Source organism: Pinus tabuliformis, chromosome X, assembly GCF_031772625.1.
Source record: "Pinus tabuliformis cultivar Carrire ecotype Pingquan chromosome X, CPIR1, whole genome shotgun sequence".
NCBI lineage: Eukaryota > Viridiplantae > Streptophyta > Pinopsida > Pinales > Pinaceae > Pinus > Pinus tabuliformis.
In genome coordinates this window covers 1,246,750,736-1,247,039,093 of record NC_142308.1, presented here as the reverse complement: position 1 = coordinate 1,247,039,093, position 288,358 = coordinate 1,246,750,736, and the positions used below count along the sequence as shown (strand labels likewise).

The 288,358-nt window shown below is 38.6% G+C and overlaps 2 protein-coding genes and 2 pseudogenes across 2 annotated transcripts in view; 2 read left to right on the top strand and 2 right to left on the bottom strand.

Annotated features, from left to right (window-relative positions):
* Positions 1-105,077, bottom strand: part of LOC149144492 (uncharacterized) — a 219,237-nt gene extending 114,160 nt beyond the window's left edge. The window contains exons 1-5 of the mRNA XM_089448782.1: positions 104,666-105,077; positions 31,564-31,605; positions 31,292-31,436; positions 28,373-28,602; positions 28,049-28,106 (exon numbers count right to left, since the gene is read on the bottom strand). Of these exons, the coding sequence (XP_089304908.1) occupies positions 28,049-28,106; positions 28,373-28,602; positions 31,292-31,436; positions 31,564-31,605; positions 104,666-104,808 (618 nt within the window). The 5' untranslated portion in view covers positions 104,809-105,077. The remainder of the gene's footprint in view (positions 1-28,048; positions 28,107-28,372; positions 28,603-31,291; positions 31,437-31,563; positions 31,606-104,665) is intronic.
* Positions 43,674-53,683, top strand: LOC149144493 (uncharacterized). Its single transcript, XM_089448630.1, has 3 exons — positions 43,674-43,834; positions 51,509-52,970; positions 53,095-53,683. Exons 1-3 carry the CDS (start codon positions 43,674-43,676, stop codon positions 53,287-53,289), a joined length of 1,818 nt encoding a protein of 605 aa, XP_089304756.1. The 3' UTR covers positions 53,290-53,683.
* Positions 105,078-182,137: 77,060 nt separating the features above from the next.
* Positions 182,138-182,746, top strand: LOC149144491 (putative 3-beta-hydroxysteroid-Delta(8),Delta(7)-isomerase pseudogene; annotated as a pseudogene).
* Positions 182,747-182,988: 242 nt separating this feature from the next.
* Positions 182,989-286,277, bottom strand: LOC149144490 (nuclear transport factor 2-like; annotated as a pseudogene).
* Between the last annotated feature and the right edge of the window lie 2,081 nt (positions 286,278-288,358).

The following is a 288,358-nucleotide window of genomic DNA, read 5'->3' as shown; positions in this document are numbered from 1 at the left end:
GAAGAAATTAGTGAGATTACCTCACTCTACACTGCAATTCCCTGTTGATCTGATAGCTGAAACCAACCAGTTCCCCAGTTACTTCTTCATTGCCCTTGTTGGGCAGTCCCGGTTGATCCGACAGCTCAAACCAACGAGTTCCCCGGTTACTTCTTTGTTGTCCTTGTTGGGATAGTCAGCCTCTAAGGCCCTACATCACCTCTGTTGGAGATCTATTTGCTTCTCAGGAGCCGATTCCAGCCCTCTCAGCTCAAAAACATCAGCCTCCCAGCAAATCTCGAACTTCTGTGTGGAGGCTCTACGTTGCTCTGCGTGGGGCCTGCGCAAGCCCTTCCTGGCTCTGCGTCACCCTCTCTAGCCTCTGCGCTGCCTCCTCTGTGTGCCTCTTTGCCTCTTTGCTAAGTATCCTTGGTTCCGGAGAAGATCCTCTAGCCAAAACTCCCTTTGCCCCTCACTATGTGATCACTACAAATCACTACGCTACCTCTAACTTCAACAAATCAATCTGACTTATCAACTCTTTGTGTGTCTTCCAAATGACTCTCAAGCCTCCTTAAATCATCTTCTTGTTGACATTCAACGGCCCAGATTAGAAGTTAATCAATGGATAAGATCATTTATGCTTGATCTTCATCTTCTTCTAGAAGTTACACCCACAATTAGATTAATTGTAAGGGCTATACAGAATTTAGTGTAAGGACTGTATAGAATTTAACAGCCATTGTAAAGACAGTAAAGGATTTCTTAAAATTATCATTAACCTGTGATAAAATTACATAAAATTTTACAAATTTAACTGACAGAATTGATGAAAGTACCTACCTGTATTCCTGTGGTTGATGATGCCTCAAGTTGCTCTCGCTTCTTTTACCAAAAGACCGAAACCACCTAGCCAAACTGAGCAATAACCTCGATACTCAGTCCAATAAGCTTCTCAATTGAAGCAGACTGTTCCCCCATGCCCAGAAACCTCAGAACAAGCAAGGCTCAATTGTTCTTGATGATAAACTCTGTGTACAAATTTTCCTCCTGTTTCTCCCCCCCGTCTTCAGCTTCGGCCTCTCCTTATGTATTGTTCCTTGGTGGGGTCGCTCTCTCCACCAGCGAGCCCACCATTTCCTTTCTCAGAGACACCTCTTGAATGTAACGTGAGTCTTATCTTTCTTTAAAGATATATTGACATGTGTGTTTTTGTCCTGTTTAAAGATTTTATTTGTTTAATTAAAATGTCTTAAGTTCATACATAGGAACTTTACTTTGGTTTAATTTATGCTTTTAATAATTTATTAATATACTTTATTAAAATTCTGGGATAGATAATTATATAACATTTTTTTAAGAATTCACTTAATTTTTACATCTATTTCTTTTATAACCCTTTTACTTTATACTTTTTAACTTAATATCATTGGTAATTGCTCATTAATCATGATGCATTAAGTAATATGTGTGCTGATGGGTGAATGCGACTACAGAATTTGAAGGAGTGTCGGGATATTTAATATTTTTAGTTAATTTAGAATATAGTTACTAGTGCGGTGCATGCGATACATGCATATGTAGCTATCATATGCATGCATCGTATGCAAGCTAATATTCTTGTGCTCTCTATATTAATGATGGGCCATTACATTAATACCCTATAATTATTTTAATTTCCTAAGTTTAGACTTAGGGGCCCATTAAAAATAAATTAATAATTAATTATTTTAATAAAACTACCTTTGGGTGGAATTTCCCAAAATGCTTTCTGGGTTCTTTGGAATACATGTGCCCAAGCCTCCCTGCAAAATTTGAGACTTAGAGCACATCCGATGCTACCAGAAATCAACACTCCCTCTTAGCAAGGAATGTGCTCTAGCAATGCAACCTACTGAAGCATCACTCTATTCTGTAACATCTCCTTATGCGCTACTGATGTCTGACATCCTGTCCACCAACTACTGCGTTGTTGTTGCAACTATACTGCTGCTGACACTGCCATTGTCAACACTGCATCGGTACTACAACTCCCTTTGAATTTCTGCATCTGTTTCGTTGTTGGCACTGCCACTGCCAACTGCTCCTGCACTGCAAATTGTTGTTGCTCCTACATCAGAGACAGAAAAACATCCCAAATTACTGAACAAGTGGTTAGCATAGATGCATCTCGATGGTGAAGATCTAACTGCTGCTAGACCCACACCATCCCTTTGAAGCCACTGTGTTGTTGCTACTGCACTATGCCTCCCTACACTACTGCAACTCTACTCTACGCTGCTTAGACTTGGGATTCTAGCCACTGCATCTATCGCTCCAACACTCCTTTGCACCATCTGACACTTAGTCCATCCTGCTACTACTAATCTGGGCTCCTGTAGCAAGGAATTGATCCGAGAGGTGGGCTCCTCAAGGATCCTACCCATCTGTAGCTCTTTCGAACTATAGTTCCAAATTAGCCCACCTCCCTCCTAGCGTATCTCGGTTGTCATGGAAAGCTCCTCCTCCTCGATCTTCGCAAGTGCAGCATTCGGATCATGCTTCTCATCTTTGTCCTTCTTCCTGGTGGGGCATTGTGTTGCGTAGTGACCCATTTAACCACACCTGAAGCATTTTATCTTCGAGGCATCCTTCTTTTGCCGCTGCTGCTCCTGCTACCCCTTGGATGCAAGGGTTGCATTCTCATCCTCCTCCTTGGGCTTCGACCCACTACTGCTGCTTCCATCAAGTTTACACTTGACCAAGCCTCTCCTCAGCTCCTCTTGCTTGAGCGCTGCCCACATCTCATCCCAATTCAGCAAAGTTGCCCTGCCCAGGATACTCTGGACAAAGACTTGCCACTCATCTGAGACTGAACTAAGGGCCAATCTAACCAACTTGGACCCTTAAGGTGTAGACCCCACAACTGCTAATTCATCCCAGGTCTCCTGAAGCTTAGTGAGAAACGGATGTATGCGCTCCCCCTTCTGCATCTGTGCAAATCTCAGTTTATGCTCTAAGTACATCTTTCGCTGCTCGGAAGATCCTTGATACAACATTGCCAAGGCATCCCACATCTCCTTAGCAGTCCCTCTACTAGCGATGTGACAAACCACGTGATCCTTTACTCCATCGAGGATCATCCTCTTGGCCTTCACCATTTCTACTCAGTACTTCTTTAGCGGATCTTGATCTGTAGGCACAGCCACCATGCTATCGGCATAGGTCTTAAGAGAATGTTCATCTAGAAGGAATGACATTCTTGCCTTCCCGAAGACGTAGTTGGATGTTCCATCCAATATGTCCTGATCACTCAACCCATTGGTTTCCATCTCTACCACGAAAATGTTGAACTACTCCTCTCTGCTTCTTATTGCTGCTGCTCAACCAATAAGAAAACGGACTTCTTGGCGGGAAGTCTACTAAAGAAAAAAAAATCCCTCACTATGCTTCTCCTCTCCCTTTTGACGTCTTTCTTCCCAGCAAAATAGCCTGCAGAAAAACTGCGTCCCACCAGCTCTTCCTCATGCTAAGGCTCAGCGTCACTCCCTCTGCCACGACAAAATTTCGATCTGGAAGCCTTTTCTCTCTGTCGACTCACTCAGAGAAAGACTGCCACGAAATTCGGTCCTCCTGGCTTAGAGTGCGCAAATCCCTCTGGGGATTCGAACTGCTGCCTCCTGCAACTATTTCGATCTTCTCTTTTCTTGCTCAACGCTAGGTTCTCTGGCACTGTTCTTCTTGTTTCACCTGCACTCCTCTGATACCATGTGAAAAATCCTTAAACCTGAGAATTCCCACTGCAACACTGATGATATTTCTTCTACTTTTTAGATTTACATGAACAAGTTATTTTCAATTTCCTACGACAAACATCAAAATACATACACTGCATTCTACACCATTTAAATAATATGTTGAAACAAGAAACTGAACAATAGAGAAAGATATACACAAACGACAGTTGTTTTTGGACAAAAGTCCCTGGAAAAACCCAATGTGGGAAAACTGGTGCAGTAGATCTGAGGGTTTTTATTATTAAGATGAAGTATTTCTTAATACAACTACTGGATGCCTTCTCGGCAATCCAGTTAATATCACTTGGCTGAAGAAATTAGTGAAATTACCTCACTCTACATTGCAAGTCCCGACTGATCTGGCAGCTGAACCAAGGAGTTCCCCGACTACTTTTGCGCTACCCTTGTTGGGCCTGTGTCAGCCTCTAAGGCACTGCGTCACCTTTGCTGGAGATTGATTTGCTTCTCAAGAGCTGATTCTAGCCCTCCCGGCTCAGAGACGTCAATCTCCCAACAAATCTCGAACTTCTACGTGGAGGCTCTACATGGGGCCTGCATGAGCCCTTCCTAGCTCCGTGTCACCCTATTTGGCCTCTATGCTGCCTCCTCTGTGTGTCTCTCTGCCTCTCTGCTGAGTATCCTTGGCTCCGAAGAAGATCCTCTAGCCAAAACTCACTCTGCCCCTCACTCCATGATCACTACAAATCATTGCATTGCCTCTAGCTTCAGTAATTCGATCTGACTAATCAACTCTCTGTGTCTTCCAAATGACCCTCAAGCCTCCTTAAATAATCTTCTCGTTGACATTCAACATTCTAGATGATAAGTTAATCAATGGATAAAATCATTTATGCTTGATCCTCGTCTTCTTCTAGAGGTTACACCCACAATTAGATTAATACGCATTAATTATTTTAATTTCCTAAGTTTAAACTTAGGGACCCATTAAAAATAATTAATTATTTTAATAAAACTGTCTCCAGGTGGAATTTCCCAAAACGCTTTCTAGATTCTTCGGAATACATGTGCCCAAACCTCCCTGCAAAATTTGAGACTTACAGCACATTCGATGCTACCAAAGATCAACATGTTCCTCCCTCCAAATGGCTAACAACCTAGACTGCAACCTCTAACAAATGGCATCATGGCCTCTCATACATGAGGACAAAATGCATTGCATGTGTGTTATGATTGTATCAGGATGATGTTTCCTAATGCTGAAGAAGCATTGGAACATCTGTAGGATCAAATCGTCACATCCCAGCTCAAACATGAGGTCATAAGATCTAACCAAGGCCATGACTTCTAGAATCTCTAGCCTCTTCCCAAAGGTAGGGCCCTCACTGTTATCCAAATCCTAAAAGGTATCCACTATCAGTCTGAAGACTCTGCTCATGAGGTTATCACTGTAAGGAGGTATAGGTGCAATCAACATCATGATACTACTAAGACAAGAAGCAACTGGAAGTTTGACCCCTACACAAGGATGCTCCAAAAATTTGTGTTGTATGAGAGCAAGCATGGCTGGTTTTAGAGCCCAAATCAAGCTCTTCCCATCTAACTGATGCACCTTGGAGAGGAGTGAAGCAAGTTCTTCTAGTTTGAGAAGGGATTTTGTGGTCACCCCCATGCATCTCAAATTTGTCCCAAGTGTCAAGATTTTGTATCCCATTTCATGTTCTCTTTGTAACTGCGCTTGTTGTAGCATGGAAAGTACTCCATTGGAAAGGGTTCTGTTGATTGTTGTTGTTATTTTATGAAGGGGATTCATGAAAGTCTTGTCCATGTTTTGGTTCAACTTTGATGTATTTCTCACATACTCAATTATGTGGACAACAACATACTTGCACCCTACTAGCAACAACTTGACTCAAATACAGTGATAAATTTTGATATATGTCATATGGCCAACTAAATTTACAAGGTAGCAAGACAAATAGTATGACTATTATGCAGAAATTACAGAGGTTTCTAAAATGCAGGACCTAACCCCTTAAATATTTTATTTGAGAACTTCATTAATAACTTGCAAAAACACTTGGTACTCAAAGTAGCGAGGAAAAATGATCTGGAAGCTTGTGAAACTGGGTTGATGGATAACCTTTGTGAAAATTTGAGAATCCCACCCAAGTCTACTACTGCAGCAACTGATTATACTTCTCCTATTTGCTTATTACTGAAACAAATTATTTGTTGCTTCCTACAGGGAATATCGAAGCTAAAACAACTGCAGCCTTCACTTAATTAATTAATTTGCCCAAAACAAGAACAAAACAATAGAGAAAGATACACACAAGTGACACAATATTGTTTGGACAAATGTCCCCGGAAAAACCCAACGCGAGAAAACCAGTGCAGTAGATTTGAGGGTTTTTATTATTATGCAGAAGTATTCTAAATACAACTCTGGATGCCTTCCCGGCAATCCAGTTACAGAGAAAATCACTTGGCAAGAAAGACTGGTGAGATTACCTAACTCAACACTGTTGACCCTGGCTGATCCGGCAACTGAACTGCGAGTTACCCAGCTACTTCTGCGCTGCCCCTGAGTGGGCCTTGTGTCAGCCTCTAAGTCACTGTGTCAACGCAACTAAGAATCGATCTGCCTTCAAAAGCCTTTTCCAGCCCTCCCGGCTCAGAAACGCCAGCTCCTTCAACAAATTTGGACCTCTGCGTTGCTCTGCGTGGGGCCTGTGTGAGCCCTTCCTGGCTCTGCGTCACCCTCTCTGCCCTCTGCACTGCCTCCACTGTGTGTCTTTCTACCTCTTTGTTGAGTATTCTTGGCTACAGAGAAGATCCTCCAACCAAAACTCTCTCTGCCCCTCTCTGCAATAGCTCACTATCGAAATTCTCCTGGCAGTTGCTCTGCCTCAGAAAATCGAACTTCTGAACTCTCTGTGTCTCTTCCAAGTGACCCTCAAGCCTCCTTAAATAATCTCCTCATTGATATTCAACGGCCCAAAATAGAAGCTAATCAATGGCTAAGATCATTTATGCTTGATCCTCGTCTTCTTTTAGAAGTTACACCCACAGTTTATATTAATACCCTTTAATTATTTTATTTTCTTAAGTTTAGACTTAGGGTCCCTTTAAAAATAATTAATTATTTTGATACAATTGTTTCTGGGTGGAATTTCCCAAAACGCTTTATGGGTTCTTTGGAATACATGTTCCTAAGATTCTCTGCAAAATTTGAGACTTAAAGCACATCTGATGCTACCAGAAATCAACAACCTGTAGTTCCAATTTGCTCCAACATCGATCTGAAGAAGTCGTTCTCTGTCCAACAAGGGAAGATGCCCACCACAGGCCCACTCGACCTCCAACAAGAGTATATGCACAACCAGCAAGAAATTTCATGGAGGCTCTAGACTAAGATACAAGGGCCTTTCTAAGAAACCAATTTCTACTTGAAGAACAATTCGGCCTCTTTGGCCTCTACCCGTGAGCTGTTATAGGTATAAATACAAGGCTTTTACATAGCACTCCTGCAAAGGCACTTCTCACAAAATTCAGACTATGGAAACCTGTTCCGGGACATATATGGTAGAAACTTCACCCACAAAGATATTCGAACTGTTTAGATTTACATCAGTCAGAGATGGCACGTCCAGCAATGAAGAAAATTGACTTAGTTCTGCATAACCAATGATCTCTTCCTTGTCAAAATGTACCCAGAAAATATAATAAAGGCCAACAGCCTCACCACAACCAATCGATGCGTGGCAATCCCTCACTTATCCAGCACCCGAGACTTATAAGTTTGACCGACACAGGGAAGCACGTAGTCCCACCAACGATCTGACTCAACCCTGGAAATTTTGACTGTGACGAGTTTTAGAGATCATTTCGTCCAGTAGTTTGGAGTTCATTCAGCCTGTTGACCACTAGGATAGCACCTGATGATTATATGAAAAACTCCATGCCCAAGGATGATCAAGAGGACACTTGTACCATCAGATATCATCAGTCAACAAAGTTTTTTAACTCTACTTCTATCTTCTCATCATCTTTCTTGTACCCAGATTCCACAGCCTGCGGGGAATTGTAATAAGTGATACTAGTAATGATGAGTTTTTGTTAATATTAGGTATGTTCTATGCTTACAGCAATTTATTTCAATTTTCACAGTTAGCTCAATACCTTTTATAGATTAGCAATCACATCAGCATTAAAGTAAATTGCAGATAAAACATAAACATAGATCACAGAAGACAAGCCAAGGCAAGAGGATACAAGATGTGGCGCTAGCCAGGGACAAACCCCAATGTGGGGAAACCCTTAATCAATTATTCTTATATGTTCTTCAATAGTTCAACAGAGAGAGAGAGAGAGATAGTACATTTACAATAGAAGTCAACACTTTGACTTATAATAGCATAGATCATCTCTAAGAAGATGATACATGAGGTAGCTGAACTCAGTTGAAGACATGTTGCTTCAACTGATTCTCCAAGGTGACTCCATCACCTATCATTGTGTTGCACCTCGTCATCATGCTACACCTCACTGTGCTGCATCGTGATGCACCCATCATCACTATGCTGAACCTCATTACCATGCTGCACACATCATACTGCTGCACCTTCCGGTACTGCAACATCTTGTTGTACGTTATCATCTTGCTACACTTACCAGTGCTGCCTCATCCTATACCTTATGGTGCCCATCATGCTGCATCTCATTGTAGCATTTAATATCAATGTACTATACTAACAAGTGTTGCACACAACATGCTACACTTCACATTGGCATGATTCCCATCATTGTGTTGTAGCATTTCACATCATGCTGCCCCTTAACAAAATGTTGTCACTGCTCATACTATTGCACCATGATTGCTTTCTGTCCCATGCAAGCACCATGTTCTTGTTGTCCCATCTACCATGCTCCATCATGATTGCATTTACTGCACCTTGCTGTCACAGCTGTCCCGTTGTGCCATCATTGTTGTACCATGCCGCTGTCCCAATGTGTTGCAGCACCATCCTGTTGTTGTTGTCCCAATGTGTTTGTTGTCCCAATGTGTATCACAACTCCCTTCCAACACTTTCGGGACCCCTGTTTACCCTTAAGATAGTCCTGAAATACAGGTTAGAATTTCCTTTCTTTGTTGCAGCCTAACTCAGATGTTATCCTCCTCAACAAGCTCCTTTCTAATGTATTATGTGTTGCACAATGGACTGCGGCTTGGGCATCCTTAGGACATTGTCGAGGGCTTCCTTAGGATTGCGTCTAGGGCTTCTTTAGGACAGTGTCTAGGGCTTCCTTAGGACAGCGCCTAGGGCTTCTTTAGGACAGCGTCTAGGGCTTCTTTAGGACAATGTCTAGGGCTTGTTAAGGCCTCCTCCATAGTTGCGTTAAACTTCTTCCATGACAAAGGTAAGGGCTCCTTTAAGTCAACGTATAGATCCCTTCCATAGCTTCATTGGCCTGTCTTCTTTGTTGCGGCTAGGGCAGCCTCCTTTCCTCCAACGTCTAGGGCTTCCACTCCTAGATTTCTCTTCCACTAAAACCCAAAGCGAGTGGAGAGAAATCAAGAGAGAAGTGTGTGTAAAATGACTTTCAAGTCATCTCCTTTTATACTAAAACGTTGAACACATGTGGGTGTTATTTTATTGTTGGCCGACCTTGACGAATTGTCTTATAACACAAATAAATTCATAACTCCATGAATACTTATCAGAGTCGGATGATCTTTAGATTAATCCTACACCTCTCGATGAGAGGGATCCAAGAAAAATATCAGCTGCCATAAATAAGATGACCCACATGGAGTTTGGCCCTATTTGCCAATTTTAACAGTTTGAGTCCGTAATAGACCTAAGATGTTGGGACTCGATCAGTAAACAAGTACACCTTAGAGTGTTTTTTTATCTGGTTAATTATCCCTTCTTTTTCAGAGGCAGATAATTTTTTGGTTTTTTCACTCACTTTTTACCCCAAAATCGGGGTGATGATTTGAAGGTTGAGCCCCTAACACATCTTAGTGTCTAAAATCGATGTATATTACCATACTAGATCACACAAAAAAAATTGTGGAATTTGGCTAGGTCTAAGTAGGATTTTTTAATAATTAAAAATTTTCCACAAAACGGGATTTTTTAATTATTTTCTATGTAATGATGTAAATAAGTGGCCTTGGGAAATATCTGGGGCGTATGACTACTCGAAATTCATCCTCAGAAACCCAGCGTTATCCTAGGACCTACTTTAGAGGTCAAAAAACAACTTATAGTCCCTCAAAAGCCGATTTTCCTAATGACAGTGGCAAAAATGAAGAAAAAATTCAAAAAAAATAATAATTGGAAAAAATGATTATTTTTTCCAAGTCAAAGTCAAATGTGCCAAGTGCCAAGTCAAAGGGGCCACATTGAGATCATGAGAAGTATGTACAAGCAAATGTTTGAAGTGACTTTGATTTAGTTCAAATCAAATGTTAATTAAAATCTAAAGTGAAAAGTTCAAAAAGAAATGGAGGGGACCCACTTCACATCATTCCTTTGAATACGTATAACTCAACAAGGAGATAAATATGCACATGCCATAAATCAAAGGTTTATAATTAAAGTTTCACATGTTACGCAGTCCAGCAAGAGGAAATTCCATGCAGATTTGTGGGCAACAGTCAACACTCCATGATGGCAAACTGCTTCAGTTAATACGCAGTTGTCTTCTACACCAATCAGATGGAAAAGAATGTGTCGGTTAACAGCTCAACATTGCCCGTCACCTACAGCAAATACTCATATGCCAAATCAGATTACACGCTAACCCAGTCAAAGCGTAACTCCATCTCCACGCAGCAGTTCCTACAGCTAATACGCAACACATTTTGGCATATTGTGGGCACGGATTTTATGGATTAGATGTCAGTTATTACTGCAGTTCTGATTGGAGTTTGTCTCCCACTTAAACTCATGCATTGGTGCTCCTTCTCCACTGCCAGCCAATCAAAAGTTATACACCAGCAATCAAGGAATGCACACAACAGATTTGAAAATGTTCGATGGGCAGTTTGTTGGTGCGATTGGAGAGGTGTCATTGCCTTGGATTTTGATGGAGATTTGATGATAGTTTGTCTCCCTACCACTCCTACTCTCAAAGCACTTGGCAGCCAAGGATATCTATGTTGATTTATGAAGATGACACCTACAGAAATTCACAACAGTCAGAGAACATGTGCTAACAGTCACCTACAGCAATTTGATTTCACACATGGAGATATGCACAACAGTCATAACAACCACTTGTACAAATTCGTTTTTATCATTGGGATTATCTCCATTCCACACTTGTCACTTGCACTCACATTGGGATCGGCTCCCATAGTTCTATTTAAATGAGCTTTGGCTCTCATCTTTGTATCTTTAGAACGAGCTATTGGGCTTATGGAGACTCTATTGGATTTTGTATTCATTTTCATATAATAAAAAGACTTTGGGGTACTATTGTGTTGGTGTTCTCCTTCCATTGCTTGAGGTGATGTTATTTCAATTGTTGTGCTTTACATTCTACATGTATGTTGGATTATACTAATTATCATTTTGCCACTTGTTTGGATTAACATATGCAAGCTACCTTGTATGGTTTCTGGGTTAGAGAAATACTCTAGGAAGAGGAGCACTAGAATATTTTTGGTGAAATCTCTAGTCTTCTCCTCCATTGTATAATCTAATCCCTTTATGACTGCTGACATCTTTTTCCAAGTGTGTCGAGATCTTTAGATTTGGTTGAAGGATTTACTTGGGTGTGGGATAACTCTCCAATAGATGAACTAACTCCCAAGATCAAGAATAGAAGGACCCAATCGGTTTGCCTCAAGGATCTCATCAAACGATTTTGAAAGGAGTGTCCTTTCCTCTAGCCTACTAAGATCACATAAATTTAAATTTAATATTTTTCTTAATCAATATCTTGTGCTTTCAAAGATTTTATTTGCTACCTAGAGCATGGTTTTAACTAGACAAGTATGGAGCTCTACTTGCATGTCTTGATCTATTTCTTGTACACTAATTGTAGATTATCATTTTGACTCTTTCATGTCATTTTTCCACTTATTTTGTATCTGTTTTGCAGCCCCTTTTGAGCAGATTTACTAATTCAATCCTTGTGGCAGCTTGAGGGAGTTTTCATTTGAGACATTTAACAAGTTATTTGCAGGACCTTTGGAGCATTTTGAAATGAAAATTCAAGGAGGTTGTGAGTATTTGAGGCATCATTTCTTGAAAGGCCGAGTTCTACTTTGAGGGCAACATCCTTCTCTCACTAGGTTGTGGACTAGAGAAGGCTTAGTCTCTCTCCTTAGCGCTGAATACAACTCTCTTTGTGGCTGATTTGATTGTTGCAAATTTGTTTCTTGTATTTTCAGATTTTTTCAAAGACTCTCCTGTAGTTGTTACTTGAAGAGATCTAGCCCTTGGAAGTGGCATGTTGTAAAAGACTCCTTTGGTTTCCTTGGGAAGTCTTCTCAAAAGGCTTTTCTTTTCTCTCTTTGTAACCAATCTCTAATAAAAAGACTATTTTTACTTGTGAGGAAGCTTGGGATTTTTCCCATGGTATCCTTTCTCCCCATTTAGAGGGAGGATCATTGCTTGTGGGTGGACTAATCTCTTAGTTTAGTTACTCCAATTTTCTTTGTTAATCTCATTGCTAAGCTCATTCGTGCATGATTAGTTTATTAACATAACACTCACATCCATTCTCATTTTAGCATACATTTGAGATTGGTTTATGTTTGCCATTTCCATTTCATGAATACTTGTATTGGGCAATCTACTACAACACATTCAATTTTCTTTTGATGCAAGCAAGCATTTTAAATTTACTGGGCAAGCTTAAACTAGTTTAATTTATCCGTCTACATTGGTTTCACAAGTCTCTTGAGCACATTGTTTTATCATTGTCAATTTATATTATGTGGCATTATCATTATTGTTGGGTCTTTCTTGTGTCACTCCATTGAAGCAATTTGGCATTGATTTCATTTACTTGCAAAGCAACATATTTGGAACTTGTGGAGCTACATTGAGCTAATTGTTTCACTTTCCCTTTCCATTGAAAGATATTGGTATTGTTTATTTGAGCATTGTCTTTTATTTTGAGCACTAATATCAATACTTTCTTGGAAGCAATAGCACTCACTCATGCATTTCATCTAGGCATTTTAGTATAAGAAGGCTTCCAAGTCAGGCCCCAAGCCTCACTAAAATTAACCTCCAAGCATAAGCTTGGTTGATAGAAAGTATATGGAAAAAGACTTTCTTAGAAAGTTCTTCCATCTGGTACGAAGTAAGGTAAGCGCGTTGTGACCCTGCAGTTATGAAGGTGGCTTGTTTCCTTGTAGGAATGAAGGCACACGTTGGCTCGTAAGATTCAGGGGATGGGTATCGTTAATGACACCTCCGTGCCCTCGCCTCCTCTTTTTTACAGTCACCCCAATTTTTACCCTTTGGTAAGAGCTCAAGAGGAGGACTTCTCATTTAGATTAGACATTTTAGATTGAAAATAACCAAGACTAATTGCATTCAAATCTAGTAATGGTGCATCTCATGCTAATACATCTTATGATTTCACTTGCAATTGTCCATTTTACTTGTTATTATTGAATATTTTATGTTGGCAAGCATTGTTTCATTGATTTTCCTTTCGGAAGATATCTCTATATGCTTTGATTTAGGCATTGATTATATTTTAAAAGCGTTTGATATCTTGTATCGATTATCGTGCTAACATCTTTGTCTCCATTTGAAGCAACAAAACTTCTAGCCTGTTGGCTTTAATGTAAAAATACACAAGTATTTTGTAATAATAATTTATTATATATATAAATGTATAAGTGATGTTCCATGTTACAATGAGGGTCTGCTTTATATACCTAAGCAGGTGTCCATTTATGTTCGGTCATATCTTTTGGGGACACACCTTTTCACTAAACTAATCACTAATCAATCATTGTTTTGATATAGTGTTATTATATATATTTACATTATTTATATCTATTTTTTATTCATAACATTGCCCCTTTCTTCGAAAACCTTTGTCCTCAAAGCTTAATTGCTAATAATTCCTTCAGTTGACCGCGTCACTTAATCGTTGACGATTTTCTTAAATTCAAACAATCGCTTTCATTTTGGTCACCTCATTTTTGATAAATGTGTCAGCCACTGATATCTTAACAAGGATAATTCCTTGGTGCTTATGTTGTTGGTTATATATATATATATATATATATATATATTATTTTAATAAATCAGTTTATATATAACTATATTAAAGTTCCTAATATATAGTATATATAATCAATTTATATATGTATAATGATTTAATGAAATCATGATTGGAATAGGCACGAGTTTATCAAATGGCACGTTTCGGCGTTCCAAAACTTATTAATGCAAAATTCGTATAGAGTCATGGTGTGTCGGAATCTGAAATATGGTTATGGTGCAGTGGCCGGTATGCAGCAACATGGATGGGAGACTGCTTCTGTGGAAGGGTGTCATGGACGCGGTTAGTCAGTGGATCATTGATTGCTATCTCCAACGTTGCTCGGCTATCGGGTATGGATAGATGGTGTATGGGATAGAGGACAAGAGGGGACGGTTTCATTACAGCGAAGGGGTGTCAAGAGGTGCCGGTGGGCACAGCGAAATGCGACAGAGGACAGGAAGAAGACCGGCGGCATAAAATATAGCTCCCGTGGTCCATAAATCCGACTCCTTTGAATAACTCCCGCTCAATTTTTCGGACGCCAAATAACGTAGACTACCAATGGGATTCCATACAGATCATCTCCCCTTGTTTATATTCCTTGGCATGATCAAAATCCTCGAGCTTATCATTCTGCGAGGGAAAAGAATTGAAATTATTCAATTCTGCGACAGAAATATATTTTCGATTTCTGTCTCGCTATGTCTGTCTACATGTTTAGTCGTATCTTGATACTTCAAAGCACAAGTCAGATGAAATTCGACATGGAATCCTTCGTAAGTACCACTATAGCACCATCCAAAGCCATGGTTGTAGAAATGCTCACAACTAAATGTAGGAATCTGTGTCAATTCAACGAGACCCTCCTCATTATACACGTCGGAATATATCTCTTTGGGTGATGTCTAAGCTAACTCTTCCACCGCCTTCTCAAGATGAGCAACATTTAAGGGATAAGCCAGGACTCCATAGGTATAGATTGTACGTTCGGCTTCATCTCTCACAGTTTTTCCATCTGGACCAATCACAATAAAGGATCTGTCTCTAGGACCAAAAATCTGCTCGAGATGCCAACTTGTTTTATCTCCAAATGGAAGAAACTGATGCGTCTGCCCACCTCCAAAAGGTAACTACACAACCATTCTTCGAGAAATACTTGAGGGCCATGTGTTAGGATTTGTTGCTATTGTTTGTCCTTGTTGCCTCTCAGGTACCCTCGAAATAGAACTTTTAACAAGGTTGTCACATCCAAACTCCGTTTTTCCCGATGTTTCAGGATGGTTTAACAACTCTAACTCTTCCACTTCCCCTGCAACACTAACATGATTCCTTTGGCAATTTTCAGATGCTCTTTCGCTGCTCTCTTGATCGAGAGAGATGACAATGATACAGGGTTCCCTGTAGCAGTTTGAAATATTGATGTTGTCTTACTAATGTTTTGAGGTACATATCCACTATGTGGTTCCAGTACCTCTAAAGTGCAATCTTCACTAGAACTGGACTTCACTTTCTGTGATTATATTGCATCTAAAGGAGGAACCCTAGACGAGGATGATACTGCCAGGTCATTTTCTGCAGCATCATCACGCACTTTGATGGCTTTACCAATTGCTTGGGGTTCATGCTTGCCATGTGATTCCTGTGCTCCTAAATTAGTAACTTTGCAAACAATAGATTGTGTTCTCGTGATGGAAGATGAAGTTGAAACAATCACAGGATTTCCTGCAACAATTGTTGTTGTCTCATTCTTCATATGAGTTCTACATGTCTTACGTAGCCCTTGCCCACTCTCACATGAAGCTTCAAGGATGGTCAGAGGTGACACTTCCTCCAACACTTCCTTTAGATGCGTTGTATTCTCTAAGCTTGCAGGAAAATTGGAATTTTCAAATGATTGCAGTGTGGTCATTTTAGATTGATTAGAATTAGAGTGCTCCCCTTCTGCAGGCACATTGGAATTTTCAAATGATTGCAGTGTGGTCATTTTAGATTAATTAGAATTAGAGTGCTCCCCTTCTTCACTTTCAACATCAACTTCATTTGGATCATCATCTTGATCTTTATTCGTTTCTTCACTGTTGTTATCATCTTCCTTATTATCAATTTCCTTTTGACATGCTTTAACTTCTGCAAATGATTTTTCTAAATGCTGAAATGCTTCTTGAATTTTACTAAATTGCTCAGTTCATTTAGGATGTAAACATAATGGCATATTGTGCGGTGAACTATGTTAAAAGGGTCGCATGATTATATTGTGTGCCATGGCTCTGATACCATTCAAGCAACAAAACCAGTAGCTTGTTGGCTTTAATGTAAAAATACACAAGAGGTATTTTGTAATAATAATTTATTATATATATAAATGTACAAGTGATGTTCCATTTTACAATGAGGGCCTACTTTATATACCTAAGCAAGTGTCCCTTTATGTTCGGTCATGTCTTTTGGCGACACACCTTTTCACTAAACTAATCATTAATTAATCATTGTTTTAATGTAGTGTTATTATCTATATTTACATTATTTATATCTATTTTTTATTCATAACACCATTTCAGGATTGCTTTACTTTCATTTTTTGAAGCATTCTACTTTTGTTTTGAGCAAATATATCTTTCATTCCTGTTGAGCAATTTATCTTAAGGCACTGGTTTCATGGTTTTAATATGTTAATGATTTTTATTGCTCATATCATATTTTGCTCATAATTCTTAAAAGTAATCCACTTTCACTTTAACATCTCTCCTAGAACCTCACATTTCTTCTATCTTAGTTTTCCATATTAAGGACCATCCCCCATAGCTAACCTAGTAGATGGGTTAAACGGAGAGAGAGGGGATTTAGTGTGATAGCCCCTTCTCTTCGTTCCCTGCCACCAACCATACCTTGTAGGGTTGAAGGCTTTTCTCACTAACTTGTAGGTAGGTGTAGACGGCAGGGTTAACACGGCCCTCAAGAACTCTAGCCAAAGTCACCAATAAAGCCAGACTCGTAACAGAGATGACATAACAGTTTTGATCTAGTTGATACGTGTAAATTCGGCACCCTTCTATGTTGTTGATCACACAGCCTGTCATTCTTGTTGGACGCACATAGGTTCGCACTCAATCTCTTTATGCAACAAGAATTTTCCCCACGCAATTATGGTTGTTGTCGTTAGATAATCGTAGGCTTCGAGCATCTTTAGCTGACTGCGCAGCCCTGGAATTGGCGTTATAACTGCTACAAATTACTGGGGGAATTCCCAATCTTCACATCCAACAATTTACACTCCTTTAGTCGCCAATCCTGATCGGGTATAGTCAACATTCAGAAACATCGCTCACCATCACCAGTTAACTCATACAATATGCAGGTTGTTGTTTATTTGCTCAACTAGAGCATTGCTCCAGCCCGTCATTGTCAGCCTAATCATTGGGATCTTACGGTCCGTATAATTTCAACTTCGTTTGACTGGGACTTAGTCAAAACGCTTTGTCATGCGCTCAAACTAGAAAACTCAGTGTATGTCAGGTATCTAATTGGCCCCCTAACACTGACCAAATCTTTGTGCTCAAGTGTGTCTCTTGGCTTAGATCGCTCACTCACTGATTTCTCATCGAAGAGCGAACAATAAAATTTGACCTTCATGATTCTACGGTATGCTGAAATTGAATTAAAGTGCTATGCACCCACATCACAATGATCCGCTACCAAAATCCCAAGTGTACTATCATTCTGACAACAATAGCAATTAGTGCGCACAACTGATCTTTGCATGTATAAGTTCACGAACCCGGTCCATACAAACTCCACGTATGCTGATTATGATTCGACCACCAACAATTTGAATATGAATGGCTCTTACAAATAATTGAAGGGGCAAGCCAACGAGATGCAGCAATTCGTTACCCACTACGTAATTAGCCCCGGTCAACAATTGACATGACCCTCTGTTCTTACGTTACACGTCGTCCTTCACACCAATGCACAAAATTGGCTCCACTTCTCCAACAAGAAAGGCACATATCACACTGTTTCGTTTGTATGTCACCAGGGGTCTATTCCTGATTCCTGCGTGCATAGGTAGCTTGATACCATACTCCATTCGGAGAGCAAAAAGCGTTCCCAAAATTTCCAATCGCATTCTTTAGACAAGTGTGTATATCAAAATTTAACCTGATTCTAGCATACAATAGCTTCGTAATTGGAGATCAACTCGATCTTGTACAGTGATCCACGATCTCGGTACTGCTGAGACTGATGGAAATCTAGTCCTGATGATGCTCTTGTCTTTGGAAACACACATTTACAATCTCCGGCAAGCAGAATTTAGCACCTTCAAAAAACCTCGAACAATATGCAATTGAAATTGAAACCCTCCAGACTGGCAAAAAGACTTAGCTCTGATACCACTATAGTATTCCAAATGCAAAAATTTGGGGTTTTCTTGAAATTTCAACTCGGAAATAATTCAGATAAAATTTCCACTCATAATCAGAAGATTGCCATGTAAAATTTAACAACATAGAACTGCAAATAATAATAATGAGCAGAAGGAAATCTCATCTTTATTTATAATATATAAATTGGGGTTTTACATGCCAAAACAGCTGATATAGCTGAAATAGAATTGGCCTAAAGATTCTGCTCCAATGTTGACCTGGCCCTTCACCAAAACTGAAATGAACTGCCATTGCTAAGCTCTTTTGTGAATTCTGGATGAATTCACCAACGGGAGATGGGTGCTCGCCCAATCTCTCTAAATCACCCAAGGGTTTCGGTCCTAGGTTATTGCTGAAATAGAGAATCGGGTTCTCAAACCTCTCCACAAGAAAAAAACACAAATCCAAGATGTCCTCTAATGGCCTCCTCCTCCTCTTTTATAGATCTGATGGACCCCTCTAGAACCTCCTATTTTATTATTATTTTAATCATGGAACACTTTTCCCTCTTTTATTTCAATTAAAATATTATTTTAATGCAGGAAAAGGGTAAATTGGCCACCATGTCTCCTCAGGTCACTGAAACTCATACCTAACCATCCCATCATGTAGACCTTCTCGTTTTGGCTCCAACGAGCTATTACACTAAGGTGTTTTGTCGCGTATTTCTCCTAGAAAGCCACCATAAGCATAATTAATTGAGTCGGACCCAATAATAACTTTGTTTTCTGAAAGTTGTCGGAATGCGTAAGAACGAAAGGCAAACTGTGTGGATATGGAATATACCAAACAAATGCCATCGGACCTCATAGAAACTCTTCAAAACCCCTCCAAAAGCCCCTGGGCCCACTGATGACATCAACCTGCACCTGTGACCTGTTTGCCCCCAACTATGAAATTCCATCCTAACCATGTCATAAGGAACACCAGAAAAAGGAACATTACATTCCCTCATGTTAAATTCTAGGTATGTTCTATGCTTAGAGCAATTTATTTAAAATTTTCACAGTGAGCTCAATATCTTTTCCAGATTAGCAATCACATCAGCATTAAAGTAAACTGCAGATAGAACATAAATATAAATCGTTGAAGACAAGCCAAGACAAGAGGACACAAGATGTGGTGCTAGCCAGGGACAAACCCCAATATGGGGAAAGCCTTGATCAATTCTTATTATATGTTCTTCAATAGTTCAGCACAAAGAGAGAGAGAGATCATACATTTACAACAGAAGTCAACACTTTGACTTATCTAGATAAGAGCATAGATCATCTCTAACAAGATGATACATGAGACCAGTTGAACACATGCAGCTTCAACTGATTCTCCAAGGTGACTCCTTCACCTATCGTTATGTTGCATCTCGTCATCATGTTGCACATGCTTGTTGTCCCATTGTGCCACTGTTGCACAATGTCATGGTTGTCCGTTGTGCCATTGTTGCACTATGTCATGACTGTCCCATTGTGCCACTGCTGCACTATGTCATGGTTGTCCCATTGTGCCACAGCTCCACCAAGCATCATATCCTTGTTGTCCCATTTGTCATGCTGCACAATGTCATTGTTGTCCTATTTGTTAGCATGTTATTGCACTGTCCCATCATTGTTATTGCGCTGTCCTATCATGCTGTTGTCCCACAGTTGTTGTTGTCCCAACATGTTGTTGTCCCATTGTTGTTGTTGTACCATGTTGTGTCCCAATTGCAGCACCATGTGCTTGCTGCACGTTGTTGTTGTTGTCCCATTGTAACCTACAGCAACCCAACAACCTTAAACACTGTTGTTCTAAGTCTGCTTTCACTGTTGTTTATATTGTGACTGGTTAGGGCATCTGGTCATGCTGCAACAACCCTTAACCATCCACCAAAACAGCTCTTAATCTCTGCGGTCCTACTAAGGAAGAGTCCTCCACATACGTGCTGTTGTTCTGGGCACAAATCTAGCCCAAAACCTCTCCACGATGTCCCTGTTTTGAAGTGGTTAGGCCTGCGGCCTACCATAGTCCTTGTTGTCACCTACAGCCCATTCAAAACAAACTTCCCTTACCTTTTCACTGCACCAATCAGACCTGCGTTCACCCTTCTTCAACTCAGCCTCCCAGCTCAGCGCCTCGGTGCTCTAACAGCAGCTCGGTTAGCCCTAAAACAGACCTTAACTCCTTTGTTGCCTTGGCCTCTTCTTGCTGCGGCTTATCCTCCTTCACGTTGCACTAGGGCATCCTTAGGACTGCAGTTAGGGCTTCTTTAGGTCAGCATTAGGGCAGCGTAGAGGTTCCTTCCATGGCTTCGTTGGCCTGTCTTCTTTGCTGCGGCTAGGGCAACCTCCTTTCCTCCAACATCTAGGGCTTCTTCCTCCTAGATTTCTCTCACACTAAAACCCAAGACAAGTGGAGAGAAATCAAGAGAGAAGTGTGTGTGAAATGACTCTCAAGTCATCTCTTTTTATACTAAAACATTGAGCACATGTGGGTGTTGTTTAGTTGTTGGCCGACCTTGACGAATTGTGTTATAACACAAATAAATTCATAACTCCATGAATACTTATTGGAATCGGATGATCTTTAGATCAATCCTACACCTCTCAATGAGAGGGATCCAAGAAAAATATCAGTTGCCATAGATAAGATGACCCACATGGAGTTTGGCCCTAGTTACCAATTTTAACACATCATGATTGTTATCTTCTACAAACTGAAAAGAGCTAAGTGTATGATGTTATCTCAGTCATAGTAAAGGTCTTTCACTTCTTCCTTCTTTGACCTCTTCTTTTTTGGTTATTCTACATCTTCGGTGACATGGGCTTCATTTCATTCCTTTCCCTTCTTGTTGTCCTTCTTGAGCTTAGGACAATTTCTTTTGAAATGCCCATATTCATTACATTCATAGCATTGAATCTTAGATATGTCAATTTTCTTTTTAAATCTTTTTTGAGACTTCCCTTTCTACCTTGCCATAGCTGCATACGCATGAGTTTGTTCACTTGATCCAACATAATTCTTTGCCTTCAATCTAGTTTCTTCAATTTTGCATAATGAACATAGATCATTGAATGGGGTCATTTCCTTCTTTCGATAGATACTAGATACAAAGTTGCCCCATTCATCAGATAGTGCCTTGAGCACAATGGTGGTAATTTCTCAATCAGACATTACTTCTCCAAGCTCTAGTAGTTGATCTCTTATTTGAGATACCCCCATGAGGTATGAGGCTACCCCTTCTTCCTTTCATACCTTCATTTTGTATAGTTTGGTCCTTAACGATATAATTTCTCCTGCAATACTTACGAAGAACAATTCCACCAAATTTTCATAGATTTCTTTCGATGTCTTCAACTTTGCCACATAAGGAATGAGAGAACCCTTGATTGACTCAGTAAGGATTCTTTGAGCTCTTACTTGTCCTTTCATATACTTCGATAGTACTTGAGATTGCTCTTGAGGAGGTTTGGTGATTGAGCCCGTGACATATTCACTAACTTCATTTTCTATGAGGATCAAATCTATTCTCTTCTTCCATGCAAGGTAATTCGATGTCCCAACAAGTTTGTTGTTCTCCTTGCAGAAAGAAGTCATTGTAGATTGAGACATAAAATATAGAATATTTGTCAAGTGAAGATGCTCCTTTGATGATGATATCTTCAACTCGATGCCTTCTTGATGATGTTGACTTCCACAACTCCTTTGACAATTGAAGATGCCTCCTCGATGATGATCGGTAGATGATCTTCTTCAAGGATGATTTATATGTGATCTTTTCTTTCAAGAGAAGGAGATTGCCTTGATTCCTTTGATGATGATGAAGTGCTTCTTCTTGCTTCCATTGGATGTAGAATGTGGAGACTTCTCAAGATGCTTCAAGTGTGTTAAGTCCTTCTTTCCTTGAGAAGTAGGGTCTTTGAGTTCTTTCCTTCAAGATGATGTGTAGACTAGTCCTTCTTGATGCACTTAGCTCTCCTTGATGATTTGACTTGATGCTCCTCTTATGCTTGTCCCTTATGTACCCTTCTTCAATTGTATGATCTTCAAGTTGCCTCTTCTTCTTCTTGTCACCATAACTCTAATACCATGTCGAGAAATCTAGGGTAGCTAGGTTAGGGTGATTTCTCTTACTTTGATAAATGCTTGTGATGTTCTTTAACATAACTTGATGTACTTTGTAGTTAGCTTCTTCTTTACTTGATTATTATAGTGTTCTTAACATCAAACGACTATCAGCCCATGAAGATCAATTACACAAAACGACACAAAATATAGGTTGCTAGCCAGGGCCAAAACCTCTCTTCTTGAGAAGAAAACCCACAAGAATTCTTCTCTTCTTATAGAATCTTCAAATGATGAATTCCAAGACCTAACACCCAAGTCAAAGGCCCCTCCAAGACCAAGTCAACCTCTCCTTTATCTACTTGTCCTTAACAAAGTCAACTCAAGTCAAACTGATTCAACACTTTAGATTTCAGCCTCTTCGAAATTTCAGATGTTGCTTCAAAAATACAATTTTCGGCCTCTACTATTGAAACAATAACTCGCACGTGTGAGGAAAAGATGGATTTTTGCCTTCTCTCTCCTACATTTGGATTGCTTCTTTCTTCTTGTCAATTCGGCTTGCAAACTTAATACCTATGGCAACAAAATTCGGCTTACTTGGAGGTCTGAAATTTTTGTTTTGCTGCAGCACTTGATGCCCTAACTCTTCGCACGTGTGGGAGGATTTAACCAAAAACACTCCTCTAAAAACTTCAATCTTCCTTTTCTTCTTTCTCCTCTACTTTGCTTTCTTTCTTGTTCTTCTACGAGCTTCTTGGATGCCTTGGATGTCTCCTGATGAGGTTGAGTTCTTCCTTATATATAGGCTTCTTGTGGAGGTCGAATATCCCTTATGAGATCGACTTGTCTCTACTTGTAGAACGACTTGTTGATTGCTAGCCCGACTTGATCTTGGAGGGTCTTTATGACACAAATTGACTTACATTAATTCCTTTGACTTGATACATGATGCCCAATAGGGTATTTTACATATTACAATGACTCTTTGACTCCTAGACTTTATGACAAAGCCCTAGAAGCACTCAATGGGTGCTTCACCTTGTTGGAAATACTTAGAGGGGGGGTGAATCAGTATTCCTTTTCAATTGTTACTTTTACCAGTTAGATCACTTATAAATAGAACACAAAATGAACAATAAGAATAAATACTTTTATTAATCTCAATAAATCAAGTACAATATTTGTGTAGGGATCCAACCCTAAATGAAGACACCAATCTTCAATCTCCCAGGCTCCAACCTGTATTTTTCCAAGCACCGACTTGGACTTCCCAAGGCTCCAACCTTGTCACTTTGAGGCACCAACCTTTAGGGCTCTAACCCTATCTCTGGTACAGGCACCTACCTAGTCTCTTGAGGACTCCTATCCTCTACGTTTCCAACCCTATCTTCCAAGACACCAACCTTGTCTCTTTAAGGCTCAACCCTATCTTCCAAGGCACCAACCTTGTCTCTTTGAGGCTCCAATCCTTAGCTTTACTTTATCAAGATATGTTTGGGTATACTTAACGGCTCCCAATGTCTTCTTCAACAAGCCCTACCAATTTTCAGCTACGCCTTCACTTAGTCTCCACATCACATCATCAATGACAACATTGTTCTTCACATGAAGGTGTCACCACTGCTCTTCATGTTACCTAAACAAAACTTCTTCAAGGTCACCTCATGATGGCTTCAATGCATCATGGTCTTCAATGATCTCCACAAATCTTCAATATGTTGCTTCACAAAGTTCTCCAACTCTGCCCTATTCTGTTCTCAAGAGAAGACTTCAACAAACTCTATTTGTCCAATCCCAATAAATCAACACTTCGACCATGACAACTCGACCACGGCAACTACGACAACTTTGACCACAGCAACTACGGCAGCTTCGACCGTGGCAACTACGGTAGCTTCGACCACAGCAACTACGACAGCTTTGACCACAGCAACTACGGCAGCTTCGACCGCGGCAACTACGGTAGCTTTGACCACGGCAACTACAGTAGCTTCGACCAAGATTTTATGCCCAAACAAAATTATCCTTTTTTTCATCCTAAACAATAGTCTCCTCGTTCTCCTAGGTCTTTTGTCTTCTTATGTACTTCGTATCTCTGAATTCTTGCCCAAATTACTGATCAAAATGAAGTGTTTAGGAGTCTGTTTATAGAGATTTCGTTTATAATTGAAGGGACACGTTTATTTGAAGTGAGATCGACTTGTATGACTGAGTGTAGGTCGGCTCACTGCTAGGAATAATTTCCTTAACTTAAAAATTCAATATCTCACAAACTATTGGGAGTTTTGGGGCAAATAAAGGCTCATTAGAAAGAGGAAAAAATCCTCTTTAAGATGGTCTAGGATCCATTTTGAAAGGATGCCTCCAAGGTGTCCAAAATATTTTTTCTTTGTGACTATCCTTAAATTTTATGCATAAAAAGTTTGGGACAGCATGAGGAATGTTTGGGACAGCATGGCTTCTTCATTGTTATCAATGTCATCATAGGATCATAGAGTCATTATGTAGGAGTGCAACATCCATGTAGCATGATGCATGAACAATGTCATCATATACTAGTGCAGTCATAGTGCAGCATCATTAGGAGAACTCCAAAATAATCTTCCAACCATCAAATGATCTCCAACCATGTTATCAAGACCTCATCAAGTGCCATCATCAATTGTGGTCATTCATCAAGAATATGACATCATCAAATGTAGTCCTCCATATGTCATCAAGGGCTTCTAAATACTTGGCACTTGGCACTTCTTAAGACTTCTTCATTAGTGACTTGACATATTAATTGATGACATTCTTATCAAACAAGAGTTACGACATCATCATATGGAACCAGGCATCTATTGTCTTCAACCTTATCATCTCATTCTAGGGTTTCATGATATTCATTAGGCATATCAAGAATATTTGCCATCTCGGCCAATGTCATATTGACATCAATGACAACATTGATTAACAGACCTATTAATAAAATGACCTTGAGCATGAAACCCATGCTACAAAATAACAATAATAAATTTTATTTTTCTCTTTACATCAAATACATAAAATCATGATTACATGAGACATTATGTAGACCGAACCTAGTTATATTTTCCAACACTCAACACAAAAGATCTCCATCACCAAGTTGGCCCTGCGTGTGTGAAGTCAGCCCTGTGGAGGGCTATTTGACCCCATGAAAAGGCTATATATTGATGATGACTTCGACCTCTTTGGCATCCATCCATCACAAGTTTGATCTGCAACAAGAAGAAGAGAAAGACAAGTGCAAAGGTGAAGAAAAAGAGCAAAAGTTAAGGAGAAGAATAAATATGAGTTTTTGAGCCTCCTCTCTCTCACATATGTGAAGCTTTTGGGGTTACTATGCGAGTTGCAGGGCCGAGAATTGCAGGTCGAGTTGCAAACTTGTTCAAGAGGGTTGAAACCTTGACTGGATCAGATTTTGATAGAGTTGACTTTTGTTGACTTTGGGAGACTTTGACTCATTTGAAGGAGGATCTTTTGGAGGGCTGACTTGGTGATTGGAGAAGGTCTTGGTCTTGGTCTAGAGGTCTTGGATGTCTCATTTTGACTTGATTCTATAAGAAGAAGAAGAGTTTGACTGGGTTTTCCCCTAGGAGAGGGGTTTTGCCCTGGCCGAGAGCCTACATCTTGTGTCTTTTGTTCTTGTGATCTTCATACATTTATGATTTGGTAATTGCTTGATGAAAGAAGAAATAATAAAGAATTAAAGGCCAACACAAAATCACAAGTAATTATCAAGTAAAGAGGAATCAAAACCCTAATTTCTACCCAAATTGATTTCTCCACAAATTTGACTTTTCTGACACCTGGGTTTGTTTTGACCTGACTTGATCTAAACTAGGTATACCATCAATTTCCCATATCCTGCCAAGCTGCAACATCTCCACTACCCCATCCACGTCATCATGCACATGTGCTAGTTCTCTAACACCCTAAGGAATCTAAGGATTCTGAGACATGGGTTTTCTTCCTCTTCTTCTAGAGACGATTTGTGACGTAATGCATGCCTCATCTTGACCCTCTTATGCCACCTAGAAACCTATAGTACCTATTTGACCAATTGTAACCTGCCACTGCCCTCTGATTCGAAAAATTTTATGTGGCATGTCATCCTCTTATCAAGCTAAACAAAATGAGACCAAGTTGACTTTTTGACTTCTAGGACGACTTGCAACTGTAAATGTGAATTGCCTCGGTAAATGTGGAAATTCGTCTATGTGAACCTGCCATGTATGAGAATTGTCCAAAGGATATTGCACCAACGCAGAGGTCATACACAAACTCTATAGACACATAAGCATGTGATAGGACATAGGTGCACCTTTACTAGCCCATACACCGATGATCACCCCTACAAAGAGCAGACTCCTCTAGAACCACGAGTCCTCATATAAGACCATCCAAGGCCCTGAAATTCTATCTAGGTTGAAAGGAATCAAAGATTTAGATAAACCAAAAGAGATCAGCCATGGTCCAACCAAACAAGTCTACGACACGTAATACAAGGCCTTGCATGGTTGTTACAAGACTTTTGACTTGTGACCTTGGATTTACGATAGTAGTGAAATATGCTGCAAAAATCTCTATGACCCTACTGACATGAGGGGTAGCATGGACAAAAAGCACATGAGCTCGAAGAGTTTCCAGATTTAGCTAAGCACTGGTTTCTAGGCAGCTTTCTCATGCAGACCTGGGTGCACTCTTCTAGGCAGTGGGTAAGGTTAGGTTTGTAAAGATTTCAAGACCTGTATTGATTGATTTAAGTGTCTGAAACCCTCAAGAAGATTGAACTGGAGGGTTTCAAAACCTAAGAATCCTCTAGAGCACTCAAGTTTGGGAAAAGAGATCTCCTCCCAAATATATTTTCTTCACAACTGATCAAATGAGGCAGGCTTAAGAAGTTCATAAAATTCATTACCATGTAATAATATCATCGGGTGATGAAGTATGCAAAATGTGTAAATTAATTTCACAAATACCAATTTTGTGTTATAATATCAACTTGTTGAGACCAGAGAAGCAAATACCTTCATGTGTAAATTTCGAGTATTTTAGATAGAAGATGGTCATAGTGAGCACCAGTACTTACTACTGACAATGTTCACACTGTACATTGTTCTTGGTCTCATAAATAACAGACCTCGTTGATAACACATTACATTCATCTAATCCCCCTTTCCAATACTCTGTCTTGCTGTTATTATCCAGAAATAATGTTGATAGTCAAAAAAAGGTTATCTGTCCAGTAGTCGTATCAATTGAAGTGAGGTCCTCTTTATCCTTCTACGCCCTTTAGGTCAAGCATTCAAGTAGGATGTTGCTTATAGGTAGCATGCTAGTTGTGATAATAACTGCAATCAGGTCTCAGCACACTAGATACAGTAACCATAATGAAAATCCCTAAAACCTTTGTGGGATAACAAAGTTTAACGTAATTTTCACAAAAACATTGTTCATTGCCAAACTAAACAGCTCTTACTGCCCAAGCCTCCCCAAGGTCATTAGGTAAAGTTAGAAAAGGAGGAAAAAACACATATCCTTATTGATATCAAGCCTACAGGCACAAAGCTAAAGCCAAGAACAGACCTGGGAATACAGTGTTGCAGCTTGGCAAGTATCCACCATTATCAGCAGCTCCTTATATCTGCTCAAAACCAAATAACAAACAACCATTACAAGGAGAAAAGCATTAAAAGGTTTGCTTTATAGATAATAAAGAAATGATATATTTTAATCGCATCAACGAATAGAATTAACAAATTCTATTGGAATCAATTTGCATGTCTAACAGCCAACAATGCAATGATAAGGAAAGCCTGCAGACTCCAGAGTTGTTAACGAATTTTGTTATCATTTTAAACTGTAAGAACTCCTAACTACAATCATAAATGGTTGGTAATATCAGTTTACCTGCGTTTCTCTCGCATTTGTTCAATTGCGTCAGCTAGATCATGGCTCTGAATCTCTTCAGAATCCTGAAATTTGAGAAACTGGTCACCTCCGTGCCCTGTCATGTAAAGAAGAATGTGACTACCTTCATCACTTAAGAGGCGCTTTGAACGAGGAACCGCAGGATCATGTCGCCCAGTCAAAACACGCAAGAAATTCTCAACAGTCACCTCATAGCCTCTGTAATCTACCTGCAAGTGATAAAATGATATTAGACAAATGGATAGAATCATGAAATATAATTGAAAGCCTTGCCATGAAGAACAGATGAGAAGACAGAAAGATGCAATAATTGTAAATCTTATAACCTCTTAGCACTTCAGCTGCACTCAGTTAATTCTCATTTCTAAAAGACTGATTTTATCTTGGCAAGAAAGTTATAAATTAAATGAAAGACTAAAATCCAAGTTCAACAAAGATGCCATCCAATGGACTGCTGATATGCCATTAACAGGATCATACTTGCCTGCCATTATACTAGAATTAGGTCCTTAGTTTTCTCTGAAATTACTCAACAGGTTATAGAAGCTGGCATTAAATACTGTATCTAAACTAACTACCCTACTAGATAAATATATAAAAGACAAAATCATGTGTCATTCAGTAAAAAGTTAAAAACATAGCCAAACAAGATTGAATTAAAATCTAATCACAGGTGACTGTGCTAAAAGATGTGAAGTTAACACTGTTTCAGTCAATGTTGCACTAATAGTTATAGGGATAATTTCGGCGCGGGGGAAAAATCGTAAAAATCAGGAAAAAATCGGTAATAATTGGGAAAAAATCGTAACATACAAAAATATTCATTTTTTTCAATTTTTTTAATATCTAAACCATCTACAACATAAAATAAATACATTGACACATAAATATGATAAAAGAACTAATATATAAGATGTTTAATATCATTTCTAGTGCTACATCACACATAACAGTGAATCATGTCCTGAATAGTAAGTCCTGACTCCTGAGTCCCAACTCAGCCTCAAAATATCAACAAAAAATATAATAATGTATCTCATATCATGAGCCATAATGTCATATACAATGAAATGAACCAAATAACTAAAGTCTAATACTATTGATTTCCTTTGCCCCTCTAGATGTATGTCGGTGGAGTTGGCAGTAGACTCTACTGTGCTCTAGAAGTTGAAGAACTAGGAGCTACAGGAGGTAGACCACGTCTTCTACTGGTGACAAGGATAGCTTGGGTCACCTCCTCCTCCTCGTTAAAAAACAACAAAAAATTGCCACGATTTTTTGGATAAAAATCGCGATTTTTTCAAAAAAAGGCTATAAAAAAAACCACAATTTTATCGCCCGATTTTATCTTTGTTTTGAAAAAATCGCGATAAAACGATATTATCGCAATTATTTGGCAATTAGTGCAACACTGGTTTCAGTATTAACAGAATATTGCCCAGGCAGCAGCAATTAGTATATATCAATTATAATAAGTTCAGCTTCATTTCTCTTGTCTCTCTCAGCAGGATACAGATGCACCATAAATTAGACTTAAAGGCACCATAAATCAATGTCACATGGCTCGGGTTCGGGTTCGAATTCGACAATGATTAAGTTCGATTCGAATTTGAATTTTATGATAAGGTTCGAATGAGGTTCGCCATTAAATTCGAGTATATATATATATATATATATAATTTTCCTAAATTTAAAATATAACCCAATATAATATTTATACATTAAATTTTTAATGCTTATATTATATAATATAAATGAAATTGCCTTGTCCCCACACATATATATAAAACATAAAATTTTATTAAATTTAATATATAACTCATTATAATATTAAAAGATTATGTTTAATATATATGAAACAATATATAACAAATTATTTATAAAATTATCTTTCTATAAGATATTAAATTTAAAAGAAATTAAATTAAGTTAAATTTAATAAATAATTTATTATAATATTAATATATTATTTTTTTTAAATATATAAAACAATATGTACTTACAACAAATTATAAAACTACACTGATGTGATTCAAATTAAAAATAAATAAATAAATAAATTAAATTAAATTAAATTAAAGCTTATTCCCTAACCTACCGAAGCATCATTCCTCTGCGTAACCTATCAAAGTGTTATTCCTCTCTATGCGAGTGCAACTCCATCGATGGTTTCTTAGCATATATTATATGTAAAATCGTTGGCTCTCAGACGCGTGATGGCCCTCATATAGCATACGATTATCTTTGTGCACATTTTCATCGTGATGGTAAAATTTGAATATAAATTACCTTATGGAATGTCACAAAAACCATTGTCTATGCACTTAACGACCTACCAAAGTTACCCTTCATCTACACGCTTGACGACTCAAATCGAGTTAGTGGGGCAACTTGAATATAAATAATCGAAAGGAACTTCAAAATTAAAATATGGCAAACAGACCCAGTACCGTAAAATAATGCAAACGAAAAAGCGAACTTGAACCGAACATGATCGAACCTCATTCGAATTTGAAAATATTTTTGAGGTTCACCGAATTTCGAACCTAAAGGTTCAAATTCGGCGAACCCTGTGACATAGCCATAAATTATGACAATTCAGACCAAAATGATGCTCCTCAAATAGAATCTATGCAAAAGTGCAGTCAACCTATAATTCATGTAATAGTTCACAGTGATCCACCATAGAATTTCTTTAAAATAATTTAGACACGATGCTGATAGGTTTAATAGAGTTTAAAAAAGATTATAATGATTCAGAATTTGTCTTCACTCAATTTGAGTGGAAGACTATTCATCTAACTAAAAAACAACTCATTTTAATTTTATGAAGCGATGTGTAATATTGAAAAAAAAAAAGGAGGGATAACTTGTCTTGTTATCAAACAGGTTAATCACCTCAACATTATCACCATATAGATTAATTTGATGATTCTCGTTGTTAAAAACTTGAGCAGGATAACTATTTCTAGCATTGCAAGCCATATCATCTGCCAACATGAGTATTATCCTCTCATCAGGTATTCCCAGCCTTTTTACGGTCCTGTAAAATCAGAAATCGAAGCAAGAAACCTCATTAAAACATGTGAATAAATAAACAGTTCTCTACTAAATAGAATGTTTGTTTCAAGTTCCAACACCTACTGACAGGAGGAGAGAAGCCATGTTACCGATATAACGACAATGTATTGGCCATGTGCCGGTAGTTGAACCTGCAGAAAAATAACTTTGTTCTTTAAGCAGTTTGAATGCATACAGAATAATCTAGAACAACATGCATAAAACCTATGTGTGTGTATATATATATATATATCCAAGAATGTAAAATCAAAGCCAAGTGCATGGCAATTCCTTTTCTTTTCATAAATCATATACATTATCATAAAAGAGGTAGAAAAAGCTTTACAAAAGCACATCACCAACGTAAAACTTCATGAAATTTTAAAAAGTGAAAAAAAAATAAAGGTGATGTCTTTATGATGAGGTCGCAGTAAGTCATTTAGAGCACCACACTCTCCAAGTAGTCCTGAGGGTATATGGCACGACTGAAGCAATTTCACAGATATGGTCTGCATCCCTGCCAGTCAGGCATGGTTTCACAACTGCAGGGTATTGTTTCACAGATACATGGAGTTTTGTAGTTTGAGGGTTCGAATGCATCAGAAGAATATAGCTAATGAGATATAATTAATTGATCAATTAACTAATTAATGTATATACTGATTACATGGAGGACTTCTTCCATGATAAAAGGCAGTTAATTTTGTTAATTTTTGTAGCTTGGGAAGTACTCCCACAAATCATGGGTACTTGATTTGTGAGGAGGTGACCCAAAAAACCAAGGGTTGTGGGCAAAGTACCCAAGTCATGGATTCTAACCTTAAGTGAGTGGGAAAAGTAGGAAAATGTAACAAGGTTCAGTCTTCATAATTATCATTGTACTTATGTTATTGTATATTTCATGAAAAAAGAAAAAGAAAAAGAAAATTATTTTTCAAGCATCGGAATCATGCTCAAGTTGTTATTTAGGTCAGCCATGTTCTTCGTACTTTTAGGGTTCTTTGAGTCAAAAGAATATTTGTTATAAGTCAAACTATTGTACCGGAGTCAAGTCCTATTTGGAATTTTGAAAAGAAGTGAAAAAAGAATTTTATTTGATTCAAAAATGTCAATTTTGTCGCCACAAGACCATGTCGGCCCTGGAAAGGACCCATTCGACCTCCTGGATGTGTATATACTATAAATCAATGTTGCACAAAGCGGGGACGCTGAAGCGTCATTTCCCAAAAAAACTAGGAAATGAAGTGTCTCAGAAGCATCTACTTTATATATATATATATAGAGCATTTATATTTGGAAAAAAAAAATCGAAAATACCAACTTAGTTGTAGAAGACATAAAACATGCATAATTTTACATAAATCAAGATAGATATGGCATCCATGATTCCATTGTACATCAATGGTTAATTATTCAAGCATCAACCATCTAGATTCTAGCAATTACAAAGTACATCAAATTTTTAAGCATATCATAAAACATAAAACATTTAAAAGATAAAATCATCAAACATTCAAGTAACTCATCTAGCGAGTGAGAAACTGTCAACATGAGTCATGTCCAAAATTCAAATAATAATGTTTACAAAATAGACCTGTTGTCGCACAGAATGTCTAGGCACCACGACAACAGCTTAGATCGGGGCCTGTCACCCTAATCCCCAATCTCTCCATTTAAGTTGTCTCCCTATAGCAGGCTGGGGGGTAGACCTTATGGAAATGGAATGAAGGAGAACTAGTTGGGAACCAACTAGTTCGGGAGACACAGTGAAGCAACCAAGTACTTGATTAAAATTTAACAAGACTTATAGGATTTGATTAAATTTAAACAATTGATACTAGTGCCTTATGGAGTCAACGATCTTGCTAGGGAAATGAAGACCAAGTAATCGATTAGCAATTGCTGCTTAGATGAATGACTATCTTATATGAAATGCAGATTCTAAAACTAATGTAAGATACAAGAATCTTGGTTAATTTTAGTTTAAATGCTATCTAAGTTTTAATCATTCAATCCTTTATGTGTTGAGCCTGATTTCATAGTAATTGGCAGAGAGAAGATAAGGTGAAGCACACTAAAGTGTGATTAACGATACCTCTCCTGAAAATCTAACATACCCAGTGCCTCCGGCGCTACAGAGAGTTGTGGCTCAGACGACTACAAGGTCACCGTTTTAAGTACTATTAAAACCAGGCTTCTCAAGCAAAGGTTGATGGATATTTATGTTGACGTTTCTAAGTCTAACAGTTAGAAACCCTCCATGTACTTTCTGATTTATTCCTTCCTACTTGTTCTGATTAATTAACAAGTTATTTACCATGTAAATACGGAAAATAATCAACACATTACAGATCATCAACTGAAGGAAACATAAAAAAGCACACAAAAGACACTGTTATTTTTGGACTAATGTCCCTGGAAAAACCCAATGCGGGAAAATCGGTGCAGCTATCTGAGGGTTTGATTTATTAAGCAGTTTCAAAATACAATCTGGGTGCCAAATCCGGCTCACCCAACAGAGAAAAATCTCAACAGTAGTACCTCTCCTTCGGAGACAAATGCTCCAGCGGAAACCCCGAATAAACACTCTGTCAGCTCCTTAGCTCTAATTTTCCCCACGAAAAACCCCAGCGTCAGCCTCTAGGGACTGTGTCAGCCTCTTCTGCCCTCTGCGTCAGCTTTCCCGATAGTTCCGATTGTTCCCGGCAGTTCCGACTTCTACTCTCTACGTCAACTTTCTCGACAGTTCCGGCAGTTCCGATTGTTCCCCGCAGTTCCGGCTTTTGCCCTCTACGTCAGCTTTCCCAGTTGCTGCGTTGATCCTCCCGGCACTATCTCTGCCTCTCTGCTTCTGTATTCACTACCCCTCAGTTGCAACTCCAGATCACTCTCTCAACTTTCTCAGCAAACCCAGCCCTAGAAAGTCAAAATCTTGATCTCTTGGTGTATTCTCCAAGTGACCCTCAAGCCTCCCCTTATACTTTTCTCGTTGGTCCTTCAATGGCCGAGATTAAATCTCTAATCAATGGCTAAGATTAGATTTGGCTTGATTAATGAATTTTGGAACCTTCTAACCTAGTTTTATATTAATACCCATTAATATTTTATTTTTCCTAAGTTCAGACTTAGGAACTCCATTAAAAATATTAATTATTTTAATATCTCCCAAACCGGGTACAATCTGTTCAAACCATTTCTGGGTCTTGGAGATCTCATGTGTTTTAGCCTCTCCAACAATTTTCATGGCTAGAGCATATCTTATGCTACCCCAAATCAACACTCCCTCTTAGCGAGGACTATGCTCTAGTAATGCTCCACACTGAGTATCACTCTGATTTTACGGCACCGGTACCTGTGTTGATGCTAGGCCTCCCCGCCCAACATCCTCTGCACTGTTGCATCCTGTACTGTTGCCCATGGTCGTGCCACTGCCACTGTTGCATCTGTACGAAAGCTCCCTCTACATCCGTGCTGTTGCTGGTCCATGCTCCCAACAATGCATCTACACTGCATCCCCCTCTCATCATGTTGCATCGTGCTACTGCCACCTGCTACTGCACTGCAACTCAGTTACTGAGAAGTAACTCATCCACCCAACTACTGACATCCCTGTCAGGCTAGAAATACTCTCGATGTTGAAGCTCTCTCTGCCACTAACAAGTGCTCCCTCTACTGACCTTTGCGCTGCTGCAACAACTCCCGCATCTCGCATCGCTACAAACCTCCTTGTGCCATCATGCACTGTTGCAACACTCTTCGTGCCTCTCGCACTGTTGCACCTTGCTAGCCTCGCGCTTCTTGGGGACTCTTGCACTGTAGCACTCTCTGCCGCTTCATCCGCATCCGTCTCTACCGACATCCGCCAGCCTTGCTACCTTCTCTTCGGAGCTCCCATAGCAAGGTATAATCCAAGAGGTTGGATACCTCTAGGATCCTGCGCCTCATCGCATGTAGTCTTCCTAACTACAGCTCGATATCTCCCCACCTCTTCTCTAGAGGTACATGAGCACTCATGGCACACAGAACAAACAGGATCCTGGCCTTCTAGATGACAAAGTTGGATGCTCCTTCCAACCTGTCCTGATCCCTTAGTCTGTTCATTTCCATCTCTATGCTCTTCTTTTCGACTCCTCCAAGTCTCTACTTCCCTTTGGAAGTTCTCTCTTCGACTCCCTCTGAGTTGCTACTTCTCTTCTGGAAGTTCTCTGCTAGACTCCCTCTGAGTCTCGATTTGCCTCCTAGAAATCCGCCTGCCAACCGTTGAGTCTCACCTCTCCGATCTCCTATGCACCTACAACACTGATCCGGATTCCTTGGCAAGAAATTCGCCTCGGTAGCGACTCCCTCTACCTTGGTTTTGCCATGTTAAGTATTGTTCTGCCCACAGTACCCCACCAGCTTCGCTCTCGCAAACTGCCCATAGCTTCCTATGCCCCAGCAACTGAAAGACTAAGCCTCTAGGCTCTGCGCAATCCTGGCACTGGCAAAACAACTCCCTCAGTCAACTGCGTCAACCCTCCTGGTCTCTGCGTGGCTCTGCATGAGCCTCTTTTTGCCCTCTGCCTCTGTGTTGGCCTCTCTCTGACCCGGACTCATGACACAATCCCTCGGTGTCAACCCTTCTTCTGTCGCTTTCTGCAAGGATCAGCTTCTATCACTCGGGACAACTGATTCTGCTGCAAATGCTCTGCTTAGCTTATTCCTTCAACTCTCATGTGATCTGCAACCACGCTCTGATACCATGTTGAAGTTTCTAAGTCTAACAGTTAGAAACCCTCCATGTACTTTCTGATTTATTCCTTCCTACTTGTTCTGATTAATTAACAAGTTATTTACCATGTAAATACTGAAAATAAACACAAGTACATGCTCAACACATTACAGATCATCAACTGAAGCAAACATAAATAAGCACACAACTGACACCGTTATTTTTGGACTAATGTCCCTGGAAAAACCCAATGTGGGAAAACCAGTGCAACTATCTGAGGGTTTGATTTATTAAGCAGTTTCATAATACAATCTGGGTGACAAATCCGGCTCACCTAACAGAGAAAAATCTCGGCAGTAGTACCTCTCCTTCGGAGACAGATGCTTCGGCTGAAACCCCGGATAAACACTCTGGCAGCTCCTCAGCTCCAATCTGCCCCACGAAAAACCCCAGCGTCAGCCTCTAGGGACTGTGTCAGCCTCTTCTTCCCTCTGCGTCAGCCTTCCCGGCAGTTCCGGCAGTTCCCGACTATTCCATGCAGTTCCGGCTTTTGCCCTCTGCGTCAGCTTTCCCGACAGTTCCCAACAATTCCAGTTGTTCCCGACAATTCCAGCTTCTGCCCTCTACGTCAGCTTTCTCGGCTGCTGCGCTGATCCTCCCGACACTATCTCTGCCTCTCTGCTTCTGTATTCACTACCCCTCAGTTGCAACTCCAGATCACTCTCTCAACTTTCTCAGCAAACCCAGCCCTAGAAAGTCAAAATCTTGATCTCTTGGTGTATTCTCCAAGTGACCCTCAAGCCTCCTCTTATACTTTTCTCGTTGGTCCTTCAACGGCCGAGATTAAATCTCTAATCAATGGCTAAGACTAGATTTGGCTTGATCCATGAATTTTGGAACCTTCTAACCCAGTTTTATATTAATACCCATTAATATTTTATTTTTCCCTATGTTTCCAGGAAATGTGGGTGCGGGGACGGGGACGAGGACGAGGACGACATTTTTGGAAACAGGGTGCGTGGGTTCGTCGGGTAATATAATAATATTAAATTTTAATAATTATATTTTATAAATTATAAATTTATAATTAATAATATATATGAATTTGTATATTTTTTCAACTTTAAACAAGAAAACTTTGAGAATGCTGTGAGAAATTGACAGATTTTGATACTTAATTTAGCCATTGTCCAAAATAGCCCTTCGCCATTTAACAGCATCAGCTGATTACAGCTTATGGCTGGTCTCAATCCTACTTTCTATTTGACCGAAAATGTCTGAACCTGTATGTGTGCATTTACAGTTTATAATTTGATGGTTATTTGGCTCGGGAATGAATGTTTCATTCCAAATTGATTTACAAGAATCTGCAGGCTCAAATTACAGAGTAAGAGGTCTCTTTTCCAGTTCTGGTTTCGATGCCATATATTCTATGTTCTTGACATAAGTGACATATTTAGCTTTTAAATTGAGTTGTTACAATTGAATGTCCATCTGTATAGAGAAGGGAATTATTTATTATATGTTTTGCCAGCTCAATGTTACGTGTCGATGGAAAACATTGCAATTAAACTTGCTAATATGCTCCAAGGAGCCTTACAAATTAGATGGTGGCTACGTTCCGTTCCACAAAGCTCATCGTTGGAACAGAGAACACGGGTCTACAGGCCTGGATTTTTGGTTTTAAGTAATCACGAACACCTATGGCATTAGGGATATTGCAGTAGTGACTGCTAGTGGGCAATTGCGATCCACTTACAATGAAAGTGTAATGCAGCTTAATGTAGTTGAGCCCCTGTGGGTGTTCACTGTTCAAATGTGTAATATAAATTATAATGCACCTATATTTTTCACACGCGGGTCTTGTGAAACTTTTTCATGGAATAATAAAATTGAAAACAAAAACTTGTAAATACCACTGCCGTTGAAGCTGCTCTGTCCACTGCTGCTGAAGCTGCCCACTGCTGCTAAAGCTGCCCACTGCCTCCGGAAATCGTAAACGGGGACGGCTCAAGCCTCAACCAAATGGAAAAAACTTAAAAGTTAAATGAAATCAGTAATCAGTGATCACGGTGTTTGTTCTTCTGGTATGTCGCGGTGCTCTGCCGCCAAGAATAATCACGTATCACGGTATCAGTCTATCAGATATTTGCTTGTGTAAAGAGTTAAAGTCTTAAAGATTTAGGGTTTTTAAAGTTTTTTACCTTTGTTATAAGTTATTTTTTAAATTTCAATAATAAAAAAATTATTTGAAAATTAAATTTTTTTACCTTTGTTATAAGTTATTTTTTAAATTTCAATAATAAAAAAATTATTTGAAAATTAAATTTTTAATATAGTTTTTTTTATGAAGAACCCAAAGAACCCGAAGAACCCAAAGAACGCAACTCGAAGAACCCAAAGAACCCGAAGAACCCAAAGAACGCAACTCGAAGAACCCAAAGAACCTAAAGAACCCAACTCGAAGAACCCAAGAACCCGTTAAAGGAAAAGAACCCAAATATTTTTTTTGAAGAACCCGATTCTTCATGGAAGAACTCGGTTCTTCTGGGTTCGTCTGGGAAGAACCCGTACCCGAATCCGGTACTTGGGTGCGGGAACCCAGGACGGGTTCGAGAACCCCACCCCCGGGTGCAGGTACCCATGCAACACAAATTTTTCCTAAGTTCAGACTTAAGAACTCCATTAAAAATATTAATTATTTTAATATCTCCCAAACCGGGTACAATCTGTTCAAACCATTTCTAGGTCTTGGAAATCTCATGTGCTTTAGCCTCTTCACCAATTTTCATGGCTAGAGCACATCCGATGCTACCCCAAATCAACAATTTCTCTCTATCGACCAAGCTTATGCTTCGTAGTAAATTTTAGTTATGCAGAACTAACTTAACATGCAAATGCATGAGATGATGAGATGAAGTTAGACTCGAGGATCAGAAACAATTGTGCTGCAAAAGCCCTTAATCACCAAAATGAAATGTTCACTTTACTAGATGAAGACTTAAAAATAAACCCCTTAAGATATCACAATTGAACCACAAGCTTACTTCAAATCTTTTTGATACAATTATAGTTCAAAGAGAACAAAAAATTCTTTACAATTTAATATCAATGCCAACAAATGCTCAAAAAAAATACTCAGTTTAGGAAACAAAAAATGTGCAATTCATTACAATTCCATAACATAGTACTTTAATAATTACTCGACATATTCGCAAAATATTTAACATGCAATGAACATCAAATAATTCAAGCAATTAATATGACGATCAATCTCAATGGATGCAAAGTATTCTAGCAATTAAATTTCTAGAGATCTAAATACTTTAAAGAACCATGAAATTTAAATGCTAAACAATTCACAATCCTAGAATTAAAATGATTTGTCCTTAGTGACCCAAATCTAGGAAAATTGTCGCTTTCCTATAGTCAATCTTTAGATACAATTAAAAAATTAAGTGTGTTTGACCATGGAGAAGTTAAAATGTTTAATACCACAAAAGTTTTCTTTTAGATTTTACCCTTAACACCAAAAAGGAACAATTTAATTATTCCTTAGGAAAAATTCTTCGATGTGCTAAGTTTAATGAAGTAAGTTTAATGTGGCAAATGATTAATTAAGTTTCTTAATGTAACAAATGTAATCAAATCAAAAGGCTTTAATAAGTTAAATTTTTAATGGGCCAAAGGCCACATAAAAATTTAAATTTTTTAATGTGAAAACACAAAGTCCTCTTTTGATTTAATTTCTAGAAATATCAAAGTCACATTAAAATCAAATTTTTTTGAGTTTCTATTTAATTTGGAAAAAAGTCAAACAAAAAATTAAAAGGCAAACCCAAAAAAATCGAATTATTAAAAAAAAAAAATCTAACCCTAGGAAACTAAAACTGAAAATTTTTATAATTTGATTCAAACAAAATCAAAATATCATAAATCAAAACCAAAATGAAAAAAATAAAAAAAGGAAAACTCATAAAACAAATCAAAACTACAGAAACAAAAGAAAAAACCTAACACAAACTAAAAAAAAGGAAAAAAATGAATAACAAAAAAAATGAGAATCGAATGCTAAGTTTACTTGTAGGTTTGACGACGGCGGAGGACGTGTTGATTTGAAGTAGCATCGGAGGTGCTCTAGCCATGAAAAGTGATGGAGAGGCTATAGCACATGAGATCTCCAAGACCTAGAAATGGTTTGGGCAAATTCTAAACAGTTTGGGAGATATTAAAATAATTAATATTTTTAATGGAGTTCCTAAGTCTAAACTTAGGAAAAATAAAATATTAATGGGTATTAATATAAAACTGTGTTAGAAGGGTCCAAAAGTCATGGATCAAGCCAAATCTAATATTAGTTGTTGATTAGAGATTTAATCTCGGTCGTTGATGGACCAACAAGAAAAGTATAAGAGGAGGCTTGAGGGTCAGTTGGAGAACACACCGAGAGAGATCAAGAACTCGATTTTCTGGGGCAAGGTTTGCTAAGGAAATTGAGTAAGTGATCTGAGTTGCAGTTGAGGGGCAGCGAATACATAGCAGAGACACAGAGTCGGTACTGGGAGGATCAGCGCAGAAGTCAGGAGATGTTGACACAGAACCTAGAGGCAGCGCTGGGAGATTTTTCGTGGGACAGACTAGAGCTAGAGAACCGGATAGGGTGACGCAATCCCTATTAGAGTGACACAGAGCAGCAAAAGTTGCATTGTTGCTATGGGATCGTTCATCTGGTGATTTAGCCGGAATATCTGTCTCCAACTGAGAGGTACTACTACCGAGGGCATTCTCTGTTGGGTGAGCCATTTCTGGCACCCAGTTTGTATTCTGAAACTGCATAATAATAAAACCCTCTGAATAGTTGCATCGGTTTTCCCGCATTGGGTTTTTTTGGGGACATTAGTCCAAAAACAACGGTGTCACTTGTGTGCTTGTTGGCTTTCAGTTGATGATATGTATGTGTTGATATTGTACTTGTATTTATTTTCAGTATTTACATGGTAAATAATTTGTTAAGTAATTGAACAAGTAGGAAGAAATAAATCAGATAGTACAGGAAGAATTTCTAACGGTTAAACTTAAAAATTCCAACAGGACAGAACTTCGAGGGAGAGGAGAGATGTGGGTCTGAGCAACGATGATGGAGTATGCAAGTTGATGGCAGTGAGGGGAATAGATGAAGGAGACGTGGAAGAGGCAGGGAGGAGCACGAGGGAGTGAGCTGCAAACTTTGACGACAAGAGGGATGTGATTCAAGGATTGACAACACTAGAGGAAAGGGAAATCCGCGGGAGGAGAAGGAATGAGCAGCGGACAAGGGTTTCGAAATACTGAAGTTAGGGCCGCGGATTTGGAGATGAGGGCAAGGGATAAAGACTACGGGAGAGAGGAGAGTTAAGGCAGCAAGGAGGATGCAGATATGGTAGCGACGCAGAATAAAACGCAGAAGGTTAAACAAAGAGAAAACGCGGTAGCAGAAGAAAAACGCAAACAGATAGAGCTGCAATTTTTGAAGAGCTTCAGGGCAGCAGACGGTAGGCCAAAAACTTGGAAAAAAATCCCCATAAAATTATTGTATTAAAATGATGCGACTCTGCTTCAGATTTTTCCTCGAAACTCTTGTCAAAACCTCAGATCTAAACTTTGAAATCCCCAAACTGAAAATAATTTGGAATAATGCCCCTGCAAATTATTTTGAGGCCAAATCTTACCCTCCAGGGCCTAGATCTGGCTTCAAATAAAAATTCTCCTTCAGATCTGCAACTGCATGACAACAAGAAAACACCCAGATATACAAAAATAAATAAAACCCCAAAAACCCAGATCAGAAAACTAAAAAGAAATTTACAGATCTATACACAAAGATGGTAGATCTGTCAGATCTGGGGAGTATGAGTCCAACTCCACTCCTAAATCTGATAATCTAAGGCTCTCAATAGCCAGATCTATCAATTTTCCACAATTGTTTAAAAAATAAATTTTGAAAATTTTGGAGAGGTACTAGCCCAGAAACGCCCTGCAGAAAAAATAATTTAATCTTAAGATAAGTCCCAGAGCTTATGTGAAGTAGGCTCTTCAAAAAATATACAATGAGAGTTAGCTAGTCCAACCGAGAACTATCCCCAAACGCTCAACGAAAACTCAAAAAATCTCCTACAAACACTAGATCAACCATCAAACCAAGTAGAGAAATAGAACAACAATGAAATTCTGAAGAAATAGAGATATCTGCTAATTCAATCAAAATTAAAAATGTTACCCTAAATCCAACAAACTGAATAAGATACCTGTATTCATATTATTCTAAGAGAGCTATTGATTGATAGTTCACATAATATTAAGCAAAAATTAAAACAGCGTTACCATATATATGCATGAAGAGGAACACCACCGCATTTGAAACCCCAAAGACTTTTGCATTTATTCCAGACAATAGACAAGAGAGCTTGAGAGCTTAATACACGATTCAAAGATCGGATAGATCGACTGACAAATGACCTCCTATTTAAAAATAAATCCTCCAACAGCTAGTTCGAGTGATCCTTGTGAAAGCAATCTTGATCGTTGATGAAGATTAAAATTTCTTTTAATCTCATCCGTTGAAACATTTTTTTTGAGAAAAATCGATTTTCATTTAAATGCATTTTAATTAACTCAAAAATTCCCCAAAAATTTGACTTTGACTTAACCCCCATGGATCAAAGGTTTAAAATTTATCAAAATAGTTAATTTACCTTAGTCATAGGACCTCTTAAAATTTAATTTTTTAGGACCGACGAATTTTGCCTTTAGAGAATTTAAATTTACTGAAGACTTAAAATTAATTAAATTTCTGGCTTAGGATTTTAATTAATTTTGGGCCAAAAAATTTAATTAATTAACCTATGAGAGGATAAATTATTTTTCCAACCCTCAAATGTTTAGCCATGGTTTTCTAATTATGAGAGACCATGCACTAGACATTTTACATCATGATTTACATATTTTTACATCATAAAGGGGGAAAACCCATTTGTTATAGACCCTCACAGACTACCCATTTCTGCAACACAAGTATAATCCAGCAAACTAAGCAATTTGTAATAAAATAATCTAACTAAATAGTTAGGAATATTCCCAAATTACTTTTACATAGACTCGATCTAGAACACTAAGATTCGCCTAAGATCCCAAAGCGTGCCCAACTCGATTACTGGTTTCTTTTCCGATTGGGCTCTCCTCTATCCCAGAAAGTTCCCCAAAAACAATTGGTTCAAGGCAGCCTGGCTGGCCTATCCGAAATTCATCTTCTAGCAAATCTGGATTGAGCGCAACCACAGAATTTTTCAAGAGAAATCGCAAAAGGGTAACCTTGTTTTGTCAAAAGCCAACGGCCTGCTCAAGGAATTTCTCAGCGAGAAATTTGAGAAGTTGGAAAAAAAAATTAAATAAATAAATTTAAGTCCTCAAGAACTAGCGTGGGGGAGCAAGCTTGGCCTCCAGTATTCTAATGATGAGAGACAGTACAAAATTATGAAAGACTGGCAGATCAGGCTTGCTGAGGGCGATTTCCGCATGTGGCTCCATAAGCGTAATAGCTCCTCCTTGTTCTTTGATGGCGTTGCCAAAGGCAATCCGGGAAGTGCTAGGGCTGGAGGTGTCATCAGGAATGCAGATGGCAGCATAGAGAACAGGTATGCCTAGGGTTTGGGTCACAGTACCAACATGCAAGCAGAGGCCATGGACCTGTTGCAGGGCCTTAAGCATTTACAGGATCTTGGTATTGAAAAAGCCATTATTCTTGGTGACTCCCAATCCTTGATTCGAATTCTAGTGGATAACACATCCCCTAGGCACTTTTGGCTAGCAAGAGTGGTTGCCAGAATAAGGAAGCTAGTTGGCTCCTTTCTTCAGGTGAATTTTTTCCACATACTTCGGCAGAATAATAAGCGGATGCGGAAGCTAACAAAGTTGTCCTCCTTTCTGCCGGCATTCGAATAAGAGACGGGGTTGAAGATTGGGATCCAATCCCTTAATATTGTTTCTCATGTATTACTGTCTTTTACTTCAGCAGTTCATTTGTATTCACAAGCATGGTGAAATTCGGGAAACCGACTCATCTAACGGAGTTAAGAAGATCCAGAACATTAAGGATACGGTGTTAGTTTATCTATATGTTGAGGACAGTCGGTTCTTGGGCTCCCTGATTGTAACCGGCCAATAGGCTTTGGCTTTCTTTTAATATAAAATATAACAGTTTTCGTTTAAACCAACAAAGTAAACAAAACAAAACAAAAAAAAGGGGGAAACGCTCTGTCGATTATTTGAAAATGAATCGGTGAGACGAAAAACCTCCCAGAATGGAGATCGTCACTAGAAAGGTAGGTTTACCCAAGTCGTTACATACATGACACGGGTCTATTGAGATTATTTACATTATACACATGGAGAATGGGTTTACATAACATCTTGGAAGTCAGGCTGATGATGATAGTTGGACGACACAGACACATCGATTAGGCGTTATCCCTTTTGCAAAAAAAAAGGGGGTGTACTGCTATGGGTCGTTGACACGTAGTGGTCAACAAGGCCACTTGGCCACCAGCAAAACTCAAGTACACATTGAACTAGGAAGAGTAATATAGGAAAGTTCAAATTCACAACAAGGCTACAAGTCTAATCTATGACAAAAGTAGTAAACTGTGAATATATCCACTAATCTCTCCTCCTTCCACCACGAACAGTACGTGAGCCTCCACATGGTGGAAATGAAGATGGTGGCAGTGAAGAAGATGGTGGCTCTAGAAGTTGTGGCAGTGGAATTGAAGCCGATGTTGTTGGTGTTGACGCATTGAACCTGGGAACCAAGGGGCCAAATGGGGGTGGCAATGGGCATCTCAACTCGATCATCATCATCCTGGATAAGAGCATCCTCCAATTTCTCTAACCACAACACTCCATCCTCCAAATTGGGCTCCTCTGGATTTTTGTCCCAAACCTTCAGGTCTTTATTAGTCTTTGCATCATCACAATAATGGGACAACAATCGCAAGTTGTAATGAACATAAACCAAGCTCTCTGCTCGGTCTAAATTTAACCTGTTCTTTTTAACATTGTGGATGAAAGAATAAGAGCTCCAACACCTCTCTGCAGAAGAAGTGTTTACCACCTGTTATAGCACCTACAATGCCAAAGGTTGTAGAAGTGGAGTAGCACCTCCATGCATGTTCCACCACTCAAGATAAAATAAATTCTTTCGATCTCTAATTGCATGCATGCTCCCAAATGGACTAGCGCTAAGCATATATTTGCTCAAATGTTTCTGTAGCATGATAGACTCCTCAGCAAGAACTAATTTATCCAATGTTTTCATATAACCAGATAGAACCTTTGGATCTAGGTGTGGTTTTCTCCTACTCCCCCCTCCCCACCTGGTGTTGGTGTTGAAAACTTGAAAGCCATGATGGATGATAGTATATAGGTGTCAGAACATATGCTAAGGCATGCAATGGAATGTTTAGCATATTCTATCATTTTTCCACCTTTGCACGAATATAATTGTACAAGGTGATATCTCTAGGCTCAACAATGTCATTAATTTGCCCCAACATGCTATCCATTTGCTCATACACCTCCCCAATTATTGACCGATCGGAATCTACAAACTTGATCATGTAATAAATTGGTTTGGTGAATTGCAAAACATATTTAATCTGTGACCAAAAGTAACTATCAAGAATAGTGTCCTTCGCTACATTAGCACCATCTCTATCAGTGTTAATGCCATCCCATTATTCAGACGTCACCATATTAGTTAAAGCTTGTCTCTTCTCCACTAGCCACCTAAAGGTGAGGTAATAACTTGCAAATCTTGTTTTTGCAAGTTTGAGCAACTGCAACTTGGAGTAAGTGCCATAAAGGTAGTTTACACTTGTATACCCTGTGATAAATTTAATGAGTTTTTTCCCTCTTGTAAAGCTCATTACTCCATCCACATTGTTTATGCTTCACAATATCATGCATCAAAAGGTTCAATGTGTACGAAGCACCTGGACCAAAAGATGTGTGGATGAGTACGCTAAATAATTTTTCTTGTTGCCTTACAATTTGTTTCATTATCAGTGATCACTTGAATCACATTATTAGGACCAACATCTTTGATTGATTGCAATAGAAGATTTGCAATGTTTTTGGAAGTTGCACTGATAGCGAAGGAGTCATGACATTCAATAAACATTGCACCACTAGCAACATTTATCAAATGTTGGTTTCTAACATTTGTCCACCCATCTGATACAATGGATACCCCACAATCTACCCACTCATTTGTACAACGTGTCAAAGCTCCTTGAACCTTTGCTTTTTCTCTTGATAATAACATTGTTCTAGCTTTCTCATAGTTGGGGCTCTTGTATCCTTTTGGGGCTTCACTGATGCCCTTAACCATATCATGCCAATAGGGAGAGCGAAGCACATTGAATGGTACAAAGCAAGCACAAAGAAACTGGACTATCTTTCCATCCACATTATCCCTCCCAGCAACATTCAAGAAATCCCCTATTGATCTTCTACTTCCAGAGTTAAGTACCATGAGGAGATGAGCTACCAAATTTAAAGGTTGCACTTGATTCAGAATGAAATTTTTGTTTCTTGTTTTTTTGTTGTGCAACCTCCTCTATTTGGATGTATTTTCTTCTTTGTTCAGTTGAAACCTTAGGGCAAATTGCTATCCCCACGACACCCTTTTTGTCATCACTTTCCAACACCCCACAAAGATGCCTCCTCACACGGGTATATGAACCACTATATGGTTTTCCTCCATGACAACCATGAGGGCACAAAAACTTGTAGCTTCCACCACCTTTTCCCCCTTCAAGTTTGGTCACATAATTCCACAAGGGTGTCAATGCAGCTTTCCCCTCTTGCATTTCAATGTCATCTTCATCCCCTTCCTCTTCAAACCCTTCCTCCTCATCATACATTGGGTCACTCATATGGGAACCACTATCCTCTTGTTCTTCTTCCCTTCTATTCCTACTTCCCCTTACCATCATGAAAACCAAAAGTGAAATGATACATAGAATCCAAAAGAACACCATTTTGGAATACTGTTGGACACCTAATCCTAAGTGGGTTAGTGTGGAAGTCGAATGGACAAAAGCAGTCCAAGAGACCTTGGGATCTGAAACCCAAGAGTCACATAATGTACTATAAATGTATATCTTCTCTTAATGAAAAAATGTACTCACATGTTTTATCTTTCATATTTATTACTGTCCATGTGTGTTTAACATGGTATCAGAGCAGGCCTATTCCTGCCTTGCAAATTAATTTGAGTCATTTGTTTATGGCCTTTCTGTGCAGTGTATTTCTGCCATATTCCTTTATACAGACCTGTGCATTGTCTGCCATTATTCTGCCATTATGCTCCTGTACCTGAAAATCTAGTTGTTCTCTCTCCTGAGCTACCCAACGGCATAACTGTGCAGCAGCTGTCATCTTCCATAACCGCCCCTGCATGAAATCATTTGCTGTCCAAGCCGTTTCCTCAAGCTACGCCTACTTTAACGCTCTGAAATCTGCGCCTACTCCCTGGCTCCAGTGGATTCTGGAAACGCTTTCTGCCTCTGTCGTTCTGGCCACTGACATGCTGCAACTGTTCGACCTGCTGCAAACACTGTGTGAGTGTCATAGACGTTTTATATTCTCTGTAACTCCTGTTTTCCTACCACATATTCTGTGCTGAATCTTCTGGCTGCATTACTTCTCTGCGCTGAATTGAAGGCTCTGCATTAACCATCGCTGCTCCCGCGCTCTCTGTTTCTCTTGACCTATCAAAACTTTGCTATTCTAAACCCATAATTATTCGAGTCACTGTATTATTCTTTGTGATGAATAGTCGGTTTCTCAGCTTTCTCGACTTCAGAAAGACGTTGTGACTCTTTGCAAGCTACTGTATCAGATTTTTTAAGTATTCTATCACTGAAATACCATGAGCTGTGGGTCTCAGAGTTTGATAAAATCCTTCACCTGCAATGGCTCCATTACCCACTTTCGTATCTCGTTCTAGCGGGTAAAGGCTTCTGTCCAGCAAAATTTTATTTTCACTGGGGTGCTCTCAAATCAAAATTTCCAAACTGTCCCAGTACTGGAATTCCTTAAAATTCACGCCATTGCTGATTCCGGATATCTAAGAAATTACACAGAGATTTTCCATCCTTTCTGTGCGTATATTGGACGATGACATTGTATTGAAGGAGGGCGGAACTACTGATGCTACTTTCATCGATATGCCGAAAAACACAGCTGCTCCTTCGATTTCAAGGCTGCCGGTTGTGAGGCCATTGCCAGAGCCAACCCTATCGTGAAGGCTACCAAGATTGATAAACTCTGACTGGATTTTAAATGCTTTTAGATTCTATTTGACAAAAGGCCACGACATCATGAAGAACCGGATTGATTCTTGGGTGGAGTTCAGATCCTTGAACCGCCTCACATCTTTTCGTTATTAATTGGCTTTCAGTGTCTTTTGGTTTCGTTTAATGACAAAATGTTGGTCTCTGCATCAAAGATATGAAAATCTATATATCTCAAGGCCACTTCGAGCTGAGGTTGTGGTTGAACCGACTTTGTCATATCTTTCTAATCGAATTTCTTATTTATTCGAAAATCTGCACTCCCTCCATTGAGATTCGTTGAAAATTTGTTTCGGGATTAGAAGCGTGCACCTTCCGAGCAGAATGATATTGTTGTTGTCGAGTGAAATTTTTGAGAGCAAATCGCAGAGAACTCTCAAAATTCCAGCGGTGGATACCAATTTTATTTAAAATGTGTACAAATGTGGTCAATACGCGGTAGAATGTTCGCGGTGGCGTTTACCATATGGGTGACACGGGTCCAATAAATCTTTGACGGCACTAAAAACTGGACGAAGCAAAATTTCGTGACTTGAGAGTCGCAAATGTAATCTCCAATCATTATTATTATTATATCTGAGAATGGGGGCTCCAGCATTGGCGTTTTAATTTGCTTACAGCTACATTCCATCTCCAGGCAGGTCGTGTATCCAATCTCAGCAAGGAGCTTGATTTATTCTCAATGGTTGGGCCGAAATTAAAGATCCAAGGATGTGCAAATAAGGAGCTTGTTTCAGATTTATTTATGCTCAGAATTTCAAGGTATCATGGCCGCATTGATTAGGAAGTCGTAGAGATTAAAGAGTCGGAGCATTGAGGTATGGTTTCTCATTGTACCCAAGGTTGTTTTGTGCATTTTTCAGAGAATATTAAGGCTGAACCAGGTGCCAAAGAAAGCTCCATCTTTGTTGTGGAGGAGAGCCAAATTCTTTATAAGAAGATGGGACAAATTTCCTAAGTACCAAGCACAAAACCGAACTGGATAAATGTACAATGATCCTATGTTTCAAATGAATGAAGAGGGACAACAAATCTGATATGAAGGAGACCATCGTCGCATATATAGGTTCACATGCACCAGATTTGAGTATTCTGCCATAATTCTGTAGCAGACTGCCTATACAGAAGATTGAGTTTATTTCAGTGGCGTATGACAATCAACTTGTTCAATTTCTTAATAGAAGGAGCCTATACCAGGTGTACTCCTCCAATAGCCTTGTAACTTCCAGGCCTAAAGCAATCTTTCTAAAGTTGGTTCGTGACCTGCATAGGCCAACTTTGTATTTTCTACAGCGACTTCCATAAAGAATGATCTAGCCCCAAGGCTACAAACTTGTATTTTCTGTGGTTGTTTCAGTTGAGCAGCATATCACTGTACCTGTGCTTGAAATCTTAATGAGTATAGACCAGGGTTGCAGGAATCGCCCCCCCCCCCCGCCGGATCCAAACCCGGAACCGCGGATCGGAGCGAACCGTCCCGGAATCCACCCTGGAAGCGCGGATCGGATTTGGCGGTTGCGCGGATCCGTTAAAAAAAAACGATTCCTGCCTTTTTGGGTTGCGGCCGCCCGGAACCGCGGATCGGAGGGCGGTTCGGGCACGGGGTGGCGCCACGCTTCCGGCCCGGAACCGCACGCCACCCAGGCGCTTCCGGCCCGGAACCGCACGCCACCCAGGCGCTTCCGGCCCGGAACCGCACGCCACCCGCACGCCACCCAGGCGCTTCCGGAAGCAACCCCGCGGCCAGCGGATTTTTAATTTATTTTTTTTAAATTTGTTTTAACATGTGACTTAACTAGCATGAGGGGGTGGGTTAGGTTAGTTTAGGGTGAGTCTAGGGTGACTTTAGAAAAGAATAAAGCCCCCATTCTCTTCTCATTTTCTCACTTTGAGTTTATGAGAGTTGGAGAAGAGAAGAGAGGAGAGGAGAAGAGAAGAGAGGAAAGGAGAGGAGAAGAGAGGAGAGCTTGGAGGAGTGAAGAAGGAGGAGCTAGGAGAAGGAGGAGGAGCTAGGAGAAGGAGGAGGAGCTTGGAGTAAGAGCTTGGAGGACTTCATCTACAAGAGCTAAAGAGGTAAGTTCAAACCCCAAACTCCCTTGTTTTTTTGAAAAAAAAAATGTATTTTTCTCCTCCCTCTCCTACTCTTTCCCATTGTTTCTACTTGCTCCTTTATTTACAGGTTGTCCACCACCTATATCCATATTCCAAGATGGTGTTCTTTTGGCTTCTATGTATCATTCCACTCTTGGTTTTAATGATGGCAAGGGTGAGGAATAGAGGGGAAGAGGAAGGGGATGAACTTGGTCCTAATAGTAGTGACCCAATGTATGATGAGGAGGAAGGGTTTGAAGAGGAAGGGGATGAACTTGAAGAGGACACTGAAGCACAAGATGGGAAAGGTACATCAAATCCCTTGTGGAACTATGTGACCAAACTTGAAGGGGGAAAGGGTGGTGGATCTTACAAATGGATGTGCCCTCATGATTGTCATGGAGGAAAACCATATACGGGTTCATATACCCGTCTGAGGAGGCATCTTTGTGGGGTGCTAGAGAGTGATGAAAAAAAGGGTTCTGTGGGGGTAGCCATTTGCCCAAAAATTTCAAGTGAACAAAGACAAAAATACATCAAAATAGAGATGGCTGCACAACAAAAAAACAAGAAACAAAAAACTCATTCAGAATCAAGTGCAAACTCTAAATTTGGTAGTTGCCCATCTCCTCATGGTACTTCTGCAACCTCTGGAGGTAGAAAAACAATAGGGGATTTCCTTAATGTTTCTGGGAGGGATGATGTGGATGGAAAGGTAGTCCGTTTTCTTTGTGCTTGCGGTGTACCATTCAATGTGCTTCGCTCTCCCTATTGGCATGACATGGTAAAGGCCATCAATGAAGCCCCAAAAGGATACAAGGCCCCCAACTATGAGAAAGCTAGAACAGTGTTATTAGAAAGAGAAAAAGCTAAGGTTCAAAGAGCTTTGACATGTTTTACACATGAGTGGGTGGATTATGGGGTATCCATTGTATCAGATGGGTGGACAAATATTAGAAACCAACATTTGATAAATGTTCTTGGTGTTTCTTCTAAGGGTGCAGTATTTATTGCATGTCATGACTCCTCCTCCATCAGTGCAACTGCACAAAACATTGCAGATCTCCTATTGAAATCAATCAAAGATGTTGGTCCGAATAATGTGGTTCAAGTGATCACAGATAATGCAGCAAATTGTAAGGCAGCAGGAAAAATTATTGAGCGTACTCATCCACACATCTTTTGGTCTGGGTGCCTGGTTCACACATTGAACCTTTTGATGCATGATATTGTGAAACACAAAGAATGTGGGTGGATTGCTGAGGTTTACAGGAAAGGGAAGCAGCTCATTAAATTCATCACAGGGCATACAAGGGTAAACTACTTCTATGGCACTTACTCCAAGTTGCAATTGCTTAAAATTGCAAAGACAAGATTTGCTAGTTATTACCTCACCTTTAGGCGGCTAGTGAAGGTGAGACAAGCTTTAACTAATCTGGTGTGTGCTGAAACATGGGATGAAATTAACCAGTGTACAGATGGTGCTACTGCTAATGTAGTCAAGGACACTGTTCTTGACACTTACTTTTGGTCACAGGTTAAATATGTTTTGCAATTCACCAAACCAATTTATTACATGATCAAGTTTGCAGATTCAGATCGACCAGTAATTGGGGAGGTGTATGAGCAAATGGATAGCATGTTGGGGCAGATTAAAGACATTGTTGAGCCTAGAGATACCACCTTGTACAATTATATTCGTGAAGAGGTGGAAAAGCGATGGGATATGCTAAATGTTCCATTGCATGCATTAGCATATGTTTTGACACCTAGGTACTATCATCCATCATGGCTTTCAAAACCAGCACCTGGGGGGGGAAGCAGGAAAAAACCACACCAAGATAAAGAGGTTCACGAAAAATATATGGCTGCATTGAGTAGATTAATCCCTGATAATGAGGAGGCTGCATTGGTACGGAGACAGGTGAGCAACTATACGCTCAACACTGGTCCATTTGGGAGCATGCATTCAATTGAAGATCGAGAGCATTTTTCTGCTCTTGAGTGGTGGAACATGCATGGAGGGCCTACTCCACTTCTACAGAGTTTGGCATTGCGGGTGCTATCACAGGTGGTAAACACTTTTTCTGCAGAGAGGTGTTGGAGCTCTTATTCTTTCATCCACAGTGTTAAAAGGAACAGGTTGAGTTTAGACCGGGCAGAGAGCTTGGTTTATGTTCATTACAACTTGCGATTGTTGTCCCATTACTGTGAAGATGCAAAGTCTAATAAAGACTTGTTGACTTGGGACAAGCATCCAGAGGAGCCCAATTTGGAGGATGGAGTGTTGCAACTAGAGCAATTAGAGGATGCTCTTATCCAGGTATGTCCATTGTGGTATGAATTTTCCAATTTTCCCTTATAAAGCATTTCTCTAATTCATGTTTTTAATTTTTTTGTTAACTAGTGTTTTTTTTTTTTTGCATGAATTTTTTGAGCGATTCTAGGATGATGATGACCGTGTTGATATGCCACCACCCCCACCCCCATCTGGTCCTAGGTTCCATGGTTCAACACCAACAGCAGGGGGTTCTTCTTCATCAGTTCCAGTGCCACGACTTACACAGGGACCATTTTCTTCATTGCCACCACGTGGAGGCACGCCATCACGTTCTATTCGTGGTGGAAGGAGGAGAGATTAGTAGATATATTCACAATCTACTTCTTTTTGTCATAGTCTATAGATTACTCATTAGACTTGTAGACTTGTGAATTTGAATTTTGAACCTTTTTGGCTTGGCGGTGACCAAGTGACATATTTTGTAAACATTATTATTTGAATTTTGGACATGACAAATGTTGACAGTTGCTCACTTGCTAGATAAATCATAATATGCTCTATGTTTTATGTTTTATAATATGCTTAAATGTTTTATGTTTTATAATATGCTTAAAAATTTGATGTATGTTTGTAATAGCTAGAATATAGATGATTGTTGTACATACTAGTAACTACAATGGAATCATGGATGCCATATCTATCTTGATTTATGCAAAAATATGCATGTTTTCATGTCTTCTACAATTAATTTGGTATTTGGGATGTTTGTTTTGAGTATAAATGCAAAAAAATATATAAAAAAATATATATATATAGCAGACGCTTCCGCGGACGCTTCGCTCCCTAGATTTTTGGAAAATGACGCTTCCGCGCTTCGCGCTTCCGCTTCGCTCCCGCTTCGTGCAACATTGGTATAGACTATTGGAAGTGATGTTTGGTGATGTACCTCTGCTATAGAGGATCTCAAACTTCCTCATCTCATTGGATGTGTGGCTGTGAATATATTGAAGACACTCCATATTTATTTCCCTGTCTTGGAGCTGAATACGTTGCATATATTATCACTGTGGTGTTTTCTCTGTAATGATGGAGCTTCTTTGATGTTATAACACTTATCTACAGCCACTGTTCTTCCTAACATTTGCTGGTATATTCTACTTCAGATCTCTGTTATTATTAGAGTTGATATATCAGAGGTATATGTAATCCATTCCTGTAGTTGAAGTTCGAATTTCAAAGAAGGAAGAAGTCATTTAGTTGTGCATCCATACAAAGCGTATCTTGGTATACCTGAGCATTTTAAGGGTGAAACATATCTATTGTATCTGTGTTGGAAGGACTTTGAGCCTCTCACTCTTGCTGGACACAAATCTGTTTGTGGTTGGCTAAATTCTTAGCTGGAATTAGTTGAGTGTTCATTTCTTTGTTGAGACAATGGCTAGATTTGATGATGTATTAGAGTTACTGAATACACTAATACACTCCACTATTGGTGGGAAGGTAAATGTTAGCAAAGACACTCTTTGTGACATTTAGACCTGCCTGCATGATGCACAAGAAAAGATCGATTTTTTGCAGCTTGAATCACAGCTACAGCAAGAAGAGCTACATCAAAATAGACACCATTCTGAACCTGTTTTTGTTCAGAACATTGAGACAACCACCCATCAGCAGCATGTTAATAATGGTACAGTTCATTCAAATAAAGCAGCAGTTGTATATGCAGATGCAGAAACTCAGTCTGCACTTCCCAAGCCCATCATCGGACCTTGGGAACAGCTTGTCCACAACAAGCACAAAACTGGTCTTGGATATGACAAGGACTTGTCCTTTCATATTTCAGACTACACCAAGCCCATTCAGTTTCAGAGTGCTGGATTCATTTATGACAGTTCACCTGCTCCTCATGACAGTTCAGCTTCAGCTATTCCAGACTCTGCCCCTCTTCCACAACAGCAGCAGCAACAACAACAACAACAGATCATAAATTGCCAACACTGTGACCGAGTTGGCCATTTGAAAGATCATTGTTTTGATCTTCATCCATGTAAGCACTGTCATAAAACCAGTCATTCCTCACACAGATGCTTCATAAATAAACGTCCTGCAAGAACAAAGATTCATCTTGGATGGATCGCTTCTTGGCAATGGGCATCAACAGCCAAGAAGATATTCCAAACACATATCAGAATTTGTTCCAGAGTATTGAACAGTCTTGCAGTTGAGTTTTCTCCATCTTCTCACCTTGTATCTGACAGGGGGGGAATGATGGTCATCTACAAGCTTCAAAGTCACATCAAGCGAGCCTGAGCCACAACCTGCCACACCAGTTTCAGAGTTGTAGCCAGAGACAAAGATGCCCCTGAACATGCCTTCAGTTGGCAATCTGGGACACTTCCTCTAGCAGAAGACTCCAGCTTCTTGCCAGTTTTGGAAGAGTTCCAGGAATCGGAGAGTTGTTGGTCATCCTTAAACCATCACAGATTAAGAACACTTCCTCTAGCAGAAGACTCCAGCTTCTTGCCAGTTTTGGAAGAGTTCCAGGAATTGCATTAAGCATTCCAGAGTTGTTGGTCATCCTTAAACCATCACAGATTAAGAACACTTCCTCTAGCAGAAGACTCCAGCTTCTTGCCAGTTTTGGAAGAGTTCCGGGAACTGCACTAAGCGTTCCAGTGTTGGTGGTCATCCTTAAACCACCGCCCTTTTTTACCAACATTTCATAGAGCACATTCAGCCTAGTGCTGCCATGCATTTTTTGCACATTTTGTATTACAGCTCTCTTCTTGGACTCATACATAACCCTTCAGATTAAGGGGGGGAATGTTGGACACCTAATCCTAAGTGGGTTAGTGTGGAAGTCGAATGGACAAAAGCAATCCAAGAGACCTTGGGATCTGAAACACAAGAGTCACATAATGTACTATAAATGTATATCTTCTCTTAATGAAAAAAAGTACTCACATGTTTTATCTTTCATATTTATTACTGTCCATGTGTGTTTAACAAATACGAATATAGATGGACAACTTGTAATGAAATGAACAAGAAGAGAGAATGGGAAAGAGTAGGAGAGGGAGGAGAAAAAATACAAACAACAATAACAGAAAAATGAGGGAGTTTGGGATTTGCACTTACCTGTTTAGCTCTTGTAGATGGAAGCCCTTCTTTAATCCTCCAAGCTCGTCCTCCTTCACTGCTCCTAGCTCTTCCTCCTCCACTCCTCCAATCTCTCCTCAAGCCTCTCTTCTCTCTTCTCCAAGCACTCCAAAGATACAAGAGTGAGGAAATGAGAGGGGGAAATGACTCTTAACCCCATCTATTATTTCCATAACTCACCTTAAACCCACTCCCAATGCAAGTTAAAGCAAAAAAAAAAAATTAAAATGAATTGGAGTTCGACCGCTGTGGAACCGCCCGTCGGGCCTCGGCGCTGCTCGGGATCCGTACGGATCCATGCCCGATCCACCGTGGATCTAAGGCAAAACCGTCGTTTGGGCCTCCGTGGTTCCAGATTTCCAGGAACCGTCTTATTTCGCCCAATCCACGGTTATGCATTTCCAAACCGCAAATTCGCTGGCGGATCCGTATGGGATGCGGTTTCGGGTTTGGAACCTTGGGGGGGAGAAGGATCCTACAACATTGGTATAAATAGAGGACAACTCGACCAGTGAAGAGAGCTTAGAAGAAGAGCTAAAGTGAAAGGAGAGAGAGCGAGGATCAAAGGAGGAATTTTTGGCACGTGCGAAAATCTGCCCTAGTTTCTATCACACGTGCGAAGTTGCAGGAGTTGCAAGGGCCGAAAATTGCAAACCTAGTTACAGGGGCCAAAATTTTGTTCCAGGGGCTAAAAATCAAATATTTGACCAAGTTTGGAAGGCTTTGACTTGAGTTGACTTTTGACTTGTTGGAAGAGCTTGGAAGGAGGGTTGACTTGGGTCTTATGGGGGTCTTGGGCTTGGAATTTGGGTCTTGTATCTCACTTTGATCTGATTCTATAAGAGAAGAATTTACTGGCTTTTCCCCTTGGAGGGGTTTTGCCCTAGCTTGGAGACTACATCTTGTGTTTATTGCTTATTTGTGATCTTCATGGTTTATAGTATTGGTAACTGTTTAATGAAAAGAACATAATAAAAATAATAAGAAGCCAACATACATTCACAAGAAATTATCAAGTAAATAGAAATCACCCTAATTGTTGCCCTATTGATTTCTCAACACAGTTTCAAAGCTAAGGCGAAGAGAAGACAACTTGAAGATCACTCTTGTTGCCATAAGGGGAAGTCATTCATCTAAGCTACTTTGATAGGACATCTTTTGCAAGGAAAAGGAAGGGCATAAGAAAGAAAGCTCAACGGAAGACTACTAGATCACCTATCCATCTCTATCTATCATTGAAGGAGGCACTCTACAGCCCAGTATGGGGGTAGATCTCACGTAAAAACATAAACACATAAACTCGTAAACATGTAAACGTAAATGTAAACATAAACGTAAGCTTTAACATAGATCTCACGTAAAAACGTAAACACGTAAACATGTAAACATAAATGTAAATGTAAACGTAAGGTTTAACATTTCACATTTTCAATCTAATATCGGCCCTATTTAAAAATCAATCTAATTATTATTATGTATAAACACAATATAAATTTAAAATATAAAAAGGTTTACGAACACTCAAAAAAGAGGTATGGTAAATAAATAAAAATATAAATAAACCATAAGTATGGTAAATAAATAAAACCTTTTTTTATATTTACTCCAGAGATATGGTCAATAAGTAAAACCTCTTTTTATATTTACTCCATAAACCTCTTTATATTTAGGAAAACTCCAAAAAAAGAGGTTTTATTTAGGTGAAAACTATGGGCCAAATAACATGGGACAAATAATTATTAATACCATGGGCCAAATACCATATTTATAAAAGACGTTTGGTAAATAAATAAATATAAAAGAGGTATGGTAAATAAATAAAAATATATCAAATAGGGTTAGAAATCAACATCTAATTATATACCAAGCTTATGGGCCAAATTATTATTAATACAATGTAAAAACACATTATTAACCCTAATGTTAGTATTAAAATATTATTATTATTATTATTAAATCTAATATTCATATTAATATATTATAATATTAATATTATTAAATTTAATAATTTTGGATTAATACAATATTGATTTTGTTATATTATAAAATATATTAATATATCATGATATATATTAACTCTAGATATATATGGGAGGGAAGAACAAAGACATTGAGTGATAGAGGTGGAGAGATAGGGGGAGTGACGAGGGGGAGATGGAGATAAACTAAAGGAGAGGGGAGAGGACGAATGAAGAGAGAGAGTGAGAGGAGTGAGAGAGCTAGAGAAGTGTAAGAGGGGGAGAGAGAGACACAAAGATGGAGGGGGGGAGAGAAGGAGAGAGGGAGGGAGATAGTGAGAGGATTGGAGGGCAGAGAGAGTGTTGGGTCCCTATAATACTAGTGATTACCCCATTACTATTGTAGTTATACTCCTTATTTATATTGTTGTGCCCCCATTACCCCCATATTGTTATTAATGTGCCCATAGAATCCCTCTATTGTTATTTTTGTGGCTTTATATTATTATTGTTAGGTCGGCTGGATTATATTGTGACTCCATAGACTCCTATATATAGAAAGGAGGTTTTGTCATTTGTATCATCCAAGAATTGTTCATTTATGTAATGTAAAGGAGGTTGCCCCCTCGAAGAGGCTAAATTCTAAGGCGTGGATCTCTCTTTTCTATCTTTTTGTGAGCTGGTTTCATAACATTTGGTATCAGAGCTTTGGATTCTAGGGTTTCGCTGCTCCAAACAGGTCATCGTGGCATTTTCGCTATAACTTTTTTTCTGTGACGTTTCAGAAGTCGCAAAAAAAACCCATTTGAGAAGAAATCGCGCTGAACCTTGGGTCCGAATTTCAGAGCTTTTCGCGCGATATTTTCGGAGATATGATCTCAGGAAGTTGGTCTTTTTGCAGACTCCTGAATTACACTCAAAACAGGTGACCTGGGGAAAATCGTCATAACTTTCTTTCTGAGCATCGGATTGAAATTTCGTAAGAAGGTACAGAAAGAGGATGGACTGTAGTTTTCTTTTATATATTTTTCAGAGTCAAAGGTTGAAACAGTGACACGTGGCACTTCATACAAGTTCGATCTACTGAACTAGTCTATAATCAGGTCACTGCGGGAGATTGGGCATAACTCTTTCTTGGAGAATCCAATTTGGTTCAGACTAGTGGCATTGGAAAGAGGACATAGAAGGCTACTACAGGTCACAATTTCAGAACTGGATGATTCGAAATTACAGAGATACATCAGATTCAATATCAGGCTTCTACAAAGTAAAAAAAGGTGTGTAGTTTTTATTTTTTATTTTTGCATAAGCTTGGTTTGAAGAAATTCAAAGGGCATAGTAAAGCATTATTATCGGTAACTGATGCCCCGAGGAAAGAAAATGCAAACACCTAGTAAGGAACCTGAAAGCTCTAGCATGACTCATGAAGAAGAGGAAGAAATGCAACATGATATATCAAAATTACAAGACCAAGTGCAACAACTGTCCCTTGCACAAAAGGGAACAGAATCTAAGATGGATGGTTTAAAGAAAGATGTAGAAGCTAAGATGGACGGTTTAAAGAAATGTGTAGAAGCTAAGATGGATTGTTTAAAGAAAGGCGTAGAAGCTAAGATGATTGACGTGGAAGCTAAGATGGATGATTTGAAGATAGATTTGAAGACAGACATGGACGAATTGAAGATAAATATGAATAAGTTGCTACAAGAAATCGTCCCTAAGGGTGAAAGGGTAATAAATGAAACTCATGATGAGAACAAAATAAATGTTAATCATGATTCCATAGACGCTAATGTTGGATTGAAGAATCACCATATTCCAAAAATCGATATGAGGAAGTTTGATGGCAAGGATCCCGCCACATGGATATTACAGATGGAGCAGTTCTTCGATCTCAATAATGTGCAAAACACACAAAAGGTATGTATGGCAACTTTATATTTGGAACCAAATCAGTTTGTATGGTATCAATGGCTTTGCTCTCGTAAACAATTTATCACTTGGGCAATTTTTACGGAAGAATTGATAGCACATTATGAGGATACAAAAAGCAACACTTTTTTTAGCCAATTGATAAGTCTCAAACAAAAGGGTTCAATAATGGAGCACATTGAGGAGTTCCAAAAATTGAACATAAGGGTAAAAGATATTCCAGAGGAGCATAGGATTGATGTGTTCATAGGGTCTTTAAAGGATAATATCCAACATGATGTTCGCCTTTGGGAACCTGATTCATTAGAGAAGGCATTCAGGTTAGCAAGAAAAATGGAAAGCAAAATTATGGCAACCAGGAAGCATACCACTCACAACTATAAAGACGGAAGTGTTGTTGCCCCTAGTCTTCCACAACCTATAAGGTTGACACCACAACAATTGGAAGAAAAAAGAGCAAAAGGGCTTTGTTACAGTTGTGATAGCAAATACACTAAAGGTCATAAGTGTGCTGAGAAGAAATTATTCTACATAGATTGTGAAGAGGAAGAAGAAAAGGAGCAAGAAAGGTCAAAAGAAGAGGATATGTTCCAGGAACAAAGCCTAGATGAAGAACAAATAAATCCGACCATATCTTGTAATGCATTGGCGGGAATTACCACTCCTCAAACCATCAAGATAGAAGGACAAATCAAGAAGAAAAAGGTAATAGTGTTGATTGATTCAGGAAGCACCCACAATTTTATTCATTGTAGGGTAGCAAAAGAATTGAATTGCTTCCTATATCCAGCACCAGAGTGTCAAGTGATGATTGCAAATGGAGGAACAATAAATTGCTCTGGAAAGTGCCATAATATCAAGCTATCCATGGGAGAATATGTATTGACTAGCCCAATGCTTTCCATTCCAATGGGAGGTGCTGATGTTGTACTAGGAGTCCAATGGCTACAATCCTTGGGTACAATAGCTTTTAATTTTCAAGAACTTTTCATGAAATTTTCTGTGGAAGGAAAGGAAGTTGAATTAAGGGGTATTGCAGGGAAACCAGGAAAGATAATCAGCTCTAATGGTATGACAAAGCTTCTAAAAAAGGAGCAAAGGGTGTAATTGCACAATTATGTTCGCTAGATGTTTCCACATTGGAATCATCTATTTCTCCAGATCTCCAAAAAGTCCTGGACAATCATTCCAAGGTATTTGAGACTCCCAAAGGTCTCCCACCTATGCGTGATCATGATCATGCTATTCATCTGATTCCAGGAAGTGTTCCTCCAAACATCAGGCCGTACAGATATCCCTATGTCCAAAAAAGTGAAATTGAACGTATGGTTGCAGAAATGCTAGAGGCTGGTATAATTCAACCGAGTCAAAGTTCTTTCTCTGCTCCAGTAGTATTGGTGCACAAGAAGGATGGATCATGGCGCATGTGTCCGGATTATAGGGAGCTCAACAAGCTCACTATTAAAGATAAGTTCCCCATTCCTGTCATTGATGAATTACTGGATGAATTGCATGGATCAATTTACTTCACCAAGTTGGATCTTCGTTCAGGATATCATCAAATCAGAATGAAGATTGAAGACATTCCGAAAACGGCATTTAGAACTCATGAGGGTCATTATGAATTTTTGGTCATGCCTTTTGGCCTTACCAATGCACCTTCAACATTTCAAGGTTTGATGAATTCAATTTTCAAACCATTCCTTAGAAAATTTGTGTTAGTATTTTTTGATGATATACTAATCTACAGCAAGTCTTGGAAGGATCATGTTGAACATGTTGACAGGGTGCTACAACTATTGGAGGAGAAACAATTATATGCAAAAAGATCCAAATGTTTCTTTGGAGTCCAGGAGGTGGAATATTTGGGTCATATTGTATCTCATGAAGGAGTTAAGGTAGACCCTAGCAAAATTAAAGCCATTAAGGAATGGAAAATCCCCACATCCATAAAGCATCTGCGAGGATTTCTTGGGTTGACAGGGTATTATCGCAAGTTTGTTAAGAATTATGGGAGAATAGCAGCACCTCTAACAACATTATTGAAGAAAGATGCATTTTCATGGACTCCGGAAGCAACAAAGGCCTTTGAACATCTTAAAGAGGCAATGTGCCAAGCACCGGTCTTAGCTACCCCGGACTTCACAAAAACCTTTATTGTGGAATGTGATGCTTCAGGAAATGGAATTGGTGTTGTTCTAATGCAAGATGAAAGACCCATTGCTTTTGAAAGTCGTCCAATCAAGGGAAAGTTTTTAAGCAAAGCTATTTATGAGAAGGAAATGTTGGCAATACTCCATGCACTTAAGAAATGGCGACCCTACCTAATGGGAAGACACTTCAAGGTAAAAACGGATCATGATAGCCTTAAATACTTTTTAGAACAAAGATTATCCTCTGAAGAGCAACAAAAGTGGGTCACAAAGATGTTGGGTTATGACTTTGAAATCATCTACAAAAAAGGGAAGCAAAATGTGGTGGCAGATGCACTCTCAAGAAAGGATGAGGATGTGGAAGCATTTTTGTGCGCTATTTCTATTATCCAACCAGATTGGATAAATGAAGCAAGGGAGGAATGGAAGAATGACGAAGAAGTGTGGGCACTTATTCGAAAGCTACAACAAGATTCCAGTACATCTGATACATTTAGCTGGAAAAATGATTCGTTATGGTACAAAGATCGCTTATACCTCTGTAAGAATTCCCAGCTAAAACAAAAGATTCTTATGGAATTGCACACTTCTCCCTTAGGAGGGCACTCAGGATTTTTAAAAACTTACCACAGGGTTAAGAAGGAATTTTTTTGGGATGGCCTTAAATCAGATATTCAAAAGTTTGTGGCAGAATGTTTGGTTTGCCAACAAAATAAAGTTGAAACAATTAAGACACCGGGTCTATTACAACCTTTATCCATTCCAAGCCAACGTTGGGAGGAGGTTTCAATGGATTTTATCACAGGTTTACCCAAGTCTGAGGGAAAGAGTGTCATCATGGTGGTAGTTGACAGACTTACCAAGTATGCACACTTTTGTGCATTATCACATCCATTTAAAGCCAGTACAGTTTCTACTGCATTTATGGAAACAATTCAAAAGCTACATGGAAACCCAAAGATTATTGTAAGTGACAGAGATCCCATTTTCACTGGAAATTTTTGGACACAATTATTTTCTTGTCTTGGTACTCAGTTAGCTCATAGCTCATCTTATCATCCTCAATCTGATGGGCAAACTGAGATAGTAAACAAATGTTTGGAAGGATATCTTCGTTGCTTTGTATCTGATAAACAGACACAATGGGTCAAATGGTTGCCTCTGGCTGAATGGTGGTATAACACTTCCTTCCATACAGCAACAAAAATGACCCCATTTATGGCACTTTATGGGTATCAACCACCATCCATCACATCATATTTAAGAGAAAATTCTAAGGTTCAGGCAGTGGAACATCACATCGAACATCAACAACAAGTCCTCCAACTCTTAAAGGATAACCTCGTGTTGGCACAGAATAGAATGAAACAACAGGCAGATCAACATCGCAGTGAAAGAAGTTTTGATGTAGGTGATTGGGTATTCCTACGGCTACAACCATATAAGCAAATGTCCCTCAAGCAAGCTAAGAAGGATAATAAATTATCACCAAAGTATTATGGTCCGTACAAGGTGTTGCAAAAGATTGGTACTATGGCATACAAATTGGAGCTTCCTGCAGCTTCTCGATTGCACCCAGTTTTCCATGTTTCATGCTTAAAGAAGGTTATAGGCGACAAGCTCCCAGTTCAAACAATATTGCCAGAACTTGACGAGGAAGGAAAAATTATATTGGAACCGGAAGCAGTTATAGAAACAAGAACTCGACAGCTACGAAATCGATCAATTTCAGAGTACCTTATCAAGTGGAAGAACTTATCCGCTGAAGATTCCACATGGGAGGATGAGAATTTTATGCAGAAGTATCCAGAACTACTCAAGCGTTGAGGACAACTGTTTGCCTGCATCTGGTGTCTTTGAACTTTGTGCTATTGTTTTGGTAATTGTTTGATGAATTAAGATAAAAAGGAGAACATAAGAAATTTAATAAGAAAAACATAAGAGAATCACAAGTAATTATCAATATAAAGAAAATCTTTCTACCTTTCTAATTTTCTAACATGGTACCAAAGCTAAGGTGAAAAAGAAGGAAAAAGGAAACCTGAAGATCTATTGAAAGGAGAATAAGGAGTCTTAAGAAGTTGAATAAGGGCCATCAGGAAAAGGATCATACAAGGAGAGAAGCCTACTATCTTCAAGAACCATGCCTAACTCATTGAAGGGAGAAAACAAATTAGAAGGAGCCTCAAATTACAGGGCATTAAAGGATAAACAAATAAACACGCATAAATTTATCAAAGACATAAACACGGGCGGAAAAGGCCTTAGAGCCTCACTGTATTCCTCTTTCATTACTAAATAATGTTAATGATACAAATATAAATACATGAGGAGAATGTCTCAAGATAGTGTGTCTATCTTGGACACAATCACTTTGGTTGAGTGAATATCTCAACCACACACTAATCTAGGAGCCTAAATAGTTGGAGAGAATATCTCAACCAACTAGACCTAAACAAACTCCCTAGTTTGAGGAACAAACCCAATCTACAAAAGTAGGAATAAATCCAACTTTTACAATTTTAATTGTTTTGAATATTTTGGACTTGTTATTGTTTTTATGTGAGAGTGAGGCTAATATTCCCCCCCTCAATCATAAGTCCAAAGTAAGAACCTGGAACCATCTCCAAGTCCTCATACTGTAACTATTGAGTTGATCCTCAATGAAAAACTGCCTGAAAATTGCCAAAACAAGATGCCAAAAAAACTCCAATATGAAGAGAACATGAGTCAGTTGCAAGTCGATTCATCTCTAAAATTTGCTTGACAATTCCATGAAGTGCCAAGCTACAAAAGAATCCATATGTCCTTTGCTTGCAATCAGCATCCTAATTGCTTGTCAATTGAGAAAATGTTGATAATGCCCATTGGCGAATTTGATGATGTCGAAACTACCCACTAGCTACTTTGATGTTGACCGCCCACTGGTTGCTTTGATGATGATCACCCACTAGTTGATGATGTTGATGATGTCAAAAACTGCTCACTGTTGCTTTTGTTGATGTTGTCGAAACTTTCAATCTAACAACCTTCAATTCCATTCTTATCATTTTCTCCCTTTGTCAGTTGAAGGGAGAGACAAATGGCATTTGATTTCTGAACTCCCCCCCTTCAGGTGTAGGAGAGTTTCACTATTGTACTCCCTCGTTCAGGTGCATGAGAGTACCATCTTCATTTGATTGTTGGTTGCAACAGGTGAGATTGAATTCTATTGTAAAACTTATATAATCGTTTGATTGTTGACGACCATTCCCAAGGATCAATCCATGCATAATTGATCTTCAATCTGGCCGGTTTGTTTTGTTTGCAACATTTCTTAGATGAGTGATTTTGCTTGCCATAATGGTGACAAGGATGGAGATCAAAACAATGATCTTCCATACGACTTGTTCTTTGACAATGTTTGCATTTGGTTTTGTCTTCAACTTTCTCAAGCCTTTTTTATGTTATTTGATCAAAAAACCCTGCACTGATGAACCTGATTGGCTTTGAATAATCTGGGATATGCAAGTTATTGTCATCTTTGTCATATCCTAATCCTCGTCGATTTTTGTTGTTATGGATTTCTTCCCACGGCTTGATGATTAGCTTGGAAGAAGAAAGGTGAACTTGATCATGGACAGCTTCTACACTTGAAGTTGTTTGGATGAGCGGCTTAGAATCATCATCTTTATCTTCATCTGTATGGTTGAATGGTTCAGAAGCATCACTCTTCTGTTGCAACTCATCTCGTTGTAGTTGTGACTCTAGTTGAAGAAACTCAATTGTCTCATGTGTCTGTTGTAGATGCATTGAAATATCAGCAAGAGTTGCTTTGCTGATTTTCACCATGTCTTCAACAGTTGATAGGATCAGCTTGTTAAGAACCTGTAACAACTGAATGTTTTTCTCCATGTGAACTCGCTCGCTTGAGCTGACGCTCGCTTGCTTTTGACACTTGTTGGATGTTTCGAGCTTGATTAAACTTGTTTGCTCGATCAGCACTTCGAATTTCACGCTCGCTTTGAGCTTATGTTAACAATTGAATGCTGGAACTCACACTTGCTTGTTGTCACGCTCGCTTGATTTAGAGTTGAACTCACTCACTTGATTGAATTTATTTGTAAAAGAAGGGTGTCGAATACTATTGAAAATGCACCCAAGAAAATGCTTACAATGATTTTAATGACTACTTCAAGTCATTTTGAAGACTCAGTTGAAAATAATTGACTCACTTGACCCTTTATCAATTCAAAGCTTGGGTGTCGGGTTCAACCGAGAATGCACCCTTACAATTCAACTCAATTTGATTTGACTTTGATTACAAGTTAACTTACAAATTATGATTTGCAAGTTACAATTTTGTTTTGAGTTGACTCTTACAAAAAAATGTTGCAAGTACATTGTCCAAGAATTGATGTTGAATTGATGCAAACGTTGTTGATGTAGTTGATTGTTGATGTAGATGACAGCTTCATTAACTTGATTGCCTTGAGTGAATGATGTTGAATTGCATGTTGACATAGAATCGTTTTGAATGTTGATGTTGACAACTTGATATTTTGATTATGTGTTGCAGTTGATCGAGAGCATTTTTGGACATTCTTTTGTTCACTTTGATGATCAATGGACCAAGCAAAGGACAGATGGATTCTTTTGCAGCTTGGCACTTGATGGAATTGTCAAGCAAATTTTAGAGATGAATTAGACTTGCAGCTGACTCATGTTCTCCTCATATTGGAGTTTTTTCGGCACCTTGTTTTGGCGGTTTTTCAAGCAGTTTTTCATTGAGGATCAACTTAGCAATTTCAGTATGAGGACTTGGAGATGGTTCCAGGTTCTTACTTTGGACTTATGATTGAGGGGGGGAATGTTAGCCTCACTCTCACATAAAAACAATAATAAGTCCAAAATATTCAAAACAATTAAAATTGCAAAAGTTGGATTTATTCCTACTTTTCTAGATTGGGTTTGTTCCTCAAACTAGGAAGATTGTTTAGGAGGATGAATCTCATCCTTGAAAAGAATGAAGTCCTAGATTTAGATTGAAGTAAAGTAAAGAAACAAACAAATGAATCGAGTGATGCAGATAAAGCAAAGATTAGAGAGTCAGAGATTTTGGCCATGAGCCTAATGGTAGATGGAATAAAGGATAATCTCATCCCATACATTTCCAACATAGATTATGCTCAAGAGATGTATGAGGCTTCATCCAAATTATTCACAATCAAGAATCTTGGTCAAATTGCAAGTCTTAAGAATGAACTAAGAACCCGTGAAAATGACAAAGGATGAGACTGTGGCTTCCTTCTTTGTAACGATAGCTAGAATTAGAGTGATCTCCAAGCCATAAATGAGATTGTACCTAGAAAGGAGCTTGTGATTACTGCTCTTCTAGGGTTACCATCTTCTTGGAGTTCCTTTGCAGCAGGAATAAACAATTGATCGGTAACTCCAACATTCAAACAATTATGGAATGCATGTAGCCAAGAAGAGGTCAGAAATTCACTAGTAAGCAACAAAGAAAAAGAAGAAGAGATTTCAAATGCCTATTCCGCTCATCACAAGAACAAAGGATCCTTCAAGAAGTCTAAAGGGCCAAGAAGGAAGATAGACCTATCGAAGATTGAATGCTACCATTGTCACAAGATGGGTCACTATAAAAATAATTGTCCCGGCAATCCTAGGAATAAAAAGAGAAGATGTTGTCGAAGAAGGATCTCCAAAGAAGAACAAGACCAAGGAATCAGAAATAAAGGACTTATACTACTAAGTCCCTCTACTCTAAGTTCTGAATTGTTTTCCTTTATGCTTTGAGTTTTAGTATTTATAGTTTTAACATGTTTTTGGAAAAACATTTTTTAAAGGTATCCCTCGAGATTGGATTAAGAGGGAACCCTCACCACTTTTCCAAAGATAATTATCTTACTCGTATTATCTTTTTATATTGCTTTCCCTCTCTTGTCTAAGATATATTTGTATTAGATGCTAATCACATTTCTTTTCATATTTTCCTTGTTTAGGAAAGGCTTGTTAAATGCTCAAGGATTATGGAGAAGATCTCACAAGACAAAGCATGATAGAAGCTCTATTAGAATTGATGTCCTACAAGGCCTGTTGAGAAACAATTCAAAGGTATGTCTTAGACCATAAGCTTTGTTCTCCTCATGATAAAGCTATATTCATTTCTTTTAATAATCTATTCTACATAACTAACATTGTTACGTCTAGGACCTTTGAATCGTAAAGATTCTTATTTGGGTGATTAATCATTAGATTGAATCTACCCTCATTAAAATCATTCATTATTTTGTGGAACCCTAAAAAGGTTCTCTATAAACCCTAACCTAAGGGTATGTCGATACTAATGTGAAAACCCTAGTCTACTTAGGGTTATTGATGAAATCTAGGAAATTCTATTCTTTTGACGTTTGGGGTTTTGACAGTATGTCATGTTTGGAGTTTTATTATTGTTATGGGAACCCTAGTCCTTTAGGGTTTGATGATAATGTCTATGTGTTGAAATCCTAGACCATTAGAGTTTTTGGAAAATTGGGGTTTGTTGTGTTGTGTATTGAAACCCTAGATCTTTATGGTTTGGTAGGATTTATAAGCAGGACCCTTATTTTAGCTAAGATTGGCCCCTAGGAATGAAACCGTAGGTGTATGTTTGACCGTCTGATCGAAACCCTAACTTGATCACGATTGTTATATGTCTAACTTTAAGATGTTGATATTTATGTCTTAGGTTTATGTGATATATGTCGTTATATGCTTGTACATTCCTAGACATGCTAACCTATCTGTTGATTATCATAGTTTGTGAATTCTAGGGTTTTGTAACTAAGCCCTAGCAGAAGTTTCTAGGATATGGTGATATTGCTTCTGTCATAATGATAAAATCTAGGGTTTACAACAAACCCTAGTAGGAATTGGTCATATTGTTGAGACTTTAGTTTGTGTTGTGATTGAATGGAATCTAGGGTTTGCATTAAATCCTAGTATAAGTCTAACATATGAATTCTAAATTTGTTCGAATTGCTTCTATATTTGTTCGAATTGCTTCTAGGGTTTGCAATATGTCATAAAAGAATGTCATATCTCTAAAAAAAAATATTGAGACCCTAGATATAATAAGTCTGATATCTTGATTGACTTACTGATAGTTGAAGTATAGAGATATGTGTCTCTTGTTGATTATGAACCTAACCAAGTTTATGTATTTGATGTCTAAAGTCTAATGCTTCCATTATTGTATAATTCTAATATAGTCAACTTCATGCTTCTATATATGTATTTGGTTGTAACTGTTGTTTAAGTTGTGCAGGGACATAATCTTCAAGATGTTGAAGATATTCGTAAGTAAAGTTGATTTGATTGATAAGCATGATGAAGGAAGATGATCAAAATGACTTTGATGAAAAGGAATGTAGACAAAAGATTCTCTGATATTATGGAAAAGAAGTTGATCTCCCTAAGTTAAGAGGGAGCCTGGATAGAAGAAATCTCCCCAAGTTGCGAGGGAGGGCATATTAGAGTCATGATGGATATCTTGAAGAATAAATTGAAGAATGTATATTGAGGTGATGTTGAAAGAAGGAAAGCAGGATCCAATTCTAGAATATGCAGCTACATGTGAAGTAAATAAGGAATTTGTATAATTAACCTTTTAGTCCTACTGTGATAAATTGTGAAGCAGCATCAAGATGATTGAAGACCCCGAAGGTTTGTTTACTTATGTGTATTTAAAAGATTGTTACTGATTAGGGTTGTGTTTGTACAGGTAAATCTCTTGAAGTTTTGGAAGCATGCTTGAGGTTACTGATATGTTTGATCGGGAGAGATTTGTTACCAATTTGAATAATCGGGAGCGTTGAGGCTTTGTGTGTAATACACATTGCCTAGGAGGACATTTGGCCAGCCTATGTATGTTTGATGTCTTGACCCTAAAGAGGGAGGGTGGCATTGGTCTTGGAGCTCTGACTTGGATACGCAACTGGATCCCTGGGTTGATGGTTAGTTAGTAAGCCTGATGGTACCTAGACTGGCTGAAAGCTTTAGTCCATCTTAGTCCCACCTGGATAGATTGCCCTGGTCAGGAATCTAGTTTGTGGCACTGTGAGTGCCTAAAATCTTCATAGTTCATGTGTTTTGAGATCTTCCATGTACTTGTATATATGTCATTATGAATACCTCCCTAGTTAAGAGGGAGTGTTGAAAAATGTAACTAGGTTTGATCTTCATAATTGTATTTTAGTCATAATAAAATGTATTTATCAAAAGAAATGAAAAGAAATTAGTATTATTATTATTATTATTATGACTTATTAAAGCATGGGTTTCATGCTTGGGTCATCATGTTTTTAGGTCAAAGTCCCCATTGAGGACTCCTAGGTTTTATATTGAGTCATTAGAGTCACTGTACATTTTATGAGACCCTTCTTGGGCTTTGGATTTATGTAATAAGAATTTTTACAGAGTCAAATAAGTCATTTGTCACCTCCACACCAAGTCGGCCTCAAACAGGGTAATTCAACCTCACCAGAAGCCTATATATTGGAGCAGTTTGATTCATTTGGAGCACACTCTCTCACAAGTTCGATATACAAGAAGAGGCAGCAAAAAAGTGCGAAGTTAGAGGAAGAATTGTTGGCAAAGCCAAGATCGAAGTTTTTGGGCCATCTATCTCTCACAAGTGTGAATTTTTGGGCTATTACTGGAAAATCAAAGTCTCTACTGCTACATCGAAGTTGTTGCTGCCTGTTGTTGCTGCCAGGTCGAAGTTGTTGCTACCAGTTGCTGCTATTGCTACTAGGTCAAAGTTGTTGTTGAAGGGTTATCATCTGCAGAAGAAGGGAAGGGTTGACTTGCTGGTTGGAGGAAGTTTGTGTCTAGGTCTAAGAGTCTTGGATTATCTCGTGAAACTATTGAAGGAAGAGTTGTTGACTGGGTTTTCCCCTAGATATGGATTTTTCCCTCGCTGTCTGCCTAAATTTGGTGTCTTTGATCTTCATGCTATTTCTTTGGTAATTTCTTGATGAACTAAGATAAAAAGAACAACACAAAAAAGTTAATAAGAAGAACATAAGAGAATCACAAGTAATTATCAAGATAAAGAAAATCTTTCCGCCTTTTTTATTTTCTAACATAACCTTCATTAATGATTTCTCCCAAAAGACATGGATTTATTTCTTAAAGACCAAGGATGAAGTCTTTGATAAGTTTCAGGAATTCAAGGCTCAAGTGGAAAATTTTACAGGAAGAAGAATCAAAATTCTGAGGTCTGATAATGGTGGAGAATATACCTCCAAGGAACTTATTTCTTTTTGCAAGGATGTTGGAATTAAGAGGGAGTTGATAGTACCCTACAACAAATGGGATGGTAGAGAGGAAGAACAAAACTATTATGGAAGTCGCTAAATCCATGATTCATGATCAACGTCTGCGTATGTTTCTAAGGGGAGAAGCTTCCAAGTCTATTACTTATATTCAAAATAGAAGTCCTCACTGAGTATTGGGGAATAATGCTCCTGAAGAAGTCTTCACAAGTGAGAAGTCGAAAGTTCAACATTTGAGAATCTATGGTTGTCTTGTCTACATTCATGTACCCAAGGAAAAGAGGACCAAGCTAAAACCTTCTACGAAGAAGGGAACTTTTGTTGGATACAGTGAGCAATCGAAGACCTACAGGATTTATATTCCGGGACATCGAACAATTGAGATTAGCAAAGATGTTACCTTTGATGAAGATGTTTTCTTCTATGAGTCCAAAGGATCACACTTGGATTTTGATGATGATGAGCATGTAGCTCCCAAGAATGTGGATTCAAGACCTGTGGAACAAGGACCTGTGGATCATCCTCAAGATCATCAAGAAGAGTCGGAAGGACCTAATGAACCTACGGATCCTCCAAAGGATATTGTCCTTGAAACCAAGAAAAGTTCGGCATGGCTTGAAAAAACATTGCAGGAAGTTGAAGGACATGCAACTTCGCGGGGACTTTCAAGGAATCTAAATGTGTCAAGAAATACTCAAGTTATGTAGCATTGATGAGCAAGATAATTGTGTCTGAGCCATCCAACTATGAAGAAGCAACAAGTCAACAGGTTCGGAAAGATGCAAAGTTAGAAGAATACAAGTCTATTATGAAGAATGATGTATACGAAATAGTGTCAAAACTTGAAGGGAAGACGGTGGTGACTTCCAAATGGATATACAAAATAAAGCATGCAATTGATGGCAACATAGACAAGTACAAAGCAAGATTTGTGGCTAGAGGATTCTCCCAAAAAGAGGGAGAAGATTATGAAGACAAATTTGCTCTAGTTGTTAGGTACACCTTCATTAGATCTAATATTGCTAATGTTTCTATTGCAGGTTGGAAATTACATCAAATGGATGTCAAAATTGCTTTCCTCAATGGATTGATTGAGGAGGTGTACATAGAACAACCTCAAGGATTTGAGGCTCATGAAAGGGATGCTCATATTTGCAAATTGAAGAATGCTTTGTACGGACTTAAGCAGGCACCTCAAGCATGGTACTCTCACATTGATGGATATTTGATAAGTCTTGGATTTACCAATAGTGATGTTGATCCAAATCTATATTGCATAATTGTTAAAGGTGAGCCTATGCTTTTTTTATTATATGTTGATGACTTGTTTTTGACCGGAGTAGAGAATCTCATAGTCCAATGTAAGAGGGAGTTGATTTCTGAATTCGAAATGAAGGATCTCGGTTTAATGCATTATTATTTGGGACTAAAAGTATGGCAAATGATTTCTGAATTCGAAATGAAGCATGGTACTCTCGCAGACGGATATTTGATAAGTCTTGGATTTACAAATAGTGATGTTGATCCAAATCTATATTGCATAATTGTTAAAGGTGAGCCTATGCTTTTTTTATTATATGTTGATGACTTGTTTCTGACCGAAGTAGAGAATCTCATAGTCCAATGTAAGAGGGAGTTGATTTCTGAAATCGAAATGAGGATCTTGGTTTAATACATTATTATTTGGGACTAGTATGGCAAAAGCCTAACGAAATTTTCCTTGGTCAAAGAAATTATATTGTTAATATCCTTCAGAGATTTAGGATGATTGACTACAAGTCCATTGACATTACCATAGTGACAAATCTGAAGACGTTGTGAGACTCTAATTCTGACTTGGTTGATCTCTCTATGTATCACAAGTTGATTGGCTCATTAAACTCCCTGGTTAACACCAGACCTAATATTTGTTATGTAGTGAACACTCTAAGTCAATTCTTGGTTGAGCCCAAGCATGTAAATTGGATTGCAGAAAAACATATAATGAGATATCTACATGGCACTATTCATTATGGATTGAGATATGTATCAAATGGTGAACTACAACTGTATGGATTCACTAACTCTGATTGGGTTGGAAGTGTTGAAGATAGGAAGAGCACTTCGGGATGTTGTTTCAGTTTGGGCTCTACTATGATATCTTGGATGAGTATGAAACAAACATATGTTGCACGTAGTACTACTAAAGCGGAGTATATTGTTGCTTGTTTGGCGAGTTGTGAAGCAGTGTAGCTTCAATAATTACTCGCAGGATTGTTTGATCTTGTGCTAGAACCGATTGTGACATATTGTGACAATCAAAGTTGTATGAAGCTTTTCCAAAACCCAATTTTTCATGACAAGTCGAAGCACATCGAGATCAAGTATCATTATATCCGAAGCATTGTTCAAAAGGGAGCGGTGAGGCTCCAACATATCTCTACTCATGAGCAAGTTGTTGATATTCTCACAAAGCATTTGCCTCAAGTGAAGTTAGCTTACTTCAAGGAAAGGCTTTGTGTGGTTGAGAATCCTTCCCTTGGGGAGAGGGAGCATTGATTTTTCTTTGCATCTATGATAATCTCCTTAGGTCATGGGCTTTGACCAGGGAAACCATGGGATTCAGTTGGGCAGATTGGTTATGAGGCCTGGAGTGCTCCCTTAGGTCATGGAGCTTGACCAAGAGACCATATTTGTCGGGGAGATTAGCCTTATCTATATTATAGCTCGAATTGTTCTTGAAATCTGTAACTAGGTTTGGTCTTCATAATGTCTTATGTAATCTTGATTTTTATGTATTTGATGTTATTTTATAACATGGGTTTCATGCTCAAGGTCAATTTATTTTTAGATGAAGCACCCATTGTGTGCTTCTAGGATTTGTTAGAAGAGTCAAGAAAGTCAAAAAAGTCATTGTCATATGTAAGAGACCCTATTGGGCATCTTGTATCAAAAGAATTTATTTAAGTCAAAATTGTGTCAAAGTCCCTCCAAGACCAAGTCAGCCTCATGAAGGCAATTCGTACCACTTGGAAGCCTATATATAGGTTCATTCGACCTCATTTGAAGAGCATATCCAAGAAATTCGATCAACAAAGTGAAGAAGTTCGATCACAAAATGAAAGAAGCAAGGAGGCAAGAAAAGGACGGAGAGCAAGAAGAAGAATAAAAGAAGTTGGAATCAAAGTTTTTGGGTCTCTATCTCTCTCACACGTGCAAAGAAGAACTAGGGTTTCAGAAGTTGTTAGGTCAAAGTTGTGAAGCTGCTAGGTCGAAGCTGTGAAGCTACTAGGTCAAAGTTGTGAAGTTGCTAGGTCGAAATTGTGAAGCTGCTAGGTCGAACTTGTGAAGTTGCTAGGTCGAAGTTGCAGGTGAAGCAACTAGATCAAAGTCACAAAAGAAACTAGCAGGTCGAAGTTGCTGGAGAAACTGAAAGATCAAAGTTTGTTGTTGGAAGTTGTGCAAGAAAAGCTCATCAAGAAAGAAGGTTGACTTGGTCTTGGAGGGGTCTCAGTCTTGGGTCTAAAAGGTCTTGGAATTCATCATTTGAAGATTCTATAAGAAGAGAAGAATTACTTGTGGGTTTTCCTCTCTAGGAGAGGTTTTGGCCCTGGCTAGCAGCCTATATCTGGTGTCCACTGTGTTCTATTGATCTTCATTTGTTTGGTAGTTGTTTGATGATTAGAAAACTATAATAATCAAGAGAAGAAGCTAATAATAATAAGAACTACAAGTTGAAGTAAAGGAATATCACAAGCAGTTATCAAAGTAGAGAGAAATCATACCAAATCTAGTTGCCCTAGATTTCTCAACATGGTATCAGAGCTAAGGTGACAAGGAAAGGCAGCTTGAAGATTATTCAATTGAAAAGGATACATAAAGGCCAAATATAAGAAGAAGAACATCAATAAGAACTAGTCATCACATCACAAAGATCCTATCATCTTGAAGGAAGAACTCTTGAAGAAGGAAGGAAGACCTCAAGGAGCCCACCCTCCATCTTAAAAGGACTCTACACATTTGAAGCATCTTGGGAAGTCTCTCACATTCTACATCCAAAGGAAGAAAGAAGAGCACTTCATCATCAAAGAAATCAAAGAGATCTCCCTCATATTGAAGAAAGAATCACATCTCAAGCATCTTTGAAAAAGAACAGCACCCCATATCTTGAAGAAGTAGCATCGCCAAGAAGACATCATCACCAAGGAAGCATTTAGTGGAAGACATCATTATCGGGGAAGCATCTTCATTTGTCAAGTAAGTAATTTATATTTATGTCTCAATCAACAAACCAAATGACTACTTTTTGCAAGGAGAACAATAAACTTGTTGGGACATCAAACTACCTTGCATGGAAGAAGAGAATAGATTTAATTCTCACAGAGAATGAAGTTATTGAATATGTCATGGGCTCAATCACCAAACCTCCACAAGAGAAATCTCAAGCACTATCAAAATATATGAAAGGAGAAGTAAGGGCTCAAAGAATCCTCATTGAATCGATCGAGGATTCTCTCATTCCCTATGTTGCAAAGTTGAAGATATCAAAAGAAATCTATTACAAGTTGGTGAAATTATTCTTTGTAAGTATAGCAGGAGAAATAATATCTTTAAGAACCGAATTATACAAGATGAATGTATCAAGAGAAGAAGGGGTAGCTCCATATCTCATGAAGGTATCTCAAATAAGAGATCAACTACAAGAGCTAGGAGAAACAATGTCAAATCCGGAGATGACCACTCTTGTACTCAACGCACTGCCAGATGAATGGGGCAACTTTGTATCAAGTATCTATGGAAAGAACGAAACTACTCCATTCAGTGATCTATGGTCATTATGTAAGTTGAAGAAAGCAGACTAAAGGGAAAGAATGGCGTTGGATCAAATGAACAAACACGAGCATATGCAGCTATGACAAGGAAGGAAGGGAAGTTTGGAAAGTTTGGGCCTCAAAAAAGATTTCAAAAAAAAATTGACATGTCTAAGATTTAGTGTTATGAATGTAATGAATATGGGCATTTCAAAAGGAATTGTCCTAAACTCCAAAAAGGGAACAAGAAAAGAAAAGAAAGAGGTGAGGCCCATGTGACTGAAGAAGTAGAAAAACCGGAAGAAAAGAAGTCAAAGAAGGAAGAAGTGAAAGACCTCTACTATTAAAGGTCTCACATACATTTAGTTCATTTTCAAGTATATAGAAGTTAGAAAGTCATGGTAGGAAGCATTACAAGATGCATTATAGCAGAAATTGAAATGGCATCATACTAGAAACATGTAAGGATAGCCAAAGTAGCAATTTATATGGTTGAATCAAGTCATCTAGCAAGATAGAAAAGAAGACTATCACACCTCATCGTCATTAGAAAGAAGCATTCACAGAATGAGGACCATTACGATCCTCCATTGGAATCTTTGTTAAAAGGGTTCACCTCTACTTAGAAGAAGCGTCACATAGATAGTCTACATTCCACCTAGTGTGGGATCTACAGTTTAGAAGGATGAAGCTATGGTGACAGAAAAGTGCAACATGACAAGTTAGTTGAAGCATTTTCATCTTCAAGCAAGGAAAGGAAGTTGCTAGAGGAAGTCTAAAAGATCACATGAAAGAAAGAAGTATGCATATGTTTATAGGTAGATGAAGTCATATCATCTCATGGTTGCAGATGGGATAGTTAAAAGGCTCTATCTCATAAGTATGATTGAAGAAGAAGGAAACTCTTCCTTTTGAATGATACATGAAGGCATAAATACAACATGCCTTGAACTCTTCTACAGGATGACAAGATGAAATCAACATTACATGACCTCATGGAGAATATGAGCTGGTTGGCAACCATTTGATCCTATGCTAAAGGAGCTACGTATGATCCCGAGGAAGCAGTTTATGAAAAATTTGAAAGAAGAGTTCGTAAAGATGTACCTATAGCCACTTATGATGACATAAGTAATCAACATTTGATAACAATTAAAAGGATTAACTGTGTCATCTCCATGGAAAAGGTATGAAGACACTGATAAGTATGAAGGAACAAGAGGAACCTTGGTAATCAATGTCTTGGAGATGGGTTTGAATAGTATGGAAAACGTTGATGTTGCAGAAGCAGATATTATGACAAAAGGCCATCATGAAGAGGTAATTATATTTTTGAAAATTCACTTTTTGAAATTTGAAAAGAAAGCATTTGGTTGGATTGAAACAAGGCTATCGGCAGAAGGTTGTAGAAATTCACCTACAACTAGCACACATAAGATTGGATGAATAACTCTAAAAGGGACATGACTTGGAAAAGGTATAAGTATGAAGGATAGCCAGATGATGACAAAGAAGGTCACTTTCCGATAAAAAAGAGGACATGTCTAGTATTATCTAATAAGGGAAAGTGATGTAAAAGATGGTCAAAGCCCTACGAAGAAGTTATGAAGAAGATGGCTCTATGATAAAGAAATTGAAGTTTATTCAAAGACATGATGATGCAGAAAGAGGAGCCCTACAAGCAACTGAGAGTACCATGATCTCCACCAATGAGCAGATAGTTGTTGTTGGAAACAAGTCCCTCGTTAAGAGGGATCTTGGGTATATTCTTTTTATAGGAATGAGTAGATCCTCCCTACTTGAGAGGGAGAGATAGACACATCATTCTTGTCATCACATTATGAAGAAAGAATGGAGGATGAGGTAGGGCATCCAATAGGTAAGGGTAGTCGAAGAGGAAATTTCTTGAGGATGTGTAAATCCAAGATAGGAATGGTCCTAAAAGGACATACCTTGTGAACATCCAGATGGGGTATGTACCTTAAGAAACAATGATGAAGGTGTTCATAAGTCATTGTATCCCCAACATTGTGCTCTAATCTAGGGGAGAGATAGAGTTGTTAGTTAAGGCCTTGCTATATGACAATGTTGGTTGATATAATGAGATGCATTGATATAAGCTGAAAAGATAGCTTATGAGATGACTTATCAATCTGACTCTTCTTATGAGAATTCTTCAGTATGAGAATTTCCATGTACCATCTATGTATTATGAATACCTCCCTAGTTAAGAAGGAGTGTTGAAATATGTAACTAGGTTCAATCTTCATAATGTCTTATGTAATCTTGATTTTATGTATTTGATGTAAAAGAGAAAAGAAAAATTATTATTGTTATTTTATAACATGGGTTTCATGCTCAAGGTCAATTTATTTTTAGGTCAAGCACCCATTGTGTGCTTCTAGGATTTGTTAGAAGAGTCAAGTAAGTCAAAAGAGTCATTGTCATATGTAATAAACCCTATTGGACATCTTGTATCAAGTCGAAATTGTGTCAAAGTCCCTCCAAGACCAAGTCGGACTCATGAAGGTAATTTATACCCCTTGGAAGCCTATATATAAGTACATTCAACCTGATTTGAAGAGCATATCCAAGAAGTTTGATCAAGCAAGAGAAGAAGTTCAATCACAAGAAGAAAGAGGAAGGCAAGAAAAGAAGGACGGAGAGCAAGAAGAAGAAGGACGGAAGCTAGAATCGAAGTTTTTGGGTCTCTATCTCTCTCACACGTGTGAAGAAGAACTAGGGTTTATGACGCTGCTAGGTCGAAGTTGTGAACAGTGTGAAGCTGCTAGGTCGAAATTGTGAAGCTACTAGGTTGAAGCTGTGAAGCTGCTAGGTCGAAGTTGTGAAGTTGTTACGTCGAAATTGTGAAGCTGCTAGGTCAAAGTTGTGAAGCTACTAGGTCGAAGTTGCAGGTGAAGCTGCTAGATCGAAGTTACAGAAAAAACTACTAGGTCGAAGTTGTTGAAATTTCTAATTATTACCCGTTAGAAATCGTATCTGTATTCTTTGGTTTATTTTGCCTACTTGTTTAATTACTAACAAGTTATTTGACCATATAAATGTTGAAATAAACACAATACAGTCTCAACCATCTACAGATCAGCAACTGAAAGAAATAAACAAACACACAAGGGACACCGTTATTTTTGGACAATCGTTCCCGGAAAAACCCAACTTGGGAAAACCGGTGCAACAGTTCTAAGGGTTTTTATTATTAAGTAGCTTTTCTGAGTATAATGGGTGCCAAACTGGCTCACCCAACAGAGATAAAAATCTAGCAGTAATACCTCTCTTCAAAAGCAGATATTCTGAAATTCTGTCCCACGAAACCCTCTCCATCACAATCTGAAGCACCGCGTCAACCCTCCTGGCCTCTACGTCAACCTGAAACCCTCTGTGTCAACCTTCTAAGGCTCTGCGTAGCTTCTTTGGCTCTCTGCGTCACTCCTACAACCTCTGCGTGGATGACGCAAGCCCATCTGGCCTCTACGTGGATGACGTATGCCCTTCTGGCCTCTACACAGCCCCTGCTAGCCTCTGTGTGGCTCCCTCTGGCTCTGCATCTGCGTCTCTGCTTCTACGCTAGTCTTCCGGCACTATCTCTGCCTCTCTGCCTCGTACTCGCTGCCCCTCGCTACAACTCTGATCACCGATTCGATTTCTCTTAGCAAACCCTGCTCTAGAAAATCGAATGACTAATCACTCTGGTGTATCTCTAACTGACCCTCAAGCCTTCTCTTATACTTTTCATGTTGATGAATCAACGGTCGAGATTACATCTCTAATCAACAACTAAGATTAGATTTGGCTTGATCCATGTCCTTTAGAACCTTCTAACCCTGTTTTATATCAATACCCATTAATATTTTATTTTTCCTAAGTTTAGACTTAGGAACTCCATTAAAAATATTAATTATTTTAGTATCTCCTTAACTGGGTAGAATCTGCCCAAACCATTTCTGGGTTTTGGAGATCTCATGTGCTTTAGCCTCTCCACCAATTTTCATAGCTAGAGCACATCCGATGCTACCCCAAATCAACACTCCCTCTTAGTGAGGATTGTGCTCTAATAATACTCCACACTAAGCATCACCCCAATTATACGACACCAGTAACTGTGTTGATGCTAGGCCTCCCCGCCCAACATCCTCTGCATTGTTGCATCCTATACTGCTGCCCATGGATCTGCCACTGCCACTGCTACATCCGTCCGACAGCTCCCTCTGCATCCATGTTGTTGCTGGTCCTTTCTCCCAACACTACATTAGCACTACAGTTATTTCTCATCATGCTACAACGTGCTACTGGTATTGCTCCTGCACTGCAACTCAGTTACTGAGACGTAAGTAATTGATCCACCCAAATAATGACACCCTTTTCAGGCTAGAAACTTTCCCAATGCTAAAGCTCTCTCTGTCGCTATCATGTGCTCCCTCTGCTGCCTCTGCACTACTACAACAACTATGTGCCTCTCGCACTGCTGAAAACCTCTTTGTGCCATCCTGCACTGCTGCAACCTCCTTTGTGCCTCTTGCACTGCTGCAACCCTCTCTGCATTGCCAGGGACTACTGCACTTCTAGCACTCTCTACCGCTTCATCCGCATCCTCTTCTACCGACATTTGTCATCCTGCTACTGTCTCTTCGGGGCTCCCGTAGCTGGATATGATCCAAGAGTTTGGGCACCTCAAGGATCCCGCCCCTCATCGTTTGTAGTCCTTCTGACCAGTGTTGCACTAATCGCGATATAATCATTTTATCGGGATTAAAAAAAAATCGGGGTTTTTTTGCCGATTTTTATGAAAAAATCATGGAAAAAAATAATAAAAAAACTATATATATATATATATATATATATATATTTTACAAGGAGGAGGTGACCCAAGCTACCCCTGTCACCAGTAGAGGACGTGGTCTACCTCCTGTAGCTCCTAGTTCTTCAGCTTCTAGAGCACAGTAGAGTCTACTGCCAACTCCACCGACATCTACATCTAGAGGGGCAAAGGAAATCAGTAGTATTAGACTATAGTTATTTGGTTCATTTCATTGTATATGACATTATGACTCATGATATGAGATACATTATTATATTTTTTGTTGATATTTTGAGGTTGAGTTGGGAGTCATGAGTCAAGACTTACTATTCAGGACATGATTCACTGTTATGTGTGATGTGGCACTAGAAATGATATTAAACATCTTATATATTAATTCTTTTATCATATTTATGTGTCAATGTATTTATTTTATGTTGTAGATGCTTTAGATATTAAAAAATTTGCAAAAATGAATGTTTTTGTATGTTACGATTTTTTCCCGATTTTTACCGATTTTTTCCCGATTTTTACGATTTTTTCCCCGTGCCGATAATATCCCGATAACGATTAGTGCAACATTGCTTCTAACTACAACTCGATGTCTCACCACCTCTTCTCTAGAGGTACATGAGCACTCATGGCACAATCATCATCCTCCTCTACCTCCTTTTCCGCCTTCGTTGGCGCTGCCTTGGAGTTAGACTCCTCTCCCTTATTCTTCTTCCTCAAACACTGGTTCGCATAATGCCCCAGTACCCACAATTGAAGCACTTTATCTTGGAGAGGTCATTTTTCTTCCTCTTCTCCTGCTTCCCCGCAGATGCCAGAGCTGCATCCTCTTCCTCTTCTTTCTTGACCCAAGCTCCTTTGCTGCTACTTCCCGTCTTGGTTAGCCGTTTGATCTCTTCTTGGCACTACCCACAATTATTACCAATCTAGAAGATTCGCTCTGCCTAGAATACTCTGGACAAATGTCTCCCACTCCTCGGAGACTGAGTTTAGGGCGGTCCTCACCATCAACTCCTGATCCGACGTGGCCCATATGGAAGTCAGTTGGTCCCAAATCTCCTTCAACCTGCCGAGGAAGTGATCTATCTGCTCCCCTTTCTGCATCTGGTACGATCGCAGTTGATTCTCCAGTGGCATCTTCCTCTACACGGAAGTGTCTTGATACAATGTGTTCAAGGTGTCCCACATTTCTTTTGTCGTCTCCTTCTCGGCAATATGTTGGACCACATGATCCTTGACCCCATCAAGGATTATGCACTTCGCATTAGCCATTGCATCCTCATACCTTTCATTATCAGTTGGGTCAACTAGGATAGCCATGGTTCTCAAGGCGAAGGCCTTGATGCGATGTCTATCTAGAACGGATAGGATCCTGGCCTTCCAGATGACAAAGTTGGACGCCCCGTCCAGCCTGTCCTGATCCCTCAGTCCATTCATGGCCATCTCTCTGCTCTTCTTTTCGACTCCTCTGAGTCTCTACTTCCCTCCTGGAAGTTCTCTCTAGTAGACTCCCTTTGAGTCTCGATTTCCCTCCTGGAAATCCGTCTGCCAACCGTCGAATCGCACCTCTCCGATCTCTTATGCACCTGCAACACTGATCTGGATTTCTTGGCTAGAAATCCGCCTAGGTAGCGACTCCCTGTACCTTGGTTTTGCCCTGTTAGGTATTGTTCTATCTCAGCAGCAACAGCACCCCACCAGCTTCACTCCCTCAATCTGCCCACAACTTCCTACGCACCAGCAACTAAAGAACTGAGCCTTTAGGCTCTGCACAATCCCGGCACTGGATGAATTGCTCCCTTGGCCAACTGCGTCAACCCTTCTGGTCTCTGCGCGGCTCTTCGTGAACCTCTTCTGCCTTCCTCAGCCTTAATGTTGGCCTCTCTCCAGCTCGAACTAATGATGAAGGCCCTTTGCGTCAACCCTTCTCTACTGCTTTCTGCTAGGAACAGCTTCTGTCACTCGGGACAGTTGTTTCTGCTGCAAATTCTCTGATTCAGCTGGTGCCTTCAGCTCTCCTGTGATCTGCAACGCTCTAATACCATGTTGAAATTTCTAAGTATTACAGGTTAGAAATTTTATGTATATTCTCTGGTTTATTTCGCCTACTTGTTTAATTACTAACAAGTTATTTAACCATATAAACACTGAAATAAACACAATACAGTCTCAACCATCTACAGATCAGCAGCTGAAAGAAATAACAAACACATAAGGGACACCATTATTTTTGGACAATCGTCCCCGGAAAAACCCAACTTGGGAAAACCAGTGCAGCAGTTCTGAGGGTTTTTATTATTAAGCAGCTTTTCTGAGTACATTGGGTGCCAAACTGGCTCACCCGACAGAGATAAAAAATCTGGCAGTAATACCTCTCTTCGGAAGCAGATATTCTGAAAGTCTGCCCCACGAAACCCTCTCCAACACAATCTGAAGCACTGCGTCAACCCTCCTGGCCTCTACGTCAGCCTTATGAGGATCTGCGCAGCCTCTCTGGCTCTCTGCGTCACTCCTACAGCCTTTGTGTGGATGATGCGGGCCCTTTTGGCCTCTGCGTAGTCCCCGCTAGCCTCTGTGTGGCTCCCTCTGGCTCTGTGTCTGCCTCGCTACTTCTGCACTGGTCTTCCGGCACTATCTCTGCCTCGTACTCACTATCCCTCTCTGCAACTCTGATCACTGATTCGATTTCTCTTAGCAAACCCTACTCTAGAAAATCGAATGACTGATCAAACTGACCCTCAAGCCTTCTCTTACGCTTTTCCTGTTGATGAATCAACGGCTAAGATTAGATTTGGCTTAATCCATGTCCTTTAGAACCTTCTAACCCAATTTTATATTAATACCCATTAATATTTTATTTTTCCCAAGTTTAGACTTAGGAACTCCATTAAAAATATTAATTCTTTTAATATCTCCTTAACCGAGTAGAATCTGCCCAAACCATTTTTGGGTCTTGGAGAGCTCATGTGCTTTAGCCTCTCCACCAATTTTCATGGCTAGAGCACATCCGATGCTACCCCAAATCAATAGCAGTTGTCGGAGAAGTTACTGAAAGGTCGAAGTTTGTTGTTGGAAGATGTGCAAAGAAAGCTCACCAAGAAAGAAGGTTGACTTGGTCTTGGAGGGGGCTCAGTGTTGGTTCTAAAAGGTCTTGGAATTCATCATTTGAAAATTCTATAAGAAGAGAAGAATAACTTGTGGGTTTTCCTCTCTAGGAGAGGTTTTAGCCCTAGCTAGCAACCTATATTCTCCAAACTTGATAACTGTTTGTGTTACCTTTTACTTATTAGCTTTGTTCGTTATTATTCCAATGTGCAATACATTAAACAGCTACCAAAACAGTAAGAACAGTGACACAGTATATAGGCTGCAAGCCAGGGCCAAAACCCCTCTTCTTGAGAGGAAAACCCATCAATCTCTTCTTTATCTTTCAGATCTTTCAATTGACGAATACCATGACCTAGACTCAAACAAATACCCTCGAAGATCAAGTCTACCACGACCTCCCAGTAGATCCAAAATTCTACTCCCCAGCAATTGTTGTTGCTTCTCTAACAGACTTCGATCTCCCTCTAATACCCTTCCTCTTGACTTCGCTTGCCTTGACTTGAGTCCTAGGGCTAGTAAGATGCCCTGAGAGACCCTCGCTTGCCTTCCCTTCTCTTCTGCTTCCAAAATCGAACCCAAGAAGATATAGCGCAGAAAAACCCTAACTTCGATCTTCTAGAAGAATAGATAAGGCCCAAAACTTCAACTTCCTCTTTTTTGCACTTCCTTCTTGACTTCTTCTTCTTCTGCTTCTTCGCATAAGAGATAAGTGAGTGAGTGATCCAAATGGAGGATGAGTTCCTCTTATATATAGGCTTCTTCAAGGGTGGACATGGCTCTTCATGTAGGCCGACTTGACAGCTCATTAGGCCGACTTGATCTTGGAGGTATTTTGACACTTTAAAGACAAAATAATTTTTTCTTTACAATTTACAATGTGCCCATAGGGTCTTCAATATATGACAATGACTCTTATACCTAGGACAAACCCTAGAAGCACTCAATGGGTGCTTGACCTATAAAATAAAAGAACTTGAGCATGAAACCCATGCTCCAATAATAATAATAATTTATTTTTCATTTTATATTTACAAGAATACATTTCATACTTATGAAGACCGAACCTAGTTACACATTTTTCAACACTCCCTCTTAACTAGGGAGGTATTCATAAGAGGTACATGGTCATTCTCAATCTGAAGAGATCTCATAAGAAGAGTCGAATTGGTAACCCATCTGTCTAGCATCATATTAACCAGCATTGTCACATAGCAAGGCCTTGACTAACAGCTCTATCTCTCCACAAGATCAGAGCACAATACTGGCAAGACCAATGATGTATATACACCATCGTCATTGTCTCCCAAGGTATATACCCCACCTGAGTGTTCACAGAGTATGAACTCCCATTGGACTATTCTTATCTTGGGTAGCTAATCCTCAAAGAATATCGGTCCACGACTACTCTTGTTTTGAATGCCCTACCACATTCTCAAAGTGTATCGAATGCCAAATGGTTACCCAATCCTCCATTCTTTCTTCCCAAGTGAAGACAATAATGTAGTGTTTATCTTTCAATCTCAATTAGGGAGGACAAATCCACCAATCCAAGCTTGTCCTTTAAGTATACAAGCTTCTTGTCCAGAAGTGATTTCGTCAATATGTCAGCTACTTGTTCACCAGTGGAGATATATCGTAGCTGCAACACACCATTTTGTACTAGCTCTCGAATATAGTGATACTTGTTGTTGATATGCTTTGTCTTTCCATGAAACATTGGATCCTCAGACAAATGAATGCAACTAGTGTTATCACAAAGTATCATTGTAGGGTTCATTGGTCCTTCAAACAAGTTGGATAGCAGCTTCCTTAAGCATATTGCTTCCCTGCTTACTTCACATGCGGCAACATATTCAGCCTGAGCACTACTCAAAGCAACGGTGTCTTGCTTCTGCTCATCCATGATACCATGGAGGATCCTAAACTGAAACAGCCTCCCATAGTGCTTCTTCCACCTTGTTCACTGCCTCCCCAGTGGGAATCTGTATACCCAATCAATTGGACATCATTCCTTCTATCATATTTCAGACAGCAATTGATGGTTCCTTGCAGATATCTCAAAATATGCTTTGTTGCTATCCAATGATCATGCTTCGGCTCCACTTAGAATTCACTGAGTACATTTACTGCAAAACATATGTCTGGTCGAGTATCCACCAAGTACATCAATGAGCCAACAAGTTGTCTATACCTGTAAGGATCCACATGGCTTGATTCGAAATTCCTTAGTCTCTTCAAGTTTGTGATCATCGAAGTGGTCATAGGTTTACAGTCCATCATGTCGAACTTCTTTAGAATCTCGATCATATACTTTTCTTGACCCAAATAGATTTCATTCGGTCCTTGCCAGAATTCTAGTCCCAAATAGTAATGCATCAGCCCAAGATCCTTCATGTCAAATTCTACTACCAATTGCTTCTTAAATTCTTCAATTCAACCTTCAACACCTGTTAAGAGAAGATCATCTACATACAGAAGAATAATTACAGGTTCATTGTTTACAACCTTAATATAAAGGTTCGAGTCAGCAGAACTTTTTGTGAAGCCTATTCTCTGTAGGTATGCATCCATTCTAGCATACCATGCCCTTGGTGCTTGCTTGAGGCCATATAATGCTTTCTTCAATCTGCAAACATATGCCTTCCTATCTTTGACTTTGAATCCCAAGGGTTGTTCTATATAGACTTCTTCATCTATAGTGCCATTCAGAAACACAGTCTTGACATCCATTTGGTGGATGTTCCATCCCATCAATGCTGCCAGAGAGACTAATGATCGAATTGTTGTATATCTTGTTGTTGGAGCAAATGTTTCTTCATAGTCGATGCCTTCAAGTTGAGAGAACCCTCTAGCCACAAATCTTTCTTTATACTTATCTATACTTCCATTAGTTGCATGCTTGATCTTATAGATCCACTTGGAAGTAACCACAGATTTGTCTTCGGGCCTAGGTACAATCTCCCAAACTCCATTCTTCATTATAGATTGATACTCTTCATTCATGGCATCCTTCCATTCTCGATGTTCTACAACCTCTTCAAAGTTGGATGGTTTTGCTTCTATTAATTTTGTCATGTATGTAGCATACCCAGAATATTTCTTGGGTCTCTTACTTTCTCTAAATGATCCTTATGTTGCCCCATGACCTTCTGCATCAAGTAGTGTGGATTTCAACCAATCAAGTTTTTTCCTTGTTTCGAGAATGACCACAGGTTGAACAGGTTCAATTGGCCCTTCTTCTTCATGGTGTGATCCTTCTCCTTCCGTGTCAACTTCCTCCTCAAATATCAGAAGTTCTTCGTCATCAGAATCTATGGAAAGTTCTTTTGACTTCTTAAATGCTATACTCTCATCAAATATGACATCCTGACTAACTTCAATGTGATGTCCCTCTTTCATATAGATTCTATAGGCCTTTGATGAGTTACTATACCCAACAAATATCCCCTTCATACTGGAAGGATCCAGCTTCTTTATTTTGTCCTTTAGTATATGAATATACACAGGACACCCAAAGATTTGGAGATGATCTACAGATGGCTTCTTCCCAGTGAACACTTCTTTTGAAGTCTTGTTATCTAGAGATCTGTGAGGACATCGATTTTGAATGTAGACTGCTGTCTTGGTTGCCTCTCCCCACAGAAACTTAGGTAGATCTTGATCGTGTAACATTGCTTTTACACTTTCTTCAATGGATTTGTTCTTTCTTTCCGCGACTCCATTTTGTTCAGGATTGTATGGGACTATCAACTCCCTCTTAATCCCAAACTCCTTACAGAATGCTATAATCTCTTTGGATGTATATTCTCCTCCATTATCATATCTCAGTATCTTGATTCTTCTTTCTGTAAGGTTCTCTACTTCAGCCTTGAATTCTTGAAATCTTGTAAATACTTCATCCTTGGTTTTCATTAAGTAAATCCAGGTCTTTCTTGAATGATCATCTATGAATGTGACATAGCATAGATGACCTCCAAGTGATTTTGGAGTCATAGGGCCACATACATCAGAGTGAATAAGATCCAAGATTTCTTTTGACCGCAAAGCACTGCGTCCAAATGGTCTCTTTGTATTCTTGCCCAATGCACATCCCTTGCAGACACCTTCATGATCTTCCTTTAGATTCGGGATTGCATCTACTATGGAATTTAAATTTGGAAGAATTTTGAAATGTAGATGACCAAACCTTGGATGCCAGAGTTCACATGGACTAATCTCAATGTGAACTAGAGCTAGGTTTATAGAAGATATTAATTTGTAAAGCCTTCCTTCTCGGATACCAATAACTTTAGCTTGATTTATGCTTGAGTCCTTTCCCCAAACAACTACTTTTCCATCAATGAAGGCTACTCTATCTCCTTTATCTTCTAAACTTGAAATAGAAAGTAAATTTTGTGCAAACCTAGAACAAATAGAATGTTGTTGAGGTGGATGTTGCTTCCATCCTTGAGTTTTATGGAAGTTGATCCAATGCCCTTCACCGGATAGCTTTTGTTGTCTCCAAGTTCCACAGAGTAAGCAGATTTTCCTTTTGATAAGGTCTTCAATTGGTTGGAGTGACCAGTCAAGTGCCTTGACGCACCACTTTCAATTAGCCATGTCTTTGTCTTGGAATGTACTAGAGAGAGCCGAAAAGAGACCTTCATCCCTTTCATTGATTGATGCCTTCTTTGAAGAGAATAAGAAACTCCATGCTTCCTTGATACCTTTCTTGAGATGGCTTGCAAAATTCTTGATGAACTTCTTCATTGTGGAAGAGATCTTCATGATTCCCTTAGAGAACCAAAGGTCAGATACCATGTTGAGAATTCAATAGGGCAATGAATATGTTAATTCTCTTAACTTGATAATTGTTTGTGTTATCTTTTACTTATTAGCTTTGTTCATTATTATTCCAATGTGCAATACATCAAACAGCTACCAAAATAGTAAGAACAGTGACACAGTATATAGGTTGCAAGCCAGGGCCAAAACCCCTCCTCTTGAGGGGAAAAACCATAAATCTCTTCTTTATCTTTCAAATCTTTCAATTGACGAATACCATGACCTAGACTCAGACAAATACCCTCCAAGATCAAGTCTACCATAGCCTTCTGCTGCAATATCTTTGACCTCCCAGTAGATCTGAAATTCTGCTCCCCAACAACTGCTACAACTGTTGTTACTTCTCTAGGAGACTTTGATCTCCCTCTAATAGCCTTCCTCTTGACTTCACTTGCCTTGACTTGAGTCCTAGGGCTAGTAAGATGCCCTAAGAGACCTTCGTTTGCCTTCCCTTCTCTTATGCTTCCAAAATCGAACCCCAGAAGATATAGCACAGAAAAAACCCTAACTTTGATCTTCCAGAAGAATAGATAAGGCCCAGAAACTTCGACTTCCTCTTCTTCACAATTCCTTCTGGACTTCTTCTTCTTCTGCTTCTTCACATAATAGATAAGTGAGTGAGTGATCCAAATGGAGGACGAGTTCCTCTTATATATAGGCTTCTTCAAGGGTGGACATGGCTCTTCATGTGGGCCGACTTGATCTTGGAGGTATTTTGACACTTTAAAGACAATAAATTTTTCTTTACAATTTACAATGTGCCAATAGAGTCTTCAATATATGACAATGACTCTTATACCTAGGACAAACCCTAGAAGCACTCAATGGGTGCTTTACCTATAAAATAAAAGAACTTGAGCATGAAACCCATGCTCCAATAATAATAATAATTTCTTTTTCATTTTATATTTACAAGAATACATTTCATACTTATGAAGATCGAACCTAGTTAAACATTTTTCGACAGTTGTTTGATGATTACAAAACTATAATAATCAAGAGAAGAAGAAGCTAATAATAATAAGAACTACAAGTTGAAGTAAAATAATATCACAAGCAATTATCAAAGTAGAGAGAAATCACACCAAATCTAGTTGCCCTAAATTTCTCAATAATTGCTTCCTTAGGTCATGGGGTTTGAGACGAGAGACCATAATCATGGTCGGGAAGATTAGCTCTATGAGAATCAAGCACGAATTTCTCTTGGAAGCCATGTAGTTTGGTTAGGAGATTGGCTCTATGTATATCCAGAGTCAGAATGCTCTCTTAGGTCATGGTGCTTGACTAGGAAACCATTACTTATGGTTGCACAGATTGGTCCTTGTATATTGTATTGCCATGGATTCTTTGGCTAATGAATTCAGCCCTTTCTTATGAAGAAACTTTATTCATCGTATATACATCTATGGAAGTCAAGAAGAAAATACCTCCCTGGCTAAGAGGGAGTGTTGAAAATATGTAGCTGCAGTCTATATTTGAAGTCAAAAAGGTCAAAAGAATAATTATTTTTTGTATGGTTCATCTAGGCTCTGTGATGGACAAGTCAGCCCCACCTCATGAAGGGGTGTGACCCTTGAGTTTATTCCACTTGGTCAACCACATATAAGTTGAGAGACTCGACCTCCTCATTTGGCATCATCATCACAAGAAGTCAATCTATTCAAGAAGTATTTTGTCCACACGTGCGAAGGAGAAGGAGAAGTGGACCAACGAGTTTGACCAAGTCTTCTATCTATTTGACCGGCATTGATTCTATCCTTTCTGCTATTGTTTGACCAAATATTTGACTGAGGTTGAGGAAGAAAGGTTGAATTTTCTTGGGATCTTTGACTTTCTGTTGACTAAGTTTTTGGAGCAGGAATCTAGGCATTGACCAAACTTTAACCACAAGGAAAACTCTGCAATTTGACCAAAATTTTTGAGCAACAAGATTGAATTTTGGCCCCCTTTGACCATAATTGACCAGGAGCAGCAAGGTCGAAATTCAACCTCTGACCAGATTTGACCAATGAGCAAAAGTTTGACTTTTCTCTCTCCTTTGACTTGGTTTGACTTGGATTTTGTCATAGTCATTTGGATGATATGTTGACTAGGTTTCGGATGTATTAATTGATTTGAGTTGGACAATTTCTCATAAGAAAGGATTGTTGGGTTTTTTCCTTGGTTTTGGAGTTTTCCCAAGGTAAACTTTGTGTCTCTTGTGCATCTTTATTTTACTGTGATCTCTACTGCCCTACTGGATTTATGGTTGAAATTTTCCAAAGTTAATTGCTTTTTGATCTAAATGTGTTAAAGAGGTAATTGCATCATTGGAAGTAATTATCTAACAAAAAGTTTGTGCTTGTCTTAATTGCACTATAAAACTTAACATTCATCACACCTCCATTACGTTATCCTGGGCCATAACAAAAACAAACACAAGACCACTGCAAAGGTCACTCCAATAATTTCAATGGTGCTTGACCTCCACTATCATATTCAAACTTGCCCTTTTAGCAATTGCCCCAGTTACAACACAAATCACATTGCGACCCTCTTTGGTTCTTCTTAGCCTGCTTGCGTAGACAATTTGAGGCCCTCAACCCTCCTCCAGGGATGTGGCCCTTCCGTTGTTCAAAACAAATCCTACACAAACCTCAAGCAATCATAGAGCTCAGTCTTTCTTCAGACTTACATAGGTCTCCTCCTTGTTGCAGCCCAAACTAGGGCACTCTCCAGCCCTCTTCTAAGGTTAGTCTTTACAAATTGAAGTTCATTATACTTGTTTCTTCAATGGGTGCTCTTATCAACAAGGCTCTAATACCATGTTGAATTTTCTACAAGAACCATAGTAGAAGCCAATCTTCTAGTCTGATAATTACTACCTAATAATCTTCATTTAGTTTATTTTATGCCACTGATATTATTGAATCAATTATACACAAAAGATTTCAACAGTATTACATGAAAATAGTAATATCATAAAGAGACAGCCATGCACAATAGAGAACAAAATTAACCATGGGAAACCCAAACTTTAGAGAAAAGCCAACAACTTTTCTTCTAGGATAAATTGTCCTTCAACAAGTTTCACAATTACAAATTATCTTAGAAATTTGTGCCAAAATCTAAGTCAATGCCAGTCAAACCTAGTCAAAATTCCATCTAGTCAATGTTAGTCAAACTACCCAAAAACAAAGAAGTCAACACTAGTTAGCAATCAAGCTTGGTCAAAATTTGGAAAACTTTGGTCAATTCATCCTCTAATCTACTCCTTTTTGCAATTTCTTCAAAAGATACGTTGTCGTGTGTGTGTGGTCGAAATGAGGATGTTTCTTCGTGTATTTATACTTGTCAAATAGGTGGAATTTGAACAAGGGTCACACCCTTTCATGGTGGGGCCGACTTGACAATTTGGAGTCTACATGAAGCCCAAAAAATATAATTTTTATTTTGATTTCCATAATTCCTTTAAGCCCACTTGGAAGACTTCTTGCATGCAGAAATGCCTCCTGATGATACACAAAAATCAACATAAGGTCTTGACTCCCAAATAAGACAGTAGAAGGATATACGGGGTGTGAAAATTTCTTAATCTAACAAACCACAAATCCTACTGCAGTACACTGATTTGCATTACCTACTTGTCTTCTTCAGTTTAACAAGTTATTTTCAGAACTCTTCAGAAAATATTAATGTAAATACACTGTAGCCTACACCACTATACAAATCAAGTACTGAAAAAATAAATGAGACAACCATACAAAGGACACACTTATTTTTGGACTAAACTTCCAAGGAAAAACCCAATGCGGTAAAACCGGTGCAGTAGATATGAGGGTTTTATTATTAAGCAAATTTCTGAATACAACTAGGGTGCCAAATCCGGCTCACCCAACAGAGAATAAACCCGACAGAAGTACCTCTATCCGGAGACAGATATTTTGGCGAATCCAGCAACTGGATGAACAAACCCCACAGGTGACTGCGTTGTCCCCAGTGCTGGGCAGCGATGGTTGCTCCAAGCTCTGCATTGGAACTGCGTCACCTCCTCTAGGAGCTGCGTCACCCTCCCAGTGAGCCTTCTCGGCTCAGAAATTCGATATGTTGAACTGCTGCTCGATGTGCCTCACAGAAACCCCAGCGCTACCTCTAAGTGATTGCGTCAGCTCCTCTAGCCTCTGTGTCACCCTTTCTGGAGCTGTGTTGTCTCTCCTGGTGCTGCTCTGCCTCTCTGCTATGTATTCTCGGCCTTGGACTGAAGTCCCTTTGCCGAACTGCCCCTCTCTGCTAGAGATCTCCTCAATCGATTTTCCTCCTAAGAACTTCTCACTTCAGAAAATCGATTTTCTCTATCTCTCTGTGTGTTTTCTCCAACCGAACCCAAGCCTCCATTTATACTTTTCTTGTCAAGAAATCAACAGCCGAGATCAAGTCTCTAATCAACGGCGAAGATTAAATTAGACTTGATCCTAATCTCTTAGTAGCTTCTCACCCATAGTTTCATTAATACCCATTAATATTTTAATTTTCCTAAGTTTAGACTTAGGAACCCCATTAAAAATATTAATTATTTTAATAAATACAATCCGGGTGGAATTTCTCCAAACGATTTCTAGGTCTTGGAGCTAGAGCACATCCGATGCTACCCAAATATCAACATGGGGTTGCCTTGTTTTCAAGTTAGTGGTTTGTCGAGGACACACAACTTGAGTATTTTCCAAAGCATTGAGCTCTCTCCAAAGATTAATGCACGGAAAATTATCTCTCTTTCAAATAAATTCAAATCTGAATTGAAGGCAAAAAATCCTAGGACAACGATTATGCCAACTTTAGATTATGAGATCCCTTGGGGTTATTTTGGCAAGGCCAGTCAAGGCCATCCTCTGAGGTGTGTAGTTTGAGTTGTACTTTTATTTAATCATTCACATTACATGTTTTGCAAATAGTAAATACGCTCCTTGCAAAGGATCTAACAACAAAGTGGAGATTATTGCTCTCTAGTTTCTATTGGAAATAGCCAATAAGAAGGAATTTATAAAACTGCAAATCATGGGATCGAAGCCATTGATTGATAGCGCCTCTCAAAGGGCCTCGGTGAGCAATGCCAGGTTTGAGCCCATTCTCAAAGACATCAAACATGGCCTGCAAGCTTTTGAATGGGTGTCCTTCCACCATATTCTCCAAGAATTAAATGAAAAAGCTTATGATCTCTCCAAAGAACCATTGTATCTGCTTGTCGAATATGTTGGTATCTATGAGTTCTTTGACGGAGAGGAGGAGGAGTCCATGGAGACCCTCCTTTGGTGATAGCGGACTAGGGCAAATCGCTTAGGGAATTCTGTTGACGTGTTATTTTCTTTTGGCAATTTTAGTGTTTCGACTACCTAATGTAAGCTACAACTGTATACAGTTGCTCTAAGTTCTTTTGTAGAGGTGCACATTTGATTTCTAGTTATATCATGTTTTTGAAGGTTCGAAGAGTCTTGAAGTTGAGCCTGGAACATTATATATTCATTTTTTGAATATATAAGATTTTTTTCTTTAGGGGGAAAACAAAAACTAAAACTAAAAAAATAAAAATAAATAAATAAAATTGCCCCTCTAGGAGTGTTAAAATTGGCAACTAGAGCCAAACTCTATGTGGGTCACCTTATTTATGGCAGTTGATATTTTTCCTAGATTCCTCTTGTTGGGAGGTGTAGGATTGATCTAAAGATCATCTGATTCTGACAAGTAATTATGGAGATATGAATTTATTTGTATTTACTTGACAAATTGTCAAGGTTGGTCAGCAACTAAATGTGTGGCACACATGCCCACAGGGCTTTGGATTGACGGTGAATGGGTGCACTGTTAAGGCACTCCTTGTGATAGGTCACTGGTTCAAATCCCCCGTGGGTGCTTACCTACCAAAAATAAAAATAAAAATGTGTGGCACACATGCCCAGCAAATCATATAAGTACAAGTGAGGTTGAGTCATTATAAACTCATCTGAATCACTCATCTTCTCTCTCTCCTACGCATTAGATGAGCATCTCTCTCATACACGTGTGGTTGAAGAAGGAAGACGTTGATTTCTGGTTAGGGCAACGTTGACTTGGGTTGACCTAGCTGCATGTGGGTTGATTGGATAGCGTTGACCAGCGTGGAGGCCTTCTTGACTGCGGATTGGGTTGGGCAGCCTCTCCTAGGCTAGCCGCAGTTCTGTTCAGCACTTTTGACCAGGTTTGACCACTCCTTTGACCAGCGTTGACTGTCAAGGAGTTGTTGCAGGTTTGACCAGACTTTGACCAAATGTTGACTGTTGTTTGACTGAGGTTTGTGGACTATTTTTTGGGCTGTTGAAGATCGATGTTGAAGACCGAGATCTTCAAGTTGACTAAAAGTCAATCCGGGGCTATTTTGACCAAGTTTGACTTCGCTGATTTAGGGTTTGGCTATTATAAAATTATAGAATTCTGAATTGTATTATTTTTCTCTGCTAAACTATTGAAGATTAAAGAAGAATTGATCAAAGGGTTTCCGCGCATTAGTGTTCGTCCCTGGCTAGCCGCCTTGTGTCTCTTGTCTTGGCTTGTTTTCTGTCAATCGTTTAATGTTCTATCTGCACTTTACTTTATGTTTATGTGATTGCTAAACAGTGGCTAATAAAAAGATTTGAAGTAAACTGCTCTAAGCATAGAACATACCATAATTTAACATGGTATCAGAGCTGAGGTGAAGACAAAGCCCAAGCAAGAGCAAGAGCTAGAGCAATCACTGAAGGCTATTGAAGCAATCTTAAAGAAGTCATGGGGTCCTCAGCACACTTCCCTGCTAAAGACAAACTCCATGAGAAGTCTGACTATCATGGATGGAAGATGTCTCTTGATCTGACATTAGAAGAGCAAGAAGTGTTGGACCATGTGAGAGGCAGAATTGTTGAGCCTCCATCAAATGCATCTGCTGCTGCAAGGAACAAGTGGACCAGGAGAGAAGTCAAAGCAAAGAAGATCATCCAGGACTCTATCGACAAGTGCCTGGTGGCTTATGTTTCCGAGCTGACCACCTCCAAGGAAATCTACGATAGACTAGTGAGTTTATTTAAAGTTAATGATGCAAATCAAGTTTTGTTCCTTAGAAATAAGTTGAAGGAAATTAAGAAGGGCAAAGATGAGAGTATGCAAGCATATTTCTTAAGGATCACCGAGATCAAAAATGATCTCCTATCTATTGGGGAAGTAGTTCCTGACAAGGAAATGACTATCACAACTCTCGGAGGGCTGCCACCTTAATGGTATATATTCAGGACTACTCTTCTCAACAATAATGTAATTCCTAGACTTGAGGAATTGATGGCAAGATGCATTCAAGAAGAAACAAAGATGGAAGAGCAAGAAATGCCCACACTTAGAGGTCTTTTCTTCTCATGCTAAAAGAAGAAACTATTATGGGGCTAAATCCAAAGGAAAGGCCGGACCGAAAGGTGGAAGAAAAGGATGATGTTACAATTGCAACAAAATGGGCCACTATGCGAGGGAACGCCCTGATAAAAAGGACTCACACCATGACGATGATCAAAATCACTCTCAAGGCAATCGAGGAATGGCAGGTCCAATAGTAGAGGTAAAAGGAATGCTAAAATTCAAGGAAGAGGTCAACCCTTCAAGAAGGCAAGAAACTCCAGGTATGAATCTAACGTTGTTAACAAAAGCAAGATGAATATTATCTACCAGCGGCCCTCTCTACTACTGCTCCCCCGGACTCGCTGGGAGATTGGCTTATTGATAGTGGTGCCTCAAGGCACTTCACTGGTTACAAAGAAGCTCTCTCTAATCTGATAGAGAAGGAGACCAATCTGGAAATTGTTCTTGGGGACAACTCAAAATATCCCATGAAGGGCGTAGGGAATGTCACTCTTCAATTCAATCAGGGAAATACAATTCATTTACAAGAAGTCCTATATGTACCTGATCTCAAAAAGAACCTGGTGTCCATTTTGGCAATGGAAGACAAAGGCTACAAGGTGGCCTTCATCGATGGCAAGGTACGTGTATGGAAAAAGAACTTTAAAGATGCTTTCACTCTTGGGTTTCAAGTTGATTCATTATATCAGGTCTAGGGAAGTTCTCTGGGTGTCATGTCTTGTGTCACATCTCTTCAGTCCAAACTATGGCATCGGAGGTTTGCTCACCTTCATTATAAAGCTCTACCCAATGTGAGAAAAATGGTGACCGGGATACCCAAGTTCAAATTAGAGCAAGAAGGTGTATGTCCGGGATGTGCCGAAGGAAAGCTCAAAAGGGGACCATTCCCCTCAAGCTAAAGCAAGACCTCCGATATATTGCAGTTGGTTCACTCAAACATCTCTGGTATGATGCCTATGAACTCCTTGGGAGGATATTTATATTACCTCTTACAGATGATTATTCTCGCAAGACTTGGATATACTTCTTGAAAAAGAAGGATGAAGTGTTCTCTTGGTTTCGTCACTTCAAAGCCTACATCAAGAATCAAACCGAAAAGAAGATCAAGACCTTAAGCACTGATAATGGGACTAAGTATGAATCCAATGAGTTCCATGACTTTTGCAGAGAGGCTGGCATTAAGAGGGAGACTACAACACCATATACTCCTGAGCAAAATGGTGTGGCGGAAAGGAAGAATCGTACAATTGTGGAAGTTGTCTGTGCTATGCTCCATGATCAAAGACTTCCGAAGTTTCTATGGGCCGAAGCTGCGAAAACCGTCGTGTATGTGCAAAACCGATGCCCTCATCAAGCATTGGGTTTCCAAGACTCCCGAAGAGATGTTCACTGGTAAGAAACCCGACGTATCTCATTTTAGAATTTTTGGAAGTCCTGTATATTTTCATGTGCTGAAGGAGAAAAGGAATAAATTGGGTGCATCTGGAAAAAAAGGAATCTTCGTGGGCTATAGTGAAAATACTAAGGGCTACAGAATCTGTGTGGCTGGTCAAAGGGAAGTCGAGACCAGCCATGAAGTCACCTTTGACGAAGATATGGCTCTTAGCAAAGTTGACAATCTTCCTACTCTAAGGGGATCTAAAGAAGCTAACACCAAGGAACCAAAGGAAAAGGAAGATGAGACGATGCCCGATGTGGAAGAACCTATGGATCCTATTGATCCCCCTCCACAAGAACCTTCCTCTTCTAGGAAGAGGCGTTCATGGCTGAAGGGGACACTTGATGATGTTGAAGGACACGTTGCACCCAAGGAAACTTTCCAGGAAAGTAAGAAACCGACCAAGTATCGGGGATACTTGACCATCATCAGCACGATCATCCAAAATGAGCCTTCATCATTTGCAAAAGTTGTCAAGCATCAAGTTTGGAAGGATGTTATGACTGAGGAATATGAGTCCATCATGAAAAACAATGTCTGGGATGTGGTCCCCAGACCCCAGGACAAAGTCGTTGTCACTTCGAAATGGCTTTACAAGATAAAGCATGGAGCTGATGGAAGTGTTGAAAAGTACAAGGCTCGTTTTGTCGCTCGTGGCTTCTCTCAGAAGGAAGGTATAGACTATGACGAGATATTTGCACCTGTTGCCCGATATACCACCATTCGCTCGATCATAGCCCTTGCTACTTCGCAAGGATGGAACCTACATCAGATGGATGTCAAGACCGCATTCTTGCATGGTTCAATCAAAGAGGAAGTCTATGTGGAGCAACCCGAAGGATTTGAGATTCATGATCGGGAATCTCATGTGTGCAAGTTGAAGAAATCCCTCTATGGGCTGAAGCAAGCACCCCGAGCGTGGTATGAGAGGATCGATAGCTACTTGATGAAGCTGGGATTCACTAGGAGTGAATCCAACCCTAACCTTTACTTTAAGGTTGAAGATGACAAACCTCTCATACTAGTGTTGTATGTTGACGACCTCTTTTTGACAGGTGCAGACCCTCTCATTCTCAAATGTAAGAGGGAGTTGGCTTCCGAGTTCGAGATGAAGGACCTAAGATTGATGCACTATTTCCTAGGACTGGAAGTCTAGCAGAAACCAGGGGAGATTTTCCTATCTCAAGGAAAATGTAGTGAAGATATTGGAGAGATTTAGTATGGTAGACTGCAAGCCCGTGACTACCCCGATGGAGCTTGACTTCAAGAAGTTAAGCAGTAGTGCTGCCGAACCTGTTTTACAAAATGCTACCGAGTATTGTCAACTCATCGGAGCATTGATGTTCTTGGTGAACTCCCATCCGGATATATGTTTTGCAGTCAACATATGGTTGAGGCTCACCACACATATTGGATTGGTGCCAAGAATCTATTGAGATATCTTCGTGGCACAATCACTCATGGGTTGAGATACACTGCCGGAAATGTGAGGCTACACGGATATACCGATGTTGATTGGCTAGGCAGTGTGGTGGACCGAAAGAGCACTTCCGAGTGTTGTTTCTCTTTGGGATCTGCCTCGATATCCTGGATGAGCAGGAAGCAGAAGTCGGTGGCTTTGAGCACCGTCGAGGCAAAGTACATTGCTGCTAGTATGGCCTCTTGTGAGGCGGTCTGGTTATGAAAGTTCTTCAATGAGCAGTTTGGATTTACATTGGATACTACCATGATCCTATGTGACAACCAGAGCGGGATTCGTTTATCAAAGAATCCCATATTTCATGATCCCTCCAAGCATATCGATATCAGGTACCACTATATCCGGGATATGGTGCAGCGGGGAGCAATAAGGCTCCAACATATCGGTACAGATGAGCAAGTCGCCGACATTTTGACGAAGCCCCTAGGAAAGGTCAAATTCTTGACTTTCCGAGAACGACTTGGTGTCATTGAGAGACCCTCTTATGAGGGTCGTGTATGATGCATACATTGAGCTCTGGGAGCTCCAGGGGGACGCAGGGTACTTCTTGGAGCGACATGCGACCACAAGGCGACTCACCCTCCCCTGGTGGTGCGCTATGTACAGGGTGAAAGGTTCAACCTTCCCCTATGACACCCCATGGCGACTGTGGGACAAGATGATTAGTTCTCCTGTGGGCCAGGATGATTAGTTCTCCTATGGCGACTGTTGGACAGGATGATTCGTTCTCCTGTGGACAGGATGATTAGTTTTCCTATCGAGGCATCCTACCCATGCACTGTGGGACTCATGGGAGTACCTCTCATCTGATCAATGAGTAGGGAAATGGGATTAGGGACCATTAGTAGTACTATCGATGGACGCATCGTTGTATCCACCGTACTCCCTATGCTAGGATGACCTCCATTGATCTGGGATCAGTGAGAGTGGTATGACACACTCTGAGATTGACTTCGGGTCAGTGGAGGATGGTATGATACATCCTCGATCATTTCTTCTTCATAGTTCAGCAGAGCAGAGCAAAGCCAAGCAGTGTAAGGCAGTGCATTTGATGGCAGGGATAGTACCGACGGTCAAACGGATTAGTAGATGGAGTTCTCCCTAGTTGAGAGGGAGTGTTAAAATTGGCAACTAGGGCCAAACTCCATGTGGGTCACCCTATTTATGGCAGCAGATATTTTTCTAGGTTCCTCTTGTCGAGAGGTGTAGGATTGATCTAAAGATCATCCGATTCCGACAAGTAATTATGGAAAAATGAATTTATTTGTATTTACTTGACAAATTGTCAAGGTTGGCCAGCAACTAAATGTGTGGCACACATGCCTAGCGAATCATATAAGTACAAGTGAGGTTGAGTCATTATGAACTCATCTGATCACTCATATTCTCTCTCTCCTACGCATTAGATGAGCATCTCTCTCACACGTGTGGTTGAAGAAGGAAGACGCTGATTTCTGGTTAGGGCAGCGTTGACTTGGGTTGACCTAGCTACAAGTGGGCTGATTGGATAGCGTTGACCAGCATGGAGGCCTTCTTGACTACGGATTGGGTTGGGCAGCCTCTCCTAGGCTAGCCGCAGTTCTGTTCAGCACTTTTGACCAGGTTTGACCACTCCTTTGACCAGCGTTGACTGTCAAGGAGCTGCCACAGGTTTGACCAAACTTTGACCAGATGTTGGTTACTGTTTGACTGAGGTTTGTGGATTGTTTTGGGCTGCTGAAGATAGTTGTTGAAGACCGAGTTCTTCAAGTTGACTAGAAGTCAATCCGGGGCTGTTTTGACCAAGTTTGACTTTGCTGATTTAGGGTTTGCTGCTGCTGTTATAAAATTACAGAATTCTGAATTGTACTATTTCTCTCTGCTGAACTATTGAAGATTAAAGAAGAATTGATCAAAGGGTTTCCCCGCATTGGGGTTTGTCCTTGGCTAGCCGCCACATCATGTGTCTCTTGTCTTGCTTGTTTTCTATCGATCGTTTAATGTTCTATCTGCACTTTACTTTATGTTTATGTGATTGTTAAATAGTGGCTAATAAAAAGATTTGAACTGCTCTAAGCATAGAACATACCATAATTTAACAAGGAGCTATCCCCCATTCATCCATATCCCAAAAAACAGACTTCTTGTATTTTATTTCCACACCCTTATGGATAAATACCATAATTTGTACCATGAACAAGCATTAAAACATTGTCTATAGGAAAAAACTTGTCCTCATAATTAATTGAATTATTTATAATATATCTATGATTTTTTTGTATTTGTGATGCTACATAAGTGATTTGGTAAGTTTGGCTATATGCTGTGTAGTATCAATTATTTTCATAGAAGGTAGTAGTATGATATCATGAGTGGTTACATTTCCCGATTCAATGATACAGATTGAAGCTTCTCGAATTCCATAGAAACCACTTCTAAGTACAACTCCTTTTAGATTCATCAAAAAGTCATGTAAAGATTTTTTAATACATGTTATCATGGAATATTCATGTTTTCTGTTCTTCAATTTAAGGCAACTGATAGATGTTCCTTCTACTTCTTCAAGTAAAGTTGTTCGCATTGTGATACCAATTGTATGTCCTCAACCATTGTGAAGTGGGGATAGAGAAAAACAGTCCTAATGAAGATGTTTATTGTATGCTCTGGATTCAATGCACTTTGAGCATAGTCTCTAAATAGAGACTGAGATTTCATCCTGAATCAGATGAAGATTATTTTATATGATCATTAAATCATTTATTTCTCTTGAAATTCATTCAATTCTTATACACATATATTTTGGGAGGTCTACATCCATTATGCGGTATAGGGGTTACATCACATACAAAATTTGATATATGCCACTTCTACAAATGGTTTGTAATGTTCTATTTCTCCACCGAACAAGGCTGCTTATCATAGCTCCAATTCATTCCATGCCCTGATCCATTAAATGTAAAAATAGCATTTTCTGCTGCTGTCTAAACAGCAATAGTGTACCTCTCCTTGTGCCTTTGCTTCCACAAGCACTGGCCGAAGACTCAATATGTCCGTTAAGTAAGGACTGGTCGTCACACACCCCTTTTAATAATTGGTTAGTAATTGGCACTTCGTCAAAGGAAGTTTATTCAAGTTTCCTATACTTGATGTATCTCACTGAATCTTCCCTATTTGCACCCTTGAGTGCAATATATATCAACAAATTTACATATTTTGTGTCTAATTGTTTGTATTTACAGTGATATACATGAATATATATTTTTAAATTGAAATTTGAGCATTTTATATATCGATTGTTTGGCAGAATCATCCATCAAATGAAAGGCCAAGTCCAAACCAAATCATCATTTGAGGCCTATTTACTCAGTCTAAAAGTTGGGTCTGGTTCCAATAACTTTGATTAATACTTGGAGAAAAAAACTGTGAAGAAGTTGTGGGAAAAGGGCGGCCATCAACCATCAATTTATTAATCATTCAGGAATTTTTAAGTCTTTCTTGGCTCCCCGACCCACTAGACTGCCAAAAAAGAAAAAGTAAAGCCAAGGATGAAGCAAAACACTATCTTTCAGAGCTGTTCAAATTTTAGTGATTCATTATCTGCTACTCCTGTTAGACAGCCTAGAAAAATGGATGTGGTAAATATGTAGCCTGCTCAATTTGGTGCACATAGCAGAGCCTCAATGCAAAAAGCTTCAAAATCTCAGTAGACAGCAATGAAAAGTAAGAAAGACAAAAATATTCTTACGATAAACTCTTTTGCCAAATATTTCTATTCTCCAACAAGTGCCCATTCAGTATTTTTGTAGTGAAGATGAAGAAGATCATCTGATACTAATGATTATTAGAATTTAGGACCACAACAAATCCAAAATCAGGGCAAGTTCCACAGCCTAGACTTTACATCGATAAATGTTGTTGAGTGAGACTAAATTGTCATCAAGAGCAAACTGTGATTGACATCCTATAAAACCAGGATCAAGGAACAGGACAAGCCCAAGGGGATACTCGAGATAGTCAATCTTTGGATGAGTATGAAATAATGTCCTTCGGAATTACAAATGTTCTTGCACTTTCACATTTTGTAAAGAACACCTTACACTCTTGAACAGACTAGTCAGCGTGGGTCTATTTGGATGGTTTTCTAATATAGCTCAATATACATAGGAGCAAATGCTACAGCAAAACATATCGGTTTTGTGCTGAGTTCAGTAAGTATAATTTTAAATTTATAAAAAAATGAGTAGAATGCGTCACTTTAAAAATAAAAGGAGTGAAGCAATACTCCACGGTCTAAACAGCAAACCCTGAGCTAACTGAATGTTTGTAGAATAAGATACGTTTTCTTGATTCTTCATTCATCGTGTCTATCTGATTTGATAAGGAACAAACCTTCTAATAGATAGATTTAGCTGAGGACGGTTTTAGAAAGTTATTATAGCCTGTACCCACTTTTGGCATGCCTGATCCATCGGCAATTCACACTAGGTAAAGTTGATAGACACAACTTAAACAGCAGTCCAGAAAAAAATTGATTCATCAACGAAGAGCTACTGCCTTTTAAAGCGTGAATTGGATGAAAACCACAGAAAATGGCCAGATATGAGATAATAATGTGTTCAACTTTGCATGAGGCGTCGTATGGCTGGCAGCAAGGCTAGAAACCCAACTAATCATGATAGTCTTCAGTAACCGATGCTTGATGCATCGAGAACCAAAGAAAAAAATGAGGAATGATGAAGCAGATACATCAGATAGAATGCAGTGTTGAACAAGTGATAGAAAGGCTGATGTAGGCAATGCGTTGCCCGGAATGAGTTATTACGCAATCACAGAAGTTGTACAAATTAAAAAGTAACTCAACTGATGCATTAAAAGATGAATATATCAAACACTACAATATATTTTGTACTTCTGCACTTTCACTTTATGGGATAGTTATAGAATTCAGTTGAATCGGCCTTTCTAGCACGAAATTTGGTACGACTTGAATTTGACCAAAATTCGAATTCCATACAGGTCGTAGGATAACTGGCACACAAAGCACCCCGCCTTCTCGGCAACTGAAAACTGCAATCTTAGGAATTTCCCACACCGTCCCTGAATCGACCCCCAACCCTAGAATTTCAACCTGAGAAATGGATTTAGTAAATTCAGCATTTGATCATTTGCCGGATTGCGGGAAGTCGCCAGAAATGGGCCGATTTGTGTGCCAGTTATCAACTTGTCACACTCCTTCGAGACAGTCAACATATCATTAACCATGCCAAATCAAATTCATACCGTCCAAATCACCGCCAGATTCAGCTGTGATTCAATTCGAAACAGAAAAACCTAAATCTGAATATGAGATGAATGCGCAGTTTCGAATCACGAGGAGCTTACCAGAAGCGAGATGTGCAGACCAAAACTGCCCAGTTGTTAGTGTGCATTGTCCCCGCAGGACCGAACGTTGAGAAATCTCCATTTGTTTGGCTGTAGACTGCCCCAATTAGCCATGATAATACAAATAACTGGGCAAACCTCATTTTCGTATTTCCTCAACTCGCCATTTCCAACGCCTGTGAATTTTCGCTGCTTAAAATATATGATTTAGAAGTACGAGTGCGGGCAAACTTTCATTTCAAATGTTTCTCGGTGTCGTTGTGGTTTTTATTGCCTTGCTGGTTTTGAAAACAGAGCATAGAGAAATCGACCAATATCCGGTGGAAGTTTTCTGTAATGGTAAACTCTGATTGATGTTTTGATGATTTGGACATAGGTGATTTAGTAAAAAGAGTACCGTTCTATTCTGTGTGGATTGTGGATTAAAAGCACAGTTTTATTATGCATGATGTGTGGATTGGGGCAATTTTGATTTGTTATTTTTTTTATTTCAATTAATCTGTATCAAGATTTATTGTAAATACTAATTTAATATGAGCTTAGAGGGTTTATAATTTTTTATAAGTATTTTTTTTTTTACAAACAGGAGACATTTTAACTATTTTGTATAGTTATTTAATTTTTTATTTTTAAAATTTTTATTTAGACTGACATCATACTGGGTTGTAGAATGAGCTGGTGGATTCAATAAAAAATTGTTTGTATTTTATATAAGAAATTTTTTCAAATTTTTTATTATCATTTAATTGTTTTTATTAAAGTTTTAAAATAGTTTTAAAATATATTAAAGAGAATATTTAAAACTAAAAATAAATAAAATTTTATATTTAAATTTTATGATTGGTTAAATGTATTGACAAGTATTTAAGTGCGGCTTTATCTTCCAACCATGAAATGGAAGGCAAATTATTTTTCAAACTTGACACATAGTATTTTGCTAAGATGAAAGTTTTCACCTGATTCTAGCTCAATGGATGTCTTCCCAACACCTTTGATTGCATAATTGTTACTATCTCAAAGATCTACCTTTTGAGATAATCTCTTTTCCATTGGACTTGTGAGATTATCACGATCTCCTGTCATGTGCCTTGAGGCACCATTATTTGCTAGCAACAAGTCTTCACTATCTGCAACAAAATCATTAAGAGAAGAAAAATAGAAGAAATCATTATTACCTATATTTTCATTCTTAGGCTTCCTTGGAAGTTTATCCGTGTATGTTGTAGTAGCATATTGTTTTCCCTTTCTCTTTTTATCATTTGATCTTTTAGAAAAATCACTTCTATAATGACAAAAAGTGTGACAATGATAGAATTGGACCTTTGACATATTATTCTTCTTTTGAGGAGTAGGTCTTCTTCCTTAAGATCTTCTACCTTCATTTCTTCTTTGGAATCTAATTTTCTTTCTTCCTCAAGCCTTCTTGAAACGTGTTGCATATGCTTGAGAGCCATCTTCTTCAGATATCTGAATCTTTCCTTTTGAAATGAGACTAGATTCTTCTTGAGTACAAGCAATCCTTAGTTTTTCAAACTTTGGAGGTTCTTTTCTGGTGCATATAACTAATGCAAATGAGTCTCGTGAATCTACTAGACCATTAAGTGTTGTCACTAGTTCTCTTTCAAAAATGACTTCATCAATTAATTGAAGTTGATCTCTTAATTGAGAAATACTCATGAAATATGAGGCTGTGGTTTCATTTCTTGTCATTCGAACATCACAAGGGTAATTTTCCAAACTGATTGCTTGACCAATGTTGTTGATATTGTATAATCCAATTAGGGAATCATACATTTTCTTTGAAGATTCAAGACTTTCAACATAAGGAATCAAATGATCTTTAATAAAGTTTACAATGGTGCTCATAGTTGTGATTCCATCCTTCTCATTTTTTCTTTTTCCTTCAATATCAGAAGGTTCAATGACCTTGACTTTCATATAACCAAGAGATCATTATTTGCCATAATAAGGTCGATCCTAGTTTTCCAAGCCCTTAAATTTGAAGCTCCTTCAAGCTTGTTTTTTGACTTCATAAAGGAATCCATGGATGTAGGCAAATAATCAGAAGTGATATTCCAAGCCTCTCCTCTAAAGCTCTTCCAATGTGATCTCAATGTTCAAGCCATGTTGATTTTTCAAGTGAAATATATGAAAACACACTTTTTTGAAACACTGATACTTAATTCTAATGATGTATATCTTCTTTTAACAATTCGAGTTTATCATTAAGCAATTACACTTCAGAAATACAACCATAAAAGCACGAGGACAATAGAGATCACAATGCACAAAGAGAACACAATATTTACCCTAGGAAAACCCACTTGGGGGTAAACCTAGCCACCTTTTCCTTAGAGAAATTATTTAGTTCAATAAGAGATACATGTAATGTAACTTGTCAATTATGAGATCAAATTGACCAACAAGCTACAGTCAAACCTGGTCAAAGCAACCCTCTAGTCAAGTCAAGTCAAGTCAAACTTCTGCCCTTCAATTTTGGCCCCCTCATATCTGCCTAGGTCTAATTTTGACCCACCTAGAATATGATGACTAAAAATTGTCTTGAAATTCACAAGTGCAAGGTCAAGAGAGAGAGAGATAGAGATAGATGCTAGAGATAATTCGTCCTTTTTTTCCTTCTTTATCCTTTTTCTCCTCTGCTTGGATTCCCTTAAATTTTCTTGTCTTGTGTGTGGTCAAATGATGCTTTAAGGAGGAGGTTGAATGCTCTTTATATAATGATCTACCTAGCCGAATGGATGTGTCTCTTTACTAGGGTCGACTTGACAAGTTTGGAGCCAAAAATTCAAAATTCAATTTTCAAAATTTTCTCTTTTGAATCCAACATGAAGAACATGTCTTATAATAATTCTTCCAAGGGATAATCAATGAAAATGACATGAAGAACATGTGTTACAATTAAATTATGCATTTCAAGGGATAAAATATAAATTATGAAGACTGATCATTGTTACAAAATTCAACATACCATAATACCACTAAGATATTTGCTAATTTTTAGATCATCAACAGACCCACTGAGTATCTTAGCTATCAATAGGAAGAGAAAAGGGGACAACGGACATCCCTGACGAAGGCCCCACTTAGTCGAGAAAAAAGTGGAGTCAAAGCCATAAATAAGAACAACAAAGGAGAACGTGGATATAGAACTCATTATCCAATTTATGAAGGTGAGATCAAACCCATATGTGTAAGGAGAAGTCAAATATAAAGCCAACTCACCCTGTCAAATGCTTTTGATAAATCATTTTTCATGATGGCACCCTTTAGTATTCAATGATTTAGGCTGTGTAAACCATCTTGTGCCACACCTATGGCCTCATGAATTTGTCTGCCTTCAAGAAAGGCAAATTGTTCCATTGCAATAACATTTAATAAGATAGGCTTTAGTCTTTGGGCAATGACTTTTGTTATAGCCTTATAGATGCATTTGTAGAGAGAAATGGGTTTGTAGTCATCGAATGAAACTAGGTCATCCATTTTTGGGATCAAAGCAGTATAATTTGAATTGAAAGAAATATGAATTCTTCCTATAGAACGAGACTCTTTAACCCATAAAATGTCAAAGAGACCTAGAAAGAATTTGGTAGACCATCCATCTAGGACTAAACCCTTGTCCTTCTGGAAACCATATAGGACCTCTAGAAGTTCCTCCTTCAAAACCTCTTCCATTAAATTCCCCTTGTATGCTTTGAAGGAAGATTGTGGGAAAATCAAGGCGATGCAAACAAATTCAATAATAGAGGTTCCTTTGGGGGCCTTAAAGAGGTTGTTAAAGTGTCTGCAACCCAAAGAAACAATATATTTCAATGAAGTGACATTGTTGTCATCCTAAGCATTGAGGTACAAATAATACTACTCATTTTCCTCCCTTTGGTGTAATTTTGAAAAAATTTATAGTTATTGTCCCTAGCCTTGAGCCATGTAACTCGACTCTTCAGACGTCGAGTTGATTCTTGGTACTTCAAGAGCTTTCTATTCTTACCCTCCAAACAAAGTAATATTTCTTTAGTAGACTCTAATTCAAACCCTTTTAAATCCTCATCTGAGATGGCTTTGGGTTATTCTTTTATTTCCCAAATCTCTCGTGTGTCCTAAATTTTTTTGGCTACTGAACAAGTAATAATGGCTTGTATGACAACTTTTAAGTTATGACCAAATTGAGCCACCAATGAAAATATGCTTGTGGACTGAAAAGCCTCCAAGTGTTCTAAAATAACTCTATAAAGGGTTTTTCCTTCATCCATACAACACTAAACTTGAAAGGGTTGGGGGGGTTCCTTTCTTGTCCTTTTAGCTCCAAAAAAATAGGAGAGTGGTTCAAGCCACCACTTCTTCTATCTATTGTCGAAAAAGTGGTATGTCTTCCACAAGTTGGTCAACTAGTAAGAAGCAATCCAATCTCTTGGCAACCCTGTCCAAGCTAGTGCGGTTATTCCTCCACTGGGATTTAGTTTTAGAAGAGTTATGTCAATGGGTTGATGAATCTGCAAGAAGGAAGAAAAAAAGGACGAATTAGGATCAACATGATCCATTGGACCCCAACTTTCTATTAGGTCAATTGATAAATTTAGACTCTTCCCAACATTAAATTGTTAACTAAGAGGAAGGGTGTCTTGGCAAGAGTTTCCCATAAGAGGATTTTGTCCTATTGTGGACCATATACATTGAGGACTAAAAAGTCTTTATCTAATTCCACAGAGCGAATGGAGAGCCCAAGGAATGAAGGTAAGCCCCATGAGTTTAATACCTTTATGAGATGAGGATTCCACCTAATAGGAATACCTGTCAACCTGCCCGTAACATCCAAATAAGTGAAGTCCCATCCAGGAAAAAATTTAAGCAAACAAGTGTGAATAATATCTCTAAGCATCAAAGTTCTTACATAAATAGAAATGAAACATGATTAGAAACCTCTAATCTACGAAGAGCCAATTTCTTAGGAAGGTTTCCAAATCCCTACAATTAAAGGAGAGAAAGATCACGTGGGAACCCCAATGATAGTGTGTTGTTGTCTAGAGGCTTGTACCATGATAGATTTATTTTGTGCTTTAAAAATATTTGACCTTCTACCCCAACCCTTACTAGCATTCACTAAATAAGGATTGAATCCCAAAACCCTGATAGCTTTGGTGGTAAAGGATGAGGTGTGAGGTCAAAAAAGATATCTAGGCTCATGGGAACTTGATTATGAGGAATCACCTTCAAGGGAGGGTACAATGAGAGGAGGGTAAAAATGTATTATGGAGGAGATATGGTAGATGCTCGGAACCAGTGACACGAGAGAGAAAGGGTACCCATTAGAGAGCACAACATAAACATGTTCCTTTACGTTCCATTCCTTCCCCAACTCCGAGAAATTACTAATAATGGAAGAGAGAGAAAGTGAAGAAAAAAAAGCACCTAGGATTCACATAACCAAAGAAGAAACCGATTAGTCCATAGGTTGGCCAGTCATGTCACCTTGAGGCACCGTAGTTGTGGAATCCATTGTCAGTCCCACAGGGAGAGGATGAGGAATGAAGATAGGAACTTATGGTCCTTCCACTGGAAAAGAGAGAGATGCATTGATCTCCTTTGGAGTAGGTTTTTGTCCTCTTTTATTTTGTGTGGAGATTTTGGTCACCCCATCTGTCCATGATAGCCCAACAGGAAATCCACTACCTTGGGCCTATGCTTGTGACATCTATGACATCTGAAAGGAATATCTTCACAATCCAAGGCCTGAGTGGAGATAATGCCTTGGTTCAGAAGTTTCATTTCACCCCATAGACCCTCCCAAATATCAGAATTCACAAGGATCCCAATGACTTTCATCTCCACAAAGTATTTGAAAGAAAGATCCACCTCCATGCATTCCCCTAGATTGTTCCATATGTCCACAAGGGCTTGTTATGACTAGAATTGTACCTTTAGGCTGAAAAGGAGAACCTGGATAGGGGCCTTGTTCATCTTTTCTCGCGTTAGATCAAATTGGGGAGTCCAACGTGTTAATAAAATGGGAAAGGAGTTGATGCTCCAAAATCTCCTCAAAGCCCATTATACCTTTGTTGAAGAAATGTAGAAAAAAGCAATCCAACCTCTTACCAGGATCTTGAAAGAAGGCAGGGGATTGAGGTGATCCCCCCATTCCTTAGACTTCTAATCTATGATTGTCTTCTTGCTGAAATGTTGACATTGTGCGCAGCCCACTAAAGCAAGCTCGAACACTTAGACAACCTGATGCATTTATATTCCATCACCCAAGACCATTAAAAGTTGTCCCTTCTTTTCATTTTACAGAGGGGTTCTTACATTTTTTAGAGTTCAAACAAGAACGAGTCTCATGAACAAGAGAGGAGGCATCGTTTAAAGGGATAAACTTTGGGGGTCCATGTGAGCTCCAACTGAGACCAAGCGTAATATAGAAGCAAGACTTCCCGACAGATGTGTTGCCTCCGGAGAGCTTGCAGGTAGGAAACCCTCAAAACCATTGAGAGAAATTGAGTGGATCAGTGAGGGTGCAAGTACATAACCCCGATGGAAGCAAGAAGTACCAAATATTACACGGGGTGCTATAAATGACCATACACTAGAGACTCCAAGATGGTAGATGATTGTCCAAGTAAGATGCTTGAAGTTGTGGAAGGGAGACCGTAAGAGAAAACCCCAAAGAGAGTGTGTCTTCAAGAGTAGACAAGAAGGGGGTGTTGTGAAAGGGGGTTTAAACCATGAGTTCCCAAAATTTCAAAGGTAGAAAGAGGATCAATTGTTGATGGAGGGATCTCGAAGCTTGAGGGAGACCCAAACCACTACCCTGATTAGAATATCAACAATGGAAACTCTCCACAAAGAAAACACAAGCATAAAATAGAACCCCATTTTAGATGGAGCCATGGTCCCATAATTCAAGTCGTTTATGAGCTCAAACCTTATAACTAGCACGGTGAAAATGTTTTCACCTGTCATTAGGTCCTTCAAATAATCCACCTTGATCTCCTCCATGATAGAGACCTGAGAAAAAAAATCACTAAAACCAAAAAACTAGTGCAAAACAGTTGGGGTCGTACGAGAATCCCTGGAAGGCATAGAAGGTAGAACGAACCCTCAAAATCCTAGTTGTGTTGGAAGCAATTGATGTTAGTACTTAGTTGTATTAAATATTTCATTACTATATTATACACATGAATTACAAGTGAATTAATACAAATTGAAAGGCTTAAGTGTACAAGGATATAAATTTAATACACTGGTAAATACATAAACTAGTGATACACATGGTTGTTGAGTATACATAGAGAATTTACATGTTTTCAAAAGACATGAACTCAAAGGAAAAACCCATTGAAATTGTCAATGTCCACTTAGAGGAAGTCACTTAGCAAATTAAGAAATTTGAATTAAATCAAGAGATGTCACATACAAGGGTTTGATATTAAAAATTTGCCATTTTTTTAAAACATCTCGAAGAGAAATTCAACTATAGAGTTAAAGTATGAATCCACAAGAAAAAACTAAAGGCAATTTACTCTAAAAAACCAAGTCTCAAAAAATATACAGGAATTCAATTTGATTCAGTATCAAAGGGTTTGTTTTCATACTTGAAATCCTTTATAAAATATTATATGCTTGCGTTGAAGTTGTGGATTCTCATAAATTCTTGCACTCTAAGTCTTTTACAGCTATAATCACGATTTTTACTTAGTATTTGTACAAAAATGATTATTTTTATTGCTCGTGACTTCTCTACTAAGGGTATATGCAATATTGGTATTATCGTTGATGAAATTATGATTTCACTTTTATGACCTTCCAAGAAATGCTAATAACTACCTACCAGTGCATTTGTTATAGAGGTTTTGGATTATACTTTCATTAGGATTTGACACATAATATTGCCATGGTGTTGGCATAATGTTGGGACAAAATTGATAACAGGGATTCCCACAGGTCAAGATGATATGGAAAATTGAACCAAGGAGCATCAAGATGTTTCCTTTTTAAGATTTCAAGTAGGCACCAAATTCATCACAAAGATTATAAACTTTTGGTCAAAGTTGTAGTCAACCCCATTTTCCTCTTATACAATCCATAAATTAAATCATATCTTCCAAATCATATATCCATTTATTGTGAAATTTGGAGGGGATATGCATCAATGTGATATGAATAAATAAATAAAAATTCAAGTCAAACTAATTTGTATTTTTCAAGGAAACAACTTCCATCGCCTACAACCATTTCCTATTTTTCTTGAAATATTTGCATTAGTGAGATGCACTATGGTGATGGGAATAAGAGATAATTTTTTAAAGTTAAATAGATTCATATTTTGTAACAAAATGACTACCCTAATCTTCATCCATTTTACATTTTTCTCAATATTCGTGCATCACTTGGTTATGAAATTTAGTGAGTAGATGCAATAGGATGATTACGACAACCTAAAAAATCTCATAGGAAATTGGTTTGTAGTTTGGGAGAAAACGGATTATTAAATATGTTATAGGAACATTGAGAACCTATAATCATTTGTTCATCTACATACTAACATGTCTTAAGGGAGAAAAGTAGAGGGTGAAACATTGCCACACAAAAACAAACACTCACAAACTTATGGTTATCACATAAGAACCAACCACAAGAAGCTCAACTTCAGAGTTAAAAATTATAAATTCAACTAGGTATGCCTTGAATTTTTCAAGTGTTAGTAAAGAAAAATAAAATCGTTATGAATAATATGCTACAAGTTATAATGGGATTTTTGAGAAGTATGATGGGCAACCATAGGGACATTTAAAGGAACTGTTACACAACATTTTGTCACTGTCCCTATACTCCCCATTCCTTGATCCTGGAGGACCTCTACAATGAACCCTACATGCTTTCCTTCATGAAGAAACTCCCATTGTGTCCCTCTTCATGAGTAGAACAATTCCATTTTGCACCATTTCCCCAAAATACTTTGTTTTTCCTAGTTTATAAGACCGACGCTAATGGTCCTTGTCCCCCTCGCGCCGATATGAAGGGATTAACACTGTCCCTAGCACCGACCAGAGCGACTGAGCTTTGTTCCAGTCACGTCGGTCCTATTATGGAAAGTTTTTTAAATAAGGAGCCGAAGCTTCCAGCTCTAGGAGCTTTGTAATAGAAGTCTGGTAAATGTTTTGGCCAGATGGGGTCGAGGATGTCAGTTTGGGCTCCTTTCCCCTATAAGGATGGAACTACCTCAAGAGATAAGACCTTCTCCCATGAGAAGAGGATCCATCTCCCATCCATTCATGCTATAAAAACCTCCCTTTTTCCTAAGCACAAGCTAGTATTAATGTTGGTGTGCTAGTGTTAATGAAGTTTGGAGTAAAAAATAAGCTATTCATAGTTGTAGCTCTCTAGTTGTGTGAGGGAGAAGTGTGAATTTGGTTTAGTGTGAAGCCTAAAGGGAAGAACCTTAAAACTATCATTGTTGAGGCCATCATGGAATGCTAGCAGAAGTGTGTGGGAACCTGGTTTTGTCGGAGGAGAATAGAAACGTCAAGACAATGGTTGTAATCTCTTCTTGATTCAATATATATGCAACTATCGATTGATTTCCTACATGATTTGTCATCTTACATGTTCATGGCTTAATGTTTCTTGACTTGTTAAGTAGGTTGAATTACAATTTGTCTATTATCACGGTTGTTGTTTGTTGTTGTTTACTTGTTTCAGGTGTTTGAAGAAGGAAACGAGAGATAGTTGGAGCGAGCAAGCAAGGACATCATCAAACGGGATAAGCGTACTAAGAGGTAGGCCCTCTTAATTGGTTATAACCTAAGGAAATATTCCATAGAATGTATCGGTTGTGGCTAGACCCATTATCGGGCTAGAGGAATTGTTTGTGTCCACACTCATAATTTTACTTCACCACAAATTGGCAACCATACTGGGGAGCCAATCCTTTTGTTTGTTTTGTTTGAGATTTCATGGTTTTGTGTGAACTTTTCTAGTTCCACTTTTTCCCTTTAGTTTTGTTTATTTTCTTTTGCTTACTAGTCTGAGTTTGAAATTCATAGTAGCAAATATGGTCCCAGCTTTAATTTTTTTTCTTTTTTTGGCTTGCTCGGTCAACGCACTTAATTTGCTGACAGTCGCACTGATGAACACAATATGCTAAGAAAAAGTCGTACTGACCTCCCTCTAGCACTTTTTGTCAGTTAGGAAGTCGCATCGAACCCTGTAAGTGAAGATTAGGGTTTGTCCCCAATCTTGGCCAGTGTGTTTTGCTCTCATGATTTCGACCCTGTAAGCCTTTTGGACCGTTTTCTCCCTGACTAGAAAGCTGCTTTTCATTTGGTTTGTTTGCTTGTTGGTTTGTCATCTTTCCTCTTGATTTCTTGGGTCATTGGGTAGTTAGTGGCACTAGGTCATCTAGATTGTCATCCATTCAGCTAATTGTGAACTCAGTGAGTCGAGTTGTTGGTGCATTTACTCCTTGCATTTCGTTTACGATCCTATTGCGGCTTTGACCTCCATTACACAAGTTTGAAAAGTTTTCATTTGCTTATCTTAACGTTTCTTTTTGGCATGGATCACATTGCTTGTATTGTTTTAGTAAAGTCAGTGTTTCATTAATCTGAATGAGTCTCTCTTTTTGTGTTTTCATTTGCTTGAAGAGCTAATTGTCTCGAAAACTTTTTCATTGAAGTGTTCTATGCGAAAAATTCATTTCGTCATTTCATGAAAAAGTATGAAATTCTAGTTTGTTGCATCAATATGCTACAGTAGTCAGCATCATTAAAGACTAGGATTGCATTGGCATTTGAAAAGGAAAAGAACTCTTTTTGCTTTTGGAAGGACTGTTAGAAATGTACTTATCAGGAAATTAGGAATTGGAATGTATTTTTCATTAGTTTATTTTCTCAAAAAGTGAAGTAGTGAAAAATCATTTTGCTTTCAGTTGCTTGGTTGTTTGCATTTTATTGTGTGTTTTCTACCCTCTCTAGTGTAGACAATTCATCGAATTGAAAGGGTCTTGTCTCATTTAGTTTCATTTAGGGTTTTTCAAGTCACATCGCTAAGGCCTGAAAACTGAGACATAACTCAAGATAAACTTTAAAATGAACTCAATTAACCTAAGGTGCATTTGAAATCTAACGATCATATCTAGAAGGTCTAGGCTAGGGACATGTTCCGGCAACTTTAAACCTAGAAGCTGTCATTCGCTTCGACATTAGACAGCGCTAGTACGGATTTGTGCTCCCCATACCGTCGAGTATATAACAGGAGACCCCTTTAGGCTACAATCCTTTATCCATAGGAAGTCGAGTCGTTCGCCTTGCAAACATGATACACCGAACACAACATTTGGGGAGATTGCCTGCCCGTACTTCTCGGTTCGCCGAGAGGTATTCTGCAGTTCACGATTGCCTAGTAATCCTTTTTACCTAGATCAATTAGAGTAGTCATTTGATATTTTTGACTCATTAAGCTTAAAATATCATTCGAGCACTTGTCCTTTCGAGCTCGTTTCCAATCGAAAGTGATAGAGTCATCTTTGTTTCTTTCTTGACTCTTAAAAAATAAAAGAGCACCCGTCTATTTATGAGTCTTAATACATTGATTGCCCATGATCTTATAACATCCTGCTAGTCTTTTCTAGACCAGATCGTGAGTTTCTCTTAAAGAAATTTTAAAGACTTGAAGTTTATCTCTCTTTTTTCCTGTTAACTAAGAGAAGGTCATCGTGGCTGAACCATCTAGTTCACCTAGTTCCTCTTCCTCTCCCCCATCTAAAAGATTGCCTGAGGAGCCATTTCCTGAATTACCAGAGTCACTCGAGGACCAAGGTGTTGAACTTGGAATAGTCCTGAACATTCAAATTTTTTCATCACGTCCTCCACCTACTTTAGATACAAGGTCACCTACTGATTTTAGCCCGGAATCTTCGGACAATCCGTTCAAACTCCTAAGAGTTTGCTAACCACTAACGATCATCTTGGACTGGTTATTTATCCTTCGAATCCTTTGTTTGAACCTGTTGTGATATCACCGCAACATCCGTACAGTCCGTATGATCAACCGGGTGTTCCTTTGGAATTATCCCCTTGTACTTCTTTGGTCGTTCGTCGTCATTTGTTCCCAGATATGGAACCCAAAGGCAATGCTCCAGTCACCTCTCTGGATGAGTCAGAAGTTTCTACTCCACACACTGTCAAGGAGGAAGAACATCCTTTTCCTCCTGAAGGTTTCCCCTATACAGGGAGCATTCCCATCAGTGTGTATCGGGAATTGCCGCCTAATTATGTATCCTTGGCATAGTTGGTTTCAGGTACACCTAGTGCCTCATCACTTTACCATAACCCTGTTTGGGCATCCGGCGCCATGCCTACTACAGGTTCGTTCATTGCGAACTCGACCTCCCAACATGTCGTTACCTCAATCCCAGTGCAACCCACCGTTCTGAACCCTCTTGTATTGACTGTCCCAATCACCCGTCTGGTTCAACTGGTGGTATTGAAGAATGTCTCTGTAAATTCCTCCATCCCTCCAGTCAGTGGCTGAGCTGTGCCACTGCCTGGGGGGCAGAATCTGAATGTTTCTATGGTGTCAGGCGCCACCAATGTGAGTGGCTCATAGGCTCACATGCTTGGTATGAACCAAACTTCTTCTACAGTTATTCAAAACTGTGCTAATCCTGTTGGATCGAGCAATTTCCAGTACCAACAGGTTCAAAATCTTGTTGGTATGTTTAGGTCAAACAATGTCTAGTATCAATAGCCTTATGAGGCTCAGGTCCAATACCAAACTTCTTACATTCCATATGGTTCTCAAGGAATGGTTAATCCACCTTAAGCCCCTTAGTCTGGGCAGTACGTTCACCCTGGCTCATCCACTTTCCAGGGTGGCTATGTCCATATTCAGTTCGGAAAATTTCTAGGCACTGTTCAAGTACCCTTGCAACAACAAGGGCAACCTTTGTTGTAGCAAGGGCTATCCGCGCAACAACAAGGGCAAATGATCCCGCAGCAAGGTCAATTGAAACAATCGCAAGGGCAACCCTTGTGACTGTTGCAGCGAACCATGTAGCAGCAGATGTAATATGCTTCGCAAAGCTCCTAGCCCATGTCCTCATAGGGCCAACCTCTGCAGTCCCAGGGACAAATTCTGCAGCCTCAAGGCCAACTCTTGCAGCAACAAAACCATCTCAAGCAGTAGTAACGCTTATATACATATTAGTAGGGTCAACCCTTGCAAGGGCAAGGTCAGGGTCAAGTCTTGCAGCAGCAGGCCGAAAATCCTAATGTCCTAGGTCAACAGGTCTAGAATAATTTTGGCCAAGGGAAGCAGGTACAAAACCCTAATGTCATAGGTCAACAGGTCCAAATTCCTTTTAGCCAAGGGTAGCAGGTACAAAACCATCATGTCCTAGGTCAACAGGTACATAATCCTTTTGGTCAAGAGCAGTAGGTACAGAATCCCTATGTCCAAGGGAAACAAGTGTATAATCCTTATGCTCAAGGGCACCAAGTCCAAAATCTTCTTGTTCAGGGGGAACAGGTTCACCACTCGTATGTTCAGGGACAACAATTACAATACCCATATGTCCAAGGTCAACAGGCTCAACAACCTCTTAACCTGTACGTTTCTTATCAACAACCTATGACTGGACAGTCTCAAGGTATTCAAGGTCAAAATCCTCCCTGTGGCTAAGGTAAGCCACAATGGGGGCAACATCAAATGCCATATGGCCAAAATGCCCCACTGTGGGGCCAAAATCCTTACCAACAGGGATGGGCTCCTCGGTTGGACCTGCTTACTGATCTCCATTGCCTTTTAATACTCAATTACCATTCTTGGCCACACTAGAGTTGCTAGATGTGTCTCGCCTTACAAATGAGCCAATTCTTCATTCGCCATACTGGCCTCCGGTTCCATCCAAGATCCTGAGCGATTTTTCGAAATTCGATGGGAAAGCAAAAGAAGATCCTCAAGCTCACCTGATGAAATATCACCTCTGGTGCTCTTCAAATTCTTACGTTGACGATTCCATTCGTCTTCATATTTTCCAACGAACCCTCACAGGTGCTGCAGCCAAGTGGTACATTGAGCTTCCTCGAAGTACTTACCATGACTTTAACTCTTTAGCCATGGCTTTCCTCACTCATTTCCAGCTATCGGTTTGCTATGAAATTGGCACCTATTTGCTCACGTTGCTTAAGAAAGATACTGCGACGCACATCTCCGATCACATCCATGAATGGAGACGTAGATGTCGCCTGATCAAATTCGAGATTGATGATCAGTTGCTCACTGAATGGTTCACTAAGTCATTTGTGGCCCCAATTTCTCGTGATATAGCTATGGGTGGGTGCGTTACTGATGAACAAGCCATTACTCATGCCCAGTACTTGGACCTCGTTTACTCTCAGTCTGGCACTTGGTATGAGCTATTACCTGATGCTCCATGACCATCATCCGATCCCACAACATCAAAGTCACAGGCTGCACCTCCTATTGATGGAGTCATTGGTTCAGTGTCCCAGAAACTGCTAAATCTTCTTCCAAACAAAAGTTGGTCTCAAACACTGTTCCCAATAGTTCTTCCCAGAATCCACCTGGCCCTGGTAAAACCTCAGAGGTCCACGCTGTCTAGTCTACTGCAGCGGACAAATCCTCGAAAGGTGAAGAAAGGCAAAGGGAAGGGTAAAGTCGATGCCCCAAAACAGGGTCCTCCTTAATCATCAGCTGGTGAATCTTCACAATGGAAACCTAAGTATCCCTGCCTCATTTGCGAGGAGGATTACTATACCAAGGATTGTCTCTAACGATCTGAAGTTAGTCTTTTGCTCAAAGGGACCCCAGCTGTCTTAAAAGAGCCATTTCCGTCTCGGCAGACCCAAATGGTAGACCACCCTCAATCATCTACTTCCTCAGGATCTCAAGTGTTCATGATGAGTACACCTATTAATGTGGCTACTAGATCAAAAGATTACCAAACTCATGCTCTGACAAGCGGGAAAGACAAAGAAGCCACCCCTTCTTCTTTTGCCCCGAGTTCTGGCCCTCTTCATATTGAGCGCCCTAACCCTAATTCCACTATACATCCACCCTCTTGAGGTGTGCTAAGGAAATCCTCATACAATCCCAACGCCCGAGCCGCTCAACATTATAATATTTTTGAAGATTTGGCTTAGGCGCCATTAGGTATGTCAGCTCTCTAGTTGCTCCAAAGCTACCCATCACAACGGAAATCTTTCTTGTTGGCTATCGAGGGTATTGATCCCATCGATTCCAATTTGATATGTTTTGATCTAGAGAACCATTTTCTACGTCTGCCTCATTAGATTTACTTTCTCATTCAGGTAATCATCAATGAGAATACCATCCACAAGACTGTCATTGATCAAGGTGCTTCCACTTGCATCATGTCAATCGCATGCTAGAAGGCCATTGGTTCTCGTACTTTGAACCAATCCCCGAACACTTTGGAAGCTTTCGATGGGCGTGATTCGCGACCCTTCAGTGTCTTACTGTTGGGTCCCTATAATACTAGTGATTACCCCATTACTATTGTAGTTATACCCCTTATTTATATTGTTGTGCCCCTATTACCCCCATATTGTTATTTCTATGCCCCATAGAATCCCTCTATTGTTATTTTTGTGGCTTTATATTATTATTGTTAGGTCGGTTGGATTATATTGTGACTCCTTAGACTCCTATATATAGAAAGGAGGTTTTGTCATTTGTATCATCGAAGAATTGTTCATTTATGTAATGTAAAGGAGGTTTCCCCCTCGAAGAGGCTGAATTCTAAGGCGTTGATCTATCTTTTCTATCTTTTCTTGAGCTGGTTCATAACATTTGGTATCGGAGCTTTGGATTCTAGGGTTTCGCTGCTCCAAACAGGTCATCGTGGCATTTTCGCTATAACTTTTTTTTCTGTGATGTTTCAGAAGTCGCAAAAAAAACCCATTTGAGAAGAAATCGCACTGAACCTTGGGTCCAAATTTCAGATCTTTTCGCGCGATACTTGCGGAGATATGCTCTGAGGAAGTTGGTCTTTTTGCAGACTCCTGAATTACATTCAAAACAGGTGACCTGGGGAAAATCATCATAACTTTCTCTCTGGGGATCGGATTGAAATTTCGTAAGAAGGTACAGAAAGAGGACGGACTGTAGTTTCGTGTATGTGTGTTTCAAATTCAAAGGTTGAAACAGTGACTCGTGTCACGTCGTACAAGTTCGCTCTACTGAACCAGTCTAAAAGCAAGTCACTGTGGGAGATTTCACATAACTCTTACTTGGAGAATCCAATTTGGCTCAGACTTGTGGCATTGGAAAGAGGACGCAGAAGGCTACTACAGGTAGCAATTTTAGAACTGGATGATCCGAAATTACAGAGATACATCAGATTCAATATCAAGCTATCCATGGGAGAATATGTATTGACTAGCCCAATGCTTTCCATTCCAATGGGAGGTGCTGATGTTGTACTAGGAGTCCAATGGCTACAATCCTTGGGTACAACAGCTTTTAATTTTCAAGAACTTTTCATGAAATTTTCTGTGGAAGGAAAGGAAGTTGAATTAAGGGGTATTGCAGGGAAACCAGGAAAGTTAATCAACTCTAATGGCATGACAAAGCTTCTAAAAAAGGAGCAAAGAGGTGTAATTGCACAATTATGTTCGCTAGATGTTTCCACATTGGAATCATCTATTTCTCCAGATCTCCAAAAAGTCCTGGACAATCATTCCATGGTATTTGAGACTCCCAAAGGTCTCCCACCTATGCGTGATCATGATCTCTATTCATCTGATTCCAGGAAGTGTTCCTCCAAACATCAGGCCATACAGATATCCATATGTCCAAAAAAGTGAAATTGAATGTATGGTTGCAGAAATGCTAGAGGCTGGTATAATTCAACTGAGTCAAAGTTCTTTCTCAGCTCCAGTAGTATTGGTGCACAAGAAGGATGGATCATGGCGCATGTGTCCAGATTATAGGGAGCTCAACAAGCTCACTATTAAAGATAAGTTCCCCATTCCTGTCATTGATGAATTACTGGATGAATTGCATGGATCAATTTACTTCACCAAGTTGGATCTTCGTTCGGGATATCATCAAATTAGAATGAAGATTGAAGACATTCCGAAAACGACATTTAGAACTCATGAGGGTCATTATGAATTTTTGGTCATGCCTTTTGGCCTTACCAATGCACCTTCAACATTTCAAGGTTTGATGAATTCAATTTTCAAACCATTCCTTAGAAAATTTGTGTTGGTATTTTTTGATGATATACTAATCTACAGCAAGTCTTGGAAGGATCATGTTGAACATGTTGACAAGGTGCTACAACTATTGGAGGAGAAACAATTATATGCAAAAAGATCCAAATGTTTCTCTGGAGTCCAGGAGGTGGAATATTTGGGTCATATTGTATCTCATGAAGGAGTTAAGGTAGACCCTAGCAAAATTAAAGCCATTAAGGAATGGAAAATCCCCACATCCATAAAGCATCTGCGAGGATTTCTTGGGTTGACAGGGTATTATCGCAAGTTCGTTAAGAATTATGGGAGAATAGCAGCACCTCTAACAACATTATTGAAGAAAGATTCATTTTCATGGACTCCGGAAGCAACAAAGGCCTTTAAACATCTTAAAGAGGCAATATGCCAAGCACCAGTCTTAGCTACACCGGACTTCACAAAAACCTTTATTGTGGAATGTGATGCTTCAGGAAATGGAATTGGTGCTGTTCTAATGCAAGATGAAAGACCCATTGCTTTTGAAAGTCGTCCAATCAAGGGAAAGTTTTTAAGCAAAGCTATTTATGAGAAGGAAATGTTGGCAATACTCCATGCACTTAAAAAATGGCGACCCTACCTAATGGGAAGACATTTCAAGGTAAAAACGGATCATGATAGCCTTAAATACTTTTTAGAACAAAGATTATCCTCTGAAGAGCAACAAAAGTGGGTCACAAAGATGTTGGGTTATGACTTTGAAATCATCTACAAAAAAGGGAAGCAAAATGTGGTGGCAGATGCACTCTCAAGAAAGGATGAGGATATGGAAGCATTGTTGTGTGCCATTTCTATTATCCAACCAGATTGGATAAATGAAGCAAAGGAGGAATGGAAGAATGACGAAGAAGTGTGGGCACTTATTCGAAAGCTACAACAAGATTCCAGTACTTCTGATACATTTAGCTGGCAAAATGATTCATTATGGTACAAAGATCGCTTATACCTCTGTAAGAATTCCCAGCTAAAACAAAAGATTCTTATGGAATTGCACACTTCTCCCTTAGGAGGGCACTCAGGATTTTTAAAAACTTACCACAGGGTTAAGAAGGAATTTTTTTGGGATGGCCTTAAATCAGATATTCAAAAGTTTGTGGCGGAATGTTTGGTTTGCCAACAAAATAAAGTTGAAACAATTAAGACACCGGGTCTATTACAACCTTTATCCATTCCAAGCCAACGTTGGGAGGAGGTTTCAATGGATTTTATCACAGGTTTACCCAAGTCTGAGGGAAAGAGTGTCATCATGGTGGTAGTTGACAGACTTACCAAGTATGCACACTTTTGTGCATTATCACATCCATTTAAAGCCAGTACAGTTTCTACTGCATTTATGGAAACAGTTCAAAAGCTACATGGAAACCCAAAGATTATTGTAAGTGACAGAGATCCCATTTTCACTGGAAATTTTTGGACAGAATTATTTTCTTGTCTTGGTACTCAGTTAGCTCATAGCTCATCTTATCATCCTCAATCTGATGGGCAAACTGAGATAGTAAACAAATGTTTGGAAGGATATCTTCGTTGCTTTGTATCTGATAAACAGACACAATGGGTCAAATGGTTGCCTCTGGCTGAATGGTGGTATAACACTTCCTTCCATACAGCAACAAAAGTGACCCCATTTATGGCACTTTATGGGTACCAACCACCATCAATCACATCATATTTAAGAGAAAATTCTAAGGTTCGGGCAGTGGAACATCACATCGAACATCAACAACAAGTCCTCCAACTCTTAAAGGATAACCTCCTGTTGGCACAAAATAGAATGAAACAACAGGCAGATCAACATCGCAGTGAAAGAAGTTTTGATGTAGGTGATTGGGTATTCCTACGGCTACAACCATATAAGCAAATGTCCCTAAAGCAAGCTAAGAAGGATAATAAATTATCACCAAAGTATTATGGTCCGTACAAGGTGTTGGAAAAGATTGGTACTATGGCATACAAATTGGAGCTTCCTGCATCTTCTCGATTGCACCCAGTTTTCCATGTTTCATGTTTAAAGAAGGTTATAGGCGACAAGCTCCCAGTTCAAACAATATTGCCAGAACTTGACGAAGAAGGAAAAATTATATTGGAACTGGAAGCAGTCACAGAAACAAGAACTCGACAGCTACGAAATCGATCAATTTCAGAGTATCTTATCAAGTGGAAGAACTTATCCGCTGAAGATTCCACATGGGAGGATGAGAATTTTATGCAGAAGTATCCAGAACTGCTCAAGCGTTGAGGACAACACTTTTTTGAAGGAGAGGGGCATGTTGGGTCCCTATAATACTAGTGATTACCCCATTACTATTGTAGTTATACCCCTTATTTATATTGTTGTGCCCCTATTACCCCCATATTGTTATTTCTGTGCCCCATAGAATCCCTCTATTGTTATTTTTGTGGCTTTATATTATTATTGTTAGGTCGGCTGGATTATATTGTGACTCCTTAGACTCCTATATATAGAAAGGAGGTTTTGTCATTTGTATCATCGAAGAATTGTTCATTTATGTAATGTAAAGGAGGTTGCCCCCTCGAAGAGGCTGAATTCTAAGGCGTTGATCTATCTTTTCTATCTTTTCTTGAGCTGGTTTCATAACACTTACCTAACCTTTCCATTACTCTGGAGGGTAAGATAGTACAAGTCGAGGTAGAGATTGTTGACATTAATATCAATTATAATCTTCTACTCGGCTAGAGTTGGACCCGTGCCATGCATGTTGTAGCCTCCTCCCTATTTTGCGTGATTCGTTTTCCCTATCAAGGGAAGATTGTCACTGTCGACCAACTATCCTTCTTTGCCTCTTCCTCCTCGGATGACAATGTTTTGTACGTCAAGCACACTAGTGCTCCCTATGAGAGTGTGGGGGTAGGTATTTTTAAAGATTCTGCCTTAATGGGAATTTTTCTGCTCCCACCTCCTCTGTTGCCTCTGTCAACATGATCTCGCTCAAGTCTAACCCTTGGTTCATGCCTTCACCAGATCTTTTTGATACTTGGAGTGAGGTTATGCTACTTGGTCCTGCGAAAATCAATTACGTGGAAATTGTTTCGGCCTTAGGTTCTGTATCCTCTGATTCTCCTATTTCAAAGACCTCCCTCAGTACGTATTCTCAATCCCCGTGGCTTGGTGCTTTGGAATCTTTTGATCCCTTAGCCGAGACTTTTCTTGTTGATGAAGGTATCATGGAAGTAATGTCTCTCGAGGAACCACCTTGACCGATACTCATCATCAATCCTCGTTCCTGCCTCACCCGACGGTCACGTCTACCAATTTCGAAGAGTTCTCTTGTCCGTTTCCTTTCCTCCCACTTCCGCCACTGATCATGACTCATGAAGTGTGGTCGGAAGGAAATTTGGGTAATATTACCCAAACGATGCCGATTGTTATTTCTATCAGGCCCGGTATCATTGAACATGTCCATATTGGGGTAACTTGTTCTTCGAATGAGATCAAGACCTATACTCGTATGTTTCAAGAATTCCGTGATGTGTTTGCGTGGTCCTACGAAGAAATTCCTTGCATTGATCCTAACATTGTTGTGCACGAAATACCAACTTATCCTCACGCGAAGCCCGTCCGATAACAGCTTCGCCCAGTGCACCCTAGGAAGGTTGCCACTATCAAGGGTGAAGTTGAAAAACTTCTCAAAGATGGATTCATCTACCCCATCCCTCTTATAGATTGGGTGTCAAATATTATCTCGGTGACGAAAAAACAAGGCATGATCCGCATTTGTGTTGATTATCGTGATCTCAATTGTGCCTGTCCTAAGGATAACTACCCTACTCCCTTCATTGATCAGTACATTGACGTATGTGCTAGGAGCGAAATATTTTCCTTTATGGGCGTTTTTTCTAGTTATAACCAGATTAACATTTCACTGACCGTTGAAGAAAAGACAACTTTTGTCTGTCCATGGGATATGTTCGCGTACAAAAAGGTCCCTTTTTGCCTCAAAAATGTTGGGGCTACATTTCAGCGGGAAATGTCCTATGCGTTTCACGATATTCACATCATTGTCTAGCCTTACTTAGATGACCTTCCCGCTCATTCTCGTAACTGCCAAGATCACCCTGACCATCTTCGACATATTTTTCATCGCTGTAGACACTACAAAATTTGGTTAAACCCGTATAAATGTGTTTTCTGTGTAGAATCCAAACGACTCCTCAGCTTTATCATTTCTAAGGATGGTATTCACCTTGATCCACTTAAAGTCAAGGCCATTGTAAATTTACCCCCTCCATCTTCATTGCACCAACTCCAGAGCCTGCAAGGAAAGGAAAATTTTCTCTGTCGTTTTATACTAATTATGTTGGGCTAGCTATGGGATTTACCCGGTTTCTCAAAAAAGGAATACCCTTTGCCTAGGATGAGGTTGCCCAAAAATCTTTTGATGATCTCAAGTTTGTCCTCGTAAATGCTCCTTTTCTGCATCCCCCAGATTATCATCGAGATTACTTCCTTTACCTAGTTGTAGCCCCTAGCACCATTGCTATGGTCTTGGTCCAAGACGACGACGAAGGCAATGAAAATGTTATCTACTACCTTAGTCGTAATCTCCTCGACACTGAAACACATTATGCCCATGTCGAGAAGTTGGCTTTGGCCGTCATCCAGGATGTTCAACGCTTTCAGAACTACATCCTCTTATGCACTACTACTGTGATTTCTGAATGCAACTCCATGACCTACATCCTGACTCGTCAATTGCTGGGGGGCAAGTATTCTAAATGTATTGTCATCGTGCAAGAATTTGATTTGGTATTGACTACTGCCAAATCTAAGAAGTCAATATTTTTCGACGAGTTGATTTGTTCCCTTCCTTCTAAGTCTCTCCCTACTGGTGTAGATGAACAACTTCCGAACGAGACCCTTTTCCTGATCAGCACCTTGATCCATGGCACGGTGATATCATCATGTATCTCCAGACATCCACGTTTCGGTCTGCGTTGACTAAGGATGATCACCAACGGATTCGGAATCACTCCAAACCCTACCGTATTATTGGGGATACTTTATACTGTTTCGGTGTCGATTTAGTTCTTCGCCGATGCCTTACTCTCGAGGAGGCTGAGAGAGTTCTTAATGACTGCCACTCTGGGGCATGTGGTGGTCATATGTCTAGCTATGCTACTGCTCACCTACACCTCGTCATTATTGTTGGTCCTTTTGCCAACTGGGGCATCAAATATATGACATGTAACCCTCGTTCGGCCGAGGGGCATGGCTATATTATCGTTGTTGTGGGTTATTTCACCAAATGGGCTTAATTGATGCCTACATACTCTGTAGACGACAAAACGACGACTCAATTCCTTTTCAATCATGTTATTTCCTGGTTTGGTGTACCTCAAGTCATTGTCACAGACCATGGCTCCCATTTCAGAGATTACATGATGGCTGAGCTGACATCCGCGTTGGGTTTGCACCACGATGGTTCAACCCCATATTACCCTCAGGCCAATGGCCAAGTTGAAGTCATGAACAAGGTTTTGGTTACAATGCTTCAACGTACTATTGGGATGCATAAGTCAAATTGGCATCTCATGCTCTTTTCAGCTCTGTGGGCTTACCAAACCTCGACCAAAGACGCAACTGGTTTCACACCATTCTAGCTAGTCTACGGTCTGGAAGCAACATTACCGATTGAATGCGAGATTCCTTCACTCAAGTTAGCTGTCGAACTTCTCCCTGAAACATCACCTCAGGAAGAGTGCCTCTTATATTTAGAACGAATGGATGAGACTCGTTGTCTCGCTACTTTGGTTATCGAGGCACAAAAGAAACGAGTCAAGTCCCATTTCAATCAGTCGGTCCCCCCTCGTGCGTTCTTCGAGGGTGATTTGGTTTTACTATACAACCAAGCTAATGACAAGCTGGGGGCAGGCAAGTTCGAGCCCATGTGGCATGGGCCCTACATTGTGAAACATGGTTTGCAAAAAGGGGCCTATGAGCTTATTGATTATGAAGGCAATCCTCTGGACAAGCCTCGTGACGGGCTTCACCTCAAGAAGTACTATGCTTAGGTCATCTTGCATGGTTACTTGTGTACATTAGTGTGTCATTCATTTTTGTGCAATGTGGTTTGGTGTGTTATTTTTCAAACAGATTTCTTGTTTACTATGTTTTCCTTGCTTTGCAGATGTTTATGACTCCCCACATTGGTTTTGTTGATGGTGCTTTCCGTAGTACCCGGAACCTATCCTTTGCACTATGGGCTATTTATGACCCTCACGGTGAGTTGATTGATCTTCAAGGTATCTGTTTAGGTCACACAACTAATGACATTGTTGAATACAGTGCAGTCATCGAATTGTTGTCAGAAGCCATTGCTCTTGACATTCGAGAGTTGGTTGTCAACCTGGATTCGCAACTTGTTGTCCTTCAACTTAACAGGCAATATTTTGTCAGAAACCGTCAAATATTGAGAATGTATCTGTGTATTTGGCTACTAGGAAGGCATTTTGATTACATTACATATCATTATATTCCTAGATGTATGAATACATTGACAGATACATTAGCTAATTATGTGTTGGATAGACATTTGTAAAACATGTGAAAATATAAAACAAATCATTTGTACCATAGTAAGCAAGAAAATACATCACATATATATATATATATATATGGTGATAATGTTGGATACATAAAAACCCCAAAAAAAAAATATGTGTGTCCAAAATAACATCGGCGGCTCACAGACCTCATATATTCGTGGCATGCAAGCCTAAAAAATGTAAAATGTTGGACCTAAGAACTCATCAGCATGGTGATCGTGGTAGCATGACACGACTCGTGCAACACGATTCATCAATCGACGGATCCGATCTGATACTCCCACCGTGTGTCTCTGGGACTGGCGAGGAATGTCTCCCACCTGAGCATACTCTGGGATACCACAAGTCAACCCCTCAAGGTTCCTCACGATCTCCTCGTCGTTTTCACTCCCCTCCTGATAAGGAGCAACAACATTGAGCAGGCGGGCGATGCGCCTGGATATTGGGGACATCCCAGCAGGACGCTCTAGTCCAACATCTACATTAACAAATTGAAATGTTATAAACACTCACACAGACACAGATATCTATATATATATATAAACAATTAAAAAATCACAAAATAAAAAAAATTGATTTTTTACCTTCATTGTCAAAATCCTCTCCATCTGGTAGCAACATGTCTGGATCTCCACAGAAGTTGGTGCCACTGTATGGCCAGTCCTCCACGACGATTTTCTGTCAACCTAGCCATGAAAAGAAGGCAGGCTTGTACGACATGTCCTAGCCCCCAGTGATCCTGGGCATCAAACAACTCTAGCGGGCCATCCGCGGGTCGCGTGGCATGGGAGGATCTTCCTCAGTCAACTGGTATTAGAACAGTGGTGCCCGTTCCAATAAAAAGGTCACTACTACGGATCCGAAGCAAAATTGCTTCAGATTCCCCACCTTATCTTTGGTGAGTTGGCGTTTTATGTTGATCTTCATGGCTTCCTCCCAATTGAAAATCGTTGGTGTTGTGCAGTCAATGGCATACAAGAATTTCAACTTTTTAGTCTCATGCACTGCCTGGGACCCTGCCACTCGGTTGAGAGTCAACAATAGCACTCTCAGTGTCAGATCTTGAACGGTGGAAATCTCAATCTTGCCACTCTTGGATTTGAGGGCTTAAGGGAAATGTTCGATGAGCAACATGGATATGCTTGTCCCAATCGGTTGTGACCCATATAAGTTGATTGGTTCCCCTCTTTGGGACAATCTTGTGATGAAATATATGTCTGAAGTTTCTAACTCCAATTCCTAGTCACCAATGATGAATATTTCCCGATTTATGTCCCAGAGACTAATCAGGTACCGAAGCAACTTAGGTTGGGCCCGCATCCCTAGTGTGAAAAAGAATTTGAGGAGCCCACAGGCCCTCAAAGCGTCTAGGCAATTTGGATCATTCAGTGCATGGGTGTCCACATCCTCGTGCTCACGTTCTTTCTAGTCTACCATTTTCGACATTTCTTTCTTGCAAAAAACCATAGATTTAAGTCAATAATCACTTTTGACCCATAAATTTCAAATTCCCACGGTGTTTTTGAGGGGAAATAGGTTTTTCCCCTATTCACGGTGTTGACGCGCCCATTTTAAAAACAGTTGCGCTGAAGGAGCAATAGGTTGTGTTAATTACCCTCGACCGGCGCGATTCTGTGCCTGGAAGTCGCGCCAATCGAGGGTGAATTTTTTTAACAAATCCTCCCTCAAAAATCCCAAAAATGGTTAAAAAAAGGAATAAATGATATGAAAATGAAGCTTAGGGCTTTAGATTTTACATGTAACTGGCGGCTTGGCAAATGCCCTCCCGGATCTCCCGCATTCTGCTCCAGAATAATTAGGGCAAAAGTGAGTAAAAAGTCTTTTAGAGCAAGGTAAAATAGTAAATGGTAAAAATATTTACTTTTCCTCCCTTTTATTCAGATTTCATGAAATATTAGGTTTCGTAAATATTTTGACCTATTTTGCCTCAAGAATTGAATAATGCACTTTACTTTTTCTGCACAGCGACAGGTGATGAATGTTCGATGATGATGCCAAGTCACGTTTTAGCTCTTTTCTTGATTCATAAAACTCATGTGAAAAGATTGCCGAGTATTTTTCCCTTTTGACTCGTAAAAAATAATAAAATGGGGGGTCTGCTTTCAAGCTCTTTTCCAAGCCTTTAAATACGAAAAGATATCCGAGCCCTTGTCATTTCGAACTCGTTAATGGATGCGAAACGTCATGTGCCTAGTATAAGTTTACCCCTTTTTCAGGCTGGGCTGCACTATTTACGAAAAAGGTACTCCTTGACTGAAATGGTCAAGCGGTTCTCCGAGTATCGTTTTCTACCTTTTCGGGCTCAAGAGACACAAATGTACGAAAAGGGACCATGTGTAGTTTTCTTTTCCGTGTTTTTTTCAAACTCTCTAAACATGAAAAAGATATCAAGTTACAACTTTTTTGAATTCGTTAAAATATTAAACGACATCAGATTCGTCACCACGATGAACATGAGCTTCTCCTTCCTAGGGCTCGTTAAACTTACTAGGTTGGAGTCGTCCAAAGAATGAACTTACAGTGCGAACATATGCTATCCCCTTCAAGCTTGCAATTAAAAAATAATTCGGGTACCTGCCAAAAATGGTGGGGAAAAATTTGGAAATCTAATCAGTTGTGTCGGCAATTCACTCTTGAACGCGACACTTCCTGCTTCGTGTCAGGTTGGGATATCGTCCTCTGTATCATTGACCTTCCTGGGTTGGGCTGTTCATTTTTGCCTTCCAATTGATCTCTGCCATGTTGTCATGACCACCGATCCTATGGATCCAAAAGCTACCAATCTTCCAGTTGTGTCATCGATATGTTCAAGAGTTGTCCTTCTGTAGTTACACTTACCTCTGATTCTATGTATCATCCAAAATCATTTTGCATCCTTTTGTCTCATGTCGATGATGTGGGATACATTATGGCCCTCCTTCAACACTGTCGTTTCCTATCGACTTCAACTCATTATCCGAGAAGTTGACCGAGAGACTCCCTTTCAGTACCTTAGAGCTTACATGCCTTAATGGCAAGTTCTTCACACTCGACGACAAGTTCATGTCATTAGCTTTCGATCGAGTGATTTCACGGGTGTTCGACTTTAGTTCCTCTATTCACATTCCGTGGATTGTGCTGATAGTACATTGAGGACCATTGTCATTATTAGTGGTTTCTCTCGTGCTTGTTAACAATTTACATCATTGAATGGTAATCAAGTGACTTTCTAGCATGTTCAATGTCAACACATCTGTTCACATGTTATTATTTGTAGTTTGATCGAGTTTTGTTGGAGCACAAGACCCGGGGATTAGATTACAAAAGTCCAAGTTGCGAAGTTGTGTGACATGATTATGTTGATATACATGTTTGTTTCAGATTGATGGCTACCATGAGTTATCATATGTGATCCTTCTCATTATTGGATGGCTGCGACCATACCTTGGTTTCATTATGATCCCCTTTAACGGATGGCCGCGCCCATGCCTGGATCCATTTACATGATCATTATTTGGATGGTTGCATCCATACCATGATTCATATATCATTTGATAGAGTTTTCAATTATGTATATGTATATGTACTTGCTTTTAGGTTTTCCGATGACAGACTATAGTTCCTTGCACTGATTCATAAAGCATTTCATCCGTCACCCTAGTTCAGCCTTCACGCTTTAGGGGGCATCTGTTACAGAACACTTTGTCACTGTCCCTGTAATCCTCATTCCTTGATCCTGGAGGACCTCTACAATGAACCCTACATGATTTCCTTCATGAAGAAACTCCCATTGTGTCCCTCTTCATGAGCAGAACAATTCCCTTTTGCACCATTTCCCCAAAATCTTTTGTTTTTCCCAGTTTACAAGACCGGTGCTAATGGTCCTTGTCCCCCTCACACTGATATGTAGGGATTAACACTGTCCCTAGCATCGACCGGAGTGACTGAGATTTGTTCCAGTCATGCCAATCCTCTTATGAAAAGTTTTTTAAATAAGGAGTCGAAGCTTCCAGCTCTAGAAGCTTCATAATGGAAGTCTAGTAAATGTTTTGGCTAGATGGGGTCGAGGATGTCAGTTTGGGATCCTTTCCCCTATAAGGATGGAACTACCTCAACAAATAAGACCTTCTCCCATGAGAAGAGGATCCATCTCCCATCCATTCATGCTATATAAACCTCCCTTTTTCCCAAGCACAAGCTAGTGTTAATGTTGGTGTGCTAGTGCTAATTAAATTTGGAGTAAACAACAAGCTATTGATAGTTGTAGCTCTCTATTTGTGTGAGGGAGAAGTGTGAATTTGGTTCAGTGTGAAGCCTAAAGGGAAGAGCCTTAAAACTATTATTGTTGAGGCCATCATGGAATTCTAGCAGAAGTGTATGGGAACCTGGTTTTGTCGGAGGAGAATGGAAACGTCAAGATAATGGTTGTAATCTCTTCCTGATTCAATATATATGCAACTATCGATTGATTTCCTACATGATTTGTCATCTTACATGTTGATCTATTAATGTTTCTTGACTTGTTCAGTAGGTTGAATTACAATTTGTTTATTATCATGGTTGTTGTTTGCTTTTGTTTACTTGTTTAAGGTGTTTGAATAAGGAAACGAGAGATAGCTTGTTTACTTGTTTTAGGTGTTTGAATAAGGAAACGAGAGATAGCTAGAGCGAGCAAGCAATGACTTCATCAAACGGGATAAGCGTACTAAGAGGTAGGCCCTCTTAATTGGTTTCAACCTAAGGAAATCTTCCATAGAATGTATCGGTTGTGGCTAGACCCATTATTGAGCTAGAGGAATTGTTTGTGTCCGCACTCATAATTTTACTTCACCACAAGAACCACATGTACTCTTTGAGAAACCACAGGTGGAGCTTGGGGAAAAGGGAAAGTTTGAAGAGAAAGGAAAATTCAAATTTTAGGAATATGTAAAAGGATGAAGACAATCTTGAAAACAATATAAGATACAAAATATGTATAGACAATTTTGATTGCATGTGGACGTGCTCCATCTTTAGTTTGGTGGAGACGTGAGTCCTCTCCTTGGTCAAGAATTCTGCTATGGTTTTTTACTTCTTTAGCCTAAAAAATACCTCCTTTTTTCATTTATGATGATATTTTCCCATAGATTACCTATACTAACACTTTCCTAAGGTAATTTTATTGAACTTTTAATTTTTAAGATTTTATGTAACTAATTACATTGTAAAAGAAAATTGAGCATTCCGTAAAGCATCCTTCATTGTAATATTTGTAGGTAGTATCGGTAAAATATAGAACATGGGTTTCGATCATGAGTATCCCAAGATGGTGATTCTCCTACTCACTCATGTCGAAACAACTTATAGACCCCTAGTCAAAATAGGCACTCTAACAACTAAAATGTAGCACTATTTGTTAAAAATGCCTAGATCCAGATTTTAGAGATTAGATCCACAATATAAGTGCCCAGTAAGGTTTATTGGACCATATCTCACTCTTAGAATAAATTGTAATTAATTTAGAAAAATATTTTTGGAGATTTCTTGAATTTTGTTTATAAAGGCAAGTAAACTTAGCTTGCCAAAGTATGTTATTATTTTGAGAACTCAGATTTCGACTTGGGGGCTTGGATTTGGATTGTAGACCTGTCCTTAACATTTTGATCAATTTATTGAGTGTTTTTGAAGTTTCAATCTCTAATTTTAAGTTAAGTGTGCATTTTGAGAAGTGGAAGCCCCCCCACCACTAAAGAAAATACACTATTTTCATTATTTTGCATTAACCTAGTAAATATCTACTTTTTCATGTTGTTTATTATCACATTTTCCATGCTTAAATGCTCTGGTTGCATCTTGTATTCATATTTAGAATTGGTTATGAAACTGGTTTCTTAACCATTGTATAGATAAGGTTTAAAATCTAGTTTTAAAACCCTTGTTTGTAAGTATTCCTTACTTATTATTTTATGGTTTTAGTACTTATTTTTTAAATATTCCATTGCTATTTTAGTATAGCTATATCAATCCTTCTCAATAGAAGTTCATTAGCCATTATAAACCACATATCATTATATTGCATAACATCCATACTCACTCATTATTGCATATATATATATATATATATATATATTTTGTTGTTGTTGTATGTTTAAGTGTGTTTACAAGCTTTATTTGTCACAAATTAGTTGTTGTTTGAAGGATCAACCTGACTAACAAAGTAATCAAGGCACTGGGAGTGCCATTAACCAACTTGCTAGGAGAAGAAGGCCCCAACCTCTTGAGAACTTTGTCTTTTTTCCTTGAATTTTTCAAACACCATAGTTACCTACTTTTATCTACTACTTTCCTATAATAGAGTGATGGTTTGAGAACATACTATCTAAAGGGATGAGTAAAAGATTATGAGTGACTACTCATCTTCACTCTCACGGATGGGGAAAGTCGCAGTGCATTTTCAACCTTTTAACAAGTACTGGGTCAAAATTGGTTGGTTTGGCTAAATGACTACCCAAGTGTTTGCTTGTCTCCATCGACAAGAAAGGCTCTAGTGTATTAATCAATCTTTGGGATTGAAAATCCCTTTGACCCTTTTCATTTCCCAATATTTGAGTAAAAGCTTGACATTTTGAACATGATTGCATAGAGAACTTTGATTTGTGGGAGAAATCTCAGTATAGTGCCAGTTTGAAGTGTTCGTAAGTGAAGTCAATGTGATTTCCATTCAAAGCTTCTGTGATTAGACTAAAATATTTGTTTTATGCTTCCTTAATTTAGTTCATAGTTTTGAATTAGAAGTGACAACTAATCTAAATTAACTCATTACATGATATTATAGTGTGCTTTGAAGTTTACGAACACTAGATTGATATAAAAATCATGTCCTAGTTTAGATCTCTAAATCAAACTAACAACATGTACAAACCTTTCACTACTTAGAGTTTAGCAGATTTAAGTTAGAACCTTTTCACCACTTAGAATTGAGTAGATTTGCATTATATTTTTTTTGAATGGTTGGTTTCAAAATTTGCGAGATGATTTTTTTTTTTATAGAAATTTAAGAAAAAATTTAAATATAAATTTTGGATTTTTGAAAACTTCTTAATAAATTTAAATTATTCAAAATGATATATTTGTTATTCCAACAATGTTATTATTTTGAATTTTTTTCAAAATGTTTTCGACATTAAATTGTAAAAGATAGTATGAGAATCATAATTTATCTTTGATTTGTGCAAAAACTATATTCTACTAGAAAAATGAAAGCTAGTTGACTCGTAACTACTAGTTGGCTCTTAACCCTCTATGTGCATGGACAAATATGTGGGTTAATAATATTTCACCCTACACACTTATGACATCTTGAGTAGTTGTTAGTGACTATTTTGTATAATTCTACTTCAACTTTTAAAGATATGTAATAGTAAGAGTCACCTTTGTTTTGATTTTGGTTTATACATGCGTAATGCATTATTACAAGTTTCAATTTTTTAATGATTATTTCAACTTTCTGCTTTCAACTAAATACATCTTTAGATTAAAATATTCTAAAACATAAGTATAAGCAAGCGCTTTCGCTGCTAATCACTTGTTATAATATTTGTTATAAAAAGCAATTTATTTATTATAAGATTAACTCACTTTAAAAGGAATTTGTGATTTTTTTGGTTAATTTATTTTTTAAGACTATCATAACCCATTTTACTTTGAGATTTAGTAAGTTCCTAGTGATACAAAACAATGAGGTGTTTAAGATTTTGGTTAAGAAGGAGTCTGGATCTCTACAATATGGTGATAGGGTTTCTTCCTTCTAGTCATAATGGTTTTGTTGTTCACTATAAACAAGTATGGGGAAGTTTTGGATTATTGAGATGAATACTTTGTGGAAGGGATATATTTGTCTCTCTAGTGGTAAGAAAGTTTAGTTCAAAGAGTGAGGATAGATATACAACTGCATCTCTTCCCTAAGGATCAACGAAGGTATTCATTAGGGGTAGATCATCACATAGGAAGACATTAGATTCAAAAGGTTTTGTGAGTGATTTGAGAACTTTGTTACATCAACCAAATTCTTATGAGATCCTTAAAAGAGAGGGCCAATCCAAAGCTAATGTGGAGATGAATCTATTGGTTTAGGTGCGAAGGGAGGATCTATATATGGTATGATTGATAGGGGGATATTGCGTCTCACTCAAGGAGTCTTTGTTCTACTTCATAGTGGATCAAGTGGAACCATTTATGTGCCTTTAGAGTCAAATCGTGAGGACTAAACCAGGTCAATTACATCATAGTTTGATTCAAGAAAGGAAGTGGAATGCCATAGTTTAATTTCGACCAGTTAATGTTCTAATGCATTGGCATTGAGTAGAAATTGAAGATTCAAATGATTTTGAGGCAAGTTATTAATCTATTTTTGGGGAGCCTCTTTCAATAAGAATTTTAATTATATTCTTGGTAAGTTGAGTACAAAATTGAAAGTTGTGATCTTAGTAGTTTCTTCTCGAGAACAAGCAAGTATTCTTGTTAGTGGGGCATCAAAGGAAGGTCCAATATATCTTGGTGGGTTGTGGTTAGATGATTCTTATATTGTAACTAAGATAGGTCACACTTTTATATGAGGAACACTCGTGCATTTAATCTTATCAACTAGGATCTGCAATGTACTTGTGAGTGTCGTGCATTGTATGTGCATGCCACGAATTCTTAACTTGCATTAGTTTGTCTAATATGCTTTTACAAAACAAAATTACATCCATAAATCCAATGCCCGATCACTCATGCCAATGATCCATATACTTAGAACACTTGATCATGTTAATGGGAACCATGTTTCACCAAAACATCTTCTTACACGAGTTAGGTAATTCCTTTTTCTATAGATCTTTACTCCCGTCATTGGCATGATTTTCTAAAAACTAATCTTTGAATCGAAAATGTCATTTCAAAAATCAAAACACACTTGCATAAAAAGGAAATTATTTGTAAAGGAAATAAAGATGCATAAATAAATAAAAACACACACAAGATTAAATATTTCCAAACTGTACATTGTTTTTCTCTAATGGAATGAGCTTTGCCTCCTAGAACATGGCACCAAATTGAAACTGTAATAGCATAACTCAAACCAAATCACACACCACCATAAAAAATACAATTTGAATTGGACCAATATCTCATGAAACTTGTATTCTATGCCATTATAATTTGGACCATGTTCTCTACGAGTCCTCTATTTGGAATAGAGTTGGCACTCTCTTTTATACATGAGCTTTATTGAAACTAATATCTAAATATAGATCCACTTGAGAATATTCTTAAATGGTTACAACAACTATCTAAATATAGATCCATTAGAAGATAGGATATTCTCAAGTGGTTACAACAATTCATAAATAATTCCAAGATTCATGCTAACTCCCAACTAATTTTCAATTTCAAAATTAGTCATGTGGGTTATAATAGCATGCTGAAAATATGTTAAAAAATAATTATTAATGGTATTAAGCTCCCTAGATTGATAGTATATACATGGGAAACCTTTAAATCTACAATAAAAATAAATATGCATAGTTGGGTACATAGAGATTTGCCTTTCAATGATTGAAACCATGAAATATTTGTTGTAAAATCTTCCCCAAGTGACTATGCGATTGGTGGTGGTTGATCTCCTCCTCTATGGAATGTTAGATTTTCAATACATGGATCTACAAATGTTTTTCACCATTAACTCAATTTTCTTCAACCTTATAGCTTATGCACCCATTATTGTACCAACTTGTTCACATGTGAGCAATTACTTCAAAATTAAATACATAATACAATAATTCTCCCTAATGTTAATAACAATTCAATGAAATAGTGATAAATTGATGGTATTATTGTCATTGATGGCAAAGGAACAACACAAGACCAACAAAGTAGCAGCAAGGCAAGGAGAAGCACAACAAGGCAAGGCGAACAATAAGGGATGTGGTAGCAACAAAGGAAAAGGAGAAGCAAAATTGCAACAAAGTTGAACAAAGGAGTAGAGACTGGGCAGTTTTGTCAATGTTGGTGTTTCTTGTGGGGAATCACGATTGCCGTTAGACCAAAACTTGCAGGTGTTAGTTAATGATCTCATTGCTAGAGATAAGGATCCACGAGAGGTAGTTAGTCGAAATCGCGAAACACACGGCGAGCATTGGTTTATCCAATGTCCAACAATCTCTGCCCCCCCCAACACAATCTAGGTGTGTATTGAATATTCTTAAATCATGGAATACTTAATTGAATATGCACTTGACTTGGAAAAATTTGGAGAATTTCTCTCTTCATTGTATGTGGAGGCCATGTAAGGCCAAGGGCTCTAAATTCACATATTGCCATATATCCCAAATATATTTATTTCAAACCTTTCCCATGGGTGAAATTCTATAATGATGTCCTAAATAGTGGTAAAAGATATTTTTGCATTTTATTCCTCTCGACTACTGTATCTACCTAGAAATCCATGGAAAAATATTGTCATTAGAGAGTTCACTGAATTGTATGATGATACTAAGGCCAAAGATTCATTTTTTTCACAAAAGTTCCAAACTGCATTAATTTTATCTCGCTTGATCACGTTCCTCTTAGTCAACAAATATATTTTCCTTTAATGCTACTACAAAAAGACTTGAGATTCTTCTTCTTTAAGGTATCCTTGTTGAATTGAAGTTGAAACAAACACCTATTTCCTTATATAAATAAATGCATGCTACTACAAGAGAACTAATTTAAAAGGCAATTTAAGAGGTGCACACACAATGTTTACTCAGTTGCAACCTTCTCCTATAACAATTCAACTTAGATTGTATTTGTTGTACAATGCCTGATATTTATTCATATAACTAATGATGTCAATGTGATTCAATAACTAGATTTTAAACTAGCACTAGGAGGCTCAAACCCCAAAATTATGACGACTTCCATTGTTCATTTATGACATCTACCAACAAATTTTGTGCCCAAGAAAAACTCTCGTATTCAAAGTATCAACGACTTTTACATGTTTTCTCTCATTAATTATTAGTATAATTACCTAGGTGCATCATCAAACAAAGAATGTTAAATTCTAAGTCTTACCATCATCATCTTAAAAACCAAGACTATTGATTATTAGGCTGAAAGTGCTTTATTAAATTGTAAGTTGTTATGTATAATGTGTTGGAGATGGCTTGTTGTTCCTAATGTCTATATTAGGAGGTACCACATATTGGTTTGATCATTAATCATTCATACTCTTCAAACCAAGTCTCGTTGAGATAACTTCTCTATCAAATACCTTAACCTACATAGCAATCCTATTTCACGGATCATTTTCACAATTCAAATGAAGCATGCTTCAGTAATAATTTTAAGGTAATGAGCCTTTCAACAATTTTGGAATGGAATCCTTGTGCTACCTCACCACTAGATACATGCTATTGTGTTGCCTTAAAATGATCCTATCAATTTATTGCAAATTTCTACTTATGCTCAAGATGGGATATGAAACAAGTAATAGGTCAGCTTAAGCAGCTTTAGGCATAATTAAACTTTGATTTGAACTTTTCCTTGCAAATTTATATATAGAGTGCCCCAATCAATAGCTATAAAGAGTATATGTTGTTGATGGGTGATGAAGAAGGGTGTGAAATCTATCTGTGGAGTCCTATCCTTGCCCCAAATAATACAACTGTGTATCATCCACAATTCTTAAGCTGTTCTTTTCATGGCCCCATAATGTACAAATTAAATGTGATCTAATGTGTCAAGAGAATGGGGCTACATTACCAATCTCATAACATCCATGTGTAAACGTAATCTCCCTTACACAATTAATACAAGGGTTGCTAGAAAAACACCATAGGCCCCCCCAAAGGGATATAAATAGGAACACAAGAATCCATCATCAAGTATACAAGAACCAAACTATATATCAACATAATGAAGTCCTATGTAACGCGTGAAATATTGAGTGTGTGGACCAATATATGTAGTAATGAAATATTGAAATGAATCAAGTAACTCATAGCTCTAAAGGTGGTTTCTTTCCTATCACATGACAACACATTCTTATGTAGGAATGTGATGCAAGGGCATCACCCCCTCCCAACAAAAAATAAACCCAAATCACATTTTTCGAATTGTTTAGAACGCGCATTGTGGCAACCATAGAGAGAAGACACAATTTCCTCATATTTGATATAAAATGTAAAAATACTTATAAGCCTCTAGAAAGTTGGTGTGGCAAGATTCTTCATTTCAATTAGGTTTTTTCTTTCTTGTTATATAGAGGCAACCTGCGAATGTACTGAGAGGGCGGCCAATATGATGTAAAATCAGGCCAAGAGGGTGGCCAAGCCCTAAGAGGTTGCATCACTTATCTACGTTGTTTTTAATATGATTATTTAATGTGTTTTCATATATGTTCACATGTTCCTATTTTATACAAGCCCTGTTTGGATGTTGACTATTTGTATGTCATGGCTAATGCGTTTTTTGAGTGCCACGAGAAGCATGAGGGTTGCAAGAATTTGTAGGAGGGTCGTAATCATAACAGTAAGGAAGTATTTTGGGTTGATATTCCATGCATTTGGCTCATGTAAAATCTCGTTAACAGAGAGAGTTGAAATTCCAAGGAGGGAATGGTTGTGGAATTCAAGCAAAGGTGGAACAAAGGAAAAGGAGATGGGAATAATGAGGAGGAACAAGGAGTGCATTGGGCTCTGAGAGCGTTCGGATGAATGAGATCAAGTTATTGTTTGATAGCCCTTTCAAGCCACACATATTTGGCCAATCACATTCCATTAGAAAAGAAGGGAGTTAGCCAAAGGTGGTCTTTGCTTGTGATTGGATGAGGTCGTGACCATTGATTAATGAACTATCTTAGCCATTGATCCTAGGAGGTCCTCTTACATAGAGAAGCCAATCATCACCAAGGTTATGTGGAAGGAAGAGGGTGATACCATGACTTTAAGGATAAGCCCTTAATCGTAAGTGATGGATTTGAGGGTAGTGATCATGCATGGCCAAGCTCCACATTTTGAATACCACTACAGATCTCCGAATGAAGTTACTTTCAAGCAATAATAACCAAATTGTTGCATATTAGGCAAAGAAAACTAGATTTCATGGGACCATAACCCACATGTTTAGGAATCAAGCCTTGAGGGGTATGAATTAATCAAACTGTTTGATCGATTTTTATAAAGTGTTATCAAAATAGGTAAATATTTCTTTCTTGTTGGAGAGTAGAGAACAACTTCCAGCTATGGTTAGGTAGAAGTGGTTGAGACATTTCCACAATTTTTATTGTAGGCAAAATTGTTAAGAAAAGTGAGGAGTGTAATAGCTTGAGGAGTAGAGGAAGCTGGAGAGGTTCCAGAGAAGGTGAACATGCGATACCAAAAGACTGAGCCAATGGAGAAGAGGTTGGCGAGGTGTAAGTGGAGGCTTGGTTGAAACTCATTGCTGACTACAAGTAGAAGCTCAACGATACACGAGGAGAAAGAAGATTGAGGTTGGAGATGAACGAGATGCAACAATGATGACACATGAATAAAAGATCATGAAAAAAGTCTACTATGGGAGTATGATGTAGGGGCATAAACCCCCCCAAAACAATATTAAATTGGATTTCTAGAAGCTTCTATAAGGCATCTCATGGTGATCATAAAGAGATGAATAATTTCCTCTAACATTATGTAGAATGTAAAAATATTTAGAAGCCTCTAGAAGATTGGTTTGGCAAGATTCCTAATTTCAGTTAGGGTTTATTATTTCTTGTTATATAGAGGCAACTTGAAAATGTCCTGAGAGGGGGACCAATATGATCTAAAATTAGGGAGAGAGGTCAGCGAACCCCTAAGAGGCTGAATAATGTAACTAAGTTTATTTTTAATTTTAGTATCTACATGTTTCGTATTTGTGTGAGTTTGTGCCTATGTTATACAAGCCTTTTTTCAATGTCGTGTATTTATATGTCATGGTTGTTATGTTTTACACTAGAGCCATAAGAACCATGATGGTTGTGAGATTTCATAGGACGGTCGTAGTCATGGCCATAAGGAAGCCTATTGGGTTGATAGTCCATGCATTTGGTGCACATTAATTCTTGTCAAGGGAGAGAGAGTCAAAACTACGAGGAGGGAATGAATGTGGAATTCAAGAAAGGGTGGAACAAAAGGAAAAGTAGACAGGAAGTGTGAGGAGAAATGAGGAGTGCATTGGGCTCCACGAAAGTTTGACCGACTGAGGTCAAGTTCGTGTCTGATAGCCTTGTCGAGCCCCATGTCTTTAGACAAGAAGGGGGTCAACGAAAGGTGGTCTTTGCCTGTGACTTGATGAGGTCATGACCATTGATTGATGAATGATTTCAACCACTAACCCAAGTAGGCCTATTTTATGTAGAGGTACCAATCATCACCAAGGTTATGTGAAAGGAAGAGGGAAATGCCACATATTTAAGGATAGACCCCTAGTCATGAGTGATGAATGTTGAAGCTCATGGTATCTTTGGAAGGTATTCTATATAGGCCTGGTGTCTTGGCATGTGGGAGATGATTTATTGCCTCTTTAGGTGGTTGCTTGGTGGAGTAAGTGATTTATGTATTCTTCCTAAGTCTAACTTAGGAAAAGTACAATAATTAAAGCCAAATAATTAGTGTGGACTATTAAGTCATTTTCTAAGGACAAATAATTGAATTATTTAAGTGATTTAGAAGTAATCTCAACCATTGATCTTTGTGATATTCTAGAAGGGAGATTAGGGTTTGGGATTTGGGCTTAATGAATATTATAAAAGAATTGTTACAAAGAGGTGAAGACAAAGATAGTGAGTCATGACAAGAGATAATGATTTTCTCTAGTGCGAGTGGCTTAGTAGATTGAACTGTAGAGGAGGAGAAGTACAGAGAAAATTTGAGGGAAAATCTAGGAGATCGAGTTGCTAGAGGGGGGTTTATTTTATCGGAGTAGCCGATTTTTTGGAGGCCAAGTTGCCCAAGGCATAGTAACAACTCGTGGGAGAACGCAAATTTGATTTGCCAAAATATTGATTGGGTTGAATTTCTCCAGGCCAATTTCTAGGTGGGTGAATTCCTTAGGTCGAATTTGTCCTATGTGGTTCGAGTAATAGGTTCCAATTATATTTTTCCTTGTATATATGTGGGTCAAAAACCTAGATTTTCCATATTAATAGATGACAAGGAATTATTGTGGGTGAATTATTTTTGCAATGTGTGATTAATCTCTCTAATTTAAATTCTACTGGATATATATTTCTATATGTTAAAAATATCATTTTATTTTTGGGTAATTCAAACTTATTTTTCTAAACAAATAAATTGTTTGGAATTAAATTAATTGTTGTGAGAAAATAAATGTGGGTTGCTATTGGTATCAAATCTTTCTAGATAACTCTGAGAGAGATCTGACATCACGACGGTTTGCAGTTGTGAGTTTCTCTTTTTTATAGCAACAAAATAAATTTTAAAAATAAATGGATTTTGTGGCGAGGTTAATTTGTGAAGATGGTGTCACTAAGTAATTTGTGATATGAAGATAGGTTGGATGGGGTTGCTAATTTTAGTCCCTAGAAGGAGAAAATTACCATGATTTTGAATATGAATGGTTTGTGGGATCTTGTGAACATAGACATTCAGGTTCCCTTAGAGCCAAACCTTGAATCAGAGCATAATCTTAAAGATATGAACGCAATTTGTGTAATTTTGTATGTTGTGAGGGATCACATATTTCCTCACATATTAGAGAAGGGTACCCGACGTTAGATGTGGGTAGATATAACTGGTACAGAGCACAAATGAAAACAGGAAAATGGTGTTGTAGGAGAAATTAAACAACATCAAAATGAGCAGATCTGAGACCGTGACATCTTATCTTACGAGGATCCAATGGGCTTGTGATGAGCTTGCAACTGTTTGGGAAACTGTGGTTGACTTAGAGCTGGTGAAAGTTGCTCTAAAGGGTTGTGTTAATAATTTAAACACCTTTCTAGATGAGATACTTGATAAGTAGAAGCTTCCTGATTGGAGATAGTTGCAGAATGAATTCATCTAGATAAAGATATCAGAGAACTCATTGATTAGAGGATAGTGAAAGGGTACCGAGGAGAAATATTAGCTTACTCTTGCTACATAAGCAAAAAATGGCAAAGGAAAATCCAAGTAGAAATAGATTGGAGGAGGACCTTCACAGGACAAAAATAAGAAGGACATGAGCAAAGTCAAGTGCTTTGCTTGTCACAGGCTTGAGCATTTTTCCACTCAGTTCACAAACAAGAAGAAGGGAAATGTAAAGACAAATACGCTAACCACTACACATATGGAAGAGATGACTAAACATTTTGAAAAAAAACTTTGCCTTGGTGTATTTCCCTACTATAACCATCATGAGAGGTGCCTAGTATGTGGATAATAGAGCTTCTTATCATACAACGAGATCTTGAGACACCTTCACCAACATGACCAGGGGGCCTAGGTATGTACATGTGGAGCTTGGTGATAAGGTAAAGTATGCAATTGGAGACATTGTCATTATTGACCTTTAGATGGAATTATGTGGTATCATGGAGGTGAAAAAATTATTGTATGTACTGGGTTTGTAAAAGACTCTCCTTTTAGTTTCGTCCAGAGAAGACAAAGGATTAGAAATTAGCTTTACTAGAGGTGAAGTGGTTGGTGGGATGAAAGGAGTTGATCCCAGCAAGAAGAATGTAATTGGGAGAAGGGATAGGGATCTCTATCTGTTGAGAGGACAACTGGTGAAGGTTCTCATACATAAGTGACAAAAACAGTGAGATATGGCATAAGAGGATGGGACACCTACACTACATATCTCTCCCTATGTTGTAGATAATGGTTACATGTTTTCCAGAGATCAAGGTGGAGCAAGATGGAGTGTGTAAAGGGTGTGTGCTTGGCTTGGTGCACTGAAACATTTGGGGTCCCGTGTCTTTGACATCAATCACAGGGTCCTTATACTTTGCGACATTCATAAATGATTATTCCAGGAAAAATTGGATCTACTTCCTAAAGACTAAGGATGAATTCTTGAGTCAATTTCGGGAGTTCAAAGCTCTTGTGGAGAAGCAATATGGGAAGAAGATTAATGCGATAAGATAAAATAATGGGGCGAGTATACCTCCAACAAGTTCCATGATTTTTTCAGGGAAGCAGGGATTAGGAATGATATCATGGTACCTGTGGTATTCCCTGGTTAATGTTTTTCCATTGTAAATAATTGTTATTAATTAAAAAGGGATGAGAGGAAGTGACACAAATACCATATTGCTTGGGGAGGGAGATTACTTGAGGAAATGGTTAATTTAAATATATCAACCATGGGTTTGTTGCGAAGTTAGTGGGATGACGAGGCAATGATTTAATTGAAAATAAGAGGACAAGCCCGGGTGTATTTTAGCTCCAACAACAAGCAAGAAGAGCACACAAATTTAAAGGTGACATGGGCTACAATGTCCAGGAAAGCACCGCATGAAATCGTGGAGAAATAATAGACAGGGGGTGGCACTCTCACACATAGGTGGAGGTAGTGGAGAAGAGCATTCGGAAAATACAGGGAGAGCAACGACCATAATTGACAATAATTAAGATTTGGAGAGATTAAACTAGCTAAAAAACCCTCACAAAGGCTTGTTAGATGGAAGCATTATTGAGAGCAATGGCTTTCCTGAAAGCTTGAAGAACTTACTAGAAGCTTGTGGATTGATGAACCTACTAGATTGGGAAGAGACACTCAAATGCTTGTGAGGGCCGATGAACCATTAGGAGTTACCTTGGGGCTGAAGCTCTTGTGCTTGGCTCACTGATAAACTGCCTATAGAGTTGATCTCTTTATCCATCAATATCTTATTCACTGATGAACCTTCCCTTTATGTGAAATCTCTTCTCCTAAAAGTGAGTTAAAACTCTTTGTACTGTGGTATCCTGGCATGGATGCTAATTAAATCCGAAAAGCTTGGAAATATTGAGTGAAAGTTTGTGTAGGTAGTGGATGAAGTTAGAGTGGCCTTGCAAAATCATATTTCAGTTGTTAATATTGGTGACATTCCTCTCAAAAGAATTCCACCTCAAGCACTGGAATCTAGCTCGGGGGTGACAACTGCAAGTGACTATGGTTGTAGCTTATCTATGGTTGGGTGGAGAGTTAGAGTCTCACTCTCAAACGACAAATTGTTGTGTTGCATAAGATAAGTGATTACATGTACTTCTTGTTTAAACATTCTATGCATATGTTTTTCATTGGTTTAATGTGGTGTTTATGATATGAAATTTGGACTCCACTCATAAAAGAGGAATGCCATTGATCCGTGTAATGCTTTCTAAGGAAGACCTGTGATTAATTTTGGACTATACAGTAACCTTAATAATTGGCTAAATGCATAGGTGAAATCTCTAGTTAAAAAGACTTTTGTGTTTATTTTAAGATTGGAAATTTAGTTGAGTGGTGCATATGTAGCCTTTCTATATGATGAATTTTGTGAATATATGCATTTTGCTGCCTTTTTCTCATTTAACCTTAGAAGAGATAGTATCATGTGTGTGTATATATACATATCTCTATGATCATAATTGTATAAAGGTCCATGGAAATGATCATGTTTCGTTAAAGCTCAGGAGGGATAGGCTGGAAGAGATTGTGTATGCCCTTGTATGTTAGTGACTATGTATCAAAGGCCTTGTACATTCAATAAGTACTCACGAAGCACGAGGCTAGAAATATTTTAAGCCCAAAGCATAGGATGTTGGGAGGAATTAGTTGAACCTTCTTCAACCCTATGACCAACAACAATGACCAAGCATGTAAGTAAGGAAGATCTAGGTTGTTGATGGACGAGTGTCCATGGTCATTGGATGACCTTAGAGGTTTGATATCCCAGAGGTTTCAAGTGGAGCACCGAGGGAAACTCCTGGGATCAAATCCCTCGGATGATGTGGCAGTGGGGCCTATTGTCTAGCGCAAGATGATGAAGGGAAGACCCATAGTTAAATATTATGGAAAAGCTTCGTGGTGGAACCCATAATTACGTTGCGCATGGTCTGGAGTATGTGATGAGGGATGATGTTGCCTCAACATTTAGGATCTATGACATAACCCTAGACCCCAGACCCTGTATATTTTGGGTGCAAGGCATAATAGAACACTTCGAATTTAAGTGTTATAGCATCATTCAACACTGTTGTAGTTATGATGCTCTGTATGGCATTGGGCATCCCTTTCCCATACAAACTTGATCATTTATTTAAAAAACATATTTTGAATTCCATATGTGACTCTGCCCTTTAAAAACCGTAGACACACACAGGTACCATAATATAGAACCCGATATATGATTTAAAATATGAAAAAATAAAATAATATTGTATTTTTTGGGCAGGTTTTACGGGTTTCACTAAAAGGCCACCTACAGGAGCTCATGACCTAACTGAATCAACTGATTTCTGTTGGTATTTATACATCTCATGGGAAGGCCTAAGGACATCAAGGATATAGGATATTGACATTATAGTATTTTCGATTCCCAAATCAAGTATGATTTTCCCTGTGCCTTCTGCACTCCGAGTCATAGGAAACCCTTGTTTCCTTACACAGATGCTCATCCTTCATTATATGGCATCCCTTTTGCACATGCTTGAGAGGTGATATTTGAGGCTTGGGCTAGACAGATCCAGAGGAAGGTTTCATTGGTGTTATGGTCAGATATAGTTTTACCTATCCACTACATTTTTCTAATATCAATAAAGAAGCTCTGTCTAGTTTATGATATGTTATGATCTCATGTTTTTATGCTTCATGTGTAATATGTCATGATTTATATGTTTATGCTTAATGATCTAACATGTTTATTATGCATGACTTTGAAATAATTGTTATGTATATGCTTCTCTAAATTGTGTTGTAGGTCTACTCGCTTGGGAGGAAGCAGAGGGTTTGGACCCTTCAGGGTCGACATCAAATGTAGGACCTACGGTTACTTATCTCAAACCAAACTTTGGTAATTCGTATAGTTTTCTTACTTGAATGTATGCTTCTTGTTGATTGTCTGCCTTCAATCTATTGAGGTTTTCAATCCTTACCTTAGGGAATTTTTTCCTGCCAACAAAACTGGCGACTCGACTAGCGAATACAGTCACATATTTCCTAGAAGGGTTGTTTTTCCCTTGATCTAGGCTTTTCTTTCTTGTTTCTTAATTTTTCTAGTATTGTTGACTCATTTGTAGTCTAGGAAATTACTATGATCTTATGGATTAAGTCTGCCATTTTTTATTTTCCTCGTTTATATATATATATATATATATATATATATATATATATATATATATATATATATATATATATGGATCAGGTCTCCTTTTGTTGTACATAGAAGGGTACATATGGGGTTTTTTCCAAATAAACCAACGTATACGCTTGTTTCTTCGGAAACAATCGTGTGTATCTATAGTTCTGTTATTACACAGTCACGTATATTTGGAAAAAAATGAATTTTCCAAGTTTTGCCTTCAGTCAGGGGTGTAGCTTGGTTTTTTCTGCTTTCTTGAAGTCATCTACAGTTTGGAATGTTCTTGTTTCTTACTGGTGCCAATTTCTTTATCTCATTTTGAAAAAAGATTTTGTCAACCAAGGGTTTGCATTTTTCAAAGTTTTTGCATTTGAACTTTGGGTTTTAAACCTTCTTTGTGAAGTGTTTGTCTGTTCTATGCTTTTGGGGACAATGAGTTGGTTCTCAAATTTCTTATAATCCAATATTTTCATTACTTCGCTTCACATTCTTGAAGTTGACTCATTTGGTTTCTTTTTTATTATTTGAGAAGGGTCTTTGCAATTTTGGTTCAATGAAGGATTTTTGTTTTATAAAATTTGTCTGTTTTTCTGAATCTTTTATGTATCTTTTAGGTCAAGTTGTTTAAGTGTTTTGGTCTCTTATTCACTTTAGTTTGATAATCTTGGTGATTGTTTATGGCTTGTGAATTTTGGACTCTTTTCACTTGATTTTGATATTGAAGTGATTGATTGCTTTGCCTTCTTGAAACCTTTTTCATAAGTCCTTAAAAAGAAAAAGAGAAAAAAACATTTGTTTTTTGCCTTTCTTTTTTTTGGTTTTTGGTTTTTTAGTATTTTGGCTTTTCACAAGTGTGCAAATCTTTGCTTGGGGTTGAAATTTGCTTCATTTCGAAGATCTTTTCTTGGATATTTGTTTTTCATTATTTGTCAAATTTTGGCTTTTGGTATTTGAAGAACACATTTGTTTGTTTAGAGCATTCCATAGAATCTTGCATTTATGCATTTTAGTATGCTTTAAGGTAGTTTTCATTTTAGTCATTTTAGTCTCTTTCGATAGATGTTGACAGTGTGAGTGTGTTTAAAGGAAAAAGAAAAGAGTTTTGCTTTCATATATTTCTCGTAGAACCTTGTAGAGATCATTTTTCTTTGAAGAAAAAGAAGTTGCATTTGCATGTAGCCCAGTTTTCTATTGGTTTCTTTTTGCATCAGAACATCACAAGTTACACTTGCACTACCTGCGACCTAAATAACAACCAATAAAATCAAGCGCTTAATTTAAAATGATATAGATTTTGTTTTTGTCATAGATACATGAATTAGTCCAGGGCATTTAGGGCATTGGAATAGGTGTATGGAGAGTAAACTCTCTAAGGCTATTCTAAACTAAAACATATAAGTTGATTAAAGAGTGAAAATCTAGTATCATTAGGTTGTCCGATAAATCTCGTCTAATAAAGGAGTTAAGAATGAGGGCGAGTGAAGATAGGGAAAGGGAGATACACCCTCTCCTACTTGTTGGATCCCGCTCCCACAATTGTTCCGCTCAACCTCTGATTACGAGCTGGTGACCTTAGTTGCCTATCCTAGGGAGCGCACAAGTGACTACGGGGGCGAATGCCCATGGTATCTAAGACAAACATTGCATCACTTTCATATTGCTTATGGAGGGAGCCGTTGTGAAGCTCAGGTACTTGCAATGACAAAGGAAATTGTCTAGAGGTCAGCATAATTGTTTTTGATTCCTTCGTTGGTAGGCTTGGGCCGTAATTACCCCAGACTATCTTCAAAAGGTCCTTATCTTTTCTTTCTTATATTTTGGTGTCCGATACTAATTACATAGAGTGGAAATACCTAGAAGTTGCTTGTTTGGTTGTATCTTTAGGGACTTTTTAGTGAGTTATCTTTTCTCCTAGACTGCCATAAGTTTTTATTTTTTGAGTCTTTAAGAAGTTCTCTTAATATTTAAAAGTGGTTGATCGACTGGTTCGTCAGTCTAGGAGGCTTCATGGGCTTTCACCTGCAAGTGCCGAACCTTCATCTAGAAGGCGTAGGAGAAATTCTGTTGGTTAGTTTCAACTAGTATCACCTGACACATCGAAGATTAATCCTTCTCCAAGGGCTCTCATTTCACAAGGTGAACCTAGTTCAATTCATAATTTGGGCAAAAACACTCTGGTCCTTGATAGGGTGCTCTTCCAATCAGAAGATGAGGTTGATATTGAAGATGTCCTTGAGTCCCTTGTGACTCCTTTAAAACCTTTTCCTTCGATCTTCCTTATGTTGTAGAATATGTGGTACCCAGAATCACAGGCCGATAAGCCTTGTTCACTCTCCTTATTTTTTCTATGGCCAATGTTAGTGGCGTAAGTATGGATACTTATACTTCTAGTGTGAAGACCCATCCTTCATTTGCGGTAGGGGGTAATATTCTATCTCTACTATTACACCTAGTACAGTAATTATCTCCATTCCAGGTTCGTGCGGGGGCACCCAACCTTCCACCCCTTTCACTAGTGCATATCCTTTCGGGATGCCATCCAATTGGATTTCTTTAGTTCCTTCAACCTTTCCATCTGCTGTTTCCACCTCCATAACTTCTATGCCAAGTGGTTCAACATATTTTTAGGATTTCACTTTTGGAAGTGGTCATATTCCTCCTTCCAATCCATATTTGAACTTAGGATCAATACCTTTCTTTGGACAGGCTTAGAATGTTAATCATTTACAAGGAAGTCAAGGATGGGAAAATCCTTCCGTTAGTGGTTTAGGGGATGGGAACTTATCCCATCTATTTTTTCAATAGGGGAGTATGCCCTTCCCTTCTGTCGGGACCTCACAAGTCCTTCCTCCGCTAGCTAGTGCATGGAATCCTTATCAAGTGCTTTCCCTTTCTTTCAATGCTCAACTAGGAAGAAACTATCATATGCATGGTTACCTTGCGATATGGGGTGGATACCCTCCGAACACTTCTAGGCCACAAGGATTTCCTTATGGTTCAGGTCCTTCTATGAGTAACCCGTGGCAACCTGGTGCCTCTCCAAATACAGGATACTCTTTTTCTAATGTTGAAAATTTTGCTCTTGGTGGGTGGAATTCTCCTGTTCCTCCTCGCTTACCATTCCAGGCAACTTTTAACTTTCCAGATGTTTCGAATTTGACAAATGTTCCAATTCTATACAATTTGTCTTGGTCTCCGGTCCCCACCAAAATTCCATTTGATATTCTAAAATTCAAAGGGAAGTATAGAGAGGATCTAGTTGATCATATAACCATGTTCCATTTGTGGTTCTCATATAGTTCCTTGATTGATGATTTGATCAGGTTGAATTATTCCAACACACCCTAACTGGAAACGTTGTAAAGTGGTATATTAAGATTAGGGGGCGTTGACAGGCTGAAATGTATTGCCAACAATTAGGGGGTCTCCCCGATGTGAAGTCCCGTTTAGACCTCAAACTATTTGGGTTAGGAGCCCCATCCAGTATGTGGGCCTAGCTACCAACATAAATTCTTCTGCTCTTGGCTGTCACCGATAAGGTGTCGGAGTTGGGCCAAGGGTAAATTGCACAGGCAGTGAAACAACAATCAGACCAAGATTGAAAAACTACAAAAAAAGATACAAATAAGCAATAATAAGAAGAGGTATGTCCTGAGAGGGATTAGTGAGCTAAAACCTAATCAGACATACATTAAACATGAACATGGCAGAAGTTAATCACAAAATAGTTCGCAATATATCACTAACATGGCAATAAATAAGTAAACATAGATTCAAAAGAAAAAACATACATGCAACAACTATGAATCAATTCATTACATATTGTGTGTATGATAACACACATACAAATATAGTGAAGTATCAGATAGCCAATACAACCACCATGAGTAAGCATGGGAATCAATGTCGAATAGAGAGACCATCTTATTAATGCTGCTACAACTTCAAGTACATAACTAGTAGTTGGTAAAAACCTAATAGTGGAACATGGGCTACTCATGTCACAGCCCAAAGGAAAACCCTAGCCTCACTGCAACTCCACTCTATTGGTTTCCAAGAGCTCAATGGCTCTAGCTCTCAAGCATTAATAAGTTATCTAATGCTAGCCTCAAATCAAGTACTAAATTCCACCTGGTGTATGAGGTAGGAGGGCACATTTATAGAGGTGAGGTGATCGTTCACCTACTGTGACCTTTGACCTCCCCTCATGCCCGTTCAGCTACCCTCATGACTCTTGAGCTTACTCACTTCTTTCTCAACCCAAATGGTTGTTACATGCTTGAGTCAGTCCTAACATAGCTATTGATATTATGGTGGGTGATATTTACATTACGATGAAGGAGAGATAGAAGGATGTAGAGGGTTCTTGGAAACCCTAGAATTCTTGTTGCCCATGTGTTGAAATGATGCAGATTCTCAGTCCTGGAACAGGCCTATTTTCTTTCCACTATGCCTCACTTACATCCATCCATATTCTAGTGATGTTTCTTTGAGTTTATTGAAAGGTTCTTGGAACTTGTAAGGGACCATCTTGCTATTGGAGGAAACCCTAGTTATGAAAGCTTCATGAGAAACCCTAATCCAACATCTTGCTTCCTTCCATCTGCTTGCAGGCGAATAACATGAGTCAGACATGCCTTAGAGATACTGGAAATACAATCAACTGATTAAAAGAATGACATTAATAAATAACTAATTTAGACCCTTGTGTGTCACTTGTTGTGCCACTGTGCTTTCAGAGAGAGTGGCATTTATAGTCTCCTTGTGCTTATTCAATCAATGTTTTTCCCATGGGCCTACTGTGGAATGGCCGTTGAATCTAGCTCTACTTCTGATTTTCCTTTTTCCTAGCATCCCTTCACTTTTATTTTGGCCTGCAAGCTTCATTGTGTTGTTTCCATATGAGGGTAAGTCTTTTGATGATGTTTGAGGTCATGGCTCTGAGTAACACTTGCATCGTCATAATAGTGCTTAATGTAACTTAGAAGGTTTAGCAAAATATTTCCCTAGCCAATGATGTTTCTCCTAGAAATTAGTCACTATCCATTACAAAATTGCTCTTTTCCAATAAATATAAGAAGCACCAATTAACCTACTTCAATTCCCAACACCTCAATATGTCGATGATGATGATTTCACATTTAAATGGTCATTGTGATAACAACCGTGTTAATACCCCATGCAAGGAGTGATCATAATCAAGGTTGTAGTGTTGTAGTGTGGATTTGATGCCATCAAGGACAAAGGACAGTGTGGCGTAAAAAAACTCTTTTGATTTGTCCTTCTCAATTGAGATTGTTAATGTTTTTTTTGGAAGGTTTGAGAGGAAATCCAATAGTTTCTTTGTGGTGGATGTCTCTCCTCTTGTATGGCCATATATATATATACATAGAGAAGGTAAGCTTTTGAATATGACTATTGTGTGATGAACACAATAAAATTTTCCACTTCATGACCAAACGTAATTCACTTCCTTAATCTGTAATTGAATGCATTGTAATACCTGTGTATGATAAAAATATGTGGGGCATGCTAGAACCTTACAACAGGTAACAGATTTGGGCTGCGATTTATGGTAGGAAACGTGGCCAACGGAGAGAGACATCACACCTTAAATTCACACATAATTCATATCCCATATCAGTTATGGAAGTCGAAGAACAAGTGGGTTCGCAAGGTCGTGGAATCCAGGAAGTCATGAGGGGTGCTTTCTCCCCCAATCGAGATCACGCGACCCTGGGGCTAGTCATATTCAAAACCATTTCCCGTGGAAGTTGCATGGTGGCACTTTCAGTTGCTTCTTTGATGCTTGGGAGTGAGACTTAGTGACCAATGAAAGAATGATGCAATCAATTACACAATCGCATTCAACAGAGGGTCACATCGTTTTTTAGTTTCCTCAGACACGAACTTGCGAATTGCCTACTCTAGAAGAGGTGGCATAGTCACACATTAGTGGAGGTTGCCGTTTCTATCCATTTTTTAAGTGCGATCCTGAAACCTCGATGAAGATGTGACTTTCCCAGAGGTTTCACAGTCACATCACATGGCTGGTAGCACCTCTAGTGGCTTGTTTGAGGTTTGAAATTGCAACTCGTGCGATCTGTGTTGAAATTTTGACCACCCAACGTGATGTGACTTGGGATTCTTCAGCTGGAAATGTGACTAGTATGCATCACCTGTAATGAAGTTAGATTAGATTTCTACGTCTCGTTACTAAGAAGATTGTACCTCCTACCTACACAGTTCATGCCTAGTCTAGTGGTATTCATGCTTATGACGAGGATCTGCGGCTAAATCTCATGTGATGGAAGGAAGAGCCATGATATTCGTATTTATTTTGGCCAGCCAGTGACCAACGAATGCGTTATTTCGACATTTCTATTCAACATGCAACCCTTCTGAATATTCAAAGTCTCAATGTCACTTGAATCATAGCGTTGAAATTTGACCCCAACGTCATGTCTTGAAGTGCGAACTGGATACTGGCGATGGTGGGGTTGCCAGGATCCCTGTGTTTTTTTTACCCGGCTGGAAATGTACTTTTTCATAAAAGTAACATCGAAGCAGGATATTCTTACCAATTCCGCCATAGGTGACCCTACAAGTTGGTTTACATCTTACGACAACTTCTAAAAAGCCCTTTGATCACAGTTTTTCAACTCATTTTGCTAGAAATCTGTTTCATGGGGTGGTGATCCAATTGAAATCAGCGCTCTATTGGCTCTGTTTGGCCTCGAATTCATTCTGGTTAAAAATCGGTCCTTTCAATTTTGCATATTTTTGTCAGTTAACAGAATTTCTGTTTTCTGCATAAACTACTCAGGATGGCAGAGGAAGCAGGAAGCAGGCCGTATGAAGTGAAGCAGAGGGAGTATTGTACATCTTAATATAGTTTTAATCAACTTTGATAAATTGGGTATTATTTTTATCAGTTGGGGCCTCACCTTTCTGTCATCAGAGGCGACTTTCGGCAATTGGGTCTTGCCTTTCTCTCATCGGAAGCCATTTTCAGCAATTGGGTCCCTACAATTTTTTTGAAAGTTTCTCGTTGTACGAACAATGTGAAAAAGAAGGCGTGAATAGGTAACATGAAGAGTGAATAGGTGGGCAAGAAGAGGACAGGGCTTTGTGAGCACAGTGGACAAGCAGTGTGAACAGAACAAGGTTTCGTGAGCACAGAGTATTGAGGCAGTTAACTTCTAAATAAGTAAACATTCAGATCATGGAAAATGCTCAAAAGAGCCAAGGCATAAAGAGCAAGGAAATTTCAGATTTTGTGGAAACAAATCATTTGGGTCAAGTCAAAATTGCTTCAATAGACAAAAAAGGAAGGTGGATTTGGGTAAACGTAAAGCAATATGAGGGCGTTTTAAGGCGTAGGATTGCTTGCTTTAAATGGGGACAAATGAGAAGAAAACCAATCAAGATCAAGAAAAAGAAAAAGAAAATAAATAAGAGAAACAAAAGTAAAGAAGAATCAATCATTTACAGTCCCACATCTACACCTCTTACTTGGTCATCAGATCTATATGTCCAAGAAATGATGAAGGTCAAAACACAGCTAGAGATTTTAGAAGCTAGAGAACAGGAAACAGACCGCAAAATTTCAAAGATCATAGTTGCAAACCAATGTCTAATGGAAGGTAATAGAATTTTAAAAGAACATGTAACAATGTTACAAGAGGCTCTAGAGACAAGAAAACAAGAATGGAAAAATATCAAAGAAGTAATAACATCGAACAAAGATGTGATAATTTCTAAACAAACTTAGGTAGATACACAGGCATCTTAGCAAACAAACATTTCCAAAGGGAAGACAAAAATGACCAGTGGGAAATATAGTCCAAAAGAAATAAAAGCTAGAGCTGAAGACGTTAATGGTTACATAAGGACAGAGGAAGAAGAAGATGCAAGTGATTACAGAGCACATGAAATATAACAAAAGGAAAGACATGACAGAAAATCAAACTTTATTATAAGGGGAATAAGAGATTATGGGAAGAATGAAAGTACTCTCAATTTGACAAGAGACTTTTTGAAAGAGAAACTACAATGGAAAGGGCAAATTTGCCAAGCAAGAAGGGTTGGGAGGATATGTGAAGAGAGGCCTCGACCCATAAAAGTCACCATGGCAAGCGTACAAGAAAAATGACAGCTTTTGGGTAAAAATAAACTCTTGAAAGGTTCATACTTCTTCCTCGATGAATATTTAACCAAAAAACAACAAGAGGAGAGAAGGGATGAAGTGGAGAAAATTAAAACAACAAGAAATGAAGGGAAAAAGGCATGGTTGTACAATGGGAAAGCCGTTATTGCAGTGTTTGGGCCTTCGGGTAAATCAGGGCAACAAGTTGACAATAGACAAAAAACAGAGAATTCAATAATAGAGACAAAAACAACAAGAACAACATGGACAAAAAGGGGCGAAGACTCAAATTTGAGTCTTATGTGCCAAACTATGTAGTAGTCAAATCCTACCCAGATATACCTAAGTTTAGTTTGTTGGAATTGTAGAGATTACCCTTGGAGCAGGGGACCTAGGTTAGGGCCTAGTGCGGAAGGTAGAGACATAATTTGTCTCATGGAAACTCATGAGCATGATGGTTGCAAAACTCCTGTGTTTGATGGTTATTTGAAGTTGGTAGTTTCGAACAATGTAGCAGAAAATGGCAAAGGGTATGGGGGAATACTAGTTTTAGTGAAAGAAAAAGAAGGCCGTCACATTCAGTTAATTAAAGAAGATGCAAATAAGCAATATTTATGGTTGAAAATATTAGAGAATGAGAATCACATAAGAATTTCAGCATGCTATTTTGCCCCTCAAGTCTCAAAAACTTACAAAAATAAGGGGCTTGACAGCAAGGATCCATATGCATCTTTAAAACAAGATATTGCCATGTACTCTCAGTAGGGAGAAGTTCTTTTAGTGGGAGATTTCAATGCTAGAACAACAAATAATCAAGATAGCATCCTTTGTCACAAAGAGGATAACAATCCTATTTGGCGCACTGAAGAGGAGAATCCCCAATGGGTGAGGTGTTCAGAAGATGACAAAGTTAGCAATCATTTTGGAGATGAGTTTCTTACACGGTGTGGGGCTTTCAACTTAATTATTTGCAATGGTTTAGATAGATGGAAAAGGTTTGGGAACTTCACTTGAAACACATACAATGGGGCAAGTGTCGTTGACTATGTGATGTGTTCACAAAGCTTAATAGAAAAGATAGTCGAAGTTAGTATTGGAGAGCATATTTGGGACTTAAAATCAGACCATAACCCAATTTTTATAAGGTTATCAAGGTTAGAAGAAAGGCAGCATAGGAGGAAAATCCAATGCTCTCAGAAATCACTATCAAGGGGCAAAATTATTCTAACACAAGAAAATGGTACTATCTTCAAGACAAAGTAGAGAGATTAATTCAGAAGGAGAAAACTGGTTTCAAATGCTTCAGCAGCCATGAGTTAACAAATATAATCCAAAGTGCACTTGAGAAGTGCAAAAGAGAAAAAAATAGGAAATTGGAATCAAATTTCTTTCTTGTAAATGCTTGGTTTGATGAGGAATGCAAAATGGCAAGGAGAACCTTGAAAAAGGTAGGAAAAGAGAAGATGAATGTAAAGTTCTATAAGCAGATACTAAAAAGGAAAAATGAAGAGTTCATGCAAACAAGGAGAGAAGATTTAATATATCTAAGCAAGAATAATCCAAAGCTTTTCTAGCAGGAACTACAACCAAGGAAGAAGCAAATTGAAAATAATATTACATCCAATCAATGGTTTGAATATGCAAGGCAACTTTATGAGAAATAATTTGAGCGAGAGTCCCCCCTAGGATCAACACAAATTCAAAGCTCTTCACATTACAAGAGGTGGAGAATGGAATTAAGAAGCTGAAAACAGGAAAGGCAAAGGACTTGGTTGAACTTCAAGCAGAGTATCTAAAATGGGGAATGAACGCTCTTGCATCGCACATCATGAAAATATTCAACAAAATCATTCAGCAAGGATTCCCAAGAGACTAGACAACTAGCCTAGAAATACCCCTTTTTAAAAGTGTAGACATTAATAATCCATCTAACTATAGAACAATTTTGATTAATCCTTTGTTCACAAAGCTTTTCAGCAACATGGTAGAAGATAGAATTAGCAAGTGGTAGAAGTAAAAGAAAAGAGGGCAAGAGGACAAGCGGGTTTTAGGCCGAAACATTCTACAGTGGATCATGGCATCACGTTGAGACACATTGTTGAAAAGGTTTGGGAGGACAAAGAAGAAGTATTTTGCTGCTTTGTTGACTTCAAAAAAGCATTTGACACAGTCCCTAGGGATAAGTTGTGGTGTAGAATGGAAGAACTTGAAATTCATGTGCATTATAGAGTCACTGTCCATAGAATTTATGAGGAAGTGAAAGTCAAAATTAGAACCTCAGCAGGTATTTCAGAAAGCTTTAGAAGTGACATTGGAGTCAAGCAAAGTTGCCCTCTATCCCCTACTCTTTTTGGTCTATATATTGATAAATTGGAAGAGTGGCTAAATCTGCAAGGTGGAGATGGTGTTCGCTTGGGGTAGTTTGTGATAAAGCTTCTTTTATATGCTGATGATATTGTATTGATTTCTAAATCGACCCATGGATTGCAAATGCACTTATATGCCCTTGAGCATTTTTGTATAGTAGTGGGGATGCAAGTCAATACTAGCAAGACCAAAATAATGATTTTTCTAATAAAAGGAAGTAGAGCCACCATACTTTCTTCTTTGAAGACAACATTCTTGAAGAAGTAAATGAATATAAGTACCTTGGGATTGATTTCAACAACAAACTCAATTGGGAGGACTGCAGAAAGAAGAGAATTTTAGGAGGGTGGAAAGCATTATATGCTCTTCAAAACAGATGTAGAGAGGCAGAGTTATGGGATTGGAAAACGATTAAAGTGCTTTTTTGACTCCTCGTTTGTCCAGTGATGTTATATGGGTGTGAATTGTGGGCTAGTAGCACTCCCGTCTCAAAATGGAAACAAATTGAGAAAATCCAAAAATGCTTGATCATGAGCAAGTTCAAAATAAAAAGTTCAGTACCTTATGAGATAATGTTGAGTGAAACAGGAGCAACTTCCATTGAAGTAAATTCTATGGTGTGGCTCATAAGATGCCTAAAAAGAATTGAACAAATGAGAGTAGGTAGATGGACTAATGTTATCTTCAATGAAGGCATCAGTGAAAGAAAGAAAACATGGATGAAACAAAACTACACATGGATGCAAAAATGGAATATCTACCTCAATGCCTGTCCCACAAATAGCAAGGAGCTAAAGGATTTTGTTATGGAGAAGTTTCGTAAAAAGGTATTGGGAAAATAGTTGGATAGAAAGAAGAAATATTACATTGAGGAATTTAACCCTACGTGTGATTTACAACAAAAAGAGTTCATTGGAGCTAGCATTTCGTGGAGGGCAAAGGTTCTTATTGCTCAATTAAGGACCAACTCACATCAACTTTGGTGTGAAACAAGACGGTGGAAAAGGCCTAAAGAAGCTTGGGAAGAAAGGTGTGTACATTTTGCACGTCTGGAGCTGTGGAATTGGAAAAGCATTTCATTTTGGAATGTGATGCATTGAAAGACATCAGAGAAAGTTATGAGAACATGTTAGCATTAGTTTCTTGGCATTGTCTTTTTAGCGAGGAGATTGTTGGAAGGTTGGGTCAGCTCATCACCAATTTGAATTGGAAAAGGATTGAATTGCAAAGAGCGAAAAACAGGGAACTAATGGTCTCATAGACTATTTTTAGTCTTGTGGGCCTTAAAATATCATTTCATTTAATATAGGCATACATGGACAGTCGTATCCTTCTTTATGCTCACCCAATCCACACTGCTTTTACAACGTTGAATATATGTATTTTTATGCTAGAATATGACGTGTCTAGCTTGCCATGCGTTTATCTACCCCACCTGTGGTTTACTTCCATTAACGCAATGATGCAACATACTCGTTACATACCATTGGGGTATCGCTATGAAAGATTGATTTGGGTATGCTCGTAATGCCACCTCTGTGATTTCCACACAAATTCCTTCGACATCTCTTCCATACCTCCAAATGACCACAATACAACCATAACTATAACGTGGGTTACATATTATTTCCCTTTTGGTTCATAATAAAATCATCCTTGAAGAAACAACGACAAGTGTGCCTTTAAACGGTCCAAAAATCACGTTGTTCGGAATTGTCAAGGGCGGTTTGAGGTTACATCCATGTGTATGCATGACATGTGTGTTATTTGAGAAGTGTAACTTTAATGCGACACTAATGTAATGAAATGATATTTTAAGGTCCACGAGATTAAAAATAGTTTGTGAGACCATTAGTTCCCTGTTTTTCGCTCTTTGCAATTGCAATTCAGTGTTTTTTCGATTCAAATTGATGATGAGCTGACCCAACCTTCCAAAAATCCCCTTGCTAAAAAGACAGTGCCAAGAAACTGATGCTAACATGTTCTCATAACTTTCTTTGATGTCTTTGAATGCATCACATTCCAAAATGAAATGTTTTTCTGATTCCACAGCCCCAGACATGCAAAATGTACACACCTGTTCTTCCCAAGCTTCTTTAGGCCTTTTCCACAATCTTGTTTCACACCGAAGTTGTTGTGAGTTGGTCCTTAATCGAGCAATAAGAACCTTTTCCCTCCACAAAATGCTAGCTCCAATGAACTCTTTATGTTGTAAATCACACATAGGGTTGAATTCCTCAATGTAATATTTCCTTTCTACCCAACTCTTTTCCCCATACCATTTTACGAAACTTCTCCATAACAAAATCCTTTAGCTCCTTGCTATTTGTGGGATAGGCACTGAGGTAGATATTCCATTTTTTCATCCATGTGTAGTTTTGTTTCATCCGTGTTTTCTCTCTTTCGTTGATGCCTTCATTGAAGATAATATCAGGCCATCTACCTACTCTCATTTGTTCAATTCTTTTTAGGTATCTTATGAGCCGCACCATAGCAATTGCTTCAATGGAATTTGCTCCTATTTCACTCAACATTATCTCATAACGCACCAAATTTTTTATTTTGAACTTGTTCATGATCAAGCGTTTTTGGATTTTCTCAATTTGTTTCCATTTTGAGACGAGAGTGCTGCTAGGCCACAATTCACACCCATATGTATGTGATGCCTTTAGATGTGAGTTTCATCATGTTATCCTTTGACATTTTGTTGGATATGTACACATAACGAAACTCTATTCTAATATAATGTTAATGTGCGCCTCCTCATGTGTTTTGTGATGAGTCCCATTTAATTCCCTTCATCATGATATGAGCCACCATCTTCATGTTAAGGGATCATTCAATGCTATTGTTGCAAATGTATGTGGCATCTTCAACTAATTTCATTAAAAGAAGATGGGATGAAAACAAGTTAGCTTACAATATTGGTATCTTCACGTGAGAGCATGAAAGCAAACAAATAATAATGAAAATTAATTTATTCATGGAGCATGAACCACAAATAACCAAAATTAAGATGTTAAGGGTGACACAAGTTGAGCAGATCATGCTTCAAATTATCTTTTGAGACAAATTCTAAATTAGGCATTAACGGAAACACCAATCTCCAGTGACTTTAATATTTGTGTTTCCTATGGGGAATGACGTATTTATAGAGAAAGTGCATTGAAACACTAGTGAACATGCATTATGAGGGGTGATAATTTTAGTCATGTCAAACTAGGGTTTCAAGGTTGCAAGGGAAAGGAAACATTGTTCTGACCCTAATGCACATGCTGACATTGGGGGGGGGGAACCACCATGAACTTAGGGGACACGACACACAATGATTCTTCCCATGATGCTAGATAACGTGGGTGAGAATTCCCCCTCTCTTTTGACAATTTAGGGTTTTTCCGAAACCCTAATATGGGCAACATAATGAAAACCCACTTGAAGTCCTGTATGTCACACAAAATTCCTCCATTAATTGACAATGTACACTATAGGAGGATAGGTTTCGAAGTCATGGGGCTCTTAATGCTCCTTCAAGCAACACACCCCCAAACCCTAATGCAATCATAAGGTTTATAGCTGGGATAAAGCATGATGTGTGGATGCAATGTATGAAGCGTGAGTGGGTGCATCAACAAGGTTTGATAGGAAGGGTCACGGGGAGAGGAACCAATTAAAGGGCTTATTGAAACCCTAGTAGCTTGGGGTGAGTAGTGGGGTACCCAAAATTTTGGATATGCCCAAAAATTTTGGGTGGTGTTGTAGCGACTAAAACAATTTGCGAATCGCTGATAGAATCTAGCATCTCTCCCAACATCCCTAGAATAGCTCGATTCTGGGTAATGATGTAAGGGAATATTGAACAATTACTATGGGTACCTCTCATGTTACCTTGACCTTTACATATATTCCTTCCCTTTGTGTCTCAACTAGGTCCTGATATTCAGTAAACATCCAATTAGAATTTCACACATGTCATTAGTTGAAGATGATGTAAAGGACGAGGTAGAGGGCCTATTGTATTAAAAAAAATTAAATTAAGTTTTTGGCGTTGCTCCACTGCCAACAGGCCTGGACAGTACCTCGATGGAGTCACTTCAAGAAATTATAGAAGTTGCTCTGCTGCCAGCGATCCTGGTCAGTACCTCAGTGGAGTCATTGCATTACCTCTCTGCATAGAAAGCCTTTCTCGATCCTTGACCCTTTATTTAATTTCATTTCCTTTAATGTGCACATTTTCACTTATTATTAGCAGTTCATTGCACCAGGGTGGATTAATGGATCCCGACTTATTTTATGAGCAAGAGAGGTTGTTTCTTGCTTGAAAAAAGTAACAAATATTCTGATTTAGGTTTTCCCTCATGCGAAGCTTTCACATCTCATCTCCAGTCGACAAGTGAACAATGAAAATAAGTCATCGAAACATTCAAGACCATGATTAACACAAGGTTTAGCCTTTATGGTTATAGGTCATTCAAGCTGATTAGGGTTACCCACAAGCAATCTGTTCTTATTTTCCTTGTTAAAAATTAGACTCGTAGGAGAGATCCAAGAGGTAACTTTGATGACTGGTTCTAAGAGAATCTACCTATTGGAGTAACCATCACAACTACACACAATAATTATGGCTATGGTTTTAATGCTAGGGAGAGGTGACTAGGGAAGATCTTCTATGGTTTCAACATATACAAGTAGGTGTAAGAAATCTAGTCACAACATTGAAGGTTTGGAAGCTCCAGGTTCACGAAGGCTCATGCAGTTACATCTGGCAAGGAGCAAACACAAGGCTAGGATGCAAGAAGAAGAATGCATGACGTAATGCTGTAGGTAGGAGTTATGATGAAATGGAATTCCATGCTAATGTAAGGAAGGAACCAACCAATTTCAATTAAAATACCAATGTAATGCATATGCAGAGATTTCATGAATGCCATGCAACAATGAGCGATGCAAGGATATGAGTGCAAGCTTAAAATCATAATGTCATGTAACAACTAATCACCTATGACAAAGAAAACACAACAAGGCATATTTAAAACATAAAGAAAAACCTAATTAGCAAATTAATAAGAAATACGTAAAACCTAACTAGTCTAAACCCTAAACCCTAATTTAACGAGAGAGGAGGCCGGGTCATGTGAAATCAAACTTCTAATGTAGCCACCTCAAAAATTCCTGATCTTCAAAAACAAAGATGTCAATGATTAGAATTTGTAAAAGTATTTGTGCCAAAATCAAAATGCTCACCTGTGAAACATGCACAACAACAAGAAAGTCACGTCTACTCACAGGGAAACGTACCACAAAATAACATTCAAAACACACTACAATCCAATCCCGCTAAACAAAATCACAAACTTGAAATTCATAATCATCCAGCCATGACATACTTCCATTCATGCTTAACCCTAAATCCAATGTAAGTGAGGCAAGATGTCATCTGTTAGCAGAGATATTCATGAGATAAGATCCTTCAATCCAATGAGTAACCCTATCATGATATGGAGGATGATCAACTTGATGACTCTGACAATAGGGGTTTTCGCTAGGTGTGACTGAGATACCTCAGGATTCAAGTGCAAAAACACTAATTTCGGAAACCATAGTTTGAAGTTGTCCATGGATTTCATCTGGGGTGTGAGAACTTGAATTAACCATCAACAAAAGCTGAAGTGCCTCACCATCCTGACAAATATTTGAATCTTCAAGAAAAAATTCATCAAATATTGGTAGTTTCGCAAGATTGACACGTGAATTCATATGGTCATCGTTAGCTGTGACAAGACCACTATCAATGAAAATATTGTTGATTGGACCAGGTGTCTGGATATTGATAGATTGGAAATTCAATAGATCCGATTCTTTAGATTCCGAATAATGAATTGAATCAACCAGAAGAGTCTCGGGTAGAGGAAGGGTTAGGTGAATGATACCCCCATATATAGTGGATTGTAAGGTATCTCTTACTTGTCCTTGTTCACAATCCATACTGGCTCGGCAACAACCAAAAACATTTGAGACAATGGCTGGTGTACTCCCTTAAAAAAAAATTAGGGTATAGAGGTTGATGCATATTAGCTGATAGGAGGTGGGTCGATGTGTTCGGATAAACCTCACCTGAATCAGAGTATTTCCAAGATGAGCTTGCACCTGACAAGATGATCTTGAGAGGAGAGTGATGTGAAAAAACCCTAATTTCAGAAACCCTAATTTGACTTGGTTTAGGGGTCTCATAAGGAACGTGAGAACCTAACATAACCATTAGCGAAATATGAAGTGCCTCAACTTCCTGATGAGTCCTCAAACATTCGAAAGGTGAATCATTGAATTATGGTGGCTTCATAGGATCAATAGATGGGTATGATTGATAATCACCAGAAGTGTGAGTGAATATGTTTTCGGTATAATGAAAACTGTTAAAGCCACCAATTTGATCAGGTTGGGTATTTGGCACGTAAGTTTCTTCTTGGATTGAGCTTGAAGAGGAATTAATGAGAGACCATCTTGAATGGTCTGAGGTGTAAGGCCCTCTTCTTCACCTGTTAAATATTGCGGGTGGAATAGATTAAGAACAAGAGATTCAAGATCTGCATATTGTGCCTGTGGAACATCACCCCATGTACATGATTTCACCCAACATGAACAGGATAAAGTTCTGAATGATTTGCAGAAGTCGTCGGTGAATTACACCCATGAAATAAATTGGACTAAAATGGATGAAAAGGATAAGATGAAGGGTCACCAATCGGACTAGGATTCACATCCTGCCCATTAATGTTTCCCAAAGGGGGAAATGGATTTGCATGCATGACATGGTTCGTGGATTTGATGGGAAAATCAACTTTATCTCAGAGAAGACCCAAGCCGTTGCTGTCAGGTGAATGAAATTTAGGAATAGAGAAAGACATGTTTTCAATGGACTCGTGGTTGGTTTCATCAAAATGGAGAGAATTTATATCAACTGGATCTTCAAGTTCAGATTCAATAGGATGTATGAAATATTCAAAGGTGATACAAGTTGGTTCATTTCCTGGAAAGCATTTTTCATCATCTAAACCATTTACGACCAAAACGTTATTATGTAACAAATCGGGAGGAGGATGAGAATTCCCATAAGCACTAATTTCCTCCTTGGAGGCTTAAGGTTGTTCCAGATTCATAGAGATAGGAAAAACAAGATTAGGGGTAAAACCTAGACAATTTGTAACTTGCATATTGTCATGATACTCACAAGAATTGGGATTAGTTTTGAATTTAAGATCTTGCAGAGAAACGAAAACCAATCATTGAAAATTTTCACTCAAATACACCTAGTCGACGTCTCTTTTAGGAAATTAAAAACAAAGATGGACAGATCTAATAGCAAAATCCTCTAGAGATTCTCCAGGTTTCACTCTAAGCCCATTTATCCTACTAAACACATCTTGTTGGAGATTACCGATGAGTTGTTATAATGAATGGATGGAAGTTGTTGGCAATGTATGAAACCATTGCTTGACGCGACCTTCAAGGGTGAGGGAGAAGAGCACACAAGAAAAATCTTCATCACCAATATCGTAAGATTTGCAAAAAGTAAGGAAACCAAAAATGTGCTCAATCAAGGATGTTCCATCCTCACCATCAAAATTTAACTGAGGCAAGTGATAAGGATACTCATCAGGGATTGAACATTGAAAAATGGCCAAATCAGATAAACATCCTAGGAGAAAGATTCAAGACAAAGTCATTTATAGATAAAGGGCTAAACTATTATGTCCATTATATCACCTCCATTTCACCTCCATTTCACTACTATGTCACCACATTCATCCCACTTTCATTATCATTGGGCCACCTTTATGTTTTTCCAATCTTTATTATTTCTAAGCCTTTTAAGTGAATTTGTGGTTAAACATTAGAAAATAATGTGCATATGCTTATACCTAACAAATGGGTTGAGATTGTTGACATGTGTAGGTTGAAAGGAGGCTTCTAGAAGACCCTTATGTGGCACTCTAAGGCCAAATTCGAATTTGGTTGGAAAGAATCATGGGATCATGAGGATATGTGTCACATCTCCTAATTGTATTGTAACTCTAAAAAGACATGTGTCTTATCAGTTCCTATTTTGATTAGGACTCTAGAGGTAGAGGGAGAGATTCATGGACTATCATTAATGAGATGGCTCTCATCTTTTTGTATAAATAGGAGATCTCTCTCCTTCATTTGTTAGTCTTTTAGTTCCTAGTTCTTAAGTTTGTAGTTTTTCCTTGATGGCTTTTGAAAGCTTTGGAGAACTTTGTTGTACTTTTTACTTTTGAAGAATTTGAATAAAGCTTTGATGTTCTCAACATGGAAGGAGATGTGAAGTAGATGTCATGGAGCATATTAGGATGTAAGGTAGAGTAGATTTCATTTTGTAAATATTGCTTTGATTTCATTATGTTATTTGATTGCTTTCAAGTTTGATAGATTAGATTTTTCATTCATGCAATTTTAATTCATGCAAGTGTGTTCAATTTTGCTTTGATTTCATAGGTGGTAGAGGGCCCCTACCTTGTATAGTTGTCACTTTAATTTCTTGCATTTCTTTTTCTTATTTCATGTATATTAATGTACAAATGTCTTTTTAAATTGCTGCATTTTACTTTTTTTAAAAACATGTATATTAGTGTACATAAATTGCTTTCAAGTTGATTGTAGATTAGTGATGCACATAGCCTTTTAATGAACTAATGACGTGATAGAATCGTCTTGTCCTTTTGCTGAAGCAGCAAGGATACTGGGTCACATAGTCATTCTCTCATTATTTGATTATTGCATTTTATTTCGATTGAACTAGTTGTATATTTACACTTTTGTTTAAATACTAACTCCATCAATAACATGTTTTAAGTTCTTTTGAAGTGCTAAGTTTTGGAAATTACCATCAGGGACAAAGACCTTGTCTTGAAATCTTTATCCATACTTGTCCTTTAAAAGTATTCTTAAGACCTTAGAATAGGACTTCCATTTGCATTAAACACTTTAGCAAACCAACAAGAACAAAACCCCAAAAACAACATAAACTATAAAACAACGAAGTAAGAGAAAGGTTAACTAAGCACATATAGTGCACCACACTTCATCAGTTTACGATACCCGGATTGATAATTTATGTAGAGCAATTTAAGACATTAAATTGACTAGACATTTTGGCGCCGTTGCCGGGGAAGTGTAATTAGAAGACCTTATTTCTTACATCTGGAAAAAAAAAGAGGTTAATAATTCTTGAGTATGCTCTCCTCTTGCACTTTGTGTGATCTAGAGGATCAGAAAAAGGATTGTTAAGTAAAAAAAATAATAATTCTTGAGTATGCTCTCCTCCTGCACTTTGTGTGATCTGGAGGATCAGAAAAAGAATTGTTAAAAAAAATAAATAGGAGACAAAATAAACTTCATCACTTCAATTGATTCAAGAAAAAAAGAAGAGAAAAAAAGAAAAAAACACAATCTATGGCTATCTCCATTCCTAGTTTTCGCTATGAAAAAATCTGCCTCCCTGATCAAGCTTTGGTCCATTTGGATTCAGTGGTGGATTCTGTTGCCATGTGTGGTTTCAATTTGGGTTCAAAACTCTCTTCAAAATCATGCATGGCCTTGCTGGGTTATGTCATGGGAATGATTGTCTCAAACCCTAAGGACTTTGGAGTGTTAATACTTGCTTCCTTCCTATCAGTTTCATGTATTCTCTTCATACATATCGTATATGATTCTTGTAATTAGATATGCGGCTATCAACAAGACAAAAATGGAGTAATCTGTTCTTGCCTTGATTGTTTCCTTGATGGAGGAGCGCTGTACCGTTTTGAATATTCTGTCAATCCTGCCTTCTTTCTTGCAAAAGTTCGAGGTGGAACTTGCACACTCGCTGATGAAGACCCAGCTGAGACTGTGGTGCATAGAGCGACATACTTATTTCAGAAAGGATTTGGGTTGTACAATGTCTTTAAGAACAACTGTGAAGATTTTGCTATCTACTGTAAGACTGACTTGCTTGTGATTGAGGGAATTAATGTTGGTCGAAGTGGTCAAGCAGCATCAATCCTTAGTGTGCTTGTTGCAATATGTTCTTCACCTCTTCGATTCCTGACCATCAGTATACCTGGTGTGACTGCGGTTGCAGGTGGATTGTATTGTATTAGTAGGGTTGAACCTATCTAATGCACCTACAGAACAATAGATCAAATAAGAAAACCAAATGCAGCAATAAAAACAGCAAATTCATAAAAGGCAGAACAGTGAGAACAGTAAAACTCAGAAAAACGTAAACACAGAAAAATGTCAAACTTCAAACGTTCGATTTGACCAAATGGAGACGAATTTTGAAAAAATAAAACATGGGTTTTTTTTCCAGGTGGGTTAATTAGATAACCCAGAAACCGTTTGAAGAAATTTGTGGCGGTCTGGGAGAAATTCTCGGTTCTTTGGAGCCTCTTTTTTGCCGCCGCGTGAAAAAAACTGGATTTGAATTGATTAATTGATAGTTTGATTAATTGATTAACTCCGCGTGCCTGAGGGAAGGAATTCTAATTGGGATCAATTACATGCCTTTACACGCCTTCCCTCTTATCCAATTCAAACCTGTTTAGAGACGTGTTCCAATTGAACACGACTCTCTGCCATTAAATCCCATGAAGTCGTTGTCGGTTAAATGTTGGAGAAAATCATGTTTGAAGAACTCAGAGATTCCCTCGCATTTTAGATTACTCATCCTAAAATTCCATATCAGTATACACCACTTGTGTCAATTTCTTTATTGCATTCTGCGTTTATTGTGATTTAGGGGTGAAAATGTATGCTCCACCAAGTACTCAGGGAATGACTTACTATGAACATGTTCAGAAGCGCCATGAGGAGAAAGGCTGTTTGTATGCCTGCCTCTTCACCATGTGCTGCTGCTTTTGCTGTTACAAAACCTGCGAGTGCTGCATGGATATACTCTGCTGTTGCTGCCTTTGAGAGAGCAGAGAATGATGCGGTCATCTTCCCATATAGGAAATTCATGTCACAAAGAAAAAAAAAACAACAAAACATTAGGATTTGGACTCCAAAGGATCAAAATAATTTTGTTATGGACTTTTTGTCATATGATCCTCTGATATGATCTGAAGTTTTTGTTGTAATTACTACACTCTGTTTTAGCCACTTTCCGCAGCTGAAAACTGTTTCCGCAGCTCGCACTAGTTTCCGCAGCTGTTTTCTTAAATGCTATGTTCCAGGTGTCCTCCGGGTAGAAGAGCCACATGGGCAAGTTTGTGGGATCAAGGACATGGTGTGTGTCCTTCCAGCTCATCCAAACCGGTCATCAAAACCTGTGGTCAACAAGGAGGCAAATACGGTCAAACTGAACTAAAGGCAGAACCGGAAGGGCTTAAGTCTATGAAAGGGTCAAATAGTCATGATAATGGTTATAGACTGTTTTTTTCATCAATAAAACTATTTCGCTCTGCAGACAATAATTTTTTTTTTTTTTTTGATCAAACTGCTTTCCGCAACCAGCCCAAACTTTCCGCAGCTGTTTTGTTAAACTCTAGGTTGCAGGTGTCTGAAGCGAAATGGTTGTTACATGCCTGAATCGGTCCTAACATAGCTATTGATATTATGGTGGGCGATATTTACATTACGATGAAGGAGAGAGAGAAGGATGTAGAGGGTTATTGGAAAACCTAGAATTCTTGTTTCCCATGTGTTGAAATGATGCAGATGCTCAGTCCTGGAACAAACCTATTTTCTTACCAGTATGCCTCACTTGCATTCATCAATCTTCTGGTGATGTGCCTTCGAATTTATTGAAAGGTTCTTGGAACCTGTAAGGGACTATCTTGCTTGCTGGAGGAAACCCTAGTTATGAAAGCTTCATGAGAAACCCAAATCCAACATCTTGCTTCCTTCCATCTGCCTGCAGGCGAATAACATGGGTCATACATGCTTTATAGATATTGGAAATACAGTCAACTAATTAAAAGAATGACATTAATAAATAAATAATTTAGACCCATATGTGGTCACTTGTTGTGCCATTGTGATTTCAGAGAGAGTGGCATTTATAGTCTTCTTGTGCTTCTTCAATCAATGTTTTTCCCATGGGCCTACTATGGAATGGGCATTGAATGTAGCTATGCTATTGATTGTCCTTTTCCCCAACGTCCCTTCACTTTTATGTTGGCTTGCAAGCTTCACTTGTGTTGTTTCCATTTGAGGGTAAGTATTTGATGGTATTAGAGATCATGGCTCTTAGTAACACTTGCATCGTCATAATAGTGCTTAATGTAACTTAGAAGGTCTAGCAAAATATTTCCTCGGTCAATGATGTTTCTCCTAGAAATTAGTCACTATCCATTACAACATTGCTCTTTGACTGTATATATAAGAAACATCAATTAACCTGCTTCAATTCCCAACACCTCAATATGTTGATGATGATGATTTGGCATTTAAATGGTCAGTGTGATAGCAACCATGTTAATACCCCATTCAAGCAGCGATCATCATCAAGGTTGTAGTGTCGTAGTGTGGATTTGATCCCATCAAGGACAAACGACGGTGTGGCCTAAAAAAACTCTTTCTCTTTGTCCTTCTCAATTGAAATTGTTAATGTTTTTTTTGGACGTTTGAGAGGAAATCCAATAGTTTATTTGTAGTGGATGTCTCTCCTCTTATATGGCCATATATGTATACACACTGAAGGTAAGCATTTGATTATGACTGTTGTGTGATGAACACAATAAACTTTTCCACTTCTTGGTTGAACATAATTCACTTAATCTGTAATTAGATGTACTATAAGAACTATGTATGATAAAAATATGTGGGGCATGCCAGAACCTTATAGCAGGTTGCAGACTTGGGCTGTGATTTATGCTAGGAAATGTGGCAAACAGAGAGAGGTATCACACCTCAGAGTCACACATAATTCATATCCCATATTAGTTATTCAATTCGAAAAATAGGCGGGATCAAGAGGTCGCGAAATCCGGAAGGTCGTGAGGGGTGCTTGCTCCCCGAAGCGAGATAATGTGACCTTGCGACAAGTCATATTCAGAACGGTGACCTGTGGAAGTCGCATGGTCGCACTTGAACATAGGTCATGCTTTTAGTTGTTTCTTTGATGCTTAGGAGTGCAACTAAAGGACTAGTGAAATAATGATGCAATCATTTACTCGGTCATATTCAACGAAGGGTCGTATCATTTTTTAGTTTCCTCGGGTGCGGACCTGCGACTTGCCCACTCCAGAAGAGGTCGCATGGTCACACATTAGTGGAGGTCGTCCCTTCTAGCCGTTTCTTGAGTGCGACCCTGAGACCTCGACGTAGATACACTTGCCAGAGCTCATACAGTTGCATCACATGGCTGGTCACACCTCTCATGTCTTGTTTGAGGTTTGAAAATGTGACTTCTGTTGAAATTTAGACCACCCAATGTGATGCGACTTAGGCTTCTTCAACTGGAACTGTGACTAGTATACATCGCCTGTAATGGAGTTATATCAAATTGCCAGGTCTTGTTATTGAGAAGATCATACCTTCTACCTACACAGTTCGTGCCTGGTCTAGTGGTATTCATGCTTATGATGAGGAACTGCGGCTAAAGATCATGCGATGGAAGGAAGAGCCAAGATCTTTGTATTTATTTTAGCCAACTAGCAACTAACGAATGCGTTATTTTGGTGTTTCTATTCAACACACAACCCTTTTGAATATTCAAAGTCTCAATGTCACTTGAATCACAACATTGAAATTTGACCCCCATCGCTACGTCGTTGAAGTGCGACCTGGCTACTGGCGATGGTGGGGTTGCCAGGATCCCTGCATTTTTTTTTACCAAGGATGTGACTTCATATTTAAAATTGGGTTGTGCTCCCATCTACACATACATGGATAGTTGTATCGTTATTTAATGATCACCCAGTCGACACTGGTTTTACAACGTTGAAGATATGTATTTTTATGCTAGAATATCACGTGTCCAGCTTGTTGTGCATCTATCTGCCCCACCTTTGGTTTACTAACATTAACGCAGTGGTGCAACATACCTGTTATGTAGCATTGGAGTGTCGCTATGAAAGATATATGTGGGTATGCTCGTAACGTACGATCTCTGTTATTACCACACAAACTCCTATGACAACTCTTCCATACTTCCAAATGACCACAATACAACCATAACTATGACGTGGGTTACATATTCTTTGCCTTTTGGTTCGTAATAGAATCCTACTTCAAGAAACAATGATAGGTGTGCCTTTAAACGGTCCAAAAATTACTCTGTTCGGAATTGTCGACGGTTACATCCATTTGTACGCATGCCATGTGTGTTCTTTGAGAAGTGTGACTTTAATGTGGCGCTTGTTAGTGTCAGTCAATTCTTCCTATCACTAGTGATCAAATATGATCTTACACGGTTTTTTTAGGGTCTCAAAGTTAAATTTTATTCATTTCATTAGGTTTTCATAATAAAATTTGGTCAATGGCTAGTGTGTCTAGGTCTATTGTTGCTCCTTTAAAATTTTCATGTTCCGGTCACTCCCATCACTCAATTGGATGTGCCATCACTGAAAGATCATCATCATCATCTCATTCATCATCATGGTATTCATTCAGCTCACTGTCACCATTAGGTCATTAGGGTTAGAGTCATCAAAATCTGTCATGTCATTCATAAATTCGGCAAATGAAGGAGTAGTAATAGGGTTTTTCTCAAAAGGTTATGTTCCAAGTGTAATTTATTTCAAAATGATGTAATAAGTTCAATGTTCTAAATTTGCATTTGAAAGTTCCAAAGTTACATAGTTTTCAAAAGCAAAGTGAAAATATATGGTGGGCCACCCTACCATTATGAAATTGACTTCTACAAGCTATAAAGACCATTTCATTTCATTTCTCTCCCTCATATTCATTGGTAGAGATATCTCATTTACCAACAAGCCATTTCCTTAGCATTTTCATGGGCAAATATACGCCAAAAGGAAATCCAAACACCTACGCTACGTTTTCCAGAGCCCACGCTGTGTTTTCCATAATTTCGTTGTGTTTTCTCTCCTATAGAGAATTTCGCTGCGTTTTCTCTCCTACAGTCACAAAACGGTTTTCAAAAGTTTCCAAAGGGTAATTGAAGTCTTCAAAAACTTTCTACAAGTAATTTCAAGTCTATTTGACCCCTCCATAAGTCTGTTTTCCTTGATTTCATGGTGCATATCCTCAAATTTTCCCATATGTTGCTATTTTCACAACTTTCCTAGTTGGACTGTGTAAAAATTCTCTTGACCAGACACTAGAATCATTTCATTCCTTTTCACTTCGTAAACATTCCTTAAAGCCCTACCTACTTCCCTAAATTTTTCTACCCTCTTTTCCCTTCCCTAAGCCTTTCATCATATCCCCTTACCCAATTCCCCTGTTTTCATAATTAGGTTTTCTATTGCACACTGTCAAAATGGAGGAGGAAAAGAAATCCTATAATAAGGGAGGACAAATTTCAAGGTTTGAACCGTCAAACACTTATGAGTTGATGTCTTCCCCATTGTCTAAAAAGCGCTTTCAAAATGTAGGGTGTTTAGGGTTTTGTGAGCTGGTTCAAAGGGTCAAATACCATGCCAACTTGACCAGTTTGTTTGCCACTCATCTTAGGAGAGATAAGGTCATTGTTGCAGGTGTTAGTTTCACTATTTCAACTGAAGTCATAGTAGCAGCCACAAGGATACCCAACATTGGAGAAAAATGGTTTAAGACTCAGGACTTGGACCTGTAAAACTATAAGCACAACATTAAGAAGGTTTTTCCTTTTGGACAACTCCTTGAGAATTTTTCTCCATCGATGAGGGTTTTTATGAATTAATTTACATGTGACGACAAATTTTCTAGATTGTATAAATACCATGTTAGACTGCTCATTCATCTCACAGGGGTAAAGCCATTAAACCTACCCTACGACCACTACAAAAGCTTGAATAAAATGGTAGAGAAGGTGTAGCATAGAAAGAGTGATCATCAAAAAAGCCTTTTCCACCATGCCCTCATCAAGATTATTGTATTGCATCAGCTAGCTCAAAAGAACATCACTTGGGAGACATTCATTCAGTCAGATGTCTTATTATCTTCTACTAGTCAATCTACAAGCCCAAGTACACCATCAACACCATCTAAGCATGTGAAGAGTGTCTCATCTAGCAGACATGTAGTTGAGAGGACACCTAGGCCTAAGGTAAATCAAACATATTAGAGAGGCAATAGGCTTGTGTTTACTCCACATTTTGTGGAAGGGGCCAAGCTTACATCAACAACATCAACAAAACAGGGATCATCATCACATCATGAAGTACCTTTGTAAGATGAGGAGCCATTCCATCTTGACACTGACATGGTTGACTTGAAGGTTAATGAGGAGAATAAGACAATAGAGCAGGTCATCATGGAGAAATATGTTGAGATCAAAGAGCTTAAGGACATTTTATCAAAGGCCCATTTCATGATTTCATTCCTAGAGCAGGAAAATCAGCAATTGAAGGTAAAACAACTACTCTTGGAAAAGTATGAGGTTGATGTTGGCAAAGAGGATGTAAAGGGAAAAGAAATGATTGATACAGAGGATTTAGATGAGCATCAGGAGCAGGTTACAAGAAGGAGGCAAGGACTAGAGGCCTCAAAAGGGCACATCAACAACAAAGAAAACAAATGATTTCAGTTGACCTAATTATAATAGAAATCAATGAGAATAGAGAGTTTTGGCTTGATAAGGTGAATTGTCATTTGGAGAAGCTTCTTAAGAGGGCCAGAGACAACAGGTTGCTAAGACACATGGCCATGCATTACTACACAAAGAACAAGGTATCCCAAGTCAGAATCAAGCGGTTGAAGGAAAAACTCAAGGAAACCCTAATCAGGCAAAAAAAGAATGATAAGTTGGATTTTCTTTCTGATGCCTCCCTCATAGCATAGCATAACACTTCAAGACTTCATGAACCAATTTTGAAGAGTTTTGGAGGAATTTTGGCTTTTTGTGAATTTTTGCAAATTTTGACACAGTCATGGAGTAAAAAACACAACATGCCCCACGTTATGCTTTTGATAGGGAGCTCCAAATCACATTTTGTTTGCATATCTGGATTCCTCATGACTTGTATATCACATTTAGCCTTTGGGAGCAGACATTCAATAGGTTTTGATAGGTGGAAATGGCCAAAAACTACCTAAAAATCACCTTTCTTCCCTCATGTTGAAGAGCATGCTGCATTTTTGAGAGTACCTCTGGGATAATGCAGTTTTGAGGGGCTATAAGTGACATTTTTTAGCTCTTGAAGATTCCATCATGTAGCATACATCCACAAATTTCCAATGATCCATCAAGATCAGAATTTGGACCTCGGGAAGGCCTTCAAAAATCAGAGTTCCCAAATTCGATGCGTTTTCTCCTGGCACGCTGCATTTTTGACTGATTTCGCTGCGTTTTTGCTTGTAACAAATTTTTCTCAGTTTTGTGAGTTGGATTCGACTTTTGATGATGTAATTATTTGGTTTTGAGGTAACTATGATGTAATTATGGGTAAAAAGGCTTGTTAATATGTTTTTATGTAAATTTAGGCTTCATTAATGGCAGTAGTTTGAGTCAAAGTTTAAACAAAGGAGTTTTTTAAACTCCCTAGACATTAGGGTTTAGTTGAAACACCTCATGTATCAGTTACTAGACTCATCTATTCGATCCCTGAGAGAGGGGAGATGTTGTTTTGCTCTATATGTATTATTTTCTCAATCATAGAACAAGTTGGATATCGGAGAAGAGAACACTTGTAGCTTGTACTTGGACATTTTATTCAGGAAATCAAAGGAGCAGTTTACAACTATTATCTAGGAATTCATGTGCAGTGAGTTTGTGATGATGTATTTTCTCTGTTTCAATTTTATTTGAATGATATACATCTCTTCTTTTCATATCTTGTTTCTTTAGTGGTTTTCCTTAAAGTTTATAAACATAATTGTTTGCATAAAGCTATGTTTTGATGGGAATATCATTTTGTGCAATTTTATTTCTTACTTAATGAATTCATGATACACATGCTCATTAAGATCTTTCCTTGTTCCAAACAGGACACTACACTCACAAACCCTAAAGCCATCACAAACTTATTGCTACCTTTCTCCTCTATATCTTTGTTGTTGTAACCCTTTGATCCTTTGACCTAGCTACCTGGTTTTCATCCCTTATCCAACATCAAAACCTAAAATTTTCAAAACCCTATCTAAGCCTAACATATCTAGCCTAAAATCCTTTTCCATTCCAGTCATCATTGGCTGTGAATTCATAGATAGATCCCTCTTTGGTTTGCAGTTACCTCCTTCTATTTCCCTTCTTAGCCTTGGGATATTGTGGAAGATAACAACACTAATGTATATGAGGCCTTTAGATGCGAGTTTCATCATGTTATCCATTGACATTTTGTTGGATATGTACAGATAATGAAACTCTATTTTAATATAATGTTGATGTGCACCTCCTCATGCATTTTGTGATGAGCCCCATTTAATGCCCCGTTTAATTCCCTTCATAATGATATAAGCCACCATCTTCATGTTAAGGGATCATTCAATGCTATTGTTGCAAATGCATGTGGCAACTTCAATTAATTTCATGAAAGAAGATGGGTTGAAAACAAGTTAGCTTACAATATTTGTATCTTCATGTGAGAGCATGAAAGAAAACAAATAATAATGAAAATTAATTTATTCATGGAGCATGAACCACAAATAACCCAAATTAAGATGTTAAGGGTGGCATGGGTTGAGAAGGTCATGCTTCAAATTCTCCTTTTGAGACAAATTCTAAACTAGGCATTAATGGAACCACCAATCTCCAGTGACTTTAATATTTGTGTTTCCTATGGGGAATGACTTATTTATAGATAAAGTGCCTTGAAACACTAGTGAACATGCATTATGAGGAGTGAGAATATTAGTCATTCCAAACTAGGGTTTCAAGGGAGCAAAGGAAAGACAACATTTTTATGACCCTAATGCACATGCTGACATGGGGGGGAACAACCATGAACCTAGGGGACATGCCACGAAATCATTCTTCCCATGATGCTAGACAATGCAGGTGAGAATGTGCCCCCTATTTTGATAATTTAGGGTTTCCACAAACCCTAATATGGGCAACATATGAAATCCCTCTTGAAGTCCTGTATGTCCAAACACAATGCCTCTACTAACTGACAATGTACACTATAGGAGGATAGGTTTCAAAGTCACGGGGCTCTCAATGCTCCTTCAAGAAACACACCCCCAAACCCTAATGCAATCATAAGGTTTATAATTGGGATAAAGCATGATGTGTGGATACAACGTATGAAGCGTGAGTGGGTGCATCAAGAGGGTTTGATAGGAAGGGTCGCAGGGAGATTAACTGGTTGAAGGCCTTATCAAAACCCTAGTAGCTTGGGGCGAGCAGTGGGTACCCAAAATTTTGGATATGCCAAAAAATTTAGGGTGGTTTTATAGTGGCTACAACAGAGGGGTACCGTTTATACGTTTGCTGAATTGGATACTATGTTTCTAAATCATTTTCAATTGCTTGTCTGATATGATGCTGAAACTGAGCTTCTAACCAATTTTGAACAAGACAAGGCAACTCTTATTTCTGACCACATCTAAGAGAGGCATAGAAGGAAGAGGCTAATCAGGGTATATATCCCTGATGAGTTTCTTCTAGAATGGGTTTTGAAATATTTGTAGCCAAATATTTCTAAGGATGTGTCACTCTCCAAAGTGTTCAATAAAGAACAAGCCATTTTTAGAGCCACGCAGTTAGAACTCATTTATTATCAGTCTCGAGTCCTTTACAAGAGTCTACCTAATGCTCCTTGATCGAAGATCGATCTAGCCAAACCTAAGCCGGGACTCCATGCTGATAGAATCGTAGGGTCAATCGATAGTAGTACGTCTAACCTGTTGAATCAATTGCAACAATTGTCTTTATAATGTACTTCTCCGGCACAAGCTATGCCGTTAGTGTCTATTCCTTCCCAACCTTTAGCGTTAATGTTGTCCAATATTCAGATCACAAAGGAAACCAACAATCCGATGGGAAGAAGAAGGGGCGTGGTAAGAAGAAATATAAGGCTAGGAAGGGAAATGCGGATAAGCCTGTTGGGACTCAAAAATGTCATATTTTCATCCACCTTTTTCCTTACATTTCATCATCCCATTAACATGTTATCATATCACTTTCCTACATACACTTGGGTTTCACCTTCTTATTTTCCATTTTATTCATTTTTGTATTATAAGTGAATTTATGATTAATTCTTAGAAAATGTACATATTTTTATATATATCTCAAGAATATGTGAGTTTTGTGATGTAGGAAATATGTGAAGAATTAATATCTCCTCCACCATATCAAGGAGATAATTATGCAAGCCTTTTTCTACGGAGAAAATCATGGAGGCATATCGAGAAAATCATGGAGGCATATCTTATCCTAAGGAGAAGATCATGGAGGCATATCGAGAAAATCATGGAGACATATCTTATCCAAGATATGAGAGATTTGTGGGATCATGTTTGAGAGATTTGTGCGATGATATCTTGTAATAATGGGAAACTAGTTGAGAGTGCTTGAGAGAATATTTGATATGTAATTATGGAAAGGTTATCTTCCTCATGTATATAAGAAAGTTCTCTCTCTTCATTGGCAGGAATAATGAATAATAGAGAATGGAGATTAACTTTGACTCTTTCTTGATTTGTAATTTAGTTATTGTAATATAGTTTGACATAGTTTTATTGTCATGAGCTCATATCTGTTGTTTGCCATTCAGTTCTTCACATGTTGTATTTATTTTCCTTTATGCAATTTCATGCTTTCCTAGTTAGTGTTTCAATGCTTTAATTTGATTTCAGTAATTTAGATTAGATTAGATTAGATTAGTTCCACTTCAGTCCTGCATATATAGTGCATGTGTCTCGTAAGTCTACGGACCTCGGATTGATAAATTAAATAGTTGGGTAAGTACTACAACGGAATTAAATGAACATAGTTTCACCCAACATTTTGGCGCCGTTGCCGGGGAGGCACGATGGATTGAAGTTTAGTTTGATTTTTCTGCAAGTGTGTTTAGATATGTTCCTAACTCCGAGGTGTTAAATGCGGTAAGACGTGGGGAACAGCCTACGCATCGCATTCGAGATACCGTAATGGGCTCGACCTCTTATGGATCAGGGCATGTAGGGTGTGTTTACATTTATGCAAGTGTGAATTTTGATTTCTGCAAGTGTGTTTGATTTTCACAACTGTGAAGAATGTGTGATGAATTCATGGTTCATGGTTATAATTGAAGCATTCAATTACTCAATTAATGAACAACCCTTGTAAGAGGTTTTAATTGAGTATTGAATTCAAGATTATTTCTGTGATCCCTTTTGTTTTTAATTCAATTTTTAGTGTGCTGATTTTTTTGTTTTTTTTCAACATGACTTAACAATGAGTTTCAGCTTGGAACTACTCACTCAGATCCTAGCAGAAGTTGGGATCTCTTCTTCCTTGGAAGAGGAGATCTTAACAAGAATTAAAGGTTCAACTACTCCCCAAGAAATAAATGAAGATTCAACATCTGAAGAATCCTGCGTATCTGATGGCGAACAACCATTCGAACAGGAGATCAAGGAAGAAGAGCAGCAAATTGGAGAAGAAGAACAAAAGTTACAGCATGATCTGAGTGAGAGAAACTGTGCATATCAAAGCTTCATCGAACAATGGTTCCAGGTAAGTACTAGATTAGATTTATCTTTTAACTTTTTAGTTGATTTGCAGTTACAACAACCAGACTCATTCACTGTCAAATATTTTCATCCATCATTTGACAAATTGCTACTGAATCTATTGTTGTCACTGCTACGCGAATGAATTCATTGGAAGTTTAACTACACGTAACTAATTTGTAAATTCTAATTAGTATAGAGTAGGTAGGCTTTTAGATTTAATTTTCAGTTCTGCTTTTACCTAGAATAAGTATGCTCTCCTCCTGCATCTTTGTACGATCTCGAGGATCAGAAAATAGGTTTCAGTTTTTCTTAGAATAAGTATGCTCTCCTCCTGCGTCTTTGTACGATCTTGAGGATCAGAAAATAGGGATGATTACCAATTTCAGGAATAAATAAATGTTTTGCAATATGCTTCATCGAAAATATCTTTCAATATGCAAATTTTTGTGTCCATTTGTTAAAAAGAAAATTTAAAACTAACCATTTTTGTTTTTAAAGCTAGGATTAATTTCATTTTCTAGACTGTTACTAATAAATAATAACATAAAATAAAAAAAAAAAAAAAAAAAAAAAAAAAAAATAATAATAATAATAATAATAATAATAATAACAGTGATCCACGTGATTCAGACGACCCCTCGGATTGATCTTAACAGAATTGGGTTTTCCACCTTCTTCATGCATTCGACAAAATAGCTTCAAAGCCTCTTCTCCATCCCCGCTCTGCGCACATCCTGCAATTTCCATGAAATCTCATTGGATCCGATTCCTAAAACCCGCATTTTATCAAAGAGTTCCATAACCTTATCCCGAAACCCATTCTGAACATAACCTGCTATCATAGCCTTGCTGAAGATACCCAAGTTCAACACAGGCTTTAAGAACACTGGGAAATATGAACTTATCAGGTCGAATCCCTCGGCCCTGCATTAGATGAAAGAGGGCGATGGCTTCTTCGCAATCGCCATGTTTTGCATACCCTCCAATCATTGTAATCCATGAAGACATTGGTGGAGATTCATTGAGAAAGCGAAATGGCTGGTCATCCATATTATCCCGAGGACCTGCAACTGCCTGGATATGTGCCTCTCTTCCTCCCTCCATCTCAGATTGTGGGTGTGTATGGGATTGCCTCTGTCCTTGTTGTTACTCTCATCTGGTTCATCTCAGGAAGATGCTCCAAGATCTCATCAATTGATAGAATTCTTATGTGTTGGTGGGCGTTTACTGGGTTAACTCATCTGGTTCTCGAAGGGTATTTTGTTTTCTCTCCAAACTTTTACAAGCTCGAATCTCCTTTTTACCTGGCGAAAGTTTGGAAAGGGTACAACAAGGGTGATTCAAGGTATGCAGCAAGAGATTCTGCTGTAGTTACAGTAGAAGGAATCACTGCTGTAATAGAGGGACCTGCATGCCTTCTTGCTGTGTATGCAATAGCAGAAAGGAAGCCATACAATTACACACTCCAATTGGCAATTTGTTTGGGCCAACTTTACGGTGACATTGTATATTTTGTTACAACATTTTTGGAAGGTGACAACTTCTCTGCTGGTCGATATTACTATTGGCTTTACTTTGTGTTGGAAAACAGCTTCTGGTTGGTAATACCTTCAATTATTGCTGTAAGATGCTGGAAAAAATAAGTCACGCTTTCTTGACGGCTGTACTTCCAGCTACAAATAGCATGCAGTTTCTAAACTCATCGCTGCTTTTCAGTAGAAAACTCTAAGAGGCAATGAATGGCCACCTCCTCACAGTTTCTAATATTAATTTGAACAAATCCGATAAAAAAAATCAGAAAATCTGATCCAAAATGGTTTGCATTTATGGAAGCCTGCCAAACTATTTGTTATTCAACTCCCCCTCCCCCGCCAATGGCCATGGAAGATTGCTTAAAAGAATATAACAATTCTATCAAAATTGAACTTTAAGCTCCTGAATGGTTTAAATGAACAACCCAAGTCTAGACAAACAAGTCAACCAAGTTGTTGTCCTAGATGTCATGCAGCAACAGATCCCATCCTGGGCCCATTGCTTGTCATCATACCGCCTCGCTGAGTGCCTCTCCCAACATTTCGAATGTGATTATCCCTTTGGTATCCTTCGGAAGCTTCAGAAAACCAAACAGCACGCCTAGATAAAGAACCTCGAGCTCTGTTTCCCAGATCGGCCCTGTTCACAAAATCAGCTCTTCCATTTCCCCGACCAGCGTAGGCCCCACGTGCCCTTGTTCCATCATTTCTGAAGCCCCCTCTAGCAGGAAAAGGCCGTCCACGAGTAGCTCTAGTGCTAGATGTGGTCTTTTCTCCTCAACAAATGCTTGCCGCCCATTAATTGTAATTGGAGATGCCTGAAGTGCAGTTTGGACTGAAGCTGCTTCATCAAATTCAACAAAACCAAAACAGAATCCTCCTTGCTTACTCCTAACTTGAACCCCAGTTGGCTTAATTGCCCCGAACTTCTTGAATTCTTCCTCATCTTGAGCAGGGGTAACATTCACAGGCAAGTGCTTGATATAAATAGAGCACACATTTCCTTTTGCTTCAGGGGAAGCACTGTTATCTGTCATATCGACAGCAGTGGAACTCAAGGACTCATTTGCAGATGCCTTAGGTGGACTGGAATAAGTTGCTTGATGCTCAGCGCTTGGCACCGCCTTCGCAAGAGACGGTTTCTGAACTGCAACACTAAGAGCCGCATTTTCTTTCATTACTTTAACAATTGAAGCATAAGACTTTTTCGGTGCATCTTGGATTACAACTGAAGTTTCACAAGTAGGTGGCCCCTCATCGTGAACTGCAGCAGGAAGATGGTCAATGGCTGACAACAAATATTTTGGAAATTATAGGTTGTCTGATCTCTGAACGTTCAAAGCATTTTTATTATGCCTGCTACGATTCGTTTGCCATACCCCCGCCCCCTTGACTGTGAATTTCATGACTGTTAAAAGCAATAACAAATTCAGTTTGATATATATGAAACTGACTGCGGTGATATATCTCGTACGGAATTACTTTCTTGATCAATTTAATGCAACGCCTCAAATTGGAATTTGCTGTATTCAGGAGCGATGTGGAGAAAAGAACAACTCTTGAAAATTTAGATCTCATCCTTCTTTTTCTTGACGAGATTGTTGATGGGGGAATAATTCTGGAGACTGAAGCAAGTGTAATTGCTGGAAAAGTGGTGACCCATGGTGCTAATGGTGAAGGCACACCCCTATCTGAGCACACTATATCTCAAGCACTTGCATCCGCACGGGAACATTTAGCAAGATCACTTCTAAAATAATCATTTGTTTAATCCTTCCTTGCATTTGAGTTTTGTCAGCTTACTGGTGATCCTTGGCATGTGTGATGCTTGGTGGTTGTGGACATTCTTTGAATCTTATGCTCATCACTTTTAAATTCTGTCTTCACTTTTCATGTTTTGTGTTTTTGTATAAATTTTGAAAAGTTCAGAAAGTAGGATATGGTAGTTTGTGTACCTCTTAAGAGTCACAAATTTATATAAGCTTGTTTGCATAAAAAAATAAATAAATAAAAAATTAAAAAATAAAATAAAATAAAAAATAAAAAATAAAAATAAAAAAATTTGCCCTCATTCATTTACATCACAACACCAACTACTTCCCCAAACAGATAGAAAAGCATTTTCAACTGTTTTAAATCAATTTTCCTGCAAACCAATAAAAACATTTTGAAAATGTCTTGCTCCATCAATCAATACATTGCATGAGGACATGCAATAATTTTAGTTGGGGGGAAATAAAAGTATGTTGGACTTTTTGTGAATTTGTGGGCAAAAGTAGGATGCATATACTAACACGTGAAATGAGATTGGTGTTATGTGTAGGACAACGAGAAGCTTATGCAGAAAGCTCAACATTACGATGCAACACCTTTTTCATCCACAATTAGAGTTATTTCGGAAAATAATTAAAAAAATGGACATTTTGTAAATTCTTGAAAATGCGCTAATTTGTTTTTGAGTCACTTCATACAGGAATGATCGATGGAGATGGCACATGAAGATGACAATTTTTATGCAGGAATGGTGCTAAGTTTTTCAGAGTATGCAAAGTGATTTTTCGAAATCACAATGAAACATGCATCATTGGACGCTTGAAGGAACTAATTCTTCACTGCACATATCATGACATTTTCCACTACACAAAAATCCTTTTGCGTCATGACTACTCACCATCCTTGTGTTGCAGCCCATCTTCCATTTCCTTATCTTTCACGACTTCATGCACGCCTATTTTTCTGAATCGCATACATCCATTTATCCTTTTCAGTTTCGTTTTGCCTTCTAGTTTGCCTTTTGAATAAAACTCATTCCCTTTCCATGATTACATTGCCTTGATTTCCTATCCATGCTGATCCACAATGCTTGTCCGTGGGTTCTTTCCATTTGTAGTCCTACCAAATATTTTTGTACAAACTCGTGTTGACTGATGTGGGATTCCTTAAGGCCCACCTTTCAACAAGTCTTGCCCCATCGACATCAGCACCTTATCTGGGAAATAGACTAGAGTTCATTTTGAGTACCTAGAGGCTTGCATGCCTTAATGGCAAGCTCTCTCGCTGGCGATCATGGGAATACATCAATGTCCCTTGATCTTCAGATCTTGCAAGTGGCTCGACCTCGACACATCCATTCGCACTTCGCAAGATGTACTCCAGTACCTTGGCACTCATTGACATCAATGGTGAGTTGCCTCGCATTGGTTAACGACATACATCAATGGCCGGTAATCCAATGATTTCTATTCATGCTCGACATCGACACATTCATTCGCATGTTTAGAATTATACCATCGGGTTTGTAGCGGGTGAAGACTATACACTTTTTCATGACTCCCTCAGCAGTCACAACAGCATGCATTCTGATCTATGAGAGTACCACAATACCACTCTCAGCATTTATCTTTTCCATGATTCAGCATCAGCAGTTCAGATTCCTTCATTCTTCAGGATCCAGTTACATCAGTCACATTTTCCTGATCCAGCAGCAGCAGCAGCTACATTCCTATTGCATACTTCATCATTCTTGGGTAAGTAGAGGTATGTTGTTTTCTAATCTTTAATCATGCAATTCCTTATATGCTAACTTGAATATTTTGGAAAATTCCCTCACCATGCTACATTTCCTTTCACACGCCATGTTAAGTTGCACGCAGACATGCAACCAATTCAGTTGAGGGGGGGGGAGAACTACATTCACTACATATTCACTTCCATGATTCCATTTCTTCACCACTATCACTCCATTTACCATTCACCAACATTTATTTTCCAATAATACTTTGTTGCACTTTGTTTCATACGCAATATTGGCATGCTTTATTAATATTACAAAAAGGGATTTCTTATGCACATTATGATTTCCAGTGAATGTTTACATTATTGAAGAAAAGAGAACAGAAAATGAAATGAATGTTGTTAACACAAGAACCAACATTCTTTGTATTCATGGTTGTCACACAAGAACCAACCATATTCATGGTTGTCACACAAGAACCAACCATAAGAAAATGTAAATTGTTACCAATATCTCTCACATATCTTGGAAACATTTAAGACATCATCATGTAAAGCCAAAGCTCAATATGCCAAATGTTCTTAAAAGATACCCATGCATGGTTGCATGAGGACATGCAACAAGTTTAGTTGGGGAGGATGTTGGGACTCAAAAATGTCATATTTTCATCCACCTTTTTCCTTACATTTCATCATCCCATTAACATGTTATCATATCACTTTCCTACATACACTTGGGTTTCACCTTCTTATTTTCCATTTTATTCATTTTTGTATTATAAGTGAATTTATGATTAATTCTTAGAAAATGTACATATTTTTATATATATCTCAAGAATATGTGAGTTTTGTGATGTAGGAAATATGTGAAGAATTAATATCTCCTCCACCATATCAAGGAGATAATTATGCAAGCCTTTTTCTACGGAGAAAATCATGGAGGCATATCGAGAAAATCATGGAGGCATATCTTATCCTAAGGAGAAGATCATGGAGGCATATCGAGAAAATCATGGAGACATATCTTATCCAAGATATGAGAGATTTGTGGGATCATGTTTGAGAGATTTGTGCAATGATATCTTGTAATAATGGGAAACTAGTTGAGAGTGCTTGAGAGAATATTTGATATGTAATTATGGAAAGGTTATCTTCCTCATGTATATAAGAGAGTGCTCTCTCTTCATTGGGAGGAATAATGAATAATAGAGAATGGAGGTTAACTTTGACTCTTTCTTGATTTGTAATTTAGTTATTGTAATATAATTTGACATAGTTTTATTGTCATGATGATCCAGGTGGATGTTGGTGGCCACCCAGCTATCCCATTTGGACCCCCACAACTGTCTCTTTCAGCTTTTTTAGTTTCCTAAATTGTAGCACAGTTTACTATTTTTAGCAGTTTTTCGGGTCCTGAACTTCCGGAGCCGTTTTGAGGCCCTAAACGACGTTTTTTTGGGAATCTAGGGCAACATGGGTCCATGGACCGATGTTGCCTCCCAAAGTGGTAGTACTCGGATAGATCTTTCTAACGAGCTATCGTGCGCGTCAAACGGAGATCGTATGCCAAAGTTACGACCCCGGGAAATTGATGTACCAATTTACCCAAACGGGGCCCACAATTTGGCGTTTCATCTTCTAGGGTTAGGTTTTGGAATGTGAAGGGTTTTCCATTGTTTCTCAACAATAAATAGGCTTCTGAGCCTCATTGTAACTCAGTTCGGAACAGTTCAGAGGCATGTAGCCGCACATCTCTTCTCAGAGATAAGCTACCATCGCCCTAGCTGGTTTATTTCCATTTCTGGTTGTAAGCATATTTCAGTATTTTCCATTAATGAAATGAAGCATTATTTCCGCTGCATCTATGTGTTTATGGTTATTGCATCTCTGTATTTATGGTTATCTTTGTAATCTATTGCGTTCCTGTTTAAATCCGGATCAGTGGTATCAGAGCGGTCTGCTTTTTTCTCTGTTTTTCTTTGCATGTCCCCAACGAGGTCGGGATATAAGGAGTTAGGGCTTGAACTGGTCGAACCTTTGCAAGACCAGCCTCGCAAATCCCGACGGCCTCTCATGGCGGATGAGAAGAAAGACGAGGGAGCAGGAGATCCTATCAAAATCTTGCTCGAAGAAGCACTCGAGCGGCAAAGGAACGCGATGATGGATAGCTTTGCGCAGATTCTTCAGCGGCTACCCAGAGGCGACGCATCGGCTTCCAACAGCGACTCTGGAAATGCCACGCCGTTTAAGGTACAAGTTAATTTTGAAATCCCCATCTTCGAGGGTCAAATAGACGCAGATGCCGTAGATAAATGGTTAAATCTGCTCGATGGGTATTTTTCTGTTCATGAATTTTCAAGTCGGGAAAAGATTGTTTTCGCTCTTCTCAAAGCAGCCCCCCATGTCAAGGACTGGTGGGAAACCTACTGCGAGCAGAAGGATGAAAGTACAGGCTCACTATTTTCAGCTGCACCCACTTGGAATGACTTCCGGGATGCCATCAAGGAGCAGTACTACCCTGTCGGAAGCTATGAGGACAAATACATCAAATGGACCACATTGCGGCAGGGACGAGACCAAGATGTGCCGGAGTTCACAAACATTTTTCATACCCTTCGCACACAGTTGGGTATCAAAGATTCTGAGCTGCATCTGGTACTCAAATACCGTGGTTGCTTGCACAGATACATCCAGGAAGAGATGGTGTTCTTGAACATCCCCTCACTCGGCACAGCATACCGATACGCTGTCAAAATCGAGCAAAAGTTCAAAAAGAAGAAGCGAGACTTTGGATCTGCAAATCCAAAGCCCAAAGGACAAAGCCAAGGCGGGGTGACCCAAGACAACCCGTCGAAGCCGCAAGAAAAGAACAACACCATGAAGCCGAAGAAGGACACAGGAAAGTGGTGTGAGTTCCACAAGAGTCCCACTCATAACACAAGTGAGTGTCGGACCAAGCAGTTGCTGGTGGCCGAGTTGAAGGCTTCCGAATCATATGCATGTTCCGACCCTGAGCCAGAACTCGACAAGGGGAATGGCAAAGGGAAGCAGATCATTGATGCGGATCCCAGTGCCACTGTTGCCACCGCCAAGATCAAGAAAAATGAGCCCGAAGATCCAGAGGAGGGGGAGCGTCTTTTCCACTCACAGATGTGGGTGAAGGGTTCACCGCTGCGATTCATTGTCGACAGTGGTAGCCAAAAGAACCTGGTTTCAGCAGAGGTCGTGAAGCGGTTGGGCCTACCGACTACACCGCACCCGCAGCCGTACAGTATCGGGTGGCTTCACGAAGGACGAGATCTGAAAGTTCGCCAGCAGTGCCGTCTTCCCTACAGCATCAAGCCCTTCACAGATGAGGTATTGTGTGATGTGACACCTCTGGATGTTTGCGATGTATTATTAGGCCAACCATACTTGTGGAGGCGACATGCTGTGTATGAGTCAAGGCCTCGTGCTGTCATTATTTCTTTGAATAATTCATTATACAGGATACCAGAGGTAGCCCCACCTACTGCCACATCCTTGATCACTACCAAGAAAGGCAGCAAGCTCATATCACAGACCAGGAAATTCATCTGTCTGGTCCACTCCCAAAGTAAGGGGAAGATTATTGCTACATCCATGACCCCTGCAAAGGGTTCCTCTATGCAGCAGCAGCAGAAAAGGAATACGGTCATGACAGAACACAGGAACAACTTCTCATGCACAGGGGTACCACACAAGCTTCAAGTGGGCGACAAAGTTTGGTTACATCTGCAGAAAGAACGCCTTACAAGAGCCCATCAGAAGCTCCGACCACTCCGACATGGTCCTCACAGCAGTACCAAGGCTATGGGGAACAATGCTTTGGAGCACATCATTCCTCCATTCCTTCGCTTGCACCAAATGTTCTATGTGGACCATCGTCGACCATGCTTCCCACCATCACTGGACACATCAGAGATTGCAGGACAAGTCTAGCAGATGGAGGAACTCAACACAATGGGGACCATTGCTTCCTAAGGGGGGAGGAATGATCCAGGTGGATGTTGGTGGCCACCCACCTATCCCATTTGGACCCCCACAACTGTCTCTTTCATCTTTTTTAGTTTCCTAAATTGTAGCACATTTTACTATTTTTAGCAGTTTTTCGGGTCCTGAACTTCCGGAGCCGTTTTGAGGCCCTAAACGACGTTTTTTTGGGAATCTGGGGCAACATGGGTCCATGGAACGATGTTGCCTCCGAAAGTGGTAGTACTCGGATAGATCTTTCTAACGAGCTATCGTGCGCGTCAAACGAAGATCGTATGCCAAAGTTACGAACCCGGGAAATTGATGTACCAATTTACCCAAACGGGGCCCACAATTTGGCGTTTCATCTTCTAGGGTTAGGTTTTGGAATGTGAAGGGTTTTCCATTGTTTCTCAACAATAAATAGGCTTTCGAGCCTCATTGTAACTCAGTTCGGAACAATTCAGAGGCATGTAGCCGCACATCTCTTCTCAGAGATAAGCTACCATCGCCCTAGCTGGTTTATTTCCATTTCTGGTTGTAAGCATATTTCAGTATTTTCCATTAATGAAATGAAGCATTATTTCCGCTGCATCTATGTGTTTATGGTTATTGCATCTCTGTATTTATGGTTATCTTTGTAATCTATTGCGTTCCTGTTTAAATCCGGATCACATGAGCTCATATCTGTTGTTTGCCATTCACTTCTTCACATGTTGTATTTATTTTCCTTTATGCAATTTCATGCTTTCCTAGTTAGTGTTTCAATGCTTTAATTTGATTTCAGTAATTTAGATTAGATTAGATTAGATTAGTTCCACTTCAGTCCTGCATATATAGTGCATGTGTCTCGTAAGTCTACGGACCTCGGATTGATAAATTAAATAGTTGGGTAAGTACTACAACGGAATTAAACGAACATAGTTTCACCCAACAAAGCCCATTAATGATATTGGAGAGGGAAAAAATGAATTGAAAGATGAAGTAAAATTCCCATGCAAGTTATGAAATTGGGATCATCTTACCCATATTTGCCCTAAGATTCAGGATGCCCAACGCTTGTTAGCTCAGCAGGGTTCTTCAAGTTCCCAGGCTGTGCTGACTAACTGTTTTCCCCAAGGGCAACAAATGTTAGTACTGGAACCCCCACAGGGCAACCATGATGGGGAATCCACATTGAATGTATATATGGTAAGGTCTCATGTTGATGTTGCTACAATATCACATGATTATGGTGAGCGGAAACCTTCTAAGGCTAAGGCTCCCTCTGACATTATAGAGCCACTCCATACTGAGAGGCCCACAATTGAGTCTATACCTCAGATGCTGGAAGGCTCTACAAATTGTTCGAATTCCAATCCAAACACTAGGGCTGTTAAGAACTATTCTATTGTCAAAGATCTGGCTCAGAGCCCCTGTGTGATGTCAGCATTAGAGGTACTCCAATCATGTCCTACACAAAGGAGTTCATTTCTCACTGTGATCGAAGTAGTAGATCCAAAGAACTCTCTCATTATTACATTTGATATGTCAATTGTTAAGAAGAGACTCCCTCATCTCATGGATTTCCGGATTAAATATACATATCAAAAGAAGACTATATTTTGAACTGTAGTTGATGAAGGGGCTTCAAGGTATTTTCCTTCATGGGCAGTTTCTCGGGTTATAATCAAATAAATATCCATCCTGGAGATCAACACAAGACAACATTTATTTTCCGATGGGGTATGTTGCATACAAGAAGATGCCTTTTGGCCTAAAAAAAGTTGGAGCTACTTTTCAGCGGGCCATGTCTTATTCTTTCCACGACATCAAGCACATAATAAAGGCATATTTGGATGACCTAGTTGCTCATTCTCAAAAGAGAATGGATCATCCAAAACACCTTCATTTGGTTTTTGAAAGATGTTGTCACTATAAGATCTGGTTGAACCCTAATAAATGTGTTTTCGCTGTCACATCCAGTCGGTTATTGGGATTCATTGTGTCCAATGAAGGGATTCATGTTGATCCCTTCAAGGTTGAGGCAATACTTCAGTTGCCTCCCTCGTCGATTGTTCATTAACTTCAAAGTCTCCAAGGAAAAGCCAATTTCTTAAGGAGATTTATCATAAATTATGTCGAGATTACGAAAGGATTTATGTGATTACTGAAGAAAGGAGTTCCATTTTTTTGGGATGATTTCACTTAGTGCTCCTTCAATTCTTTGAAAAAGGCATTGACCTTTGCTCCTCTTTTGAGTCCACCCGATTATAGTAGGGATTTTCTCTTGTACCTCGGTTCGACAGAATCAACCATTGCTATGGTTATGGTTTAGGAAGACGATGCTCTTAGAGAGCATGTGATTTATTATTTGAGTCGAGGCTTAGTCGGTCTTGAACTTAGGTATTCTCATATAGAGAAATTGGCTTTGGCAACAGTTCACACTATCTAATGGATCTGTCATTATATTTTTCTTAGAAAAACTTTTGTGTTGGTTGATATCAACCCATTTCAGTTTGTCCTCAGTAGGCGAGTGATTGGGGGAAAGTATAATAAATGGATTGTCATCTTACATGAATTCGATCTCGAATTTATGTCAGCCAAGTCTAAAAAATCTTTAGTATTTGCGAAATTGATTTCAGAGTTGCCTTGTGAAGAGGATGTTGTTTATGAAGAATCATTTCCTGATGAACATCTCTTCCTAATATCTTCATAGGATCCTTGGAATGGAGACATCATAGTATATCTCCACACTTTGAAGTTCGCTTAGACATTTTCAAAGGATGAACATGTGAAATTGCGTCACCTAGCTAAAAATTATATTATTATCAGTGACACTTTGTATTGTCGCAGTATTGACTCAATCCTTAGGCGTTGTTTAACCTTAGAAGAAGCTGAGTCTGTTCTAAATGATTTCCACCATGGAGCTTGTGGAGGCCATCTATCTGGGCTTGCTACAACCCAAAAAATATTGCGTGTAAGCTATTTTTGGCCCTCAATTTTCAAAGATTGCATTGAAGCGGTTGAGAAGTGTCATCATTGTTACGTATACACTTTGAAAATGCACGCTAACCCAACTCCGCTTTTCCCCATCATCATTGTTGGTCCTTTCACTAAGCAGGGTATTGATTTTACAACTTGTAACCAGGGTTCAGCTAAGGGTCACAATTGCATTACCGTAGTAGACTAATTTATGAAGTGAGTTGAAGCTATGCCTAATTTCAATAACGATGGTGAGACTACAACTCTTTTCCTATTCAATGAAATCATTTCACGTTTTGATATTCCAAGGGAGATTATCACTGATCTTGGAATTCATTTTCAGAATAACATGATGTCTGAGTTGTCTTTAAAATTGGGATTTTGGAAAGAGCATTTATCTCCGTACTACCTTCAAGCTAATGGACAGGTTGAAGCTGTAAATAATTCCATAAAAATTATCCTGCAAAGTACATTCAATAAAGCTAAATTCAACTGGCACATCATGCTATATCCTTCGCTTTGGGAACACTGAATGTATGTTAAGACTACTACAGGTTTTACTCCTTTTCAACTAGTTTATGGTTTGGAATCAATCTTCCCTATGAAATGTGAGATCCCATCTCTTATGTTAGCAATTCAACTTCTTCCAGACACCTCTAGTCTTGAAGAATGCCTTATTCATTTGGAATATCTCGATGAGAAGCACTGAGATGTAGCCACAATGAATGAAGCTCATAAAAAGAGAGTAAAGGCCCAATATGAAAAGATTGTGCATCCTAGGGTTTTATCTGAAGGTGACCTTGTCTTGGTCTATGACCAAGATAAGGAAAGCTTGGGGGCAGGAAATCTCAAACCTATGTGGTACGATCCTTTTATCATAAAAAATGTCTTGAAGAAAGGTGCATATGAGTTAGTTGACTTTGATGGAAACATGTTGTTGGAGCCTAGAAATGGGCTCTATCTTAAGAAGTATTATGCCTAGGTTGTTGCCTAGAATTTGCTTTGTTTTGTAAATATTGTACATAGTTGTTTGTTTCTATATATGGGTCTCGTGGTGATATTAGTATTTTTGATCTGCTTTGGCGAGTTACGATGGGTGATCTGGTGTATCTAGGATTCACCGATGGTGCTAGTAGACATACTCAAAACTTAGCTTCCACCAGTTGGGTAATATATTATCCATCTGGTCATTTGTTAATCTCAAGAGGCATATGTATTGGTCTTGCTTCCAAAAATATGGATAAATACAGTGCTATCATTAATTTATTATCTGAAGCAATATCTTTTGGTATTGAATCGTTAGTGGTTTCTTTGGATTCACAACTAGTGGTGTCTCAATTAAATAACATATGTCATGTAAGACATCCTTTATTACATCACCAATTTCTGAGAGTGAGATTATTACAAAGATCATTTAATTTTATTACCTTGATGCATATTCCACGATCATAAAATTCACTTGCTGATTCTATAGCTAATCAAGCATTAGATTGGCACATTAATCATTCATCACATTAAAACAATAAATATCATAAAATCATCTTTTTATATGATCAAATCGTTGCGAAACCATTTGTATAAAGATAGGAATAATATGTCCAAAATATTACAAAATGTGGAAAAATATCCTATAAAATTAGAGCTTAACCTTGATCATGTACATAAAAAGATCAATCATCTAATCTAAGTCTATGGGCCCTTCCCTGAATGAGCGTCACGAAAAAATATGATGGAATTCTCCACCCGTCAGAAGAGCCGCACCCACTCTTGTGGCACTCCTACCACTCATCTTTGAATGGCCTTAGGGAGATCCTCTACGACTGGCATGGGAACTTGATGAGTCAAACTCTCCAAGTTCCTCTAGACTGCATGAAGGACACTCTCAGACTTTGTTGTTTCTCTCTTCGTGTCTCTACCTCGATTCTTGTGCCTAGGTAGACCCTTAGGTCTCATTAGTACAACATTTACATCATGATCAAATAATCTTGTAAGATTTTTTTTTCACGGAAAAAGAATTTTAACTTCTTAAGATCATATTTAAAACCTAAAAAAATCAAATAACATAAAAATTTAAAATTTTTACCAATATTGCCCCATGCAGCACCCTCGGGAAGTGCCATATTTAGGTCCTCTCGATAATATATGCCTACATAAGGGTAGTCATCTATAGCTACGACTTGTTTCTCCCACCAGAGGAAGAACTCGTTGTCAAATGCTGCTCGAGTAACTTTGCCTCTGCCAAGTCACTTGAGGAAGTATACCCTTTTAGCCATCCTCAGATCCCTAGGACCGCTAATGGTTGTAGACACACTGGTTCAAAGTGCTGGAATTATTTCAAATAAAAATTAACAAAGTATGCTGCCATAGTCAAAATGCTTCATTTTCCCTCGTCTCACTGAAGACATTTTCTTCTTCATGCAGATCAAGAGCCCTGTGCACCAATCAAAGACTTTTGGACGAAGCCACTCTATTACTAAGAACATGGTAGGTCGAGAGGACTGATATAGTGATGTTGAGTCTGCTACCCTGATAATGGTAAAGAGGATAATTGTAGTTGGTAGGTTCTTTACATTTTTGGTCAGAATCTGTGATCTGACCTTGTCTGTATTTGGTGTACAATAAAGATCTATGTAATTTGAAACATTCAGGCCTCCCGAGCCCTGTCTTTTAGATAAGTTGCTTCCCCTCTTTGGGAAATTCTTGTGATGAAGTAAATATCTTCCACCTCAATCTGTAAGGGAATTTGATCAATCATAAAGAGCTCTTGCTATGGATCCCAGTAATGAATAAGCATCTCTAACAATCGAGTTTGGGTTTTCATATTTGACATCATAAAAAACTTGAGCAATCCACATCCTCTCAATGCATCCAATGCCAAAGGATCATTTAAAACCTCATTGTCAACATCACTGTGCTCCCTCTCTTTCCAAATGATTTCCATCCTGCAAATTTGAGGGAATTCATCCATTAGAAATAGGATTTTTCATTCTTCTCTATGCGTACATGACTTTTTAAAGAGACAGTCGTGTATACACCAGGCTTTTCCTTTGGAAACATGCGTGTAGGGATTTTTATACTCAGTTTCCAAAGAGTCGACCCGCTTACACGCAGAGACAATTTCTGAAACAAAAATTCTATAGTTAAAAATCGAATGAATTCATTTAAAATGCAATCAAATGGATGAGATTGTGAATTTAGAATTACCTAGAAGCTTTGGTTGATGAATTGGTTGAGGAAATTGGTGAAATGGAGTTGCCCAAGTTTTCTCCCAAGCTTTCAACACTTGCAAGTTCAAATGAAATTTTGGTGAGCCAAATTTCCTTTTATATTAAAATTTTAAAACCCACTTTTATAAAGTTTATAATTTTTAACTTTATTATTTCATGAAATTTATAACTTTTTGGCTTGAAGTGTTGGGGGAGGTTGTTTTTAGGGTACATGAATACTTTGTGACATTTTTTCACCACTTCGACTCCATGATCGCAAACCTATTGTGGCAGGTATCGTTTTCGTCACTGGCATATAGGTTAGGACATATCACTTTTTCCACTGTATTATGCATCTTAACCTCATACTACAATATTTTTCCATAGGGTCGACCCCATTATGTTGTAGTTTTCAAACCAAATTTCACTCATCATCTTACAAAATCACAACATAGTGGTAGAGCCACAACTTCCATGGGATTCCTATTTAGATCCTTGCTAGCATATGTTTCCCATGCTACAAGAATTGTTTAGGCTTAGGAGTCCTCTTTAGTCCCACCATGACTTTGTGATGAAGCCTCATTCCTCTTCTTCTTCGCTATCATTTTGGCTTTATACCCTAGAGGCTCCCATGTGTTAAGTTGTATTGTTGCATTGCATATTGACTACTTGTACCCTTTTGGCCTTAAGTCGACTTCACTTGGACTCGTGTATAAGCCACTTTTGACCATGACCTTTCTACAAGTTCAAACCATGCATTCATTAGCCTCTGTGACTTGACACCTTTTATCCATGGAAAGAACATTCCTTTGAGTGTTGACGACTAGTATTTGCCACCTTGCATTGAGCATAGGAATGTTCCAGTCCCAGGAACTAGTGCATTTTCCCTTAACACTCGTTCTTTCCACTGTATTATAGGAATTATTTTATTATTTTTCAGGATTTAAATATGAAATATATATATATTTATATATATATATATATTTATATATATATTCCAAAAAAGAGAAAGAATGGGAAATTTACTTTCATATTTGATGAAAATAAGAGTCAGTTGTGTTTCCATTGAACAAATCACTCAAATAAGTCTTTCACCCACTAGGATGGGAATTAGTTTGACTTTAGGAGAGCCATAACCTTGTTCTTGAGTCAGTCCTCCTCTAGTTGGTTATCTCTTCCAATCATATGGAGAGTTTGTTAATGCCTCCTACATTGAAAACTTATACAAAGTTATTTTATGCTGCCATAGAGTCACATTTGAGTCATGCTTTTGTTCAAGGGAATTCAACCTGTGTCGGCCATTCTACGGTGTCTCTTGACTCATTTTTAGTCGGCCATACCTAGTCTGTCAAGTTATCTTTAGTATCACATCAATTATTTGGTCCTTCACTCGTGCTGGTTAAGAAGGTCTCCATTGACTTCTTGCTCACGGGTCTACTCTTATCGACTTCGACAAATCTCTCTAAGAGTAGGCCTAGAGCCGCACCCTGACCCTATTTACATCATCGATACGTGACCTTGTGCTCAAAATTGATCAGTATCATGGGTCTTTGTCTGGGTGGTTTCCCTTGTGTTTGATGCCAGCTTACATTATCACACATTGGGATTTGTGCAGTACCTTGGTTTCCATTTGACCCTATTGGTGGATTCCTTGCCTCTGTGTCAGCTCTCATTATTGGTTGGTTAAGAGGGTTTTTGTCGTGCACTAGCTACATCTTGTGTATGCTGGAAACATACTTTGGAATGGTTACTTCATATCTTTTCGTCTGAGTTCTTCCAAATTATTGGCCTCCGAGTTACACTCGTGTTGGTTGATGTGGGATGCCTTAATTCTTTCCTTCCAACAAATCTTTTTGCATCGACTCCAACTCATTGCTCTGGGAACAAGATCTAGAATCCTTTTTCAGTTCCTTAGGGGGTTTGCAGTCATTAGTGGAAGACTCCTTCATTATCGATAGTGAGAATACATCAATGTCTCATGATTGATAGATTCTCTCAAGTGTGCAACTTCAACACATTTATTCGCACTTGTTAGATTGTATTGAGGTACTTTGACTATCATCATCATCATCATCAGTGAGTCGTCTCACTTATGTTAATGATATACATCAATGACTAGTAATCAAATGATTTCTCACATGGTCGATTTCAGCTCATTTATTCCTATAGTGTAGAAATGTACCATCTGTGGTTGGTGAAGACCTCAGGTTGTGTCAGCATATTGGTTCACTTGTCAGCTCCTTAAATTTTCTACCAGTGTTACCATCCACCCTTATATGTTGCAGTTTATCACAATAACATCCTGTATGTTGACACCCAAGTTTATGTAGTACCACTATTCCACCTATATGACTTGGTACTATTATGAGGATCAATTATGCATCATCAACGATCACACATTATTCAAGCATCATTGATAATATTTTCTTCTATATGTGATATTGAGAAATAACTCCATTGTGTTTCTTTGTGGCTATGATCAGAAGATCTACTATATATTCTTCAGTATTCCCTGTACGCTTATATATACATGTTGGATCCGTTCCATACTTGATCAAAAAACATGTTTAATATCTTTGAGCATGAGTATGCCTGCCTTAGACATGAGTCTTCTTTCTGACTCCTTACACATGTATTCAGTGGGCTAGAATCTAGTGATCTCCTCTCAGGTCCTCAAATGATCTCTCTTTGTACTTAATACATTTCGGCCATCATGTACCACTTCTGACCTCATATATTAGGGGGCATATCTTATAGCATCATTCAACACTCTTGTAGTTCTGATGCTCTGGTATGGCCTTGGGCAAACCTTTCAATTATAGACTTGATCATTTATTAAAAAACAATATTTCAAATTCCATATGCGACTATGCCCTTTAAAAAGTGTGTACACACGTGGGTACCATAATACAGAACTTGCATATATGATTTAAAATATGAAAAAATAAGATAATATCTTATTTTTCAGGCGGGGTTTATGAGTTTCACCGAAAATCCGCTTAAAGGAGCCCGTGTCCTAATTGAATCAATTGATTTCTGATGGTATTTATACACCTCATGGGAAGGCCTAAGGATATCCAGGATAAAGGATATTGACATTATACTCTTTTCGGTCCACAGATCAAGTCTGATTTTCCTTGTGCCTCCCGCACTCCCAGTCATAGGAAACCGTTTTTTCCTTGCATAGATGCTCATCCTTCATTGTATGGAATGGTTTTTACACATTCTTGAGAGGTAATCTTTGAGGCTTGGGCTGGAAGGATACAAAGGAGGTTTAGTTGGTGCCATGGTTAGATCAAGTTGTATCTATCCACTACTCTTTTCTGATATCAATAAAGAAGCTATGTCTAGTTTCTGATATGTTATGATCTCATGTTTTTATGATTCATGTGTAATATGTCATGATTTATATGTTTATGCTTGATGATCTAACATGTTTATTATGCATGCACTTTGAACTACTTGCTATGTATATGCTTCTCTAAACTGTGTTGCAGGTTTGCTCGCTTGGGAGGAAGCAGAGGGTTTGGACCCTATGGGATCGACATCAAATGTAGGACCTATGGGTACTTCTCCCAAACTAGACTTTGGTAGTTTTTATAATTTTCTTGATTGAACATACACTTCTTGTTGATTGTTTACCTTCGATTTGTTGAGGTTGTCAACCCTTACCTTAGGGAAGTTTTTCTGGCCAACATTAAGTCCCTAAGTGACTTGGTGTGTGTGGGGCCTAATCAGTTGGATAACCAATATGTGGTGAGAATTCATATGCGTATGGGTAAAGAGGGTAACCAACTTTAATACAAGGTATGTAATGTCGCGTAGCTTGGAAGATTTTCCCTGGAAGTTTCAACAAGGAGTAATGTCGAGACCCATCGATATTTAACTCCAAAGGTGACATGACCTTAGAGGGCTTGTGTTATGAAACCAGCTCAAGAAAAGATAGAAAAGATAGATCAACGCCTTAGAATTCAGCCTCTTCGAGGGGGCAACCTCCTTTACATTACATAAATGAACAATTCTTGGATGATACAAATGACAAAACCTCCTTTCTATATATAGGAGTCTAGGGAGTCACAATATAGTCCAGCCGACCTAACAATAATAATATAAAGCCACAAAAATAACAATAGAGGGATTCTATGGGGCACATAAATAACAATATGGGGGTAATAGGGGCACAACAATATAAATAAGGGGTATAACTACAATAGTAATGGGGTAATCACTAGTATTATAGGGACCCAACATGCCCCTCTCCTTCAAAAAAGTGTTGTCCTCAACGCTTGAGTAGTTCTGGATACTTCTGCATAAAATTCTCATCCTCCCATGTGGAATCTTCAGCGGATAAGTTCTTCCACTTGATAAGATACTCTGAAATTGATCGATTTCGTAGCTGTCGAGTTCTTGTTTCTGTGACTGCTTCCGGTTCCAATATAATTTTTCCTTCCTCGTCAAGTTCTGGCAATATTGTTTGAATTGGGAGCTTGTCACCTATAACCTTCTTTAAACATGAAACATGGAAAACTGGGTGCAATCGAGAAGCTGCAGGAAGCTCCAATTTGTATGCCATAGTACCAATCTTTTGCAACACCTTGTACGGACCATAATACTTTGGTGATAATTTATTATCCTTCTTAGCTTGCTTTAGGGACATTTGCTTATATGGTTGTAGCCGTAGGAATACCCAATCACCTACATCAAAACTTCTTTCACTGCGATGTTGATCTGCCTGTTGTTTCATTCTATTTTGTGCCAACACGAGGTTATCCTTTAAGAGTTGGAGGACTTGTTGTTGATGTTCGATGTGATGTTCCACTGCCTGAACCTTAGAATTTTCTCTTAAATATGATGTGATGGATGGTGGTTGATACCCATAAAGTGCCATAAATGGGGTCATTTTTGTTGTTGTATGGAAGGAAGTGTTATACCACCATTCAGCCAGAGGCAACCATTTGACCCATTGTGTCTGTTTATCAGATACAAAGCAACGAAGATATCCTTCCAAACATTTGTTTACTATCTCAGTTTGCCCATCAGATTGAGGATGATAAGATGAGCTATGAGCTAACTGAGTACCAAGACAAGAAAATAATTCTGTCCAAAAATTTCCAGTGAAAATGGGATCTCTGTCACTTACAATAATCTTTGGGTTTCCATGTAGCTTTTGAATTGTTTCCATAAATGCAGTAGAAACTGTACTGGCTTTAAATGGATGTGATAATGCACAAAAGTGTGCATACTTGGTAAGTCTGTCAACTACCACCATGATGACACTCTTTCCCTCAGACTTGGGTAAACCTGTGATAAAATCCATTGAAACCTCCTCCCAACGTTGGCTTGGAATGGATAAAGGTTGTAATAGACCCGGTGTCTTAATTGTTTCAACTTTATTTTGCTGGCAAACCAAACATTCCGCCACAAACTTTTGAATATCTGATTTAAGGCCATCCCAAAAAAATTCCTTCTTAACCCTGTGGTAAGTTTTTAAAAATCCTGAGTGCCCTCCTAAGGGAGAAGTGTGCAATTCCATAAGAATCTTTTGTTTTAGCTGGGAATTCTTACAGAGGTATAAGCGATCTTTGTACCATAACGAATCATTTTTCCAGCTAAATGTATCAGAAGTACTGGAATCTTGTTGTAGCTTTCGAATAAGTGCCCACACTTCTTCGTCATTCTTCCATTCCTCCCTTGCTTCGTTTATCCAATCTGGTTGGATAATAGAAATGGCACACAACAATGCTTCCACATCCTCATCCTTTCTTGAGAGTGCATCTGCCACCACATTTTGCTTCCCTTTTTTGTAGATGATTTCAAAGTCATAACCCAACATCTTTGTGACCCACTTTTGTTGCTCTTCAGAGGATAATCTTTGTTCTAAAAAGTATTTAAGGCTATCATGATCCGTTTTTACCTTGAAGTGTCTTCCCATTAGGTAGGGTCGCCATTTCTTAAGTGCATGGAGTATTGCCAACATTTCCTTCTCATAAATAGCTTTGCTTAAAAACTTTCCCTTGATTGGACGACTTTCAAAAGCAATGGGTCTTTCATCTTGCATTAGAACAACACCAATTCCATTTCCTGAAGCATCACATTCCACAATAAAGGTTTTTGTGAAGTCCGGTGTAGCTAAGACCGGTGCTTGGCACATTGCCTCTTTAAGATGTTCAAAGGCCTTTGTTGCTTCCGGAGTCCATGAAAATGAATCTTTCTTCAATAATGTTGTTAGAGGTGCTGCTATTCTCCCATAATTCTTAACAAACTTGCGATAATACCCTGTCAACCCAAGAAATCCTCGCAGATGCTTTATGGATGTGGGGATTTTCCATTCCTTAATGGCTTTAATTTTGCTAGGGTCTACCTTAACTCCTTCATGAGATACAATATGACCCAAATATTCCACCTCCTGGACTCCAAAGAAACATTTGGATCTTTTTGCATATAATTGTTTCTCCTCCAATAGTTGTAGCACCCTGTCAACATGTTCAACATGATCCTTCCAAGACTTGCTGTAGATTAGTATATCATCAAAAAATACTAACACAAATTTTCTAAGGAATGGTTTGAAAATTGAATTCATCAAACCTTGAAATGTTGAAGGTGCATTGGTAAGGCCAAAAGGCATGACCAAAAATTCATAATGACCCTCATGAGTTCTAAATGCCGTTTTTGGAATGTCTTCAATCTTCATTCTGATTTGATGATATCCCGAACGAAGATCCAACTTGGTGAAGTAAATTGATCCATGCAATTCATCCAGTAATTCATCAATAACAGGAATGGGGAACTTATCTTTAATAGTGAGCTTGTTGAGCTCCCTATAATTCGGACACATGCGCCATGATCCATCCTTCTTGTGCACCAATACTACTGGAGCTGAGAAAGAACTTTGACTCGGTTGAATTATACCAGCCTCTAGCATTTCTGCAACCATACGTTCAATTTCACTTTTTTGGACATAGGGATATCTGTACGGCCTGATGTTTGGAGGAACACTTCCTGGAATCAGATGAATAGCATGATCATGATCACGCATAGGTGGGAGACCTTTGGGAGTCTCAAATACCTTGGAATGATTGTCCAAGACTTTTTGGAGATCTGGAGAAATAGATGATTCCAATGTGGAAACATCTAGCGAACATAATTGTGCAATTACACCTCTTTGCTCCTTTTTTAGAAGCTTTGTCATACCATTAGAGCTGATTATCTTTCCTGGTTTCCCTGCAATACCCCTTAATTCAACTTCCTTTCCTTCCGTAGAAAATTTGATGAAAAGTTCTTGAAAATTAAAAGCTATTGTACCCAAGGATTGTAGCCATTGGACTCCTAGTACAACATCAGCACCTCCCATTGGAATGGAAAGCATTGGGCTAGTCAATACATATTCTCCCATGGATAGCTTGATATTATGGCACTTTCCAGAGCAATTTATTGTTCCTCCATTTGCAATCATCACTTGACACTCTGGTGCTGGATATAGGAAGCAATTCAATTCTTTTGCTACCCTACAATGAATAAAATTGTGGGTGCTTCCTGAATCAATCAACACTATTACCTTTTTCTTCTTGATTTGTCCTTCTATCTTGATGGTTTGAGGAGTGGTAATTCCCGCCAATGCATTACAAGATATGGTCGGATTTATTTGTTCTTCATCTAGGCTTTGTTCCTGAAGTATATCTTCTTCTTTTGACCTTTCTTGCTCCTTTTCTTCTTCCTCTTCACAATCTATGTAGAATAATTTCTTCTCAGCACACTTATGACCTTTAGTGTATTTGCTATCACAACTGTAACAAAGCCCTTTTGCTCTTTTTTCTTCCAATTGTTGTGGTGTCAACCTTATAGGTTGTGGAAGACTAGGGGCAACAACACTTCCGTCTTTATAGTTGTGAGTGGTATGCTTCCTGGTTGCCATAATTTTGCTTTCCATTTTTCTTGCTAACCTGAATGCCTTCTCTAATGAATCAGGTTCCCAAAGGCGAACATCATGTTGGATATTATCCTTTAAAGACCCTATGAACACATCAATCCTATGCTCCTCTGGAATATCTTTTACCCTTATGTTCAATTTTTGGAACTCCTCAATGTGCTCCATTACTGAACCCTTTTGTTTGAGACTTATCAATTGGCTAAAAAAAGTGTTGCTTTTTGTATCTTCATAATGTGCTATCAATTCTTCCGTAAAAATTGCCCAAGTGATAAATTGTTTACGAGAGAAAAGCCATTGATACCATACAAACTGATTTGGTTCCAAATATACAATTGCCATACGTACCTTTTGTGTGTTTTGCACATTATTGAGATCGAAGAATTGCTCCATCTGTAATATCCATGTGGCGGGATCCTTGCCATCAAACTTCCTCATATCGATTTTTGGAATATGGTGATTCTTCGATCCAACATTAGCGTCTATGGAATCATGATTAACATTTCTTTTGTTCTCATCATGAGTTTCCTTTACTACCTTTTCACCATTAGTGACCCTTTCTTGTAGCAACTTCTTCAATTCTTCCATGTCTGTCTTCATATCTATCTTCAAATCTGCCATGTCTCTCTTCAAATCTGTTTTTGAATCATCCATCTTAGCTTCCATGCCCTTTATCTTAGATTCCACGCCATTTATCTTAGATTCCACGCCACTTATCTTAGCTTCTGTTAGCTTTTGTGAGCGTGACATTTGTTGCACTTGTTCTTGTAATTTTGATATATCATGTAGCATTTCTTCCTCTTCTTCATGGGTCATGCTAGAGCTTTCAGGTTCCTTACTAGGTGTTTGCATTTTCTTTTTTCACTTTATAGAAGCCTGATATTGAATCTGATGTATCTCTGTAATTTCGGATCATCCAATTCTGAAATTGCTACCTGTAGTAGCCTTCTGTGTCCTCTTTCCAATGCCACAAGTCTGAGCCAAATTGGATTCTCCAAGGAAGAGTTATGTGAAATCTCCCACAGTGACTTGTTTTTAGACTGGTTCAGTAGAGCGAACTTGTACGACGTGCCACGAGTCACTGTTTCAACCTTTGAATCTGAAACACACATACAAGAAACTACAGTCCGTCCTCTTTCTGTACCTTCTTACGAAATTTCAATCCGATCCCTAGAGAGAAAGTTATGACGATTTTCCCCAGGTCACCTGTTTTGAATGTAATTCAGGAGTCTGCAAAAAGACCAACTTCCTCAGATCATATCTTCGCAAATATCGCGCAAAAAACTCTGAAATTTGGACCCAAGGTTCAGCGCGATTTCTTCTCAAATGGGTTTTTTTTGCGACTTCTGAAACATCACAGAAAAAAATTTATAGCGAAAATGCCACGATGACCTGTTTGGAGCAGCGAAACCCTAGAATCCAAAGCTCTGATACCAAATGTTATGAAACCAGCTCAAGAAAAGATAGAAAAGATAGATCAACGCCTTAGAATTCAGCCTCTTCGAGGGGGGAACCTCCTTTACATTACATAAATGAACAATTCTTGGATGATACAAATGACAAAACCTCCTTTCTATATATAGGAGTCTAAGGAGTCACAATATAATCCAGCCGACCTAACAATAATAATATAAAGCCACAAAAATAACAATAGAGGGATTCTATGGGGCACAGAAATAACAATATGGGGGTAATAGGGGCACAAAAATATAAATAAGGGGTATAACTACAATAGTAATGGGGTAATCACTAGTATTATAGGGACCCAACAGCTTGCACCCACACATATCCATTTCATATAGCACACATTGTGTTATAGTTGGTTGAGAGGAATTTTTGACAGGGTTACATGTGACCTAGTATGGGCGGGTATGCAACTTCCACTTGGCACAACATGGCATGTGACTTGGCAACCACATGGGCACCACATACCAAGTTAAGTTGACGTGGCTCAATATGATTGGATAAAACTCTAATCGGCCATCACTTATAATTAAAGAGTCAAATTGAGATAAATTTTATATCGTTGGAAAGGTCTTGACAAGACAAACCTAACAATGCTATATATTTTACATTTTGAAGAAGTTGTAAGAGGTCAAAAAGTTTATACCCGATTTCCATGATGTGTCTATGGGAGTTAGGTCTTCAAGGTAATTTCCTGCTATAATCCTTAATAGGGGCTAGGTTAGTAGGGGGTGTGTTACGATACCTTATAACCCTCAACAGAATGGGGTTATTGAGAGGAACAATAAGACCATAATGGGGGTAGAGAGGGAAATGATCTATGAATTACCTATGCTTTTGTGGGTAGAGGCCTACAATACAACTGTGTATGTGCAAAACGAGAGTCCTCCAAGGCTATTGAAGGATGTGACTCCCGAGGAGTTGTTTATAGGAGTGAAACTAGATGTGAGCCATTTGTGCATATTTAGTAGTCTTGTTTATGTCCACGTTCCCACATAGAAGAGGTATAAGCTAGAGTCCTTATCATAAAGGGGAATATTGTGGGCTACAGTGAGGTCTCAAAGGCCTACTAACTCTACATTCTAGGACAAAGGATAGTGATATTAAGTTGGGAGGTTAGAATTGATGAGGGAATTACCCTTAGGAGGTCTCATGATAAAGAGTCAACAATGGTAGAGGATCAAGAGCGACAAGCTCCCAAGGATGAATAGGGACCAACAACACTTGCAGTAGGCACACAATAAACATATCTGGAGGATGAGTTGGATATTCCTTCTAGCTCTACCAGGAGGAGGCCAAGATGGGCAAAGTAGACCTTGGGAGATGTTGAGGAGCTTGTGGAGGGTACTAACAACACCTTCAGGTAGATCAAACCATCAACAATATTTTTTGATTATTTGGCATTGTTGATTAACATAATTGATACTAAGCCTTCCACTTTTGAGGAATCTTTAGATGAGTAGGTCTGGACAGATGCCATGGTGGAGGACTATAACTCCATCATGAGCAATGATGTATGGGATGTAGTGTCAATACCTGAGGGAAAGTCTATGGTCACTTCTCGATGGATCTATAAGATCAAACATGTAACTGATGGTAGTGTTGAGAAGTATAAATAAAGGTTCACGATGAGAGGGTTCTCCCAAAAGGGGGAGTGGATTACAAGGAGACATTTTCACATGTCATTAAATATGCATCTATTAGAGCAATTATATCCATTACTTCATAGATGGGGTGGAGGATACATCATATAGATGTGAAGATTTATTTCCTCAATGGGGTTATTGAGAAGGAGAAGTATATTGAGAAAACTTAGGGCTTTGATTTGCATAGGAGAGAGTCTCCTGCATGCATTTTGAAGAAGTCCTTTTATGAGCTGAAGAAGACTCCACAGACAGGGTACACCAATATCGATGGATATTTTCTTAGTTTGGACTTCACCAAGAGTGAGGTAGACTCCAAATTGTACTATGTACTTACTGAGGGTGAGCCTCTCATCTTGGTACCCAATGTGGATGATATCTTCTTGACATGATCAAAGAAGGTAATAGATATTTGCAAGTAGGATCCTTATTTTGAATTTGATATGAAGGACATCAACTTGATGCACTACTTTTTGGGATTGGAGATGTGGAATTAACCTCGACAGATTCTGGTGGGATAGGGAAAGCATGCAAGAGAGACCTTGAAGAGGTTTATAATGGAGAATTATAGGCCCATATCTGCACTAATGATCACTAACTTGAAGAAGCTACATGCTTCTAAAGGAAATTTGGTAGATTCCACACTATACATGAAACTGATAGGTTCCTTGATGTATCTGGTCAAAACTAGGCCGGATATATGTTTTTTAATGAACACACACAACCATTTCGTGGTGGAGTCAAGATAGCTTCATTGGGTGGTAGTGAAGCATGTGCTAAGGTACCTGCGAGGTAAGGTAGAATTTGGAAGGAGATATGTCAGAGTTGGAGGAGTGGAGCTCATGGGTACACAAATTTTGTTTGGGTAGGGAGTGTTATGGACATAATATCCATGATAAGATGTTGCTTCAACCTGGGATCATTCATGACCTTATGGTACTACAGGAAGCAACAATCATTGACACTTAGTTCAACAGAAGCAGAGTGGATGGTAGTGAGCATGGTGAGTAGTGAGGCAATATGGGTTCAAGATGCTTTCAGTACTATTTGATCTCTAGAAGGGGCCAATGATGATGCAATATGATAATCAAAGTCACATAAGCTCTCCGAGAATCTTGTGTTTCATGATTTGTCCAAGCACATAGGGATCATATATCAATTCATTAGAGATAACGTCTAGAGAGGTGTTGTGATACTACAATACATTTCTATAGAAGAGTAGGTGGTGGATATTCTCTCTAAGCCTATAGTGAAAGGAAAGTTTGTGAAGTGTCGAGATAAGCTGGGGTGGTGGAGAATCCCTTCATTGCTATGATAGAGTATTGAAGTTAATGATAACTTTGGAAGGTATTTTGCATAAGATTGGTGTCTTAGCATGTGAGTGATGATTTATTACATGTTTAGGTGCTTTCTTAGTGGAGTAAGTGATTTGTTTCTTCTTTCCTAATTCTAACTTAGGAAAAGTACGATAATTAAAGTCAATTAGTTATTGCGAAATATTAAGTCATTTTCTATGGATAAATAATTTCATTATTTATGTGACTTAGAAATAATCTCAACTATTGATTCCAAGATCTTATAGGAGGGAGATTAGGGTTATGGATTTGGGCTTGTTGAAGATTATAAAGAAAGCCTAGTGAAGAGGTGAAGACACACAAGAAATCAAGAGAGCAAGTCACAACAAGGGAACGATTTTCTCTAGTACGAGTGACTTAGTAGACTAAAGCCCAAAGGAGGAGAAGTTCTAGAAAATTTGAGGGAAAATCCAAGAGGAAGATTTGTGGAGATTGTTGGGTCGAGTTTCTAGAGGGAGGTTGATTTTAATGGAGTAGTTTATTTGTCGAAGGCCGAGTTCCTTGAGTTGCAGTATCAACTTGTGGGAGGATGCAGGGTCAATTTGCTAATAGATTGATTGGGCAAAATTTATCCATGCCGATTTCCTTCAGATGCTTATTTCCAGGTGGTCAAATTTCTTGGGCCAAATTCATCCTATGGGGGGTGAGTTACAAGTTTCAGTTATTGTATTTTTCCTTGTATCTTTGTGGGTCGAAAACCCATATTTTCCAAATTAATACATGACGGAGAATTATTGTGGGTGAATTATTTTTGCAATGTGTGATTGATCTCTCTAATTTAAATTTTGTTGCATATATATTTCTAGATGTTAAAAATACCAATGTTTTTATTTTTCGGTAATTCATAATTTATTTCGCTAAATAAATAAATTGTTGGGAATAAAATTAATTGCCATGAGAAAATAAATTCGGGTTGGTATTTAGAAATTTAAAAGTGGATTCTAAGGTAATGATAGTGCATGAGAAAGCTCCAAGTTTTGAATACCACTACGTGTCCCCGAATGAAGCTGCTTTTAGGGAATGATAACCAAATTATTGCATGCTAGATAGAGAGAACAAGATTTTGTCGGGCCATAACCCACAGGTTCAACAATCAAACCTTTAGAGGTCCAAATTGATTAGACCACCTAATTGGTTTTCATCGGAATGGATTCTTCAATTATTTCTTTTATTGTAGGTTCTTGTGGAGCAACATATTTCTCTTTTCCAATAGTTTCTTTTGGTTGTCCATGTGTATAAACTACTTTTTTTATCGTTGATCCTTATGGAGCAATACTAGTGTCTTATTCCACTCTTATTATTGTTTCTTGTTTGGCAGTAGCAAGGATTTCTATTTTTGGTTCTTGTGTAGCAACATTATGGATTCTTAGCAACACTAGTGTCTTTCCTTGAACAACTCCTAATCCTTCTCATTGCTTGGATAATTAGAGGGTGTTGGAAGGGATTTGAATGATGTCATGGCTCAAATGGAGTGGTGAATATCTTGGATTGAAAAAAGGCATGGATGGTATGGGCATAACAAGTGATGGTGTGGTTATGAAAGGTAATTGTGATAGTTCCCTCCCCCCCAAACCAAAGACTTTTCCATCCTTGTAAAATAATAGAAAATGGTAAGGAAGTAGGATAGAAAATAAGAGGGGATTGGGTGGTTTTCCAAATACAAATATAGAGTAGTCAATGAATCTGATAAACAAATAGAAATAAAAAGTATACTGATACCCACCTAAGTCCATGATATTTGCAGCGAGTATATGATCTTTTTTAGCAAATTCATCACAAGTTCCCATGGCAACGAGCATACATCTGAAATCGAGATCCCTATTCTCCATCAAGCTCACAAACTATGCAATAACCCTAACCAAAACTCTTATTTTCCTCTTGTGGAATCAAAAGAAACATCCCCATAGATTAATTGAGTTTTCCAAAAGAACTAAACAAAAAATGGTGAAAAAGTAATAGTTAATTACTACAGGACCTAGGGGATTACTTATTGAATACTGGTAGAGTGTCATCAATGGTCGCCATATTTAAACCCTCCTCTCAACATCATCAATGAAATTCATCTCTTGGAACACTAGGGGCCTTAATGGGAAATCCAAGAAAAACTCCCTAAAAAAATATGCTAAGAACACCCTTACATCATGATAATTCAAGAAACTAAATGCTCTTTTGAATCTCTAAACAAGTTTTTAAAGAATGTCTAGAGAAAATTTGATTATCTAGCCCAGGATTCCCAAGGAGCATCGGGAGGTATTGATATCACATGGAACCCTTCCTCGATCACTCTTAATATTCCTTTTCTCTGTCGAGTCTCCTAACTTCCAACTTTCAACCCATTATGACAACTAGTTCAAGTTTCATAACTAATTTTATGGCCCTAGTATTCCTGTTAAAAAAAAAAGTGTTCCTTTAAAACCTTCAAAAACCCTCGAAGATTATAGGGAAAATATTCTGGATTATAGGTGGATATTTCAACATTATAAAAAATCTCAATGAAAATAAAGGTGGGATTCATAGAATCAATGAAGAAATCCCACTCTTTGTGGACCTTATCAATAATGAAAAAATCATAGATCTGACCACACACAATGAATTATACACTTGGAACAATAAGCAAGGAGGCACATCTCAAGTAGCTTCAAGACTCAATAAATTCCTCATAACAGAGTCTCTATAAATTTCAGGCACCAATATTGAGGATTTTATTCTCCCTTGCCATGGTTCAGTTCATTTGCCATATAACTCTTTATGGAATGGATTAGTAGTCATAACAACACGGCCTTCAAATTCAAGGATTTTTGGCTACGACATCTTTATTTCATCTCTAATGTAGAAAAATGGTGGAAATAATGAGATCATTTTCTTGGGATCCTTATGTATTAGTTCCAACAATGGTTATAATAGCTCAAAATGAAAATCAAGAACTGGAATATTGAAGATTTTGGTAACATAAAAAAAAGAACTAAAGTTATAACAAGACATGGCCACCATAAAAAAGAAATAGTATCAAATGGTAGATCTAAGGAATCAAAACATCAATAAGCAGTGACTCACCTCCAACTAGAGGAAAGATTTAAGCAAGAGGAAATCCTCTAGAGAAAAAAAATTCCTCGAGTACAATGGCTTAAGTAGAGAGATAAAACACTAAATTCTTCCACAAATCCATGATCAACCATAGGAAAAATAATAGAATATCAAGCACCAAAACGCCTAATCACCAAAAAGTGTAAAGCCATGATGTAATAGACTAGGAACTCATGAATCATTTCCAAGCCACAGTCATGGAAAGAATTCTGGAAAGAAGGACTACTACTAGGAAAATAACATAGAACATTCCCAAAATTGTAACCAGGGACCATAATGATCTCCTTTTGAAGGAAATCTCCATGCAGGAAGTGGAAGCAACTATTATGGAAATTCCTAAATTCAAGTCCCCAAGTCCTGATGACTTTACCACCAATTTTTACTACGATTACTGGAAAATTCTAGGGTATGATGTTTGGCATGTAGTATAAGACTCTTGATGCTCCTCCTCTATCTTAACACCCCATTGATTCTACTTTTATATATTTTATTCCTAAAAAATATCACGTCGAGTCTCCTTAATATTTCAAGCCTATTTCGCTATGTAATGTTATCTACAAAATCATCTCCAAAGTTATCGTAAACCAACTAAAACCCATTCTCCTCTCACATATCTATCATGAGAAAATTGATTATGTATTGTAAAGAAGAAAAATTATGGATAGAATGATACAAGCCCATGAACACACTTGCTTGATTCCAATATATCCCTAGTTATGCTCTTCAAAATTGATATGTCAAGAGCATTTGACAAACATAGTTGGCAATATATTTCTCACATGCTCAATTCTATTGGGTTTATAGAAAGATGGATTCACTGGGTTCTTTCCCTCATTTCCAAAACTTTTTCTCCATCCTAGTTAATGGGTCCACCTCTCCCACTTTTATCCCCTCAAGGGGTATTAGGCATGGAGACCCCATTTCCACTTACATCTTTCTCCTCATGGTTGAAGGGCGAGATAGATCTATTAACTCAACCCTACAAATTATCTATCTAAAAGGTCTTCCTCTTGGTTCCCATGATTTATCTTCTTCACACCAAAATTTTATGGATGATACTCTTCTCTTGAGCATCCTCACTTTCAAAGAAGGAACTACCCTTAGAAACATCCTTCAATACTTCTTTAATGCTTCAAGAAACTCCATGAACATGGAAAAATCTCAAATCCTACTTTTTAACACCTTGCTAGTGGTCCAAACTCACATATTTCATTTTCTTTGTTTCCAAAGCTATTTTACATACAAATACTTACAAGTTCCTTCCACTAGAAAATTTCTTAGATAGAAGGCATGGGAAAATCTTCTTCTTAATTTGAAACCAAACTTTGTTGGAATTTCAAATCACTCAGTCTAGCTAGTCACTTGATCTTGCTCAAATCCATCCTTCAGTCCCTCTACACCTATCTTCTCTCAACAATGGAAATCCCCAAATCCATCCTAAATAACATAAAAAATATTCATTATAGCTTCCTCTCGGGGGAGGGGGGCACCAAAAGAGACTGAAAATGGGCTCTAGTTGCATGGGAGAAAATATGTCATCTAAAAAAAGGGAAGCATTGGTCTTTGCAATCCAGACGTACTAAGTAGAGCCTTAAGTGCAAAAACCTGGGTGGGGATGAATAAAAAACCCAAAGGCTTTATCGAACAAATTGTGGAAATTTAATCATGCCCCTAATAACTAAGAATATTAGCTCATCAAAATGATATACAATATTAGGGGTTCTCAAATCTGGAATGTTTCTTGGAGCAACAAACATCTTTTCCAGAAGCATGTTTTTTTGGAAATTAGAAGCGGGAATAATGCACTATTTTGGGATGAATTGTGGCATTAGTGGCCAAAATTATCTCAAAATGAATGATTCCACCCAATCAAGGATTCCCTCATCTCCAAGGGAAAAATATTAGTTACATTGGGATTCATCCCCTTGCTATCTCAAATGGTATAGTTAGAATTCATGCAAGGAATGGATTGAGCCTCCCTCCCAAAATGAAAGCATAATTATCAAGAAATAATTTTCAAATAGAAGAATTACAATTCAAGAGGACAACCATATTATTTGTTGGGGTTATCGTCCTTCAGGAAATTCTAACCTTTCTGAAGCTTGCAATCTTTTCACAAGAAACAACAATGAGGATGATCAACACAAATGGCATAACATATGGAATCTATAACATTGACACAAATTCACACCTTTTTATGGATTCTATTATGGAACAAAAATTTGACACAGGACAATCTTCAAAGTTTTGTTTTTTAGGGCTACTCAATTTGTCTTCTTTGTTTCTCCAAATTAGAAAATGTCAAGAATGTCCTCAATAGCTACAACTTCTATAACAGACCCTCCCACCCCCTTGGATTAATCCAAGCTGAATGGGAGGTTTTAGTTTTAACTTACCCAACCTCCATGGTCTCAATATGGAAATGGGGTTACAAAATTTCTTCTCACCAGAAGTGTGTGGAACTCACTTTGGTTAGCACCATCACATCTAACTTGTCAAGATCTTTCTAGAAAATATAACTTTCATCTCAATTCGAACTTTGAATAAAGAGATATGCCCCTTTAAAGCCTAACCAATCAGGGAGTGCCATTGGGCACCCACGTGGCCAATTGTCAAAACCCTTCGCAACTCTAAGTCCTCGTGTGATTGGCCTTAATAGATCAACCACCTATATTAATTACGCCCCCCACCTCTTAGATAGTTAACAGGGGGGGGTCAATAATTTGTTACTCTTCCAACTAAACCCCTCATAGTCTCCCCGTATCTTGTCTTCTCCACATGGCAACATTTTTACATTAGTAACCTATATTAATAGTAGCCCCCCTTCATTCTTAGTAGATGATTGGGGGAGGGGGGGGGGGGTCTACTATTTGTTGTTTATGTGACCATGGTCCACACCACACTAACATATAAGTCATATGTGGTGTCACCTTGTCATCGACGTGATGTCCATACCACTTAATCTCTATGTCACCCATTACATCATTGCGCCATAACACCATCGTGCCTCACCTCTAGGATAATCCCTATCCAAAACATTGATGATGTGACACAAACATTTATGGTTAAGTTACCAAGAAAATTCCCCATCTAACACCCTCCATTAGCATGTGTTTTCTGTCAACTCCACGACCATATGCAAGGAATGACCACAATGATCCTATGATGAGAATGGTCCTAGGATGACATGGCATGATCTGCGGTGCCACCTAGATTCCACATCACCCATCTCCTCTGCATATTACTAACAACAGGGTGGTGTCACCCTACCACGTGACATCCCCTTGTGGTGCCACAAGCCTTCCAAAATCATGTCCTTTGGATAACCAAAAATATTATGTCTAACACGTGTCACACTATTAGTGTGTCGCATGAGAAATCTTGCCACATCATCTGAAAATCAAACATGGAATCCACGTAGCTTTACCCAACCTATATGGCTTCTGCTACCTCAGCCTAAGTTATGGGTCCCACATGATCTAAGGGCCTTGACACAAATCAATGTTTTCACATTATTTGACACTTGAACTTTCCATCCCTTGGGACCTACAAATCTCTATACCCCTTGACATAAAATATCATTTCAAGTAAAGAGGATGTTCTCATCTTGTGGCTTCCATCTACTATGACTTCAGTCAACCCGCGTTTCATTTATAAAGAACAATGTAAAACATTTCCAGAGAGCCAAGCTCCATGGTGATGTGGCCCTAGCCATGTATACCTAATGCTAGATTCGAGTGGCATTCCCAAGCCACTTGGAACCACAAATCCACTTCCATGTGTTAAGAAGATTTAATAGATTCATCCTTTTAAAGTGCCCATAACAGATTCCACATGTCACTACCATGGCAACACCACGTATGTGCATCCTCCACATCACTTATTGATGCGAACCAACCACTAAGGGCTTGAATCCTTGCTCACATGTAACTTATTTGTAACAAGAAATATTTCCTGTCCTGCCCCCCATGCCTCCCTTCATTAGTAACACATAATACTTGGGATGGACCGTGTAACAATAACTAGCACTAAGCAAGGTCATAGAGTGGTAGATTAACGAAGTGATTAGTTGTAAATCTCACAGGTTAATAGAGTTATCCTCCCCTTCAAAAATTTCCAAAATCCTAAATAAATTTAACAAGGCTTATTCAAATTGAATGTAATTTGACTTCTCTATGACGACCAAAGCTTAGAAGTCTTAAGGACTATGATTGCTTGTGAAGCCTTTCTCAGTATCGAGCAATGATGAACACCCTTATGATGATAGAAATGCAACCATCACCCCCAATATAATGGACCATATACTAACATAGCCATGATGCGATAGATGAATCCATCATTATGCCCACTAATAGGCACAAAAACAAGCCAACCCATGGCTAACACTACTTTGTGAACTCAGATTTTAGCAACATCATTTTAAAATACGTCATAGGTCCTACACAGTACTATCAGTTCCATTGGTGAAACATTCATGGAAATATCAATATTCCTTTATTAGGAAAGACAACCAATAACCTCAAACAATCAAGAACCCACCAAACAATGGAAATCACACACAACAATAACTTAACTTACACACATTAAGCATTTTTACTAGACCATATAAGTAGCTTTATTACTAAGGAACATATCAACAACCATAGGGATCTACAAGTCCCACAAAACCATGAAAGAAATCACACATACATCTCATTAAAGACAAATAGGAATAAAACACTCCTCCATGAACAATGATGATACATTCATTATTATAACCCATAATAACATCATTCATCATTCACAATGTAACATGTAAATATAAGTAAATACACTTATTTGTATATCATGAAACACTAGGAACTGAGGGAGGGACTTCAAATGTCCACCCAACCATAGGCCAACTGCATTGCAATATTTCTTGCAACTAAACACCTCTAAGTCGAATTCAGGGTCTAAGGAGTTAAGTGCTCAAGGGGATTCACACTGGTGCTAATCAACCAGTTCACATAGGAATCCAGAGCTTAAGGTGTATCCACCCACCTATAAGGAATGTAGAGTCCACAGTGCCTCCACACACTAATTTCTATAAAGAACCATAACCCTTGTGTCTCCACTTGCCTAGTAGGGATCTAGCGCATACAATAATTCTACCTGCAAACCTCTGTAGGTATCCAAATTCATAGAGTCTCCACTCTATCAAACAAGAATCTAGAGCACACAACATTCCACCCACTAACCCATTGATATATGAAAACAAAGAGTCTCCATCCATATCCTTTTCTCTTGCACCTACCCTTTTCCTTGAGATCCTTAAAATATTTCCCTTCGCAAATCTCATATGCCTATCTTAACATACTCCCTGTGAGTGAACTTCACTCGTTTGCTTGAACCTTTGCTACTATTCTTTCAATTTCTCCCTCACTTTCTTCTTGTCAGCCTCTTTTTGTTTCTGAATCCTCATCTTAATCTTGCATGTTGACCACACTAACATTCCCCATAAGGATAAAGGTGGTATGGTATTTTTCCTTCACTCAAGGACCCCATACTCCACCTCCCCGCCTATCATATAAGCCATTAAACTTGGTTAGAGAATCAATGGCATATTAAGTGAAGCACCTTGAGTCTAATCACTTCCCAATCAAATCCTTCTTGTTAGACCACTAAATATGTCTGAATCCTCTTAGTCCAATCATTTTGTGTACATTACCACAACATTTACATGAATTACAATTCATAGTAACTTTTACAAAAGGGGTATAAAAGGGGTCATTACAGAACCCACCCCTTAGAGGAACACCATCCTCAATGTTCTATACCTGAACATAAAATTTGGCAGTGATCTTTATATACACACAACTCTTTTTACATTTACTCACATAGTAAACAAAAATGGGTAAGCTACCCTCATATAATCAACCATTTCTCAAGTGCCTTCCTTTGGTCCAAAGTGCTTCCATTGCACCTTGTCCTGCTCAATTACTTGATTTGGAAGCACGATCTTCCTCCAATGTCCAGCCCTGCCATTCACTGTTCTCAATGCTCCTTCAGGGAATAATTCATCTCATTACATCCTATGATACACCCAATTCATCTCTAATCCCAATGAGCATGTACATGATTACTTGAAAACTAATTCACTTTCCAAATTCTCGTATCCCCTTATCTGCTTCATCAGTCCCTCAGGAAATCTGTTCCTTTTCCATCTAGTCACTCACCTTCCAAGTGTAGGCATCCCCTTCTTTTCTTCCTCAATCCCTTGGGTTATCCATCCCTTGGCAAGGCTTCTTCACACAAGAAGATTTTTCTCAGCTAAGGCTTACCCTTTCCTTGCTTTAATAACACAACATGTGTCATGGCATAACTGATGGTGATAAATTCATATCATAGGGTTCCAGTGTCACCACAATGTTCTAGTTCCTAAAGTCTTCAACTCCATTATGTTTTTTGCGCATTTTGATATAATTAAGCTAATAATGTTTACTTTTCCATATTCCACACTCTTGTGTTGGCTAATTCATTAGTTCCACTATGTCATAAAGATATAAGTCTCATGAGATACACCATAATAATTTCAAATCAATTTAAAACATACTTTCATCAACATATTTATTTATGAGGTTAACCATAACATTTTAAATCAAATTAATTCATAATTTTATTACTTATCTCTATGGTTAGTCACCATAGTCTTTTATTCCTTGACTTTGTAATCACTAAGTGGTGTACACACTCCATAGTTCCAAGCAATATTTAGTTCTGTCCTTATCGAACAAGCTCCAAACAATCCACTTCTAATCACTATAGGAATCTAGAGCACATCTCCACCTAATAAGCATTATAGGAATCAAAATCATGCATCCACCTCTTAAGCATAATAGGAATCAAAAGCATGCATCCACCTCTTACATACTGATGAGTCAAATTCTCCACTCGGTCTCTAGCTAGCTCTATCTTTAAATATAGCTCGCAAGAATCCAGAGCACACAACCTCTCCACCTACTAAGCACCATAGGAATCCAACGCACATCATGTCTCAACCTGCAAATATACTACCCCACACAAATTTTTCTTTCCACTCCATGACCAAATCTAACTCACTGAGTGGTTCTCACCCGAAGCAAGCACTCAGTGGCAATCACACTGCTCCACACAGTCTTTTCGTACAACTCCATCTAGATTCATCATGCTCACATCTTAGTGAGCATGGGCATATTTATTCTCCCACCAATTAGTCACCTATCCAGGATTAGGTAACCCCCACTCTAGGCAATTGTTGGGCCTCGTAAATATCATATTTCTCTTGTTTAAATCTTTAGTCTTTATATCAAATTTCTATCATTTTGCTTCATATTCATGATTTATTTCTTGGTATAGTCTAAAATTTGGAAGGATTAAATCTTTTCTCTTCCAAGCGCTTTGGTGAAGATGTATGCAATTTGCTCATTAGTGGAACAATGGCGGAGATGGATTGTTTTGGCCTCAACATGATGTCGAATCATATGATATTTAGTATTGATGTGCTTCGTTCGATCATGGAACTTTGGGTTCTTGGCCAAATTTATTGCCGAGGTATTGTTAATCATGAGTTGAGTCGATTGTTCTTGTTTTACCTGCAAATCTTCAAGAATTTTCCTAAGCCACACAATTTATTTTGTTGCCTCAGCTGCTGCCACATATTCTGCTTTTGTTGTGGAATCTACTGGAACTGATTTTTTGTGTGATCTCCAAGAGACAACTTCTGATCCAAGACTCGTAGCATAACCTGAAGTAGATACCCCAGTTTCTTTGTCTCCATCGAAGTCTGAATCAGAGTATCCAATCAAGCTGAAGTCGTCCACCTATGTATACTTGATTCCAAAGTCTTGAGTTCCCTTCAAGTACCTTAGAACTCTTTTTGTAATAGATCAATGTCCTTCACAAGGCCTTTGCGTAAACCTGGAGAGGATTCCAACAGCAAACGAAGTGTCTGGTCTGGTAGTAGTTAGGTAGTTGAGACTTCCTATAAGCTGTCTAAACTTTGTTGCATCCTAAAATTATTTTCCTTCAATGGATGTGAGCTTTAAGTTTTGTTCCATTGGAGTAGTAAGAGGATTGCATTTTTTCATGCCAAACCCATTCAACAGATCTTCAATGTACTTCTTTTGAGAAAGGAATATGGACTTTGGATGTTGAGTTACTTCAATACCAAGATAGTAATGAACATAGCTTAAATCAATCATTTCAAAACCTTTCCTCAATTCCTTCTTTATGGATGCAATGTAGCTTTCATTGTTCCCTGTCATTAAGAAATCATCTACATATACCACAAGATATACAACTGTTTTTCCAACTTTCTTGACAAATAAAGTTGCATCATCAAGATCATAATGTTTGAAATTTAGTTTCAGAAGATGCTCAGTTAGTTTTTCATACTAGGCTCGCGGTGCTTGTTTGAGGCCATACAAGGATTTCACAAGTTTGCATACTTTATGTTCATGTCCTTTCACAACAAATCCTTCCGGCTGGGACATAAAAACATTCTCTTTTAGATCTCCATTCAAGAAAGCAGTTTTTACATCTATTTGATGGACTTTCCAACCATTCTGAGCTGCTAGGGCAAAGAGTGTCCAGATGGTAGCCCATTTTTCTATGGGGCAAAAGTATCCTCATAATCGACCCCTTCCTTCTGTGCAAAACCTTTTTCCACAAGCCTGGCTTTGTGCTTGTCAAGTGAGCCGTCAGCGTTATACTTGTTCTTGTAGACCCACTTGCAGCCAATTGGTTTGGTTCCTAATGGAGGATCAACCAGCTTCCAAGTGCCATTCTTTATCAGGGCATCATACTCCTTTTGCATCGCTTCTTTCCATTCATCATGAGAAGCAACTTCTTTGAAGGAAGTTGGTTCGAAATCTGTAGAAAAATTCAATTCACAATCATAAGAAACATCCATATCAACAGGTGAATCAAAGTCATCTACATCACCTCCATTTTTCCGGTTTGAATTTCTAGTTCCTGTCTTTCCAACCTCATCAGGATGAACACTTTCAAGTGTCTTTATTAGCCACTTTTTGGGACCTTTCTCAGATGGTCCAGGCTGCTCCGTTAATTGAGTTGGGACTGAATCAAGATTGAGTCTCCCAATTCTATCAATCACATCACTTAAAGCATCATCCATTGTTGGAGTTTCATGCGGGGGAGAGAGTTCTTCAGAAGAAGATTCCACATGTTGATCTAGTATAGGAATCCCCCCTTCAAGATGTGGAATCTGATTATCAAATTCTTGAAATGATTTTTCATTTGTGAATCTATCCAAGCGATCAAGTTGCCACTCAACAACATTGTCAGTTTTGGATGATTCAAGAAAGATTACATCTCTAGATACAACAAACTTTTTATTGACTTCATCATAGAGACGGTATGCTTTGGAGGTGTTTGAATACCCCAGGAAGATACACTTACGACTTCTTGCACCAAGTTTGTTTCTATGTACCTTTGGTATCAAGGCATAACAGGTGGAACCAAAGACCTTGAGATGCTTTACCAAAGGAACGTGCCCATACCACATTTCATATGGAGTCTTGTTTATATATACAACACATTGAACTGCATCAACCCAAAACATCAACTTTACATTTTTGAAAAACATCATGGAGCGCACCATATTTAAGATTTTCTTATTCATTCTTTCAGCTACACCGTTCTGTTGGGGATTATAAGGCACAATTGTTTGATGTTTGATCCCATGTTGGAAAAGATAGTTTTCAAATTCATTTGAAGTGTATTCTTTTCCATTATCAGTGTGAATAGAGCCAATATGAGATTGTGCATCATTTTCAATCCATGTATGAAAGTTCTTGAATGTTTGAAAAGCATCAGATTTGTTCTTTAATAAATAAACCCAACACATTTTGGTGTAGTCATCAATAAATGTCATCATATATTTATTTCCATTTGCAGAAGGAACAAGCATTGGACCACATAAATCTGAATGAATGAGTTCAAGTTTTCTATGTGCTCTTGAATGTGAATCATGAAAATACTATTTTCTATGCTTTCCTAGAATGCAAGCATCACATTGCTTAAGTTTTCTAGGAATTGTAGGCAAACCAGCAACACCATTTTTCTTCAACAAGCGGAGGCTGTCATAGTTCAAATGTCCAAATCTAGCATGCCATAATAAACTTGATGGAAGTGTACCTTCTTCATAATGAGAATTGTATGAGAAATGTTGTGCACGGGCAAAGGTACCTTGTAGTTTGAGAAGCCTTTATTCTTCTATTCCCTTCATGAAAAGTGAGTGGTCAAATGCTTTTCTCACCTCAAGCTTGCCATCAAACATATGAATAGAGTGACCTTACTGGCGGATGTGGACCAAGGACAACAAGTTTCTCTTCAGCTGTGGGAGATATAGAACATGATGTATAAGGAAGTCTGGAAGACTAGGCAGTTTGAACTTGATTGTACCAAGCCCTGATGGTTTGATTTTTGATTGGTCTGCAAAGTATACTGCTCCATCAACATTGTTAGTAAATTCTTCAAAAAAATCTTTTCTATGAGTCATGTGGCAAGTTGCTTTTGAATCAAGCAACCAATCATTTTTCCAAGAAGCAAGTGAAGCATTAAATAAGTCTTCATTTATTCCGATATTACATTGTGCCACAACATAATGAGCGGATTCAGGTGCTTTACCTTTTTATATGTCATTAGTTTTACCATTTTGTTGGTTTCTTTGTTGATCAATTTTGTCCCATGGTAACTTGGATGTAGAGGCATCATGTGATCCATTTCTTTTGCAGCGTATGTAGTGCAAATATGAATTTTCTCCTTGAGAGTGTCTGCCCCCCCTGCCTCTCAAATATCTTCCTCTTCCTCTTTGACCACCTCTTCCTCTGGAAGAATCTTGAGCAGGATTCTTTTCTTTATGAGCAAGGCACACAACCTCTTCAAAAGATTCAGGGGTTTTCTTCTTTCCAAAAGCTTTCTCTCTTTCAACAAATTTTTTCACAAGAGAGTCAAAGGTAATATCTTTGAGATTTCCATTTGCTTGCAATGACTCAAGATAATTGGAGTAAGTAGGATAAAGTGCCTTGAGAAAAGCAATAAGAGGAATATCTAATTCAACCTTGGTGGCTTTGATATCATGCATTATAGATTTTACTTCGGATGCAAGAGCAAGAGTATCATTATTTTTCACTTCAAGAGTGGAGTTTAATCATGAGTTGAACAACTTCAAGTGAAGAATGTGAGTCATAGAGTTATTTAAGCTTTTGTAAGGCTTCGAAAGTAGTTGAAAATGGCGTAATATGGCGACTCACCTCTTCACTTACAGATGATGCAATTAGTGCATAGGCTTTGTTGTTCTTATTTTCCCAAATGGCGAACTCTTTGTCTGAGGTACGCTGTTCTGGCTCTTTGTCTCCGTCTCCAATACACACTCCTTTCCACAACTCATTGGAAATGAGGGTTCGTTTTATCATCTGGGACCACTCAGGATAGTTCTCCTTGCCAGTGAGAACTATTCCCACAATAGATATGATTGAATGCATACTGTAAAAATAACTTCTACTGGGAAAATGTGCTTCAAAATACTACAGCCTTATTCTTCCTTCTTGATTTAATATACAAAGATCAAAACTATATTCTATGCATATAGAATATCACCATTTTTTTGTGTATTACAATATGGTTGCAATTCAAGAGAAATAATATATAAGTTATTATATAAGTCTTCAAACTCAGCTTCTGGACTTTCGAGCGAGTCTTCAAAAGATCATCTATGTGAACAACGTATATATGAGCAGCGTTTATATACAGAGTCTTCAAAAGATCATCTATGTGAACAACGTATATATGTGAACAACGTATATATGAGAAGCGTTTATATACAGAGTCTTCAAAATATCATCTATGTGAACAACGTATATATGAGCAACGTTTATATAGCTTAATTGGAGCAACGTTTATATACCTTGAAGGGAGCTATGTTTATATACCTTGAAGGGAGCAGATGCAAACTCTTCCACTTGGATGCTTGCGCTCTTGTCAACACAGCCACAAGTCTCCATTACAGCTATTGCGAAGTTTTCTCTCGCTACAATCAACCAGGCAGGCATGGGGTCCAAGTTCGAACCCAATGCACCCCCACTTCCTCCGGGCGCAGAAATCGATCCCAATTGGATAGAATCGGATCAACTACCTGAAAATCAACCTCTGATTCAAGGACAAGGTCATGGATATTATGCAGTCAGGCCTCAATGGAGTATAAAACTCTGTCACTGTGGAGTAGCAGCGTATGGAGGAGCAACATTGTGTGGAGGGAGGCCAGATTTTAAAATGCATATGACACAGGACGCAGATTTAAAACACATACAATATCAAAAAACATATATGAAACTGCCTGGAGCAGGCTTTAGGAAACCAAGCAGAATATAGGCAGGAAACCGACACTAGGAGTTACACAAAAACTAATTTCGGGAGCTGGCTCTGATACCATATCAGACCAGGCAGTAACTCTTGCAAATCAATTCACATTTATTCATTCAGGTTGGTATTTATTATATACATGAGGGAGAGACTGTTCACTTCATCTCCCAGTGACTATTCATATTTCTTATTATTTATTTACATCAGTTACACTTATTCACCCAATCCTGATGATTAGGTGTCAACAAATATTGACAACAGATTCAAGCGAGGTTTTTCTAAACTAAGGAATTGATTACAAGACAAAATTCTCAGTTTCTCTGTTTGAAGATATTAGATTTGTCTTAACTAATAGAGAATGTCTTGAGAATATTTGATTCACAGGTCGTTCCTTATCAAAAATACTTTTTGTTGTAAACACCTTTTTGTATTATAAAAACAGAGGAACTTGCCTCTCGCAAATGATTGAAAATTGTAATTTGAGACAAAACAATACATCAAGTGTTGATTGTATTTAAATTTTCAGATATGTTGCAAATATTTCTTAATTAATTTATACTTTTCATCAATAATGTTTTGATCTGAGTCTTTTTAGAATATATTTTGACTCCTAGTGGTTTGGGCCCTCTTTCCGGAGAGAGTGTTGTCTTTCATCTGTAACTTTGAATTAGTATAATTTTGTGTCATTTTTATTGCCTGTGTAGTCGACATTCTTTTATTTGAATAGTGAATAGTTTTCTGGGAGTTGTATTTACATTTTCAAGAATATAAGAACTTATTGTGTTAATTCTTATGGTTGTTTCTTGCATGAATGCTTGTTATTTCTTAATTTTTCTACCATTTTTCCTTAGTTTTTCCATTATTGTTCATTTAGTTTCTATTGTTTTTTCTTAAAGCACAATTTTTATTTAAATAGGCACTGATTTATTTTACGAACAATCGAGTAATTGAAGCTTATGATTGAGTAGTCTTTATGTTGTTTCTTGATTAGCGTTCTTATTGAGAAGTTAGTTGCACACTTGAATTTCATTTTTGCATGTAAAAGATTGATTTCATTGAATATAGAATCTGCCTTTAAATTGGTTATTGTTACCTAAATAAAATTGATTCATTCCCATAGAAAAAGGCCTTAGGTCATTTTAGTACTAGAAGTAGTCTTAGTTTTTGGTGGTTCCCTTGCATATATTTTATCGACTGCCTTGGAATAAAAAGACGAATTCCTAGTTGATAAATTAATGTTTGATGGTTAAGTTGTTTATTTTAAAGAAATTAATAGTATCAACATTTTGGCGCCGTTGCAGGGGAGGCCATCAAAAGAGCGCTACCATACTAAAGACTGGTTGTAGATGCATGCGTGATTCCCTGAGGGTTGTATATTAAAGACAAAAGGTAAGAACCCACGTACACAACGTGGTTAAACTTGTGGTGGTGTCTGCCATCAACTGATGTTTCATGTGATATAATATGCATGAGTAGTAGAGGAAATACAAGTGGGAATAAAAAATAAATAAATCCAAAGACTACTCTTGTGAGCAATAAGACCTAGGGCTACGTTGGCCTTGGATGATCGACCTTCATAGACGATATCATTTAGATGTAGAATTTCAAGATTTTGTAGGAATCCTATCAGTGTCCATAAAATGATCCACTGATGTTACCACTCTTGTAATAGAATCCTCTACTGTAGCGGAGGCTGAGATTAATGATAAAATTTTGGGATATGAAGAAAATTTTCAATCATTATCAATTGAGCATCCTGATATTCTTGACAAGAGAGGGGTACTCGTGTAAGGTGAAAGAAGGAGGTGAAATGAGTAACCTAAACTTCCAACCTCCTGAATGAGAGCCTCTTGTAGCACCTATATCAGGGAATAATTTGTGGTTCTTGACTTAGGCAGTGCTGTAAGGCCTAGATAAGGTCCAAAATCTCAACATCACACTGGTCCTTTTTAGTTTGTACCTCCTAATTATGGAATCCCAGAGGGATATTGGTAGTTATTTGACAAAACGGTAGGATAAGTGAACACATCAGTCACGTCAACTTCAACAATATAATTTCCTGTTGTTGACCCATAAGAAAATGCACCCATGAAATCCATACCACTCCAAAATCTTCCAAACTTTCATGGGCTGGCCTCAAATAGCCAGACACATTTTTGTTTGAATTTGATGTTTTATGCTAAGGATATGACTATAACACCGATCCAAAAAAACTGAAATTGTTCCCCTCTACCTTGAAGGGAGAAACATTATGATGGTTTATGGGATTAGGAGGTGGTACCATTAATCCTCGGTATGAGATGAAGGAAGCATTTTAAAAAAAGGCATCAATATTATCGTCGATCTAGAGATCTAAAATAAGAAATATTCAAGATTACTTCCAAAGAGGATGAGACTTTAGAAGAATACACAGAAATATTTCAATATAATTTGAAAAGGTCACTATACACTACCCTTCCTAAAGAAGTATTAAAAAACTCCCTTATTAGAGGAATAACATTTGAATGCTTAGAAACACTCAAATTAATGGGATAGGGGGATATTTATAAGGAAGAATATAATGATATTGTTAAACTATGCATCAAGTGGTCCCCTAGAAGCGCATAAGACTAAGCATGGAATACGAGACCCTCTAAGTAAAGCTTGCAAGGCGATAGACGGAAGAGTCACTTAAGAAGAAATCTGTAATTTGTTAAAAAATATTAAAACTAATATTTTGAGTACCTTGACCACAAAAGGTAGAGGCATGAAAAGCATTGGCGATATTTTATCCTTGCTGTCGCGTGAAACATGGCCACAAGAAATTTCCATTGGATGCAGTTGAAGCCTGCATCATCTGTGCATAAGATCATTTGATTGATCATTGTCCAACCCTCACATTATTAAAAGTTGTTTTTAAGGAAGTTGGGGAGGAACCTGAACTAATGTACCTCATGGCCCAATGACAAAAATGAAAATCTCGCCATTCGGGCATGTCCCAAGATTCTTCTATGTTTTTTTATGGTCAATATAATCAACAACAATATCCTGGACCAACGTAGCAGAGTCAACAATATCTTGGCACATCCTAGTAAAACTAATAATATTTTGCACCATCTTAGCCAAATCAACCTGTGGACGGTGCTGGAAATCTGTTAACCAAGGGGGGATCCCCAATGTGAAGTCCCAATTAAACCTCACACTGTTTGGGATGGGAGCCCCATTTGGTACAATAGCCTAATTTCCATATATCTTATGGATATGCCTTGGATCTAGCTATTAGCACAAGAGAGTGATGCAATGGTGTCTTCAAAAAGAAAGGGAGGTGTTCTTGGTGAGTGTGCAGTTGTGACTGTGTCAAGGTTCTTCTACTGCAAAGGGGGGAGAAAAGTGAGCCTCTAAGTGAGAGGTAATAGTACCATCCAGGACGAGACACACATGAACCAAAAGGCTTCGTCTAACATCTAGCAGAATAGTCCACAGTGGATGTGACAATCGTCACAACCAACAAACAAGGAAGGATCTGTCTAGTATCCCACTGAATATTCCACAAGGATGGGACAATAATAACAACCATTACAACACATTCTTAATAAGTTAAGCACTAAAATCACCGAAATAGTTCAACTATATTAGTACATGTGAAAGCAAACATGAAATAAAAACATCCAAAAAATAGTCTTACAAACATTCATAGTCAATGCATGAAGAACGTGCTGGCCTTAAAAGGCTTTTGTTATTAAGCAAAATTTCTAAGACACATGTTTACAATATACATCACTAGCCCCAGTAGTGGGACATTGGAGGCACTCCTTGCTCCTCAAAAGAGCTAGATTATCTCTCTAATGCCTTGCGGGAGGTGAAAAGTCCTTTGCTCATACAATGAGGGTGTATATATAACCAAGGGGTGATGCTTCCCGTTTGTGACTCTTTGAATACCCAAATGACTGTTCAACTTCCTATGACTTTTCAAATTACATGACTCTCCATATTCATGTGTGTCCTTTAGACTTCCACTTTACAATACATTGAATATAATATACATGGTCCACAATAGTGATATGGCATATGAACACTCATGACATGACATGACATGACACGAAACTGATGACATGGATTGCTTGAGTGGTATGGAAATGTCAAGCCACCACTATTGCTGTGAGTGATGTCTACTTCAGAATACTCTTGTCTTCTACCTCCTTATGATTGGGTGACAGGAATATTCAATGATCTCAAGTCTTCGGTTGTAGTCACGAGATGTTGTCCCTTTGCTTTGCCTTGATAGATAAACTTGCATTCTCAGCTACAAGAATGTCCTTTACATGTATTCTTCCTTTATCTCCTTCTTCATCATCCCTTCGGGTTCCTATATCTTCAATTCACTCATGATGAGACGACATGAGCCCAAAAACCTCCTAGCCTAAGATGGAGCATTCTAGTCCAGGGATTGAGATGGAACTAAGTTACAAGTTGGGAAGGGAGGCTAAGTGACCTTGCATTGCACAGTCCCAACAGCCAGGGCTGAGGCTTGAGGCCTAGAACTGTGCAATTCGCAGTTTAAGTTGGGCTCAGAGGCTATCTTCTTCGTAGTTTTAGAGATGTGTGAGTTTGGCTGAAGGAATGGCCACTGTGGAAGATTTATGAAAAGTTCTGGAGAGGGAGGTTGACTGAATTCTAAGAAATTTTGAGATACAATGGGTCAGGATGAGGGGAGGACAACTGAATGAAACTTCTGTGCAGTTATGGAAGGGAAGGTTGATTGATTCTTGCGCAGATTTGGGAGACAGTGGGCCGGGATGAGGGAGTGACCACTGTAAAAATCCTTTGTGTAGTTCTGAGATTGAAGGGAGACTGGACCTCTGCAGGATTATGTAGTTCAGGGGCACAAGTAGGCATCTTGTTTCTTGTTCTTGCGCAATGCACAATCTAGGATAGGCAAACTAAAATGATTGTGAAATTCTAAAAGGGAAGGCTGTGTCTTGGGCTTAGGAATTACACAATGCAACAATATTGGGAGAAAAGAACTGCGCATTGCACATATCCAGGGGTCAAGGCCATAGCCTACTGACTGGAACTGCACAATGCATAGTCCAGAGAGGTTGGGTGAAGCCAATTTTAAGGGTCGGGGAAAGTCTCTAGAAAAGGCTAAGTGTTGGACTAGTGAAACTGATAGGTGAAGTGATGGAGCTTAGACTGTATCCTAACACTTAGAATACTTGACGACTCAACAACATTGATCACCCATGACACATGAACAACACTTTCACTTGTACATGCTCGCTTCATGACCAGTTGCGATAAGTGTGACACCTAAGATAGACTTTATGATGACTGTGACGACACTTGTGCGACAACTTTAAAAAAATAGTGAATGAGTGTGATAGGTGATTACATGGTTAGGAAAACTCATAAACACAAATATGAGCCCTTGAAACCACCAGCATGAGCTTATATATAAAGTGGAATATCCAACATGCAAAAAGACGACATCTTGCCTATCTTGCAAAAGGGAGCGAAACACTTAGTGAAAACACATGGAATGACTGTCAATGTTTGAGACCATACCTCTCATTGAAGACATAATGATATGACAATGATAATATGTCCTTCATATTACACTAAGAGGTGCATTTCAACTTCATGAAATTCATAATTTGTTTTTCGTACCTACCCTCTAAAGCATTGTGAATCAGAAGGAGCCTTCATGCCGTCCTAATCTATGAAGTTTTATCATACCCTAGGGTTCCTTGATCTTCTTATATGATGATATATTTTCTCCTCATCTCCTTACGTTTCATCTAGCATGTCGTCCTTCTTCATCTCCTTCTTCATCATCTTGCCATAGTGTAAGAGAGTACCTACATCTACAACTTACTCATGGTGAGACAACATTAGTCTGAAAACCCCTAGCCTAAGATAGAGCACTTGGATTCATGAAATGGGTTGGGATTGAGTGACAAGTTAGGGGAGAAGTTCCATTGACTGCACAATTGCACAGTTCAAGTAGCTAAGGGTCAATCTTGATCACTGAGACTACGCAGTGCGCAACTCAAGCCAGACTGAGGAAAATTTCTGCACAATCCTCACTAAGGGAAAAATTTGTGTAGTGCCCACTGAGGGACAATATTGTGCAGTTCAAGTAGATAATGGCTGCTGCGGGATGGGGCCCCAAGAGGACAAACTGTGCAGTTTTAGGTGGCAAGGGGGACTAGGCAGCTGATAGGGTTGAGGGACAAAACTCATAGTTTCTAGAGGTAGTGAGCTCCAACTAAGGGAAGGACATGGAAGAAGCATTTGCATAGTTTTGGAGGCCAAAGGAGGTTGGGATTTCTGTGCATTGCATAATTATGGTAGAAAAGGGAAAGGATTAAAGGTTGAATATGCAAAGTGCGTAGTTTAGGAAGGTTGGATGAGGTTAGGTTGCTAGGAATCCTTTGGAATTTGGCTAAATGTGGGATCAGTGGAACCGATGTAAATAGTGATAGAATTTGACTGTGACCACATACTTGGACACTTGGTGGCACATGTAGATCATTCAAAACATATGAAAACATACTTCCCTTAATGAAACAACCTTTGTGACAACTTACGACAAGTGCGGCTCTTATGATAGACTTTGTGAGGATAATGATGACACATGTGTAATAGTGCATGAAAATTTGGAAATGAGTGCGAAACATGTATATATGATGATAACGACTCATTTTCACAAATATTTCCCCTTGAATCAAAACAAAAGTCCCCTTTCCATGACAAGCAATAATTCCCATGCCTAAAGACAACACTTGCTATATAAAGATAAAAGTGTGAACGACTCTTGAGATCCAAGAAGGGAGATTGAAATTGTCCACTGACCAATAAGTGACTAAGGAATGACCGATCACAGGATTCAAAGTAGGCTCCAAAGTTTGAGTGTAGGCCAAACTCTTGGAGGGTGTTGCAACCGCTACAACACAACCATACCCAAGATCCACTTGGAAAAACCAACAATACTTTGGGTCACGTTAGAAAAGTACGAAAAACACACAATATCCTTCCCAATGGATGAATCATGTTTATTAGGGTCCATTATGGACTCAAAATTTGAAATTCCCTTCTGGTCCTATTAATCGACCACTAAGGGTATTACCTCAATCACAATCACCATCATGGCAACCACAAATTTAGTTGCCTTCAAATAGTCTACCACCGTTACACCCACAACTTCCGACACAACCAAATCCCAACCCAAATAATATACCTGTTCAACTTCTAGAAATATCAGATACTTCTGATTATTATCTTCCCTGTCTAGAATGTAATGAAAGCCAATTGAGATCAAGACGGAAAATTCCTATAGAAAACTCTTCAATAAATTCTAAGCAATCAAAAAGTGAAAAACATAATAAAGAACAGAACTAATATGAAAAATATTCAACAACTACAACTTATGGTGGATAATAATCATCTCCTAAACCCACCAAAAATCAGAGAGTGACTAAAGTTACAGTTGCTGCCCCTCATTTCTGGAAATATTGACTATAGTTAAGAAACCGATATATCCTGAATTTGATATAATAGGGGAATTGTAAAATCTATGTGTCAATATTCCTCTTTTGTAGGCCCTCAAATACGTGCCTATTTATGCAAAAACTATTAAAGAATTGTGTGTCAAGAAATCTGGAAGGAAGCCTAAAGACCCTCTCGTTGAGGAACTGAATTGCCCTGTTTTTAACATCCTTTTACCATCACTTCCATCCTTTTCATACATATTTTTTTCTACATTTTCAAACTATAAGGTAATTTAGGACATGCTCAGGCATAATAAAAGGTACCATTCATTCATAACTTATAATATATATTTTCTTTGTGAAAATTAATTGAAATATTACTATGGCTACTGAAAAGTGCATATTTTGTAGCTAGCCAATGTTTATGAAGCCGAGACCAAGGTTAAGCAGGTTCCAGCAAGATTGAAGGCAAACAAGATACATGGATGGATGCCAAATGTTAAGCACATGGATATCCACCTATCATGCTTATCTAAAGGATTATAGAGCTCGAGAATCTAGCCGGTCAAAGTGGAAGTCAACTTTGGTCTATTTCCGTGGATGGTTCCAAGGGAAACAATTTCATCACTAGGAATCAAGCGAGCAAGAATCTGATTTCAAATGGCTGATGTGTTGATAAAGATCCTTCCCATGATTTTCTCTTCTCGTAGATAATCATGAGAGTCGATTTCCTATGTCAATTAAAATACTTAGTTTTCAATCAACATACTTTCCTTTCAATGCTTATCTCTTTAGTTGTTAAAGATTAGAAATATTAGAAATATTGCATCGATTTGGAAGATGAGGACAATTATTAAGAGCTTTAAGGTTGTAATTGTTGAGATCAAAGACTCTGTTTTAGCAAATACAATATTTTTTCTCGAGACTTGAATTGTGAATGTGTTGGTGGTTAATTTGATTTGAGTTTTTACTCCCTTGTGCTCAACAAAAGTGCTCCTTGAAGGGTCGTAAGTTAGTAGAGTCATTTGTTTTCACTTATTTTTTAGAAGTTGTTTCAATTTGGTTTGCAATTAGATATATATTTTATGATTCAAAGATGCTATGTTTTACATTCAAGTTACTCATTATTGGCTTGATTTTTAGAGGTTGAGTGCTCAACATTAAGATCAAAACACCAAAATGTTTCTTTCATTAGTTTCTTTCTTTTACTTTCTCACTTAAGTCTCATATTTAAGTTAATGTTAAGATTGGTTCTAAACACAATTGCGCACTTTATTAATCTGTAAGACTTGTAATTTAGATTTAATCATTACTCTTCAAGTTTACTTCAATTCTTCTTTTTAGTTAGATTTCCTAATTGCGTTCTTAGAATATAATTGATTTCAAAGCACTTAGAATTGTTCATTTTCAGTTAAAGTACAATAGATTTATTTCAAGTCAATTAGCATAGACCTTCAATTGTGTTTACTATAATCAATTTTCAATTTTGTGAATTAGAATAGTCTTTCAATTCAGTTCAATAACATAAGCTTTTCATTCTGCTCAATAAAATAGATTTCCATTTCTTGCTCTTAGATTAATTTTATAATTTGTTTTTATTTGAACAATTATTATAGAAAGAACATGTGCATACACTTGATGAGAGTTAGTTTTGAGTAGCTTAGATTTATAATTTGCATTCAAATTTAATGGATTAGAATTAAATTTGAAATCAATCTCTTGATCAGAAATAAAAATCCTAGCATATATGATGCACATACACTTAACAACTACACAAACCTTGGTTTGAAAATTCAATGACGTAATCTAACTAGGAATTAAATTACCTAACACCTCCCACTATTAATGTGATTGAGAAACCATATGATATAATCTTAGGGAAGCAAATTCCTATGAAATATGATGACCCTGGAAATCCTGTAGTCAATGTTCAGGTGTGAGGCATTGGTTTCCCAAACACTCTGATGGACTTGGGATCTAATTATTAATATCATAACATTAAAATCTTGTGTTCTCCTTGGGTTGCATGAGTTGATATCGGCACCTACTATGATGGAATTAGCTGATAAATCTATAATTAAACCAAAAGGAATTCTTGAAGATATCATCGTTTTCGATGGACTCTAGGGAATACCTTGATGATTTCTTGGTTCTCAATCTTAAATATAAAATACGAGGACATCCTCTTATATTAGTGTTGACAGTGCTGGACCCACCAACATTCAGGGGATCACCCGGGTATGAAGTCCCAACTATACCTCACTCCGTTTGGTGTGGGAGTCCCATCCGATATGATGGCCCGGTTGCCATTATCTTAACGATTTTCCTCAACTCTTTCTTGTCAGCACAGGAGAGTGGTCTGCTTTGTCTTCGAGAAGTGACGTTCGCGTGCCTGGTGAGTGTAAGTGCCACTTGTGTCAATGGTTCTTCCACTATATACGGAGACGGAGAGAGTGAGTCCCAAGTTGGTTGGGAGAAGTCCCAACTCTGCTAGGAACACACAACACAAAAGGATGTGCATAGCTTATGAAGAAGCAGTCCATAGGGATGCGGCAGTCACAACACACAAGGGAAGATAACACATATAACACTTGGTGGATTAGTCCATACGAGTGAAACGGTTGTTACATCAAGTTTTATGTGGAAGGTCCGTTTGATGTATGCGAAGGTAGTCACCACGGGTGAGATAATGTTAACATCATATAAAACATATTTCATTAATATATTATGTATTACAACAAGTGAAATAGTTCAAGTGTGAAACACAAGTTAAAGCAACATGCATCACAAGTGTTTAAAATTAGTCTTACAATAGTTACAATACATGTGTGAAAACGTGTTGGCCTGTTAGCAGGCTTCTGAACTAAGAAAAAATTCCAAGTCACATTGTTGCACCATACATCAATAACCCCGTGTGAGGGGCATTGGAGCCACTGCTTACTCCTCAAAGTAAAAATTACAAACTCTCTTGGATATGTGGGAGGAGCTGAGGTGAAAAGTCATTTGCATGTACAAATGAGGGGGTATTTATAGCCAAGGGTGAAAATAACCCTTGTGGTTGTTCGACTACCCTCATGATTGTTTGACTTCCATGACTTTTCAACTTTACATGACTCTTTGTACAACAAGTGGGTCTCTTGGACTTCCATGTTACATTACATTGATAGATAATATGGCCCACAATAGAGATGTGGATGACATGACTCATGACATGACTCGACATGACAATGCTAGTACATTCATGTTGCTGCTGGTGTGCATGTCGAGCTGTAGTGCTGCTGGGTGATGGATGTCCTCATGGTGTGTCACAACTTCACCTCTGCATGGCAAAGTGCGTGGAGTCTTCGATGGTCGTTGGCTCACTTGATGTTGATTTTGCACGTTGCTCCTTGCTTGTATGTTGGAAGGCTTGACATATTCGCTTGTTCACGAAAGGTGCATGTTCATTCGTTTGTCCGTCCGTGAGCACATCTTGCATGTTTTCTCATCCGTCCATCTGTGAACACATTTTTTGCATGATCTTCCTTTTGCGAGCACATCTCTTTGCTTGCATCATTTGTTCGTCTGTTGGTGAACCTGTCCTTTTGCATGTGCTCCCCTTCGTTCATCCCATTCGTCGTCACGCCATGTTTCTTTGTATACCTGTTCTTGCAGCCACTCATGACGAGATGACATCAAATCCAAAAACATCCTAGTATACCATGTTACATGATCATTTCGGATGCAGGTGACCAAGAGAGGCAACATGGTTGTGAGGCGAGATGGAGGCTCCAGGCGCTGCTGATGAAAACTGTGCAAGAGTCACTGGGTGATGAAGATGGGCAATCTGGATCGATAGTGATTTTTCGCGAGCTTTGGCTCGGCTGGAGGACAAAATTGCACAATTTTTGAGGGGAACAATCTTGGCTGCAGGAAGGCTGGGCAGACAAACTTTGTGCAGTTTTCGGAACGAGCGGGTAGTGAGGCTTGGCAAAAAAAACTGCGCAATATTTTGGAGGAACAGGACGGGATGTAGGGAGGCTTGGCAAACAAAAATTGCACAATTTTTTGGAGGACCAGACCAGGAGCTTGGTAGCCAAAACTACACAATTTCTGGAGGGAACTGGAAACTGGATGCTAAGTTACTGGTAGCAGAAACTACGCAATTTGTGAGGGGAACTTGCAGCTAGCTACCAGGAGCTTAGAAGCAGAAAATGCACAATTCCTGGAGGGAACTGGTAGTCTGCTGTTGGGAGCTGTTGGCGAGATAAATTGCACTGATGCTGGGAGGTCTGTGCAAATTCTGAGCTGAGCGGACTGCTAGGCAGTAGAGGGCTTGTTCATAGAAGCTACACAATTTCTCGATGAGCAGCCAGTCAACTATCGGGAGGGCTGGCTGGAAAAATTGTGCAATTTCTTGAGAGAGACAAGGACGAGCACTAAGTGTCTGTCCGACCTCTCTATACAATTTTCTCAGTCAGCAGAGTGGGCAATGTTTGCAATCTTTGTGCAATTTTTTAGGGGAGTCAGTCCTGGGGTGGTTTTTGGGTGAAACTCTCTGGTTGACCAGCATAGAGACTGATTGATTTTCTTGTGGGAAACACAACTTGAAATAAATTTCTTGGTGCTCCTGTGCTGTTCTGTGTGACAGTCGATCGAGTCGATGGTGGGGTGAAGGTCCGACTATCAGAGGGGAGTCCGATCGTTAGAGCTTTAGAAAAATGACTAAGTGTGTGAATGAGTGAAAGATGCATATGTGATCTTGCAACACACACTTGCATGACTCGACAATGAGACGACTCAAACCATCCAGACACATATGTACAACATGACTGACCGACGATGTAGGCAACAAAAGTGACATTTGTGATTGATTGTTGGTTGACCGTGACGATGCTTGTGTGACATTGAATGTGACTCTATATGTGAGTGAAACAAATGTTTTCATAGCAAACACAACAAGTACACACGAAGCGAAGACTTTAAGCATAACCAAAACATGGTTGCAAGCATGAATTTGACATCAATATGCAAGAATTGGTAAAATGAACAAGCAAGGAGAATTTGAAGACTCATGTGAGCTCATGGAGTGAACATGAGTGTGTGCAGTCATCAAGTGAAACTCTCAAGGTAGGCTTCGAAATTGGGCGCAGGCCAAAATTTTGGAGGGTGGTTGTAGCCGCTACAACACTTGGCGACACACTAGTAGAATTCCAACTTCTCTATTTTGGTTGATTGATAACACAGGGCCTTAGTCTTTCAGGGAGTATTGAATCATTGTGCGGGTTACTTCAGCTTCCCCGCTTACCCCATGGACATATATGGTTCACCTTTCACCAACTCAGTCAAACACAATCAAAAGTTCAGCTTGATCACATTGTTTCGAATTCAGGAAGGGTAGTTTAGCTCATGAGTTGAAGATTTTCAGAGTATAAGTTTTTGTTTCTGGTGTTGCTCTGCTGCCAGCAGGCCTGGATAGTACCCCAATGGAGTCACGCAGGAAAAAAAACATTGCTCCACTGCCAGTGAGTCTGGTCAGTACCTTGGTGGAGTTGCATGCTTCACCTCTCTGCGCAGGAAGCCTTTCTCTTCTTTCGCCTTTGTATTTTTCAAGGGGATTGTGCATAGGCACTTATTTATTTTTGGGGCAGAAGAGGGATCCCGACTTATTGAGAGCAGAAGAGGTTGTTCCTTCAGAGAAGCATGTAAGACTTCTGACATAGGTTTGCTCGTTTAGATTTTCCCCTTCTTCATTTCTACTAGTTGGATGAGCTAGAACAAACAGAGCAGAAGGTTGAGTATGGGCATGGGGCTTCCCAGTGTAGACACAGGTTCATGGATGGACCAAAACTTCCCTTGTAGATAGCTCATATTTTCTGTCAAGACTTCATCGGTCAACGTTTGTGACCTAGCATAGAGAATATGGACACAAGATCGGCCAAGTGCTGCAACGTCACAAGTCTCTTCATGTTTCAGCCACATACTCTATTCAAAAGCCAGAACATAATAGTTGGAAACACTTATTTCTGGAAACAAAAATAGTAATATATCAAGCAAACAAAACAAACGTAAAAAAAAATAGTAAGTAGAACAAACAAAGTAAAAACAAATATAGTAAGCAAAGCAAACAAGATGAAAACAAAAAGTAGAAAGCAGACTATGTACATGGCATAGGGCGCGGCCTGGCATACTAGAAGTAATGCTTGACATCTTGGCCATTGTCAGGAAGGTTGTCAACCCTCCTGTCAAGTGATTGCAAGAGGCATGTGTGTGTGCAAAGTTTCTCATGGACCAGTATAAGTCCAACAGGTTCTGCTACTGGAACCTAGTGGTATTCCAAAAGACCTTTAAGTGAAGATGACACCACTGCTTTAGATACTGCGTGCGACATAGGCTCAAATGATGGCATGAGGTAGTTGTTTTTATTCTAGGAGTGGTTCAAGTTCCTGAAATCAACATAAGAGGATTTCCCCAGATTTATTATGTGCATAATTTAAATTAGAAACCCAAGTATGATGATGAAATTCGCAAGTAATCGAATCATCTAAAATCTTAGTCGATTTTTTTCCATATAAGGAGTTCAAATGACATATGTGTTTTACTTGCCCTTTGCTGCAACGACTTGGCTCCTATTTTACCTAGAATCCCTCGTTGGATTGCTCACGTGTAGTGTGTACTCAGGTCATCGTCTGCCCATGTAGACACAACCCGGTACTATTTGATCATGAGGTCAAAGACTTGCCACTGCTGCAGTGTGTAGTTTGTACCGAGACTGGCTATCTTCAGATTGAAATTGGTTCCCAGGTTACTCTGTTTGTTTGTAGTGGTGGACCTGTGGGTTTTGCTATTTCTTGGCCCTCGACAGAAGTTCTGCAAATTATAAAACTTGTTGAGGGAAATCACACCCTTGGGCGTGAGTTTTCCTTTCTTGCCCTAAGTTGCAGTTTTTAGGTGTTTCTCATGCTTAACTTCATCGATGGTTATGTCCTTGAAAGCTTCAACACTGTCTGCGAGGTGTAGTATCGCTTTGAGTGTGACCACGTTGAGGTTGATGGTCCTTTGTTAGCTCAACACAAGTGCTTCATACTCAACAACATTGTTTGTTCACTTGAACTTCAAGTAGATTGAAATCATGCATTTTCTGTTATTTTTGGCGACTGAGATACATCTGGTCCTTAAGCCGTCATGTGTCTTTGATTTGTCAAAATCCATGGCCCACAACTTGTTTGTACATGGAACGTTTGGCATGCTAGTACTGCTGCTGCTACTGCTACTATTGGTACAATGCAATGTACATATTTCATTACCATCAGTTGGGCGAGGAAGGAGTCCCAGCTGCGTGTCTGGTGGGGTTGGAGCTGGTCGTGCAGGATAACACCCCAATGTTGTTTCTAGGAGGCAGTTTCCAAACATGAATTCTGCGAAGGCCAATGGTTCATTCTCACTGTTAAGGGGGGTAACATCGTGCTTCATATACCTCTCGGACAATACCCAGTTTCGGTTGCATTTTCCCTTGTACGAAAAACACGTGGGACTACTCTATAGAAAAATATTCATCCAACTTACTGGACCAGTCTTTGCTGAGTAGTAGACCGTATGCTTCTGGTATGTCCACAACAACTATGTTGATGCATTGGTGGACTCGACTGTCATGAGATAATCAGATGATCACGTCTCATAGTTCACCAATAGTTGGTACCAATGTTCGATCAAGTTGTATGATTTGTGTAGATGTTTCACTCCATTGTGCATTGATATTCTTTGCAATGGAGAGTGGCATGACGTTGGCGGCTGCGCCATAATCAACCAAGCAGCTGTGAACATTGTAGTTAAATATTTTAAAGGATACCAGGAATGGAGGGAAACTTGAGTTTGATTCTTCCATCTAGAGTGCGTTGAGCACAGTAGAAAGCGATCTGGGAGGTGTGCTTTCTCCCTCACTGGCAGAGGCTGCATTGTCTGTTGTTGTCTGTCCCAATGCACGCAACATAATGTCTCGCTGACTCTAGATCTTAGCTAACTCGAACAAACTGATGTTCACCCGATTTTTCTTCATGTCATCAACAATGTTGTAGTCCAAAGGTGGTAGACTCACCGAGGTGTCCGGGTTAGAATGGATGTTCATGTCGTTTGGCAGAGTGTTCGGTAACTTGTTTCTCATGGATGTATTCTTGTCTGCCACTGTCTTCCTAGACTTGTTTTGTGTTTTCTGCTTTGGGGCATCCAGTGGATCAACCTTCCTCATTAGCAATCTCATTTTTTCTTATGCTTCTGCAAGGGTAAGGGGAGCCCCTTTACTCCTAATATTGTAACGATAATTTTGCTTTTGGGGCTGCTTCTCAGTGTTTATCTTCGGCATTGCTTGCGAGCACTGATACACATTCACCACATGCATAGAACTTGATGGTTCATTAGGTGAAACCTCTTCGTCCTCATCAGTGTCTTTCGGTTGCTCCTACATGATGTTTTCTGCATCGAGTGTATGACTGCATACAAAGTTTGCAACTTGGTTCGAGTCTGAAGAAGATTTCTCGGGGTGATGTTCTTCGTGGAATGAGAAGAACTTGGGATCTGCGCACTTTTCGACCTAGAACACATATTTCTGCACAATTTTTGTAGTGAACTGGTTGCTACCTGATGAGTTGCTTGCCTACCTCTGCCTGGGCGGATGGATGCTTGCAGATGTGTCCGTTTTCTGTTGTTTGAGCTCGGACACTTCCATGGTCAAGTTCTTGACGAGGCGAGTGAGGGTTTCAATATCAGTTGCTTCCTTGTCTCTACCCTTTCTCGCCATCACTTGGGACTTCCTGCTCGCATCTTTGGAGTCCTTTACTGGTTTGTCATCCTTGATCACTCCAATTGCGCATAGGTATTTTTCAACAGAAATTTCCTCTTCACAGCTTTATAAGAGTGTTGGTATCGCAACTCGTTTGACGAACTGCGTAATGCTCATCGGCAGTGCAGACGTGTAGTAATCAACGGTGATGGAGTCATGAGGCTTGGTATCTATTGCAAACTTGTTCAATATGTGTGTAAACCTATGATTAAAGTCTTTTAATTTTTCTTTTCCCTCCATCTTCAGGCTTCCCAATTATTTGAGTAGCATAGATGGGGTCTTGTCATCAACAAAATTTTCAAGGAACATGCATTTGAATGCGCCCCAGTTCTGTATAGAGTTCGATGGAAGGTTGTGATACCATGCAGCCACGTGACCATCCAAGATACATGGAAAAAATCTACATGTTATGTCGTCATACCGTACCTCAAGGGTCTGTAGCTGCAGGTAGAGGTTGTCCAAGTGATATTCCGCCTTCACTGTGTTGTTAGGGTTAAACTTGTTGTTCATCCTCTCCACTCACTTTGACATCTTGTGCAGAACAACTAGAGAGCCAAGGGTCCCTGAGTCACCCATTCCAAATTTAGGTTAGCCATCTCTTCTTCTTCTTTGTCCTTCTCCTCTCTTTCAGAATTTGATGGTTCTGGCTCCGAGTCCATTGGTTCGTCTCCACCTCCGCCTTCTTTGCTGCCTTCCCCTCCTCCTCCTGTATTGGAGTCTAATCTCAAGATAAAAAGAGTGTATTGTTCACCTTTCCAGAAGACTGGATGTTCCTCTTCATCTTCAATAGATTCTGCTAGACCTTCAAGTGTGGAAAGGACTTCTTCTTCCATTGATGATACAAAAACTCCTGTTGGCTTTCTTGGCTTTTGGATTTCTTGATGCGTATGGAAGATGTTGTATGTCTGGGATCAGTTTGATTGCTTTCGCAAACTGACGAGTAATGGGATGGACAGAATGAAGTTGATGATACGGAACCTCATGTTCAATCCTGGGAGGCGAGGAGTAACCAACTATAGAGTCGCGTGTAGGTGAGAGGGAGTGTGAGTTACTACATAGACCAGATGGTTGATGAATGAGTGGGAGAGGATGTTCAACAATATACAATTGGCTGCCCTCCTTCTAGCGCTATAAATGTTAACGGTGTTGGACCTGCCAACATTCAGGGGATCACGCCGCTATGAATTCCCAACTAGACCTCACACTATTTTGTGTGGGAGTGCCATCCAGTATGATGGTCCGAATTCCATTATCTTAAGGATTTGCCTCAACTCTTTCTTGTCAACACATGAGAGTGGTCTGCTTTGTCTTCGAGAAGTGAGGTTCATGTGCCTGGTGAGCATAAATGTCACTTCCGTTAAGGGTGAGAGTGAGTCCCAAGTCGGTTGGGAGAAGTCCCAACTCTGCTAGGAACATGCAACACAACAGGACGTGCACAACTTCTAACGGAGCAGTCTACATAGATGCAGAAATCACAACACACAAGGGAAGATAACACATATAACACTTGGCGGATTAGTCCACACGATTGCAATGGTTGTTACAACAAGTTTTATGTGGAAGGTCTATCTAATGTCTGGGAAGGTAGCCATCACGGGCGAGACAACATTAACAACATATACAACACATTTCATTAATATATTATGTATTACAACAAATGAAATAGTTCAAGCGTGAAACACAGGTTAAAGAAAAATGCATCGCAAGTGTTTAAGGTTAGTCTTACAACAGTTACAATCCATGTGTGAAAATGTGCTGGCCTATTAGCAGGCTTCTGAATTAAGAAAAAGTTCCAAGACACATCATTACACCATACATCACTAACCCCGTGTGAGGGGTGTTGGAGCCACCGCTTACTCCTCAAAGAAAAGATTACAGAATCTCTTGGATATGTGGGAGGAGTTGAGGTGAAAAGTCCTTTACATGTACCAATGAGGGGGTATTTATAGCCAAGGGTGAAACTAACCCTTGTGGTTGTTTGACTACCCTCATGACCGTTTGAATTCCATTAATTTTCAACTTTACATGACTCTTTGTACAACAAGTGGGTCTCTTGGACTTCCACGTTACATTACATTGATAGACAATATGGCCCACAATAGAGGTGTGGACGACATGACTCATGACATGACTTGACATGACAATGTTGTTACATTCGTGCTGCTGCTGGTGTGCATGTCGAGCTGTAGTGCTGCTGGGTGATGGAAGTCCCTATGGTGTGTCACAACTTCACCTCCGCATGGAAAAGTGTGCGGAGTCTTTGATGGTCATTGGCTCGCTTGATGTTGATTTTGCATGTTGCTCCTTGCTTGTATGTTGGAAGGCTTGACAGGTTCGCCTGTTCGCGAAAGGTGCATGTTTGTCCATCCATGAGCACATCTTGCATGTTTTCTCATCCATCTGTCTGCGAACACATCTTTGCATGATCTTCCATTCATGAGCACATCTCTTTGCATGCATCATTCATTCATCCATTGGTGAACCTATCCTTTTTCATGTGCTCCCCTTCGTCATCACGCCATGTTTCTTTGTATACCCGTTCCTGCAGTCACTCATGACGAGATGACATCAAATCTAAAAACCTCCTAGTATACCATGATACATGATCATTTCGGATGTAGGTAACTAGGAGAGGCAACATGGTTGCGAGGTGGGATGGAGGCTTCGGGCACTACTGATGAAAATTGTGCAAGAGTCACTGGGTGATGAAGATGGGCAATCTGGATCGACAATGATTGTCCGCGAGGTATGGCTCAATTGGAGGATAAAATTGTGTAATTTTTGAGGGAAATGTTCTGGGTTGCAAGAAGTCTGGGCAGAAAAAATCTGTGCAGTTTTTGGAACGAACGGGCAACGGGGCTTGGCAGGAAAAACTGCGCAATTTTTTGGAGGAACAGACTGGGCTGCAGGGAGGCTTGGCAGAAAAAAATTGTGCAATTTTTTGGAGGATTGAGCCGGGAGTTTGGCAGAAAAAATTGTGAAATTTCTAGAGGGAACTGGAAGTTGGATGTTGGGTTACTAGTAGCAAAAACCATGCAATTCATGAGGGGAAGTCGCAATCAGTTGCCGGGATATTGACAACAGAAACTGCACAATTCGTAGAGAGAACTGGTAGTCTGCTGCTGGGAGCTGCTTGTGAGAGAAATTGCATTGATGCTGGGAGGCCGGCCTGCTAATCATCTCTATGCAATTTCTGAGTTGAGCGGACTACTGGGCAGCAGAGGGCCTTCTCATGAAAACTGCGCAATTTTCCAGATGATCAGTCGGTCGACTGTCGGGAGGGTTGGCTAGAAAAATTGTGCAATTTCCTGAGAGAGATAGGGATGGGAACTAAGTGTCTATTCAAATTTTTGTGCAATTTTCTCTTTCAGCAGAGCGGGAAATTCTTGCAGTCTCTGCATGATTTTTCAGGGGAGTCAGTCCTGGGGTGGCTGTCAGGTGAAACTCTCTGGTTGACCAACATGAAGGCTGATTGATTTTCTTGCGGGTAGTGCAACTTGAGAGAACTTGCTTGGTGCTCCTACGTTGTTCTGGGTGACAGTCGATTGAGTCGATGGCAGGGTGAAGGTCCGATTATCAGAGGGGAGTTCAGTCGTCAGAGTTTCAACAAAATGACTAAGTGTGTGAACGAGTGAAAGACACATATGTGATATTGCAATACACACTTGCATGACTCGACGATGAGACACCTCAAACCATCCAGACACATATGTACAACATGACTGACCGATGGTCTAGGTGACAAGCATGCCATTTGTGATTGATCATTGGTCGACCGTGATGAATCATGCGCGACAATGAATGTGACTATGTGTGTGAGTGCGATAGATGTTTTCATAGTGAACACAAGTACACATGAAGTGAATGCTTTGAGCATAACTAGAACATGGCCATTAGCATGAATTTGACATCAACATGCAAGACTTGGTGAAATGAACAAGAAAGGCGAATGAGAAGATTCACGTGAGCTCATGGAGTGAACCCGAGTGTGTGCAGTCATCAAGTGAAACTCTCAAGGGAGGCTCCGAAATTGGGTGTAGGCCAAAATTTTGGAGGGTGGTTGTAGTCGCTACAACAATTAGGCAAACACTGGCTTGTCAATGTTGATGCATATATCAGATGTCCAACTAGGAACATGATAATTGCTAGAGGAACAACCATCAATAGTATTATCCTTTATCCACCTGCTAAACCAGCATAGAGTCTAGCGACCCAACATGGTTTTCTTTCGATTACGAAGAAATGAAATTGCGTCCTATCCTCACTATTGAAAAATACCTTAGCTTTAAACGACATATTGAGGATGATACCATTAGTAGCTTTATTAGTCAACCATCCATTGTAGAATATCCGTCCTGTCAAATGTTGGAAATTATGTTGGACAATGAAGCTCAAGTTAACCCTATGAAATATTCCACTAGTGATCATATTCCTACGACAATAGTTCATAATAGAATTCCCATTGAATTTGAGCTTGGTAAAACATTAAACATTAATTCCAACCTAACCGATTCTCAACGTGAATGATTGATACAAGTCCTCCAAAAACATAAACAAGATTTCACCTAGGATTACATATATATGAATGGAATCGATCCCAAACTGTGCACACATCACATCTATATAGAGAAATATGCATGAGATATTCATCAACATCAAATAATATTAAACCCACACCTTAGGGAGGTAGTTAAACAAAACTTCATAAATTGCTTGATGCTAGTTTCATATATTCCATATTTGATAATAAATGGGTTTCACTATTAGTTTTCATCCTTAGAAAGAATGGGAAGTGGCGTATTTGCATAGATGATAAGGAATTAAACAAATCCACTAAAAAATACCACTTCCTTCTCTCGTTTATTGATCAATTCCTTGACACTCTTGCTGGAAGGAAATATTTTTCTTTCCAAGATGGATTCAACAGATATAAACATATTCAGATCGCTTCAGGAGACCAAGATAAAACCATGTTTACTTTTCCATGGGGAACATTTGCATACCAAGTTCTCCCATTCGATATATGCAATGCACACACAACTTTTGAAAGAGTGGTTCTGAGTATATTTTCTGGTCTAATTAATAATGGAGCCTAACCCTACATCGACAATTTTACACCTTATGGTGATGAATTTGAAGAAGCTTTGAATAACCTTGAAAAAGGCCTCATCAGACGTATATTAAATAAGTTGTTCCTTATCCATTAAAAGTTCCATATGTTAATGATAAAAGATGTGGTATTGGGACACTTCATCTTTGTTGCAAGCATCTAGGTAGACCCAATGAAAATTTATGTAATTCTTCGAATCCTTGTGCGTTGGACACCAAAACGGGTACGTAGCTTTCTTCGTTATGCCAGATATTATCTTCAATTTATAACTTCTTTTTCAAATATTGCAACACCTTTATATATTAACAGGGCATGTGGAATTTTATTGGACTGATAAATGGGATCATGATTTTGCAGAGTTGAAAAAGTTATTGTCAACAACACTGGTACTACGAGGTCCTAATTGGAAATTGCCATTCCAAATATCCTACGATGCATTTGATACAACCATAGGAGGAGTACTGGGGCAAGAAGAAGGCAAGAAGTACTACACCATTTATTATATTATCAAAAATTTGACGCCTACAAAGATAAAATATACAGTGACAAAAATAATCTTCGGTTGTTGTCTATGCTATTAACAAATGTTGTCACTGTATTATAGGATATCCTGTCTTTTTATAAAATGATCATTATTCTCTTAAGTACCTACCTAATAAACCAATTACTGATGGTAGAGTGACTTGTTGGTTTCTCCTGTTGTAAGAATTTTATATCACTATCAAATATTAGCAAGGTAAAGATAACCTCATTGCAAATTTCTTATCTAGGATCCTGCCTGCAAATGATTCCTCTCCTGTAGAAGACTGATTTCCAAACAAACATTTATTCGTAATATCTGTTAAAATATCATGGTATGCAAATGTTGTGACATATATTGCAGCAGGAAAGTTGCCTTTGTATCTATCGCCTCGAGAGAAGAAACACATTATCCAACATAGTGCTCAATTTTCCTGGATAGATGGTTATCTTTTTCACATAGGAGCAAACCTTCATACTTGCAAGTGCATAAGAGAATACAAGGTTTACAATATTCTTAAATCTTGTCACTACCTATGGGGGCCATTTTTCTAATTGAAGAATGATACATAAAGTGATGCAAATGGGATACTTCTGGCCCACGATGTTCAAGGATGCCAAGAAATACTTAAAGAGTTGTCATAACTAGCAAAGAATGGGGCATCCCATTCAGTCCGATGAAATGATTCTTTAGACACAACTTGTTTTGGATCCATTTGAAAGGTGGGCTATGGATTTTGTAGGCCCCATCAACCCTCCTTCAAATAAGAAATCATATATTCTTGTTTGTACAAACCACATGACAAAGTGGGTAGAAGCAATAGATGTTTTCAGAGCTACAAAATAAGTAGTTATGATTTTCTTGTTTAACATTTTTGTTTGTTATGGCCTACCTAGAGAACTCATCACTAATGGAGGATTGTAGTTTACAACTCATAAGGTTTCTGCAACTCTACATAAATACCACACTAAACACAGAGTTATCACACCATACCATCCACAAGAAAATGGTGAAGTCGAGAGTATGAATAAAGTTCTGGAAAATATTTTGTCTAAGATAGTGGCTACATATCACCGATACTGGGCTTCTAAACTTCCCGAAGTCTTATGGGCTTATCGTATGACTTGGCGTAACAACATTGGCTTCTCACCTTACCAACTTATTTATGGCAAAATTCCAATATTTCTAATTTAATTTGAAATCAACACTTTTAAGACTGCCCAAGAACTCAGCCTGGATCTTTCAGAAGTGTAGAAATAACGTTTGCAACAACTTAATGAATTTCATGAAAGGTACCTTGCACCCTTCAAAAACATCCATAATTCAACAACAAAGGGATAAATGGCATGCTTATCTTATTAAAAGAAAAACTTTTCAAAAAGGTAATTGGGAATCATTATATGATTCTAGGTTTCGAGACTTCCTAGGGAAGCTTCAAACTAGATGGTTAGCCCCTTATGAGGTTAAAGACGTATACGAAAATGGAACTGTGTGCCTCACTACCATTGATGACTATGGTGTTTCCTTTCTTTCAAATAGTCATTTAATATTCCTATATCCTCAACTGGTCACAAAGGAGTCTTTTCTTCATCAAGTTATAGATGATGCAGATTTGCAGATTGTAATTAGACAGGGGAATATCCCCACGAATGCAACTGGGTAAATTCATTTATTTCTTTAAGTTTTACATAAAAGAAAAAGAAAAAAGGGAGAATATATATAATATAAATAAATTTGTTTTTTTAGTGAGTTTATTTATGCTTTGATATATATATATATATTCTTTTTGTAATTTGTTTTGTCTCAAATTCTAATTTACTCAAGTCACAATTATTGTTACCCAAGTTACATTTAATATGCAATTGTTGTTACTTAAGTTGCACTTATCGCTACCTTTACTCACAATTGTTGTTGTTGTTACTTAAGTCGCAACTAATGTTAATTAAGTCACAATTGTTATTACAAACACCACTACCTTGACTAACAATTTACGCTGTTATTACCTAAGCCACAATTGTTGTTACTTAACCTATGATTATTGTTACTTAAGTTACGATTGTTGTTACCTGAGTCAAATTTGTTGTTACCTTTAGCCACAATCATTCTTCCTTTATTCAAATTAAACAAGAGCATTTCCATTTAATATTAGCAATATTTTTGGGTATAATGACCTCTTGATCCCCATTTAAAATAATGATGATTGGTTGAAGAGCCTTCCCTCTTCCCCTCATCACTTTTTTTACCATCCCAATAATTGGTTGGGGGGAAACAATTGTGTTTTCAATGTTTCTATTGATTCGAACAATTATTACTCCTTCATGTTAGTTATTCCATTTAGTACCTTTTTTTGAGAAATTTCTATTAATCCTTACTAAAATGAGCATTAGTGTCATAACTTTCTATGGAGGCCCACTTCCATGAAGTATTTACATTAAATATTAACAATAAAAATATAAGCATTAATCATTATGTGGAAATTTGTGTTATTCCCTGAAACACTCCATCTTATTTCACATTAAAATAGCCACGACAAAGGGACTATGGTGAAATATGTACTAAAAACCCAAACCCAAGAAGTAAAATAATGTGCTTCATAAATAACCTCTTGTACCATCCATCTTCCGCAAAAAATATTATATATATACTAAATCTTTAATAGGAATATGGAAATACAAGTAAACCTGCTGGGGTATTGAACATGGCTATTAGTAGCAGGGCTATGCTTATATGGTACCAAGGTAAAACTATTGGGGCACTAAACATGCTTGCTGGTAATGGGGCTATGCTAGGTAAAGGATATATAAAGTAAATAGCACCACATTGCTTACCTTGGGAAAGGTCTTGATCACAATCAATCACCACTACTCCTATAAGTTAAAGCTAAGGAAAATGAACTCCATATTTTGGCTTTAAGGGAATTGCTCAAAATCTCTTATAAAACTAATGATTTCATGTTATAATTTAACTAGATTTGGATATCATGAAACATGGGACCCCTAGAAATTGTTACGCCTTGGTCATTCAATTGGGATTTATTATAATCTTGGCACTAAAAGGGAAAATAATTTTTATACTTATAATGATGGAGTTTAGTGTTTGAATGTCATTTCTTAATTTTTGTATTTATTCATCCATGCTCTTCTATTATTATTCATTATTTCCATAAATGGGTATCAAGTGAACTAGTCATTACACCATATCTTTCCTTTTTCGAGAACTTCTATGGTTTCCATTCATAATTTTCAACGTTAGTTACATTACTCTTTCATGCGGAAAAAGTAAAACCAATACCCTTAAACTATTTGAAATCACTGCTTGATTTATGTCTCCGGCTATGACTAATGTGATTACTGGCCGCTGATAACTTTTAATTTAACTAGGGGGGTGGGGGTGCAATGATTTTTGTTTTTTGTTTTTTTCTCTCCTCTATATTATCACATGATGTGTTATTATTCAAATGCTTTTACTTCAATACCATATACTCTGCCTTTTTTATGTGTTGTTACCATATTTTTGACTATGAATGGTAGGAAATTGGTAAGGCTAATTTTATTTTTCTGCAAAGTTTGTAGTTGTTCTGAACAATTGACGAAAGTTGCAACAATGGGAGGTTAGTTCCTCGATATGAACCAAGCCATCTACGCACCACAAACGAGGCATGCAATATCCTGAATGACATAAGATGGTTGGATTACTTCAGAAGGATCAAGAGGTTTGATAGAGAAGTAACATTATAATTTATGTAAAATATGAATGAGGGGACGACAATAATAAAAAATATACTGGTTTAAGTAAATGAATAAACCATAACTGAAGTTATTAGTCTTATTCTAGAAGGAGAGGTGGTGCAAATTGCATACCTCATAGCAGATGCATCTACCTTAGTTTTAGATGATGGAGAGGACATAGTAAAGAAAGGCAAGAGGTATAATACGAACTCTTATTCAAAACCATGGAAGGAATTGGTAGAAATAATTCAAAGGTACATTACATGCGACAAAAGAAACGATGTGATACAAGGTTACCACCTCAAGTTGATGGCATACTTGAGGCAAAAGGTAACCCTGAATATCCCCTTCTTCTTAAAATCCATCTTACATGAGATTTCATGTTGATTTAGAAAGGCTAAATATCCTCCTGTACTTATGAGTCATTATAGGTTAATTAAATTATTAGTGGTAAGGAGTCTACAACAATCCCAACAGACTTGGGAAATTTTGTAGGAGAACTCATGAATGAAAAATGAAACTCTTCCAGAACATGTTGAAGTTGTTGAAAACTTTGAAGAAACTTTAATTGATAGTGGGAACCTTGAAACTACAGTTAGTAATGAAAATCCAGAAGTTGGAATTGAGGATCAAAATTTTGAAGTAAATTTTGAGATCCCCCATGAAGAATCTCCTCAAAATGAAGTCCCTTTGTCTGAAAGTATTCCACAAGGATCCATGCAAATTGAACCCCCAATTTTTCAAAAACATAGTAGGATGGAAAAAAAAATTGCATCCTTATTGGCTTCCTCACCTAAAATATGAAGAAGGTCAACCCAGTTGAATAAATTGCAACAAGGCCAAATTTTGTCTCCCCTTATCTCTTCAGGGAAGTCAACCACTCCTATGGGTGATATAGATTTAACTCAAGAGAATTATGGAAAAAAAGAAGTGCAATACCTTGAAGAGACCCACAAAACACCTAAAAAGGACTTGGACTAGGACACGCACAGTATTAAAGATCCATGGGTATTAGAGAAAATGGATTTAGAGAAGCAAGTCCCTAATGTGGAAGTAGTGTAGACATTAGAGACGATGGAAAATTTATTGGAAAATGTGGATATGGGAGATGAGACCACTGTTGCAACTCAAGAATAATTTGTCTATCCTTTAGTCAATACAATTCAAAAATAACCTACATACTCTCCAACAACAATAGTCCAAAATTTTCCCATTAATTCCCTATCTACCACAATTTTAGAGCCCTCTTATGACTCTTCTATTACTGTCCAATAATTTTCTATTGAATTTGTAACTAGAATTCAGAGTCTTATGACCAAGTACCCATCTGGTGTGCTCCATTACACTACTCTTGGAGTCTCAGCTTCATCGTATTGATTATGACTTGCTTCCATATAAACAAGGTGCCACAAGCCACAATGCCATCACAAAAATATTCTTCTTGAGCTTCGAGCTTCATCATTTCACTCATGTCACACCATTTAGTTTCCCATGAGATATGCTCAAAAATTTCAAACCACACATTTTAATTTCCTAGATTTTCTTCATTCAAAATCATGATCTCATCTCATAGCATAAGATCTTTAGCCATGTTGTTGAACTCCTTTTCAAGTGGTGTTATTTTTCATGGTGGCTTTGATCCTCCACCCCATTCTAACACTCTGCCTGCAAGATGATCTTTCAATTAGCCAATACTTTGTGAGTGAATATACATATATGTATACAATCTTTTCATTGCAAAAACCACAACTTTCAGAAGTGATCTCATAATTTATTACACTCATAATAAGTCTAGCACTCCAACTAAATTCAAATACATTAAATGACATTGTTATTGCACTATACATGTGCATCATATTTATTCGAATAATTTTGTAATGCGATTAAACATTCATTCCAATAGACTAATAAGTAAGAACCGAGAAATGAATATCTCTACTATCATTAGCATTTTAATTCTCCATTCACTCAGCACATATTGCAAAAGTTATTGCAATATTTAATACCCAAGGCTCGTCTGCTTTCACCATATGACTCATTGTTATCCATGCAAAGCATGCATTAATTTGAAACCATAATATTCAAATTCAACTAAAGGAATTCTTACCCAATTCCTTTCCTTTATGTTGGCATTATGATGCATGTGTTGTACTTGATGGAAACCCACTTGTATAAGAACAACTCACTTGTATATGGTAACTAGATGAATCTATAGAAGAGATATCAGATGTGATAGAATGCATGACAATTGTGACAAAATGCAGGGTAGTTCAAAGGAATCAGTTCGGAAGTAATGTACAATGGCAACTCTCTCATATGACAGTTCACAGTGTAGCAGGTTAACAACAAAGAACTACAAATCAGACTACAAAGAATGAAGAAAGAGAGGTATACACAGGTTCACCTTGACCAAGCTGTGTATACATGCAGGTTCACTAACCACAAGTAGTGTATATGTACACATGCACTTTCACAGAAGGAAAAGTGCGTATATCTTGGAAAACTAAGTTTTTGGTCTGAGGTATTTGGTCCATGGTATTGGTCCAAGGTATCTGGTATGAGGTATTGACCCTCGGTATTTGGTCCAAGGTATTGGTCCTAAATGGTTTTGGTCCATGGTATTGGGAAAGGCCTAAAACTATGTAAGGAGGAGAAGATCATTAGGCCAAGGTGTGAAAGTATTGAATATCTGATGAAGTGTGAGATCTAGTATGCAGGTTATTGTCTTATGGTGTTGTGCTTGATCTGAACCAAGGATGAACCTTATCAATTGATGAGGGATAAGATCTAATGATGGATCATGATCTTAAGGATTGAAATGAATTATCATTATATGATTTGATCATGTATAGTCTAGATCTGAATACTGATGCATGTGTTGTTCTGTAAATGTTATGATTTGGGTATGGATGAAGTATGGAATAGCTGCAAAATTATGAATTAATATTTACAAACATATACATTGGTTGGCTTTGATAAAAGAGTGTATACATGCTAGTTCAACATATATAAGTAGCGTACACATTATGTAATATGATATTTTAAGTTACAGGTGGATCTGGCTGTTGTTGCAGAATTCTGGGTTCTGCTCTGTGTTCTGGTGACGTAGTTTGATGACAGTATACTAAATGTTTAGATTGATTGATTGTGATTTGCTTCAGTGATGATGGGCTTTTAGTGATTCAGTTATGGGTGATTCAGAGATTTATGATTGAGTTTCAATGATTGGTTAATGTAGATGTATTTGATGGTTGTAGTGCAGTGGTGATTGATTTTGAGCTTCAATGTTGATAATGGGTCCAGTATGAAAATCAAATGAAATGAGGCCTTGATGTGTATTGTTGTGTACCAGGAGCATCCAGTCTACAAATTTATGAAACGTGGTCCCTGGAGGAAGAAAGAAGGTTGTAGCCTTTTGTAGGTCGGTGCCTATGTACTAGTAAACATATCGGCTAGTACAAGAGCTAGGGGGTTGTAGCTCCCTTCCAGTAGAAGCTAGAGAACGAGAGAAGGTAGTAACCTTCTGTAGGTAGAAGCCTGCGTATTGGTATGAGTATGCACCAGTACCATGTTGTAAACAGATTTTCTTATTATTAAAAGAAGGCAGAGACGACAACAGCAGGTGGTTTTCACCCACATTGGGTTTCCACCTTAAATCTTGGTGTTCATGTGTGTTTCTTATGTGTGATGGTTCATTATGTTATTAAATGCACATGGTTATTGTTTAATGTTTAATAAAGTATTGATGCACAGATTAAAGATCAACATATGATGAATTAACTGATCATTAGTTTGCTGGATATACGCTTGTTTCCTTAAACACAGTTGCGTGTGCATGTGGGTTACCTTCAATGAAGTAGCGTATATAAATTTGAGTATGAAAATAAGAATATTATTGACTTGAATAATACTGATTCACCCCCCCCCTCAGTATTATTTCCAACAATTGGTATCAGAGTAGGTCCTTTAGTAGAATCTTGATCGCTTGAAGGAGATCCGTAGAATAATGGGAAAGAAGCTAAAGAAGAAAGCATCTTAGAAGAAGAAGACATCTCAAAGGAACTATGACAGTGGGAGAGTTGATTGTGGATTATCTGGAAGCAACTCTTCGGATTCAGAATCACCTCAGAATGAAGATGAACAAACAAAAGAACTATCAGGTATGAATTTGTTATCCTTTGGTGATACATGTCTCTGTCCATTTGAAGATGATGAAAGTGATAGCGAAATAACTGAATTTTCTCTTATGGGTGAGAGAGAAAGATATCAAATAGAGGCAGAATTTAAAAGGCTCATAGACAAAATTCGAGATCAACAAGATCTATTGGACAAAAGGGAGTGTTCCTTCAAATAAGAAGCTACCAAACTAAAAGCTCAACTAGAGGAAGGAAACAAGGAAAAGGAAGGTCAATGTCAAAAGCTGTATGATGAAGTGACATCGTTAAGAAATGAAGTAAATAAAAGGAGCACAACAATCAAGAAAATCAAATATAGATCCAGTTACTATGAAAGTCTTGAAGCTAAGATCCTCTCTCTAAAAGAAGATCTTGAAAAATCAAATAAGCAGAATGAAGAACTACTACAAGATCTTGAAGAACAAGAAAACAAAGCTCTTGAATTAAGGAAACAGATGGAAGAAGGAAGAAAAGCTGAAGAAATCATGAAGAAACAATATCTTGAAAAGGAAGAGAAATATCAAGTTGAGGTAAATATCCTAAAAGGTAAATTAGGAGAAAAGGATAAGCTTTACGATTTCAATATAGTACTAAGATTTTTGATTATATTCTTAGTATTCAAAGGTCTCCTGCCATCAAAACGGGTCTTGGTTTTCATGAAGGTGAATCTAGCTCACAAAGTGAGGCAAGGAAATCTAATGCAAAATCTAAAATGCTCAACAAGGAGATGAGAGGTCAATCCCATCAACAACTGTTAAAATTGGAAACCAGGGAAAAAATTCATGTGGGTCATCTTATTCATGGCTGATAATATTTTTATTAGATTCCTCTCATTGAGAGGTGTAGGATTGATATAAATATCATCCGATTCCGATAAGTATTCATGGAGATATGAATTTATTTTGATTATGGAATTATTATCAAGCCGACCTACAACTCATGTAGGCTCAAAAGCCCAACAATCACATCTATTCACCCACCAAAGTTGTGTATAAATATAAGAGGACTTTTCCTCATTTGGACTCACTCATCTCATCACATCTCTCTCTCTCTCTACTGCGCAGAAATGAGTCTCTTCTCTACTGCGCTGAAATGGGTCTCTCTCTCACACATGTGAAGCCAGAAACTGTTGAATTTGAAGCTGTAATTGCAGAAGTAAAGATTGACTTGCGTGGCCTAGAAGATATCCTCATCTGAACTGTGCTATAGGTTCATCTAAACCTCCTCTAAAAGCCGCAACTTTTGGTGGTGGAATGAAGTCAATCCGACGAACGGTTTGCAAGATATCGACTGCCCTAGTTTGAAGCCGGAAACTGCTGAAACTGAAGCTGCAACTGCAGAAGTAAAGATTGACTTGCGTGGCCTAGAATATCTCCTCATCTAAACTGCGCTATAGGTTCATCTGAACTCCTCTGGAAGCTGAAACTTTTGGTGGTGGAATGAAGTCAATCCGACGGTCGGTTTGTGAGATATGGTCTGCCCTAGTTTGATAATGAAGCCGCTAATGCTGATGCTGCTGATCTAGGGTTTGCTACTGCTGATATGAATCAGATTTATTGTACTATTTCTCTCTGCTAAATTATTGAAGATAAAAGAAGATTTGATCAAATGGTTTCCCCACACATTGTGGGGTTTTTCCCTGGCTAGCCGCCACATCTTGTGTCTCTTGTCTTGGCTTGTTTTCTGTCGATTGTTTAATGTTCTATCTGCAGTTTACTTTATGTACATGTGATTGCTAATCGATGGAATATAATAAGAAAAAGAAGTAAACTGTTATAAGCATAGAACATACCATAACTTAACATGGTATCGGAGCTGAGGTGAAGACAAAGCCCGAGCAAGAGCAAGAGCAATCATCGAAGAGAATATTGGCAAGGCTATCCTAAAAGAACTATGGGGTCCTCAACACTCTTTCCTGCTAAAGACAAGCTCCGTGAGAAAGCTGACTATCACGGATGGAAGATGTCTATCGATCTAACCCTTGAGAATCAAGGAGTGTTGGATCATGTGAGAGGCAATATTGTTGAGCCTCCATCAATTGCATCCGCTGCTGCCTGGAACAAATGAAAAAATGGAGAAGTCAAAAGAATAGAAGTTCATCTGGGACTCTATCGACAAGCGCTTGGTGGCCTACATCTTTGATCTAGACACCTCCAAGGAAATCTACGATAGACTGGTGAGTTTATTTAAAGTTAATGATGCAAATCAAGTTTTGTTTCTTAGAAATAAGCTGAGGGAAATCAAGAAGGGTAAAGATGAAAGTATGCAAGCATACTTCTTAAGAATCACCGAGATCAAGAACGATCTCCTATCTATTGGGGAAACTATTACTGACAAAGAAATGGCACTCACAACTCTTGGAGGATTGCCATTTGAATGGTATGTGTTCAGGACTACTCTTTTGAACTATAATGTAATTCCTGGTTTCGAGGAATTAATGGCTAGATGCATTCAAGAAGAAACAAGGGAAGAAGTGCAAGAAATTCCCATGCCTAAAGGTCCTCCTGCTACCTTTTCTTCTCATGCAAAGAAAAGAAATAATTCCGGGACTAAATCAAAAGGAAAGGCTAGACCTAAGGCTAGAAGAAATGACGATGTTACATTTGCGATAAAGCAAGTCACTATGTATGAGATCATGAGCATCATGATGAATGAGATCATGGACATAAAGGGAAAGATGAGATCATGGACATATAGGATAGCATGATGATGATGCACACTAGTTTGAGCAGCATTATGATGGATAAAATCATGGACATGGGCAGCATGGTATAGTATGCAGTGGTGCAACTAGAAATCCCTCTGATGGCAATCAAAGGAATGAAAAATTCAACAGCAAAGGTAAGAGGAGAGCTGGGAATCAAGGAAGAGGACAAGCATTCAAGAAGGCTAGAAATTTCAGGATGTATTAAATGCACCTGACCTCAAAAGGAACCTAGTGTCCATCTTGGCAATGGAAGACATAAGCTACAAGGTAACCTTCAATGATGACAAGATACATATATGGAAAAATAATGTTAAAGATGCCTTTACTCTTGGGTTTAGTGTTGATTCATTATATCAGGTCGATGGAAGTTTTCTAGGTGTCATGTCTTATGACACATCTCTTCAGTCTGAACTTTGGCATTAGAGGTTTGCCCCCCTTCATTATAAAGCTATACTCGGTGTAAGACAAATGGTTACATGGATGCCCGAATTCTGAGTAGAGAAAGAAGGTGAATGTCCAGGATGTGCCAAAGGAAAGCTCAAAAGGGGACCATTCCTCTCCAGCCAAAGCAAGACCTCCGATATATTACAGTTGGTTCACTCAGGCATACCTGAGGTTGGCATTAAGAGGGAGACTACTACACCACATACTCCTAAGCAGAATGGTGTGGCGGGAAGGAAGAACTACACGATTGTGGAAGATGTTCGGGCCATGCTACATGATCAAAGACTTCCGAAGTTTCTATGGGCTGAAACTACAAACACCACCGTATATGTATAAAATCAATGCCCTCATCAAGCATTGGGTTCCAAGATTCCCGAAGAAATGTTCACCGCCAGTCAAAGGGAAGTCGTGATTAGTCATGATGTCACCTTTGACGAAGATATGGATTTCAGCAAGGTGAACAATTTTTTGACTTTGAGGAGCTCTCAAGAATTCGACACCAAGGAATCGAAAGAAAAGGATGATGAATCAATGCCTGATGTAGAAGAACCCATGGATCCGATTGATCCTCATCCACACGAGCCTTCCTCTTCTAGGAAGAGGCCTTCATGGCTTAGGGGGATACTTGATGATGCTAAAGGACATGCTGCACCCTGAGGAACCTTCCGTCAAAGTAAGACACTTAACAGGTATCAGGGATACCTGACCATCATGAGCACGATCATACAAAATGAACCTTCATCATTCTTAGATGTCATCAAGCATTAACTATGGAAGGATGCTATGACCATAGAATATGAGTCTATTATGGAGAATGATGTCTGGGAAGTAGTTCCCAGACCCTGGACAAGACAATTGTTACTTCAAAATGGCTTTACAAGATAAAGCATGCAGCAAATGGAAGTATGGAAAAGTATAAGGTTCATTTTTTTGCTCGTGGTTTATCCCAGAAGGGAGGTATAGACCATGATATTTGCACCTGTTGCTAGATATATGACCATCCGCTTAATCATAGCCCTTGTGGCTTCACAAGGATGGAACCTACATCAGATGGATGTTAAGACCGCGTTCTTGCATGGTTCTATCAAAGAAGAGTCTATGTGGAGCAACCTGAAGGATTTGAGATCTATGATTGAAAATCTCATGTATGCAGGTTGAAGAAGGCTCTGTATGGGCTGAAGCAAGCACCCCGAGCATGGTATGAGAGGATCGATAGCTACTTGATGAAGCTGGGATTCACTAGGAGTGAAGTTGATCCTAACCTTTACTTTAAGGTTGAAGATGAAAAGCCTCTCATATTGGTGTTGTATGTGGATGACCTCTTTCTAACAGGCGCAAACCCTCTCATTCACAAATGTAAGAGGGAGATGGCTTCTGAATTTGAAATGAAGGACCAATGACTTGAAGTGTGGCAGAAGCCAAGGGAAATTTTCCTATCTCAAGGAAAATATGTGGTAAATATATTGGAAAGATTCGGTATGATGGATTGCAAGCCTGTGACTACCTCGAGAATCTTAAATTTTAGAAGTTATATGGTAGTGATGTCGGACCAGACTTGGGAAATGCCTCTGAGTTTCAAAAACTCATTCGCATTGATGTTCTTGGTGAACCTCCGTCCGAACATATGTTTCGCAGTTAGCATTGTGAGCTCATATTTGGTTGAGCCTCACTGGACTGATGCCAAGAATCTTCTGAGATGTCTTCAGGACACAATCTCTCATGGATTAAGATACACTGCCGAAGATGTGAGACTACTTGGATATACTGATGTTGATTGGGCAGGCAATGTGGTGGACCGTAAGAGCACTTCCGGGTACTGTTTCACCTTGGGATCTTCTTCGATATCCTGGATGAGCAGGAAGCAGAAGTCGGTAGCTTTGAGCACCGCCGAAGCAGGATATATTGTTGCTAGCATAACCTCGTGTGAGGCAGTCTGGTTGCAAAAGCTCTTCAGTGAGCTGTTTGGATTTACATTGGATACCACTGTGATTCTCTGTAACAACCAGAGGTGGGATTCGATTATTGAGGAATCCCGTATTCGTCAATTGATCCAGCAGATAGACATCATATGGGATATGGTAAGTCGATGAGCAAGGAAGCTCCATCACATTAAGATGATGTACAGGTTGATACACCTTGTCAAAGCCACGAGGAAAGATCTAATATTTGATTTTCCAAAACGACTTGGAGTCGGCAAGAAACCTTTGTACAAGGGTCCTGCATGTTTCATACATTGAGCTCTGGGAGCTCTAAGGGCTTGCGGTTCCTACTGGAGCAACATATGACCACAGGGTGACTCACCCTCCCCTGGTGGCGCACATTGGAACAAGATGATTCGCTCTTTTGTGGGACAAGATGATTCTCTCTCTTGTGGAACAGGATGATTCACTCTCCTGTGTAGTAGGATGATTAGTTCTCCTGTGAGGCCTGGATTGATGTGTCCTCCATGGCAGCCTGGATTGATGTGTTCTCCACGGCGATTGTAGCAGGATTGATGTGTTCTACTGTGAGGACATGATTGATTAGTTCTCCTGTCGAGGCATCATACCCATGCAGTCTGAAACTCATGGGAAGTACCTCTCATCTGATCAATGAGTAGGGAAATGAAGTTAGGGACCATAGTAGTACCGATGGATGCATCGTTGTATCTACCGTACTCCCTACGCTAGGATGACCTCCATTGATCTGGGATCAATGATACTGGTCTGGGACTAGTGATAGGAGTTGTACCATACTATGACGCAGACTTCGGGTCAGTTGAGACTGGTCTGGGACTAGTGGTACATACTCCGAGTCTGACTTCGTGTCAGTGCAGTACTGGTCTGGGACCAATGAGAGTGGTACATACTATGACGCTAACTTCGGGTCGGTTGGGACTGGTCTGGGACCAGTGGTACACTCTCTGAGACTGCGATACTGGTCTGGGACTAGTGGTAGGAGTGGTACTTACTATGAAGCTGACTTTGGGTCGGCTGAGACTGGTCTGGGACCAGTGGTACACACTCTGAGACTAACTTTGAGTCAGTGGAGGATGATACTGGTCTAGGACCAGTGGAGTTGTACTCACTATGACACTAACTTCGGGTTGGTTGAGACTGGTTTGGGACCAGTGGTACATACTCTGAGACTGACTTTGAGTCAGTATGATACATCCTCGATCATTTCTTCTTCTTCATAATTCGGACAAAAGCAGAGCAGAACAGAACAATGCAAGAGCAGAGCAGAACAGAGCAAAACAGTACAGATTAGTGCAGGGCAGAACAAGACAAAGCAGAACAGGCAGAATAAAGCAGAGCAGGGCAAGGGTCAGGCTGTACAAGGCAGTGCATTTGATGGATGAATAATAACGACCGATAGACATATTGCAGATGAAGTTATCCATGGTTGAGAGGGAGTGTTAAAATTGGCAACCAGGGAAAAACTTCATGTGGGTCATCTTATTCATGGCTGATAATATTTTTATTAGATTCCTCTCATCGAGAGGTGTAGGATTGATATAAATATCATCCGATTCCGATAAGTATTCATGGAGATATGAATTTATTTTGATTATGGAATTATTATCAAGCCGACCTACAACTCATGTAGGCTCAGAAGCCCAACAATCGCATCTATTCACCCACCAACGTTGTGTATAAATATAAGAGGACTTTTCCTCATTTGGACTCACTCATCTCATCACATATCTCTCTCTCTCTACTGCGCGGAAATGAGTCTCTTCTCTACTGCGCTGAAATGGGTCTCTCTCTCACACATGTGAAGCCGGAAGCTGTTGAATTTGAAGCTGTAACTTCAGAAGTAAATATTGACTTGCGTGGCCTAGAAGATATCCTCATCTGAACTACGCTGTAGGTTCATCTTAACCTCCTCTAAAAGCCGCAACTTTTGGTGGTTGAATGAAGTCAATTCGATGAACGGTTTGCAAGATATCGACTGCCCTAGTTTGAAGCCTGAAACTGCTGAAACTGAAGCTGCAACTGCAGAAGTAAAGATTGACTTGCGTGGCCTAGAATATCTCCTCATCTGAACTATGCTGTAGGTTCATTTGAACCTCCTCTGGAAGCCGAAACTTTTGGTGGTGGAATGAAGTCAATTCGACGGTCGGTTTGTGAGATATGGTCTGCCCTATTTTGATAATGAAGCTGCTAATGTTGATGCTGCTGATCTAGGGTTTGCTACTGCTGATATGAATCAGATTTATTGTACTATTTCTCTCTGCTGAACTATTGAAGATAAAAGAAGATTTGATCACAGGGTTTCCCCACACATTGTGGGGTTTGTCCTGGCTAGCCGCCACATCTTGTGTCTCTTGTCTTGGCTTGTTTTCTGTCGATCTTTTAATGTTCTATCTACACTTTACTTTATGTACATGTGATTGCTAATTGGTGGAATATAATAAGAAAAAGAAGTAAACTGTTATAAGCATAGAACATACCATAACTTAACAACAACCAAGGAAATAAATTCTTCAAAGAAAATATTTTACTCCTAACTATGGAAGTGATAGTCGATTATTTCCTCAAATGAATAATGTTGAATGTTTTATATGTCATAATCTTGGACATGTTGGTAACAAAGCCATTGAATGCTATAGAAGAAATATGAAACATGTAAGATGTTATTCATGTAACAAGTTTGAACATATAGCAAAGGGATGCAGGAGAAAATTTCAGGCACCATACCAAAAGGACAAAACATCATCACACTCAAAGATATGGAAGAAGATGGAAGTACAGTCAGAAAAATGTGGCATGGCACAGTGTACAAACATGAAAGACTCAAGGGAAGTCGAAGGTATGAAACTTCAATGTTTTAAATCTCATACACAAGTTTCATGAAGACAAGTCGCGTATATACGTGAGTTCGAAGCTGCACAGTCGTGTATATGTGGTTTGAGAAAAACGCTGTGGGACAGTATCAGAAAAACTGATATGATATGATTGAGACAATTATCAGTTATCTTTTCTGAATAGATGACTACAGTCCGTGGATGTTATTTAGAAGTGTTTTTATCCTCACAAGTTGTTGATAACTTGATGTATATCTGATTGATGATGATGCCTTGATACTTCTTACTGATATATGCAATGATCAGATCTGACAGTGAATAGGTGGAATAGGTTCAGGGGGAGAACATGCTATGCTTATAATAAAGCATTGTTGGCATTATGGTTAGAAGTCTTTGGTAACTAATCAATGATGATAATGCTTATATGGCTTACTATGTTATGGTTATGAGTTGCCCATGATAAAACATAAGATGATATTTGGGATCGCATAAGTTGATATTCCGCTCAGATTTATGGATAATTGTAAATGACTTTTGATGATTCATATAGTACATATATGTTTCTTACATGATGATTTTCATAAGAACAAGGAGAAGTACAAAGCTTGAGTACATAACTTCATTATTTGATAATGAACCAATTATTTCTTTTATGCTGCTGACATCATGTCTTCAAAGATGCATAAAGTTAATATGGTGCAGATATGATGCATGATTCCTATAGTTCTTGGCTCTCACATGGTTTAGGATTGTTGCTATTGATGATATCAAGAAATCATGATTTAATAGATACATATTGCTATCTCTTTGATGGATATACAATATGCTGGATACAAGGATGATTACTAAAGTTGCATATTTATAAATATTGTTGGTTGGCCAAGAGAATGGTGTTATTGCAGATCACATGAAGACACGGATATTCGAATACATGGCTTAGCTAGACACATAATGATGATGAGTTCTTACATTATGATGATAGGTTGATACTCACATATGTTGATTATCATTATTGATGCTTGTCAGATGTGGGATGTTCCTTAGTGATAACACATGTTAGATATATTAAGGGTTCTTGTGAAAGATCATAATGTGATGACTATGGTGTTTTCACATATGATATGGTGTGAATGATTTTGTGTTACTACTTGGAGATATGACATATGCTGAGTTGATTCATGGAAGGTTGTGATAAGGCTCTTTCTACTAAGGAAATGAAGCAAGTTGATCTTGATGAGATCAAGAGGATGAGTTGATATCTATATGCAGACATAATTTGTCACAGGTTGATGATATTTACACTGTCATATCTTGGGAACTAATGATAGATATATACAGGTTGCTGGTCTGGATGTTGTTGACAAATGCTTATGGAGCATATCATACATGGTGTATGATAGTTGCTGATGACTATCATGGTCTTGTTTAGATATTTGGTCTCTGTTATAAATGTCATGTATATCATTTGATGTAAAGGTCATATAAAGACCCATGATGTAATAATTTGTCTCTGTCTGTTGTAGTATTTTGATGAGTCCCTTTTGATCATATGATGTAATTTGTAACCCCACTATGCATGGGAAGGATGCTATAATAATTGATATATTTCAGTCATATATATCCCCACTTGGTTGGGAGATTGATATTTGTATGTCTTTGGTGATAAGAAGGTCAAAGTCACTTAGTCGAGTGATAGAGTCATGTTATTCTTTTGGAAAATATTTGCAGACTTTGCATGTGCTCAGGGGGAGCATGGATGATATAGTGCATCTCAGCATGTACAACGGGGGAGTTTAATCAGAAAATTTAGCATGTGCTTAGGGGGAGCATGATCAATGTTTATATTCAGCTGTTCAAATATGAAAGTCTTTTTTTTGGTCATCCCTTTGCCCTTGATGTCAAAGGGGGAGAATATCATGGTCCGCCCTTTGGCCTTGATGTCAAAGGGGGAGAGTATTTTGGTGGTGCTTGTTATCTCTAACAGTGTCTACAGCTTGCGGTAATCAACACCAACATGGTTGCCATCAAGTCCAAAGGGGGAGATTGTTGGCATTATGATGCATGTGTTGTACTTGATGGCAACCCACTTGTAGCAGAACAACTCAGTTGTATATGGTAACTATATGAATCTATAGAAGAGATATCAGATGTGACATAATGCATGACAATTGTGACAAAATGCAGGGCAATTCAAAGGAATCAGTACAAAAGTAATGTACAATGGCAACTCTCTCAGATGACAGTTCACAGTGCAACAGGTTAACAACAAAGAACTACAGATTAGACTACAAAGAATGAAGAAAGAGAGGTATACGCAGGTTCACCTTGACCAAGCTGCATGTACACGCAGGTTCACTGACCACAAGTAGCATATATGTACACATAGACTTTCACAAAAGGAAAAGTGAGTATATCTTGGAAAACTAAGTTTTTGGTCTGAGGTATTTGGTCCGTGGTATTTTGATCCATGGTATTGGTCCAAGGTATTTGGTCCGAGGTATTGACCCTAGGTATTTGGTCCAAGGTATTGGTCCTAAATGTTTTTGGTCCATGGTATTGAGAAAGACCTAAAACTATATAAGGAGGAGAAGATCATTAGGCCAAGGTGTGAAGTATCGAATATCTGATGAAATGTGAGATCTAGTATGCAGGTTATTGGCTTATGGTGTTGTGCTTGATCTGAACCAAGGATGAACCTTAGCGGTTGATGAGGGATAAGATCTAATGATGGATCATGATATTAAGGCTTGAAATGAATTATCATTATATGGTTTGATCATGTATAGTCTAGATCTGAATACTGACGCATGTGTTGTTCTGTAAATGTTATGATCTGGGTATGGCTGAAGTCTGGAATAGCTGCAAAATTATGAATTAATATTTACAGACATATACGTTGGTTGTCTTTGATAAAAGCACGTATACAAGCTAGTTCAACACATTTAAGTAGCATATACATTATGTAATATGATATTTGAAGTTACAGGTGGATCTGACTATTGTTGCACAATTTTGGGTTATGCTCTGTGTTTTGGTGACTATAGTTTGATGACAGTATACTAAATGTTTAGATTGATTGTTTTTGATTTGCTTCAATGACGATGGGCTTTTAGTGATTCATTTATGGGTGATTTATAGATTTATGTTTGAGTTTCAATGATTGGTTAATGTAGACGTATTTGATGGTTGTAGTGTAGTGGTGATTGATTTTGAGCTTCAATGTTGATAATGGGTCTGGTATGAAAATTAGATGAAATGAAGCCTTCATGTGTATTGTTGTGTACCAGGAGCATCCAGTCTGAAAATTTATGAAACGTGGTCCTTGGAGGAAGAGAGAAGGTTGTAGCCTTCTGTAGGTCGACGCTTATGTACTAGTAAACATATCGACTAGTACAAGAGCTAGGGGGTTGTAGCTCCCTCTAGTAGAATTTTGAGAACGAGAGAAGGTAGTAACCTTTTGCAGGTAGAAGCCTGCGTACTAGTATGAGTCTGCACTAGTAGAATGTTGAAAACATATTTTCTTATTATTAAAAGCAGACAGAGATGACAACAGCAGGTGGTTTTCACCCACATTGGGTTTCCACCTTAAATCTTGGTGTTCATGTGTGTTGCTTATGTGTGATGTTTCATTTTGTTATTAACTACACATGGTTATTGTTTAATGTTTAATAAAGTACCGATGCACATACTAAAGATCAACATATGATGAATTAACTGAATCATTAGTTTGTTGGATATACGATTGTTTCCTTAAACACAGTTGCATGTACACGCGGGTTACCTTCAGTGAAGTAGCATATATAAATTTGAGTATGAAAAGAAAAAATATTATTGACTTGACTAATACTGATTCACCCCCCTCTCAGTGTTATTTCCAACACTTTACCCTTTTTACCTATTCTTACTACTTTCCTTATTTTCTTGGTTTTCACTACCAACTTTCAGTTGAAGCCTTTTGAAGGGTTCAACTAGATGATAACATTCTTCTTCTTGTAATACTCAACAGTTCCTAAAATAATCTCAACCCCACACATTATCCATAAATTCACCAAGCCAACCATTCATATATTTCAATGAAAATTTCATAAATGTATCTTCATTTGCATTCAATTTCAACATATCCTCATCCATGCTAAGCATACACAATCAATTTCTAGACGTTGTCATTTTATTTCATGCTCACAACAAATATTAGGAGCACAAACATAACATAATAATAATGATAATTATCAACAATAGGTCATTCCTACCAACTTTCCCAATGGTGTTCCATACATCATGGAATCCATTAAGTAACCTCACTTTGATACCCAAAAAATGGTAAGCACAAATCCTATTTTTATACCATTCACACAATGATCATATTTTTATAGATTAATAATTTATCTTACTACTAACATGGTTCTCAACTAATGACCTTTCAGACTTATTAGCATCCTCATACCTTTATTTCACTTTCTCATCTTCCTCATATTCATAGAAGACAAAATACATACAACACACATCATCCATACACAATTTCAGTTAAGGAAACTTGCTTCTTATACTTTCATAACTATCATGTAATTGTCCACTTTGTTTGTGTGGACCCATCCAGATCCACCTAGCTGGTCCATTATCTTCTTCTCCCATATAGTGCCATTTATCTTATGCATATGTTTTAATCAGGGTCTTGACTTTCAGTTGGGTTTTATCTAGCTATTCTCCATGAGCTCATTTTCCTTCCCTTCCCAAACCCAACAAACAAACCAAGACCAAACCTCAAGAGGCAAGAACAAAGAATGAAAATAGTGAAAAGAGCACAACAACAATAAAGGAAAACAACACAAGGCAACATGGTCTTGCTCAAAGTCAACAAGAAAAAACAACAAGAAACTTGTAGCCAAAAATAACAACAAACACTTGCAAAACATTCCCTTCACACCTCATCCATTAGCCAACAACAAATCAATCCCTTGAGTTCTAGTGTTAAGTCTGTCCATCACCAATATATGCACAAAATTTTAGCTATAATCCTTTCCAAGGTTGATAATAACCTCCAAATTCCAATATCCCTATAAATAGTTCAAGAAAGAACTTTTCAGTATTTTAGAGAGCTTCAGGGGATGCTTCCTCTGTTGTAGATTTAACCCAAAAATATTATAGATCTGATATAAAAGTATAAGATAATGCAAAGAAACCCATAAATAATATGAAATGCTTCTTTATTATCAAACCCTTAAGGTAGGGCAACACCATACATTCACTCCTTAAGGAAGGAGAGCACTCCACAAGCCATATGCTCGTTCATACAATATTATTTCTCTTCATCTTCATATCCCTCCATGTGGAGTCTCTAGCCTTTCTATAGGCCTCATACATACAATACCATGCATCATTACCATGGTTTCCTCATACCATCAACTAATACCATGGGCCCATTACATTATTATTAACTACTTGTGGTCCCTTACATGACATGGGTTAACCGCCTTATTTATTACTGTGGCCCATCCCATTATTACATTATTACCTTGGGTACCTCCCTTGGTACCCCATATTATCCCCCCTAGGTATATAACAGACAATGAAAGAGGAAGAATAGTTCATGTGAATTCAAGGCACATGCACCGATAATTTGTAATAAAAAAAGAGATGAGGATGTTATATACCTAGGGGGGATAATATGGGGTACCAAGGGAGGTACCCAAGGTAATAATGTAATAATGGGATGGGCCATAGTAATAAATAAGGTGGTTAACCCATGTCATGTAAGGGACCACAAGTAGTTAATAATAATGTAATGGGCCCATGGTATTAGTTGATGGTATGAGGAAACCATGGTAATGATGCATGGTATTATATGTATGAGGCCTATAGAAAGGCTAGAGACTCCACATGGAAGGATATGAAGATGAAGAGAATTAATATTGTATGAACGAGCATATGGCTTGTGGAGTGCTCTCCTTCCTTAAGGAGTGAATGTATGGTGGTGCCCTACCTTAAGGGTTTGATAATAAAGAAGCATTTCATATTATTTCTGGGTTTATTTGCATTATATTATATTTTTATATCATATCTATAATATTTTTGGGTTAAATCTACAACAAGTGGTATCAGAGCTACAACAATTGGTATCAGAGCTCTTTCTTGGGCAAACCGTGGAGATTTTTTTTTTTCATTTTTGCAGGGTTTCTGGGGCGGCGAGTTGCAGGTCAGATATGTATGTTTTGGTGGTAGATCTATAGAATCTAATTGCATATCTGTATTCCTTGTGAAAAAATACCCAAATTCAAAAAAAAAATCAGTTGAATCGGAGTCCGGATGAAGGAGATATCGCTGATTTAAAAAAATCAGTGGGGTTGCAGACAATTTTCAGGGCAGCGAATTTGCGGCGCAGATCTAGAACTCTTGGCACCAGATCTGAAAAATATAATTGTAGATCTGGAATCTTTGTGAAAAAACACATGATTTCAAAAAAAAATCAGTCGAATCGGAGTCCGGATGAGGGAGATATCGCTGATTTAAAATCAGCTCTTTTTGCAGAAATTTTGGGTGACGCCGGGAGAGTGGCAGCGCAGATATGAAATTCCAGTGTCTGAATCAGGATTTCTATCACATGGGTAGATGCAGAATGGTTGTTACATTTCTAAAAATAGGTTATAATATGGATTCTGAGCAATATTATGGATCTGTGACCATTTCAATTTTTCGCCAATATTTTTGTGATGGCGGGCTTAGATCGCTTTGAACAGGAAAACTCTTTTTTGGGTCGTCTCACTAAGCTCTGACACACTGGTACAATGGAGGAATATATTACCGCTTTTGAAGCCTTAGCCTTCCGCACTAAGGGTCTCCCAGATACATTCTTCAAGGCTTGTTTTATCAACGGTCTTAAAGAAGCCATCAAAGCTCAAGTTCTACTTCACCACCCTCCCATGTGGAAGGAGGCTTGCCAGGTAGCTCGTCAGGTCACATTGCCTAGCAAAGATTTTATTTTTACAGAAAAGAAGGAGACCATGAAACCTAAAGGGTTATTTCCTACTATTATATCCTTATTGCAGATTCATGGATTGATTCAGAAAGAGAAGATCATTGTTTCTATCAATCCTAGTTGTAAACATAATTTTATCAGTGTTAATTTGGCAAAAAAATTGCAAGTCCCAGCAAAACAAATTGAACATACAAAGATTGATGGTAAGGATGTTCAAATCTATAAGGATTTGAAGCTTTCTATGGATAAGTATGTTTTTCATGGTGATTTTTATGCTTCAGAGATGGATAATATCGATGTTGTTTTGGGATATCCTTGGATGGAATCTGTGGGTACTATCAATATTAATGTGCAAAAGAAATTCCTGAAGCTATGGTATAAAAAGAAGAAAATTACATTACAGGATATTTCCATCCATAAACAGGTAGAGCACAGGGAGGCTGAAGCAGAAGATGTTCAAGGGACTGACATATCAGATGATGAGCCTTTGATGATTGACAATCAAACACAAACAGAGGCTGCAGAAGAAAAATTTACAGGTGATGATACATCAGAGGAGGGCTCAGTGGTTGAATTCATATTGAAAAAGAAGACACCACAACAGGCACCACAACAGGGTGAAGTCAAGCAAAAGCCATCGTGGGTTAAAACTTCAACATATCATCACCCACATCACCCCGCAAGACAATCAAGATGGAAACCAAGTAGTCACATGACGGATAGCGAGGAGAGAAGATCCACCCACTACACATCAACACAGAAGAGCTGCCACGGTCAACTTCCATCTCAAGCGAGTGAGGCACCAACGAGATCGAGGGTTCACCTTTCTCTTGGATGGCTAGATGCACGTGCATGGTACCAGTGGACTACTCTTTTGAGTAGATCTTATTATTTGTGTTCTTCCCATGTTTCGGGGACGAAACATGCTTAGGGGGGTGGAATGTTATATACCTAGGGGGGATAATATGGGGTACCAAGGGAGGTACCCAAGGTAATAATGTAATAATGGGATGGGCCATAGTAATAAATAAGGTGGTTAACCCATGTCATGTAAGGGACCACAAGTAGTTAATAATAATGTAATGGGCCCATGGTATTAGTTGATGGTATGAGGAAACCATGGTAATGATGCATGGTATTGTATGTATGAGGCCTATAGAAAGGCTAGAGACTCCACATGGAGGGATATGAAGATGAAGAGAAGTAATATTGTATGAACGAGCATATGGCTTGTGGAGTGCTCTCCTTCCTTAAGGAGTGAATGTATGGTGTTGCCCTACTGTTGTGGGGAAAAGTATCCGACGCGAATGACCCTATCCCTACTCTAAAGGTGACAGTCTTTAGCAACAACTGAAAGTAAAGCTTTGATGTTTTCCTTTATGAAAGTACAGAGAGAAGGAAGAACAGATTAACCAACCTGGTGTCTTTCGCTTAGTCGATCCTTATCCTCTCTCTTTGTCTCTTGTTCCCAGCTCCTTTCTCTCTTTTCCGGTCCAGCTACACACAGATCCTGCACAAAACAAGAGAGGAAACTACAAGATACATGTACTCATAACTGATGCATGGATTAGAGTGAATCAAATATACAAGTAAATACAATACATCAATGCAATACAAGTATATAGGAGAACATGCAAAACTTTATTGATAGAAGTAACAGGGTTCTGAGAAGGTTACAACCATTGATGGCTCCAATCCAGCAGCACCTCCCCAGCAGCAAGAAGTCTCCTCTTCACCTCTAGTAAAATAATCACCCAATAGCTCTGACTGTAAACCACCAACACTTCCTTGCTTTACACAAAATTCCAGCCTCCTTAGACCTCATAGAAGAGCTCTATATATAGGAGAGAAGAAGAGAGGATGAGTCAGCTTGAGACTGACATGAAGCTGCCTTGTGTCCTCTCCCTCTTCAGTTAAACTTCAGTTCCTGAGTCCACTTGGAGATCCTTGCTTACACATGGTGATCAAGTACCTCTTACTCATCACAGGGCGAATCTCATGAACCAAGTGTCAGTTTGGAAGCTTCCTGGGCAATTGACACCTTGCAGAATGACTGTGCCACTTGGCCAATCTCGCCCAGCGCAGGTAGCCTTCATTAGATTTGACTTCCAGCGCAGGTACAAGGAGGAGCAGTTGCATTCCAGCGCAGATGCTCAGTGGAGCAGCTGACATGATCCAAAATAAGCCTGTTTTGAAGTGTTTTCAGGTGGAGAACTGATTGGAAGTGCTGTTGTTTGATGACCTTGCTCTTTTAGGGGTAAGAACAACATGTTTAGGGACTGAGGATCCCTGTAATTATTGACATTCCATGCTCCATGTCGCGAGGCACAAAAATGTCTATAACAGTTGCCCCCTAAAGTATGAGGCCGTTTATCGGGTGAAATGCTTTATCTAGAGGGTCCGAAGTTCATTCCAGTGCTGAGGAGGTGCCCTGTAATACAATACAATATAATACATTATTTTTCATTCTATTTTCATGATCTATCTGAGGCGGACATTCCCATGCTCAGCTTTATAAATACATTTTGGTACATATAGCAAATGATCGTCTGAAGGTAGATTGATAATTTTCTGCTGAAATTATCATCCTTTGAATAGGATTATCATCTGCTGCAATGATGTACATGGCAAATGCTTTTATATTTCCTGAATATATATCGCAGCCCGGATGGATGAAACTAGATCCGGGGTATTCAAACTCGTTCGATCTTCACTCTAAGTACAAGTCGATCCATGTGAGAATTTCGCTGAAGTCGAACATGGAAAGACATCGCTTGATTACCGGCCAATAATGAAAACCGTTAACAAGCGCGAGAGGAATCACCAATAATGACGATGACCCTCAAGGTACTGTAGTACAATTCACGTGGCATGAATAAAGGACTTGGCGTCGAACGCCATGCAAAATCTTCTGGTTGAAGGTCATTGATGTATAACTGTCGCCGGAAGTGAGAAACTTGCCATTGAGGCATGCAAGCTTCAAAGTACTGATGGGGGTGTTCCTAGATCAACTTCTTGGATAATGCGCTGAAGTCGACAAGAAGCGATCCGTCAAAGGAGGGCCTTAATGAATCCCACATCAATGACACGGAACGGAGCTAATGATTTTAGTGGAGGCGAAAACAAACTGTGATATATGATTCAGGGTGGCGATCATGAATGGATGAAGGATAATGTATGGCAGTGGATGGGACACGGTTGACACTTTCAGAATGACCCCTCTTGAACATATAACGACGCTGATGCGATGGATCGGTAGCATTACCCCAAATGTGGATGGTGTGGCGAGGACCATGGTGATGAGACCGGTGAATGAAACAACCCAACCCGATGTGGTACGGAGGAAAAGTGTCATGTTCAAGAGTGACTTGCTACCATTAAACTTTGATGTTCTCCCAATTTTTCCCCAGTCATTTCTGACCATTACCTCTTTATTTTTGTCAAGCTTGAGGAGGATAACATATGCTTGTTCTATAACCTGCCCTTCGGGCAAGCCCATCGCTATGATTTAACGAGCCTAGCGATAGGGAAACTTGTTCTCGTCTAAAGACAAGTTTGTCGCTATTTAATCATTTTAACGAGTCTAACGACAAGGATAACTCGGTCCTTTTCATTTTTAGAGAGTCTGAAAAGGTACAGAAAGTTAACTCCATAATTCCTTTTTCGTCAGCTAATCCCTTAAGTCCGAAAAAGTATAAAACAATACAAAAGGGATGGCTGTTCGGTACTTTTAACGAGCCGAACAAGACAAGCGCTCGATCCTTTTGTGCAATAATCCCTCAGGTCCAAAAAGATTAAAATCTAGAGGAGGGATAGCGTTCCGGTCGTTTAACAAGCTAGAAGGCCAAAACTCGGCAAACTTTTCATATTTTACGAGTCCGTGAAAAGAGCTCAAAGAAGACTCGTCTTTCGAGAAACGAGTGATAAACAGGGATAGCAGCAGATTCCAGGTATAGGTTGGAATTTTCCAATCACGGCAGTGTCACAAGGATGGCTAGGTGAAATCACTCTTCACAGCTGTTTCTCAAAAGAGGTAAACACACAAATGGAGGTGAATGATCGGCCAAATGAACAGTGGAGGTGACGGTGCAAACACGACCAGGGCTTTTATGGCAGATGAGGTTACATACACAATGGTTATTTACCGGGATGGGTTCATTTTTTAATGAGCTTGAATGCGCCAAAACACTGCTCAAACTTATGTTTATTTTTTAACGAGCATGAACTATGTGCTAAAACTGCTCGGAGATAAGTTTGCATGCCCCCAGCATAATAATGCAAATCGAGGTGCATGCCCCCCAAGCTTCATTGCATTCAACTCGGTGGTTGGAATGAAGGTTTACCTTTGAATTTTGAAAAGGGGATTTGTTTCATTTTTTAATGAGGTTGACATAGTACAAGAACTATCCTCATGACTCCTTGTTTCATTTTTTAACGAGGTTGACATGAGATAAGAACCGTCCTCGGAGCCCACTGTATTTACAGTATTTCCATTAGGGCGATGATCCATGCTGACAAAATGTTTAGGAATCTCCCGAATCCATTAGATATAGGAGATTTCATATTGTAGGTTTCCACTGTGGCCACTTCCGTCAGATTACTTGCAGGCGGTAGGGCAAAAGTACCCATTAAGGCAGGGTCTTTTAGGAGACCTACTCCGATATTTTGAAGTGAATGATTGCTTCCATGGATCATTGGAATGCTTCCCGTAACTTGTGAACTGTCGGGGAGGAAAGTTTGTTGGTCGACGACTGTAATTCCTCCTTGACAGGGGAATGCAATCTTCCTGAAGTAGGTCGACACAACTGCGGCCATGGCATATATCCAGGGCCTTCCCAGTAGGATGTTGTAATCGAGGTTTCCATCGATTACTTCAACATCAACTTCTACTGTTTTGCCCCCCAGTTCAACTTGCAAGCTACTTAAAATCCCGTATGGAGTGTATGATCGTCCATCAAATGCTTTTAACGTCGTTGACGATTTCGACAAGGGTGGTGAGCCTAAATTTTTCCAGCAACTCATCGACATAAGACATGTAGATGCCCCCTCATCAATAATTGTTCGATGAACAGTTTTGTTGAGGGCTTTCACTTGAATAAGGAAAGCTAGTTGAGCTGGTAACTTAGGGTCATATCCTTTATGAACAAAGGCCACAAGATTGGAATCCATTGGGCCAATCCCACCTATTGCTGATAATAAAGTTTTCTCTTGGGAGGGGCAATTTTGCGGTACCTCAAGTGTCGACATAGCGGACGGCGATTGGGCCAGGTCCTCTATTATATTATAATTCTGTGCTATTTTGGCACGAGGATTAAATGTTGATTTGTGTACTACTCCCTTTGGCAACTTTATCATTGGTTCAGGAATGATGGGCGACACAACTTTGGTCAAAGCTGTCGTCGAACTACTAGGTTGTTCATTAGCCTTGTTATTCGACAGCCATGGATTCCCGTAATCTTTATTCCTTGTCAAAGCATTATTCTGCTACTTTGAGGTAGACAACATAAGCACTTGGGATCGGGAAGCATTTTGATTAGCAACCAGATTTTGACCAGGATTAGGAAACGGATCAGTCAACACAGCTGAGGTTTTCGGACTCTTAAAGAATCTTTTAAGCTCAGCTTTGTATGGACAATCTGCTGTCCAATGATCCTCATCGCATATATGACACCCCGAAGGGGGTTTCCCTTTCTTTTTCTTCTTGCCCCCTGGTTGCTTCAGTTGTTTGCCCTTGTCGTCCGACACGACACTTACTTCCGAGGCAAGAAGTTCTTCATTTGCATTTTGATTCGAAGTCTTACGGGTTTTCTTAGACGAATCCCGTGTTGACTTTGCGTTTGCAGTGCCAATCACACCATCGCCGGCATGAGAGTCACTATTTGATCCAGGAGGGGGAGGAATTGAAAATTCCGGTCTAGGGGCGTCAGGTATCTTGTCATAGAGCGTGCCCGACTGAGTATATAATAAGTCCAAATATTGAGCACGAGCAATAACTTGCTCCTCTGTTACGACGCCTCCCTTGGCCACATCTTCTATTATAGCAGGAAGAAGCGACTTTATAAACCACTCAGCTAATAGCTGATCTGGAACATAGGTTTTTACCATTCTGCGACGACGACGCCACTCATGTATATGATCTGATATATGTGTGGCCGTTGTCTGCTTGAAATTGGTTAAGATCTCCGTTCCAGTTTCGTACCTTATAGGTAACTGAAAGTGTGTTAAGAAAGTCGTGGCTAGGGAACTAAAATTGTCGAACGAGGCTCTAGGTAATTCAATATACCATTTAGCCGCCGGACCAGTCAATGTCCTCTGGAAAAGGCGAAGCCTTATCGAATCATCATTCAAGGTATTCGACGAACACCACAGATGGAATGTCATCACATGATTCGACGGGTCTTCGCCCGGATTTCCATTGAATTTAGGAATGTCCGAAGGAAGTTTGTGAGGAATCGCTGGCCACCAATGGGCATAGGCGATTGGATCGTTTGTCAATCGATGTAAATCTGGTAATTCTAAGGTCGCCACGAATGGCAACTGCTGATTCAGGTTTAGCGAGGCGTACCCAGGATACGATGGAATCGCCTGAGCAGTAGGCCTTTGCACACCAGCATAATGCAACTGATGTTGATATGACTGATATGGTTGGTGGGCTTGGCCACTGTAAAGTGGTTGATTTAACCCGTTCTGAATATAGGGTTGTCCACTATTCGCAAAGATCTGTTGCTCAGATCCCTGGTACACCTGTTGAAACTGAGGTTGTTGGTATTGCACCATCCATGGTTGTGAAGCCATGTTTTGTTGTGCTATACTAACCGACGGACCAAGATGCGGGGGTATTGTTCCCGTTTGTATCTGTGTCGTCCCGGCAGTTGGCGATTGTGGTTGTGTTGCAGGGTCAAGGGGCTGTTGCATTACTACTTGGGGTTGACATACAACAGGCGTCGATTGAACTTGCGACACAGTTACAATTGATGGCGCCGTCGGGATGCTAGACATAGGTACACATTGTTGCATGGAATATACAACTCTCGGTTGTTGGGGTAACATAGGCACCCAACCAGTCGTCGTAACTTCAGTCAAACCTGAATGTGGTTGAAAACTGTCGTATGGGTATCCTCCCGGAGGGGGAAGTGAAAGGGCATATTGCCCCCCATACGGTAACAATCCGGAGCTCAAGGGTATAGATTGCCTTTGAGGACTAGATGGCCCAAATTGATTTCCAAAGGGATCAATTTGTCTAGTTTCAACATAAGAATTACCGGGTATTATACCGGAAGAACAAACTGGAACAGACCAAGTTGTCATAATAGTCCCTGTGTGGACTCCTTCTAGCTGTTGAGAGCTAGTCGGGACAGCTGGTATGCCGGCAAACATCGTCGGAGTGACAACAGGAGCTTCTGCTGTCGCTGTGTCATTTGGCACAGTCCTAGATGTCGACGGTTGCTTAGACATTTTAAGTCTATCCAATAAACTGCCTAACGATTCTACAGGAACTTCCACTGGCGATGGACAAACTTCTGATGCAGAAGGAAAAAGAGTGGTGCCTACTCCAAAATGAGTTGGAGTATTTGCTTGCTGGTCCTCTATGATTTCCTCTATTGCAATCAGACCAGGAGGAAGAGGAAGACCGTCAGGTCCGTAAAAGATTTCTGGTGCCGAAGAAGGGGTTGCTTCGACAACGACAGTTGTTTGAGCAATAAGACTCTGTGGACCGGTTTCAGATGGAACTAGTTCAGTTATGCAAGTACTTGTCCTCAGACTAGGATCAGTACAACTGTCCCTCTGTCGCTGTTGAACTTCTTCAATAGAGGCAGGGATTCCAGAAATATTAGGAGTGACCAGAATCTCAGATGTAGTTGGAACTGTTGTTCTAACTTTAATGGGAGATTTTGACCCGGTCAAGCGAGTTTGCTTCGTCCGTACTACTCTCGGTTCTGGAGACAAAGAAAGTTGACTCGCGAGTCTCCTCGAACGACGGAGTTCTAATTGACTTTCTTCCACGGTTGCGGATTACTTGATCAACTAAAATACAAAAAGGGGAATTATGTTTCCGTATTGAATGAATTTTATTAGACGCTTTTAGACACAACTTTGCTTTTTCATATTTTAAGAGTCGAGAAAAAGCTAAAGATGACTCTAGTCGCCTTCGATGTATTAACGAGCCCGAAGTGACAAATGCTCGGTTGGACCTTTTCAGTTATAGAGTTTGAAAAAGGCCAAAAGAAACTGCTCTGGAGATCTAGGCAGAGGGTGTGCCAAACATTTCGCGAAACCACAGAATACGTTTTACGGTACGGGTGGTCGATCTTCGTGAATGCTGTGTTCACTGCATCGCGATCAGTAGGGCGGTCGACACGGCTTCCTAAGGATAAAGGATAATTGCCTATAGGGGTCTCCCAATATACGCGACGGTACGCGGGAGCTCAAGTCCGTATTAGTGCTATCGTCCCTCAGGAGGAATCACCCACCTTCGTAGAGATCGACAGTCACTACGTTTAACGACGCCGGAACACGTCTCTACCTAGACCTCTATTGTGAGCGTTATGTTACAATGCATTTTTAGATTCATTCAATATATTTTAAGTTGATCTTGTTTATCAGTTTGTCTTTCAGGATCACCACGAGATGTATTGGTACAAATTCCTAAATGCAGCTAAAATGATAAGCAAGCTTTCACAATCTTTTTAGCTTTGAAAATCCTAACTACTGAGGGGAGAGAAAAACCATCTTTCCACACAGAGCACAAAGCACAAACTAATGCACTTTCTCCTAGATCAGACACGCAAACTTATCAAAAATGCAAATGCAAGATGCATGTATTTCTTTTCTTTTCCCTTAATGTTGATGTAGACAAAAGGAAATTGTTGTATAATTTTCGAATTCAATTTGAAGCGTAGACAAACAAGTTTCGTCTAAAATGAAAAGACACCTTACAGGTACTTGTTTTGACACTAAAAATATACGAATTCAAACCATAAAATGAAAAGTAAACAAACTCAAACAGCCATGAACAGTAATAAAACTAGCTCTTAAGATCACACAGACACTTTTACAGTTCGGGATCTAAGAGGCCACAGCTATACTGGTTCGCTTTTCACAATGGGAAACTGTAACTGAAACAAGAAATACTGAAAGAACATTCACAGTTTCATCACACAACTGAGGCGGAATAATGTCAAGGAAAATGGTTTACAGCAAGTACAATGATCAGCAAGCAATCAACAAAAATCAGTGAAAACAGGGCTAAGACACAGTGGGAAAACTGAGCAAGACAATGGCTAACTGGACCAGCGCAGGCTCTGGTCTGTCAGTTTGACTCTCAGCACAGTTCCCGAAGGGAGTACCTGCGCTGTAATGCAGACTGCCTGTGGACAGCCTGCTCTGGGACACGAGAGTTGCGTCTACAAAGTTTTCCGGGTCATAAAAAGCTCAAAAATGCACTGTTTTTGCTGAAATAAAAAGCTATAGGTCAAGTACAGGCTAAGGGATGATCAAGAGGATGAAGATTTATCACAAAGAGTAAAGAGTCTTTTGTAGATTAGCTCTTCAAATCTTGAATTTGCTCAGCAAATGAGCAAGAGTAACAGACCCTCTACTTCGCTTTTGATATAGTCAAAAGCTTTTCGATTTGGTACTCTTTTCTTCGAGAAATGAATAGAAAAATACTACAAACACCAACAAGATACTAGGCTCCCCAGTGGAGTCGCCAGTTTGTTGTGGGGAAAAGTATCCGACGCGGATGACCCTATCCCTACTCTAAAGGTGACAGTCTTTAGCAACAACTGAAAGTAAAGCTTTGATGTTTTCCTTTATGAAAGTACAGAGAGAAGGAAGAACAGATTAACCAACCTGGTGTCTTTCGCTTAGTCGATCCTTATCCTCTCTCTTTGTCTCTTGTTCCCAGCTCCTTTCTCTCTTTGCCGGTCCAGCTACACACAGATCCTGCACAAAACAAGAGAGGAAACTACAAGATACATGTACTCATAACTGATGCATGGATTAGAGTGAATCAAATATACAAGTAAATACAATACATCAATGCAATACAAGTATATAGGAGAACATGCAAAACTTTATTGATAGAAGTAACAGGGTTCTGAGAAGGTTACAACCATTGATGGCTCCAATCCAGCAGCACCTCCCCAGCAGCAAGAAGTCTCCTCTTCACCTCTAGTAAAACAATCACCCAATAGCTCTGACTGTAAACCACCAGCACTTCCTTGCTTTACACAAAATTCCAGCCTCCTTAGACCTCATAGAAGAGCTCTATATATAGGAGAGAAGAAGAGAGGATGAGTCAGCTTGAGACTGACATGAAGCTGCCTTGTGTCCTCTCCCTCTTCAGTTAAACTTCAGTTCCTGAGTCCACTTGGAGATCCTTGCTTACACATGGTGATCAAGTACCTCTTACTCATCACAAGGCGAATCTCATGAACCAAGTGTCAGTTTGGAAGGTTCCTGGGCAATTGACACCTTGCAGAATGACTGTGCCACTTGGCAAATCTCTTCCAGCGCAGGTAGCCTTCATTAGATTTGACTTCCAGCGTAGGTACAAGGAGGAGCAGTTGCATTCCAGCGTAGATGCTCAGTGGAGCAGCTGACATGATCCAAAATAAGCCTGTTTTGAAGTGTTTTCAGGTGGAGAACTGATTGGAAGTGTTGTTGTTTGATGACCTTGCTCTTTTAGGGGTAAGAACAACATGTTTAGGGATTGAGGATCCCTGTAATTATTGAAATTCCATGCTCCATGTCGCGAGGCACAAAAATGTCTATAGCACCTACCTTAAGGGTTTGATAATAAAGAAGCATTTCATATTATTTATGGGTTTCTTTGCATTATCTTATACTTTTATATCAGATCTATAATTAATATGGGGTACCAAGGGAGGTACCCCATATTATCCCCCCTAGGTATATAACATTGTCTGTTAGGGCAATCTTTCCTCAAATGTGCCTCTCCAAAATTCCAACACAAAGCTAACATTCTTTTCTCTCCAACGTTATGATGTTCCTTTCTCACCTTGTCATCATGACATTCCTCTGTATCTCCAAAGGTTGATGCTTGTTGCAACAACTCTTTGATGTATGAAAAGTGTTTTAGCAACATTGTGTTCAACTTTTCCTGTTCTTTTGGATTTTAATGAGCCTTTTATTCTCTACCCTGAAACTCTTCAATCAACTCTGAAGTTCCAGTAAGTATCTTCTCTATTAGCGAAAAATTCTCTTTCTTGCTCATGACGTATTGATTTTTTTACAAGATTATTAATAGAAACAAATCTTCTAATATGATAATTACTATCTATTAATCTTCATACAATTTATCTTATGCCACTAATGTTATTGAGCAATTATACAAAAAATATTTCAACAGTAATGCCATTAAAAGAGTAAGATCATAAATATACAAACATGCACAATAAAGACAACAAAATTTTCCCTGAGAAACCCAAACCTGGGAGAAAATCCATCAACTCTTCTTCTACAAGAATTTTTCTTCAGTAAGGTTTACAATTCTAATTTGTCTAGAAATTTATGCCAAAATCAAAATCCAAATTTCGGTCAATTCATCCTCTATTTGTTCCCATGTATGGCTGCTATAGAAGAGAGACGATGATAATGATTGACCAAAATGATGTCACATTGAATGCACACACACACACACACGTTCCTTCATGATTTGGGTCGACTTGTCCTTTTTGATCCCACACGAAGCCCAATAAAACTTTCATGTTTTATTTTTATTTTCATAAATATTTTAAGATGACTTAAGAGGCCTCTTGGAATGTGGGAATAAATCCCAATGCTACACAAAGATCAATACTCCCTTTTAGTGAGGGAGGTATTTAGCTTGGTTACAATAAATTTCCCCTTAGTTGAAATTTCTCCTTCATAAGAAAAGTTCATGAGCTTGCTGTGTTGATGTATGTATGATTCCCCTTAGTTGAAATTTCTCCTTCATAAGAAAAGTTCATGAGCTTGCTGTGTTGATGTGTGTGTATATATATATATTACTCCATCCTAGAGTGGAAAATGTGAGTATCTAGGGATCTTTACATATGGCTAAATCCATTTATGGATTTTCAGATAAATGTATTAATCTTCTTTGGCCAAAGTCCTTTATGGCCTAGCCAAGTGCTTTTGTCTTCTCAGGAGAGAATATACCCTTGGACCATTCACCCTTAGCCAAAATCCTGTATGGCTTCTTAGGTGAATTACATATATTTCCTCTGGTCAAAGTCCTTTATGACCTAGCCAAGTCCTTTTGGATTCTTAGGAGAATATCAATCCAATCTTGTAATTTCCCTAGGCCATTCACATCTATTCAACACCCTTTATGACCCAACCAAGTCCTTTTGGCTTCTTAGGTGAATGTATCCTTCTCTTTTGGTCAAAGAAATTTGTGACCAAGCCAAAGTACTTTATGGCTTCACAAGATGGTCTACCTAATCCTGCAAAGACATAAACCCTCCCTCTCAATGAGGGATATATTCTCCATCACATCAAGCTTGTTTCCAAACTATAAAAGCTTCACTTTAGACATAGAATTGGTGAGAATGTTTTCAATTTTCTCATCCATGTATATGTAATGGAGCTCCATTGCTCCTCTTTGCACCATGTCTTAGATAAAGTGTCTTGATCAAGGAGTCTTGCAAGAATCTTTTGAAGTCACAATGCTTCACAACTTGTGATCAAACTATGATATACTCTAATCTTGTTGTACTGAGTGTGATAAAAGTCTACTTCTTGCTAATCCAAGATATCATAGTTGATCAGACGCTAAAGTAGCACCCTGATGTGCTCTTTTTGTCCTTTGCACTCCCATCCCAATCTGAATCTATATATCCTACAACCTCACTTCACCACCTAAGACATGTCTCAAACCATATCTATTGTAACACAAAAGTATCTTGACCATTCTTTACTGCAACCCAATGTATCTGTCTCGACTCAATCATATATTAGCTCAAGTTGTTCACTGCCAAGTTAGGCTTGGTGTTAACTAAGCACATCAAGGATCCATTAAATTTCTTGTACATCATGAGATCCATGGAATATGATTCATTAATCCCAAGAAATAGTGTATTTTTCCATAATCTATAATTTCAATCTTCAAGATCAACTCCCTGTAACATTGAAGCAGACCTTCCTATGGTAATCTTGGATGCTTCCTCTGTCATGAAAATAAATCCTCCTTCCACTACTGCTCCCTTTGTCATTTATGCAAGTCCTTCTTCTCTTACTACTCCCACTTTCATGTATGCAAGTTATTTTTCTCTTTCCACGCCTACTATCACATAATCAAGTCCTTCTGATATTTGACATAGTCTCCTCAAAGAAAGGCACACTTCTCCTAGGACCTTTGGTCTCTGAGCATCTTGAAAATCTCACGATCCATATTTAAATAAGAAAGCAACAAATTACAGAGATAACCATAAACATAGAGATGCTGCGGAAATAATACTTCATTTCATTAATGTAAAATACTGAGATATGCTTACAAACAGAAAATGGAAATAAACAGCTAGGGCGATGGTAGCTTGGCTCTGAGAAGAGATGTGGTGGCTACATGCCTCTAAATTGTGTTACAATGAGGCTCGAAGGCCTATTTATTATTTAGAAACAGTGGAAAACCCTTAACATCCCAAAACCTAACCCTAGAAGATGAAACGCCAAATTGTGGGCCCCGTTTGGGTAAATTGGAACATCACTTTCCCGAGGTCGTAACTTTGGAATACAATCTCCGTTTGACGTGTACAATAGCTCGTTAGAAAGATCTACCCGAGAAATACCACTTTGGGAAGAGAAACATTGGTCCATGGACCCATGTTGCCCCCATATTTCCCAAAAAAACGTCGTTTAGGGCCTCAAAATGGCTCTGGAAGTTCAGGACCCGAAAAACTGCTAAAAATAGTAAAATGTGCTACAATTTAGGAAACTGAAAAAACTGAAAGAGATAGTTGTGGGGGTCCAAATGGGATATGTGGGTGGGCAACAACATCCACCTGGATCATCTCAACCCATGACATCCTCTAGGAAAGATACTCCTTCCACTCTCCTTGATGTTCTTCTCCCTTGGAACTAGAAGCTCTCCCTGTCATTTGGCATGGTCCGAGATGTTTATACAATTTCTTCCTCTCAAACACCAATCACAGTTGCTGAGTTTATTCTCAAGCCCTTAGGATAGACAAAAACCAATCCATCAAATACTGGAGCAAACATATCCTTATATTCCACTCCCTCTTACTGGGATAACCCTTGTGCCACGAACTTTTCTTTGTTCTTCCTGTTGCTGCCATTTGCTTGCAAGAACATTGCCTTGGAAACCTTCACAATGTATGTGCAAAGCTCATTTAGGAGACTATGGAAGAAACAATTATATCCAAGAAGAAAAAAATACAAAGACAAGAGGTTGACCAAAAAATGATAATAGTCATGGGAGAAAAAAACATGAAGTACTTATCTTTTGATTAAGAAAAAAGTTGTTGAGGTTTAGAAGGAATTATCAACTCCCTCTTGATCTTTGCCTCAACGTAGAAATAATGAAGTCCATAGCATCTCATCAAGCTTGGATTCTGTTGGAGGAGGTCGACTATCCCAATTCAAGTCGATAGACATACATTGTTACAACAAAAATCAAAAGAGTTAATTAATGTCGAATTAGTTATGGTGTCTGGTCAGACAATTAAACAATTGTAACTATCCTGAAAAGCTATATATATATGTCTATGTATTAGTTCTGATTCTACTAACAGGAGATAATATATGAGAGCGCATTCATTGTTTCTCCATTTGAAGCATCAAAACTGATAGCTTGTTGGATTGAATGTAAAAATATGCAAGAGTTATTTTGTAATAATAATTTATTATATATAAAAATGTATACGTGATGAATGTTACAATGAGGCCCTGCATATATATACCTAAGCAAGTGTCCTTTCGTGATTGGGCATGTCTTTTAGACATGCATTTTCACTTAATTAATGACTATCTAACATAACCAGTATTTAATTATTTAATATTTACATTTTATTTATTTATTTACTTGTTATGAATTATATTCATAACATAGCCCCTTCCTTCAGAAGCTTTGTCCTCAACGCTGTATTGCTAACAATTTCTTCATCTTGTGTTTGTCATCTCGGCATATGTAATTCACTTTTCTTCATCTTGTGTTTGTTATCTCGGCATATGTAATTCACCAGAACGCTGGCTGGACCCCAGGTTATATATATATATATATATATATATATATATATATATATATATATATATATATATATATATATATATATATATATATATATATATATATACGAAGCCCACTAAGCCCACCAGGTTGTACACATTGTTTACGTTTTTGGTGTATTACCTATATTGACCACGAAATGGTGTATGATGCAGTTCATATATATATATATATATATATATATATATATATATATATATATATATATATATATATATATATATATATTGACTACCACTATATGCACTGCTCCCATTGAATCGATGCCGAACCTGTTGACCTTTCGGTCGACATAGCTTGAGGGCAGGGAACGATACTTTACTAAGTGGAGTTACATCTTCATCCTGTGCTTGTAATTCATGTGGCCAATGCCATGATTTCTGTAATAAACTTGAATCATTTCCTTTCACTTTATTATACATATGGTTTGGCAGTACAAATGCCAACGGAAAGGTGCTGAGTGCGCCTGTGAGATTCATAAAATCCCCCAGAAATGGAAACAGTGATGCCACACATGTGGTCACTATCAGATAAGTTGGTCGAGATACCAATCTCACAGTCCAATTGTGTACCAAATAAATGCTTCCGGTGCTCCTACTTTGCGCAGAAACGATGTTGTCTGCTTCTTATGGCATTAAAGAGAGAGTCCATACAGGTTGGTAGAATTTATGATGGACTCACTAAGCTAGTTCGAAACATCGGTTCAATAACTGTTCACAAGTTTTTCCACAAGCAAAAATAAATTCTTATGGCATGTCAGGCAACAAAATTCTTCAAGTAGGTCTCATTGATAAACATGAAAAACATGTCTTCTAAGATTCTGCTAGCTCTATGTTTCTCGAAATTGTGTTTTTACAAACTATAGGTATACTGTATATGGTCCATTTTCAAGTCCCAAACCATAATATTGAATTGAGCTGGGAGATAAGCATGATGTTTCGTTCCCCTGTTCATAAAAAACTCATGTAGTAGAAGTCATTTATGGGTCTCCACAATTTATAGCAAGGATAGAACCTAAAATATATGTCATTAATTGAATTCAACGAATATGAATCGATGACGAATAGATACACCGGATCAAAAAGGAATGATGGATCAATACACTGACCGACCCGGAATTTACATTGCCACGTAGATGAGTGTCATGGAATCTAGTTTTCTGTTTCACAGAACGCGGTGAAATCGTAACCCTAAACCTGTCTTTTACGCAATGCATGAACTTGTCTTTTACTTGATTGTAATTGTATGGTAAATGACATGGGGAAAACAAGTTCAAGCTGAAAAAATTGTGTCTTGGAGTTGTGCTTAATTTACAAAAACATATGCACAGAGAACCTCTAAACCAAGATCTAAGACACAGCCACCAGAGCCTTCAACTCTTAAAAATAAAAAAAAATAGGGTTGGCCCTTCAAGATGTAAATTGCTACATTGTTTGGCTTCTTCAACTTGTCCTTGTCAACTTTCAAAGAAAGTAGTAATTTCTTCATTACAATACTTACAACAATCATGTAAAATGAATATGCCGATTCATTAGTCATGGGTATTTCCTTGGATATGGTTTTTATTGGCACTCTATAGGGCTTCTTGGGTTCCTTATTTCAGAGTTCATAGAGAGTCCTTGTTTCATTACTATAGTGGTTGCAACCATCCCATATTTAGTGAGTGATTCCTTGGATGAGGCCTTAATTAGTGACCCTTTGTTGATCTTCTTGGAATCCTTCATTTCAGCTTTCATAGAGCGCCATTCAATAGGTTTTTTTGGCATTTGTCTTGTTGTCTACACAATCCCTTTGTTGGTATGATTTTTTTCCCTTTCGTTTTCTACAGAAATCCTTGATTGGTTTGATACAAGATTCATAGGAATCCACTCAGATAAAATTTCTACATCCTTAGTGGGCATTTCCATCAATGGGGCCTCAACATGCCCTTTTCTGGACTTCATGCCTTCGTTTTTGTCACTTTCATCATAAAACATCTTCATCAAAACTTCATCATTAACTTCGATTTTCACATCATTTTCAACTTCCTCATTCTCACTATCAATGTCCATATCATTTATATTCACAAATTTTTTGTCTTCTTCTACAAGAAAACACCCAATATCTAAAAGTAATTCCTTTTCTTCATTTCCCATATCTTGATAACCCACTTTTAGTGTATTTATTACAATGTTTGCCTCTTGCAATGGCGACACTTGAGAGAACTTCTCCAACTGCCTCTCCCAATATGTTTTGTCGAGATTGTTGACAAAATTTTTCCCTAACACTTTTAAGCATAAAGGAAAAACCCTATAAATTCTCAAGAACTCTTCCACCCAATCTTCATATCCTTTAAATGGCTTTGATTGAAGGAAATCACGACGGTAGAAGATTTCTTGGGCATGCTTTTTCTGCAATGGTTTTTCATCATACAACAAAGTATCTACAAAAGAACCTCTAAATATATACATGTCATAACATGTTATTAGGATCTTACTACCATGTTCCAGCACATGCACATCCAGTAAACTCTTGGTTTTTTCCACACCATCCACATCATCACAAATAATCAAAACTTTTAGCCCTTTTAAACTATTTCATATAATTCACTTGTGCTGGCCAATTGGAAGGAGTAGATCCATACTCAACAGATCACGAAAGAGTTGCCATTGCAAAGATTGTAAATTGGCATCTTCTCTGATGTTAGACAAACAACAAGACCAGGTAACTTGAGGAACCTGAGTTGTTTGCCCACACCTAGTCTCGCCACTAACAACAACAACATCATTCTTTCTCATCAATTCAAGTAATTGTGTCTTTGATTCTGCTATAGGAAGGGTTGCCCTAGCTTCTAGCATCATCTTGAACTTTTTCATTTTCATTTTTTCCTTGAATTCTTGCTTCAAAGAGTATCTTTCAACCTTTTTGTCTGACCCGAATCTCTCCCCTCTTAGTGTGTTTGATACCAAGGTGAAAGGCCAAGGCTCTTGCTACCTAGCAGATCCAACTCCATTCATACCAACAACAATATGCACAACAACCCACTAAATAGCTACAATTTATGGAGTGTTAAATGTCCTATGAATATGTTTTGTAAAATTTGATGTAAAACATTCAGGAATTGCTAGAGGCTGCTCCTCATACTTAGAAAAGTGCTTCGGGATAGGATCTAAAATTTCTTTTTTCATCTGGGTATTAGGACACCAAAAAACATGCAAAGCCACACATTCATCTTCACTATCATAATTCATATTTGACATAACCTCTTCTTCAAAATTTTCCATATTCATATCAATTTCTTCATCAAAAGTATTTTCTTCTTCCACACTTTCCTCTTCATCATCATCAATGTATTCTTCCTCATTGTTATGATATTGTTCATCTTCTGGTTCCTCAAGATAGTCCTCATCTTGATTTATATCAGCCTCATCAGAATCATTATCTTGATCATTTTCTGCAACATCTTCATTTTCATTATCATCATTCTTGTCAAAATCTTCTTCTCCTGCTTCACATTGCTCTGTTTCCTCACTGTTGCTATCATCTTCCTTATTATTGATTTCCTTTAGATATTCTTTAACTTTTGCACACGATTTTTATAATCGCTGAAATACTTCTTGAATTTTATTACACTTCTCAACGCAATCAGGATGTGAACGTAATGGCACATTGTGCAGCGAACAACGTTCAAAGACCAGCATGATTATATTGTGCGCCATGGATTTGATACCACTGAAGCATCAAAACTGATAGCTTGTTGGCTTGAGTGTAAAAATACACGAGAGGTATTTTGTAATAAGAATTTAATATATATAAAAATTTATAAATGATGAATGTTACAATGAAGACCCACATATGTATACCTAAGCAAGTGTCCTTTCGTGACTGGGCATGTCTTTTAGACACACCTTTTCACTTAATTTAATGACTATTTAACATAACCAATATTTGATTATTTAATATTTACATTTATTTTATTTATTTACTTGCTATTAATTATATTCATACCACCATTATTGTATCTCTTTATCCTTACTTATGTTTGTTATATGTTTGCTTGATGTTTGTACTGTTGGTAACTATACTCACTTTTTCCTAGATTACAACATTGGTTCTGCTGCTGGTAGTTAAAACTCAAGTCACAAAGTATGCAAGATTAAATGTTAGCATTGGAGGAGATACAATTATGGTGGGAGACAAATATCAGTAACTATCTAAAGAACTATGCATAGAGGAA

Coding starts and splice junctions, on each gene's coding strand:
- LOC149144493 (XM_089448630.1), top strand. CDS start 43,674: ATGAAAGACTGGCAGATCAGGCTTGCTGAGGGCGATTTCCGCATGTGG. Junction 43,835..51,508: donor GATGGCAGCATAGAGAACAG/GTATGCCTAGGG, acceptor GTTATTAGAAAG/AGAAAAAGCTAAGGTTCAAA. Junction 52,971..53,094: donor TAGAGGATGCTCTTATCCAG/GTATGTCCATTG, acceptor GAGCGATTCTAG/GATGATGATGACCGTGTTGA.